The sequence below is a fragment of the Pelobates fuscus genome, chromosome 10 (assembly GCF_036172605.1).
Source record: "Pelobates fuscus isolate aPelFus1 chromosome 10, aPelFus1.pri, whole genome shotgun sequence".
NCBI classification, from domain to species: Eukaryota; Metazoa; Chordata; class Amphibia; order Anura; family Pelobatidae; genus Pelobates; species Pelobates fuscus.
In genome coordinates, this window is record NC_086326.1 from 116,256,685 (window position 1) to 116,539,917 (window position 283,233).

The 283,233-nt window shown below is 44.6% G+C and overlaps 2 protein-coding genes across 2 annotated transcripts; one reads left to right on the forward strand and one right to left on the reverse strand.

Annotated features, from left to right (window-relative positions):
- Positions 1–3,876: 3,876 nt before the first annotated feature.
- LOC134575105 (zona pellucida sperm-binding protein 4-like) lies at positions 3,877–181,570 on the forward strand. The gene is made up of 11 exons (XM_063434271.1): positions 3,877–4,028; positions 59,721–59,842; positions 96,495–96,933; positions 97,008–97,151; positions 97,243–97,421; positions 97,499–97,596; positions 97,686–97,813; positions 129,375–129,564; positions 177,398–177,515; positions 181,137–181,218; positions 181,300–181,570. The coding sequence occupies exons 1-11, from the start codon at positions 3,905–3,907 to the stop codon at positions 181,467–181,469; spliced, it is 1,794 nt and encodes a 597-aa protein (XP_063290341.1). The 5' UTR covers positions 3,877–3,904; the 3' UTR covers positions 181,470–181,570.
- A 287-nt stretch (positions 181,571–181,857) lies between these two features.
- Positions 181,858–235,919, reverse strand: CAPG (capping actin protein, gelsolin like). Its single transcript, XM_063434272.1, has 10 exons — positions 235,869–235,919; positions 235,736–235,765; positions 203,068–203,237; positions 202,795–202,949; positions 201,625–201,789; positions 195,487–195,636; positions 195,243–195,338; positions 193,766–193,892; positions 182,206–182,294; positions 181,858–182,130 (listed from the first exon to the last, which is right to left on the reverse strand). Exons 2-10 carry the CDS (start codon positions 235,756–235,758, stop codon positions 182,065–182,067), a joined length of 1,041 nt encoding a protein of 346 aa, XP_063290342.1. The 5' UTR covers positions 235,759–235,765; positions 235,869–235,919; the 3' UTR covers positions 181,858–182,064.
- Between the last annotated feature and the right edge of the window lie 47,314 nt (positions 235,920–283,233).

Below are 283,233 nucleotides of genomic sequence, written 5' to 3' on the forward strand. Positions count from 1 at the left end.
TCCCCCACCAACAACTGCTTTCTATTAGGCCTCACCAAGCCTCTCTGCACAACACCACTAGCCTCAGTGCCTCTCTGCACAACACCACTAGCCTCAATGCCTCTCTTCACAACAACACTAGCCTCAGTGCCTCTCTTCACAACACCACTAGCCTCAGTGCCTCTCTTCACAACACCACTAGCCTCAGTGCCTCTCTGCACAACACCACTAGCCTCAGTGCCTCTCTGCACAACACCACTAGCCTCAGTGCCTCTCTGCACAACACCACTAGCCTCAGTGCCTCTCTGCACAACACTACTAGCCTCAGTGCCTCTCTGCACAACACCACTAGCCTCAGTGCCTCTCTGCACAACACCACTAGCCTCAGTGCCTCTCTGCACAACACCACTAGCCTCAGTGCCTCTCTGCGCAACACCACTAGCCTCAGTGCCTCTCTGCGCAACACCACTAGCCTCAGTGCCTCTCTGCACAACACCACTAGCCTCAGTGCCTCTCTGCACAACACCACTAGCCTCAGTGCCTCTCTGCACAACACCACTAGCCTCAGTGCAAAAGTTCATTTATTTCAGTAATGCAACGTAAAAGAGGAAAAATGGGGAAAAAGGGGAAATATATGAGACGCAATACATGCAAAGCAAGATAGTTCAAGCCGTGATTTGTTATAAGTGCGATGATTATGGCTTACAGCTCATGAAAACCCCAAATCCACAATCTCAGTAAATTAGAATATTACATGCAATCAATAAAACAAGGAGTGTACATAGAACAATATCGGACCTCTGAAAAGTATATGCATGCATATAGACTCAGTACTTTGTTTGGGACCCTTTTAAAGCAATTACTGCCTCAATTATCACCTGTATACCATGCTTTTGTTGTTGAATTTCTGTTTCCCCATTCTAAAAAATGGGAGAACATTACAGTATCATGAGTATAAAATATATTCGGAAAAGATAATCCTCCTTCAGCTAATCTGGTTGACATAACTTTAATCGCGATCCGTGGTTTCTTATCACCCCAGACATAAGATACAAATAGACGATGAAATAACTGAAGTGTCATCTTTGGGACTCTAAGGGGAATTGTGCGAAAAAGATATCCCAATTTTGGAAGTAAGTATGCTCTAATAATAATTCTTCCAAGCCATGATATTTTAGTTTAGACCAATTTAAGATAGTATTTCTAAATTCTTTAAGGAGTGTATTATAGTTGTCATTGATCCACCCTTCAATATTAAAATTAATAATTATCCCCAAATATCGAATGTACTTAGACCAGTTAAATTTATGGTCGTTATTCAAATTTTCTATTTGAGGGCTTGAAAGATTACAATATAGAACTTGTTTTTTTTTTATATTAATTTTATAGTTGGAAAATATACTGTATTCTTCTATACATTGTATTGTAGCTGGTATAGAGGTCTCAGGGTGTGTTAGTGTCATGATTATATTATCGGCAAACATGTTTTTTTTTGTTCTTGATTGCTTAAAAAAACACTCCAGTTATACTGTGAGATTGTCTAATATATACAGCCAGTGACTCAATAGAAAGAATATAAAGAAGGGGTGCCAATGGACAACCCTGACAGGTTCCATTTTTAATAGTAAATCAATCGGAATCTAAGCCATTAGCATATATTTTTGCCATGGGAGAAGAGTATAGGGACATTGTTACGTCTTTAAATAATCCCTTAATCCCCAAAGCAGAAAGTGTAGCCGACAAGAATTTCCAATTCACCCTGTCAAATGTCTTTTTGGCATCAACAGCTATAAAAACTATAGGGACGGATTTTTTTTTATCTACGTCTATCATTAAATTCAGGATCTTATGAATATTGTCACTAGCTGATCTTCCTCTCAAAAATCCAGACTGATCCAAATGAATTAGATCTGAAACCTATCAAATATGTTAATCGACATGTGTAACCATGATATTTCCCCAATAATCCCCATATATAAAATAATTATATACATGTTTCTATCAGAATCAGGTCAAATAAGATAATTGGCATCTGTAACCATGACATTCCACCCATAAATCCCCATGTAGAAAAATAGTTATACCCATATTCTTATCAGAAACATATCAAATATGTTTATTGGTATGTGTAACCACAATATTATACCCATAATTCCCCATATATAAAAATAAATTATAACAATTTTTCCAACAAAAACAGGTCAAATATGTTCCTTGGCATGTATGATCTTGATATTTCACCCAGAGGTGTAACTGGAAAACACCAGGCCCTGGTGCGAGAATTGCCTTGGGCTTCCTCCCCCCATGTGTCTCAATCCTCCACTGCCTCCCCAGGTGTCTCATTCCCTTCTACTCAGCCCCATGTGTCTTATCCCCCATGTGTCTCATTCCCTCCTACCAGCACCTCCATGCGTCTCATTTCCTCCCTCCATGTGCCTCATTTACTCCCCCCAGACCCTCCAAGTGTCCCATTCCTTCCTCCCCAGCCCCTCCATGCATATCATTCCCACCCCCTAGCTCCTCCATGCGTATCATTCCCTGCTCCACAGCCCCTCTATGTGCCTCATTCCCTCTCCCCAGCCCCTCCATGTGTCCCATTCCATCCAGCCCCCCCAGCCACTCCATGTGCCTCATCCCCTACCTCTCAGCAGCGCCATGTGTCCCATTCCATCCTCACTCCCTCCCCAGCCGCGTTATCCGTCTGACAGGAAGTGCTCTCTTGCTCAGCCATGCTACTCACAGAGGTAGGAGGGGAGCAGCACAGCACAACGCTCCCCTCCTGCCGGTTGCCCTGTAACTGCGGCCCCAGCCCAAGGTCGCAGGGGTTGCCTGGAGTGACGCCACTGATTTCACCCATAATTCCCATATATAAAAATAATTAGACCCATAATTACACAAGCATGATATTCCACCCATAACCCAATGTTCAAAACATCTATTACCATGATCCTGTCAAAACAGGTCAAATGTGGTCCTTTGCACATAGATGTACTATATTAAATCAGTAATATTGTCCTACAAATATATTGATTATGTTTTCTATTATTTCCATATAATTTAATATAATTCCATTAAACAACTCTCTCTCTCTCTCTCTCTCTCTCTCTCTCCCTCTCTCTCTCTCTCTCTCTCTCTCTCTCTCTCTCTATATATATCAGCAAGTGAATAGGTAAAGTGGCACTGTCACCGATTGGGGTCTTTGCCAAACAGGCGGGGTGGGTGCGCAAGAGTACAGTAGTGAGGTCTCTAGGAGTTCTGGCAAAACCATGTAATCCTCTTTAGACACTGCAAATTCCCTGCAGCCGCCACTGATAACGTCTGCAGGGATTGACTCTGTAGCTCCGCCTTGTGCGAAAAAATGGCAGGTCAAGGAGACAGAAACAAATTAGTCCCTACTTCGTCTCAGTATATCTATTGGCTGGCTTGGAATATCAGTGAAATTACAATAGTCATAATTAGTATTTCATAAAGAAACTTTTTTTTATAAAATACTCTTTTTGTGGGGGCGGGGAGTTGGGTGACAGTGCTGCTTTAAACATTTCCATCTACTTATTGCAACTTACTATCAGACACAGCAGAAAAGAGCAACACATCCCATCATCCCAATGCTCTGTTTAGTAAATCCCTTTAGGGGATAACCCTGTAGTTTGTATAAATCGCCTTTGTAAAGCACTGTGCAATAATTTGACCAGACATGGTGATTGAATCATGTATGGAGGAAATGTAATTCCACTGAAGGAGTCCAGGGAGGTAAGAAATTTGGAATGTCTTCAGAACACTGAGGATGGAATTACACCCTGCTAGTATTTTTGTATAGGTTATTCACAAACCACGCCCGTGTGATGTATAAATCCAGAGCCAGTGGCCAGCTCCCCCCCTCCTCTCCGTGACCATGAAGTTGTGTTTATGGCTCTTTTTGGAGTGCATGTGGCTGTCTGTCGCTGTGAGCTCTTCCCAGGCGGGGTTACACTACCTGTGTGGGGAGGAAGGGGTGCAGCTTCGTATAACTCCTGCATATCTGGGGCCCAATGTAACCTTTCAAGTCCGAGGTCAGTTTTTATATTTAGTTTTGTGCTGAGCTTTTCGGCTCCCCTCTATTGTTGCTGTCATATATATCTACAGATTTTTCAATATGACTAAGCGTTAGGTTAATGTGTGGTTACCTAAATGTGATGCTAAATTGTAAATGTGGAAGAGAAATCACCATTGGAATGTGCATGCTAAATCCATGTTTCCATGGTGACTGCTCCACTTCTAGAAAATTGCACCACTGCTCACTACATGGCTTTTTGACAAAAAACCCGATTAGGTTTTTTTTTTTTTGCCAGGGGTTTCAGACTCTCTATCGCTATCATATTTAAATAAATGATCTGGGGATGAGTTTTAACAATTGTGTCCTGTTGCACTGTGGTTGAGGACTAAATATTGTTTTTCCTTGTTTGAAAGCTAAATTTAACAGGCTCTTATTTTTCATGTTGTAACACAAGAAAAGAGCGCATTTGCTTACAGAATTGCTAGAAAATGTTATAGTTTTGGAGAAACCGCTGTTTTATAGCTTATCAAAGCACCATCATACTTAAAGGGACACTCCAGGCACCCAGACCACTTCTGCCCATTGGAGTGGTCTGGGTGCCAACTCCCACTACTTTTAACCCTGCACGTGTAATTGCAACTAGAAAAGCTACAATTTCTGGGGAAATTGTGAAGTGTTCTTGCCTCCACCAGTAGTCTACAACTGGAGTGGGCGGAGTAACTGTTATTATTTATTTATATAGCACATTTAATATCAATGTTGTTGCCCAAAGTGCTTCACAGTTACATTAAAACATACAGTTATAAAAAAATGAGCAGGTGTAAAATGCTTTGTCTATGACATCACTTGCTGCTGCAGCCTGGCACAGGTCAGAGTATTTTTGCGGTTGCCATCTTCAAACGGTCATATTTCTAAAACTATAAATCCTACAGTGAAGAGCTTTATATTGTGAGAATCACAAGACCCAGACCTACATTTTGATGTATAGTATGTCTCTGAGATATTAACAATGAAGGCACAGTCGCAGTTTAGAAAATGCCCTTCAAATGTGAGCTTTGCAGAGTAGAGTTTCAATGAATGTCAATGGAAGGCGTGAGTTGCAAACAAATGGTCATATTGTGAAAACTATCAGGACTATGGCTTAGCCGTGGACATTTCTAGTGGCAGCAGGGATAGCTGAACGTTTTGATATAAGATTTGTGTAGGTGGGCCTGAAAATGAGGGAGTGGTGGCAGTTTAGAAATCATGTCCTGATTTTTCAGCTTTTGCCAGCTCCCACTCTAGCTTTGCCATTCATTCCTATGAGAAAAATTTTGCCACAAGAACGACGATATTCCGAGAACCATTCGGCGAAACGTTCCACAAAGTAATAGCAATCCGATCGGGAACAATCTGCACGTTTTGGTATATTTTTGTCTATGTAGTGTAAAAACTGTGGGAGGAGTTAGGGTGGCAAATTTGGCTATAATAAGAATAATAATAATAATAATAATATATATGTGAGATAACATTAAGTGGTCTTGCTATGCAAGAACACTTAATAATTATCTTGCAGGGTTAACTCCACCTCTAGTGGCTGTCCACTAGACAGCCACTAGAGGGCACTTCCTGCTCTATTGCACAGAAAACCTGTGCTAGAGCTTCACTGGACGTCCAGCGTCGCTTATTTCCCCATAGGAAAGCGCTCTAGTGCGCATGCGCGGCATTGCCACGCATGCGCATTAGGTCTCCCTGGCCGGTGGGCGGGATCAGTTTTGCCCACTGGCCTACGCAATCACTAGGAGGAGCGGCGGCGGAGGAAGAAGCAGCGATGTGGGACATGTCTCTGCCTCTGGTAAGTTACTGAAGGGGCTTTCCCCCCTCTTCAGCTACCGGGGATTGGGGGGTGGGAGAGGGGACACTTTTTTTTTTTTTTTTTTTTTTATATATATATATTTTTTTTTAGTTATCAGAGGGGTAAATTAACTAAATTCTGTATGGCATTTGGCTGCTGTTTGGTTATGGCATATGTATGGCATATGTTTTGTATTCGCCAAGCTCAACACCTTTCTTATATACATAAATCATTTCAGGCACGTTCTCTCTCAAAAGGTTACGGTTTGATTGTTGAAGATTTGAGTCTTGTATAACAGGACTTGTTCATCTATTGGCAGCCATATTGTCACCCAATATCCTTTATTTTGTTCATCTAGTTTTCCTGATGAATTGTTACCTGTAGAGACTGTCAGGGCTATTCACTAAAGTGAGAATTTTCTGTAATTAGGTTAATCTAAATTTTTAATGCCAAAATAGTCAACTGGAAACATTCTGAAAGTAAGCAGTGCATCCATTCTGCAGGGAGCCCGGCAAAACTACACAGCAGCAGTCTGGGCAACTCTTTTTTTATTTTCAAAATGCACACCGAAATTATAATAAACAATTTGAGATGAAGGCCTCACGTTTGACGTCTTCACGCTTAAAGGAACACTATAGTCATCTAAATTACTTTAGCTAAATAAAGCAGTTTTAGTGTATAGATCATTCCCCTGCAATTTCACTGCTCAATTCACTGTCATTTAGGAGTTAAATCACTTTGTTTCTGTTTATGCAGCCATAGCCACACCTCCCCTGGCTATGATTGACAGAGCCTGCATGAAAAAAAAAATTGGTTTCACTTTCAAACAGATGTAATTTACCTTAACCCCTTCAGGACCGGACTGTTTTTGCGATGTTTGTACGTTAAGGACCAGAGCTATTTTAACACTTTTGTGGTGTTTGTGTTTAGCTGTAATTTTCCGCTCTCTCATTTACTGTTCCCATACAAGTTATATATTGTTTTTTTCAGGACAAGAAGGGCTTTCTTTTCATACCATTATTTGTATCATTTCATATCATTTACTTTAAAAAAAATAGTAAAATATGGTGAAAAAAACCCCCAAAAAACGTGTTTTTTGACTTCTACTTAAAAAATATTTTACTGATCTACAAAATCGAATGAAACAAACTGCTAAATAGATTAAACATTTTGTCCTTAGTTTAAAAACACCCAATGTTTACGTGTTTTTTTGCTTTTATTTGCAAGTTATAGGGCTATAAGTACAAGTAGGAAATTGCGGTTTCAAAATTTACATTTTTCAAATGTATCAATAGTGACATTGTAACACTGTTATGTCATAAATCTCCAAAAAACACCCCACATGTATATATTTTTCTTAAACTAGATAACCCAGGGTATTCATCTAAGAATATTTTGATACTTTCTATGCAGCCATTTTACCATAAACCTTTGTCAAACTTTGCATAGGTAGTTTATTTTTTTTATTTTTTTCACATAAATTGCAATTCAGGTATAAATTCACAGATTTTGTTAGGTGTCACTACCAAACAACACCCCAATATGTGTTCAGCAACATCTCCCGAGTACAGGGATACCCCCCATGTATAGGTGTATTGGGTTGCTTGGGGGCTAAAAGGCCACATTTTGCAGGTGCGCTTATCAGTTTCCCAGCTCGGAATTTTGACATGTAGTCAACCTGCATGCATGTCCTATTTGGGACATTTTTGAAGCCGGCCAATGTATTTTACCCCCATCAAACCATATATTTTTGAAAAGTAGACACCCTAGGGTATTTCACATGGTGGAATTTTTACACTTTCCATGCACTAATTCTACCACCAGGCTTTGTCAAACATTGAGTTAGTAATTTTTTTTCTGTTTTTTTCACACACATTGTACTTTAGGCATGAATTATCAGATCCTGTTATGTGTCACTGCCAAACAACACCCCAATATGTGTTCAGCAACATCTCCCGAGTACAGGGATACCCCCCATGTATAGGTGTTTTGGGTTGTTTGGGGGCTAAAAGGCCACATTTTGCAGGTGCGCTTATCCGTTTCCCAGCTCGGAATTTTGACATGTAGTCAACCTGCATGCATGTCCTATTTGGGACATTTTTGAAGCCGGCCAATGTATTTTACCCCCATCAAACCATATATTTTTGAAAAGTAGACACCCTAGGGTATTTCACATGGTGGAATTTTTACACTTTCCATGCACTAATTCTACCACCAGGCTTTGTCAAACATTGAGTTAGTAATTTTCTTTGTTTTTTTCACACACATTGTACTTTAGGCATGAATTAACAGATCCCAATATGTGTTCAGTAACATCTCCCGAGTACAGGGATACCCCCCATGTATAGGTGTTTTGGGTTGTTTGGGGGCTAAAAGGCCACATTTTGCAGGTGCGCATATCAGTTTCCCAGCTCGGAATTTTGACATGTAGTCAACCTGCATGCATGTCCTATTTGGGACATTTTTGAAGCCGGCCAATGTATTTTACCCCCATCAAACCATATATTTTTGAAAAGTAGACACCCTAGGGTATTTCACATGGTGGAATTTTTACACTTTCCATGCACTAATTCTACCACCAGGCTTTGTCAAACATTGAGTTAGTAATTTTCTTTCTGTTTTTTTCACACACATTGTACTTTAGGCATGAATTAACAGATCCTGTTATGTGTCACTGCCAAACAACACCCCAATATGTGTTCAGTAACATCTCCCGAGTACAGGGATACCCCCCATGTATAGGTGTTTTGGGTTGTTTGGGGGCTAAAAGGCCACATTTTGCAGGTGCGCATATCCGTTTCCCAGCTCGGAATTTTGACATGTAGTCAACCTGTAGTCAACCTGTCCCCTATTTGGGACATTTTTGAAGCCGGCCAATGTATTTTACCCCCATCAAACCATATATTTTTTAAAAGTAGACACCCTAGGGTATTTCACATGGTGGAATTTTTACACTTTCCATGCACTAATTCTACCACCAGGCTTTGTCAAACATTGAGTTAGTAAATTGTTTTCAGTTTTTTTCACACACCTTATACTTTAGGCATGAATTATCAGATCCTGTTATGTGTCACTGCCAAACAACACCCCAATATGTGTTCAGCAAGATCTCCTGAATACAGTGATACCACCCATGCATAGGCTTGTCGGGTTCTTTGGGGGCTAAAAGGCCACGTTTGGCAGGTGCGCTTATCAGTTTCCCAACTTGGAATTTTGACATGTAATCAACCTGCGCCCATGTCCCATTTGAGCCAATGTATTTTACCCCCATCAAACCATATATTTTTGAAAAGTAGACAACCCAGGGCATTTTAAATTGTGGTATTTTAACACTTTTCATGCACTGAATTCTACCACCAGCCTTTGTCAAACTTTTGGATAGTAATCTTTTTTTGTTTCTTTGTCACACACATTGTACTTTAGGCATGAATTAACAGATCCTGTTATGTGTCACTGCCAAACACTGCCCAATATGTTCAGCAACATCTCTTGAGTACAGTGATACCCCCTATGTATATGGTTGCCGGGTTGTTTGGGGGCCAAAAGGCAACAATCAGAACTTGTACATGTCAGTTTTTCAACTTGATATATAGGTATGCTTGGTCTATCTTCAGTTTGACATATTTTTGTACCCCCCAGTTAATGTTACCATCATGCCAATATGTATAGTATATATTTTTATAAAGTAGACATCAAATGTTATAGAGGATGGGGTGTTTTGACTTCTTTCCCCCAACCATTTTGCCCCCCAAAGAAAGTGTAGTGGTATTTTCTTTATTCTGGTTTTTATGCACACGTCATCTGGTTTTGGACAGCTGGTTATGTGTTACTGCCAGAAAACTTGTTAGGCCAAATGTGCAGGTAGCAAATGTACATTTAGCAGCAATCTTTAAACTGACTCCTGCAAATAGAATCTAAATGGAGATTTGGGGGAAGGAAACTGACTAACAAAAAAATGGCTGCTTTCCAAAGAAACAGAAAATAAAATAAAAATTCAGGAACACTTCTTACAACTGTTCTGTGTGGTACAGCTTGAAACATGTTCCTACACAGAGTCCTGGTTTCGAAGGACAACCAGGACAGTGAAAAGGGGTGTCTGTCCTTTTCCCGTTTTTAAAACAGACCCGGCAACGTTTCTGGGGGTTTTTTTTTCTAGCAGTTGGCGGTAACTTAAAAATAAAATGTCTGGACTCAGCTTGCACCGTTGTTGGAACTTGTCCATCTCCATAAATTGTTAAAGAAATTATTTTCAATTGAAATTGGAGAAAGGTGATTTTCCCTGGATTATTTTTTTTAAAAAGTAAAAATTAGTTGTGGGTTGCTATTTGCATCAGATATATAGCCACCTTTTTATACCATGGTTTGGTTTTTCGTAAAATAAGATACGGCCAAATCAACACCACCCATGTACTTATTATACGCCCTGATGCAAACCGGTTTGGACTCTACTCTGCCCCGGACAGAGACGTCGGACATGCGTTCGTCATGGATGGTGGTGAGCATGTGGACATCCTTCCTGTCCCTAAATTTTAGTGCAAGCACCTCAGCTTTCCGAAGTGCTTTACATTCGCCTTTTTTTAATTTTGCATCTATGAGAGATCGTGGAAAGTCTTTGGAATTTTTTCTGGCAGTGCCGCAGGCCAGTGTCTGTAAAGCATAAAGTGTTTTAAATAGACGGACACTACTATAAAAATTATCCACATTTTATTAAACAAGGGGTTTAGTAGGTCCCATACAAGTTTCCCACTTGTCCCCAGGGAGTCAGGACAGTCAGGAGGGTCCAGTTGACTATCTTTCCCCTCATATACACGAAAGGCAAATGTGTATCCGCTTTCGCTCTCACACAGTTTGTACAGTTTAATGCCATACCTAGAGCGCTTTGAGGGGATGTATTGTCTGAACCCTAATCTCCCTTTGTATTTCATTAGAGATTCATCTATGGATAAATTTTGTTGGGGGGTATAAACATCCGAAAATTTGTCCTGAAAATGGTCTAGCAGTGGGCGTATTTTATAAAGCCTATCGTATTGGGGGTGATCTCTAGGGTGACAGAGGGTATTGTCACTGAAATGTAAAAATCTCAGCAGTAACTCGTATCTGGCTCTAGGCATGGTTTGGGAGAATACTGGACTCGACATTATTGGGTTGGTGCTCCAGTATGAGCGAATCAATGGCTTTTTTATAATCCCCATGAGCATTGTAAGAGCCCAGAATTTTTTAAGCTCTGGGACATCTGTGGGATGCCAGTCATGCTCCCTGGCTGTATAGCTACCTGGATTGTTGTCAATAAATTGGGTAGCATACAAGTTAGTCTGGGAAGCAATCTCCTCCCAGATGGTATCCCCTAAAAATAGTTCTACATACTGCATTGGGGAGAAGCCATCCACATTAACATTAATGCCTGCGTTGGCACTAAAAGGGGGGACGTTGGGCTCGGCTAACTGTGGAGGTACCCAGTCCTCCTCCACATTTGGCATAGCAGAGGAAGCACAGCTTCTTTCTTCAGCCGGCTCACACACAGATGACATGTCGTCTTGACTAGACATGTCAGAAAACTGACCTGGGTCAAAATCTGACGCAGTGTCAGTGGCGTCAGAGTCTGACGCCAAGAAGGCATATGCCTCCTGCAAGTTATACATACGCTGCATGTTTTACACACGACTAAAACAAATTACAAACACACAAAAAATTTTTTTTTTTTTTTTTACTAAAACAGACTAAACAGCAATCCCTAAACTAACTCCTGTCACAAAAATCTAATGGAGATTTGGGGGAAGGAAACTGACAGACTACGACAGACTACGACAGACTACGACAGACTACGACAGACTACGACAGACTACGACAGACTACGACAGACTACGACAGACTACGACAGACTACGACAGACTACGACAGACTACGACAGACTACGACAGACTACGACAGACTACGACAGACTACGACAGACTACGACAGACTACGACAGACTACGACAGACTACGACAGACTACGACAGACTACGACAGACTACGACAGACTACGACAGACTACGACAGACATTTTTAAAGCAAATTTAACCCTTTAAGGGCAAAAAAAAAAAAGACAGACAGTACAAATGCACTTCTGAAACAGATCTGGCAGGGAAGGGGTTAAAATGGATTTTTAATTCACTGCTGATACTTTTTACAACTCTCTGGAACACTCTGCTGCAACAAACTATCACGATCTGTCTCTCTCGCCTCACAAAACGCTACAGAGGAGAGAGGGGCAGAGATCACTGTCAAAGTGAGTGTTTGTAACACCCACTTTGACAGCAGCCAATTGTGAGCGATCGCGGATCGCTCACACACCGTAATTGGCTGTTACTATCTGCCTGGGATGTCTGGCAGATAGTAACATCATTGTACTGGCAAGAGCGATCTTTGATCGCTTCCTGCAGCCCGTTTTCCGCTATGACGGTTCAGGACTGTCAGCGGTCCAAACGCACGTTTTACCGCTGACGGTCCTGAACCGTCCGCGGTCCTGAAAGGGTTAAATAATTGTATCTCAATCTCTAAATTGAACTTTAATCACATACAGGAGGCTCTTGCAGGGTCTAGCAAGCTATTAACATAGCAGGGGATAAGAAAATCTTAATTAAACAGAACTTGCAATAATGAAAGCCTAAATAGGGCTCTCTTTGCAGAAGGTGTTTATGGAAGTCACATGCAGGGAGGTGTGACTAGGGTTCATAAACAAAGGGATTTAACTTCTAAATGGCAGAGGATTGAGCAGTTAGGCTGCAGGGGCATGTCCTATACACCAAAACTGCTTCATTAACACTCACTTCTGCCCATTGGAGTGGTCTAGTTGCCAACTCCCACTACTCTTAACCCTGCAAGTGTAATTATTGCAGTTTTTTTAGAAACTGCAATAACCCCTTAACGACGCATGACGGAAATTTTCCGTAAAGGCAGACCTACCCTTAAGGAGGCTTGACGGAAAATTTCCGTCATTTACTAAAGTTAACGCCAGACCGCCGCGACCGCGGGGTTAACGCTGTTGCTGGGTGCCTCGGCGTTTGAGGAAGCAAAGCATCTGCCAATAGCGCTGTCCCAGCACATCTGATCGTTGTGACAGCCAGTCACAGTGATCACAGTGCTGCTGGGATTTCCTGATCCTCCTCCTTCTTCCTCTGTGTGTGTTTAGAAGTGGAGAGAGACGGATCGGTTGAAATTTTGTGTCCCTGACAGACACAAAGTGTTTAAAATTTAAATGAAAAACCTTACCCCCTTTTCCTTTGAAAATTAACAAGGGTTTAACCCTTTGATCACTGGCAGCAGTGATCACAATACTGATCACAGTACTTTACTGAGATCAGAGTTTGTTTGTTTTTAACCCTCAGGGGTTAACTTTATTTTCTTTTTAACCCTCAGGGGTTAAATATATTTAATTTATTTTTTTACTATTATTTTCAGTTAATTAGTTAGCTGGGGTGGCTTGAAGCTAGGGGGAATTGGGGAATCTAGCATTAGTGTAGCTAGGAAGCTGAAAAGTTTTAGAAAGTTATTAAAAGTTTGTAAAAGTTTATAAAAGTATACAAAAAAGTGGAAAAAGGAAAAAAAGAGGAAAAAAAAGTAGTTTATTTTAAGTCAAAGCATTTCTGCATTGTTAGGTGTAAGCACTGTGTTTAGCGGTGATCTGATTTCTGTTTTTACCCACAGGGGTTCATTTTTTTTTTTTTTTAAAGTTTTTAGAAGTTCTAGAAAGTTTTTGAGTTTTAAAAATGTAAAAAAAAAGTATTAAACAAAGTTCAGAAAACAAAAAAAAGTATAAAAAAAGTTAAAAAACAAAACAAAACAAAAAAATACGTTATTTAGTTAAAGTTAATTTTAAGCTTTCACCATGCTTAGAAGGTTTTAGTGCCGAGGAGGCATATAATATATTAGCAGCCGACTCAGAGGCAACCGACACTGCCTCAGAGAGTGTAGAGGGTGACTATGTGCCAGACCCAGATGAAGAGAGTGACGATACCCCTGGCACTGCTCCTGGCGCTGATATCTGGGTGCCCCCTAACAATTTTGTGCCCGACATTCCTCTGTTTACTGCGACTCCTGGTATTCAGGGAGACGTGACCAGCTATAACTCCCAGGATTTTATGGAGCTGTTCCTTGGGGATGATTTTTTAGGGCAGATAGTTACACAAACAAATATTTATGCAGCGCAGTATCTGGCACAAAATGCTACAAGTCACCTTGCCACAAAAGGGAGCTGGTACCCCACCAGTGTGCCAGAGTTAAAACAGTTCTGGGCACTAACCATGCTGATGGGAATTATAAAAAAGCCCAGCATCCGAATGTACTGGTCCAAAAACCCAGTATGCAATACTCCCATTTTCTCTCAGACCATGAGTAGGCCCAGATATGAATCAGTACTGCGCTTTCTGCACTTCAATGACAATTCGAAGTGCCACCCCAAAGATCATCCGCAGTATGACAAACTCTATAAAATCCACCCCCTAATTAACCATTTTAATAAAGAATTTGGCATAATTTATACTCCCCAAAAGAATATATGTATTGACGAGTCCCTAATGAAATACAAGGGAAGACTGGGGTTCAAGCAATACATACCAGCCAAAAGATCCCGGTATGGCATCAAGCTTTACAAGTTATGTGAAAGTAGCAGTGGGGTATGTTTATACCTTCAGAGTATATGAAGGTAAAGAGAGCCACCGGGATCCCCCAGGTTGCCCTGATGTAGTTGGGACTAGCGGAAAAATAGTTTGGGATCTAATGAACCCGCTACTGAACAAGGGGTACCACCTCTACCGTGATAATTACTACAATAGCATACCCCTTCAAAAAATGCTATATTGTTTTGAGACTGTGGTCTGCGGCGCTATCCGCAAGACACGCACTGGCTTCCCCAAGGCTCTGGCAGAGAAAAAAATTAAAAAGGGGGAAACTGCTGCTCTATGCCAGGACGAACTGCTGGCTCTGAAATACAGAGACAAAAAGGAGGTGTTCATACTGACTACCATGCACAGTGAACACACACGCTGGGTCGCAGTCCGTGGCAGACAGGAAACAAGACGGCTGCCTGTCTGCATTAAGCAATACAATAAACACATGGGGGGAGTTGACCTGTCTGATCAACTGCTGCAGCCATATCTGATAATGAAAGACCAGGGCCTGGTATAAGAAAGTGGGCATTTATTTAATGCAAATGGCTACTCACAACGCATTCATCCTTTTCAAAAAGGCAAATACTCAGCTGAAATGTACTTTTCTTACATTTCAGTTCCAGCTAATTTCGGTGCTGCTCACTGAGTGCCACAGTGGGGAGCCATCTGCAGGGCCTAGCAGCAGAGATATTCAGACAGGTCACTTCTGCTTTCGGATACCACCAACCCCCCAAAAAAAGACCCCCCAGAAAAGGTGCAGGCTGTGTTACCAGAGAGGCATTCGAACGGAGACCAGTTTCTACTGCCCTGATTGTCCCTCTCAGCCTGGCCTTTGTATTGGGAACTGTTTTAAATTATTTCATACTCAGGGCCAATAAATTCTCAATACAATTAATATTCTTGTTGTAGTTCTTCTGTTATTTAACCACTGACTATATATATATATATATATATATATATATATATATATATATATATATATATATATATATATATATATATATATATATAATCATTTTTTTTTTTTTTTTACCTTTTTATTTAGATAATTGGGGTGGATGATAGTTCCTGGGAAATTGGGGGGTTTAGTGCGTATGCTAGGGGTAAAAATACAAATAAAAAAACCCCACAAAAAAATAAAATAACATTATTATAACATTGTTTTGTTAAAGTTCTTGTGTAAAAAGTTCAAAATGCTTAGGAAGTACAGTTAGAGAATTCTGACAGTGGATTGAGATGTGACACAGTGCCTCAGAGTTTGACCCAAAATGGGACATGGACCCAGCATGCAAATTCAAAGTTTGAAACAAACCTGAAATGACAGTCTCAAATTTGCCCCTTCAACATCCACATATACCTGAGAAAGGTACACATGGGGGTATTGCTGTACTCAGACGACATAGCTGAGTGACATATGAAGCGTTATACTGCCGTAGCATACCTAAGGATTGTAAACTATGCAGTAAAATCTCAAAGTGTGTGTCAAAAAGGCAGAGAAAATGCTTACTACTACTACTAGACTTGGTACTCACTAGCGAAAAAATGATCCCACCCTAAGGTTAAAAATGGGCCTTTTGAAATACCCTGGGGTGTCTTCTTTAAAAAATGGTAGGCCTTTGTTGGGGGAGTTTGAATTCTCAACCTGTCAAATGCCCAAAATGGGACATCGACCCAGCGTAAAAATTCAAAGTTTGAAACAGACCTGAAATTGCCGAGTCTCAAAGTTGCCCCTCCAACATCCACATATACCTGGGAAAGGTACACACGGGGGTATTGCTGTACTCAGACGACATAGCTGAGTGACATATGAAGCGTTATACTGCCGTAGCACACCTAAGGATTGTAAACTATGCAGTAAAATCTCAGTGTGTGCCAAAAAGGCAGAGAAAATGCTTACTACTACTACTACTAGACTTCGTACTCACTAGCGAAAAAATGATTCCACCCTAAGGTTCAAAATGGGCCTTTTGAAATACCCTGGGGTGTCTACTTTAAAAAACGGTAGGCCTTTGTGGGGAAAGTTTGAATAAGCAACCTGCTATTAGAACCCAAAATGAGTCAAAAACCTATAAAATTCGGTGAAAACTGAAGTGGTCAGGTCTATATGGCAGTGTAGCGTCAGGAAATACGACTAAAGGCATACATTGGGGGTATCTTTTTACTCATAGGAGAGAGCTCAGCATAATTTAGGTTGTTTGATCATATTGGAACATCTCAAATATACGAAATGCCCAGCACAAATGTAACGCATAAGTTAAAAATGCGAAAAATATTTTTTTTTACCACAAACTTTGACATATAATGGCGAAAATATGGCGACATGTTAAGGCACAATATATGCCATATGAGATACCCTGGAGTGTCTACTTTCACAAATGGTAGGCCTTTTTGCGGTTTTTGAAACAGTCAAACTGCTAATGGCCCAAATTGAAACATAAGCCCTGCAAATCCGTCTCTCAAAATTCTACTCTACTCTAAAAACTGAAATGGTCAGGTCTCCTTTATGGCACTGTATCGTCACCAAATAGTGTCAAAGACATACATTGGGGGTATTGTTTTACTCAGAAGACTTAGCTGAGCATAATAAGGGGTGTTTGATCATAGTGGAACATATCAAATATAAAAAATGCCCAGCACAAATGTAATGCTTAAGGAAAAAATGCGAAAAATATTTTTTTTACCACAAACTTTGACATATAATGGCGAAAAAATAGCGACATGTTAAGGCACAATATATGCCATATGAGATACCCTGGAGTGTCTACTTTCACAAATGGTAGGCCTTTTTGCGGTTAATGAAACCGTCAAACTGCTATAATGTTTGGAATTTGCAATAATGGTGCAAGACATAATCCCCTTGCTTTGAAACCCAAGTTTTCCCCTCTTTCACCTGTCCGTTCGTCGAAATCCATTCCATTAAGTGGTTCCCACGGTTTTGTTCGCCAACCAAACTACCAAAAGGGAGACCACCCAGATATGGAGTGTGCCGCTCATTAACCCCTTCACACCTCCATAAACTGCAACCACACGAACGTTCTAAGCGGTCGGCTGGGTGGTCGCCGTTCATATAGACAAACACGTGGCGGTGGCTGTCTTGGGACACGAACAAAGGCAGCGGTGTTTGGTCGTTGAGTGCATGGAACTAAACTCGGACACTCGACGGCACGAACACCGCTGGACTTCCACCTCCACCTAAGTTCGACTGGAATTACACGAAAGAAGCGCTATTCGGTTGAAAAATCTACCGAACCAGATACTAACACTATGCATAAATGGATCAGTTCGACTATTTAAAAACTTTTCGACTGCTAAAATAGACCGGCCGCACAGCCTAATCCTCTGAAACTATTTTGGGCATAAAGCCGTACGTGCGTGCGATCGGTCGAAAAGTGACTTCCAAGGAATTTGTGAACCCCTGCTTTGATCTGGGTGATTTTTGGGATATGTTGTTCACCCAGATCAGAGCTATCCAGGTATGTGCCATTTATGGGGATATGTTATGTTTTTGGGGTACTACTGAAACATTGTAAAAATATGTGGTTGTCCTGCCTGGGGATAATTGAGTTATTACATTATCTATCTCAATTATCTACCAGGCAGAGGGGAGGGCTTGTACATACTGTATGAGTGTCTCCATGTATAACACTATTTCAATGGCTTGTTAACTTTGTGTCTTCGTGCCCCACAAGGTCCACAATGGAGGCAGTGTGCCTCCATTAAAGTTGTTATTCCCCCAAAACGGAGTGTCGTCCAGTTACTGGGGAGTTGTTGGAAGAATCTTGGCTTACTTTGCTGTGTTTGGCTGTTCCCTTGGAATATTCTACCTGTTCCTGAGTATATCTTGGAGTATCCAGTGGAGGAGAGTCCCTGCTAGGACTAGGGCTCCTCTACACATAGTGTTCTATCCCCCCCCTCCCCTGTCTCATAGTGTTCTATCCCCCCTTTCCTGTCCCATAGTGTTCTTCACACCCCTCCTTTCCCTGTCCCATAGTGTTCTTCACACCCCTCCTTTCCCTGTCCCATAGTGTTCTTCACACCCCTCCTTTCCCTGTCCCATAGTGTTCTTCACACCCCTCCTTTCCCTGTCCCATAGTGTTCTTCACACCCCTCCTTTCCCTGTCCCATAGTGTTCTTCACACCCCTCCTTTCCCTGTCCCATAGTGTTCTTCACACCCCTCCTTTCCCTGTCCCATAGTGTTCTTCACACCCCTCCTTTCCCTGTCCCATAGAGTACTTCACACTCCTCCTTTTCCTGTCAGTGTTCCCCCCCCACCCCATCCCAAGTGCAGTAATCTTGACTTTTCATGTTATCATTACTATCTTTAATTGTGATATATAATCATCTGAATTGTTAATGAAAGCATGTCTGTTAAACTATGCACTACAAACCCCCCTGCCCTTTTTAAAAAAAAAAATCACAAATTTTGGGCTGAAACGGAATAGGCCGAAAATGTTGGTGCATCCCTAATCATACCGATATCCTGATCGGTTTCACAGCTTCTGCAGAATTCCAGGTTTGGTGAGAAGCATTCTTATACCAGACAAGACAAACTGAGGAAATGTATGCAAGTGTCAGGATTACAGAATGATCCAGCACGTAGAATTGTGCAACAAAGAGGACTGATAGGTAACGTATACTGGACCTTAGAATGGCCGGACTGACGTACCAAAGAATAGCCTGGAATAGCCGACGTCAAGGGAAACTGAAAGAGACACAACGATAAGGAAAAGCCAGGAGTCGGGGATGCCAGAAAACAGGGAAGTCAAAAACAATGCCAAAGTCAAAATACCAGAATTACCAGAATCAATAACGTGCTCTCGGACAATCACAAGGGAAACCACAACAGGGCACTGAGCAGGATGAGAACTGGGCCTAAATACCCCTCCTCTAGATCTGATAGGCTGTAACCGGCCTTTGGCCCCAAAAGCAGTTACCAGGTTCCCATTTGCATAATTGCTGCTCAGCATTAACCCTTCTGTGGATTTGGTTGCTGCTCGGCACAACTTTTCCTGTGTGGACAGTAAATGTCATTAACCACATTTTTATAAGCGGATGAATACATGGCATAACCCCCTTCCCGAAGAACGCCCACCGGGCGGGCAGGACCAGGCTTGAGAGGAAATTTGGCGTGAAAATAGCGAATCTTGCGGCCAGCATGTATATCAGATGCCGGAACCCAAGAACGATCGGCTGGTCCATAACCTTTTCAATCCACCAAGTACTATAAACTGCCCCGAGAAAAACTGGAATCCAGTGTTGGCACCTCGACGTGTATCAGCAAAATGCTTGAAACGGTTAGAAGCAGTACCCAGAGCTGATTGAACTTTAACCCAGGTATCACAGATGGAAGCCAGACGTTCATCCAAAGCAGGAATAAGCGTATCAGAAAAAACAGCCGGTAGGACAGTAGGATGCCGGACATTATTAACAAAAAATGGACTATGCCCAGAGGAGTCATGGTCAGCATTGTTCCTGGCAAACTCGGCCCATGGTAATAATTCGGACCAATTGTCTTGAGTGCTATTAACGAAACAACGCAAGTATAACTCCACTGACTGGTTAGCCCTCTCAGCTGTACCATTAGTCTGGGGGTGGTAAGAGGATGAAAAAGACAATTCAATCCCCAATTGCTTATTGAAGCCCTCCAAAACCGGGACACGAACTGAGAACCTCTATCTGATACTATATTGTGAGGAATGCCATGCAGATAGACAATCTCGCGTATAAAGATCAGTACCAGGTCTTGAGATGACGGTAATTTCTTGAGAGGGATGAAGTGAGCCATTTTAGAAAAACGGTCAACAACCATGAGAATAGTGGTATAACCATTAGAACTAGGAAGTTCTACAATGAAATCCATAGACAAGTGGGACCATGGGACCTCAGGAACAGGAAGAGGTTGTAACAAGCCACAAGGGAGTTTATGAGGTATTTTGGAAACCGCACAAACAGAACAAGCCTGCACATACTCCTTAACATCTTTCCTGAGGGAATCCCACCAGAATGACCTCATGATAGCAGAAGTGAATTTATTAACCACAAGGATGCAATGGAGTATCCTGGCTCTCCCTCTGGGAGAGAACTGCCACTACCCCTGTCTCTGATGCATCAACCTCCAGTATGAAAGGCTTAAAGGTGTCAGGATGTATAAATATGTCGGCAGAGGCAAACCGCTGTTTGAGAGTTTCAAAGGCTTCTATAGCCTCCTTAGACCATATCGTACTGCGTGTCATATTTTTGATGGGGGCTATTGTTATAGTATAATTTAGAAATAAACAAAGATGTTTAAATTTCTATCTGTTCCTGTCCAAATTTGAGATGATTATATTGCGTATACGCAGAAGTAATTCAGACTGACACACGGAGTTCAGGTTAAAATAACTTCGAGGAAATTTATTGGCATCTGAGGAAAGAGCGGGCTCGCAGGCCCTTTTAAGGGGAATTTTGCATCATCATTGATTATCGAGATATCAGTAAATAAACATCATTAATTGGATTAACCCCTTAACACCGCAGCCAAATGTACAAGTTGTGAACGAAACAAAACGTAAACAAAACCTGGCATTTGCGCTATATGTCTGTCCAACCGTAATTCACCTCTTTCATATTAAATGCACCCCCCCTTATTATATATCATTTTATTCAGGGGAAACAGGGCTTTCATTTAATATCATATATTTAGCTATGAAACATAATTTAATATGAAAAAAATGGGAGAAAATAAGATTTATATTTTAGTTTAGTTTTAGTTCTACATGACATTTTAACTGTCAATGTCATAATACTGTTTGCTTTTACTGCAATAAAATACACATATTTGTATTCAGCAAAGTCTCACGTGTAAAACAGTACCCCCTATGTACAGGTTTTATGGTGTTTTGGGAAGTTACAGGGTCAAATATAGCGTGTTACATTTGAAATTGAAATTCGCCAGATTGGTTACGTTGCCTTTGAGACTGTATAGTAGCCCAGGAAATAAATTTACACCCATAATGGCATACCATTTGCAATAGTAGACGACCCAAGGTATTGCAAATAAGCGATGTCCAGTCTTTTTTAGTAGCCATTTGGTCACAAACACTGGCCAAAGTTAGCGTTTGTATTTGTTTGTGTGTGAAAAATGCAAAAAACGCCAATTTTGGCCAGTGTTTGTGACTAAGTGGCTACTAAAAAAGACTGGACATACCCCATTTGCAATACCTTTGGTTGTCTACTATTGCAAATGGTATGCCATCATAGGGGTAATTTTCATTCTTGGGCTACCATAGGGTCATAAAGGCAACGTAAGCAATCTGGCGAATTTTAATGTGAAAAAAATTAAACACAAGCCTTATATTTGACGCTGTAATTTTTGAAAACACCATAAAACCTGTACATGAGGGGTACTGTTGTACTCAGGAGACTTCGCTGAACACAAATATTTGTGTTTCAAAACAGTAAAAAGTATTGCAGCAATAATATCGTCCCTGTAAGTGCTGTTTGTGCGTGAAAAATGCAAAAAACGTCACTTTTACTGGCGATATCATGGTTGTAATACATTTTACTGTTTTGAAACACTAATATTTGTGTTCAGCGAAGTCTCCCGAGTAAAACAGTACCCCCCATGTACAGGTTTTATGGTGTCTTGGAAAGTTATAGGGTTAAATATAGTGCTAGCAAATTAAATTCCCTATACTTTCGGCATGGGTGGTCAGGCAGGTCCCGCTAATTGTAATTAATTAGGATACCTAATTATGTAAAATTATTACATAAATATATGTGTAGAATTAATATATGTATATATATATACATATGTGTATATATACGTATATATATATATATTTTTTAATATTTTTATTTATATATAGGTATATATATAGTGATATATACGTATATATTTATGTATATAGATATATATATTATTTCGTTATAAGTGTATTTTGATATAAATATATATATATTATCAGATTACAGTTAGAACGAAATAAAACACATCTATATATTTTTTAATATTTTATTTTTAATTATTTTTTTTATTTAATTTTACGACAGACTACGACAGACTACGACAGACTACGACAGACTACGACAGACTACGACAGACTACGACAGACTACGACAGACTACGACAGACATTTTTAAAGCAAATTTAACCCTTTAAGGGCAAAAAAAAAAAAGACAGACAGTACAAATGCACTTCTGAAACAGATCTGGCAGGGAAGGGGTTAAAATGGATTTTTAATTCACTGCTGATACTTTTTACAACTCTCTGGAACACTCTGCTGCAACAAACTATCACGATCTGTCTCTCTCGCCTCACAAAACGCTACAGAGGAGAGAGGGGCAGAGATCACTGTCAAAGTGAGTGTTTGTAACACCCACTTTGACAGCAGCCAATTGTGAGCGATCGCGGATCGCTCACACACCGTAATTGGCTGTTACTATCTGCCTGGGATGTCTGGCAGATAGTAACATCATTGTACTGGCAAGAGCGATCTTTGATCGCTTCCTGCAGCCCGTTTTCCGCTATGACGGTTCAGGACTGTCAGCGGTCCAAACGCACGTTTTACCGCTGACGGTCCTGAACCGTCCGCGGTCCTGAAAGGGTTAAATAATTGTATCTCAATCTCTAAATTGAACTTTAATCACATACAGGAGGCTCTTGCAGGGTCTAGCAAGCTATTAACATAGCAGGGGATAAGAAAATCTTAATTAAACAGAACTTGCAATAATGAAAGCCTAAATAGGGCTCTCTTTGCAGAAGGTGTTTATGGAAGTCACATGCAGGGAGGTGTGACTAGGGTTCATAAACAAAGGGATTTAACTTCTAAATGGCAGAGGATTGAGCAGTTAGGCTGCAGGGGCATGTCCTATACACCAAAACTGCTTCATTAACACTCACTTCTGCCCATTGGAGTGGTCTAGTTGCCAACTCCCACTACTCTTAACCCTGCAAGTGTAATTATTGCAGTTTTTTTAGAAACTGCAATAACCCCTTAACGACGCATGACGGAAATTTTCCGTAAAGGCAGACCTACCCTTAAGGAGGCTTGACGGAAAATTTCCGTCATTTACTAAAGTTAACGCCAGACCGCCGCGACCGCGGGGTTAACGCTGTTGCTGGGTGCCTCGGCGTTTGAGGAAGCAAAGCATCTGCCAATAGCGCTGTCCCAGCACATCTGATCGTTGTGACAGCCAGTCACAGTGATCACAGTGCTGCTGGGATTTCCTGATCCTCCTCCTTCTTCCTCTGTGTGTGTTTAGAAGTGGAGAGAGACGGATCGGTTGAAATTTTGTGTCCCTGACAGACACAAAGTGTTTAAAATTTAAATGAAAAACCTTACCCCCTTTTCCTTTGAAAATTAACAAGGGTTTAACCCTTTGATCACTGGCAGCAGTGATCACAATACTGATCACAGTACTTTACTGAGATCAGAGTTTGTTTGTTTTTAACCCTCAGGGGTTAACTTTATTTTCTTTTTAACCCTCAGGGGTTAAATATATTTAATTTATTTTTTTACTATTATTTTCAGTTAATTAGTTAGCTGGGGTGGCTTGAAGCTAGGGGGAATTGGGGAATCTAGCATTAGTGTAGCTAGGAAGCTGAAAAGTTTTAGAAAGTTATTAAAAGTTTGTAAAAGTTTATAAAAGTATACAAAAAAGTGGAAAAAGGAAAAAAAGAGGAAAAAAAAGTAGTTTATTTTAAGTCAAAGCATTTCTGCATTGTTAGGTGTAAGCACTGTGTTTAGCGGTGATCTGATTTCTGTTTTTACCCACAGGGGTTCATTTTTTTTTTTTTTTAAAGTTTTTAGAAGTTCTAGAAAGTTTTTGAGTTTTAAAAATGTAAAAAAAAAGTATTAAACAAAGTTCAGAAAACAAAAAAAAGTATAAAAAAAGTTAAAAAACAAAACAAAACAAAAAAATACGTTATTTAGTTAAAGTTAATTTTAAGCTTTCACCATGCTTAGAAGGTTTTAGTGCCGAGGAGGCATATAATATATTAGCAGCCGACTCAGAGGCAACCGACACTGCCTCAGAGAGTGTAGAGGGTGACTATGTGCCAGACCCAGATGAAGAGAGTGACGATACCCCTGGCACTGCTCCTGGCGCTGATATCTGGGTGCCCCCTAACAATTTTGTGCCCGACATTCCTCTGTTTACTGCGACTCCTGGTATTCAGGGAGACGTGACCAGCTATAACTCCCAGGATTTTATGGAGCTGTTCCTTGGGGATGATTTTTTAGGGCAGATAGTTACACAAACAAATATTTATGCAGCGCAGTATCTGGCACAAAATGCTACAAGTCACCTTGCCACAAAAGGGAGCTGGTACCCCACCAGTGTGCCAGAGTTAAAACAGTTCTGGGCACTAACCATGCTGATGGGAATTATAAAAAAGCCCAGCATCCGAATGTACTGGTCCAAAAACCCAGTATGCAATACTCCCATTTTCTCTCAGACCATGAGTAGGCCCAGATATGAATCAGTACTGCGCTTTCTGCACTTCAATGACAATTCGAAGTGCCACCCCAAAGATCATCCGCAGTATGACAAACTCTATAAAATCCACCCCCTAATTAACCATTTTAATAAAGAATTTGGCATAATTTATACTCCCCAAAAGAATATATGTATTGACGAGTCCCTAATGAAATACAAGGGAAGACTGGGGTTCAAGCAATACATACCAGCCAAAAGATCCCGGTATGGCATCAAGCTTTACAAGTTATGTGAAAGTAGCAGTGGGGTATGTTTATACCTTCAGAGTATATGAAGGTAAAGAGAGCCACCGGGATCCCCCAGGTTGCCCTGATGTAGTTGGGACTAGCGGAAAAATAGTTTGGGATCTAATGAACCCGCTACTGAACAAGGGGTACCACCTCTACCGTGATAATTACTACAATAGCATACCCCTTCAAAAAATGCTATATTGTTTTGAGACTGGTCTGCGGCGCTATCCGCAAGACACGCACTGGCTTCCCCAAGGCTCTGGCAGAGAAAAAAATTAAAAAGGGGGAAACTGCTGCTCTATGCCAGGACGAACTGCTGGCTCTGAAATACAGAGACAAAAAGGAGGTGTTCATACTGACTACCATGCACAGTGAACACACACGCAGGGTCGCAGTCCGTGGCAGACAGGAAACAAGACGGCTGCCTGTCTGCATTAAGCAATACAATAAACACATGGGGGGAGTTGACCTGTCTGATCAACTGCTGCAGCCATATCTGATAATGAAAGACCAGGGCCTGGTATAAGAAAGTGGGCATTTATTTAATGCAAATGGCTACTCACAACGCATTCATCCTTTTCAAAAAGGCAAATACTCAGCTGAAATGTACTTTTCTTACATTTCAGTTCCAGCTAATTTCGGTGCTGCTCACTGAGTGCCACAGTGGGGAGCCATCTGCAGGGCCTAGCAGCAGAGATATTCAGACAGGTCACTTCTGCTTTCGGATACCACCAACCCCCCAAAAAAAGACCCCCCAGAAAAGGTGCAGGCTGTGTTACCAGAGAGGCATTCGAACGGAGACCAGTTTCTACTGCCCTGATTGTCCCTCTCAGCCTGGCCTTTGTATTGGGAACTGTTTTAAATTATTTCATACTCAGGGCCAATAAATTCTCAATACAATTAATATTCTTGTTGTAGTTCTTCTGTTATTTAACCACTGACTATATATATATATATATATATATATATATATATATATATATATATATATATATATATATATATATAATCATTTTTTTTTTTTTTTTACCTTTTTATTTAGATAATTGGGGTGGATGATAGTTCCTGGGAAATTGGGGGGTTTAGTGCGTATGCTAGGGGTAAAAATACAAATAAAAAAACCCCACAAAAAAATAAAATAACATTATTATAACATTGTTTTGTTAAAGTTCTTGTGTAAAAAGTTCAAAATGCTTAGGAAGTACAGTTAGAGAATTCTGACAGTGGATTGAGATGTGACACAGTGCCTCAGAGTTTGACCCAAAATGGGACATGGACCCAGCATGCAAATTCAAAGTTTGAAACAAACCTGAAATGACAGTCTCAAATTTGCCCCTTCAACATCCACATATACCTGAGAAAGGTACACATGGGGGTATTGCTGTACTCAGACGACATAGCTGAGTGACATATGAAGCGTTATACTGCCGTAGCATACCTAAGGATTGTAAACTATGCAGTAAAATCTCAAAGTGTGTGTCAAAAAGGCAGAGAAAATGCTTACTACTACTACTAGACTTGGTACTCACTAGCGAAAAAATGATCCCACCCTAAGGTTAAAAATGGGCCTTTTGAAATACCCTGGGGTGTCTTCTTTAAAAAATGGTAGGCCTTTGTTGGGGGAGTTTGAATTCTCAACCTGTCAAATGCCCAAAATGGGACATCGACCCAGCGTAAAAATTCAAAGTTTGAAACAGACCTGAAATTGCCGAGTCTCAAAGTTGCCCCTCCAACATCCACATATACCTGGGAAAGGTACACACGGGGGTATTGCTGTACTCAGACGACATAGCTGAGTGACATATGAAGCGTTATACTGCCGTAGCACACCTAAGGATTGTAAACTATGCAGTAAAATCTCAGTGTGTGCCAAAAAGGCAGAGAAAATGCTTACTACTACTACTACTAGACTTCGTACTCACTAGCGAAAAAATGATTCCACCCTAAGGTTCAAAATGGGCCTTTTGAAATACCCTGGGGTGTCTACTTTAAAAAACGGTAGGCCTTTGTGGGGAAAGTTTGAATAAGCAACCTGCTATTAGAACCCAAAATGAGTCAAAAACCTATAAAATTCGGTGAAAACTGAAGTGGTCAGGTCTATATGGCAGTGTAGCGTCAGGAAATACGACTAAAGGCATACATTGGGGGTATCTTTTTACTCATAGGAGAGAGCTCAGCATAATTTAGGTTGTTTGATCATATTGGAACATCTCAAATATACGAAATGCCCAGCACAAATGTAACGCATAAGTTAAAAATGCGAAAAATATTTTTTTTTACCACAAACTTTGACATATAATGGCGAAAATATGGCGACATGTTAAGGCACAATATATGCCATATGAGATACCCTGGAGTGTCTACTTTCACAAATGGTAGGCCTTTTTGCGGTTTTTGAAACAGTCAAACTGCTAATGGCCCAAATTGAAACATAAGCCCTGCAAATCCGTCTCTCAAAATTCTACTCTACTCTAAAAACTGAAATGGTCAGGTCTCCTTTATGGCACTGTATCGTCACCAAATAGTGTCAAAGACATACATTGGGGGTATTGTTTTACTCAGAAGACTTAGCTGAGCATAATAAGGGGTGTTTGATCATAGTGGAACATATCAAATATAAAAAATGCCCAGCACAAATGTAATGCTTAAGGAAAAAATGCGAAAAATATTTTTTTTACCACAAACTTTGACATATAATGGCGAAAAAATAGCGACATGTTAAGGCACAATATATGCCATATGAGATACCCTGGAGTGTCTACTTTCACAAATGGTAGGCCTTTTTGCGGTTAATGAAACCGTCAAACTGCTATAATGTTTGGAATTTGCAATAATGGTGCAAGACATAATCCCCTTGCTTTGAAACCCAAGTTTTCCCCTCTTTCACCTGTCCGTTCGTCGAAATCCATTCCATTAAGTGGTTCCCACGGTTTTGTTCGCCAACCAAACTACCAAAAGGGAGACCACCCAGATATGGAGTGTGCCGCTCATTAACCCCTTCACACCTCCATAAACTGCAACCACACGAACGTTCTAAGCGGTCGGCTGGGTGGTCGCCGTTCATATAGACAAACACGTGGCGGTGGCTGTCTTGGGACACGAACAAAGGCAGCGGTGTTTGGTCGTTGAGTGCATGGAACTAAACTCGGACACTCGACGGCACGAACACCGCTGGACTTCCACCTCCACCTAAGTTCGACTGGAATTACACGAAAGAAGCGCTATTCGGTTGAAAAATCTACCGAACCAGATACTAACACTATGCATAAATGGATCAGTTCGACTATTTAAAAACTTTTCGACTGCTAAAATAGACCGGCCGCACAGCCTAATCCTCTGAAACTATTTTGGGCATAAAGCCGTACGTGCGTGCGATCGGTCGAAAAGTGACTTCCAAGGAATTTGTGAACCCCTGCTTTGATCTGGGTGATTTTTGGGATATGTTGTTCACCCAGATCAGAGCTATCCAGGTATGTGCCATTTATGGGGATATGTTATGTTTTTGGGGTACTACTGAAACATTGTAAAAATATGTGGTTGTCCTGCCTGGGGATAATTGAGTTATTACATTATCTATCTCAATTATCTACCAGGCAGAGGGGAGGGCTTGTACATACTGTATGAGTGTCTCCATGTATAACACTATTTCAATGGCTTGTTAACTTTGTGTCTTCGTGCCCCACAAGGTCCACAATGGAGGCAGTGTGCCTCCATTAAAGTTGTTATTCCCCCAAAACGGAGTGTCGTCCAGTTACTGGGGAGTTGTTGGAAGAATCTTGGCTTACTTTGCTGTGTTTGGCTGTTCCCTTGGAATATTCTACCTGTTCCTGAGTATATCTTGGAGTATCCAGTGGAGGAGAGTCCCTGCTAGGACTAGGGCTCCTCTACACATAGTGTTCTATCCCCCCCCTCCCCTGTCTCATAGTGTTCTATCCCCCCTTTCCTGTCCCATAGTGTTCTTCACACCCCTCCTTTCCCTGTCCCATAGTGTTCTTCACACCCCTCCTTTCCCTGTCCCATAGTGTTCTTCACACCCCTCCTTTCCCTGTCCCATAGTGTTCTTCACACCCCTCCTTTCCCTGTCCCATAGTGTTCTTCACACCCCTCCTTTCCCTGTCCCATAGTGTTCTTCACACCCCTCCTTTCCCTGTCCCATAGTGTTCTTCACACCCCTCCTTTCCCTGTCCCATAGTGTTCTTCACACCCCTCCTTTCCCTGTCCCATAGAGTACTTCACACTCCTCCTTTTCCTGTCAGTGTTCCCCCCCCACCCCATCCCAAGTGCAGTAATCTTGACTTTTCATGTTATCATTACTATCTTTAATTGTGATATATAATCATCTGAATTGTTAATGAAAGCATGTCTGTTAAACTATGCACTACAAACCCCCCTGCCCTTTTTAAAAAAAAAAATCACAAATTTTGGGCTGAAACGGAATAGGCCGAAAATGTTGGTGCATCCCTAATCATACCGATATCCTGATCGGTTTCACAGCTTCTGCAGAATTCCAGGTTTGGTGAGAAGCATTCTTATACCAGACAAGACAAACTGAGGAAATGTATGCAAGTGTCAGGATTACAGAATGATCCAGCACGTAGAATTGTGCAACAAAGAGGACTGATAGGTAACGTATACTGGACCTTAGAATGGCCGGACTGACGTACCAAAGAATAGCCTGGAATAGCCGACGTCAAGGGAAACTGAAAGAGACACAACGATAAGGAAAAGCCAGGAGTCGGGGATGCCAGAAAACAGGGAAGTCAAAAACAATGCCAAAGTCAAAATACCAGAATTACCAGAATCAATAACGTGCTCTCGGACAATCACAAGGGAAACCACAACAGGGCACTGAGCAGGATGAGAACTGGGCCTAAATACCCCTCCTCTAGATCTGATAGGCTGTAACCGGCCTTTGGCCCCAAAAGCAGTTACCAGGTTCCCATTTGCATAATTGCTGCTCAGCATTAACCCTTCTGTGGATTTGGTTGCTGCTCGGCACAACTTTTCCTGTGTGGACAGTAAATGTCATTAACCACATTTTTATAAGCGGATGAATACATGGCATAACCCCCTTCCCGAAGAACGCCCACCGGGCGGGCAGGACCAGGCTTGAGAGGAAATTTGGCGTGAAAATAGCGAATCTTGCGGCCAGCATGTATATCAGATGCCGGAACCCAAGAACGATCGGCTGGTCCATAACCTTTTCAATCCACCAAGTACTATAAACTGCCCCGAGAAAAACTGGAATCCAGTGTTGGCACCTCGACGTGTATCAGCAAAATGCTTGAAACGGTTAGAAGCAGTACCCAGAGCTGATTGAACTTTAACCCAGGTATCACAGATGGAAGCCAGACGTTCATCCAAAGCAGGAATAAGCGTATCAGAAAAAACAGCCGGTAGGACAGTAGGATGCCGGACATTATTAACAAAAAATGGACTATGCCCAGAGGAGTCATGGTCAGCATTGTTCCTGGCAAACTCGGCCCATGGTAATAATTCGGACCAATTGTCTTGAGTGCTATTAACGAAACAACGCAAGTATAACTCCACTGACTGGTTAGCCCTCTCAGCTGTACCATTAGTCTGGGGGTGGTAAGAGGATGAAAAAGACAATTCAATCCCCAATTGCTTATTGAAGCCCTCCAAAACCGGGACACGAACTGAGAACCTCTATCTGATACTATATTGTGAGGAATGCCATGCAGATAGACAATCTCGCGTATAAAGATCAGTACCAGGTCTTGAGATGACGGTAATTTCTTGAGAGGGATGAAGTGAGCCATTTTAGAAAAACGGTCAACAACCATGAGAATAGTGGTATAACCATTAGAACTAGGAAGTTCTACAATGAAATCCATAGACAAGTGGGACCATGGGACCTCAGGAACAGGAAGAGGTTGTAACAAGCCACAAGGGAGTTTATGAGGTATTTTGGAAACCGCACAAACAGAACAAGCCTGCACATACTCCTTAACATCTTTCCTGAGGGAATCCCACCAGAATGACCTCATGATAGCAGAAGTGAATTTATTAACCACAAGGATGCAATGGAGTATCCTGGCTCTCCCTCTGGGAGAGAACTGCCACTACCCCTGTCTCTGATGCATCAACCTCCAGTATGAAAGGCTTAAAGGTGTCAGGATGTATAAATATGTCGGCAGAGGCAAACCGCTGTTTGAGAGTTTCAAAGGCTTCTATAGCCTCCTTAGACCATATCGTACTGCGTGTCATATTTTTGATGGGGGCTATTGTTATAGTATAATTTAGAAATAAACAAAGATGTTTAAATTTCTATCTGTTCCTGTCCAAATTTGAGATGATTATATTGCGTATACGCAGAAGTAATTCAGACTGACACACGGAGTTCAGGTTAAAATAACTTCGAGGAAATTTATTGGCATCTGAGGAAAGAGCGGGCTCGCAGGCCCTTTTAAGGGGAATTTTGCATCATCATTGATTATCGAGATATCAGTAAATAAACATCATTAATTGGATTAACCCCTTAACACCGCAGCCAAATGTACAAGTTGTGAACGAAACAAAACGTAAACAAAACCTGGCATTTGCGCTATATGTCTGTCCAACCGTAATTCACCTCTTTCATATTAAATGCACCCCCCCTTATTATATATCATTTTATTCAGGGGAAACAGGGCTTTCATTTAATATCATATATTTAGCTATGAAACATAATTTAATATGAAAAAAATGGGAGAAAATAAGATTTATATTTTAGTTTAGTTTTAGTTCTACATGACATTTTAACTGTCAATGTCATAATACTGTTTGCTTTTACTGCAATAAAATACACATATTTGTATTCAGCAAAGTCTCACGTGTAAAACAGTACCCCCTATGTACAGGTTTTATGGTGTTTTGGGAAGTTACAGGGTCAAATATAGCGTGTTACATTTGAAATTGAAATTCGCCAGATTGGTTACGTTGCCTTTGAGACTGTATAGTAGCCCAGGAAATAAATTTACACCCATAATGGCATACCATTTGCAATAGTAGACGACCCAAGGTATTGCAAATAAGCGATGTCCAGTCTTTTTTAGTAGCCATTTGGTCACAAACACTGGCCAAAGTTAGCGTTTGTATTTGTTTGTGTGTGAAAAATGCAAAAAACGCCAATTTTGGCCAGTGTTTGTGACTAAGTGGCTACTAAAAAAGACTGGACATACCCCATTTGCAATACCTTTGGTTGTCTACTATTGCAAATGGTATGCCATCATAGGGGTAATTTTCATTCTTGGGCTACCATAGGGTCATAAAGGCAACGTAAGCAATCTGGCGAATTTTAATGTGAAAAAAATTAAACACAAGCCTTATATTTGACGCTGTAATTTTTGAAAACACCATAAAACCTGTACATGAGGGGTACTGTTGTACTCAGGAGACTTCGCTGAACACAAATATTTGTGTTTCAAAACAGTAAAAAGTATTGCAGCAATAATATCGTCCCTGTAAGTGCTGTTTGTGCGTGAAAAATGCAAAAAACGTCACTTTTACTGGCGATATCATGGTTGTAATACATTTTACTGTTTTGAAACACTAATATTTGTGTTCAGCGAAGTCTCCCGAGTAAAACAGTACCCCCCATGTACAGGTTTTATGGTGTCTTGGAAAGTTATAGGGTTAAATATAGTGCTAGCAAATTAAATTCCCTATACTTTCGGCATGGGTGGTCAGGCAGGTCCCGCTAATTGTAATTAATTAGGATACCTAATTATGTAAAATTATTACATAAATATATGTGTAGAATTAATATATGTATATATATATACATATGTGTATATATACGTATATATATATATATTTTTTAATATTTTTATTTATATATAGGTATATATATAGTGATATATACGTATATATTTATGTATATAGATATATATATTATTTCGTTATAAGTGTATTTTGATATAAATATATATATATTAATATCAGATTACAGTTAGAACGAAATAAAACACATCTATATATTTTTTAATATTTTATTTTTAATTATTTTTTTTATTTAATTTTTTTACGGATTTACATATTAATTTTTTTTATATTATTTATAAATATATATATATAACAATTATATATATATTTAGTCAGTATCAGTCTACGTGTAATTTGATATTAATATATATATATAATTATATATATATTAATATTAAAATACACCTAGACGGTGTATGTGTATATGTGTGTATATATATACTTAGATCATATATATATAATATATATATATGATCTAAGTATATAATTTATTTATTTTTACACTGTTTTAAAACATTTTAATTTGATTTTCAGCCAGCAGGGGGACCAACTGTCATTACAGTTGGTCCCCCTGCTGGCAATGCAGCAGGCAGCTATACCGGCCATGTGATTGTGAGGTCCTCGCAAGGACCTCACTCTCACATGGCCGGGAGGGCTCCTGGAGGGCGGACGTGCCGCGGGGGGCTCCCTGGGAGTCCCCCGAACCGCGATCGCCGGCGTGGGACCGCCAGCGACCGGGTAAGTTACTAAAAACCGGAGGGCGTACTATTACGTCCGGCGGCGTTTAGAGCCGCTTTTAAAAGGACGTAATAGTACGCCCTCCGGTCTTAAGGGGTTAATTGTTAAGTGTCTGTGTCAGTGTCCACCCATCAATATGATTAATTGGCTCAAAAACTAAGTGGTTAGCTAGGTGTCCTCCCACCGAGAGGTGGTATTGTTCTGGACACGGGTGTGGACGGATGGCTCAAGCGCCATCTTTCCCAGCATGAGGGTTACTCGGTGGAAAGGGGGGCTTGGGCGTCATTTTACGTAGTTAGTGATGTCAGTCTCGTGATCAGGTGCAAGGTTCTTTTATGAATAGAACATTTCATTAGGCCAGCTTTCTCATGGCCTTCAGATTATACTATGTTGCAAATTACAGGAGATTCAGCAATTCCGGGGTTAGTCATGTCTTTATAGAAAATACAGTCTCTATTCATTATACTAAATGCTGTTAGGAAATTCTGTCATGTAATGTGGACAAAATGGAGGGTCTGTCATAATGTGAGGTTATGTGGGATTAAAAGGGAGTTAGTACAATAATTCAATACAGGTTTAATAAAGATTTTTAATAATTCTACATCACTTTTACTGAAGAAAATCCCTTTATAAACCTTCTGTGATAATTGGCAAAACCAATGAACCTTTGAATGGCTTTCAACCCAGTGGGTAAAGGCCATTGTAGAACGGATTCCAGCTTTTTAGGATCCATCTGAAACCCCGAGGCAGAGATATTCTATCCCAAAAACTGTACTTCAGATTGGTCAAAGATGCATTTTTCTAATTTACAATAAAGTTGATTCTTTAACAAGGTCTGCAGAACTTGTCTAACGTGATCATGGTGAGTCTGAATGTCAGGAGAATAAATAAGGATATCATCCAGATAGACCAAGACAAACAAGTAAATGTAATCCCTGAGTACATCGTTAATGAAATCTTGGAAAACCGCTGGAGCATTGCACAACCCAAATGGCATCACTAGATATTCATAGTGTCCACTTCTTGTATTAAATGCAGTCTTCCACTCATGGTGTTCCTTGATTCTCACTAAATTGTAAGCACTTCTAAGATCAAGCTTAGTAAATACTTTAGCGCCTTGGAGTCTATCAAATAATTCAGCAATAAGAGGAATGGGGTAGGCGTTCTTAATGGTGATTTTGTTCAATGCCCTGTAATCGATACATGGGCGCAACTCACTATCCTTTTTAGATACAAAAAAGAATCCTGCCCCAGCAGGCGAGGATGATTTTTGTATGTGGCCTTTATTCAATGAATCCTTAATATATTCCTCCATTACACTACTCTCCTGAGGTGACAGAGCATAGACTGCTCCCTTAGGTGGCATAGCGCCGGGTAGTAAATTAATGGAACAGTCATAAGGTCTGTGAGGAGGTAGAGTATTCGACTGAGTTTTGCTGAATACTTCTTTAATGTCTTGGTACTGTATAGGGATTTCCGGGTTTTGAGGTGTACTAGTGGGTAATCCAATAGTGCCCACTCTTTTGGCCACATTCAATATACACCTTTCATAACAATCATTATCTCATTCTAATATTTCCCCATTAGCCCAGTTAATATGAGGGTTATGCTTGTTAAGCCATGGAAAGCCTTATATGATCGGACAGGAAGGGGATGCAATAACTTGAAATTTAATCTCTTCCTTATGTAAGGCACCAACGGACAAATTAATGGGTAAGGTTTCGTGTGTAATCAATGGTAGAGGGTGATCTCCCATCAAAAGCTTCAACAGCTAAGGGTGATAGTCTTTCCTTGATAGGTATAGTATTATCTTTAACAAATTGAACGTCGACGAAGTTTCCAGCGGCACCTGAATCCATCAGGGCTTTGCATGAAAAGTTCTTATTTTCAAAGGCAATAGAAATAGCAAGGAGAAACCTATTTTTATCCATTCCAGAGGACATTTCCATTACACCTAAGACCTGTCCCCTTAAGGTGCGGTAGTTTTCCGGACGTATGGGACAATTGTTTCTCATATGTCCTTTTCTACCGCAGTATAGACATAGGACTTCCTTTCTTCTATATTGTCTTTCTGCTTCCGCCAGTCTAGTGACCCCCAACTGCATGGGTTTGGACTGTACAGGAAATTCAGGGACAATAGGTGTAACGGAGCTCCGTGTACTCCGACCGAGTACCCTCCGTTGATGGATGCTCCTAGTGCTTCCAGAGGACTCCAAGCACTCCACCAGACACCATAAGCACCGCAGGCTGCAGCTATCTCCCTTCAGAACGAAGCAGGAACAAGCTCTTACAAGAGCTCAGTGATTATAGCAAGGGAATATGCCTAGCATAGCAATCCCTTGTAGCAGATTCCCCCAATAAGAGACAGGACTCAAGTTGAGGGTAAAAATAGAACTCTCTGGCTGCTAGCTTGCAGCCCTTTTTATTAGGTGCTCCCATGAAGGGGAGGGACACACACAGTAACGTACATTAACCAATCACACAATAGTTACATCCCACACAACTAATTATCTGTACACACAGGAAAATACAATTATCATAGGTAGGGAAAATACAGTTTTTACACAACATTCATAACTCCCAAAATATACATCACATTCGCATAAAAATACATATTCACAATCAATCCATTCGGGGGAACAGCATACTCAGAAATCATACGAATTGGACCAAGGGTTCAAAAGTTAGTACAAATGTGCATTTGACCTTCTGGAAGCATGTTTTTTCCAGCTCAAACTAGTTCCACAGAATCCTCTATCCTGGAGACAATGGAGAAGCTGATTTAATTATATCCAGGGACAAACACAGCCTCCATTAAGCACATGTTACCAGCAACCACCAAAAGACATAAAAATACATGACTCCTGTTATACTAAACAGAACCCCCACATTCAACCCATCCCCAGATGGCTTGGATCTGAGCGCTCAACATATCCAAACAGCGCTCAGATGCCACAAACACAGTTCAAAAGCCATGGGGTTTAAGTTTCGTATGGGCTGATGAGAAGGCCCATAATCCTGGGGCAGCCCAATAACCCACAGTATGCCCAAATACCATGCATAAAGGGCCAAATCGCCCAGGGACCGTAGTCACAGGGTAAGAGGCGGGCAAGCAGCCCCCTCCAAAACACAGTGGCGAAGTGGCTTTCGCTACATATCTTCCCATTCAGGGGTAGACTAACCAGGTACCTGACCTTCTGCCGGTCAGTACCTAGATTAGCAGAGTAGCCCACCCATAAAACAAAATTAGCAGAGTAGCCCACCCACAAAACAAATTTAGCAGTGTAGCCCCCCCCACAATAAAGAATTCACAGAATGGCCCACCCACGGTACATAGTTCACAGAGGGTCTAACCCACAAAACAAATTTAGCAGTGTAGCCCCCCCCCACAACAAAGAATTCACAGAATAGCCCCCCCACAATAAGTCATACTGGCCTGTAGGTCCCAAGTTGTGGGGTGAAACTGTGGCACCCTCTGCCTTGCTGGGCAAATGGCTGTGAGTACTTGGGGGCCAGATGCCCGATGTGCTCTGCTCCGGGGTCAGAGCTGGGGTAGTCTCAGGGTAAGGAAAAAAGGAAGGACAGAGGCCAGCGGCGCTCTGCCCAGTTGCCAGCTCTTCCGCTGGGGCAGCCTGTAGAAAGTCAGGCTCAGGGGAAGGAAACAAGGGAGGACAGAGGCCAGCGGCGCTCTGCCCAGTTGCCAGCTCTTCTGCTGGGGGGTCAGGCAACAAAGGAGTTGACTGGGGAGGAGAAATATCTCTTACCTCCCCCTGGTACTCCGGCTGCTGCTGGGGGGGGGGGGGGTCGATGCTCTCCACTTTCTGTAACTCCAGCGCTAGTTGGGGATCTGGGCCGGTTGCCCAGCATCCCTGTAGGGCCGGTGGAGAGATCTCGGTCCCATCTCCACCTGCCTGCAGGGGGTCCTCCCAGGACCAGTCTATGAGGGCCTCTACCTCGGGTACCTCTGGTTGCTGTTGGGGAGGGAGACCGGTTGTCTCTTCCTCCAATAACCCATTCTGCCGCTGGGGAGTGAGACCGACTGTCTCCCCTCCCTGTAAAACATACTGCCGCTGGGGATCTGGGCCGGGTGCCCAGCATCCCTGTAGGGCCGGTAGAGAGACCTCGGTCCCATCTCCGCCGGCCACCTCGGTTTCTTCCTCGTCCCACTCTACCTGTGGCTGGAGTTTCTCCCAACGTGCCCACTGGCCTTCCCTCAACGCCCTGTGTTGTAGGTTCCGGGTCACCATGTCCCACACGAACCGCACGTATTTCTCCTCTGGATTGGGTCCGTAAAACTTCAGGTGCAACCCTACCATCGTGCCAAACTCTAGTACGGAGTAGCTATACGCCATGCTTGCTGTAGCCACTGCTGGTTCCATTATGTTGCTGAAGATAGGGACGCTGCACAACTCCACACGTTACCGGTGTCTCTGAGCTGCTTCTCCTCGCACTAGGACGCCATCCCACCGCTTGCCACCAATGTAACGGAGCTCCGTGTACTCCGACCGAGTACCCTCCGTTGATGGATGCTCCTAGCGCTTACAGAGGACTCCAAGCACCGCAGACGACACCACAACCACCGCACGCTCCACAACCGCCGTAGCTTAACTGGAGCCGCGCCGTCTTTCTTCCACCCTGGAATGAACCTCCAGCATTCAGGACTGTGTGGGGAAGACCTCTCCTCCAGGAGAGCGTATCCGGAACAAGCTCTTAAAAGAGCTAAGTGATTAAGCTCAGGGGAATATGCAGAACATAGCAATCCCCAGTGTGATACAGCAATTCCCTCCAATAACGAGACAAGGCTACGTTTTGAATGGTCAAGAAGAACTCCCGACTGGGACACCCAGCCTGCTTTTTATTACAAAAAGGTACACACAGGACTCTCCCAGGGGGAGGATGAAATTAACCAATCACCTACATGGTACCACCCCCACGTCTCCTCCCCTCAGATAAACATATAACATAATTATAGCATACAGTAAAAATACAGTTTTCACACATACACTGTAACTTTAAAACTATACATTCAATCTCCATAAAAATTACATATTTGAACTCAGCACACTTCAAACATAAACACTTCCAAAAATCAGCCAAATCCCCCTAGTGGATCAAAAGTTAGCTGGAGGTCCCTTTATGACCGACCGCAAGCACAATTTCCTGCCCAAAACAGTTCCATAGATTTGGGCTGTGCGGCCGGTCAATTTCATGCCGAACGGGACTTGGTCTCTGGAGCTGAAATACGAAGTGTAGGAGAAGGTAAGGGTCAGCGGTGTTCGGTAAAATGTGTAGCCGATTTCAGTTCCACAGAATCTTTAGCATACACCGCTGACCGCATTCGAATGAACAAAGATGGCCGCCGCCACGTGCAATTAACCTGCAGTAACCTCACAGCCTGGGAGGTAAATTGCCTGCACACTTTAACTTCTGGGTGGTCTGCCTGTGTGGTACTTGGTTCAGTAAGCCCTATTTACTGAACCAAGAGGGAGAAAGCCAGGGGCAAGTTATTTTACAGGTCCGGGGACATAGTCTTAAAGGGGTATTGTTCAGCAAAGTCACAATATGTCCCCAGACGGTTCTTAAAGGGCCATACACACCCAATAAAAGTTAATACGTTTTCAGGGGCACAATCTTCCAGGGGCCATAGTCATGAGGAAGGAGGCTGGCAAACAGGCTTCTCCACAATCCAGGGAAGCAGGGCAATTTCTCATTTAAAGGGCCAGTTACAAATAGCAATTTGTAACAATAGGTTTGGAGAAGTGGGGTTCTAAAGGCATATTCATGTGTCTGGTCTTTTTTCTAGTAGCTTCTCTGGTTCTCAATCTATTCTCAATTTGCATGTCAAAAGTGATAAATTCATTAAGCTTTTTGGGTAAGACTTTGGCGGCAATCTCATCTAGCATAGTTTCAGATAATCACTTTTTAAATGCAGAGATTAACCCACTATTAGTCCAGTCTACTTCGGAAGCTAGGGTACGAAATTCTATGGTATACTCTGAGATAGTATGCATCAGGGCAGTAGAGGCATCTTCCTCCCTGCCTAATGGTTCCAACGTAAGTTTAAATTCCGTAATAAACTCCTGGTAATTGTGTGCCACACTCCTATTTCTCTCCCATAATGGATTGGCCCAAGCTAAAGCTTTACCTTTTAATTGATTCATCAGGTAACCAATTTTAGCTCTGTCTGTGGGAAAAGATCCCGGAGAGGCCTCAAAATTATACTCTATTTGGTTAAGGAATCCCCGGCATTCTTGGAAATTACCATCAAAATGCAGAGGAGGAGATAGATAGTTGGTGCCTTGTATACTATAGGCGGAGGTACACAAGGCGGAGGTGAGACAGTAGGAGCAGCCGCAGGTTGCAGATGCGCCGTACAAGTAAGAAGCGTACTGAAAGCCTGGGCAAATTGATCCAAGCAGTGATCATTCTCCTCTAGTTTTCCTTTTGCAAGCAGCTATGTGCTTAAACAATTCTACAGGATCTGTGGCCATGTCGTAATGTCAGGATTACAGAATGATCCAGCACGTAGAATTGTGCAACACAGAGGACTGATAGGTAACGTATACTGGACCTTAGAATGGCCGGATTAACGTACCAAAGAATAGTCGGGAATAGCCGAGGTTAAGGGAAACCGAAAGAGACACAACGATAAGGAAAAGCCAGGCGTCAGGGATGCCAGAAAACAGGGGTCAAAAACAATGCCAAAGTCAAAATACCAGAATCAATAACGCGTTCTCGGACAACCACAAGGGTAACCACAACAGGGCACTGAGCAGGATGAGAACTGGGCCTAAATACCCCTCCTCTAGATCTGATAGGCTGTAACCGGCCTTTGACCCCAAAAGCAGTTACCAGGTTCCCATTTGCATAATTTCTGGATTTGTGGATTTGGTTGCTGCTCTGCACAACTTTTCCTGTGTGGACAGTAAATGTCATTAACCACATTTTTATAAGCGGATGAATACGTGACAGCCAGACAGAGTGGGAGGAATATTCAAAGAATTCTTTCAGCAATGGGAGCTGACAACTTAAAATCCTTGAGTGTTAAACATGAGTACGAGATACGATTTCTAGAAGTTCCTTTTTCTCAATCCCTTTGTTCAGCCTGCTCCTCTCTGGTAAAGGCGCATAATCTGCAAGCGGAATCTCTTGTTCTTCGTTTTCAAGGGGTCTACCGTAGACTCGTATATGAATGCGAACATGTGCATCAAATATCAAAGATTCCGGTTGGAAGCTATCTGATTAGTTACTCACATGAGAGGACTATATGTGGCCACCTTAGACTTAAAGCACTCTTGTCTTCATGCCCCTATGGTGTTAGGCTCAAGGAAATACGTTAGATTTGTTCTGAAAAACACTTGGAAAAAATCGTGTAACTTGGTGAAACGTGTTGGTGTTTCAATATTCGTATTTATACAACTTTAATCCCTTTTTAACACCATTCTGGACTCTCCTGGATGTTTAAAAAGATTGTATCAAGAGGAAAACTTCAGCTGTATCCTTGGTGGGTTGATACCTACTAAGTTAAGTATACTGACAGACTACTAAATCACAAAGATAATGTGTGAGATAGGAACAAGCTTCTTTCTGAGAACAATACTGAACATGATAGAAATGCTGCATTTTTTAGAAAAAAAATATTAAAGAAAACAAGCTAATAAACAAAGATTGTAACACAAGGATTCCACAGCCTTGTGTCCCACAATAGCATGAAGGTGGGTAATGCATTGAAATCGGCTGTCCTAACGGTAATCAGGCATAGGGGATAAGAGTGGAGGCCTGCTGGACACGATTCAGCGTATGCCCGTCAGAGGTAGGATACAGTCCCACAGCATGCAACAGGCCCCGTGCTTCAGGTGCTGGTGTCATGCTTTCCGCAATCCATCTTCTAGTCTCAGCTCATTCAGTGAACCCAGCTTGTGAGTTGCGGTTGCCCTGCCACGGAGTAGATCTATTTGCTGCTTTTCTTGAGTGGCGCTGGTGCGGTCTGTGGCAGGCCGCCGTAGGGCTCTGATCCACTCTGGGTCCCGAGGTCCATAGTGTACCTTCACAGATGATTTAGGTTGTGGAGCTTGAGTAGTCTAGAGGTACCTGTGACATAGCCTCAGTGGTGTGCTCAGTACACTGACGGTTTAGGGCACTCAGAGCTGCTAAAGTCTTGAGGTGAGTAGCCTGTCATCTGCATTGGAGCAGGTGGTTGCAAGTTGCTCTCCAGCTTCTGCCAAAGTAAGCAAATACTGTGTCCAGTTTAGCCAGGATATCAAGGTGACCTGCACTGGAACCCGTGGTACTTTTGGCGTCTGCCATATTGGGTAAGTTTACATGCTGTTTCTCAGTTTTGTGTAGTTCCAACTTGAGCGCCTGCCACATCAGAGCTACCTTGCATGGGGGCACCATGATCACACCTGATGTCCAAACTGCGGGGCAGAACAGCCCCCTCCCCCACCCGTTTTGCACCAGGCCGCAGAATCCGGTAAGGGGTAATCGGGCTCCTACCGGGTCACTGATCGCTATACATTATGCCCGCTGTTGTGAGGGTTAGGTTGGTTGTGTTAGCTGGCCCAGATCGGACATTAAAGGAGAGTAGAAATCTGCTAGGTTCATGATTGTATTAGAGCCCGTGTAAAACATGTCTCACTACCATGCTGGTCAGGCCCGCCTCCCCTAACTCATGTATTCTTAATAATCTGACCACTATAATTCTTATTAAAACATTTCATTGTAACTTTAAAACTAGATAATGTTTCTACTGCACCATTTTAATATAGAGCTTTTGTGTTAAACTCTGCTTCACCTCTTCACCCGAAATAAATATGCATGTATGAATATATGTGTAAATGACCTGGCAGACCAATATAAGGTATTGTAAAGTCTGATTCCTGATGAAAGTCTGTGATACAGACTGAAACTTTGATTTTTATTCTGAGCTAATAAAAGCTGTTTTATTCATTCGACTTGGAAGTCCCTGGAGTGCTATCTTGTACTTTTGGATGTATCTGTTTGCAAGTACATCAAGGAAGGTGGAGTGCATTACTATTTTTGTTTTATATATATATATATATATATATATATATATATATATAAACACAATTGAAAATCCCCGCACTCACGCTTTTGTAGATATCAGTTCGCCGGGTGCCATGACTTGAACTCCAAACGTATACTTCAGTAAAGGATAGCTGCTCACCGGTCTTATAAAAATCCAAAATTTATTTAAACAGAGTTAAAAAATGTGACCAACGTTTCAGTCCCCGCTCGGGACTTTCCTCAGGGTATCAAAACAATAATAAATGCAAACACTGACAATATATAGGTAGAAAGCAATTGGTGCAAACTCACCCAGGTGCAGTAGATGTGTGTCCACCGTGTATGGGAGCACTTCCGGGAATGCGCGCGCACACCCACGTAAATCCCGCCCCCTTTGCGTGCACGTGATACTTGCGATGTCATGTATGTGTATATGGTTGCTAAGCAACCACTCGTGCACAACTTCTACTAGCTGAATAAGAATGTAATGCATCTATTAAACAAGGTGCTGATTAGAGTATATTCGTATGTGTTATATCATTAAAATTCGATATGTATCCTGCTGTGATACAGAAACACGATGTCATATTCAAAAGTGATTATGATAGCAGAAATGTGCCGGTATAGTGAACGTGTCCCAAATATGGGATGCCAGTGCAATATGATGTACAGTATGGTAAGCCCTGCTGTACATGATTATGTAGAGAAATTAAATTCTTAAACTAACTATAACCAAGATATAAGTGTGATAAAAAAATGTGTTTTCATATCTAACTATACAATAAAGACCCTTGCCAGAGCCTAATAATTAATACGAGTTAATATACAATCTAAAATAAAATAGTACAAGCTATGGAAATTTCAAATAAATGCATAATAAGGGATATTTTCATTTAATCCTCTCGGTGCCAATGTGCCCAATTGGTATATCCAAAACGCTTCTTTTTGGAGCAACATCCGTCCTCTATTGCCACCCCTCTTGGGACAAGGTATGTGGTCTATACTCACAAATTTGAGGGAGGATAATGGATGTCCCTTCTCCAGAAAATGTTTGGCCACCGGTTTGTCTGACTGGCCATCTCGATAGGCAAGTCTGATACTTGACCGGTGGCCTCGGATACGCTCACAGATAGGGGTTTCTGTTTTGCCCACATAATATAGGCCGCAAGGGCACATAAGCTTATAAATGACAAATGGTGTCTTACATGAGATAGTATGCCTTATGTCATATGTTTTATTAGTATGTGGGTGGCAAAACTTTTTAGCTGGAATCATGTGTCCGCAGGTGACACACCCCAGACAACGTATACACCCACGAATATTTCCCTTCAAAGTTTTGGAGTAACTGTCCACAGGATCCGTATGTACCAACATGTCACGTAGGTTCCTGTTTCTTCTAGAACAGATCATGGGCGGTTCCTTAAAGATTTTAGGAAGGGAGTCGTCCGTGGATATCATCTTCCAGTTGTCCTTAATTAATGCTGTTACCTTGTCGGCTGAGTTGTGGAAAGTCAGTGGAAACACCATGCGTTGTGAAGGATTAGCCTTTGCCTGATTCGGGGCTAACCTGGCCTGTGCAAGAGCCTCTTGTAGTACTAGACCTTCATATCCTCTATCCACAAACTTTTGGGTCATAGATTCCAACTGTATCTCTGCTGCCGCTGTACTTGAGTTATTACGTATCACTCGCCGATATTGTGCCTTGGGTATAGATTTTTTCAACGCCCAAGGATGTGCGCTCTGTGCGTGCAAAAGGGTGTTCCTATCTGTCGGTTTAGAAAACAATGTATACTCAATTCCCTTTATTTCGTAAGATAGCTCCAGATCTAGGTATTGGACTGAATTCTCACTGATATTGGATGTAAACCTGATTGGTGTAGGTAGCTGGTTCAATGCTTCAATCATATCCTGTGCTTCTTTTGCTGTACTATTCCAGATTATAAGGAGATCATCAATGTAGCGATAGTATCCCGTGATGAATCTTGCATATGGAGTTAAGATATATTGTACCTCATACATGTACATGTATGCATTCGCATATCTTGGTGCTACTGCCGAGCCCATAGAAGTTCCCGCTATCTGTAAGTACCATTGCTCCTCAAATCTGAAGTAATTGTTGTTCAAAATAAATGACGATAACTCCAACACAGATTCAATCGGTGGGCCCCAATATAATGATGAATTGCTGTCTAAAAAAAAAAAGAGGGAAAAGTATATAGTGCAATACTGTTAAATTAAAGTGGAAATATATATTCCAAATGGAAGCACTCACGTGGTCTAGAGCCTATTGTGGATTGGCTCTAATCACTTGCGCCGTTGTGCACTTAAGGTGGCACACACCTTCTAGGTCCACGTGTAAGATGTTCCTCAGAAACATGTAAAACAAAGAGGTAGGGGGGGGAGACAGGGAAAATTGCCCTGGTGCGGAAATCCTTAATCAGGTGAGGTATAGTGCAAACACATATAGATGGCTTCTCACCTTAAAAAGAGCCTATCACTTGGCTCTAAGTGCGTGAGTAGATGAGTCCAGTTCTGGGGTGACTCTACCCTTCTTTGAGCAGGATAAATGGTCCACCAATGTGTAGATTCAATAAAATTTATATTTATTCTATTAGTAAAAAACTTCTATAAAATAAGTTACAATACATACACATTGGTGGTGAGTCCAAAGTCCAAAACGCGTTTCACCGATTCTGTTCGGCTTTTTCAATTGGTAATATACTTCCTGCTCTTTCATACATATATATCCCTGTCTGAACACTGATTGGTTACAGGAGATCGTGATACAGCCAATCACGAGTGCTCCTGTGGAAGAGGGGTGTGTAGCTTCAATGTGCCAATAATCTATCCCGTGTACGTGACGTCATCACGCATGCACACGCGTGCGCGTGACGTCACTTCCGGGAACCTGAAAAGTGTGTATACACCTCTATAGCCTTCTTGATCCGGTCCCACTGGATACAGCAAACAGATATTTCTTCATATATTGCCTCCATAGTCCATAGTGCTTCATTATCCTTCATCAATATGGCGGATGGTTATGGCATTAGTGTCTTTATTCGTTGTATTGATGTTCATGTCTCCATTTTAGTTATGGGCAAAGTCCTGGCATCACTTAATCCTTATAGTGAGTAGTTCCTAAAGCCATATGCTCATTATCAGAGCAAACAAGCAGATATAACAACATATAAAATAATTAGTATAGGCATTGTTCCTATCCTCCTCTGTTGGAGCTGTTGGGAGTGGTTGGAATCTATTCTGTACTGGGATACCGTCAGTGTTTTGAGGGGATCTACATGGCATTGTAGGTTCATTATGTAATGTAGTTGTGGCGGGTCTTAACCCTCTTGGCCTCTCCCTTACTGGTGATCTAAGTTTTGATCCCTGTTTTTTATTATTTGCCGAAATTGCACAAAGATAAGAGTAACCCTCCCGGTAGACCCATTGTCTCCGGTATAGGATCTATTTCCAGTAAGTTATCCCAGTATATCGATAAATGTCTTCAGCCCATAGTGTGCACTTGCCAAAGCTACCTCAAAGACACTATTAACGTCCTACAGATAATTCAAAATATTGTATGGAAGGACAATTATTACCTTGTAACAGCGGACGTGAGTTCACTATATACTATAATCTCCCATACAAGAGGATGCGAAGCAACACATCACTTTTTAGAACTTTCCAAAAAGTTCCCACAACAACAAGTGGATTTCATAATAGAAGGAATACATTGGATTTTAAACAATAATTATTTTTGGTATGGAGAACAATTTTATTTACAGACTTGTGGAACGGCGATGGGCACGAGGTTCGCACCCAGTTACGCGAATCTCTTTATGTCCCATTGGGAACAAGAATTCATCTATGGAGACCGTAGATGGGATGCGAACCTCGTGACCTATCGCCGTTACATTGACGATATATTTTTTTTATCTGGAAAGGGAATGAGGAGTCACTGAACGTATTTTTAACCCATTTAAATACCAATGACTGGGGCATCAAACTTACGAGCCATTTTAGTAAAAACTCTGTAGAATTTTTAGACCTCAATATATATGTCGAACATAATGTTTTAAAGACTTGTACATATTTTAAAAAGGTCGACGTTAACAGCTACATAGGGGAGAAGAGCTGTCATTTCTCCCCGTGGCTGCTAAACGCTCCAAAAGCACAACTGTTAAGGATAAGAAGAAATTGTACAGAACAACATAAGTTGCAAGAGCAATCAGGGAAAATATTAAACGATTTCAGGGAAAAAGGCTATGATGATGATCTTTTAAATAAAGCTTTTAAAGAGGTCGAAGGAAAAGATAGGAATGAACTAATTAAATATAAAGAGAAAACTGATAATGCAGAATCACAAAATCTGAAGTTTATTTGTGACTTTAATCATAATAGTAGGCATTTGAAAAAGATCATTCAGAGATATTGGCCAATACTGAAAAATGACCCTGCCCTTAATTCTATATTGCCGGACAAACCTAATATAGTGTATAGGGGTGTGCAAAACTTAAAAAGCAATTTGGTAAAGAATCACATACCCCCCAAAAAAATCTACAAGTCAGTTTTTTAAAGAATCTAATGGTTTTTATGGTTGTGGCATGTGTGGAGCATGTAAAAACTCGAGGAGCAAAAGAAGAGTGGTAAAGGAGTTCCATCACCCACAAGATGTGAATAGAAATTTTGAAATTAAGCAAGTTATTACCTGCCAATCCACTAAAGTAATTTACATGATCAGCTGTCCATGCGGGCTGACTTATATAGGGAGGACGATGAGGACACTTAATACAAGAATTCAAGAGCACATTAGGAATATTAGAAATGGTTTCCTAAAACACAGTGTGTCCCTACACTTCAAGAATAAACATAATAGTGACCCGTCACTGCTGAAATTTATGGGAATCCAAAAAGTAATTGGTAATTGGAGAGGTGGGGACCCCATAAAATTGATCGGACAAACAGAGATGCAGTGGATTTTTAATCTTAATACCATGCAACCACATGGACTCAATGATGATTTTGAATTGTGCCACTTTTTATAATTAATTTAATATATATATTTTTACATTTTCTACTACTTTTGCCCTGTATTAATTATTATCTATATTTATTTATTTTAATAATTTTTTATCCATAACAGTGGCTCATTCAATCATCTTGGGTCAAGATCTATTTGTATTCTAATAATGGGTGGATTAGCACTTATATTGGTATGGTCTGGCTTGTATAAGAGCCTATGGACATTAATTATGTCCTCAATTGCTTATTTCTGCACATCACTATTTTATGCTATTTATATATGTTTTTATAAGAGTTTATTAATAGGAACAATGCCTATACTAATTATTTTATATGTTGTTATATCTGCTTGTTTGCTCTGATAATGAGCATATGGCTTTAGGAACTACTCGCTATAAGGATTAAGTGATGCCAGGACTTTGCCCATAACTAAAATGGAGACATGAACATCAATACAACGAATAAAGACACTAATGCCATAACCATCCGCCATATTGATGAAGGATAATGAAGCACTATGGACTATGGAGGCAATATATGAAGAAATATCTGTTTGCTGTATCCAGTGGGACCGGATCAAGAAGGCTATAGAGGTGTATACACACTTTTCAGGTTCCCGGAAGTGACGTCACGCGCACGCGTGTGCGTGCGTGATGACCTCACGTACACGGGATAGATTATTGGCACATTGAAGCTACACACCCCTCTTCCACAGGAGCACTCGTGATTGGCTGTATCACGATCTCCTGTAACCAATCAGTGTTCAGACAGGGATATATATGTATGAAAGAGCAGGAAGTATATTACCAATTGAAAAAGCCGAACAGAATCGGTGAAACGCGTTTTGGACTTTGGACTCACCACCACTGTGTATGTATTGTAACTTATTTTATAGAAGTTTTATAGAATAAATATAAATATTTAATAGAATAAATATAAATTTTATTGAATCTACACATTGGTGGACCATTTATCCTGCTCAAAGAAGGGTAGAGTCACCCCAGAACTGGACTCATCTACTCACGCACTTAGAGCCAAGTGATAGGCTCTTTTTAAGGTGAGAAGCCATCTATATGTGTTTGCACCATACCTCACCTGATTAAGGATTTCCGCACCAGGGCAATTTTCCCTGTCTCCCCCCCTACCTCTTTGTTTTACATGTTTCTGAGGAACATCTTACACGTGGACCTAGAAGGTGTGTGCCACCTTAAGTGCACAACGGCGCAAGTGATTAGAGCCAATCCACAATAGGCTCTAGACCACGTGAGTGCTTCCATTTGGAATATATATTTCCACTTTAATTTAACAGTGTTGCACTATATACTTTTCCCTCTTTTTTTTTTTTTTTTTAGACAGCTATTTGCATACTATTATATCCCCAACAATTTGGGAGTAAGTAATCTACTTTTCAGCGCTACACACCTACACTAATTTGGCACTTGTCTGTTAAATAGTGTTTTTCTTGTATTTGATGTAATAGGAATAGAGTTCCTATTTTTGTGTGAAAGCTGCTATAACTGAGAGCACTTTAATTTCTACTATTTTAAGCGCCTTATAACACAGAACACTTTGTATATTTATAATGATGAATTACACAGAACTTGGCGCATGGCCTCTACCCCATCTATGTGAGGGATAACCGTATATAAATTGCATACATCCATGGTGATGAAAATCGGTGTTATATCTTTGAAGTCCAAACTTTTAAGATGTTACAGTAAAGACTGTGTGTCTTTGACACAGGTATATAGAGCTTCAACTGTTTTTTTACAGATAAAATCTAGCCACTGGGCGATGGGTTCAAGTACACCATCTATGGCTGAGACAATGGGTCTCCCCGGTGGTCTCTGAGCATTCTTATGTATTTTAGGGATACTGTATATCACCGGAGTGCGGGGGAAGGATTTGTTCAAAAAATGATACAATTCTGTATCAATATATCCAGCTCTTAAAGACATGTCCAATATATCTACAAGTTTCTTCTGTATTTCTGTTGTAGGATCTCCCTTTAATGGGTAATACGTATTAGTATCCTTGAGTTGTCTTTTCATATCTTCAGAATAATAACTATAATCCATAAGAACAATCCCGCCTCCCTTATCCGCGGGGCGGATAACTATTGTAGAGTCTCTGGACAGATCCCGTAGCAAGCCTCGCTCCTCTTTGGTGATATTATGCTGTTGTCTAGACTCACGTGTAAAAAGGTCTTGAGACATCCTGGCTGTAGAGGATAAAAATGTTTTTATCGTATGTTTGGTGCTGTAAGGGTCAAATGTAGATTTAGTTCTAAATCTACCTGTTCCTGTATCTGCTGTTGATTGTTGCACTTTAGAAGCATTCTGGAAATACTCTTTTAGTCTCATTTGTCTCCCGAATTGAAACAGTTCAGTGCTCCATTTGAATGAGTTTGGGCCGCATGTAGGTCTAAAGGACAGCCCTTTACTTAGAGTGGTAATTTCGGTAGAGCTGAGTGGTCTCTGTGAGAGGTTGAAGATAGGGTTCACCTCCTGAGTGGGGGTTTCCCCCTGAGTGCTATGTTTGATCTTGCGGCTTCTCCTGATCCTGTGTCGTCTTCGCCTTGGAGTCTGCTTCTGGTCACTGTCCCTGTGCCAATGTCACGGTAATATACCCCAACACGCAGGAATAGTTCAATAGTCAAGAGACAAGAAACCAGGGTTCGTCTTACCGGACCTTAGAATGGCCGGACTAGGATGAGTAAGAAAGACAGAGTCTAGAACAAGCCGAGGTCAAGGGAACTGAGAGACAGCGTAACGTAGAACAAGCCGAGGACTGGTACACAGAGGACAAAACAGCGGATAAGCAAGCAAGGATAAGGAGAGAGCGGAGTCAGGAACAAAGCCAAGGTCAAGCACCAAAAAACCAACTGAACGATACAAGCACTAAAGGGAACTGGACAGAAACCACGATAGGGCAAGGAGCAAGGGAAACAGGTGAGTATAAATACCCTAAAGTTCACTTTGATTGGCCCCTGTCATATCCACGCCCCCAAAACGTTAGTGTATGGGGAACGTGGCATGACAGGGGCCAATGGGAGACTGATTCTAATTTAGTCTCCCACTGTCCCTTTAAAAGCGCGCCCGAGACGCGCGGCGCGCTCTTAGTGTCGGGCGGGACACGTGACCGCTTCTCGCGGTCACTGCCCGCCTGACTGATCTTATCGTTGGCTGAGCCGCGCGCGGCTCGTGCAGGAGCAGGGCCGCGTGCGGCGAGAAGAGAGGACCCCGGCCGGCCCCTGGAGAGGGTAAGTACCGCTACAGTACCCCCCCCTGAAGACACGCCCACCGGGGCGGGGAGGAGCAGGCCTGGCAGGAAAACGAGCGTGGAAAGAACGCACAAGGCAAGGAGCGTGAACAGCGTCAGCGGAAATCCAACTGCGTTCCTCAGACCCATAGCCCTTCCAATGTACCAGATATTGGAGGCGACCCCGAAGCAAACGAGAGTCAATTACAGCCGCCACTTCAAACTCCTCATGGCCCTCCACAGAAACCGGAGGAGGAGGAGGGACATGCCGAGTATAACGGTTGCACAGGAGGGGTTTTAACAAGGAGGTATGAAACACGTTAGGAATGCGTAGATTTTTAGGAAGATCCAATGCATACGAGACAGGATTAACCACATGCAAGATACGAAAAGGACCAATAAAACGAGGGGCCAACTTCATAGAAGGCACACGAAGACGAATATTGCGAGTAGAAAGCCAAACCCGGTCTCCCACAGCATAGGATGGAGCCGCCCTGCGATGCTTGTCTGCCTGAACCTTCTGGCGAGCAGCTGAAGCCACCAAAGAACACTGAACCTGCTCCCAAGTATTACGTAGACTAGCCAAATGTTCGTCCAGAGCTGGCATGCCCTGTAAGGAGAATGCAGCCGGAAGAACCACGGGATGCCGGCCATAAACAACGTAAAAAGGGCTGTTACCGGAGGATTCATGAGCAGCATTATTACGAGCAAACTCAGCCCAAGGAAGAAGGTCAGCCCAATTGTTCTGATGGTGGGACACGAAACAACGAAGATACTGCTCTAGAGATTGGTTGGCACGTTCAGCAGCTCCATTAGACTGGGGGTGGTAGGCGGAAGAAAACGAGAGGGAGATACCCATCTCTGTACAAAACGTTCTCCAGAATCTGGAGATAAACTGGCTACCCCTATCGGACACGATCGAAGTGGGAATACCATGCAACCGAAACACCTCCCTGGCAAAGATAGATGCAAGTTCCCTGGATGATGGCAATTTGACAAGAGACACAAAATGAGCCATCTTAGAAAAACGATCCACAATCATCAGGATGACAGTTTTACCATTAGAGGGAGGTAATTCAACAATAAAATCCATGGATATATTAGACCACGGCCTCTCGGGTATGGGCAATGGATGCAACAACCCACAAGGAACTCTGTGGGAGGACTTCATACTGGCACAAGGCATTAACGTAATCGGTGACGTCCTTGCGCAAGGAAGCCCACCAGAAATATCTAGAAACTGCTGAGAATGTCTTAGAAATACCAGGGTGTCCAGCAGTTCTAGTGTCATGATATAATGACAAGATGTCTCGTCTCTCCGGTATATCAACGAATAGCTTATCAGCAGGCCTCTCCCCAGGAGCCAAATTTTGTTTAGCCTGAATAGCTTGTAAGAGAGAAGACGAAATAGAAAGAACAGTAGTAGCTATTATTCTGTCAGGCGGAATGACAGGGGTAACATCGACCTCGAGTTTGTCAGTAGTCTCGAATTGTCTGGACAGAGCGTCAGCTTTAGTATTACGATCACCCGGTCTGTATGTGATTAGGTAATTAAAACGAGACAAAAACAGAGACCACCTGGCCTGCCTAGAAGACAATCTTTTTGCTTCACTAAGGTAGGAGAGGTTTTTGTGATCCGTTAAAATGAGGATGGGATCCCTAGTACCCTCTAGCAGATGTCTCCATTCCTTGAGCGCCAAAATGATAGCAAGGAGTTCACGATTGCCTACATCATAATTCTTCTCTGCTTTGGACATCTGTCTGGAAAAGAAGCCACAAGGGTGTAACGGCTTTTCAGGTGAATCTCTTTGAGACAAGATAGCACCTACCCCTATCTCAGAAGCATCAACTTCAAGAATAAAGGGCAGTGAAGGGACAGGATGCTGTAAAATAGGAGCAGAGGCAAATGAAGCCTTCAGGAATTCAAAGGCCTCGAGTGCTTCTGGTTTCCAGACATGAGTATTACCATCCTTCTTGGTCATTCTGGTTATAGGCGCTACAATGGCAGAAAACCCTTTAATAAATCGCCTATAATAATTAGAGAACCCCAGAAAACGCTGAATGGCTTTCAAACCCTGAGGTAGAGGCCATTCCATAATGGCAGACAGTTTCTTGGGATCCATACGAAAACCCTTGGCAGAGATTATATAACCCAAGAATTGGACTTCAGATTGATCAAATGAACATTTTTCGAGTTTGCAATAGAGACCGTTAACCAGAAGAGTTCTCAACACTAATTTAACATGCATGTGATGAGTCTGTAAATCAGTAGAATAAATTAATATGTCGTCTATAAGTATACTATAACGAATGTATGTATAAATTGACGTAGGACATCATTAATAAATTCTTGAAAAACTGCTGGGGCGTTACAAAGACCAAAGGGCATCACAGTATATTCGTAGTGGCCACTCCTGGTATTGAATGCGGTCTTCCACTCGTGATCCTTTTTGATACGTATGAGATTGTAAGCACCCCTAAGGTCCAATTTAGTAAAAACTGTGGCCTGTTTAAGCCTATCAAATAGTTCTGTGATCAAAGGTATGGGGTACGCATTTTTGACGGTGATTTTATTTAGGCCCCTATAGTCAATACAAGGCCTTAATTCGCCATCTTTCTTAGATACAAAGAAGAAACCCGCCCCTGCCGGGGAAGAGGATCTTCTTATAAATCCCTTCTCTAGAGATTCCTTAATATATTCCTCCATAACCAGATTCTCCTGAGGAGATAAAGGATATATTCTCCCTTTGGGAGGCATCGTACCAGGTAATAAATTAATAGCACAATCGTAAGGCCTGTGAGGTGGCAATTTTTCAGCCTCCCTTTTATCAAAAACAGATTTAAGAGACAGGTACTGAGGGGGTATGACCGTAGGCACGGGAGGAATATTAGTAGAATTCAAAGGGGTGATTTTAACAATACAAGACTCTTGGCAAGAATCACTCCAAGAAACTATTTGTCCTGACTCCCAATCAATGGTGGGATTATGAGTACGTAACCAAGGATACCCTAACACGAGGTGAGAGGAAGGAGAAGTAATGATCTGAAACCGAATGGTTTCTGAGTGTAACACCCCTGCAGACATATGCAATGGTTCAGTTTCATGTGTGATAACTGGGGAGCATAATGGTCTACCATCTATGGCCTCAACGGCCAAGGGTGTCTTCTTCTCTCTAGTGGGTATGTTATTCTCCTTGACAAAACTGGAATCAATAAAGTTTTCGGCCGCTCCGGAATCAACCAGGGCTAGTATATTCCCTGCTATGCAGTTACTACCAAGGTGCAGGGAAACAGGGAGAAGTAATTTATTAAGAGGCAAATGTGAGGACTGTGATGTCACACCCAAGGCCAGTCCTCTATACGGTCTTAGGTGCGATAGTTTCCCGGACGCACGGGACATTCTTGTCTCATATGACCCCTCCTACCACAATAAAGACAAAGTCCCTCCTTTCTCCTATAAAGCTTTTCAGCGTCAGTAAGTTTGGCAACCCCTAACTGCATAGGTTCCTCCTCAGAACCTTTAGATCCCTCGGGAGTCTCAGCTCTAGGGGAGTTAAAGGGAACAAAACGTCTATTTCTGGACCTGGTATATAACCTGTCACGGATCCTGTTATCTATATCGATAAGATAGTCAATCAGGTCCTCCAGGGGTACAGGGAGGTCCTTAGCTGCTACCTCATCCAACATAGTTTCAGACAGACCCTCCATAAACGCAGTAGTAAGCCCATTATTAGTCCAATCTACCTGTGAGGCAAGGGTACGGAACTGAATAGCATAATCGGCTACAGATTTAGGTCCTTGCTTTATTCTCATTAATGCCCTGGCGGCATTTTTTGACCTTTTAGTCGTGTCAAATGTTCTACGAAACGCTGTGAGGAAGCTAGTGAAGTCGTGTACCATAGGCCCATTAGCCTCCCAAATAGGATTTGCCCATTCTAGTGCCTTATCCGTAAGCTGGTGCATAAGAAAACCCACCTTAGATCTATCAGTGGGAAATGAACGTGGGTACATTTCAAAGTGGAACTCCACTTGATTAAGGAATCCCCTACATGTCTTAGCGTCCCCTCCATACCTAGGTGGCGGGGTTAGATGTGCTGAAGCATTAGGCATATTAGCTGTGTCTGGTATAGGGTTTACAGGAGGCGCAGGTACAGGTACCGGAGCTGATCTGGATAACAGTGTCTGGATGGCTTGAGCCATTTGATCCATACGGTGATCCTGTTCTGCGAATCTAGCCTCATGAGTGGCCATCTGTTGTCCTAAACCTGCGGGGTCCATGGCCCTATCGTAATGTCACGGTAATATACCCCAACACGCAGGAATAGTTCAATAGTCAAGAGACAAGAAACCAGGGTTCGTCTTACCGGACCTTAGAATGGCCGGACTAGGATGAGTAAGAAAGACAGAGTCTAGAACAAGCCGAGGTCAAGGGAACTGAGAGACAGCGTAACGTAGAACAAGCCGAGGACTGGTACACAGAGGACAAAACAGCGGATAAGCAAGCAAGGATAAGGAGAGAGCGGAGTCAGGAACAAAGCCAAGGTCAAGCACCAAAAAACCAACTGAACGATACAAGCACTAAAGGGAACTGGACAGAAACCACGATAGGGCAAGGAGCAAGGGAAACAGGTGAGTATAAATACCCTAAAGTTCACTTTGATTGGCCCCTGTCATATCCACGCCCCCAAAACGTTACTGTATGGGGAACGTGGCATGACAGGGGCCAATGGGAGACTGATTCTAATTTAGTCTCCCACTGTCCCTTTAAGAGCGCGCCCGAGACGCGCGGCGCGCTCTTAGTGTCGGGCGGGACACGTGACCGCTTCTCGCGGTCACTGCCCGCCTGACTGATCTTATCGTTGGCTGAGCCGCGCGCGGCTCGTGCAGGTGCAGGGCCGCGCGCGGCGAGAAGAGAGGACCCCGGCCGGCCCCTGGAGAGGGTAAGTACCGCTACAGCCCACTGTTCTTAAAAAAGGGGTAGGGTCTGACGGTATATCACTTTCAGATGCTGACTCACCCGATGTAATATCCACTGTGGGTATATTAGGGCGCACCACTCTCTTCCTGAATCTTCTGGGTCTAGGGGGACAATCGCCAGACAGCCAGTGGTAGACACGGTGATCGTGGTAATCCTGTTGTACCCTCTCATATTTTTGTTTTTTGAATTTCACCAACTCACTTTTATATTTGAGTACTTCCGTATTAAGCTGCTGCTGTATCTTTAAACCCTCAGCGGAGGATAATAATACTGAGTGTTCTGTTTCCAATTCTGATATACTGCGCTTGACATCCACCAAATCAGATTTCACATCTTTGATGGCTATAAGCATCAGATCTAGGGAGGCCCTATTAAGTACATGGGTCCAATCCCTGCATACTGTAGCTTTAAGTCTGCCTATAGTCGGTATATTGAGCAGTCTGAAACCACGTGGGATCATCTTAGCCTTGTAATAGTCTGACAAAAATATGCCATGTAGATCTAGATCTGTGCTTTTTTTATATAGCCTAAGTAACTTGAAGTAAACATCTTTTGGCGTAACATTACTTGGAAGGCACTGGCTGGTTTCATCCCATAATATATCTGCTGCCTCCTCTGGTGTAAATTGGAGGGTTTCAGCATGGTCATTATAGGCTCCCGCTTGTACTAAGTCATCCATGTTTAAAAACAAAAACCCAATTGCTATACACAAACCAATAAATGGTCAGTATGCACTTGTAACAAGTCCAATACAAAAAATGTATAAAAATATATAATTTCACTGCCTGCTGGTGCAAAGAGGGTTAGAGGTGTGTTGTTGGAGTTATTATCATTTATTTTGAACAACAATTACTTCAGATTTGAGGAGCAATGGTACTTACAGATAGCGGGAACTTCTATGGGCTCGGCAGTAGCACCAAGATATGCGAATGCATACATGTACATGTATGAGGTACAATATATCTTAACTCCATATGCAAGATTCATCACGGGATACTATCGCTACATTGATGATCTCCTTATAATCTGGAATAGTACAGCAAAAGAAGCACAGGATATGATTGAAGCATTGAACCAGCTACCTACACCAATCAGGTTTACATCCAATATCAGTGAGAATTCAGTCCAATACCTAGATCTGGAGCTATCTTACGAAATAAAGGGAATTGAGTATACATTGTTTTCTAAACCGACAGATAGGAACACCCTTTTGCACGCACAGAGCGCACATCCTTGGGCGTTGAAAAAATCTATACCCAAGGCACAATATCGGCGAGTGATACGTAATAACTCAAGTACAGCGGCAGCAGAGATACAGTTGGAATCTATGACCCAAAAGTTTGTGGATAGAGGATATGAAGGTCTAGTACTACAAGAGGCTCTTGCACAGGCCAGGTTAGCCCCGAATCAGGCAAAGGCTAATCCTTCACAACGCATGGTGTTTCCACTGACTTTCCACAACTCAGCCGACAAGGTAACAGCATTAATTAAGGACAACTGGAAGATGATATCCACGGACGACTCCCTTCCTAAAATCTTTAAGGAACCGCCCATGATCTGTTCTAGAAGAAACAGGAACCTACGTGACATGTTGGTACATACGGATCCTGTGGACAGTTACTCCAAAACTTTGAAGGGAAATATTCGTGGGTGTATACGTTGTCTGGGGTGTGTCACCTGCGGACACATGATTCCAGCTAAAAAGTTTTGCCACCCACATACTAATAAAACATATGACATAAGGCATACTATCTCATGTAAGACACCATTTGTCATTTATAAGCTTATGTGCCCTTGCGGCCTATATTATGTGGGCAAAACAGAAACCCCTATCTGTGAGCGTATCCGAGGCCACCGGTCAAGTATCAGACTTGCCTATCGAGATGGCCAGTCAGACAAACCGGTGGCCAAACATTTTCTGGAGAAGGGACATCCATTATCCTTCCTCAAATTTGTGAGTATAGACCACATACCTTGTCCCAAGAGGGGTGGCAATAGAGGACGGATGTTGCTCCAAAAAGAAGCATTTTGGATATACCAATTGGGCACATTGGCACCGAGAGGATTAAATGAAAATATCCCTTATTATGCATTTATTTGAAATTTCCATAGCTTGTACTATTTTATTTTAGATTGTATATTAACTCGTATTAATTATTAGGCTCTGGCAAGGGTCTTTATTGTATAGTTAGATATGAAAACACATTTTTTTATCACACTTATATCTTGGTTATAGTTAGTTTAAGAATTTAATTTCTCTACATAATCATGTACAGCAGGGCTTACCATACTGTACATCATATTGCACTGGCATCCCATATTTGGGACACGTTCACTATACCGGCACATTTCTGCTATCATAATCACTTTTGAATATGACATCGTGTTTCTGTATCACAGCAGGATACATATCGAATTTTAATGATATAACCCATACGAATATACTCTAATCAGCACCTTGTTTAATAGATTCATTACATTCTTATTCAGCTAGTAGAAGTTGTGCACGAGTGGTTGCTTAGCAACCATATACACATACATGACACATCGCAAGTATCACGTGCACGCAAAGGGGGCGGGATTTACGTGGGTGTGCGCGCGCATACCCGGAAGTGCTCCCATACACGGTGGACACACATCTACTGCACCTGGGTGAGTTTGCACTAATTGCTTTCTACCTATATATTGTCAGTGTTTGCGTTTGTATTTATTATTGTTTTGATACCCTGAGGAAAGTCCCGAGCGGGGACTGAAACGTTGGTCACATTTTTTTAACTCTGTTTAAATAAATTTTGGATTTTTATAAGACCGGTGAGCGGCTATCCTTTACTGAAGTGTGTGTGTATATGTATATATATATATATATATATATATATATATATATATATATATATATATATATATATATATATATATATTTATTTTTTATGGTTGAGTAATCCTGTCATTGTCACCCCTACACAAAAAATAAATAAAAATAAGAGCACTTGAGGATGTGTTAAAGTTTGCAAAAGGCAAACAGAGATCTGATAAGGTGTGGTTGAATGGAATTTAGGAATTAAGTGGGATGAGGGCAAAGAATTGCAGCACCCCCTATTTAGTAACTGGGTTGAAGGCTTGAAGGGTGTTAAAGCATGACAGAAGTGAGCTGTGAGTTTGGGGTTATGGCAAAGTGAAATAAGGAGTTGAGGATATCAAATAGTCCTTGTGTAACAAGGAAGAGGGCTTTGCTGTTAGAACATTTAAATAATTTTACTAGAAGTAGTCCTGGTCCGGTGCGAGATTTGAGTGCAAGCATGTTTGTTTGTAGGTAGTGTCCTTGGTATCCTAGAGCTGGAACTGTCTATCTTGAGATTGGCTAGGAAAGATGTGACCCTATTGTACAAGGCAACGGCTAAGGTAGAATGGGGGAGCGAGCATGGGGACTGGAGATTAGATGAATGTCAGGAGAATTAAGGTATATGCTAGGATGAGGAGAGTGGTCAGAGGATGCAGGTTGAGGAAATATTGAGCACCAATAATATGGAGGCAATCTAAACTGGTATGATTTTTCCAGATGGTATAAAAATCTCAGCCTTTGAACAGCAGACCGTAAGCTGCAGTGGTTATGGTGACCTATTAACATCATCTCAACTTAACTTGCTTTTAGTTGTAAAAATAAGTTGAAACTATAAACGTCCCTCCTGCATTGTGGTGTAACTGTCTTCTGTCTGCTTTCCTGTCCTAGATGAGTTCGGGATGGGATATACTATCTCAGGCTGTCTCGCTAGCTGCCTGCTTTCATCTCGTGACGTCAATGGAGAGATTGTCTTTTATTCCCCATACAATGTTTGTCTCTCTGCTCACAAGGTAAAATAAAAATAGCCATCAGTTGTAGATTCCTACTTACACATGCAGATCACTGAGCACTAGACGTTGGTGTCTCTTGTAGTGGGATATAAAGTTTAAATTAAACCCAAAACTGTTCTTTTCGAGGTTCCCTGGCTCTCCAGAAAGCCCTCCAATTAAATTTGGGGGATGGAAAAAACATTTTACTCTGTAGAATTCCATAAACTAAGTAATTATTTTTTTTCTAGTACTTTGTTTATGCACAGATGAAATATACATATACAATATTTAACCCCTGTTCAACCATAATTCACCTCTTTCATATTAAGTGCACCTATACTTATTATATATAATTTTATTCAGGAGAAATAGGGCTTTAATTTACCATCAAATATTTAGCTATGAAACATAATTTTATATGAATAAAATGTAAAACAAATTTGAGAAATTATTTTTTAGTTCACGACATTTTACCTGTGAATGTCATAATACTGTTTGCTTTTACTGCAATAAAATACACATATTTGTATTCAGCGATGTCTCGCGTGTAAAACCGTACCTCCTGTATACAGGTTTTATGGTGTTTTGGAAAATTACAGGGTCAAATATAGCATGTTACATTTTTCAGTTTTTTCACATGGAAATTCGCCAGATTGGTTACGTTGCCTTTGAGACCGTATGGTAGCCCAGGAATGAGAACTAGCCCCATGATGGCCTATCATTTGCAAAAGTAGACAACCCAAGTTATTACAAATGGGGTATGTCCAGTCTTTTTTTTTTTTTTTAATTTCTTTATTTTTGAGTCGACACTGAATGTGGCATGGCGATATACAGCGGCTCACGCAGGGGCCGATTACCAGTAAGTTTTGCTTGGTATGTAACAATTGATAGGTGTTTTTTCAGATTATATGACATTGGTATTTTGCCGCCCTGTGTCGTTTTTAACTGTGGAGGGCATTGCTTGCCTGTTCATAAAGTAAAAAGAACACAACAATGCAACACAATAAAATAAAATACATTAAACTGTGAGAGTGTGATACGTAATTCGAGACACTTTCCAACCAATTCACATTGGGTACATGCAATAGTTTCTCTGCGTAGAACAGTTCGGACTTTTGTACTGTCTGCTATGTGCTATGGGCAATGCCGTGTATCAGTCGGAGTCGTGTCATAGTGGGTTTTACAGTCGTATAGGTTTGTGTCTGTCAGTTGCGACTAATGTCGACCCGTCCCATGAGCCATCCCATCTCAGGTTCTCTTTTGGTCGTGGGTTGCGGTGCCCGGTCAGGTTCTTCTTGTGACCGTGGGGAGTATCGTAGGTAGGCCCTAGTGCCGGGTCGTGTGCTTAAGGTGGTCACAGTGCTTTACTTACAAATCGTAATACCAGTTTAGTGGTGCAGTATTACTTTTTGGTTTGGTGTCTGTGTGGATTCTTCATATTTTTAGGGGTTTTATGTGAAGTGTTTGCTGTCTTCCTCCGGTCTCCCTGTCATTGGAGGGAGGGAGCTGGGGGGGTGGAGGGAGGGGCCAGGCTGTTGGGTGGGGGGGGGAGGGAAGGGGTACGCTGTTCGTTGGGGCGTACGGCGGATAAAGGCCCCTTCAGGAGCCTCTGTCTTTGTCCTGCTTGTGTGGGTTTAGTTGTCAAGATAGTCTTCCCATGGTTGCCATATTTTATAGAATGATTTCTGTGTTCCTAATTTGGGCTGTGAGTTTGTCCATCAAATATGTGATGTCCAGTCTTTTTTAGTAGCCACTTGGTCACAAACACTGGCCAAAGTTAGCGTTAATATTTGTTTGTGTGTGGGGAAAAATGCAAAAAACAAATTTAAACGCCAATTTTGGCCAGTGTTTGTGACTAAGTGGCTACTAAAAGACTGGACATACCCCATTTGCAATATCTCAGATTGTCTACTTTTGCAAATGGTATGCTGTCATGGGGGTAATTCTCATTCCTGGGCTACCATACGGTCTCAAAGGCAACGTAACTAATCTGGCGAATTTTAATGTGGAAAAAATGAAACACAAGCCTTATATTTGACTCTGTAACTTTTGAAAACTCCATAAAACCTGTACATGATGGGTACGGTTATACCCAGGAGACTTCTCTAAACACAAATATTAGTGTTTCAAAACTGTAAAATGTATCACAACAATTGTACCGTCAGTGTAGGTGCAGTTTGTTTGTGAAAAATGCAACAAAGTCACTTTCACTGATGAGATCGTTGTAATGCTTTTTACTGTTTTGAAACCCTAATATTTGTGTTCATCGAAGTCTCCCGAGTAAAACAGTACCCCCCATGTACAGGTTTTGATGTTTTGGAAAATTACAGGGTTAAATATAGTGCTAGCAAATTAAATTCTTTGCACTTTCTGCCTGGATTATCAGGCTGGTCCCACAAATTGTAATTAATAAAATTACATAATTATGTAAAAATATTACATAAATATATACGTAGAATTAAAAAAATGTAATTAAAAAAATATATATAATATATATATGTATATAGCTATATTATTTAGTTCTAAGTGTATTTTGATATCAAATTATATATATATATATATATATATATATATATATATATATATATATATATTGCATTGATACAATAGGGTATAATAAAATACAACAACAATATTAATACACAATATATACAAAATTTAACATAGAACAGGTAGGAAATAACCATAACACATGCATTCTTTTTTGAGGTATGTAGAGAGGGAAGATTTTAAATTGTGCGGGAGGTCGTTCTACAATTGCTGTGCTCTGTAAGAGAAGGAGGTAGACTAAGTAAGGTGTTGGTACTGGATCGGAGGTTATAGGAAGTGGGAACAGCTGGGGAAAGAATTTTGTGCAGGTAGGGCGTAAGCTTCCCAGAAAAGCTCTTAAACACAAAAAAGATGAACGGAACATTCCAGCGACAGACAGTTTAGTTCTTTTAGCATGTCACAATGGTGGGACCTGTAATTACATTGTAACGCAAATCTGCAGAACGAGTTATACAATGTATTCCGTTTATTAATGTGGGATTGTGGTGCAGGTGCATATTCTACATCCCCATAATCGTTTAAGCCGGGTCCCCAAGGACGGCATAGCACGCCCGCCGTCCTTAGGAGGTTAAGCAAGGAAAATCTTCTATGCATAGTTTATTTTGTTGCAAATCAACTTTTGTAATTCAAACTAGAAAAAAACATTCTTGGGCAACACGCAAAAAACATACCAAAAAAACTAAAACTCTGAAAAGCAAAAAAGCCTTGCTGAATTATGCGATCAGAATGTCTTTGAAGGGACACTACTTGCACCCAGACCACTTCAGCTCATTGAAGTTGTCTGGGTGCAGTGTCCCTGCATCCTTAACCCTGGAAAGGTAATTATTGCAGTTCCTAATCGACTGCAATAATTACCTTTCCTGGCTAATCATGGCAGCATCACTTATGGGTAGCTCCGCCCCAATCAGAAACAGAACAGGAAAAAATCTATTAATCTGGACCAGACTATAAAAGGTGTATAAAAGGTCCCTCCTCCTTCCATCCCACAGTCTTTTTTCCTGTCCTTTCAGGACAAACAGGATATTTTATTTTGGGCCACCTTCCCATGTGTACCATGGGCCTCCAGATGAAGTTCAGCCTCTCTTCATCTGAAGAACTCCGTAAACAGCCTGCACAGGCAGGACTAACTGAGTTTAGTACAGATTAGCATCTGTACTATTATGGGAGAAATTATACTATATTATGATGTGGGGTCGGCTGTTGCCTTAAAAATTCCCCTTATGGCATCAAAACCCCCTGATCTGAGGGCAGAGATTTTGTAGAAGCTAAGGTAAGTCTGTGTCTTAATGTTGTTACAGACGAATTGTGAAGTCAATAAATATTTGTGGGTTATCTTTCTATTAATTTGACTGACAGCTCTTTGTTGTAGTCCTTACCTGTGTCAGTCGTCTTCTTTTGTGTCATTCTGACGTGCAGAGGCAGAGTTTCTTCCGATCCTGGCTCTTCTGTGTTCGGAATTCCGGCGCATGCGCAGTAACGGCGGCGTCTGGCGGGCCATCTGCACATGCGCAACCTAGTTTCGCGCTTAAAGGTATATCGCGCCTCAAAATTTCATTCGGGGGGGCGTGGCCTGACTGCCGACAGAGATGGACGCTTAGAGTCAGAGCTCCGCACCCGAGGCTCCAAATAAGCACTGCCAACGGCACCAACCCACTTCAAAAGCACCAGAACCGAACCCTAACGACCTCCTAAACACTTACCTACGGATGTCAACCCGCAAACATCAAAAAAAAGGCCCCAAAGAAGCCATTTCTGTGGCCGACATGCTCACAACCCCGCGAGCGTCTTCACGTGGCATCATGGAGGACACGAGCACCGGCAATAGAACCGGAGAAACCAGCCCCCGTGTCGCCTCCACAGCGGCGGGCAAAACCCCAGAGGCATCATCCAGTGCCATCCTTCAATCACTCGCAGAAGTGAAGGGATACCTGGCGGCAGAAATCGCACGAACTGCGGAGGAAGTCAAGGCCGAAATTGCCGCAATTGGCGCCCGCACGACAGAAACAGAACACAGAGTGGCACGACTAGTCACAGCACAGAATACTACCACTTCACTCACTAATGTGCTCCAACAAAAAATCACCGACCTGGAGGTCGAAATGGAAGACATTTCCAACAGATCACGACGCAACAACCTACGCGTCCGAGGTCTGCCTGAAAAAGTGAAAGAAGACTATATAGAAAATGTGCTGGTCCAACTCTTCCAGCTCCACTTACCAAATATGCCTGACCACATGTGGCAAATCGACAGAGCACACAGGGCTCTCAGAGCGAGAGGCCCAGACACAAGCCTGCCAAGGGATGTCATTATAAAATGGCACTACTTCAAGACCAAGGACGCCATCTTGAAAAGCAGCAGAGCACAGCCGTTCAAATTCGAGGGAAGAGAAATCCAACTATACCAGGACATTGCCCCGGCCACCCTCCTACGTAGACGAGCATGGAAGCCGGTCACGGAATTACTGCGACAGAAAGGGATCAGATTCGCATGGGGATACCCCTTCAAGATACTGATTTTTCAAGGCCCCACGCCGGCGATCTTACTACCCACAACGGATTTTCGAGCTTTCCTAACGGACTTAGGCATATCGGTGCCGGATGACCTCCAACTTCCAGCGAACGGCATCCCAGAACTGACACCCCTGCCGGACAGCTGGGGGGAACAACACCATCTACCACGCTGAAACCAAGGACATACCGTAATGTATACCACTAAGTATACATATAATGTTGGTTTGAGGCCGGCTTAGGCGCTAGATAGTTTTTTAACGGCGCATCTAAACGCCATTAGGCCTACATGGGAACCCCATAACATTGTGTTACTAAATGTTTATACTGGTGTAATATTGTTAAAGAATCCTGGGGATGGGGAGAGAGGGAACTGTATAAATCTTTTGACCATTGTACTGCTTATTTGATTGTAATATGTCCTGTGTTTAACTGTGGTTTTAGTTGTGTGGGAAGGGGGCAGGAGACCGAAAATTCTCAACCAAATTGATCCATTATGTCCAAAACGTGTCACGAAAACAGCGGGACTCTCGGGTCACGGGACCTGGGATTCCCGCTCAAACGTGACGAACTCCCCACAGAGAGCCGCTGGCATAAGGCACCCTAAGACACAGGGATCAAGAAAATAGATCAGCGCTACAGGTGGGGTCCCCCATACGCTCCCGGACGGGACGCGACCCACATAGGCATGTACTTAAGCACGGGACAGGGTCAGAACTTAATTACTCAACCCCAGAGAGCATAAACACCCCCGTCCTGTGTAAAAATGTGATAGGAGGCCATTAACCCGATATGCCCTCAACCCGATAGGGACAAATCACGAAGGACATGGATATTAGCCCCAAACCACCCACTACACAATTAAGCCGCCCCTTGCCCGCGAAGCAATATAAAAGACACACAGAAAACCAACGCTTAATAGATTAAATTGATAAAATTACAACAACCAAAAAAAAAAAAAAAAAGAAAAAAAGGTCAAAACAAACGGGCAACCAAAAGACTATGATACACCATGGGTCGCCCTCCCCTACACTCCCAGGAGACACAGGTTGATTTTATTTTGTATAAGAGCCTCGCCAGGGTGCATATCGGCTGAGCTTCCCCCCCGTTAGAGGAGATACCCTCAACGCGGTGGACACCCACCCCCTATAGCTCCTGGCAACTGATAAGACCCGGATATTTTAATTGTATTGTTTATTGTTTATAATCAGTTTGTAAAAGTTTGCGCACATAGTGAACTTAGCGCACTCACGCTATTGTATAGCTTGCGTATTTAACGTGCACTTCTACCTTTCTTTAGGTGATACACCTAGTGATATCCCTTACCCCCTCCCCCCCCACCCTCCACCCTCCCCTACCCCCCACCCACCCATAAACGCACCCGATTGAGAACGAGAGAGGACCTGCAGGGGCGTGCGGATCGGGGCGGGCTGCACGGGCCCGGGCATCGGACCCGGAACAGACTGACTACCCCTCACAGACTGGGTAAGCGGACACGCACTAACACAAGACTAAACATGGACCTGAAAATCACCTCCCTAAATGTGAATGGCCTAAATGTGCCCACAAAACGACGGCTACTCCTGAGAGAGGTACGTCGTCAGAAGGCCGACATCACCTTTGTACAAGAGACGCACATACCACGCTCCTCGCAACTAACACTGACGAACCACATATACACAAGAGCATACGCATCACGCGCCCAATGTAAAAAAAACGGAGTAGAAATACTCATACATAAGAAATGTCCCCTACAGGTAACAGGCGTACAAACAGACGCTGAGGGCCGGTACGTGGCCCTGTCGGGCACACTGCAATCCAACACATATCATCTGATCAATGTCTATGCGCCAAACACCCCCATACCTGAGTTCTGGGCTAACCTTGAGTCACTGATCACTACCCTACCGAGGGGTATAATAATATTAGGGGGAGACCTTAATGCCACGCCCTGCCCGGCGACAGACCGGGGAGGAGGCCAACGGCTCCCGCGCTCACAACATAGAGGGGCCCAGGACAAGCTCCTAAATAAATTCATCCTTAATACAGGGCTACTGGACCCATGGCGCATCCAACACCCAGGGGAGCATGATTATACCTTCTACTCCGCCCCACACGCCACATACTCCCGCATAGATCTTTTCCTTACGAACTGCCTAGGTATGCAGTGGATTAAAACCTCTGCAATAAACCTAATCTCCTGGTCGGATCACGCCGACATAGAAATAACCTTAAGAACGCAGGGGACACATGCACCCTGGAAATGGCGTATGAACGCCTCTCTCCTTAAAAACCCACAAATTCTGGAAAGCACTAGACAGGAGATAACAAACTACTTCCTCACTAATGATACCCCAGACATATCACCTACGACACTGTGGGCGGCCCACAAGCCTGTAATCAGGGGCCACCTCATAAAGCTAGCCACACACTATAAAAGGAAAAAATATGAGAAACTAACAGACCTCCTAAAACAACTTCGAAAAGCCGAAATGCGAAACAAACAGACGGCCACTCCATCCACGACGAAAGACTTACAAGACATAAGACGCATGATTAGGGAGCTAATGGTGGACGAAGTCAGCAATGACATACGCCACACAAAAAGGCTCTTTTATGAGAAGTCCAATAAAATGGACACCCTCTTAGCAAGAGCCTTAAGACCTAAAACTCTCAAGACTACAACTATGGCAGTCAGAAACAAGCAGGGAACAATTCTCACCAACCCGGAGGACATCAACATAGAATTCACACACTTCTACACTGATCTATACTACCACGCACCTACACTAACCGAGACCAATGAAGACTACATGGGGGAGGTTAAGACGTTTCTAACTAAAGCCCAACTCAAGAGGCTCCCCGCCAACCTAACGGGACCGCTGGGAGCCCCCATAGAAATGGAGGAAGTCGTCATGGCCGTCACTGGACTTAAGGGCGCTAAGGCCCCGGGACCGGACGGCTTTGACGGCACATACTACAAAACCTTTAAAGAACAACTCACCCCATACCTAACCAAAATGTACAAAAAGTGGACAGAAGGAGAATCACCACACCAGGACCTCACAACAGCAGACATTACCCTTATTCCTAAACCAGATAGAGACCACACCTACATCTCCAACTATCGGCCCATATCACTTATCAACTTCGACGTCAAAACCTACGCTAAACTACTGGCCAATCGACTTAACCCACTGCTCACCAGGTACATACATGCGGACCAAGTGGGCTTCGTACCCACTAGGCAGCTGTATGAAAATACACGAAGGGCAGTGGACCTCATATGGAGGGCAAGAAGTAAGCAAACGCCTTCTCTGCTCCTCTCTCTGGATGCAGAGAAGGCGTTTGACAGGATCCTATGGCCGTATCTATTCACGCTACTCCGACACATGCAATTACCAGACACATTCCTTACAGCAGTGCACGCCTTATATGTAAACCCCAGAGCACAGACACTAGTGCAGGGAACGGCACCACGCCCCTTTACACTTAAAAACGGCACACGTCAGGGATGCCCGTTATCCCCCCTGCTATTTATCCTGGCCTTAGAGCCCTTATTGACACTTATCAGGGAACACCCAAGAATACAAGGCATCCGAGTGGCGACGGAAGAGTTTAAAGTGTCAGCGTATGCCGACGACATATTACTGACCCTTACTGAACCCAAAGAATCTGTACCACACCTACTAACGCTGCTAGATGAATACAAACGCGTCTCGGGATACAAAATAAATGTAGATAAGTCAGTAGGCATGCCCATTGGAATCCCCGATTCGGACGCCACGGAGCTGGCCCAAACCCATGGACTGAATATCACACAACGACCTATCAAATACCTAGGGGTCGCACTCCCGCCCAACACCGACGACATATACGCAACCAATCACCAACGCCTAATGGCCACGCTAATCAAAGACCTAGCCCAGTGGAACAACAAACCCATCTCGTGGATAGGAAGGCTACACAGCGTAAAAATGAACTTACTACCCCGCCTCCTGTTCCTCTTCCAGGCACTTCCGACGAAGGTCACTAAAAGCGATCTCAAGCCACTACAAACGGCAATAGACGACTTCGTCTGGGCCGGGAAGAGGCACAGGATAGCGAGACAAACACTGTACACACCCAAAAGCAGAGGGGGCCTGGGCCTCCCCAACCTTCATGCCTACTACCTGTCAGCACAACTGGCGCAAATAATAGAATGGCACTCGTCACCCGACATACACAGATGGGTTGACTTAGAAACACTACTCATGGGTTCCGACCTCCCGCAGTACTGGATATGGGTTCCAAGACAAAACAGACCGCCAATATCCACAACATGCCCAGCAATCCTGAACTCCATCAGGATCTGGGATTATGCTGCCCACAAATATGCCCTCACTCACCCCACCTCGCCGCTCACACCGTACCTACGCAACAAAGCGTTCCCACCGGGCTTAACAGCCAGAGATTTCAAAAACATAGAAAACACGGGCATTCAGAGATACCACCAATTGTATCAAAATGGATCAATCAGATCTTTTGAGGACCTCAAGACACTGGCCCCGCTGACTACCAAAGATTATTTTCGCTACATGCAGCTTCGGGACTTTGCAGGAAGCGCGCAAGTTAGGGCAGCAGCACACACTAAGCCCACCTTTTATGAAGCCCTTTGCGCAGCAGAAGGACCACGTACCGGCCTCATCACCCGCCTCTACACCCAGCTTAGCGCCCCATCAGACAAAACATACACTCCCACATATGTCACGCAATGGGAAAACGATCTACAGCAAACACTGGAGGGTGGTGAATGGCAGGATATATGGGAGGCATCGACAAAAACATCCATCTGTGTAATTCACCAAGAACAGTGCTACAAGACACTCATGAGGTGGTATACCACACCAGTTAAACTATTCCGCATGGGTAAAACAACCACTGACACATGCTGGAGGGGCTGCGGGGAGAAAGGAACATACATACACATGTGGTGGACCTGCCCCAAAGTAACGACCTACTGGGAAGACATAGCCCAACTGCTGACGACAGTAATAAACAAACCAATCAGACCAGATCCTTGGGCTTTCTTAATAGCCCGACCCATTGACAATCTACCCAGTAAAGAACAGAAATTGCTCAATAAAATTACGCTGGCCGCCAGAAGAGCCATGGCTCAACACTGGCTACAAATGGACTTGCCTCAAATGACCGATGTTATCCGAAATGTCAAGGAGGCCCACCTCATGGATAGACTGACTGCCCAAGTTAGGGATACCTACCCACTTTTTATCAAAATCTGGGAACCATGGGAAGATTACACCAACCGTTGACACTACAGTGACTGACCAGACCTATATACTCTACGACTCGACAGACGAGGCCCGCCCGGGCGGCTCGCCCTGAGCCGGATGTACCCTATACCCACCCCCAATCCCACTCCTCCCCCTCTTACTCCCCCCCCTCTACACTGGCCTTCTCACAGGCCACTCTTTAGAATTGCCTATGCTAATAGAGCATGTGTGATGAGTGCTTTAATTGATCTGCATACCCTCTGTCATACAAAATGTACGAAGCTACTGAGATAATAACCCTATTCCGTTTAAACTTAAGTGCGGATGTATGTGTATACCTGTGCATATCAACACACCAAAATAACCCCCGTGACCACCTTTAACATATCAGATATGCATACAGCACATGATGACTCATCCTGCTCTCGCCCCACCTAGAATCCGTACAATAAAACATGGACAAGAGAGACCATTAGGTAGACTTATGCACCAAGATAGGTGTAAGCTAGAATCCACGGAGGTAATCAACTTCCCATGACCTTATGTGATAAGGAGCCTGAATGAACTTGTCGAAAACATAGCACCTCCACGTACTCTATTTAAACAAAAAACATAAAAATGTACTGTGTATGTCATGTTATATACCCTATTGTATAAAATGTTATTGTATTGCAAGAGGATTGCCTTTGGGGTACCTCATATGCACGTGTTACCTGTTTAAGTACTCCAAAAATAAAGAAATTAAAAAAAAAAAAAAAAAAAAAAAATTTCATTCGGAATTGATTCTATCTTCTTACCTGGTCATCTGGTGATAAGGAAAGCTGCCTTTTACTTCCAGATTCTGTTTTAAGGTAAATTTCCTATTCAATCTTGTAAAAAATGTTTGTTTGTTTTTTTCTCTCTTCTTTCTTTTTCTTAATCTTTCAGTATTAAGCAAATTGTATTATTCTAGATGGCTTCTCCCTCTGCCTCAAGATCTCGCTCTAGAAGACATAGGTGAGCTGCATAATTTCTTTATAAATTATTATAAGGGGGGGAAAGAGTGCCATGACAGCCTATAATATATTGTATATTGGCCTCTATTTCGGCCAAGAAAAATCTCAAGAGAATTCTCCTAGAAAATATAGAGCGAAATCTAATAGATGTGCAAACTGCAACCAAGTGGCTCCTCCTGGGAATAATTTGTGCAGAGCTTGCCTGGTGGAAGCAGCTTTCGGCCAAGAAAAATCTCAAGAGAATTCTCCTAGAAAATATAGAGCGAAATCTAATAGATGTGCAAACTGCAACCAAGTGGCTCCTCCTGGGAATAATTTGTGCAGAGCTTGCCTGGTGGATGCAGCGAATGAATGGGATAAGAAAAGTTCCCCACAGGCTGACTTAAAGAAATGGATATCAGAAGCAATTGCAGAAGGCTTCAAATCCTCAAGTAAGATGACTACTTCTAAGCGTCCCAGAGTGGAAAGTTATGTAGAATCGGAGGAAGAATCTGATATGATGGAAGAATATTCAGAGGAAGAAGATGAAAAGTAAAACTCCCAGATTATATCTGTATGCACCTGAGGACTGCAAATCATGGATTTCTGGTCCTAAAATTGATGCAGCAGTCATTCATATGGCGAAAAGAAAGACTCTTCCCATAGACTCAATGGCATATTTAAGGGAGCCAATGGAAAAGCGATTGGACGCTAACCTTATCAAGGCATACCTGGCCCTGGGATCAGCATTACATCCAGCCATTGCCCTAACCACCTTGTCCAGAGCTCTTAAAATATGGATTGATAATCTAGAAGAGGATATTACTAGAGGAGTCCGTAGAGAACACCTGATGGAGGGCCTTAAAGATTTAAAACTAGCCAAAGAATTCTGTTCTGAAGCTTCCCTGGATGTTACCAAGATGGTAGCAAAAAGTATGGCGCGGTCTGTAGCCTCTAGGAGAGCATTATGGCTTCACTCTTGGGGTGCAGATTACGCCTCTAAGGCCTCTCTATGTGCGCTCCCTTTTCAAGGTGACCTGCTGTTTGGCAAAATCCTGGAAGATGCAATCCATAAAGCAGATGATGGGAGAAAGGCTTTTCTTCCACAAGGGAAAAGGAGATTTGGTGCTTCTTACTAGAAGGATAAAAAATTCCGAGATCGATCCTTTCGAGATAGCAGAGCATACAGACCCGGAAGAGAATATTCCAGGAATTCTAACTGGAGAAGCTATCAGTCTACTACATCAAAACCGGTTAGAGGAAGAGGATCTAGACCAGCAAATAAAAACTTCTGAACGTTTGCTGGCCCAGCCAGATGTTATAGGAGGCAGACGTCGCTTCTTTTATCTGGTTTGGGCCAAAAGTATTCAAGATACTTGGGTTCTTTCTATCCTTATACAAGGATACAAGATAGAATTCAAAGAATTCCCTTCTCAAAACAACTTTATCCATTCAAGAGTTGCAAAAGGAAGAAAAGAACGTTACAGAGGCCACATTCAAGAACGTTACAGAGGCCACTATTCTACAATATTTTTGGCCCCAAAACCTCAGGGGAAATGGCGTCTAATTCTGGACCTAAAAGGTCTGAATACATATTTGATTCCAAGAACGTTCAAGATGGAGTCTATTACCACAATCCTGCCCAATATAAAGACAGGGAACTGGATGACTTCTATTGATCTCAATGACGCCTACTATCAGATACCTATTCACATCAGTCATCGCCGGTTTCTGAGGTTTTGGATTTTGGGGAATCACTACCAGTTCAAGGGACTTCCCTTCGGCTTAAGTTTGGCCCCCAGAACGTTTTCGAAGATTATAATTTCACTTGTGGCCTTTATAAGGACAAAGAACATTGAGCTTTATCATTATCTGGACGATTTTCTGATCATAGGTAGTGATGTACCGAACTGTCCGCCGGCGAACAGTTCCCGGCGAACTTAGCGTGTTCGCGTTCGCCGACGCGGGCGAACACATGGGCGGTTCGATCCGCCCCCTATTCGTCATCATTGGGCAAACTTTGACCCTGTGCCTCTCGGTCAGCAGACACATTCCAGCCAATCAGCAGCACTCCCTCCCTTCCACACCCTCCAACCTCCCTCCCAGCATCCATTTTCGATTCATTCGGAAGCTGCATGCTTAGTGAGAGGAGGGAAAGTTTAGCTGCTGCTGATTAGATAGGGAAATTGATAGCTAGGCTAGGGTATTCAGTGTCCACTACAATCCTGAAGGACTCATCTGATCTCTGCTGTAAGGACAGCACCCCAAAAAGACCTTTTTAGGGCTAGAACATCAGGCTGCTTTTTTTTTTTTTCCTGTGTAATGTAATTGCAGGTGCCTGCCTGCCAGCTTCTGTGTGAGGTTCACATTGGATACTGTGCCTACTTGCCCAGTGCCACCACTCATATCTGTTTTAACAATTGGTTAAGCTTTAGATTTTAAATAAATAATTTGTTTTCACTGTAATAGAAGAGCAGTTGCCTGCCTGCCAGCTTCTGTGTCAGGTTGGATGCCTTGCCCATTTGCACAGTCAGTGCCACCACTCATATCTGTTTTAAAAATAGCTTAAGCTTTAGATTTTAAAGAAATCATTTTTTTTCACTGTAATAGAAGAGCAGTTGCCTGCCTGCCAGGGGGGGGAAGAACATACCTTCAATGACATCAGTGAGGAGGAGGAACGGGAAATGAGTAGCTCGGCATCCAACCTTGTGCACAGGGCCGGCCTTAGGGGTGTGCGAGCTGTGCGGCCGCACAGGGCGCCATGGAGCAGGGGGCGCCGTGCGGCCGCACAGCCGATTTAAAAAAAAAAAAAAAAAAGCAGCGGGGGCGGAGCTTACCGTGCGGCGGGGGCGGAGCTAAAAGCGCCGGAAAACGGCTGCAGGGGAAGCAGGAAGGAGTCCCTGCTTCCCCACCAAACAGTCACCAGGAGCTGCACTGCCTCAACAATGAACTCCACAGGTAACTGTGTGATTGTCAGGTGAGTGTAACTCTCTGCCTGTGTGTATGACTGTCTGCCTATGTGTGTGTGTGTGTGTGTGTGTGTGTATATGACTGTCTGCCTCTGTATGTCTGTGTGTATGACTGTCTGCCTGTGTGTGTGTGTGTGTGTGTATGACTGTATGTGTGTGTATATGACTGTCTGCCACTGTGTCTGTGTGTATTACTGTCTGCCTCTGTGTGTGTGTCTGTGTGTATGACTGTCTGCCTCTGTGTGTCTGTGTGTGTGTATATGACTGTCTGCCACTGTGTGTCTGTGTGTATTACTGTCTGCCTCTGTGTGTTTGTTTGTGTGTATTACTGTCTGCCCTCTGTGTGTGTGACTGTGCATGACTGCCTCTGTGTGTATGACTGTCTGCCTCTGTGTGTCTGTGTGTATGACTGTCTGCCTCTGTGTGTCTGTGTGTATGACTGTCTGCCTCTGTGTGTCTGTGTGTGACTGTCTGCGTGTGTGTGTGTGTCTGTGTGTGACTGTCTGCGTGTGTGTGTGTGTGTGTGTGTGTATATGACTGTCTGCCACTGTGTGTCTGTGTGTGTTACTGTCTGCATCTGTGTGTTTGTCTGTGTGTATTACTGTCTGCCTCTGTGTGTGTGACTGTGTATGACTGCCTCTGTGTGTATGACTGCCTCTGTGTGTATGACTGCCTCTGTGTGTGTGACTGCCTCTGTGTGTATGACTGCCTCTGTGTGTGTGACTGCCTCTGTGTGTATGACTGCCTCTGTGTGTATGACTGCCTCTGTGTGTATGACTGCCTCTGTGTGTATGACTGCCTCTGTGTGTATGACTGCCTCTGTGTGTATGACTGCCTCTGTGTGTATGACTGTCTGCCTCTGTGTGTATGACTGTCTGCCTCTGTGTGTATGACTGTCTGCCTCTGTGTGTATGACTGTCTGCCTCTGTGTGTATGACTGTCTGCCTCTGTGTGTATGACTGTCTGCCTCTGTGTGTATGACTGTCTGCCTCTGTGTGTCTGTGTGTATGACTGTCTGCCTCTGTGTGTCTGTGTGTATGACTGACGGTCTGCCTGTGTGTGTGTGTGACTGTCTGCCTGTGTGTGTGTGTGTATGACTGTCTGCTTGTGTGTGTGGATGTATTCCTGTGTGTGTATGGCCGCCTGACTCTGTGTGTGTGTCTGTGTGTGTGTGTGTGTCACATACAACCAATACACGCATATCACACACTGTTAATATACCCATTACAATTATCACACATAGCATACATATCACACACAGTCATCACACGTACTATTACATACACAGACAACACAAACATAACAGCATACATGGATGACGGGGGGGGGGGGGGCGCTGTGAAGATTTTTCGCACAGGGCGTCTAAATGCCTAAGGCCGGCCCTGCTTGTGCAAATGGGGTCTTTCATGCTGTCCTGCCTGTTGAGGGACCCTCGTATAAAAAGGCTGAAGGAGAACGACCTGTACTGGGTGTCCACGCTACTAGATCCCCGGTATAAGCAGAAAGTGGCGGAAATGTTACCAAATTACAAGTCGGAAAGGATGCAGCATTTGCAAAATAAATTAAAAAGTATGCTTTACACAGCGTATAAGGGTGATGTCACAGCACAACGGGAATCTAACAGGGGGAGAGGTGGAAGTCATCCTCCTCCTCCCACGACCACGCCGGCAAGGACAGGACGCTTTAAAGACGTGTTGTTGATGGAAGACATGCGGATCTTTTTAAGTCCTATGCATCGCCACAGCCCTTTGGGATCCACCCTCAGAGAGCGACTCGACCGACAGGTAGCAGACTACCTCGCCTTAACTGCAGATATCGACACTCTGAGGAGCGATGAACCCCTTGACTACTGGGTGTGCAGGCTTGACCTGTGGCCTGAGCTATCCCAATTTGCGATAGAACTTCTGGCCTGCCCCGCTTCAAGTGTCCTGTCAGAAAGGACCTTCAGTGCAGCAGGAGGTATTGTCACTGAGAAGAGAAGTCGCCTAGGTCAAAAAGTCTAGATTACCTCACCTTTATTAAAATGAATGAGGGATGGATCCCGAAGGGACTGACACTGGGCGATACATTCGATTAAAAAAGGCCTTATGAGATGAGCTGCCTTGGGCTAAAAATGGTCCACACGCTGCTGTATTTTAGCTCTGAATGACGTTTGACTTGCGTGACTTATCCGCCACCAACTAGGGTTCAAGCCGCCATGTTTTAGGGCACTTTCTGCCTGTGAAACAAACATCAATTTTTCTGGCCGCTGCTACAGCAGCGGCTGCAACAATACCAAATTTTTCAGGCATGTGTACATGCCTAATTTTTAGGCCCACTGGTGCAGCACTGTGGCTTCAAAAATCAAACCAAAAAAAAATCCTCCAAGATGGCACCAATATACCAGTGGTCTAAGCATCTTCCCACCTTGGCCTAAAAAGGGGAGGTGATTCAACAATTAAAAATCTCTGCCATTTACACGTCCACTGATAGGAGACGCGGAAGGTATTAATATGAACAATACTAAACTCACCACTCCTATCTGGTGGCACATTAGCTTGCCCGCGCAGTGCCACAAATTCCAAGTAAGAGGACCGACCAAGCATCTTCTTCCATCTCCCTGTTACATAAATCAATGCCATATCCATGTCAGGGTACCTGTGGTCTCTACCTCCGAAAGAGGTAGAGACTTAGCTGTTCCTCCATCCAGACGGTCTGATGGCTCCCTTCCCCGCGGTCTATCCGGTCATGCTAGGCCGGCCGCGAGGGAGTGACTGCCTTTTACAGCATCTAGGCAGGAAGTAGTCATCAGGACACTCCCCCGGAACAACCTGTCAGTCAATGGCTGCAGGACCAATCAGGACGCCTTGGGGGCGTGGTTACTGCTCTGAACAGGGTATTTAACAGAGCTTCTTTCATTAGCTCATTGCCCTGTCGTGGTTCTAGCTTGTTCTAGTCACTCAGTGCTTGTGTATTCTATTATCCCTTTTGGTTTTGACCCGGCTTGTTTACCTTACTCTGCTTATCTCTGTTACCCTTGATTCGGCTTGTCTCTCGCTTACCTGTCTTCTGTTACCCTCGACCTCGGCTTGTCTTTGACCATTCTATACTGTACTACTTACGTTAGTCCGGCCATTCTAAGGTCCGGTATACGTATCTGGCTACTGTTTGTACTCTGCGTGTTGGATCCCTGTCCCGATCCTGACATTACGACAGGGCCAATGGATCCTGCAAGTACAAACAGTCAGCTGGCTGCTCCTGATCCTAGGTTTGAAGCCATGGATCACAGAATGGATCAGATGGTGTTTGCGCTACAGGCTCTATTAGCTTGTGCCAATAAACCACCAGAGGAGATACGTAATACCCCTGTTTCTCCTGTCGGTTCAGGTCTAGAGGTAGCCACAGTGGGTGCTTCTTCTCACATTACCCCCCCAGTACGCTATGGTGGGGCTCCTGAGAAGTGTCGTGGTTTTTTAAACCAAATTAGTATCCACTTTGAATTGCAACCTCGCTCTTATCCTACAGATAGGGCAAAAGTAGGATTTATTATCACCCTACTCATTGAGAAAGCTCTGAGATGGGCCAACCCACTATGGGAGAACGATAATCCATTAGTTTATAACTATAACGCATTTGTAGCTGCTTTTAGAAGAACATTTGACCCTCCAGGTAGAAAGGTTAATGCAGCCAGATTACTGTTGCGCCTGAGACAGGAGAACCGAACACTGGTGGATTATGCACTAGAGTTCAGGTCTCTGGCGGCAGAAATCAAGTGGAATGAGCAGGCGTATATGGATGTATTTTTGAATGGCCTATCTGATGTAATCCTTGATGAGGTTGCTACCAGAGAACTCCCTGAGAATTTAGAGGATTTAATTTCGTTCATCTCTCGTATAGATGAACGTCTAAGAGAGAGACAGAACACTCGAGAGGGGAACCAGAGACCTTCTTTTAGGTTAGCTCCCGCTGTTCCAAGTCCTGACTCCACGATATCTTTGCTTACTGAACCTATGCAGATAGGGTATACCCGCCTCTCTGAGGAGGAAAGACAGCACAGGAGAAGAGAGGGTTTGTGTATGTATTGTGGAGCCAAAGGTCATTTACTCTCGAACTGTTCTAACCGCCCGGGAAACGCTCGCACCTAAGTCTCTCTAGAGGACAGGCCTTGGGTGTTTCTATTTTGTCCTCTACTCCTGATTATAAAGATCACAGGCTTCTGCTACCAGTTTCCTTAACTTGGGGGAAGGAAGTAGTAAGGGCTATGGCATTGATAGATTCCGGTGCTGCTGAGAATTTTATCGACCAAGCCTTTGCTAGTAAGAACAATTTCCCATCCCAGCTAAGGGAGACACCTTTGGCCGTTGAGGCCATAGATGGTAGACCACTACTAGACCCTGTTATCTTTCGTGAGACCATACCCATTAATTTAAATGTGGGTATCCTACACGTGGAGAATTTATCTCTTCTGCTCATTTCGTCTCCTTCCGTTCCCATAGTTCTGGGGTACCCATGGTTGAAAAAACATAACCCTATTATCGATTGGGAGTTAGGAGAGATACTCTCGTGGGGCCAGGGCTGCCAGGATCGGTGTTTGTGCAAGGTTTCTCCATTAGCTAATATTAACATACCGGAGAATCCTACTCAGTCCACAGAAAGACAAATACCAGACCTTTACCTAGACTTAAGGGCAGTGTTTGACAAGAAGAATGCCGATTCTTTGCCTCCACACAGGTCATTTGACTGTAAGATTAAGCTTCTACCCGGCACTATGCCTCCGAGGGGCCATGTATATCCTTTGTCTGTTCAGGAAAACTCGGTTCTAGAGGAGTATATTCGGGAGAATTTAGAAAAGGGATTCATCAGGAGGTCTTCTTCTCCGGCCGGGGCTGGGTTCTTTTTCATTAAGAAGAAGGATGGCACGCTGAGACCTTGTATCGATTACCGAGGCTTGAATAAAATAACTGTCAGAAATGCCTATCCTATCCCACTGATTACCGAGTTATTTGATCGTCTTAAGGGCTCCAAAATCTTCACCAAGTTAGATCTCAGAGGGGCTTACAATTTGGTGAGAATCCAGCAAGGTCACGAGTGGATGACGGCATTCAATACCCGGTATGGCCATTACGAATACACTGTTATGCCATTTGGACTATGCAATGCTCCTGCAGTATTTCAAGATTTGATTAACCCCTTCAGGACGGAGTCAATAGTGCACGTTCTGATCAAAACAAAATGTAAACAAAAACTGGAATTTGCGCTATATGTCTGTTCAACCGTAGTTCCCCTCTTTCAAATTATATGCACCCACACTTATTATATATCATTTTGTTCAGGAGAAACAGGGCTTTAATCTATCATTAACTATTCATATATGGAACATAATTTATTATGAATAAAATAAAAAAAAGGATGAGAAAATAAGGTTTTTTTTTTAAATTTGTATTTCCGTCTGCCATTTTAGCTGTGAATGTCATAATACTGTTAGGTTTTACTGCAAAAAAATGCGCATATTTGTAATCAGCGATGTCTCACGAGTACAACAGTACCCCCCATTAACAGGTTTTATGGTGTTTTGGAAAGTTACAGGGTCAAATATAGAACGTTCCATTTTCAAATTGAAATTTTCCAGATTAGTAATGTTACCTTTGAGACGGTGTGGTAGCCCAGGAAAGAGAATTACCCCCATAATGGCATACCATTTGAAAAATTAGACAAGCCAAGGTATTGAAAGTGGGGTATGTTTAGTCTTTTTTAGTAGCCACTTAGTCACAAACACTGGCCAAAATTAGCGTTCATATTTGTTTTTGTGTGAAAAAAGCAAAAAACTAATATTTGGCCAGTGTTTGTAACTAAGTGGCTACTAAGAAAGACTGGACATACCCCACTTGCAATACCTCGGGTTGTCTACTTTTGCAAATGGTATGCCATCATGGGGGTAATTCTCATTCCTGGGCTACCATACGCTCTCAAAGGCAACATAACCAATCTGGCAAATTTCAATGTGAAAAAAATGAAATGCAAGCCTTACATGTGACTCTCTAACTTTCCAAAACACCATAAAACCTGTACATGGGGGGTACTGTTATTCTCGGGAGAATTCACTAAACACAAATATTAGTGTTTTAAAACCGTAAAACATATTACAACAATAATATAGACCATAAAAGTGCAGTTCGCTTGTAAAAAATGCGAAAAACGTCACTTTTACTTAAAATATCATTGTTGTAATACAATTTACCAGTTTGAAACACTAATATTTGAGTTCAGTGAAGTCTCCCGAGTAAAACAGTACCCCCTATGTACAGGTTTTATGGTGTCTTGGAGAGTTACAGGGTCAAATATAGTGCTTGCGAATTAAATTCTCTGCACTTTCTCCCTGTGTTGTCAGGCATGTCAATCAAATTTTAATTAATCAAATCACATAATTACGTTAAAAGATTATTTAAATATACACGTAGAATTTTAATATATATGAGTTTATACGTATTTAAATTCTACGTGTATACTAATGTAATCTTTTCTGTAATTATATGTATTTATCTATATATATATATATTTGCGGTTATTTGTATTTTATACAACGATAGATATATATAGAATGTCATTCTAAGTGTATTTTGTTACCGATATATATATATTAATAACAAAATACAGTTAGAATGAAATTACATATGCATATATAATTTATATTAAATTTTGTTTCAATATTTTATTTATTTATTATTTTAATTATACGTATTTATATATAATATATATATGTACATCTATTATATATAATATATATACATATTATATATATATGTAACGTCATTCTAAGTGTATTTTTATATTAATTTATATACTTATATTAATATTAAAATACACGTTGCATGACGTTACATATATATAATATGTATATATATTATATATATAATATATATACATATTATATATATATTAAAATATATTTAATTTATTTTTAAACATGTTTATTTTTTTTTTTTTACACCTCCTACCAGCAGGGGGACTGTCTGATATTTCAAACAGTCCCCCTGCTGGCAGATCCATAGCCAGCTATAGGGGGCCATGTGATCGCTCTTTGAGAGCGATCACATGGCCCCCGGGGGCCTCATTTGCCGGAGGGGGGCTGCCTGGGCTCTCAGGCAGCCCCCCAGAAGAGGATCGCGGCGGAGGTGAGTAGTTGCTGGCTCCTGGGGGCTTAAACCGTTACGGCGTTCCATGCCGCCGCAACGGCTTTAAAGCCCATTTAAAGCGCGACGGCATGGAACGCCGTAACGGCGTTAAGGGGTTAATGAGGTACTTAGGGAGTTTCAGCATGATTGTGTTATTGTTTACCTGGACGACATACTAATACACTCTAAGGAGATTGAGACTCACCATAGACAGGTCAGAAAGGTATTACACAAGCTGCTGCAACATGGTCTATATTGCAAATTGGAGAAGTGCAGTTTTGATCAGTCTCAGGTAGACTTTCTTGGATACGTGATTTCTGGGGAGGGTTTTAAAATGGATCCTGTAAAACTTCAATCTATTTTAGACTGGCCCTTGCCCAAAGGACTCAAGGCTATCCAAAGGTTTATTGGTTTTTCCAACTACTATAGGCGCTTCATTAAAGGATACTCCTCTATCATTGCGCCTATTACCAATATGACCAAACAAGGGGCTGATACTAAGTTCTGGTCTAAGGAAGCTCTGGGTGCTTTCAAGACTCTCAAGGAACTTTTTGCCTCGGCTCCCATTCTAGTCCATCCTGATACGACTCTGCCTTTCTTGCTCGAGGTCGATGCCTCTGAGACAGCAGTTGGGGCTGTTCTGTCTCAAAGGTTAGGGGTGGATAAACCGTTACACCCTTGTGGTTTCTTCTCTAAGAAATTTTCTGGGCCTGAGAGCAGATATGACATCGGGGAAAGGGAACTGTTAGCAGTCATTAAAGCCTTAAAGGAGTGGAGACATTTGTTGGAGGGGACCCTACACCCTATTACGATTTTGACGGACCACAAAAACTTGTCCTATATTGGGGAGGCTAAGCGCTTATCCTCTAGACAAGCTCGTTGGTCCTTATTCCTGACTCACTTCAATTATGTACTGACTTACAGACCTGGTTCTAAAAACTCTAAAGCCGATGCATTATCTCGCCAATATGAACCTTCTACTGTACCTGAACCAGTTCTTTCTTCTATAGTTCCGAAATGCAATATCATTGCTAATACGAATCTCAGGATTCATTCTCCATTACTGGCCGAGATCATTAAGTTGCAACATCTAGCACCTAAACAGACTCCTGCGGGCCGTCATTTCGTTCCTCCTGCTCTTCAACTGGAACTTTTACAGTGTTTACATAATAGCAAGATGGCGGGACATCCTGGTATTCGCAAAACTTACGCGTTGATCTCTAAGGACTTCTGGTGGCCTGCTTTACGGAGGGACATTGAGGAGTTCATCGCTGCATGTGAAGTTTGTACTAAAACCAAACAACCCCATACGCTTCCATGTGGATTCCTGCAACCCTTGGAGGTTCCAGAAAAACCATGGTCCTGTTTGGCCATGGACTTTATTGTCGATCTACCTATCTCTAAAAGACAGACTGTTATCCTCACCGTGGTTGACAGGTTTACTAAGATGGCACACTTCATTCCCCTGCCTAAACTCCCGTCTTCTCCCGAATTGGCAGAGATATTCGCTAAGGAGATTTTTCGCCTACATGGGATACCCTCTCAAATTGTATCGGACAGAGGCTCCCAATTTGTTTCCCGCTTTTGGAGGTCCTTCTGCTCTCAACTTGGTATTAAATTAAACTTTTCTTCTGCCTATCATCCTCAGTCTAACGGAGCTGCTGAACGTACCAACCAGAAAATTGAACAATATTTACGATGCTTTGTTTCTGAACACCAGGATGATTGGGTCGGTTTGATTCCTTGGGCGGAGTTTGCACACAACAATCTCGTTTGCGATTCTACTCATTCAAGCCCCTTCTTCATGAATTATGGTTTTCATCCGTCTATTCTTCCTTCGGATTCCCCTTCCCAGGGGGTGCCGTCGGTTGATGTTCATGTTGCCAATTTGAGGAAGTTGTGGGATCAAATTCGACAAATCCTTGTGCACAACTCTATGTTGGTCAAGAAACACGCTGATAAACGTAGAAGGGCGGCTCCGGTCTTTGTTCCAGGTGATAGGGTATGGCTGAGCACGAGGAACATCCGTTTAAAAGTGCCCTCCATGAAGTTCGCTCCTCGTTATATTGGACCCTACAGGGTGCTGACCCGTATCAATCCAGTTGCGTATCGTTTAGCTCTTCCTAATACCTTACGCATCCCGAACTCGTTTCACGTTTCATTGCTGAAACCACTCATATGTAACAGATTTTCCTCCACAATAGCCCCTCCTCGCCCCGTTCAGGTGGAGGGTCAGGAGGAGTATGAGGTTAACTCTATTATTGATTCTCGAATCTCCCAGGGGAGAGTACAATATCTGGTTGATTGGAAGGGATATGGTCCTGAGGAGAGGAGTTGGGTACCTCAGGAGGATGTTCATGCTCCCCGTCTCCGCAGGGCGTATCACTCTCGCTTCCCATCTCGTCCCGGTTCATTCCGCCCGGTGGGCGTATCTGAGAGGGGGGGTACTGTCAGGGTACCTGTGGTCTCTACCTCCGAAAGAGGTAGAGACTTAGCTGTTCCTCCATCCAGACGGTCTGATGGCTCCCTTCCCCGCGGTCTATCCGGTCATGCTAGGCCGGCCGCGAGGGAGTGACTGCCTTTTACAGCATCTAGGCAGGAAGTAGTCATCAGGACACTCCCCCGGAACAACCTGTCAGTCAATGGCTGCAGGACCAATCAGGACGCCTTGGGGGCGTGGTTACTGCTCTGAACAGGGTATTTAACAGAGCTTCTTTCATTAGCTCATTGCCCTGTCGTGGTTCTAGCTTGTTCTAGTCACTCAGTGCTTGTGTATTCTATTATCCCTTTTGGTTTTGACCCGGCTTGTTTACCTTACTCTGCTTATCTCTGTTACCCTTGATTCGGCTTGTCTCTCGCTTACCTGTCTTCTGTTACCCTCGACCTCGGCTTGTCTTTGACCATTCTATACTGTACTACTTACGTTAGTCCGGCCATTCTAAGGTCCGGTATACGTATCTGGCTACTGTTTGTACTCTGCGTGTTGGATCCCTGTCCCGATCCTGACAATCCATAGAAATTGTACGTAATATCCAGGAGAGTTTTACAGGGCCATATCTTGTCGCCTGTTGAAAGAGGTGACCTTGCTCGGGTCCCAGGTGTGCGGTTCCTAAAATGGCTGCCATATACATGTCCTCTGATAGGAGACGCGGAAGGTATTAAACTGATATGAACATTTACTAAACTCACCACTCCGAGTGCTGTTATTTATTTAATTTTTTTGTGGTGAGGCTTTACAGGACAGAGTGCTTCTCCACGGGACATGTTAACTCACGGGCAGCTGGCTCATCAAGGAACCAGAGCAGCTTGAACGAGGTGACCTTGCTCGGGTCCCAGGTGTGCGGTTCCTAAAATGGCTGCCATATACACGTCCACTGATAGGAGACGCGGAAGGTATTAAACTGATATGAACAATACTCCACTCCTATCTGTAGGTCCGTCCCATTGTGATTTATGCCCCCCACCCACCGCGCAGGGATGGGGGCCGGGGGGGAGGAAAGTAGGCCCCCCCATTGTGATTTATGGCCCCCACCCACCGCACAGCGGTGAGGGCCGAGGGGGGAGGACAGTAGGTCCCCCCATTGTGATTTATGGCCCCCACCCACCGCGCAGTGGTTGGGGAGGACAGTAGCTCCCCCCAGTGTGTATCATGGGCTTTGAGGACAGGTGTCAATCCATACCTGCCAAGTGACCCTATGTAGGGGGAACAGTCCCTATTCTGCTCTGTGTCAGTGTGTATCATGGTCTCTGTGGACGGGGAACAGTCTCTATTCTGCTCTGTGTCAGTGTGTATCATGGTCTCTGTGGACGGTGAACAGTCTCTATTCTGCTCTGTGTCAGTGTGTATCATGGTCTCTGTGGACAGGGAACAGTCTCTATTCTGCTCTGTGTCAGTGTGTATCAGGGGCTTTGAGGACAGGTGTCAATCCATACCTGCCAAGTGACCCTATGTAGGGGTAACAGTCCCTATTCTGCTCTGTGTCAGTGTGTATCATGGTCTCTGTGGACGGGGAACAGTCTCTATTCTGCTCTGTGTCAGTGTGTATCATGGTCTCTGTGGACGGTGAACAGTCTCTATTCTGCTCTGTGTCAGTGTGTATCATGGTCTCTGTGGACAGGGAACAGTCTCTATTCTGCTCTGTCAGTGTGTATCAGGGGCTTTGAGGACAGGTGTCAAACCATACCTGCCAAGTGACCCTATGTAGGGGGGACAGTCTCTATTCTGCTCTGTGTCAGTGTGTATCATGGTCTCTGTGGACGGGGAATAGTCTCTATTCTGCTCTGTGTCAGTGTGTATCATGGTCTCTGTGGACGGGGAACAGTCTCTATTCTGCTCTGTGTCAGTGTGTATCATGGTCTCTGTGGACGGTGAACAGTCTCTATTCTGCTCTGTGTCAGTGTGTATCATGGTCTCTGTGGACAGGGAACAGTCTCTATTCTGCTCTGTGTCAGTGTGTATCAGGGGCTTTGAGGACAGGTGTCAATCCATACCTGCCAAGTGACCCTATGTAGGGGTAACAGTCCCTATTCTGCTCTGTCAGTGTGTATCATGGTCTCTGTGGACGGGGAACAGTCTCTATTCTGCTCTGTGTCAGTGTGTATCATGGTCTCTGTGGACGGTGAACAGTCTCTATTCTGCTCTGTGTCAGTGTGTATCATGGTCTCTGTGGACAGGGAACAGTCTCTATTCTGCTCTGTGTCAGTGTGTATCATGGTCTCTGAGGACAGGTGTCAATCCATATCTGCCAAGTGACCCTATGTAGGGGGAACAGTCTCTATTCTGCTCTGTGTCAGTGTGTATCATGGTCTCTGTGGACGGGGAACAGTCTCTATTCTGCTCTGTGTCAGTGTGTATCATGGTCTCTGAGGACAGGTGTCAATCCATATCTGCCAAGTGACCCTATGTAGGGGGAACAGTCTCTATTCTGCTCTGTGTCAGTGTGTATCATGGTCTCTGTGGACGGGGAACAGTCTCTATTCTGCTCTGTGTCAATGTGTATCATGGTCTCTGAGGACAGGTGTCAATCCATATCTGCCAAGTGACCCTATGTAGGGGGAACAGTCTCTATTCTGCTCTGTGTCAGTGTGTATCAGGGGTTTTGAGGACAGGTGTCAATCCATATCTGCCAAGTGACCCTATGTAGGGGGAACAGTCTCTATTCCGCTCTGTGTCAGTGTGTATCAGGGATTTGACTATCTTTATTCAGATTCAAAAATTACAATTCCAGGAAAAATTTAACAAACATTTACAAGAACATGTTATGCACATCATAGAAACAACGTGAACCTCTTTAAAGCCACAAACTTAAGACAAAAAGTATGTACACACAATGTGTAAGGGTTTGAAAGAATATTCTGAATCCTTACATGTTTACTTTATCGTTTGTTTGATTTTTGTGAACCATATATAAACTACAAGCAGCGTGAAAACTATAAAAGCTCAAGTGGCCATGCTGATCAAATTAAATAGTATGCTTTACACAGCGTATAAGGGTGATGTCACAGCACAACGGGAATCTAACAGGGGAAGAGGTGAAAGTCATCCTCCCCCTCCCATGACCCCGCCATATCTGCCAAGTGACCCTATGTAGGGGTAACAGTCTCTATTCTGCTCTGTGTCAGTGTGTATCAGGGGCTTTGAGAACAGGTTTCAATGTTAGGTGATTTCTGCCCTTTATGGATTAAAAGCAGACTCTGCATCAACTGTGTAATTTTCCATGGGAGTTTTGCCATGGATCCCCCTCCGGCATGCCACAGTCCAGTCCCCTTGAAACAACTTTTCCATCACTTTTGTGGCCAGAAAGAGTCCCTGTTGGTTTTAAAATTCGCCTGCCCATTGAAGTCAATGGCGGTTCGCCGGTTCGCGAACATTTGCGGAAGTTCGCGTTCGCCGTTCGCGAACCGAAAATTTCGGGTTCGCGACAGCACTAATCATAGGTCCATCCAATTCAGATAGTGAATCTCCACACATCTATAACCATCAAATACCTTCAAGAACATTGTTGGCTGATAAATCCCAAAAAGAGTTCATTGGTGCCTTCCCAGAAGATGATATTCCTGGGAGCAAATATAGACTCAGTGAATGGCCTGGTATCGCTGTCTACAGAAAGGAAAGAACAAATTGTGAAGAAAATCAGAAGCTTGCGTCAGAAATCCTACATCTCAACAAGAGACTTTATGAGCCTATTAGTGTCACGGTAATATACCCCAACACGCAGGAATAGTACAGATAGTCAGGAGACAAGAAACCAGGGTTCGTCTTACCGGACCTTAGAATGGCCGGACTTGACGAGAAAAAGCAAGACAGAGTCTAGAACAAGCCGAGGTCAAGGGAACAGAGAGACAGCGTAACGTAGAACAAGCCGAGGACTGGTACACAGAGGACAAAATAGTGGATAAGCAAGCAAGGATAAAGAGAGAGCGGAGTCAGGAACAAAGCCAAGGTCAAGCACCAAAAAAACAACTGAACGATACAAGCACTAAAGGGAAACTGGACAGAAACCACGATAGGGCAAGGAGCAAGGGAAACAGGTGAGTATAAATACCCTAAGGTTCACTTTGATTGGCCCCTGTCATATCCACGCCCCCAAAATGTGAGTGTATGGGGAATGTGGCCTGACAGGGGCCAATGGGAGACTGATTCTAATTTAGTCTCCCACTGTCCCTTTAAGAGCGCGCCCGAGACGCGCGGCGCGCTCTTAGTGTCGGGCGGGACACGTGACCGCTTCTCGCGGTCACTGCCCGCCTGACTGATCATCTCGTTGGCTGAGCCGCGCGCGGCTCGTGCAGGAGCAGGACCGCGCGCGGCGAGAAGAGAGGACCCCGGCCGGCCCCTGGAGAGGGTAAGTACCGCTACAGTACCCCCCCCTGAAGACACGCCCACCGGGCGGGGAGGAGCAGGCCTGGCAGGAAAACGAGCGTGGAAAGAACGCACAAGGCGAGGAGCGTGAACAGCGTCAGCGGAAATCCAACTGCGTTCCTCAGGCCCATAGCCCTTCCAATGTACCAGATATTGGAGGCGACCCCGAAGCAAACGAGAGTCAATTACAGCCGCCACTTCAAACTCCTCATGGCCCTCCACAGAAACCGGAGGAGGAGGAGGGACATGCCGAGTATAACGGTTGCACAGGAGGGGTTTTAACAAGGAGGTATGAAACACGTTAGGAATGCGTAAATTTTTTGGAAGATCCAATGCATACGAGACAGGATTAACCACATGCAAGATACGAAAAGGACCAATAAAACGAGGGGCCAACTTCATAGAAGGCACACGAAGACGAATATTGCGAGTAGAAAGCCAAACCCGGTCTCCCACAGCATAGGATGGAGCCGCCCTGCGATGCTTGTCTGCCTGAACCTTCTGACGAGCAGCTGAGGCCACCAAAGAACACTGAACCTGCTCCCAAGTATTACGTAGACTAGCCAAATGTTCGTCCAGAGCTGGCATGCCCTGTAAGGAGAATGCAGCTGGAAGAACCACGGGATGCCGGCCATAAACAACGTAAAAAGGGCTGTTAGCGGAGGATTCATGAGCAGCATTATTACGAGCAAACTCAGCCCAAGGAAGAAGGTCAGCCCAATTGTTCTGATGGTGGGACACGAAACAGCGAAGATACTGCTCTAGAGATTGGTTGGCACGTTCAGCAGCTCCATTAGACTGGGGGTGGTAGGCTGAGGAAAACGAGAGGGAGATACCCATCTCTGTACAAAACGTTCTCCAGAATCTGGAGATAAACTGGCTACCCCTATCGGACACGATCGAAGTGGGAATACCATGCAACCGAAACACCTCCCTGGCAAAGATAGAGGCAAGTTCCCTGGATGATGGTAATTTGACAAGAGACACAAAATGAGCCATCTTAGAAAAACGATCCACAATCATTAGGATGACAGTTTTACCATTAGAGGGAGGTAATTCAACAATGAAATCCATGGATATATTGGACCACGGCCTCTCGGGTATGGGCAACGGATGTAACAACCCACAAGGAACTCTGTGGGAGGACTTCATACTGGCACAAGTGCTACAGGCATTAACGTAATCGGTGACGTCCTTGCGCAAGGAAGCCCACCAGAAATATCTAGAAACTGCTGAGAATGTCTTAGAAATACCAGGGTGTCCAGCAGTTCTAGTGTCATGATATAATGACAAGATGTCTCGTCTCTCCGGTATATCAACGAATAGCTTATCAGCAGGCCTCTCCCCAGGAGCCAAGTGTTGTTTAGCCTGAATAGCTTGTAAGAGAGAAGACGAAATGGAAAGAACAGTAGTCGCTATTATTCTGTCAGGCGGAATGACAGGGGTAACATCGACCTCGAGTTTGTCAGTAGTCTCGAATTGTCTGGACAGAGCGTCAGCTTTAGTATTACGGTCACCCGGTCTGTAAGTGATTATGTAATTAAAACGAGACAAAAACAGAGACCACCTGGCCTGCCTGGAAGACAATCTTTTTGCTTCCCTAAGGTAAGAGAGGTTTTTGTGATCCGTTAAAATGAGGATGGGATCCCTAGTACCCTCTAGCAGATGTCTCCATTCCTTGAGCGCCAAAATGATAGCAAGGAGTTCACGATTGCCTACATCATAATTCTTCTCTGCTTTGGACATCTGTCTGGAAAAGAAGCCACAAGGGTGTAACGGCTTTTCAGGTGAATCTCTTTGAGACAAGATAGCACCTACCCCTATCTCAGAAGCATCAACTTCAAGAATAAAGGGCAGTGAAGGGACAGGATGCTGTAAAACAGGAGCAGAGGCAAATGTAGCCTTCAAGAATTCAAAGGCCTCGAGTGCTTCTGGTTTCCAGACATGAGTATTACCATCCTTCTTGGTCATTCTGGTTATAGGCGCAACAATGGCAGAAAACCCTTTAATAAAACGCCTATAATAATTAGAGAACCCCAGAAAACGCTGAATGGCTTTCAACCCCTGGGGTAGAGGCCATTCCATAATGGCAGACAGTTTCTTGGGATCCATACGAAAACCCTTGGCCGAGATTATATAACCCAAGAATTGGACTTCAGATTGATCAAATGAACATTTTTCGAGTTTGCAATAGAGACCGTTAACCAGAAGAGTTCTCAACACTAATTTAACATGCATGTGATGAGTCTGTAAATCAGTAGAATAAATCAATATGTCGTCCAAGTATACTATAACGAATGTATGTATAAATTGACGTAGGACATCATTAATAAATTCCTGAAAAACTGCTGGGGCGTTACAAAGACCAAAGGGCATCACAGTGTACTCGTAGTGGCCACTCCTGGTATTGAAAGCGGTCTTCCACTCGTGATCCTTTTTGATACGTATGAGATTGTAAGCACCCCTAAGGTCCAATTTAGTAAAAACTGTGGCCTGTTTAAGCCTATCAAATAGTTCTGTGATCAAAGGTATGGGGTACGCATTTTTGACGGTGATTTTATTTAGGCCCCTATAGTCAATACAAGGCCTTAATTCGCCATCTTTCTTAGATACAAAGAAGAAACCCGCCCCTGCCGGGGAAGAGGATCTTCTTATAAATCCCTTCTCTAGAGATTCCTTAATATATTCCTCCATAACCAGATTCTCCTGAGGAGATGAAGGATATATTCTCCCTTTGGGAGGCATTGTACCAGGTAATAAATTAATTGCACAATCGTAAGGCCTGTGAGGTGGCAATCTTTCAGCCTCCCTTTTATCAAAAACAGATTTAAGAGACAGGTACTGAGAGGGTATGACCGTAGGCACGGGAGGAATATTAGTAGAATTCAAAGGGGTGATTTTAACAATACAAGACTCTTGGCAAGAATCACTCCAAGAAACTATTTGTCCTGACTCCCAATCAATGGTGGGATTATGAGTACGTAACCAAGGATACCCTAACACGAGGTGAGAGGAAGGAGAAGTAATGATCTGAAACCGAATGGTCTCAGAGTGTAACACCCCTGTAGACATATGTAGTGGAACAGTTTCATGTGTGATAACTGGAGAGCATAATGGTCTACCATCTATGGCCTCAACGGCCAAGGGTGTCTCCTTCTCTCTGGTGGGTATGTTATTCTCCTTGACAAAACTGGAATCAATAAAGTTTTCGGCCGCTCCGGAATCAACCAGGGCTAGTATATTCCCTGCTATGCAGTTATTATCAAGGTGCAGGGAAACAGGAAGAAGTAGTTTATTAAGAGGCAAATGTGAGGACTGTGATGTCACACCCAAGGCCAGTCCTCTATACGGTCTTAGGTGCGATAGTTTCCCGGACGCACGGGACAGTCTTGTCTCATATGACCCCTCCTACCACAATAAAGACAAAGTCCCTCCTTTCTCCTATAAAGCTTTTCAGCGTCAGTAAGTTTGGCAACCCCTAACTGCATAGGTTCCTCCTCAGAACCCTTAGATCCCTCGGGAGTCTCAGCTCTAGGGGAGTTAAAGGGAACAAAATGTCTATTTCTGGACCTGGTATATAACCTGTCACGGATCCTGTTATCTATATCGATAAGATAGTCAATCAGGTCCTCCAGGGGTACAGGGAGGTCCTTAGCTGCTACCTCATCCAACATAGTATCAGACAGACCTTCCATAAACGCGGTAGTAAGCCCATTATTAGTCCAATCTACCTGTGAGGCAAGGGTACGGAACTGAATAGCATAATCGGCTACAGATTTAGATCCTTGCTTTATTCTCATTAATGCCCTGGCGGCATTTTTTGACCTTTTAGTCGTGTCAAATGTTCTACGGAACGCTGTGAGGAAGCTATTGAAGTCGTGTACCATAGGCCCATTAGCCTCCCAAATAGGATTTGCCCATTCTAGTGCCTTATCCGTAAGCTGGTGCATAAGAAAACCCACCTTAGATCTATCAGTGGGAAATGAACGTGGGTACATTTCAAAGTGGAATTCCACTTGATTAAGGAATCCCCTACATGTCTTAGCGTCCCCTCCATACCTAGGTGGCGGGGTTAGATGTGCAGAAGCATTAGGCATATTAGCTGTGTCCGGTATAGGGTTTACAGGAGGCGTAGGTACAGGTACCGGAGCTGATCTGGATAACAGTGTCTGGATGGCTTGAGCCATTTGATCCATACGGTGATCCTGTTCTGCGAATCTAGCCTCATGAGTGGCCATCTGTTGACCTAAACCTGCGGGGTCCATGGCCCTATCGTAATGTCACGGTAATATACCCCAACACGCAGGAATAGTACAGATAGTCAGGAGACAAGAAACCAGGGTTCGTCTTACCGGACCTTAGAATGGCCGGACTTGACGAGAAAAAGCAAGACAGAGTCTAGAACAAGCCGAGGTCAAGGGAACAGAGAGACAGCGTAACGTAGAACAAGCCGAGGACTGGTACACAGAGGACAAAATAGTGGATAAGCAAGCAAGGATAAAGAGAGAGCGGAGTCAGGAACAAAGCCAAGGTCAAGCACCAAAAAACCAACTGAACGATACAAGCACTAAAGGGAAACTGGACAGAAACCACGATAGGGCAAGGAGCAAGGGAAACAGGTGAGTATAAATACCCTAAGGTTCACTTTGATTGGCCCCTGTCATATCCACGCCCCCAAAATGTGAGTGTATGGGGAATGTGGCCTGACAGGGGCCAATGGGAGACTGATTCTAATTTAGTCTCCCACTGTCCCTTTAAGAGCGCGCCCGAGACGCGCGGCGCGCTCTTAGTGTCGGGCAGGACACGTGACCGCTTCTCGCGGTCACTGCCCGCCTGACTGATCATCTCGTTGGCTGAGCCGCGCGCGGCTCGTGCAGGAGCAGGACCGCGCGCGGCGAGAAGAGAGGACCCCGGCCGGCCCCTGGAGAGGGTAAGTACCGCTACAATTAGGGTCTCTTACTTCCACGATAGGCCTAGTGAAATGGGCCCAGTGGAGGATGCGACCTATTCAGAGGCAGTTTCTCTTACAGTTCAAGACAAAAACCGGCAATTGGGATCAGAAGATTTGTTTACTCCCGAGGATTTCGAAAGATCTGTATTGGTGGACAAAAGAAGAAAACCTCTTTCGTGACTTTCCCCTGGAAGAACCGGCTTGGATGACTTTAACAACAGATGCCAGCCTCCTGGGATGGGGAGCACACTTGAACAACTCATGGATTCAAGGAACATGGTCATGGAAGGAGTCAAAACTTCATTCAAATTTGAGAGAAATGAGAGCGGTTCTCAGGGCATTAAAGGGGTTCCGTCCTCTCTTGAGGGATGCCTGGGTGAAAATACATACAGACAACAGAGCAGTGGCTTCTTACATAAATCATCAGGGAGGCACTTGAAGCTATTCTCTTCTGATGGAATTGTCTCCGATAATGAGGTTTGCGCAACTCCATTTACAAGGCTTGAAAGCTGTTTATCTTCCGGGACCAGTAAAGTTATTGGCAGACTATCTCAGCAGAACAAGGATTCTCCAAGGAGAATGGAAACTGCACCCAGATTTATTTTACTTGATCACCCTACGGTGGGGAGTACCTCAGATCTATCTGATGGCATCATACAACAATACTCAGGTAAAAAGGTTTTACTCTCTACATGCGGATCATCGAGCAGAAGGACAGGATGCCTTGTCTCTTCCATGGAAATTCGTTCTGGGGTACGCATTCCCTCCCCTACCAAGGATTTACCGACTGCTGAGAAAGATATGGAAGGAAGGTCTCAAGGTAATTGCCATCATCCCAAATTGGCCTCGCAGACCTTGGTTTCCTCTCCTGAACAAAATGAGCCTGGAACCTCCTTGGCCTCTTCCTCACAGACCAGACATCTTGACTCAGGGACCGGCTGTTCATCCCAACCCCAGCCAGCTGAAATTGGGGGCATGGCTCTTGAAAAGGAGAGACTACTAGCTCAAGGGATCTCAGAAGCTGTTGTGAATACTCTCCTTAAATCCAGAAAAGTATCAACTTCATCTTGTTTTTCGTTCCTGGTCTCAAGATAATAATGTAGATTTTCTTCAGCCATCTAACGTCAACATTCTAAATTTTCTTCATACAGGTCTGGAGAAGGGGCTGAGTCTTAGTACACTGAAAGTCCAATCATCTGCTTTATCTGCTCTCTGCAACAAGTCATGGGCATCAGATCCTCTAATTGCTAGATTCTTTAAAGCAACCATCCGTATAAGACCTCCAAATAGGAATTACTCTTCTCTGTGGAATTTACCGATGGTACTGGAGGTATTGTCTGAAAACCCCTTTGCTCCATTAGATGAGCTGGGTATTGTCTTACTAACATATAAGACCTTGTTTCTGGTGGCTATAACTACTGCAAAACGCATGTCTGAAATTCATGCATTTTCCTGCGATGAAAATCCCTTTCAGGTGTTCCACGACAGGGTGATCTTGAGACCTAGACAAGAGTTTCTGCCGAAAGTAGTCTCGAATTTCCACATCTTACAGGTAATTGCTATTCCTTCCTTTTATCCATCTCCTTCTACTCCAGAGGAAGTGAAACTTCATCAATTGGATGTCAGACAGTGCCTACTCAAGTACGTAGATGTTTCTCATTAATTTCGGAAGTCTCAACAGCTGTTTGTTCTTCCGATAGGTCCCAGAAGAGGGGAGGAGATGTTGGATCTCCAATACAATAATCAAGGCTTATCAGTTAAAAGACCTTGCTCCTCCTAGTAAGATCAAATCACACTCTACAAGGGCTTTAGCAACATCATGGGCAAATTGGGCAGAAGTTCCATCTGGCGACATCTGTAAGGCAGCTACGTGGTCTTCTCCTCTAACTTTTGGTAGAGGCGTTCTGTCCTCTGTGGAATCTAACTAAATTAAACTTTTTCAGCATTATCTGGTTTGGAGTATTTGTTATTTATGATTTTCCCACCCTATGGTGAAGTTGTGGTATTACCTATAGATCATGCCACATCAATCTCACTGCAAAATTCCATGCTATGAGTTAAATCACTTTGTTTATGCACCCCCTAGTCACACCTCCATGCATGTGACTTACACAGCCTTCCTAAACACTTCCTGTAAAGTCATTGAATGTTTACGCTTCCTCTATTACAAATTGTTTAATTTAGATTCTCTATTCTCCTGCTCTGTTAATAGCTTGCTTAACCTCCTGTGTTAAGCAGTGAAACCTCAGAGGCATGGTCTTTACACCCAAACTACTTCCTTAAGCTAAAGTTGTTTTGTTGACTATAGTGTCTCTATAAAAGAACACTATATATAGCATTAAGAATACATCTATGTATATGTAATGCTGTAGAGTTACCCTACTTATTTTGGTGTCCAGCCCACTTGTAAGGTTTTAAAACTGGAGTTTTACTTCCCTTTATTCCCTTGCTGTGCTGGTCTTGCTGTGGCTGCTCTGATTTTATGAGTTCATAGAGATTGATGATCTCAGCCAATCCAACACTTCCCAATAGTGAAGCATTGGGAGTCTAGTGTGCATGTGCGGCAATTCGCCATGCTGTGCCAATCATGTCCTCTAGGAGCAGCATGTGATTGAGAACAGTCTGACACCAATTCAGGGGTGGGCTGGAGGAGGGCTAACTGGGCACAAGCCGGATTTCTCAATGTCAGGCCTTCACTAAGCTTGCGGACAGGTTACTTTTCCTGCCTGCAGTGATTCTGGCAATATAACTTATCAGAGAGTTCCAGTCACATTAAAATTGAGACTTTTGTTCAACCAGAGAACCGCATTCAAGGTATGCAAAGTAAAAAAAATGTCGAAATAACATTGATGGACGTCAATCCATCTTGGCTGTCAGGCCCTACCCCGATCTAAATGACTTTATTTTCTCCAACAACTTGTATAAATTGCTTTCCATCAGTCACAAAGCTTTACAAAAATAAATTTGGTGTAACTAGAGAATTAAGTCGTCATAAATAAAATAGTTTTGCCTTTGTGTGACCATTGTGTAGAAGGAACACTGGTGATGTTTTAAAACAATTAAGTTATTTTTTTTGTGTGTGTGTGGTGTCCTCTTTACAGGATATAAATGGTCTTAGAAATTATCTAACCCCAGGTGTGTGTGTGTGTGTGTGTGTGTTACTTATGTTTAACTAGGAAGAAGCTGAATTGACAGATTGAGAATAAGGTGAATATTGTGAGTGGGGGTGGTTGTCTGTGTGAGGCTTGATATGTGAATGAGAGATGTCCACATCATGGGGCCGAAGCATGCTTTCCTATATGATGTATGGTCCCTAGAACTGCTACAACACAACAGAGCAAAGAATGTACATGGAGCTAGATTTAAATACTTCATATTGTTAGAGTATGGCATATTCTTTGCGGTATATACATATATTTTATTTTTTTACCTTTTCAGGGTTCAATATGGAAGCTCCGTTTAAGATTGTTTGGGACTAAAAAAACGGAGGATTTAGACCTTGTGTGCCCCAAGCCTAAAATCATAAAGCCCAGAGTAATTTCCCGTACCCAGAAGCCAAAGACTTTCAGGAATACCTCTGTATCAGTTGTGCCTAGCAACTTTGCTGGGCCTACAAACCAAACCTTATTTTTGAATACTATAGTAACTGGAGAAACTGTGACATTGGGGAGAACCATTTCACACCATGAAAAAACACCGAAGGAATTTTCATCTTCGGGACTGTCCCAATTACAGACAGAAATCCTTCCCACCCAGAACCCCCAGTGGAATTTGACAACCAAATCTGTTGCCTATGTCACAGACTCTGGAATGGTTTCATCCATGCACTTAACACACAAAATGCCTGCTGTCTCCACACTGCAAACCGGAAACATGGGTATATGAACTTCTTTCACTACTATAGCACTTCCCTCTTGTCTTTATAAAAGTTTAACGTGTTTAATGTTGCAGGACTTCTGTCTCCTGCTCAGTGTCTTGTGTCCTCAGACAAGGTGCCTTGCCTGGATAGTACAGCATCTTATGATAGATGCATCCACTCACGCTGCTGTTATGACCCTCAGGATGCCCGGACTCCTTGTTATCATGGACATACAGGTGAAAGTGGTGCTACAATTTATAATGTAAAAAAGGAAAGCATAATAAGTTTAAAAAAATAAAGAAAATTGATCCGAAACTTTCTTTATAGTATCTTTGCAGTGCTATTCTGATGGACGTTTCCGCCTGGTTATCTCGCGACATGTAACTCATCCTCCCCTTGTGTTGGCTTCTGTCGTTCTGAGACCTTCAGGGTGCCCTTCACACACCTTCAGAAATGGTCAATTCTTGGAATTCAGAGGCCATCTGGAACAGTGCAGCACACACAGGGTGAGGTTATATTTTAATCGAACGCTATCTTTTCCATTCCATTGCTACTGTTTTGGTAGTCACTGTCTCTCTTGCAGTTTTTGGAAGGTAAACTTGTATATGAGTTTTCTCTATTGGCAAGCCAGAATATTCTGTTCTCCTCAAAAGGATCTATCACCCGCGACACAACTGTTACGTGAGTGTTACTTAAAGTACAGAACTGCACACAAAGTAGCAAGCATTCTAAACTGTAAATCAGTTTAACGGTTTCTCTGGTTCCCTTAGTTTACTGTCCTGGTGCACATACCCCAGCACTGTGTCAAAGTCTCTTGTCCCAGTTGTGGAATCTCCAGTTCCTGTTGCATCTGTGACAAAGATCTCTGGACTAAATCTTGAGCTGCGCATTTCTAAAGGTGTGTACATTTTGATAAAATTATTTTTCTGAAAGCGATTTGTTGACCACAAGGAATCCTTATGTTTGTCATGTCTACATGCATACATTTAAAGGGACACTGCAGACCCCCCCAAAAGCTTGCTGAAGTGCTTTGTGTGAAGTGTCTGCAAACAAAACCGTACAGATTTTAAATTCTTTATTTTTATTGTGCAAGTAGGTACATAATGTTGTCAATCGCCACAACTGCGTCAATATGGATTCGTACAGATTTAACATTGGCATGAGTGTTTGCACATTTTGTAGATTTAACATTAACAAGCGTATTAAATACAGGCTTTACACAACTGACAGATTACTGTACTTTAGGATGTTTTTGTTGCGAGAGAACGTAGTTATAAATCAATGCTTTTTTTCTATTTTGTGCTCGCTTAGACTAGCTGAAACATACATGACTGCGTGTAAGGCAAGGCGATATTCACAAACATTTAACATTAGACATTTAGCAAGATGGTTAACAAACAAGCACTGGAGCTGGGTAAACCCAAGTTGTATTACACCGTTCTGCGTGAGGCGGGCAAAGGGGACCGTTGGAGAAGGGAGAGTATGGCCATGATGTACTTTAGAGTGCATTGGGTCTTAGGTGGTAAGCAATACATTTGGAGCTGCTGTCCCTTATATAGTCCATGTTCTGTGGGCTGTTGTAACGAAAATATACCCCAACACGCAGGATTCAACTAAACAGAAGACAACACAGAGGGGAGATACGTCTACCGGACCTTAGAGTGGCCGGACTCGACGTTTATAGGAGAAGTACAGAGTCAGGAGCGATCCGAGGTCAAGGGCACAAAGAGACAGCGTAAACTAGGACTAGCCGGGTTCTGGTACACAGTAAACAGCAAGCCGGAAAACAGAACAGATAAGGATAAGGAGATAACGTAGTCAGAAAACAAAGCCAAGGTTAGGTACGAAGGAACACAACTGAATACAACAAGCGCTAAAGGGGAACTGAAACAGAAACCACGATAGGGCAAGGAACTAAGGGAAAAAGGTGAGTGTATATATATATCTTAACGTCTATTTTGATTGGTCCCTGTCACATCCACGCCCCCAAAAGGTAAGTGTATGGGGAGTGTGGCATGACAGGGACCAATGGGGAGGCCTTTGACAATATAGGCTCTGTAACGGACCGTTTCAGCAGACAAGGGGTTAAAATCCGTTTAGGTGATATGCCCCTTTCTGAGAGACAGGCACAGCTACTGCAGAACACCAAACTCCCGAACTGGATACAAAAAAGCACTCCAAACTGGAAACCTCACGAATAGCTGCTAGCAGACGAACAGGAAAAGCTCCCAAGCGGCTTACACTCCTGGCAGTCAGTCCCTATGAGCATACAGTGAATCCCCCCAAGAACGAGACAAGGCTCAGTGTTGAGGGTCAAGCAGTGGTCTAATAGAGGAAAGAGGAAGGGCCAAAAACTAAGCCCAAGTGGAGAGTAATGGGGGAGGGAGGTCCCTACCTTTTAATGATCCTAAAGGAAAACACAAAATAAATAAAATAGATAGGCAGGGGAGTAATACTGGACCAAGCCTGGGGGGATACTAAGACAGCTGCTCGCTATGCAAGGAGACAAGCTGATCTTTATGCTATTACAAAAAATCCCCCATCCGGCTTGAGAGACTCACAGTAACTCAAAACAGAGTAGTAAAGTAGACTTGAAGAAATAGGGCTAAAAAGGAGTCAGCACTGTAAGGAAAAAAACCCTACTCAACCCCCACTAGTACGGAGTCCAAAGCAAAGATTCCTATAGTGAGAAGGCTGTCCCTGAATACCTCAGCACAGTGGATAACCCACTTGTGCCTACCAAGTTCCAAGTCCCTACCCAGTCCCTGCCTATCTCAATAACTTAAGTTAAATTAAATTAAACAAAAATCATTATTAGTGCTACCTATAAAGTGCAAAATTATAAAATAAGTTAAAGAGGCTAGCTCGACGCGCGTTTCGGCGTTACAGCACGCCGTCGTCAGGAGCAGTGAGCTTGTGGTGTCCCCTGAACCTGTTTAAATACCTTCACATATCAGCTTGGTTGGTGCCGGCTGTGTGCGGTCACGTGAGTATGTGCGTCATCCTAAGCTCCTCCCCACGGGTCGCGTCACGTGACGTGGACCCGGAAATAATATCCTGGGTGGGGAGAACGTATGGACGTCATCCGACACTCCGCCCCGTGGTCGCGTCATATGACGCGGACCGGGAGGCAGTGTCCTAGATAATACGAGCGTGTCTCTAAACACGCCCCCGGCCAATCGCCAGCATGGGTGGGGAAGTATACCCGCCCACTATTGCGAAGAAGGTGTCCGCCCCCCTTAGAGAGGCGAAAACGGGCTCGGTCCCACAGGATTCCAGGCAGGGACCCGTTCTAAATGAAAAATATCCCTATGTTGTGCAGGGATGTAAACATCAATATTAAAGGGTCCTTTGCAGTGTAAGCCAGAGTGATGAGTATGAAATCCTGCATATCGAAGGAGCAGGATTTTGTCCTTACTAATGGCAATAGAGAAGAGGAGAGAACCCCATGTTTAACTGTATATTGCCCCAATCTCATAGGGGGACATAAAACATCAGTATAAATAGGTATATTGATTGGTCCTTATATAACCGCAAGGGCAGGACCATCTATACCTAGAATGAGTATGCCTAGTTCAATGCCTTAAAAGGCAAAAGCCCCAATATTATGAGGGGACATATTCATCAATATTAATAGGTATGCTGATAATGCCTGTTAATCAGTAAGGGTATGCGTCCCGTATGTGAGGTAATGAAGGAAAAGAGGGGGGACAAATTCACACAACTGGCACCAAGTGGCCTGAGATTAATCTATAGTGTACCCACTGTCATCAAAGACATGGGCATCAATAGTGCCAGGTGTACTCATGGTGCCAATTGGTCTGGAAACCACAAGGACGTACAGCCCCAATATACGGTTCTGATAATGTTATTTGAGTCGCGTGGTACCTACTTAAAGGTAAAACCTTGCGAGCAAACATTTACAAAACATAAATATATACATAAACATAAGTGCAGAAAGTAGATTAAAGTAAATTAAATTAAAGCACATTTTAAAGGTTTTACCTTTAAGTAGGTACCACGCGACTCAAATAACATTATCAGAACCGTATATTGGGGCTGTACGTCCTTGTGGTTTCCAGACCAATTGGCACCATGAGTACACCTGGCACTATTGATGCCCATGTCTTTGATGACAGTGGGTACACTATAGATTAATCTCAGGCCACTTGGTGCCAGTTGTGTGAATTTGTCCCCCCTCTTTTCCTTCATTACCTCACATACGGGACGCATACCCTTACTGATTAACAGGCATTATCAGCATACCCATTAATATTGATGAATATGTCCCCTCATAATATTGGGGCTTTTGCCTTTTAAGGCATTGAACTAGGCATACTCATTCTAGGTATAGATGGTCCTGCCCTTGCGGTTATATAAGGACCAATCAATATACCTATTTATACTGATGTTTTATGTCCCCCTATGAGATTGGGGCAATATACAGTTAAACATGGGGTTCTCTCCTCTTCTCTATTGCCATTAGTAAGGACAAAATCCTGCTCCTTCGATATGCAGGATTTCATACTCATCACTCTGGCTTACACTGCAAAGGACCCTTTAATATTGATGTTTACATCCCTGCACAACATAGGGATATTTTTCATTTAGAACGGGTCCCTGCCTGGAATCCTGTGGGACCGAGCCCGTTTTCGCCTCTCTAAGGGGGGCGGACACCTTCTTCGCAATAGTGGGCGGGTATACTTCCCCACCCATGCTGGCGATTGGCCGGGGGCGTGTTTAGAGACACGCTCGTATTATCTAGGACACTGCCTCCCGGTCCGCGTCATATGACGCGACCACGGGGCGGAGTGTCGGATGACGTCCATACGTTCTCCCCACCCAGGATATTATTTCCGGGTCCACGTCACGTGACGCGACCCGTGGGGAGGAGCTTAGGATGACGCACATACTCACGTGACCGCACACAGCCGGCACCAACCAAGCTGATATGTGAAGGTATTTAAACAGGTTCAGGGGACACCACAAGCTCACTGCTCCTGACGACGGCGTGCTGTAACGCCGAAACGCGCGTCGAGCTAGCCTCTTTAACTTATTTTATAATTTTGCACTTTATAGGTAGCACTAATAATGATTTTTGTTTAATTTAATTTAACTTAAGTTATTGAGATAGGCAGGGACTGGGTAGGGACTTGGAACTTGGTAGGCACAAGTGGGTTATCCACTGTGCTGAGGTATTCAGGGACAGCCTTCTCACTATAGGAATCTTTGCTTTGGACTCAGTACTAGTGGGGGTTGAGTAGGGTTTTTTTCCTTACAGTGCTGACTCCTTTTTAGCCCTATTTCTTCAAGTCTACTTTACTACTCTGTTTTGAGTTACTGTGAGTCTCTCAAGCCGGATGGGGGATTTTTTGTAATAGCATAAAGATCAGCTTGTCTCCTTGCATAGCGAGCAGCTGTCTTCGTATCCCCCCAGGCTTGGTCCAGTATTACTCCCCTGCCTATCTATTTTATTTATTTTGTGTTTTCCTTTAGGATCATTAAAAGGTAGGGACCTCCCTCCCCCATTACTCTCCACTTGGGCTTAGTTTTTGGCCCTTCCTCTTTCCTCTATTCTACTATTATCTAAGGGTTATTCCCTATGTTGGGAGAGTAATTTTGAAGGCCTTTGGCACTGATTCATTGGCCACTTTATCTGACCTCTGAATCGGCGCCATTATTACTTTATTTATTTTTCAAGCAGTGGTCTGTTTATTGAGGGCTACCTGCCCCTGTATTTATGCAGGTCTCCCACCTGGTGGACACTCCCCTAGGGGACCAGATGGAAGACTGTGACAAAAGACAGACAAGTACCAATTACAGACATACAGCAGTAAAACATCCCCACAATGCATCTTGGCTTCCTCCCCTCTGCCCTGGAGAAGTAATTCAATTATCTCCCAGGACAAAGGCAAAACTCCATTACACACGTGGGGACACAAAGACTATCACTTTAAAATACATAAAGACACATTTTATACATAACACACAGACATGTAATATATCCCCAGATAGCTCAGGTCTGAGTGCACATTATTAGGTGAATGGCACTCAGACCACACAAATACAGTTTAATTGCCATGGAGCCAAAGTCTTTAATTACACTAATATGCTCCATGGCATGGCTATCTGGGTTAAAACATTCCTCCAACACAAACTACCGAATTTGCATGCATTTGTTTAATCCATACGAATTAGAACCAGGGGCTGGAGGTTCAGCAGTGCCTGCACATAAAAGTGTCCGATTTTGGTGCATGAAAGCCGGGCAAAAAAGCGCTGGCTGCCCGAGGAGCTCCAAAACACCGCCACCTAGCGGCCGCTAAGTGTAACAGCGGCCACCCAGTAACAAGCAATTAAGCTGCGGTTAACCTGGAAAGGATAAGTACCGCTACAGTTCCCCCCCGCCCCCCTGAGGACACGCCCTCCGGGCGGGGAGGGCCAGGCCTGGCAGGAAAACGGCGATGGAAAGAACGCACAAGGCGAGGAGCGTGAACAGCGTCAGCGGAAATCCAACTGTGCTCCTCAGGCCCATAGCCCTTCCAATGCACCAGGTATTGAAGTCGACCTCTAAGGAAACAAGAGTCAAGAACTGCAGAAACTTCAAACTCCTCATGACCCTCCACAGAGACAGGAGGGGGAGGAGGAGTATGCCGGGTATAGCGGCTGCGTACGTAAGGCTTCAACAATGAAGTGTGAAAGACATTAGGAATACGCAGATTCTTAGGAAGACGAAAGGCATACGAAACAGGATTAACCTTATGCAAAACACGATAAGGACCAATAAAGCGGGGAGCCAATTTCATAGAAGGCACCCGGAGGCGAATCTTTCACGAGGAAAGAAAAACCCTGTCCCCCACGACATAAGAAGGAGCCGTCCTGCGATGCTTGTCAGCCTGCACCTTCTGGCGAGCAGCGGAATCCACCAAAGAACGCTGAACCTGCTCCCAAGTATTACGCAAACCAGCCAAATGTTCATCCGGAACTGGCATGCCCTGTGAGGAGAAAGCAGCCGGAAGAACAACGGGATGCTGGCCATAGACAACGTAAAAAGGACTCTTGCCGGAAGAATCATGAGTAGCGTTATTCCGAGCAAACTCAGCCCAAGGAAGGTCAGCCCAATTGCTCTGATAGTGGGATACGAAACAACGAAGGTACTGCTCCAGTGATTGATTGGCACGTTCAGCAGCTCCATTAGACTGGGGGTGGTAAGCGTGAAAAAAATGAGAAATACCCATTTCCGAACAAAAGGCTTTCCAGAACCTGGAAATAAATTGGCTACCCCTATCGGACACAATAGATACGGGAATGCCATGCAACCGAAACACCTCTCTAGCGAAGATAAGTGCCAGTTCCTTAGACGTGGGCAGCTTGCGAAGAGACACAAAGTGAGCCATCTTGGAAAACCAATCTACTATAATTAGGATAACTGTGTTACCATTCGAAGGGGGTAATTCAACAATAAAATCCATGGACAGGTTAGACCAAGATCTCTCGGGAACGGGTAACGGATGCAACAGCCCACAAGGAACTCTACGAGAAGATTTCATACAGGCACAAGTAGTACAAGCACCTATATAGTCGGTGACATCCTTGCGCAAGGAATCCCAACAAAAATACAGAGAAACAGCTGACACCGTTTTGGAAATACCAGGATGTCCAGTAGTCTTAGTGTCATGATACAACGACAGAATATCCCGTCTCTCGGGAACATCAACGACTAGTTTATCAGTAGGTCTCTCGCTAGGTGCCATGCTTTGTTTTGCTTGTATGGTCTGCAAGAGGGACGAGGAAATAGACAAAATAGTAGTAGCTATTATCCTGTCTGGGGGAATGACAGGAGTAACATCAATCTCCTGTTTGTCAGCAGTTTCGAACGGTCTGGACAGAGCGTCTGCTTTAATGTTGCGATCACCTGGCCTATAGGTGATAATATAATTGAAATGAGACAAAAACAGTGACCACCTAGCCTGCCTAGAAGACAATCTTTTAGCCTCACTAAGGTAGGATAGGTTCTTGTGATCCGTAAATATGAGGATGGGATCCTTAGTTCCATCTAACAAATGTCTCCTCCATTCTTTAAGTGCTAAAATAATAGCAAAGAGTTCGCGATTACCCACATCATAATTCTTTTCTGCCTTGGAAATTTGTTTGGAAAAGAAGCCACAAGGATGCAATGGCTTTTCAGGCGACTCTCTTTGGGATAAGACAGCACCTACCCCGCTATCGGAAGCATCAACTTCAAGAATATAGGGCAGTGAGGGGACAGGATGCTGTAATATAGGTGCAGATGTGAACGTAGTTTTAAGAAATTCAAAAGCCTGTAGGTGCCTCGTGAGACCAGACACGAGTATTGCCATCCTTTTTTTTGTCATACGGGTGATAGGCGCTACAATAGAGGAAAAACCTTTAATAAAGCGTCTATAATACAGAGAGTGCAGAATTATTAGGCAAGTTGTATTTTTGAGGATTAATTTTATTATTGAACAACAACCATGTTCTCAATGAACCCAAAAAACTCATTAATATCAAAGCTGAATATTTTTGGAAGTAGTTTTTAGTTTGTTTTTAGTTTTAGCTATTTTAGGGGGATATCTGTGTGTGCAGGTGACTATTACTGTGCATAATTATTAGGCAACTTAACAAAAAACACATATATACCCATTTCAATTATTTATTTTTACCAGTGAAACCAATATAACATCTCAACATTCACAAATATACATTTCTGACATTCAAAAACAAAACAAAAACAAATCAGTGACCAATATAGCCACCTTTCTTTGCAAGGACACTCAAAAGCCTGCCATCCATGGATTCTGTCAGTGTTTTGATCTGTTCACCATCAACATTGCGTGCAGCAGCAACCACAGCCTCCCAGACACTGTTCAGAGAGGTGTACTGTTTTCCCTCCTTGTAAATCTCACATTTGATGATGGACCACAGGTTCTCAATGGGGTTCAGATCAGGTGAACAAGGAGGCCATGTCATTAGATTTTCTTCTTTTATACCCTTTCTTGTCAGCCACGCTGTGGAGTACTTGGACGCGTGTGATGGAGCATTGTCCTGCATGAAAATCATGTTTTTCTTGAAGGATGCAGACTTCTTCCTGTACCACTGCTTGAAGAAGGTGTCTTCCAGAAACTGGCAGTAGGACTGGGAGTTGAGCTTGACTCCATCCTCAACCCGAAAAGGCCCACAAGCTCATCTTTGATGATACCAGCCCAAACCAGTACTCCACCTCCACCTTGCTGGCGTCTGAGTCGGACTGGAGCTCTCTGCCCTTTACCAATCCAGCCACGGGCCCATCAATCTGGCCCATCAAGACTCACTCTCATTTCATCAGTCCATAAAACCTTAGAAAAATCAGTCTTGAGATATTTCTTGGCCCAGTCTTGACGTTTCAGCTTGTGTGTCTTGTTCAGTGGTGGTCGTCTTTCAGCCTTTCTTACCTTGGCCATGTCTCTGAGTATTGCACACCTTGTGCTTTTGGGCACTCCAGTGATGTTGCAGCTCTGAAATATGGCCAAACTTGTGGCAAGTGGCATCTTGGCAGCTGCACGCTTGACTTTTCTCAGTTCATGGGCAGTTATTTTGCGCCTTGGTTTTTCCACACGCTTCTTGCGACCCTGTTGACTATTTTGAATGAAACGCTTGATTGTTCGATGATCACGCTTCAGAAGCTTTGCAATTTTAAGAGTGCTGCATCCCTCTGCAAGATATCTCACTATTTTTGACTTTTCTGAGCCTGCCAAGTCCTTCTTTTGACCCATTTTGCCAAAGGAAAGGAAGTTGCCTAATAATTATGCACACCTGATATAGGGTGTTGATGTAATTAGACCACACCCCTTCTCATTACAGAGATGCACATCACCTAATATGCTTAATTGGTAGTAGGCTTTCGAGCCTATACAGCTTGGAGTAAGACAACATGCATAAAGAGGATGATGTGGTCAAAATACTAATTTGCCTAATAATTCTGCACTCCCTGTAGTAAGGGAAACCAAGAAAACGCTGAATGGCTTTCAAACCTTGTGGCAGAGGCCATTCTATGACAGCAGAAAGCTTCTGGGGGATCCATACGAAAACCTTTAGCGGAAATCAAATATCCCAAAAACTGGACTTCGGATTGGTCGAATAGACATTTTTCCAGTTTACAATAAAGACCATTAGCAAGAAGGGTCTTCAGAACTGTTGTAACATGTCTGTGATGAGTGTGTAAATCTGTAGAGTATTTTAATATGTCGTCCAAGTACACAATTACAAATGTGTGAATAAAGTCTCTTAGAACGTCATTAATAAATTCTTGAAATACATTACATAGACCAAATGGCATCACAGTATACTCGTAATGGCCAGATCTAGTCTTGAATGCCGTCTTCCATTCGTGGTCTTTCTTAATACGTATTAAATTGTATGCACCTCTAAGATCCAATTTAGTGAATACAGTAGCATGTTTTAGCCTGTCAAATAATTCCGTGATTAAAGGTATAGGGTATGCATTTTTGATGGTGATTTTATTTAGACCTCTATAATCGATACACGGTCTTAAATCACCTTCTCTCTTTCGATACAAAGAAGAACCCCGCTCCAGCCGGAGAAGATCTCCTAATAAACCCCTTTTCTAGTGATTCCTTAATATATTCCTCCATGACACGGTTTTCTTGACAGGATAAAGGGTACACCCTACCCTTTGGAGGTATAGTGCCAGGCAATAAATCGATAGCACAATCGTAGGGTCTGTGAGGCGTTAATTTGTCAGCCTCCCTTTTATCGAAGACAGTCTTGAGAAATAAGTACTGAGGGGGTATTACAGTAGACAAAAGAGGAGTAGTTGGAACATTAATAGAATTCAAAGGGGTGATTTCAATAGTACAAGACTCGTGGCAGGCTTCGCTCCATGATTTTATTTGCGCTAACTCCCAGTCGAAAATGGGATTGTGAGCACGTAACCATGGGTACCCTAACACGACGTGAGAAGAGGGAGAGGTAATGACCTGGAACCGAATGGTTTCAAAGTGTAAAACCCCGGTATACATGTGCAACTGTACAGTTTCATGAGTACAACTGGAGAACTTAATGGTCTACCATCTATGGCCTCAACGGCCAAGGGTATCAACTTCTCTCTGATGGGAATGTTGTTTTTCTTAACAAATCCAGAGTCTATGAAATTTTCAGCTGCCCCGGAGTCAACCAGAGCGTATATGGGCTCAGCTATGCAACTCTCTCTTATATGTAAAGAAACGGGAAGAAGCAAACGGTTAGGAGGCAATTTAGGAGACATAGATATCACACCCAAGGCCAGTCCCCTATAAGGTCTTGGGTGCGAGAGTTTTCCGGAAGCAAACGACATTCCTTTACCATATGGTCTCTCCTACCACAGTATAGGCAGAGTCCGTCCCTTCTATGTAATTTTTCAGTATCAGAGAGTTTGACAACCCCTAATTGCATGGGTTCCTCCTCAGATACTTTAACACTCTCAGGTTTATCAACTCTGGGGTTAATAGGTGTAACCAAACGTCTATTCCTGTTCTTAGTATAGAGCCTGTCACGATTCCTATTATCTATATCAATGAGGTAGTCAATAAGGTCCTCTAATGCAATAGGAAGCTCCTTAGCCGCTACCTCATCCAATATAGTGTCAGATACTGCATGAATGCAGTAGTTAACCCATTGTTGGTCCAATCTACCTGTGAAGCAAGGGTATGAAACTGAATAGCATAGTCAGCCACAGACCTAGAACCCTGTTAAATTCTCATTTATGCTCTTGCAGCATTTTTTTGACCTTTTCGTTGTGTCAAAAGTTCTACGAAAAGCCGTAAGAAAACTATTGAAATCATGCACCATAGGTCCATTAGCCTCCCAAATAGGATTTGCCCACTCAAGTGCTTTATCGGTAAGTTGGTGCATAAGGAACCCCACTTTAGACCTTTCTGTGGGAAAGGAACGTGGATACATCTCAAAGTGGAATTCTATTTGATTAATGAAACCTCTGCATGTCTTAGAGTCCCCTCCATACCTAGGAGGAGGTGTTAAATGGGCCGAAGTATTAGGCAAAGTAGATACTTCAGGAAGAAGAGGTGTAGGAGGGTTAGGTGTGGTTGCTGGAATAGTTCTAGATAAGAGTCTGGAGAGCCTGGGCTATCTGATTCATACGGTGATCCTGCTCTGCAAATCTAACCTCATGAGACGCCATCTGCTGAGCTAAATCTGCGGGGTCCAAGGCCCTATCGTAATGTAATGAAAATATACCCCAACACGCAGGATTCAACTAAACAGAAGACAACACAGAGGGGAGATACGTCTACCGGACCTTAGAGTGGCCGGACTCGACGTTTATAGGAGAAGTACAGAGTCAGGAGCGATCCGAGGTCAAGGGCACAAAGAGACAGCGTAAACTAGGACTAGCCGGGTTCTGGTACACAGTAAACAGCAAGCCGGAAAACAGAACAGATCAGGATAAGGAGATAACGTAGTCAGAAAACAAAGCCAAGGTTAGGTACGAAGGAACACAACTGAATACAACAAGCGCTAAAGGGGAACTGAAACAGAAACCACGATAGGGCAAGGAACTAAGGGAAAAAGGTGAGTGTATATATATATATATATATCTTAACGTCTATTTTGATTGGTCCCTTTCACATCCACGCCCCCAAAAGGTAAGTGTATGGGGAGTGTGGCATGACAGGGACCAATGGGAGGCCTTTGACAATTTAGGCTCCCACTGTCCCTTTAACAGCGCGCCCGAGACCCACGGCACGCTCTTAGAGTCAGGCGGGACACGTGACCACTTCTCGCGGTCACTGCCCGCCTTCCTGTTTCAGCCGTCGGATGAGCCGCACGCGGCTTGAACAGAGGACCCTAGCCGGCCGCTGGAAAGGGTAAGTACCGCTACAGCTGTGTGTGTCTCTATGCCTGCAATTCTTACTCGATCCCCTTAGACACTTATCTGTTAACATAGCAGGTCTGCCCCCTCTTAGTGTTGTGGGGAACCTCCGGTCATTTCAGATGTCGCATACACTCCTCTGTTCTCGGTAGGTCTTCATTGCCAGGCTTGTTGTCCCGGAAAGTGCCACGCTTGTCCAGCACTTAGCTGTTTGGGCATGTCCACTTGGCAGAATTCCGCCGTGGGTCGGCACCTCCCAGACCCTGCCCGCGCTTGTCGGGTAGAGGGTCTCTCGCTCTCCCAGACAGAGGAGGTCGGTGTTTCTATCTGAGACCCTGCTTTGGGGCTTTTCATCAGAACGGACGGCGTAACTGCTGCTTGCTCTGTGGCTCTGTGGTGAGAGAATAGATGGTGCTGTGCCGTGAAACGCTGCCATTTTGCGAGGTAGGCCTCGGATGTACTGTGCGTCTCAGTTGCCTTACTTCACAAGCCCTCATCAGTGGAGACCGGGATGACCCCCCGGTCCAAAGGGGGGGGGGGAGGGGACCTGCTAGCGACTTAAGCAGTCCGGATGTGGTAGCCGGGTAGGGAGACCTGGCAGCGGCCGTCCACCTCGCTCCCCTCCCGGGTAGGCCGCAGCCCTCGAAGCTTTGCATTCCCCCCTGGGGGTTCAAAACTCCCGATCTCGGGGTCTGCTGCCTCTCCCACAGCCTTGGGTAGTTTGTGGGCTCTTTTTCTTTTGTGCAAAGTCTGCTTTTTATTGCTTAAGAGGCCAGATTTCTCTGGAGCCTCTCCTGCATGCGACCCGTTAGCATGGCGCCCCGGCCCCGTACAGATTTTAATATAAATTGTCACTTTTATAAATGTAATTTGTCACAACCCATGTTTGTCAGATAACCAATGCTCTTCCTGTTTGTTAAGCCCAGTGGAGCTAAACTCACAAGGCAGGCAATTGCTCAGGACACCTGCCTTGCACTGGGAAATCTGTAATTGGACAGAGAAAAGGCATTGTTTACATTACAGCCTAGGGACACCTCCAGTGGCCACTCCTCAGATGGCTGCTAGAGGTGCTTGCTGGGACAGTGCTGCAAACTGTGCCAATTGCATGGAGACACTGATCTTTCCTCATGCCATTCCCCAACCTCCACCAGAGTAACCTGTGGCACAATGGACACTCAGAGGCAAATGTAGTCCAGTGGACCCCACCCCTCCAAACATCCATAGACCACTCTCCTCCTGCACCCCCAGAGCTTTTGTAGAGTGTGCATCGTCCTGGCTCTGGCTGCACACTTGGCACAAGTGTACATTCCTCACGCCCACTGTTACACAAAGGTCCTTGCACAGTATTATTACCCAGGGCTCACAGCATCAGGGACAATTGACTCAGGATCCCCTTCAAAACCCAGAGAACGATGCATCACCCTTCCAGTGGGCAGGCAGCTAAGGGCCAACAGGAGCAGGTCGGCAGTCCTCGAGCAGAAGAGCATCATGATGCAGCCCTTAATAGTAGGTGTGCACCTGCCCATGCAACTCCACAGCCAGCTCAGTCAGCAGGGATGAGACATCCTATTGGGAGAGATTACCATCTTTGTTGGTGTGTGTCCCCCCCCCCCCCCCCCCTCCCCAGCAAGGAGGAAGCTGCCAGGCCCTGCCTCCATGCTTCCAATTTTGCATTAAACTAGAAAAAAAATCATTCTTGTTCCCAGAATGGTAGTCAGATGCTTTCCTGGATCAAGAAACTATTACCCCGCTAATGCAAAAACACAATATTCAGAGATAATTTTGAAACGATTTATCCAATTGGTGTTTAAACATCTGTAACCTCTGTTAAAACCACCTCTTCAGATGGAAAATTACACATCCTTATTGTTTCTCCTGTAAAAAAATAAAAAAAAGAATTTTGTTTGTCTTGGACTAAATCTTCTTTCATCCTGTGTAAATACATGACCTCGTGTCCTATGCATAGTACTGTTTATGATTTCCAGACAATGGTTTGTATTATATTGTGTATATACCCCAAATCTGATTTGCATTACTGTATTGCACTACGGTAAATATTCTATTTGACAGAATATCTGTGAAACTGCCATTTTAAGAAGCTCCATCTTGTTTATCTATGTAAATGGTTTGTATTGGCCCCAAATATATTTGTATAATGCTATCATATCCCCTTTGAGGCACAGTTTTTCCAAACTAAAGAGATTTACATTTGTTAAGCTCTCTTCACGCTCCATTCCTTTTATCAGTTTTGTAGCCCACTTCTACAGTTTTTCTAGTGCCATAATATCCTTCAGAATAGGTGCAATTGCACAGCATATTCAATGTGTGGTTTTACCAGTGATTTATAGAGACAAAATTATATTTTCATCCAAAGAATTAATGACCCTATTTATACGTAACAATATCTTGACAGCTGCTGATTCACATTGCGCATTGTTGCCGAGTTTATCTATAACAATTCCCAAATCCTTCTTGTGTTTTCCTAATTCACTACCATTTGGGGTGTTTTTCTACATTAAATTTAATCTGCTACTTAAGTGCCCAGTCCCTCAATCTATCTAAATCCCTCTGCAGCAAAGCAGTATGCTGCTCACATTGTATTACTTTAGAGTTTTGTCATCTGCAAACACTAAAACATCGCTTTGATTGCCTAATTCAAGATAATTTATAAATGGGTTAAATAAAAGCGGTCCCAGAACAGAACCCTGAGGGGACACGACTTACCACTTTTTGTCCAACTTAAAAATGTACCATTAACGTTAAGCCTCTGTAAATTATCTTTAAGCCAATATTCTACCCAAGAACAAGCATTTTTGTCTAGATTATTTTTTTTAGTTTGAACACTTACCTATTGTGAAAAAGCGTATCAAATACCTTAGCAAAATTCAAGTGGATCACATCCACTGCAACACCCTGATCGATACTTCATACTTTTTTGTAGAATGCAATTAGTTTTGACATGACTTGTGTTTCATAAAACCATGCTGAGTATTGATAACAATGTTCTTCCAAATGAATTACTGACTATTTTACCTTATTAACCCTTCAAATACTTCCCCAGCCACAGAAGTTAAACTCACAGGTCTATAATTTCCAGGCAAAGATTTTGAACCCAAGATGCTACCAAGGAGCTTATCAATGCTCTAGTAATTTCCTGCATGGATTATTGTAACCCTCTCCTGATTGGTCTTCCCAAAAGCCGTATTGCCCCGCTACAGTCTGTAATGAATGCCGCCACCAGACTGATTTTCCTCTCACACCTCACCCCTCTGTCAGTCCTTACATTGGCTTCCTGTATCCTATAGGAGTCAATTCAAAGTACTAACCCATACCTATAAAGCACTGAACAATTCTAGCCCCTCTTATCTCTTCACAGATCCATAGGTATGGCCCTTCTCGGTCCCTCCGTTCTGCCCGTGACCACCTTCTGACCACTGCTCACATCCGTACGGCCAACTCACGCTTGCAGGACTTCTCGCGGGCGGCTCCCTTCCTATATAATAGCCTGCCTACCCCCATCAGACTCTCCACTAGTCTTCAATCATTTAAGAAGTGCCTTAAAATCCATCTCTTTAGGAAAGCTTATGGCCTCCCAGAGTAACCTCTACCTCACATACCTGTCGCTTGCTCTCTCCTAAAGGGCAGCACTCTACTCAGTCCTCCAGCTCTGCTTCACTCCCACCTTATTTGATTGCCATCTCCTGTCCTAATGTGTTTTATACCCCACATCCTAAAGACTGTAAGCTCGTTTGAGCAGTGTCCTCTTCAACCTTCTGTTCCTGTTTCTATTTATAGTTAAATACCCCTCTCATATTATTGTAAAGTGCTACGGAATCTGTTAGCGCTATATAAATTTCAATAATAACCCTTTTGGATATAGGAGCCACATCTGCCTTCCTCCAATCCTCTGGTACAATTTCTAGAAGAAAAGATATCTTTCCCTAGAATCTTCTTTAATCTATACTGAAGAAAGTTATTTAAAATGTCTGCATTTTTCTGGTCTTCTTGAACTCACTCCTGTCTGTTTTCAGTGTACCCACACTTTCTTATTTATTTATTATTTTAGAATTTGTCAAATGTTTTGGGATCTGTTTTGCTTTCTTTGTCTATCAATTTCTCATTGTAATGCCTTGCATTACTGGCTTCCTTATATCTTCTATAGGATGCCTATAATTTGTCCATTGTATTTATTTATTTTAAAGCCCTTCTTTTTAATCTCTTGGTATAATTTCCCACTAAGTCATATCAGTTTCAATTGGATTTTATACAAATTTTATCCGATGGTACATAGTGAGAAATGTACCTTTTTGATATTTGTTTGCAGATCTTCCGTTTATCCTCAGTGGGTTTTTTCACTAGAGTTAAAATCTCCAGTAATTGTTACCCAGATTTCAGCTTTCCCAATTTGCTCTAATAGTTGTTAATCAATATTAAAATTCGGGGGTTTATGCCCTATCCCAACCAATAATTGATTTCCCTACTTTTAGTGATTATGGTGCCATGAGTATGCTATCACCCTCTCACTGTAAGCAGTCAAACCGTTAGACTTCTTTACTTATCTTGCAACTGGCAGAGACATCTTTTTGTTGACTCTCCTGAGCAGGGCTAGTGTATTGTCTGAGAACATTAACTGATCACTTAGCTTAGCTCAGAGCTTTTAGCTCTCCATAGGAAGTTATTGAGGTAGGGAGTGGTAATGAAAACCCTGTAGTGGTTATGGTGCTTTGCGTGTCTCTTTAATCCTAATCAAGTAATGTAATCCTATTGCTTCATGACAGATTGGGTAGCTTGTTAACAATGGCATATATTTTTGTGGTCGGCCTAAGATTGGTATACTTTTTTTATAAAAAGGCACTCTTCAGCCTCTTTCCGAATATAACATTCATACCTGGTAGGTAAAAAAATATTTTTAAGCTTGCTGTATGAAAGATGATTTTAATCAAAAATACATTAACCCCTTAAGGACACATGACATGTGTGACATGTCATGATTCCCTTTTATTCAAAAAGTTTGGTCCTTAAGGGGTTGAGACATCATTTTCCAGATGAACTCCCATGTTGCCTCCGAAAACAGTTGAGATGAAGCCTTGGATAATGTCTGGATTCATATACCCAACATGCAGAACTCTGGCCAGACTACCAACTCAACATGCGGAAAGGAAGATAAATAGGATGGCTTATTGCAGCCCTTGTCTTGGCAGCTCTTAATTAAGCATCTGTGGAGCAAGCTGGTGAAATGTCAGGAACAAGCCAAAGTCAAGGATTCCAGATGTCGAACAAAACTAGAATTTGATCCAAGGTCATGGGTTGCATAGAATGGGATAATCAGAATAACAACCAAAGTCAAAACCAAATATACAAATAACATTGGTAATGCACACTCGGGCAATGAAAATCACAACCGAGCATTGAACTGGATGGAGTAGGTTTTTAATCAAACAGAAGCTTATATGCTGGCACAAGTTTTGTAACTCCAGAACTTGTGTGGTTGCCCAGGTGACAAAAGTGCTTGTGGAACACCTCATTGCATATGGCATACAGGTGATATAGATTCTTTTAAGCAAACAAATAAGTTTGAATGACTATCTGTTCCTGTCCAGATTAGAGATGATTAAAATTGCGTATACGCAGAAGTAAATTCACACTGACACACGGGGTTCAGGTTAAAAGAACTTCGAGAAAATTTAATGGCATCTGGTTAAAAAGCGGGTTCGCAGACCCTTATAAAGGCAATTGTAACGGACCGTTTCACTTACAAGAGGGTAAAACCCAGTTTAGGCGATAATCCCATTTACTGATGCCCAGGCAGCTACTGCAAACACCATTCTCCCGACTGGAGACACACGAACACTGGATCCGAGAAACCTTTTAAATTCTCCCAAGCATATGAATGCTGTAGACCATTGAATAGGAACCATACGAATAGGTTTTCAATCCTAGCAGTCAAACTGGAACAGCATACAATAAATCCTCCCCCAATAATGAGACGACACTTCACTTTGAGGGTTAAGCAGGAACTCTGGACTGGCTCATCCAGCCTGGCTTTTATTTCCAACTCACACATACAGGCCACACCCAGGGGGAGGCATAAAAGAACCAATGACATAGATGTTACCTCCCACACATCCCCTCCCCTTAGTGTGACACATAATCCCATTATGCATACAGTGTAAAATATACTTTTACACAACTTTCATAACTTTAAAACCATACATCACATTCACATAAAAATACATATCCACAATCAATCCATTCAGGGGAACAACATATTAAAAAATGGCATGAATCCGACCAGGGGTTCAAAAGTTACTAAAAGTATCTTTTGTCCCTCCTGTCTGGCAGAAAAACATCTCCACAATGCACCCTGGTTTCCTCCCTTCTGCCCTGGAGTTAATTGGAGAAGTAATCCAATTATCCAGGACTAGAGGCAGACTCCATTAACCACATGGTTGAAAAACGACATAAAACACTTTAAAATACATAAAGTCACATTTATACATAACACACAGACATTTCACCTATCCCCAGATAGCTGGGATCTGCGCGCACAAAACTACCGAATAGCGCGCAGATCCTACTCACACAGTACAATTGCCATGGAGCTAAAGTCTTTCCCATAGTCTTTCATTATATGAATAGGCTCCATGGTATGGCTATCTGGGGTATCACATTCCCATAAAGTCTGGTCCATAGTCCAAAGGCAAGAGGCGGGCAATCAGCCCCCTCCAAGGACACGTGGCGAGGTCGGTTTCGCCACACTTCTCCCCTTTACCCCCCAGACTAACAGGGTACTTGACCTCCTGCCGGTCAGTGCCCTTGTTAGTCCAGCAGCCCACCCACAAGACAGAAACAGCAGTACAGCCCACCCACAATAAACCATTACTACACCTGGGTAAGGGAGAATCTTGTCCATGTCCAGGTGCCTTACCACGGCTGTGTGGGGGACTGGTAGGCTGCCTTGGTGGGTTGCTGAGGGTGCAGAGACCAGCGGTACTCTGTCCTGGTGCCAGCACTACCCCGGGAGTAGCCTGGTTGCTGGAGATTGACTGTCTCCACTTTGGATATATCGCTCTGTGGCTGGGGGACAGGACCGACAGTCCCTACCCCTGGTGCTGTAAGTGCAGAGACTACGGTCCCATCTGCACGGATGCGGGGCTTAACATCTCCCCTTGGTGGGTTAGGCTGCCGCTGGAGAGAGGGTGTAACAAGCTCCTCTCTCGGGACGGTAAACTGCCACTGGGGAGAGAGGCTAGCAGGCTCCTCTCCCTGCCATTCTCTCTGCTGGTGGAAAGGGAGACCAGCTGTCTCCCCTTTCCTTCTCTTGTCCTGCTGCTGGGGTGCGAGACTGACTGTCTCTGCTCCCTGCAGGACACACTGCCGCTGGGGAGGATGGACGACACCATCAGCTCCCTGGGGTACAACGGCCGCTGGGGAGGAAGGACGGCACCTTCTGCTCCCTGGGACACCCACTGCCGCTGGGGAGGGAGGACGCTGCTCTCCTCTCCCTTCACTTCACACTGCCTTCCTGGCATATCACTTTGCTGCTGGGGGGCAGGAACAACAACCTCTGCCCCCTGTAACTCAGCCTGCCGCTGGGGAGGGAGGACGACACCATCCGCTCCCTGGGTTACACACTGCCGCTGGGGAGGATGGACGACACCATCAGCTCCCTGGGGTACACACTGCCGCTGGGGAGGAAGGACTGCACCTTCTGCTCCCTGGGGCACACACTGCCGCTGGGGAGGATGGACGACACCATCAGCTCCCTGGGGTACACACTGCCGCTGGGGAGGAAGGACGGCACCTTCTGCTCCCTGGGACACACACTGCCGCTGGGGAGGATGGACGACACCATCAGCTCCCTGGGGTACACACTGCTGCTGGGGAGGAAGGACTGCACCTTCTGCTCCCTGGGGCACACACTGCCGCTGGGGAGGATGGACGACACCATAAGCTCCCTGGGGTACACACTGCCACTGGGGAGGAAGGACTGCACCTTCTGCTCCCTGGGACACACACTGCCGCTGGGGATCTGGGCCGACTGCCCAGCATCCCTGTAGGGCCGGTAGAGAGATCTCGGTCCCATCTCCCCCGGCCATCTGTGGGTCTCTCCAGGGCCAGTCCATGAGGTCCCCCACTTCTGCAGCTGGTAGTGAAGCAGGAGGTACCTCGGCCCCGTTTTCCCAGCTGTAGGCTAGCAGGTCTGGGTCTGCCACCCAGTTTTCCCGGTCTGCGTCCCTGCTCTGCGGCTGGCCGGAATTTAATAGTTCTACATAGTCCATCTCCAGCCCTTGTTCCATGCCAGCGAAACGGCGGAGGTCTTGTCCCAGTCCAATAGATCTCGGGCCCTGTAACATCTCACTCCGGTAATGCACGATAGCCCAGTACCGTGACTCTGCTGGACTGCCGAAGTCGACGTCTTCTGTTAGGGCCTTCCACAACAGGCCAGGGCTAGTGTAGTGATCCCCCTCCGGCTGGATGCCCTCTGGCCTCCACGTCTCTGGCTGGACAGTGCACCACCACAGTGCTCGGTATGAGACGTCCAGGCTCAGTTCCCTTTCCACGAGGTACTCAAGTTGTCTTACCCGCTCCCCTCCGGGTTGGTCCCCCAGAAGCGGCATCCGCCAGGCCATTTGTTCCTCCAACTGGTATGCGGCACCAGTAAAGCGCTGCTGCCGTTGATACTGGACTTCTTCCAGGGCATCATACCATAATTCTATCCGGGCATTATCTCTCCATTCTAATTTACTCTCTTCCTCAGGTGTGTGTGTTGCCCAGGTGTGCGTGTTGCCCATTTTCCCAAAATCCTTCGTAGATAGGGTCGCTGTACGGGTACTGGCGTTGCCCTCACTTTGTAATCCAGGAATGGTGTTGTCTGTAGCTGTCCCTCTGGTTGTAGGAACGATCCCACCGCTGCCACCAATTGTAACGGACCGTTTCACTTACAAGAGGGTAAAACCCAGTTTAGGCGATAATCCCCTTTACTGATGCCCAGGCAGCTACTGCAAACACCATTCTCCCGACTGGAGACACACGAACACTGGATCCGAGAAACCTTTTAAATTCTCCCAAGCATATGAATGCTGTAGACCATTGAATAGGAACCATACGAATAGGTTTTCAATCCTAGCAGTCAAACTGGAACAGCATACAATAAATCCTCCCCCAATAATGAGACGACCCTTCACTTTGAGGGTTAAGCAGGAACTCTGGACTGGCTCATCCAGCCTGGCTTTTATTTCCAACTCACACATACAGGCCACACCCAGGGGGAGGCATAAAAGAACCAATGACATAGATGTTACCTCCCACACATCCCCTCCCCTTAGTGTGACACATAATCCCATTATGCATACAGTGTAAAATATACTTTTACACAACTTTCATAACTTTAAAACCATACATCACATTCACATAAAAATACATATCCACAATCAATCCATTCAGGGGAACAACATATTAAAAAATGGCATGAATCCGACCAGGGGTTCAAAAGTTACTAAAAGTATCTTTTGTCCCTCCTGTCTGGCAGAAAAACATCCCCACAATGCACCCTGTTTTCCTCCCTTCTGCCCTGGAGTTAATTGGAGAAGTAATCCAATTATCCAGGACTAGAGGCAGACTCCATTAACCACATGGTTGCAAAACGACATAAAACACTTTAAAATACATAAAGTCACATTTATACATAACACACAGACATTTCACCTATCCCCAGATAGCTGGGATCTGCGCGCACAAAACTACCGAATAGCGCGCAGATCCTACTCACACAGTACAATTGCCATGGAGCTAAAGTCTTTCCCATAGTCTTTCATTATATGAATAGGCTCCATGGTATGGCTATCTGGGGTATCACATTCCCATAAAGTCTGGTCCATAGTCCAAAGGCAAGAGGCGGGCAATCAGCCCCCTCCAAGGACACGTGGCGAGGTCGGTTTCGCCACAGCAATATTACATCATCATAGAATATCAAGATAACAACAAATAAACATTATTAATTGGGTTAGGTGTTAAGTGGTTAAGTCAATACCCTCCCATCAATATTATCAATTGGTCTAGGTGTTAAGTGGCTAGTTAAATGTCCTCCCATCGAGAGATGTCGTCATCTTGGACACGGGTGTGGACTTGATGGCTCGGGCGCCATTTTGAGTAGCACGAGGCTTACTCGATGGGAAGGAACTTTGTCGGCCATTTTGAGTGGTTAATACCGTTATATCCAAGGTTATGTTCAAGGCTTTTAGTAAATAGACATTTTATTAGTACAATTCTCATGATCTCACTATGGCATACAATGTTTCATACTACAGGAACTCGGCTGTTCCGGTGCTGCTCATAACCTTCTAGAAAAGCATTCTTTTTCTAATATTCTAAATGCTGTTGGGTAAATCAATGCTTTAGGAGTTTAATGGGAAGTTTTAATAAGGATTTAAGGATTTTAATAATTCTATATCACAGGTGGTCCTCATTTAGCAACCTACCTGTTATACGATGGCTTGCACCTACGACCAGGCGTAAGTGCGAGCCGTCGTGGGGATTCCCTGCTCTGGTGCACTTGTCTGTGGTCGGGTAGCGGATTGTGTTTAGCATGTCCTGTTTAATTCATGTAAAACGGCATTCGTTTAATTGTATTGCTATGTATTGTAAACTGTATGTATTTTCGTATGAGGGTTCGGTAGTTTTCATACGAATGAAACTACCGAACCCCCAGACCACCCCAGTGAGAAGTGTGCGCCTCGTTAGGCGTTCACACTTCTCAAAACCGCAGGTTAATTGATGTGGGTTAAGTGCCTGGGTGGCCGCTGTTCGGTATACGAACCACGCGTGGCGGCCATCTTATGCACAAAAATCTCAGCGGTGTTTGGTCGTCAAGTGTCTGGACCTCAAATCGGACACTCAAACAACCGAACACCGCTGAGACCTCCAGAGTGCTATAACTCCCGGACGGAGGGACTAGACAGCCCCCCGTTCGGTTAAAACAAAGTACTGAACAAGGGAATCAAGGCGAAGGCATTAATATGTATGGATGGCAAGGATTTTCATGCAATTTAACTACCGAACGGAGACCGACCGCAGGGCCAAAACGCATGGAACCTTTTTCGGATACCACCTCGTGTGCGGTCGGTCAAACTTCACCCTCCACCTAACTCCCGAACCCCTGGTCCGATCTGGGTGAATTTTGGATATGTTAGACACCCAGATCAGGGCTACCAGGCGGTACCCTAAATATTAGGCTATCTGCTTATTTTAGGGTACATCCAGGTTTGGGGTAAATGTACAGTACAGTTAAGGGGATTACTCTGAGGGGAGGAGATGTGTGGGAGTTAACTATTACTGTATTGGTTAATGTCTTAATGATTGCAAATCCCTCCCTTGCATGGGAGAATGTCTTAAAAGGAAGCTGTGGGAAAAAACGTCAGTTCTGCTCCTGATGCTGTGTGTCGTCCAGTCATTGGGATTGCTGTTGGGATATTATTGGATTATTTTGCCTGCTGGAATTACTACTCTATGGATTTATAATACTTGTTCCTGAGCCTCACTGGGATCTTAAGTGGAGATTAGCTGTGGAATATCAGCTCTCCGCTACATAGACAAACGCACCAGAGCAGGGAGTCCCTTAACTCGTCACTTACCGGCCAATTCGTTCTACGACCCGGTCGGTAAATGAGCGTCTGTATTTAAAGCCAAATAACTTGATAGGCAATGAGTTTAAATATTTACATTTGGTAATGTGGAAGTTGCACCCTTTTCTGTATATTTTTATTTTTTGTAGTGTAGTATTAGTATTTATCTGTTTTTTCCATTAAAATAAACAAAACACTCTTAACCCAAGTATCAAGTGGGCAGATTTGTTGCCAGATTAGTAGCTGTTAAAATGAACAGCTCATAACGGATTCACAAACATATACTCCAGACCTTTAAAACACTTCTGCTTGCTGTAGTCCTTGGGGTTTAACTGGTGGTCCATCTTTGTTTTAGGAGTTCCAGATAAATCCTTACTAAATATCATAAGGTGCTACTCCTTCTTTTATTCGAATGCAGGCTGCATTTCTCGTAGAGAGGCATTTTATTACATTCTTATCTATGTGATGCATTCTAAGTTATGTATATTGTGTGAATAACCCAACTGCAGTAAGAAACAGACAATGGTTTGTTCAGCAGAAGCTTCCTCCACTTTTAATGGGTACTCCTGGAACTGCACTGCCATGTCACCTCACACTAAATAATTACTATATGGCTTGGAGACTATGGCAGATTAATTTTTTTTTTTTGCAGTGCATTGGATAGTTACATACAAGCCTGAGGTACCCCAACGGCAATCCTCTGGCCCCACAGCAAGCATTACATTTGGGGTATTAGAGTGAACATGCACAATCTTTATATTACAAGAAACACTCTGAACTGTGCTTGAACTTAGGTATAGTTGTGTCAATCTAGAATTTTTTAGTGAGATTTGTTTAAACGTTGTTTAGCTTATTATAGGTAGTGTGAAACTCGCTAGTATTTAGATGTCTGTTACTTATTAGAGCCTTGTATATGCTTAACATGACTATGGACAATGTATATCTCTACATTTAAGAGTGTTAGCCCAAGTATCTCTGACCAGGTGTGTCTGTAATGGGGTTCGTAGGGTTGGGCTGCTGCAGGTTAGGTGAGACATACATATCCCTTACAAAAGCAAGACATAAACCTTGCTTAGTCGCAGGCTATATACAGTAAGATGTATGAATGCTATCTAAGCAGGTCCACTTGGCTGCCATTCAAGGCACAGTCTGGGTGCAATAATCATATAATGTAACTGTAGCATGTCAAGCGACTGATCTGCAAAATACTGTAGGCTATATGTACATAGCAGTTATCAAAGGAGACTTAACTTGTCTGCAAGAGTTTCAGTATATAGGACACTATGACTACACTCATTAAACTAGTAAGCGTTTGTTGCCTCCGGTAGGTGGAGAGTCCTCTCACATTGTGAGCCGGGTCGAAAGCTGTGGGCCACATAGTCAGTGTATACCGTTTCAGCCAATGCCCACTCTGGAGGCCTTGTTGGCGTGCCTGGAAAGGATGACTGTTGGCCTCCTCAGCTGCACCCTGATATCCAATGTCTTGGCTTGAGCTTCACAGCGCAGTCCGGGTGAGGCACCCCTCCTGCTCGGAGAGCCGTTACCACTGGTCCACGGACTTGCTTCTTTACTTGGGCTGAGTCCTTCCCCGGAGTAGGGCTGCATGTTTCAGCTGACGTTGCGCTCTTCTACACAGGCATGGGTGGTGATTAGAGGTCGCCCCTCGGGTGGCTCTAGTCCCCGATGGGCCACCATGATGAGAGTAGGTAGTTCCGTTAGATGCTTTGCCCGGTCGGTGCCCCTCCGGCTGCGCCTCGCTTTCACTATTCAGAGGACAGATTCTTGGCTGGCTGTTGTGCCGGTGGTGCTCTAGCCATAAAGCAGACCTATGTTGGGGTTGGTGGCTGGCGCCTGCTCTCCCGGCGTTCCCAGAATCGCCTGCATACAGCGTAAAATCTTGCCTGGAAGGCTGCTGCCCAGTCGCTGGGTGTGGATTGCGCCGTGTGGGGAGCGATGCCGTCGGCCATCTTGGTTCAGCCTTGTGGCTTCCACGGTTGGATATGTGCCCGGGAGTAATTTGTCAGTGCTCCCCTCTGCAGAGTAGACTGGGATGACCCCCCACCAGTCTAAAGGGGGGGGGGAGGGAGAAAGAGGGCCCAGGCGCAGAGACCCATGCTGTTTTGGCAGCAGGAGAGCGGCCATATCTTCCGTGCGTTCATAGCGGCCTCAGTCTTGTCGGGCGTGGGTTGCTCACATTGCTGCTTGGGTGGTATAATCTTGTGCTGCTTGTCATTGGAGCAGTGACATTCTGTGTTAATCACTGTATTCTGTAGGAGCTGCTGAAGTTTGCTTCCTCACAGCTCTGCAATCAGGCCCCCCCCCCCCCCCCCCCCCCCTCAGCAGATGAAATTTTACATAGTTATGCACTTTGGGGTCAAGAAAGCACAAGCAACTTACATGTAGTGAATTAGGGATAACCACACACGAGAAGGATTTGTGAATTGTTATAGACAACAAATTGGGCAGCAATATGCAATGTCAATCTGCAGTTGCTAAGGCCAGTAAGGTTTTGTCATGTATAAATATGGGCATAAATTCTTGTGTGGTGCCATGGTGGCAGCGGTAGTCATAATAGGAAATACAACAGATATCGCGTCATGACATATGGGTATGCTGCACTTTTTTAGTATAGTAAAACAAGCTTAACTTTGGATCCAAGCGTAAGATCTGAGTAATTAAAAATTTAAGAGTAATTGTAGGCAAGACATAACAGGTTATAATGTGGAGCCACGGCACTGGTTTGTATAGACTGAAATAGCATAAGGGTACTATGCTCTTGAGTACTGGCATGGCATTAAAATAAAATAACGGCACAATTGCACTAACCTGCTCTAAACTGAAGAACTAACATTTTCAGCTATCTATTATATATATATAGCAGAGTAGAAAGGCGTGTAACTAACTGGGTGTGCTGGTTATAGCCCCTAGTCGAGTGTGTGGAACACGCTTAATTTTAGTATGACTAGAATGCAGCGATATAGCACGTTGGTGAGCTTAAAACTGATACATGCATGGCAAGGTAAATAAAAGAAATTGAGCAAGAAAGACAGGTATCAATATAACATCTAGAGTCAATGGTTGATGGGCGCCAGGGTGACACTGTGCCGCAGAGACGGGAAGCCTAAAGCCTCAAAGTGCCCAGTCTGTAGCTTGTGCCAGACATCCCTCTGGCCGGCTGTCACCCGATACCTTTGCTGTCTGTCCGAGTAAGGCATGGAGACAGGTCTGGGACAGTCCTCACTTGGCCGCTCCGCCAGCTCCGGGGGATCTCTGAAGCTTCTGTGCGATCTCCAATGCTCCGGTCTCCCACACCACTGCAAGCATGGCCTCTCCAAGATAGGCCGCATGTCATCACAATAGCCTCTGTCCAGAGCTGGCTGCTTCGGTTTCCCGTGTGGGTGATCTCTCGGTAAGGTGCTGTTGCCGCCTGGGGTCGTGGTTGCTCCCGCCGAGGGTGTGGGTTAGACCCCAGGGCTGTTCCCCTTCGGGCTCTCATCCTAGGGAGGAGGTAGCGGGCGTAGGGTGACTCTGGACGGGACGCAGGCCCGCAACGAGCCCTCTTTTTCGCCGGCTTCTCAAAACTGGGAGCTGGTCGGATTCGTCAAGGCTTACCAGTCTCGCGGTGCAGAGGGCCGGGAGGTATGCTCTGCCGCTTGTCGGTCTTCTGCCGCTTTGCTTTGGTCTGCTCAACTCTATTGCACAGCTTCCGCCAGAAGGCGCTGAAGAGTGCATCCATCCGCTGTTCAAAGTTTTCCAGCAGGCCTTGTGTCGTCGTGGTCAGCGGCACAGTCGCCATCTTGGCTCTGACTGTGCTGCAATGCGATGTGTCTTGATCGGGTGAGTTCTCTTGTTCGCCTGTATGATGTTTGCGCCAGGATATCCCTCACTGGCAGGGGGGGGCACGGGGCTCTTAAGCGCTTTAGCTTTTTCCTGCAGGACAGCTTGCAGGGAGATCGGCCGCCTCTCCCCCGCTTGCATCTGCTGGTAGGCCTCAGTGTGTTGTCGGTTGCAGATTGCTTCTCCGAGCACAGAAATCCACCCAGCGTATTCTTGGGGTAACACTGATGCTCTTCTACACCTAGAGGGCAATTTTGGTTCAGTATCTTATACTTTGATGGCTGTATAGTGGGTTCTAGCACGGAGCTCACGCTTGGTGCGACCAGTCTGGTCCGCGGCTAGGCCCCGTCCCCGTCTTTTCTTGAAATATGGTGAACTGTCCATTTTGTGTTCTCCTCTTCCTTAACAATTCTTACCCCATTGTTAATTTGCAGAAAGTGGCCCAATTGTTCTAGGAGAAGAATTTCACACCAGTTCCAATTGGCTACCGTGGAAATTCCCTTAAAGGAACTTCACTAGGTATTCCTAAATGTGTATGCCTAACACCATAGTGTAACCACTGGCGGTTCCCTTATTTACCACTATAATGTCTTAAAGCATAGAACTTAGTAGGGCTAACCATATAGATATCTTAGCCATAATTTTATATAGTTAGTAGGAGATCCTCTATTTAACATATGTAAATAATTGAGAATACAATATAAAATAAGGATTGTCTTGGAAGCAATAGTTTGTCTTTGAGATATTTATTATATAAAAATATAAATATAGACATATAAAATCCATTATAGCAGAGTTTATAAGATGAAATTAAATGCTTGCAAATATCATTAATAGGTTAACATACCCATCTGAACATGTCATTATGTCAGCCTCTCTGTCATTTTAAGATGGAGCAGCGTCTGTCTCCAAGTCTCTCCTCCGTGTTAACATTTAAAAGTACACCTATATATACCTTAGGTGTCGTCATTTTACGGTCACTGTAGTTCATATATGAAAAAGTAACACTTCTTTTACTTTATTCATTTTAGGACCTCCCCTAATTTGGCAAACATACGAGGCCATAACTAAAGGGTGCATACGTCATGGAAATTTTCCTGACTTAGTTCAAGATGGCATCTTAAAGTCTGAATAGCTTATCTGTTGTTTATACTAAGACGTAAGTGCACAGTCGTGGGAGATTCCCGGATTTGGGGAAGTTCCATTTACTTGGGGTTACCACAGTACCACAGTATATTGTGTACTGAAAGAGTCATAGTATAGCTTCGAAGCTTGTTTATGCATTATTGTTATTGTAATTTGTCTGGGACAAAATGGCGCAAACATATTCTGCACTGAGGTTATTGCTTAAAGAAACATCTATGAAAAACATGTTCCATTTCTACACCTTGTCAATTTGCAATATCTCTTAACCCCTTAAGGACCAAACTTCTGGAATAAAATGGAATCATGACATGTCACACACGTCATGTGTCCTTAAGGGGTTAAAGACAACGTACACAGTTTAAGAAATACAACATTTCATTCTAAAACTTGTAATATTTGCATTTGCCCATAACAATAGTGTAATTTAGATGTTGGCTGACCTTCCCTCCCTTCAAGCACATGAAAAGATATGTATTTTTTTCCTTTTCTCCAATGCTGTGGTACTCTCAGCAGCTGGTCTTGCCTCCATTGCTGAGATCACAGACTAGCCCAGCCAATGCAATTATTTCCCATAGGAAACGATTAGAAGGCTAGTGCGCATGCTCTGCAAAATGCCTCTCTGCGTCAATCATACAGTTCTATGAGACCATCTGATAGATATAGATGAGTTTTAAAGTGTCCCTTTAAGTCTCCCATATAGTCCAGTCATTAGCCACTTATCTCTGAGATGCACGTTGGAGGTCCTTCTGCTTATGCGCTTTATAAAATACGGAGACCGCAAATAGAAGATTTTCAGTAGACTTGAGAGAGAAAGAAAATAACTTCACCATAAGTAGATCTATTTCTTTGTAGTATAGATGCTGATATTTGCTAGATTTGTTTGGTCTTGTCACCAGACTTTCTCCAGAGCCATCTTTCCCTCCAGACTTTCGCTGTTTGAATACCGTGCTAATTGATTCCTCAGCCTTCCATGTTTGCGGCTTATGTGTTTGCATCCATCTGTATGTGACATAATCGTGCTTGGAGCTCAAATCCCCCGACTGCAATCTCTGTGATTGTGTGTGTGTGTGTGAGTGTGAATATATAGATATATATACACACACACACGTTGCGTTGGTTAAAAAGTGACAGTCCAAATGGAGGGGAAAATAAACAATCGTGCAATACCTATGGTAGGAATCTTGAACTTCCTGATTCCTGCAGAGGAATCAATTAGTGCGGTAAGATGGCTCTTGAGAAAGTCTGGTAACAAGATGAAACGCGTGGAGCAAATCTCATAAGCACCTGTACTCCAAGAAAACTTTGATCTATGCACGGTGAAAGGATTTTTCTTTCAATCTCTCAAGTCTACTGAAAACCACCTGCGTATGCCCCTTATTCAATACTGGGACTGCAAATGGGATACATGGGACCTTCGACGTGCACCTCATCAGAGATAAGCAGCCCCTTAGTGGGTAATGTGCATATAGCACAATTATTTTTGTGCAATTTACCTTGTGTCCGTTATGTATCCTTAATTTTGTATTAAATACTACATAGTACTTCTTTCTACTTTTGTCTCCTCAATATATTACCATTACATTTGAGCGTGCTCTGATCAAGACTTTATATATAAAAACCTGTTACAGGTAATGCTTGACTGCACTGATAAAAAAAAAAAAAAAAAATCTCAAGTACCTTCTCTGCAAAGTAGTTCAAAACTCCTGACCAAGTTGTCTGGAACCGCAAGGTCACCTCATGCTGAAACTATTCCATAACATTTGTGGCGAAGTACCGCTGAGGACCATTCCTGGGTTTCTTCATGCGAAGGCTGCTGGGAGCTAACTTTCTGTTCCATTCAAATGAAGGGAAGGTGCCGAACCGGGGGCACTGAGGGAAAGCTGCTTATGGCGGCTGTGCAGAGTAAATCCTGAACGGGGTCTCAGACCTGGACCATAGTCAGTAGGCAGGAGGCCAGCTTCCACACTCCTCCAGGCGTTCATGGCAAATGTCTGCGGAGAAGAGCGTTTGTCACACCTGGCTTAACATACCTGCTAGTAATTCCCATGGATAATCCTCAGCTAATTCCAAACTGTAGACCAAATTCATTTTATAGATGAGGAAACTAAATCCTTAAAGGGACAATCCACTGCCCAAATACATTTCAAAATCAGTTTAGTAACTATTCCCTAATGAGAGCATATATGCATTTTTTTTTTTCCTTTTAGGGCTATATCTAAAAATAGCTTGTGCAAGCAGCAGATTGCTTATCAGTAGATTTTGAAAATCCTCCCCCTTTAACCTCACCCAAACCTTTCGTATCTGAGCTACACTGGGAAGTCTGATTGGACAATCAGAAGTCTTTGCAAGACAGGTGCTCTGATAAATTGCCTGCCTCTTGAGTTTAGCTCCACTGAGCTAAATAACCAGGAAGTAATGGGACCAATTTTCTGACAACAGGGTTAATTACTAAACATACAGATGGAGCATGCGCAGCAACGGTCATTCCGCTAGTCCGATGCTTCTCATAGAGCAGCATTCGTTTCAGTGCTTCTTCATGATAAACATTGCCTTCTGCTTTAAACGGGTGAACAAAGTGCGGCAGGAAACTGCTTAGGTGGGTGCACATTTTGGACTTTTTTTCTAAAAAAGGACTGATTCAAAGTAATATCTGTACTTTTGTAAAATAGGCATTTGATTAACCCTAAAGCACTTTCACAAACTGCATTGCTCTAAACTCTAGAGAACTAGTATTCAATTAAGATTGAAATACTTACCTTGTCTGCACACATTACTCAAAAATGCAGCAATTTGCGTTTGCTGCACTCTTCAATCCACAAAATGCTTCCATAGAAAAGGAACGGTCATAGCTTATTCTTGAATGGTAGGGTAATTTCAGAATTAATAACTAGTGGTACTATTGTATCAGCCTGCATTCTTATTTCCTTTGTATTTTCGTTCCTTAACCAAATGGCCTATTTGTGTTGCAGACTTTTCTTACACCTCATTTTTTTCACCTCTGGACTTTCCTTTGCGGGTACCTCTAGCCAACCTTATTTTTTTAGAGGTGCGACTTATTCACCCTTATGATCCCAGGCTGCATCTTCATCTGCACGATTGCTGGGGAGCTCCAACTCTGAACCCCACCTCAGAAGTACAGTGGCCCCTTTTACACAATGGGTAAGCTCAAATAATAGCTAAAAAGTTAAAAGAAATAGGGCATACATAATAGATTTATTTTAAAAAGTGTGTGTGTGTATGTGTTAGTCCAGTAAAAAGATTACATTACATTAGATTAAGATTACAAAATACCAGAGTATTGTAATATGCAATGATACGTTTATATATTTTTTAAGATAAGCTTTCGAGAGTTGAAGCAATACTGATCAATATGATAGTGTAATAACTGTCTGTGTTTATTTAGTCAAATGCTCGCCACAATAATATGTCTATATTATTGAAAAGTACTAATACGCAATCTGACGTTCTTTATAAAAAATATTTATTCTACTTCAATAGCAAATCATAATATACTTAACAGATGGTATTTCTTAACGAAGTTACAGAGAGTCGTCTTTGTATCAGCAACACAGGATAGCAGAGAGGAGGGCAACACGGATCGTAGCAGGAAGAGCAAGAGAGTGTGGTCCTTTGTCCTCTGCCCTTTATAGCCCAAATTACTTCATAACGTTTAGTTTAGAATAGCCATATAAGGAAATTCTCCATATAAAGACCACCCCAAATCTCTTATACAGCAAATTCCAGAGACCTCATGGTACAGAATAGCAAACACCATCTGTTCTGTTTAACCCATTATACAGCCACACCTTAATATGTATGTGAATAGGAATATACAGAATATGCAATATTCTACATTTCCCTCTGTTTATGGTTTATTTATAAACCATAACAAAATGTTATTTACCTGTCCATTCATACATCATTCGTATCACATTTCATATCACAGTCATTGGGTATAAGAAGGGATGTGTTCATAGCTACCCAGTATCTAAGATTCCTTAGAAGTATTGTGTATTATTACCCTGTTTACAGTTTCCTTTAGTGTATCCTCCTTCTGTTTAACCTTTTCATTTATGAGTATATACATTTTTCTAATTCTACATTGCATAATTACTTGTAAAACAATACATATTATAGATACACATATAACAATAATAAATGGATGAAATAAAATATTTACAATTGCTGATCCTACAGATGATTTAGCAAGTGTGTTTGTATTTTTAATTATGTCATTCCACCAAGAGGAACTAGAAACAATTGACCATTCATGTTCTATCACCTTTAATTTACCCTGTTCATGTTCAAATTGAATTTCTGTTTCCTTCAACTGTTTTTGTAACGAATATAATAATATCTTGTCTTTCCTAATCTCATCTGCCCATTTTCTCCATGGAAACTCATTTGTTTGTGAAACATTTAATTGAATAGGCATGATATCTATGTCTTGTATAGGACTCTTCGATATGTTAACTTGAGTTCCTTGTATATGTATTATTAGTGGACCCCCATTGATACAATATAAACCTTTCTGTAATGTTTCTGAATGTGTACATTCTGAAAATGTAGCTCTTACTAACTCATTATTTGACATAACCTGTACACATACTTTGTCTTTTTCTATGGGAGTTACAATTTCATGAGGATTTCTAACTGTTTTAATTTTACCGGAACATGAACTTTGGTTATGAAAACATGAATGATAAATGGTTTCAACTTGGTTATTTAAACATATTATTTTGGATGCAAAATGTAGACAACTAGAAAGATCTACCTGTTCAAGTTCAGTAATGTTATTGTAAGATACAAAATCAGGATATTGTAATTTATAAAATAATAATTGTGTGTTACTAATGGGAATTCCTAATACCGACATTGAAAATAGTGTTTTTTCAATACCAGAAATTGGTATTTAAGAAGAACTTATACATATATCATTGTTGCATCCCAACCATTTGTTAACCCATAAATCTGTATGATTTTTAGCGAATGCAAACTGCTCAGGTAAACTATGTTTGAGTTCTATAGGAGTAACACCACCTTGTAATGTTTGTGCCATCACCTTAAAATCTGTAGAATATTCAACTTGTATCTCTAAACAAGCTTTGGCTACCTGGGATGAATCTGCATTTCTCATTAATGCCAAAGTAGCTTCCTGTAAATGTTGAACAGAGGGTGCAATAACAGAGGCTGTGTTCATAACCATATTTTTCAATATTTGATTTAAACCTCTTTGAATATGCAATCCTTTTCCCCCTATTAACCCTACAGTTCCCAAATCATTATTTAATGTTTGAATATCCATAGAATTAGTGATACTTCCTATAGTACCAAATCCAGCCATAATTCCTTCTACAATATCTTTTTTTCCTGTTTGATACTTTACTTCCTCCAAACCAATGTTCTAAGCCTCGTTCCATATTTAATAAATGTTCCTTACATTGTGGAAATTTACTTGAGATTTTCCTATGAGAAACATTAAAATGCCAAACTATTGTTGCAAATCTAATAACAAAGGCTTTGATTGAAAATGATTCAATTGAAAGGGACTTGATAACCTAAAAACCTTATTTTTGCATTCTACCATTCTGGGAGAGAATACATTTACCTTAACATCACCACATCTCTCGTGATGATTTCTTAACATTATACAACATTGATAGTTTCCACTATCACTGTAGGTAGGATTGTCTAAATAGAAAACAAACATTTATTTCGACCAATCCACCTTTCCTAGTACACCTCTGTGAATAACCTTTGGCGTTGTATGTGACATACTACCCAAAAACATTCCTTCCCTTTTCCATGTCATTACAGACTCAGGGGGTAAACTTATATGTGTACTACATGTTAATATAAGTCTTTCCTTTCCTTCCTGGATATCTACAAGACTAGTAGATAATATCTCGCATAACATAATCAGTTACCAGAAACATCATGTTAACTCTTACTGTCAACGATTCCCTAGATGCTCGTATTTCCCATATCTAAGGTATACCTGGAGTATTGTTTTTTAAGAGGAATTCTGGCTCTAAATGTATAAGCCAATATTGTATTGTTTAAAGTACCTCACCACCTCGTCCTCGTGTTGTTACTGAAGTTTGTGCAACATTCACATACATGTCACCTGACCAATTTACCATTTCCTCTCCATTAACTACAATCATGATATATGCATTTTGTAATATGTTAAGTTCCCATGATCCCGTTTTTACATTGTCTTGTACAAATGAACCTTTGGTCCAACTAAATAAATCATTAGGACCTATTGTAATGTTTAAATTAATAACACTATCTCCTGTGAAATTAATTCGCACATTGCATACTTGTAGATAGCCATCTTTTGTCCCGAAACAAACATGACCTTTTAATACTTGTTCATTGTCTCTCTTTTTTCTAATATTTCCCAATAAGTCATTCTTTAATTCCTGATTGAAAGTCGTTTTGTTCATCTTAAAAATAACTATTACAAGAACTGTAGTCATCAATGTTAGCAGGATGCTGACGAACAACTTCTTTCTGCTACACGGTTGTCTTTGCGAACACATTGTCTGTCACCGGCCAACTTTCGTCTGTAGGTCTGCTTACAAATTATCTAAAATAGACTAAGAAAAACAAAGCCGTATCAATATATTATCAGATTATGTTGTAGGTTTATACAATTTGCACGGATCTGCATGAACCCAAAAACAATTTTGCCTCCGTTTATTCCGTGAACCATCAAGAGGTCTTTGCACTTGTACCATTGTTTGTCCCATTGTATCTGTTATGTTATAAGGACCTTCCCAGTTTGCCTCCCAAGGTCCAGTTTTCCTAAAAGTTTTTATCATGACCATACCCCCCTTTAAAAACTTTGAAAAATCAGGAGGTGCCATTTTGCACATACGCGTAGCTGCATGTGGAAGAATTTGCTCCAAATTTTCCTGCAGCATTTGCAACCATTTATTTTTAGCAATTACATCTTTCTGTGGGGTAGACAAATATGGTTCATTAGGAAAATTCAACTGCATTTTCCTACCTGTCATCAATTCAAATGGAGTGTATTGTGTAGTTGAAGAAATAGTGCCTCTAATACCCATAAGTACAGCAGGAAGTGCCTGTACCCATGTGTTGCCTTTCTCACGTAACATCTTTGAAAGTCTAGATTTCAATGTTCGATTCATACGTTCCACAATCCCAGCAGATTGTGGATGATATGGAACATGAAATCTCTGCTCTATGCCTAGAATAGCACACAGTGCTTGCATGATTTTCCCTGTGAAATGGGTACCTCTGTCTGACTCTAGAAGTCTAGGAAATCCCCATCTTGAGAAAATGTGTGTCCATAATGCTTCAGCCGTTTTTTGTGAATCATCTTTAGTCAGTGGAATTACTTCTAACCATTTAGAGAATACATCCACAACTACTAACGCATATTTTAATCCATTCTTACCTGTTGGTAATGGCCCAATGAAATCAATTTGTAAAGTAGACCAAGGACCATTTGCAGGTGCTATACGTTGTATAGGTGGTATTTGTCCTTTAGGTCTGGGATTTATTTGTGCACATATCAAACATACAAACATAGAATGTGATGGCAGATAAGAACCATTCGGCCCATCTAGTCTGCCCAGTTTTCTAAATACTTTCATTAGTCCCTGGCATTATCTTATAGTTAGGATAGCCTTATGCCTATCCCACGCATGCTTAAACTCCTTTACTGTGTTAACCTCTACCACTTCAGCTGGAAGGCTATTCCATGCATCCTATACCCTCACAGTAAAGTAATACTTCCTGATATTATTTTTAAACCTTTGTCCCTCTAATTTAAGACTATGTCCTCTTGTTGTGGTAGTTTTTCTTCTTTTAAATATAGTCTCCTCCTTTACTGTGTTGATTCCCTTTATGTATTTAAATGTTTCTATCATATCCCCCCTGTCTCGTCTTTCCACCAAGCTATACATGTTAAGATCCTTTAACCTTTCCTGGTAAGTTTTATCCTGCAATCCATGAACCAGTTTAGTAGCCCTTCTTTGAACTCTCTCTAAGGTATCAATATCCTTCTGAAGATAGGGTCTCCAGTACTGTGTACAGTACTCCAAGTGAGGTCTTACCAGTGTTCTGTACAATGGCATGAGCACTTCCCTCTTTCTACTGCTAATACCTCTCCCTATACAACCAAGCATTCTGCTAGCATTTCCTGCTGCTCTATTACATTGTCTGCCTACCTTTAAGTCCTCAGAAATAATCACCCCTAAATCCCTTTCCTCAGATGTTGAGGTTAGGACTCTATCAAATATTCTGTACTCTGCCCTTGGGTTTTTACGTCCAAGATGCATTATCTTGCACTTATCCACATTAAATGTCAGTTGCCACAACTCTGACCATTTTTCTAGTTTACCTAAATCATTTGCCATTTAGCTTATCCCTCCTGGAACATCAACCCTGTTACATATCTTAGTATGATCCGCAAAAAGACACACCTTACCATCAAGACCTTCTGCAATATCACTAATAAAAATATTAAAGAGAATGGGTCCAAGTACAGATCCCTGAGGTACCCCACTGGTGACAAGCCCAAGCTTCGAATATACTCCATTGACTACAACCCTCTGTTGCCTGTCACTCAGCCACTGCCTTACCCATTCAACAATATTGGAATCCAAACGCAGATTGCAGATTGCAAAGATTGCAGTTTATTGATAAGCCTTCTATGTGCAACAGTGTCAAAAGCCTTACTGAAATCTAGGTAAGCAATGTCTACTGCACCACCCTGATCTATAATTTTAGTTACCCAATCAAAAAAATCAATAAGATTAGTTTGGCATGATCTCCCTGAAGTAAACCCATGTTGTCTCTGATCTTGAAATCCATGTGTTTTTAGATGTTCAACAATCCTATCCTTTAACATGGTTTCCATCACTTTCCCCACTACTGAAGTAAGGCTTACTGGCCTATAGTTGCCCGACTCCTCCCTATTACCTTTCTTGTGAATGGGCACAACATTCGCTAACTTCCAATCTTCTGGGACTACTCCTGTTAACAATGATTGGTTAAATAAATCTGTTAATGGTTTTGCTAGTACACCACTAAGCTCTTTTAATAGCTTTGGGTGTATTCCATCAGGTCCCATTGACTTATTTGTCTTTACTTTTGACAGTTGAAATAGAACCTCTTCCTCTGTAAACTCACGTGTAATAAATGACTCATTTATCCTTTTTTTTAACAGAGGTCCCTTTCCTTCATTTTCAGCTGTAAATACCGAACAAAAATATTAATTGAGGCAGTCAGCTAGACCTTTATCCTCATCGACATACCTTCCTTCTTTTGTTTTTAATCTAACTAATCCTTGTTTTACTTTTCTTTTCTCATTTATGTATCTAAAAAAGGTTTTGTCCCCCTTTTTTACTGACTGTGCTATTTTCTCTTCTGTGTGTGATTTGGAAGCTCTTATAACTTGCTTAGCCTCTTTCTGCCTAATCTTATAGATCATTCTGTCTTCCTCACTCTGGGTTTTTTTTATAATTACTAAATGCTAACTTTTTGTTTTTTACTATTTTGGTCACATCTGCGGAGTACCACAGTGGTTTCTTGAATTTTTTGCTTTTACTGACAAGCCTAATGCAATTTTCTGTTGCCTTCAGTAGTGCAGCTTTTAAATAATCCCATTTCTTTTGGACTCCATTTAAGTTGCTCCAGTCTGATAATGACTCCTTTACACATATTCTAATTTTAGAAAAGTCTGTTTTTCTAAAGTCTAAAACTTTTGTTTTTGTGTGGTGTGACTCAGTCACTGTTCTTATATTAAACCACACTGACTGATGATCACTGGATCCTAAACTTTCACCTACAGTAATATCTGATACCAAATCTCCATTTGTTAACACTAAATCTAGTATGGCCTCTTTACGAGTTGGCTCCTCAACGACTTGTTTTAGAGACAATCCCAGTAGGGAGTTTAGAAAATGTGTGCTTCTGGCACAAGTAGCTATTTTTGTTTTCCAATTCACATCAGGAAGACTAAAGTCACCCATGATGATAACTTCCCCCTTCATTGTCATTTTAGCTATTTCTTCAACTAGTAGATTATCTAACTCTTCAATTTGTCCTGGGGGCCTATAAATCACACCTACACAAATTACTGTGTGATTACCAAATTCTAACGTAACCCAAATGGACTCTATGTTCGTCTCACTAACCTTTATTAGGCTAGATTTTATGCTATCCTTCACATACAGGGCCACCCCTCCCCCTTTCTTGCCTTCCCTGTCTTTTCTATATAAAGAGTACCCTGGTATTGCTATGTCCCAGTCATTTTTCTCATTATACCATGTCTCAGTAACAGCGACTACATCTACACTATCAGTTGCCATTATTGCCACAAGTTCATGGATCTTATTCCCTAAACTGCGAGCATTTGTAGACATGACTCTAAGCTTATCATTTTTTAACACACTTGCTACAGGCACCTTCTGTACTTGTTTTGGGGGACAATTGGATTGATGTTTTATCACCCTTTTGCCCCCCCCTCCTAGTTTAAATACATCTTAGCAAAACCTCTGAACTGCTCACTGAGAACATTTGTTCCCTTTTGAGAAAGATGCAAACCATCTTTTTTGTACAGTTTATTTCCATTCCAAACAGAGCTACCATGAGCAATAAAGCCAAATCCTTGCTCCCGACACCATTCACCAAGCCACAAGTTAAAGTCCCTAATACGCATCCGCCTGTCATTCTGAGTGTTATGCACAGGCAGAACTTCAGAGAATGACAGTGTAGAAGCAACCTGCCGTATATCATTGGCAAAAACACTAAAAACTTCCTTAACCTCTGAAACCTCATTGCAAGCCAAGTCATTTGTCCCTAAATGGACAAGTACATCCAATTCCCCTTCCTGCTTTGCTTGCTTAACAATATTACAGATACGTCTCCTGTCTCTGTGAGCAGTAGCTCCGGGAAGACACCTCACAAGACCACCATTGTCTATCTCCACACCTCTTATGATGGAATCCCCCAACAACAACTGCTTTCTATTAGGCCTCACCATAGTCTTCAAGCCTCTCTGCACAACACCACTAGCCTCAGTGCCTCTCTGCACAACACCACTGGCCTCAATGCCTCTCTCCACAACAGCACTAGCCTCAGTGCCTCTCTGCACAACACAACTAGCCTCAGTGCCTCTCTGCACAACACAACTAGCCTCAGTGCCTCTCTGCACAACACAACTAGCCTCAGTGCCTCTCTGCACAACACCACTAGCCTCAGTGCCTCTCTGCACAACACCACTAGCCTCAGTGCCTCTCTGCACAACACCACTAGCCTCAGTGCCTCTCTGCACAACACCACTAGCCTCAGTGCCTCTCTGCACAACACCACTAGCCTCAGTGCCTCTCTGCACAACACCACTAGCCTCAGTGCCTCTCTGCCCAACACCACTAGCCTCAGTGTCTCTCTGCACAACACCACTAGCCTCAGTGTCTCTCTGCACAACACCATTAGCCTCAGTGCCTCTCTGCACAACACCATTAGCCTCAGTGCCTCTCTGCACAACACCATTAGCCTCAGTGCCTCTCTGCACAACACCACTAGCCTCAGTGTCTCTCTGCACAACACCACTAGCCTCAGTGCCTCTCTGCACAACACCACTAGCCTCAGTGCCTCTCTGCACAACACCACTAGCCTCAGTGCCTGTCTCCATGACACCATTACACTCTGAAAGTGCAGAAAATGAATTATGTAGAACAGACTGTGCAATATGCCTTTTATCCACAACTCCAAGTCTACCAGATCCTACAGTGATCCATCTGCCATTCCTAGTACATCTCTGCGGCAGTGGCTTTGCAGCAGTTCCAGCCTGAGTTTGTTTACCAGATAATTTACAAATCTCAGACTTCAAAAATACAATCTCCTGCCGCAAGATAGAGAACTGTCTACAGATTAGACAACAACTAAACCTCCAAAAAGTGGAACGCGAAACAAATGCATAGCAACTATTACACTGAACTAAGTCTGCCATTCCAATGAGATCAATTATTTAAATCAAACGAATCTTAACTTTTTATTTATCCTCCTGAATACCTCCGATTACCTCCAGTTTATCTCCAGAATATCTCCAACCACAGACACTTAGAAGCAACACTTAGATGAAGCAACCAACATGATTGTACTACCTGTTGTACGGTCTTTTCCATGTTATCCCAATAAAACTTATTTCTGAGTACCTCTAATAGTTTCTGCTGTCCAATATGACCTAAACTCTCATGATTATATTGTGTAAATAACACTTTTAGATGTTCTGGAACGACCGGACACAGTTCTCCGTTTTGGTCATGACACAAAACCCCGTTCTCATGAACAAATGGAGGTTTTGGATCAACCCGAGAAGCCGCAAGGGACGAATCCTTTGCCTGTTCTTCTGCAAAAGATGGAGGCTGTGTGTTAGTCTTTCTAACCACTGCTACTGACATAGGCTCTGTCTGCAATGCATTTTCACCAGTTAAAGCTGCTCTTTTTGCTAATTTATAAGCTATTTAATTTTCTTCACTAAGTAAATCTTTACCTTTTTGATGGGCAGGAACTTTAACTATAGCATGTAAACATGGTTCTTGAGACGCAATTCCAAATATGGTCTCTAGTGTCTCTTTGTGTGCTAACACTTTATTTGAAGCATCTACGAACCCTCTTCTTTTCCATATAGCTAAATGTTCTGTTAGTGATCTAACCACATATGAACTATCACTAGGGGACGCCCTTCTTTTTCCTTAAGTGTTAGTACTGTTTTTAATGCTTCTAGTTCTGCTCTCTGTGCGGACAAATGACCTGGCAATTTATGCTCTACTGAATATCCTCGTTTAGGATACCATATAGCATAACCTGTATAGTACTTCCCATCTGAACAGAATCTGGACCCGTCAACAAACACAGGTTCATCAGATTCACTTGCTTCCTTTCTAAAAAGAGAGAAAATTCTCTTCAACTTCTGCTAAACATTGATGGGGTTTACCCTCATATTGCATTAGTTGTGGAAGAACATACTTTGCCTTATGTTCTACCTTAATTTGCTTTGGTGATAGAGCTATTAGACATTGTGAAAATCTCTGATGTGACACACCTGGAATTCCTTTTTCAAGAAGTAATTTCAAAGGTGTATGTGGTGTTTGCAGAATTATGTCTTTGAATCCCACTATGTGTTCAGTTGCCATTACTGCAAAACGTACTCCTACCAAATGTCTGGCACAAATTTCAAGCCCTCTTTCCACTGGGGAAAGAATTTTAGAAAAATACCCCACTATTCTCCATATCTCTTGTTGCAATTGTAATAGTACTGCAGAGACAGCCGTCTCTGAAGTATGTACTTGAATTGCAAAAGATGCAGTTGGATGTATTGTCGCTAAAGCAGGTGCAACCTGTAAGTCTCTTTTAAGTACCTCAAATGCATTCTGATGTTTATCTGTCCATGGTCCAAATGAAGTTTCACTATTTTTCAAGAGATCATATAAAGGTTTGCCTTTTTCAGCGAACCCTTCAATGAATTCTCTGGAAAAATTCATTAATCCTAGGAACTGGCGTAAGGCCTTGTGTGAAGTCGGTACAGGAAGAGAAGAAATAGTTTTGATTCTTTCCTGCACTGGCTTCTTGTGTCCTGGACCAATGTGTACACCCAAGTATTGTACTTCTGGTTGCATCAGTGTTACTTTGCGTGTGTTCAGTTTTAAACCAGAATCTTGAAAAAGGAAAAATTCATTTAACAGAATCAGGTGTTCTTCCTCAGTTTCAGTCTGCAAAAGCATATCATCAACATATTGTAACAAGCATTCTGGCCTAGAAAACTTAGACAAAACTTTTGCCAATGCCTGATGAAAATATGTTGGAGAACTGTGAAAACCCTGGGGTAACACAGTAAACACATATTGCTGATTTTGAAATGTAAAAGCAAACTTATATTGACAACTATGCTTCAGTGGTACAGAGAAAAATCCATTACTTACATCTAGTACTGAGTATACTTTAGCCGTTGATGTCAATCGTGACATCATATCTGGGGTTTCTGCCACCACATGTGCAGAAGGTGGTGTGTATTTATTTAATGTTCTTAAATCAATTGTTAATCTCCAAGAATTTGATTCTTTTTTCAACACTGGCCACAGATTATGATTTCATGGACTATTTGCTTTTCTAATTATTCCTCTCTGTTCCAAATCATTAATGACACTTGCAATAGAATCAATTGAATCTGGGGGTAATCTATACTGCCTCTGTGGGAGTGGGTCAGGACCTTGAATGTCAATCAGCACATTTTTAAATCTTCCACATTCATTTTTACTTTGTGCCTATAAATCTGGATAACGCTGTACAATCTCTTTAAGTTCAAGGTTATCCCTAGTATTAGGCCATTGTCTTTCTGTAGACACTACATCTACTGGACAAACAATTCCTAACTCCCCATATTCAGTAGGATCCAATAGCACTGGTTTCCTACCCTTAGCATCTTTCCAAATAGCTTTGTTTCCCAAATCAACAATCCAACCTCTTCTTTGCATAACATCTGTGCCTATGATATTATCAACATTTTTGCAGTACCAGATATCAATTTTTGTTTTTAAACACTGAGGTATTTCTAAAGTAACATTATTTACTAATGTTGCCATAGATCCTCCACTTCTGTCAAATCCTACAATTGTACATATAGGTGCATTTGGTGATAAGGGTAGTTGTAAACTAGTTATACTTAACTGAGCACCTGTATCGATGAGAAATTCCGTGTCATAACCTTTTAAAGAACATTTAATGTATGGTCTACCACATCCATCTAAATTTAATGGAGCCAAAAATTCAAGTGGACGTGGCCTGATTCCTTTAGATTGTCATTGTGAATTTAAAATTTGGTCAGCCTGATTAGACATGTTAGAAATCACACCCTGTCTGTCTCCTGTGTTTGAGGAAGCTACAATTTCTCTCACTTGCCTTATTAGAGGAGTATATGGCGAATCTCTGGAGTTTTCTAGATTAGGATTATTTTGAATAAATCCATTTGATTTGCCAAGATCCCTTGATTGTAAATCATGAAAATAATTCCTGCAGTTTCTCTTTATATGACCCGGCTTGTTACAATAGAAACAGACTAGACTATGTGTCGAGTTTCTTTCATAGTGTGAGTGGGGCATATTAAAACTCAGAGCGTCTCTCCTCTTTGTCTGAGTTCTAACAGCTGCAGGAGGCGAGGGAGGGTTTTTCCTCTCCCCTATCTCTCCTTACTGCACAGACAGATTTTTTTAACGGTTTGTTGTCTGGATTCCCTCCTTATCCTATCAAGAAATGATGCTGCTTCTTTAATATTTTGACACTGGAGAGCGCATGCAATTGATATTGGATCAAGATATTTAATTTTTTTTACAAATGCATTTATCATAGATTTTGGTGTCTGATCATCAGGAATACTCATTACCAATCTGTATGCACGCTCAAATTTTAAAAGGAAATTGAAGACCTCTTCATTTATATTTGGTTTTAATTTTTCTAAAACCTCAATATCCACATGCTCATTTCCTGTTGTTAATCGTATTAATTGTGTCAATCTATCTCGCTCATTCCCATGGACTATTTCACCATCTTCGTCATTAGGGGTGCTTATGGGTGGGGTCAGTCTACGTGCAATGTATGTTGGCAGCCATATTTTAAACAATCTGTTCCTTTGTTCGTCATTCAAATTATGTTTAGATAAATTAGACTCAAATACGTCTGCATTACCAAAGGCATCCATTGATGGATTATATGGGGGAATATCTTTGGTAACTTTCATCAGCTGCTCTTGAATTTTTAATTTAAGTTTTGCAGCCTTATCTAACAATTTTCTACGTTGCAAATCAGACTGGGATGATATTTCTGTGACATCAACGGTTTCGGGTATCAAATTATGATCGCTCCTTGTGATTACACACATTTGTTTATTTTCATTTCTAAGCTTACAGATCAATTCAGATTTAAGATCCAACTGTTCTCCCAAATCACAAATACTTGCCTGTAGTCTATCAGTCTGTGTACTTTTTAAATCTTTCACCTTTACTTGCAATTTTGTTGGAGCAACTCCTGTTCTAAGAATCATTGTGTCAAAGGTTTCTACCAATTTTAAAACATTTCTAATTTTCTTTTTTGTTTTATTTAAACAGAACAGTTTATTATCAATAGCTGCATTTGCTTGTTTACATTGCTCATATAAACTTGCCCACAATTGACTATCTGTATAGCATTTATTAAACACAAAATCAAGTTTACTTTTCTCTGCAATTTCAGTAACAAAATCCATTATTACTCACCAGACAAGTTGATCTTTACTGCACGACTCTGTCTGCTTTTAGTCTGTCTTTTACTCGTACAGCTGCGCAGTTCTGATTCTGGACGGTTGCCAATCTCTGCCACGTGCTTGCTTCTAAAATACACGTTGTATCTTGTGCTGCTTTCTTTATAACACGTGCTTTTGTCTGTTGTAGAATATAATCTTGGAACAGTCTTTGTGATTTGAAAATCTTTGTCTTCTCATAAACACACACAAATCTGCACACAGTTTTTTTTAAAACGGTTCTTTGTTTCTCTGTTTCTGGCTGTACACACTTTCAATACAGAGTAATTCAATCCGTCCTCTCTCTCACTTCCTCTGCTCAATATCCCCCCTTAATGGAAGTGTGGAATGCCAAAAAAACAGTCTGGCTGGCTCGTCAATGTAATAACTGTCTGTGTGTTTATTTAGTTTAGTAAGTCCTTTATTTATTTATTTATATATATATTCCCGAAAGAGTGCACTCAGAGGACTTGAATAAACTTCAAATAAATGCTTTTATTGAGCAATAATGTGCAGAAATATGCAGTTCAAGTCGACGTTTCAGTCCAGACGGACTTTTATCAAGACAATTTTCTAGCGTGCAAAAGATATTTAAATATACATCAGTGCATCATGATTGGAGAGTGAAAACTGAAATCGAGGTTCTGTGATGTCCTCAGTGACGTGGATAGATTCAAATAACGTAGTGAGATCCTATTAACCCCATACAGAGGGGAAAGCAGAGAATAGGTGTTGCTTAATGAATGAGTTCCAAAAGGCCAATGACAGTAAAGATACAAATATGTACAAAAGAAAGATATATATATATATATATATATATATATATATATTTTATACAAAGAACTATTTACAAGCCAAGGAGAATACCCAAAGACAGAGGCAAATAGAGAGAGCTGGGTCCGCTAGGATACAGTCCAGAGTAAGACAACTGATAAAATAAATAAAGACCTAAAGAGATGTATAAGTACGGACCCAGGACACCTCCACCTCTCATATAGGAGAATATCCCCCTCACCACGGAGAACATAGTCAGATAGTATATGTAAAACGCATAATACAGAATATGACATAACGCACATGATATAACATTGTATGAAATCGTATACATAATGCAGTAGCTAACGGGAAAGTAACAATGAGACAATCACTGAAATCAATGGACTTAGTTCCTGCAGTCAATGTAACCAAAAATTTAGTTCATTCATCGTTTCGGAATGAAACAATATAGCGGATTCTTCTCATTCAGTCCATGGGGGGGATAAGGTTCCCAGTGTGTGAATCCAATAAGCTTCTCTCCTAAGGAGCTGGATATCACGATTTCCTCCCCGGGGTGATTGGGGCACATGATCTATGCCCATAAAACGAAATGATGGTAAAGTATGCCCTGCTTCTAGGAAGTGTCTAGCAACCGGGGTAGTGGCCGTGCTACTCAATATTGCTAATCGAATAGCTGATCGGTGTCCTCTCATCCGTTCTCGAAGGTCATTGGATGTCTTTCCAATGTAAATCAAACCACATGGACATATGATCCGATATATAACATGGGTCGTGGTGCAGGTAATCTTATATATTTGACAAATCTTATATATTTTCCCACTTCTTGGGTGAGGGAACACTTTCCCTGGAATCATATTATTGCATGCCATGCAATTTAGACACCGAACACACCCTAAATTTTTCTTAGGTATCTGTTCTTGTATATGTGTGAATTGGTCTGTATGTACCAAGAAATCTCTCAAGTTCTCTCCTTTTTTGTAGCTCATCACAGGGGGTTGTTTAAACTGAGTGGGGAGGGAGGAATCCTTCCTCAGAGTTTCCCAGTTGGCCCGTATTACAGATGCCACAGCCTGAGACTGAGTGTGTAGTGTCTGAGGAAAGATGAATCCATTACCTATTTCCATGGTCGGTGGCTGGATCGTCTTTGGTTCCTTGGCTTTAGATAATGCCGTCTGTATGGAGTATTTAGAATACCCTCTTTCAATACATTTCTTAGACATACTCAGTATCTGTGCATCAGCGTTCTTTGGGTCTGAGTTATTTCTGATGACCCTAGCGAACTGTGCCATCGGTAATGAGTTTTTCAAAACTAGGAAACTAGTGGCATGTAAGATCGTGTTCCGATCAGTGGGTTTTGAAAAAAGAGTATAACCCAATTTATTTTCATCAACATAGATCCGTAGATCCAAAAAATCGATTTGCTGGTCATTCAATTGATATGAGAATTTTATTGGTGATACAAGGTTATTGAATCCTTCAACCATTTGCTGCAGTTTCTGTTGTCCCCCTGTCCAAATAATCAAAATATCATCGATAAAACGAAAATATCCCTGAATGTGTTGGCCGTATACTTGCAAGATGTTTTCAGTTTCATATTTGTACATATATGCATTTGCATACATGGGGGCCATAGGTGCCCCCATCGACGTCTTGGGCCAAATGCTCGCCACAATAATATATGTCTATATTATTGAAAAGTACTAATACGCAATCTGACGTTCTTTATAAAAAATATTTATTCTACTTCAATAGCAAATCATAATATACTTAACAGATGGTATTTCTTAACGAAGTTACATAGAATCGTCTTTGTATCAGCAACACAGGATAGCAGAGAGGAGGGCAACACGGATCGTAGCAGGAAGAGCAAGAGAGCGTGGTCCTTTGTCCTCTGCCCTTTATAGCCCAAATTACGTCATAACGTTTAGTTTAGAATAGCCATATAAGGAAATTCTCCATATAAAGACCACCCCAAATCTCTTATACAGCAAATTCCAGAGACCTCATGGTACAGAATAGCAAACACCATCTGTTCTGTTTAACCCATTATACAGCCACACCTTAATATGTATGTGAATAGGAATATACAGAATATGCAATATTCTACAGATAGTTTAACATTTAAAACAACTGATATTGTCAGAAGGGGAGGGAGGTGGATAAGGTGGGTGTCATAAATAGATGTCTGAGAGTGAAAGGGGCCAATTGTTTATTTACTTGTTCTGGCTATTCTCTACCAGAGGAGAGTCAATAAGCTAATAAAAAAAGGGCAGAAAAAGGCATAAAGCTCGATATGTGTATATAAATAGCTCAAATATAAGTGAAGCATTGAAGAAATATATACGACATTAAGATGTGACAGCTTTCATCTCAAGTCTGTTAGTGAGTTTTTAAAGTCCTCTTTTACTTTAATCTTGAGGGTTTGGATGTAGTTATCAGTCTAGGTAAAGTGATGTCCAACATTGGCCTGCAGCAAATTAACCCCAGAACATGAGCTTACACAGAATGGCACTGTTCGATGCAACAAATCGCTCTGCAAACTGTGTCAACTTGTGTGGCAGTAACACAGCCAGGCACAATTGCAAATCATACAACATTAAGGAATCCTATTTCTGCACATCTGCAACATGGTATACATGATACTGTGTATTGCTTGTGAGTCTGGGGAGGGAGCCCGGCGCTGGAGAAAGTGTTTAACCCCTTCAGCCCAGCGGGAGTGTTACCTTGTTAGCGGGAGTGTTACCCTATAATGCCAGGAAAACGAGTTTGGTTTTCTGGCACTATAGTGGTTCTTTAAGCCTTGAGGTACTGTAAGCTGTGGTTGATTGCTTTTTGTTGCGCATAGTCCTGGGTGTAAAGCCTTTGGGCCCAGGCCTGAGGCATATTTGGATGCTTTTTTGCCATGTGGCTGGTGGAGCTTCTTCCTCCGTTTGATCCTGGCTCTTGCAGGGATCGCTGTCGCTCTCTTCCTCATGGCAATGGGTGGCGGACGCCTATTTGAACTGCTTGTCGGCACATGGTGTGCAGATAAATGTATCCGCTCGCTCAGCATACTCCAGAACCTTGTGAAGAGGAGATCCAGCTTAGTGAGGGTATCTGCAGTGTCTTGGCTGGGAGCTTTAGCGCACGTGGTGTCTGCCATTACCAGAGTGTTCCGGAGTTTAGGAGGCTTGATGTCACCACTGCGGCGGCTTGCAAGGTATGGAAGTGTGTCTCTGGAATTAGGACCGGGGTCACCCCCGTCGGTCCAAAAGGGGGGGGGGGGGGGGGGGAAGAATGGGGCAGCAGTCGGATTTGATGGTAGTTCAATCATATAATCTTAATTTTAATAATGACAGGAGACAAGTATTTTGCCTTTCTTTACTTATGCCTCCAGCAGCCCAAGTCAATCAAGAAACTTTAAACCAATCAGAAACCAGCATCATGTTCATATAATACCCTGACAGGCATATCAATTCCTCTTTCTTTGATGCAAAAACGGTCTATGAAAAAATCAGGAAACATAACGAAAATCTTGAATAACTTGGATAATCGAAACTTGAGCTGGATCGTGAAGTGGTCCTTGTCCAATTCTGAATCCATGAATGACGATTGAATGACGATTACTATAGGGAACAGAAACAAGTGAAAGGTGGTAGAAGTGTCCTAGTAATATAAATGGTAGTCACGTGTCCTTAAGTGGTTAAGCCTTATTCAGGGTAGTAAACAAGTTCACGTAATAAGTTCCGCAGTAAATGGTTCTCTGAATAACAGTCCGTTCGCCAGGGGCGAATTTCCTTCTTGCCTAACTCCAGTAGTTTGGAGTCCATTTTCAGCAGTACCGCCTTGCGTCGTTCTGCGCATATGGCCATGTTCGTGTTGCCTAGCATCTCACACCTTTTCTGGGTCTCTGCCCGAACGGGACATAAACCTCACCACCGTGGTGTCAGACTCCGGGGTGTGAGCAATCTTGTCCGGCAGTATCAGTCGTGGGCATTTGGCCTGTAGTCGAGGACGTACTTCCTTCTCCATGGTTTTGTTAACCACTCTGACGATCTCCAATGCCGTATCATGTGGGGGTCAAACATGGGCGTTCCCTGAGTGTCGAGGAAAGTAGTCCTCTAGTATATTGGACGATTTGCGAGAACCTCTCATTAAAATGACTCTTGGGTCGTGTCTTGGGCGTAGTCCAGGTCTTCCCGCGGTAAATCCTGCCATTCATAATCGTCTGATGGAGATTCATCTGCTTTCCATTCGTCCATAATCTCAAGGGAGGGGGAGGGATGGAGTCCTCGTCCTCAGAGGTTGGTTTATAAGGAGATGGGTCCCGGCTTTCCGCCTGGCGACTTTGTTTGAGTGAGGCCTGGCCCATGGCGCTGCCCTTCCAGTGTCTTTTAGACTCTGCGGCTGTTGAGGTGTCAATGCCCACCATATCGAGAGTTTTGCACCAGCATCTTGGCGATAGCTTTCTCTACTGAGGCTGCCACAGCCGCATTTATCATTTACTGGAAGCCTGGAGAGGGTGGTTGAGGTGAGTTGCTCATTTTGGGCAGTTGAATCTTCCCATCTGTTGAAGACTGAACAGGTTCAGGTATAGAAGTACAGGTGTTACACAGTGGGCCTCCACGTACAACTGGGGGTCACCCAGTGTTGTCAGTCAATCAGAACCATTTGGTTGAGGTAATGGTATTAGGTGGTCTGAGGAGGGTGTCATCCTCTAGAACACCGGGATGAGCGGTCAAGTGTAATCGGGTTGTATCCTGTGTAAGGTGAGGTGTAGAGAGCATCAATATTGACCAAGGGTTATGGTCCAAGACTGTGGAGACGGTATCACTGTGAGTTCTCCCTCCTATATCCGGTAAGGAGTGTGAAAACGTTAATGACCATTACTAAAGGAGGGCAGACCGGAGAGAGAGCAGGGGAATGAAGTAAGAATAATCAAGAGTAAACATAAGCATAAATATAATGAAGTACAATCCAACCACATAGACAATGTCAGTGAGCTGGGAACAAAATACTATGACCTGTGCCTGGCTGGAGCAGCAAAGAAAGAGGACGTGATATACCTGTCAGGGCTTTATATGGATGTGATGTATGTTTCTGATTGGTTTAAGGTTTCTTGATTGACTTGTGCAGCTGGAGGCATAAGTAAAGAAAGTTATGTAAAATAGGAAGCCTCCTGTCATGTAATAAAATTAAGTTTTCCTTTAAAAAAAATGTTTTTTCCCACGGTATCAGGGAGCTATCTACCAAAAGGCTGAAAGACCTAAACTGGTCTTTCAGCCACATTTACTAATGCTAAGTAAAGATTACTTAGTATTCGTAAAATCAGTCCCTACTCGCTATACCGCGAGTATGGGCATGTCTAGTAAACCGTGAGCAGCCAGTGGCTGCTAACTGTTAAAAACAAACAAAAACAAATAAACAAAAAAACATTAAACTGAAGGGGGGACATAGAGCACCCACCCCTGAGCAGCGAGTGGGGGCCCTAAATGTGAATGTGGGGGGGGAACATATTATCCTCCACCCACCCCTGAGCAGTGGGTGGGGGCCCTAAATAAGAATGCCTGCTGTCCCCTCCCCCCAATCAAGGTGACTAGGGGTCCCCAAGCCCCTAGTCATCCCCCCACCCAAATAGTTATCCCATAAAAATAGTGAGGGAGGAATAAAATAACTTGCCTGTAAAGATAAATAAAACTTGCCATTTGACGTCTTCTTTTTTCTAAAATTTTCATTTTTCAGCTCCAAAGAAGGCTAAAGGAAAAAACCCATCATACCCGTCGAACTTAAAATAAAATAGCAGGGGTGAGGGCTGGGGGGGAGGACAGTTGGTCCCCCCCCCCACACACATTCTTATTTAGGGCCCCCACCCACCGCTCAGGATAGTAGGTATTTATTTATTTATTTTTTAAACAGTGAGCAGTCACAGGCTGCTCACTGTTTAGTAGACATGCCCCTACTCGCGGTATAGCGAGTTGGGGCATTCGGGAGATTTCAGTCTCCCTTATGCTATTATGGGGATCATATTGACCCCCATAGAGTGAGGGAGGACATGGGGGGCTTAGGAAGTGGCGGGGAGCACTGCTCCCTGCCGCTTCTATCTTTACATATAGATAAAAATTACAAAAATAAGTGCTCTCTATCTGTGAATAAGCTGCAGTTCACCAACAAGGTGTTCCCTCAACCTTGTGCAAAACAAGACAAATATATAGAAAAAGGTGAACAGTATACAAAGATATATATATATATATATATATATATATATATATATATATATATATATATTACATATGTAATTGGAGATACTTCTCGGTGGTATAGCTTAAAAGAAAAAACAAAATACAATAATAGTGTCATATATTTTGATGGTATCGTGGATGATGGAGGAATATATAATTCTCACTCACACTTTGGAGAGCTTTATAAGCTCAATTTCAAGGGCCTGGACAGAATAATCCCCGTCTGTGGATTTCTTGGTTAAATTGATTGGTTAAATAAATCTGTTAATGGTTTTGCTAGTACATCACTAAGCTCTTTTAATAACGTTGTGTGTATTCCATCAGGTCCCATTGACTTATTTGTCTTTACTTTTGACAGTTGACATAGAACCTCTTCCTCTGTAAACTCACATGTAACAAATGACTCATTTGCCCTTTTTCCTAACTGAGGCCCCTTTCCTTCATTCTCATCTGTAAATACTGAACAAAAATATTCATTGAGGCAGTCAACTAGACCTTTATCCTCTTCTACATACTTTCCTTCTTTTGTTTTTAATCTAACTAATCCTTGTTTTACAAAATGTTTTTTTTGTCCCCTTTTTTTACTGACTGTGCTATTTTCTCTTCTGTGAAATTGATTTGGAAGCGGTTATTACTTGCTTAGCCTCTTTCTGCCTAATCTTTTAGATCATTTTGTCTTCCTCACTTTATTTATAATTACTATTAATGCGAACTTTTTGTTTTTTACTATTTTGGCCACATCTGCGGAGTACCACAGTGGTTTCTTAAATCTTTTGCTTTTACTAACAAGCCTAATGCAATTTTCTGTTGCCTTCAGCAGTGCACTTTTTTTTTTTTTTTTTTTTAATATGTTTTATTGAGTTTTCAACATTTAAGTACAGTTTCTGGTACAATCTAAGACAAAATGCAGTTTTGAACATTGCATAAACATGTAATTCAGGTAAAACAGTAGTTACGGTGAGGGTGGGAGTTGGTACAATAAGGTAACGTGAATCTTTATGCATCATTGCTTGCATGGTTATTGCTCATCCTGACATTTATCCCGTTCTTATATGTTGTCGTGTGGGATCGGTGTATAGAGTAACAATCATGACTCTACCCAACTAACTGCTGGTTGTATAATTCCACCCACGGTGACCATGTTGTGTGAAACACCTGTGCTGACTTGGCGTCAGGTGTGGCCATTCGCTCATATATGTAGAATTGTTGTATCTTGTCCCATAACTGGGCTTTGTTTGGGCATGTTGTGGACTTCCAGTGTAAAGCCAATAGGTTGCGAGCTGCCAGGATGGTGAGGGCACTTAGTTGGTTGTGTGAGTGTTCATATGATGGAAGGAATCTCATCAGTAAGTATGTTTCAGGGGTGTTTTGGGCATCTGGGAGTTTGAGGGCCTGCAGCGTATTGCGCACTTCTTTCCATAGGGGTTTGATGTTGGGGAACGTCACCAGATATGTATGAGTGTACCTTCTGCTGCAGAGCATCTCCAGCAGAGCGGAGGTGTGTTCGGGTAGATTTTGTGAAGTTTGTGGGGAATTAAGTACCATCTGTATAGTAGTTTTCTGTGTGCTTCTATGTGCGAGTAGCATTTTGCCCATTTAGATAAGTTATTCAGTGTCTGTATCCATTCCTCATCTGTGAGTGTGATAGCACAATCTGTTTCCCACAGCGTTTTGCGGTGTGGTGTTCTCCCACGCTTTGTAGCATACGGAGATGGTTTTTGGTTTCGTGGGATGTTTCCAACACCTTTCCATTATTGCCTTTGTTGGTGGTGATGTGTTGGGGTTTGCGTGTCGGTTGTGTACATGTGTAGCGATGATCCCCTTAATTTGTAAGTATGTGAAGATAGTATTGTTGGGTAGGTCCCATCTTTGTTATACTTCCGAGAATGGCATCACTCCTTGGGGTTGGTGTATGTGTGTTATTCCTGCCCGCTCCCATTTCTGAAGGCGTATGTCTGGCGAGATAGCTTTTAAGACTGTCAGTGGGGCCCTATCGTGGAATGTGTGCTTTCCCCCTACGGTCTCCAAGTATGCCGTCCAAAACTGGACAGCGAGTTTTGTGGTGGGTAGGAGGTGTGGCTGCAATGGTCTTTGTTTTTTTGGTGTCAATAGGTATGCTAGTGCCTGGGTATCACTGAATTGGGCTTTCTCCATGTCTACCCATTGTGTGGTTCCCGCATTGGTATGCATCACTACACCTGTTGCCAAGGCTGAGGCTTTATAATACAAGCCTATGTTGGGTAAGCCTACTCCGCCCTGTTTTGTATGTTTATATAGTATCATACTGGCTATGCGTGGTTTTTTGTTTCCCCAAATGAATACGTTGCATATAGTTTGTAGCGTTTTTAGAAGTGTTTGTGGGATTCGGATGGGGAGCATTCTGAATATGTAAAGCAGCTTCAGTAAAATCATCATTTTGTATGCGTTTACTCTGCCCAACCAAGAAATGTGTGTTTGTGACCATTTGTGTTTCTTTCTTACATTGTTGTGAAAGGGTAGGGTAGTTTAATTTCTGCACTTCGGCTATAGAAGATGCAATTTTTTACCCCGAGGTAAGGAAGTTAGGTTGTCCTCCAGTCAAACGTATAGTGCTCCTTCAGGGTGGATGTGGTGGGTAGGGGGAAGCTTGATGGGTAGTGCTTGGGATTTTTCCTGGTTGAGGCGGTAGTGTGATATGTCTCCGAACCTCTGTAAGGCTTCCATCAGGGGTTGCACTGAAAGTTGTGGGTTTTCTAGTGTCACCAAGATATAATCAGCGAATAATGCTAATTATTATTCGCGTCCTAAGATTTTGATGCCTTGTATGTTTGGGATTATTGCTTATTTTTTGCGCTAGGGTTCGAGGGATAAAATGTAGAGTAGGGGTGACAGGGGGTACTCCGGTCGCGTTCCATTTGATATATGGAAGGAGTTGGAGATGAAGCCACCATGAGCCACTTTAGCTGCTGGTGTCGTATATAGTGCCATAATGCCTTTGATGAATTCGTAGGGGAAGCCAAATTTCTGTAACACCCTTTGCATGTATGCCCAATTGAGTCGGTCGATGGCCTTCTCCGCATCCAGTGCTAGGAGGAGGCCTCCAACCGACCCCTCCTCCATTGTGGCCAGTATGTTGAGGGCTTTTCGGGTATTATCCGAACCTTGACGTCCTTTGAATCCTGTTTGGTCATTGTGGATCAATGTACTGATTATGGATGTGAGTCTATTACTTAGTACCTTCGCGTGGCATCGCCATTTAGGAGTGAGATTGGTCTAAAGTTTTTGCTAGTGGTGGGGGGCTTGCCTGGCTTGGGCAACGTGGAGATGTGAGCTAATAAAAGTTCCGGGGGGAGTGTTTGTTTTTGGATACTATGTTGGTATAGGTTTAAGAGGTGAGCAATATTCGGGAGAATTCTTTGTAATGTCTATTGGAGAGACCATCTGGTCCTGGGGACTTGTGTGAGGGTAAGTCGGCTATGGCTTTGGATATTTCCTCTGAGGAGATCGGCTGGTGTATGTCGGCTACAAAAATTGTCCATGTCTGTAAGCGTGGGAATCCTCACCCCCCATCTTCCCTGAGATTATTCAGTTTATGATCGTATTCTGAGAATTCGTTTACGACTTGTTTAGGGTCAATGATTTTCTGACCGTTAGTTTTGTTTAGGAAGGCAATCCTGGAGGCGATTGATCTTTGTTTGAGCTGTGAAGCCAATTTCGCTTCCACTCTTTCCATAGGCGAAATATTTGTGTTTGTGTTTTTGTAGTAGATATGTGGTTTTAGCCAGTTCAAAGTTTCATAGTTTGGTGTGGGCTTGTAGTAGGGCGGTCTGTGTCGTGGGCGATGGTGAGAGTTTGTTTCTGTGTGTTAATGAAGTTATTTCTGTGATGATTTCTAAGTATTTGGCCTGGTGTGCTTTTTTGGCTTGACGAGCGTGTTTTATAAAGCTGCCCCGTATTACTGCTTTGTGTGCAAGCCAGATATAGTCCGGCAATGTGTCAGGGCGTACATAGTCGGTGAAGTAATTTTGGAGGTCTGTCGAAATGTGGGACACTAGGACTGGGTCATTGAGTAGGGATTCGTTTAATCTCCAAGTGGTTCTACCACTTATGGGGAACTGTTCAGATATAGTCATCGTGATGGGGGCGTGGTCCGAACATGATATTACTTTCTTTCTAGGGATGTAATGTTTTTTTTCAATTCGGGAATAGCTGTTGGGTGCAGCAGTGTAGCATGTGTAGTCTATTTCAGCTGGGTGACATATCCTCCAGGGGTCTACATGGTTATGTGTCTTTAGTATTCAACAGATGGCGGATGTTTGAGTGTTTCTGTTTTTCCGTCGTTGTGGTTACCATTCTCACGGCGGATGAGTCCATAGTGATATCAAAAAGAAAATTTGTATCGCCTCCAAGAACAACCTCCCCAAAGCTATACATTGACAGAAGAGAAAAAACATTAGCTATGAATACTGGTTGGTTCTCATTAGGGCCATAAACATTAATTAGGGTATACGGTTGATTGTTAATGCGACATTGTAATATGAGGTATCTCCCTCTTTTATCACTTATCTTATGAATTAGTTCAAAGACAACATTCTTATTGATTAATATCGAGACACCACTTTTTTTTTTTGTGAAAACATGTATGATAGTCTGTTGGGAACCAAAAAGAGTTAAAACCTGTGTTTTGTGCCCCATTTAAAGTGGGTTTCCTGGAAGAAAGCCACGTGTGCCCCTTGTTTCTTGGCCTCCTGGGGTGCCAACCTGTGTTTATTAGGTGAATTTAAGCCTTTAGCATTTAGTGAGAGGAACTTTAGGAGCATGATATTTTAACGACTTTGATAGGGTTTATATCAGCCGCTGTGTCTTTCGTTGTAGTAGGATGAGCTTGAGTGTTTGTAATTGTTACCTTGGTTGTAGGGAGCTGGCCTATTCTGGTCAGGTGTGGGGGGGGGGAGGGAGAAAACTATATACAAAAATCCGTTGGCCCCTAGGGCCTTATGCAAGGATATGCAGACGGATGTATGGTGGCCTACTTTGTAAGCCTTGCGTGAGGGTTGGTGGTAGTGAAATGCAAGATATGGTTACCTTATACGTTGCAAGAAAAGTAAAAATAGCTAGAGGTAACTTTTAAGTAAGAGTTAAAGCGCAACAATTAGCAGTGGCTTAGTGCCGGTCATGGGCTTATTTCTTATGGCCGCTGCTGCGTTCTATATGTACGTTAAAACAGTATTTATACATATATCATTCAACTGTGGACATATTCGACCTGTGATACATAAAACTAATCTCACCAGTTATGTTACGTGTTTTGGCGTGTTGCCTGTGAGGGTTTATGGATCAGGGTTCCTGCGGTCCTGTGGAGTTGTTCTGATCCATGGGACCTGTTGCCAGTCTCTTGCAATTTTGTGTGGTGGTGGTAGGTCCTGCCTGCGAGAGTCAATCGTGGGGACGGGGATATTCCAATCCTCTAGGATCTTTAGGCCTTCCTCAGGTGAGATGATGGCTCGGTCAATTCCGTTTCTTTTGATAACTAATTTGGTAGGGAATCCCCATTTATACAGGATATCGGCATTTTGTAGGGTCGCTGTTATGGGTGCAAATGACCTTCTCTAGAACATGGTGGCTGCTGATAAGTCTATGAACAGTTAAATGTCCGCATATTCGCCTGGTAGGGCTGCATTGAGTCTAGACGTCTGCATGATTTGGTCCTTCACCGTGAAATAGTGGACCCTGCTAATGACATCCCGTGGGGTGGTCGCAGGTAAATATCTCGGTTTGGGGAGCCTGTGTGTTCTGTCTAGGCGGAGATCTGACTCTGTCAGTGTTGGAATCATGGATTTAAATAATTTCTGCACAAACTGCGCAAGGTCTTGTGGTCTAATATTTTTGGGTATTCCGCGGATTCTAATATTGTTCCTCCTATCCCGATCTTCATTATTTGCAATTTTTCCCTCCAGGTATCTGACCTTATTTTCCAGTGCTGCATGTGCCTCTGCAAGGTCATTGTGGGCTTCTTGTAATCCCTCTGTTTTTTCCTCCAGGTGCGCTGTTCTGTCCCCCAGTGACTGGATGTCAGCTCTTATGTCTGATGCCATTTTTTGAAAGTCAGAGCGCAGGGCTGCTTTAAGATTATCAAGCATGGTGCTTATTGAGGTATCTGTAGCAGGAGTAATAGCAGTGTTGGTGAAGCTGCTTTGGCTGTCACCTGCATCAGATTCCCATGTGGGCGATCCGGTTCTTTCAGCGCCATCTTGGATTCACGCGGGGGTAGCTTGCTGCGAGTTCAGGTGAGAATCCATAGTTCTGTTTCCTTTTTTTGCTGATTTCGTTGCCAGTGCGTTCCGGGTGTAATGTGCGTCATGGGCGGCTGTGATTAGAGTCCGGTTCGCTGTGAAAAACACGCTATTGGACCCACGGCTCGGCGGAGCTCCCAGCTTATGCGTCGGTTTCCATGCGGTCCATGGCCACGCCAGCAGTGCATCTTTTAAAATAATCCCATTTCTCTTGGACTCCATTTAAATTGCTCCAGTCTGATAATGACTCCTTTACACATATTCTAATTTTAGAAAAGTCTGTTTTTCTAAAGTCTAAAACTTTTGTTTTTGTGTGGTGTGACTCAGTTACTGTTCTTATATTAACCCCTTAAGACCGGAGGGCGTACTATTACGTCCTTTTTAAAGCGGCTCTAAACGCCGCAGGATGTAATAGTACGTCCTCCGGTTTTTTGTTACTTACCCGGTCGCCGGCGATCCCACGCGATCGCGGTTGGGGGGATGCCCAGGGAGCCCCCCGCGGCACCTCCGTCCTCTTCAGCCCCCCCGGGCCATGTGAGAGTGAGGTCCTTGCGAGCAGGGCCGGCCTTAGGTGTTCAGGCACCCTGTGCGAAACAGTCTCGTGGCGCCCCCCCCAAAACTCCTGGCCACCCCTTCCCCTTCATCAATGCCCTGGCCATCCCTTCATCAAACTCCAGGCCACCCCTTCCCCTTCATCAATGCCCTGGCCATCCCTTCATCAAACTCCTGGCCACCCCTTCCCCTTCATCAATGCCCTGGCCATCCCTTTATCAATTCCTGCCACCCCTTCATCAGTCCCCTGCCCCTCTCATCAATTCCCTCCCACCCTTTTCTCAGCCCTCTGCCCCTATTCATCAGCCCCCTGACCCCCTGATGAATCCCCTCCCCCCGTTTATCAGCCCTCTGCCCCATTCATTAGCCCCCTGACCCCCTCATCAATCCCCTCCTACCCCTTTATCAGCCCTCTGCCCCCATTCATTAGCCCCCTGACCCCCTCATCAATCCCCTCCCACCCCTTTACCACCCACCTGCCCCCCTTTAATCAGTCCCATGCCCCCCTTTTCAATCCCCTGCTCCCCTTCATCAGCCCCCTTAATACATCCCCTGCCAATTAATCCAGCCCCTGGCCAACCCTTCATCAGTCCTCTGCCCCCTCATCAATTCCCTCCCACCCCTTTATCAGCCATCTGCCCCCATTTCATCAGCCCCCTGATCTCCTCATCAATCCCCTCCTACTCTTTTATCAGCCACCTGCCCTCTTTAATCAGCCCCATGCCCCCTTTTCAATTTCCTGCCGCCCTTTATCAGCCCCCTTAATAAATCCCCTGCCAATTAATCCAATCCATGCCACCCCTTCATCAATCCCCTGCCCCCCTTAATTAAATTCCTGCACCCCTTCAACAAAACCTATTTAATAAAAAAGACAAAAAAAAGGTCACTCACAGTAAAGGCTGCTGCTCCCTGGACTGAGCTGTCTCCGCCGATTGAAGAGCACCAGGAGCCGCCTTCACTCACTGAATTGGATCCTTCCGCGGCTCCCTCTGATGACAGAGCATGTCGACGTCACGCCCCCACGCTCCTCCTCCACACTCCATACAGAAGTGGATTCCTGGCCGCGGCTCTCTACTCATAATTTGCAAGTCAAGTGCAAAGCAGCATTATGCACTTGACTAGCTCTTCACTTGAAATACATAACTCGGCCGGCCTGCGAGCTGTGTTGGCCGCCCGGCGCCCCTGTTGCCATGGCGCCCTGTGCGGCCGCACAGCTCGCACACCCCTAAGGCCGGCCCTGCTTGCGAGGACCTCACAATCACATGGCCGGGATAGCTGGCTGCAGCAATGCCAGCAGGGGGACTAACTGGTTATATGCCATGGCAGCACAACATTGGGTAGCTCCTCCCTATCCACATTGGACAGGAATAATAATTAAGCCGTATAAGTACCACCTCCTGCTCCTCCTTCCCCAGTCACGTGTTCCAGCAATAGTCCCGGATGGGACCCTTGTGCTGCCATGGCATATAACCAGGAAAAGAAAATTACGGTAAGTATGAATACATTTTACATTGGGTACATTGGGTAATACCCAAGCAATAAACCAGGGAGGGAAAGAGACACAGACTCAAAAAATTTTAAATGCAAAGTGTATTAACACCACAACAAGTGAAAGACACAGAAATCAGGTATTGGATACAGACAGGACTGACTTAGCAAATTGATCAGACAACCCTGCCCTGACATCAATTTGGTAGCTCCTAATGAAAGTGTTGGAGGAAGACCATGTAGCTGCTTTACAAATGAGTTCAGGAGAGACATTAGCTGCGGCTGCCCAGGAAGAAGAGAGAGCCCTAGTGGAATGGGCTTTAAGACCCACAGGGACTGGAAATCCGGTGGACTGATAAGCCAGAATGATAGCCGCTACTATCCATCTGCTAATGGCAGATTTGGGAGCTTGTGAACCCTTTTTACAGCCGCTATGAAGGACGAAAAGACTGTCAGAAGAACGCCAAGCAGAAGTCCTATCAATATACATCCGGAGGCATCTTACTAGATCCAGAGAGGACAGGTCAGCAGAATTCCCCAATTCATGGGAATACGACCTCAGAGATGGAAGAACAATATCCTCATTGATGTGAAAGGAGGAGGTGACTTTCGGTCGAAATACAGGAACCGTACGGAGGACCACTCTGTCCTTGTGAAAGATAGTAAAAGGCTCTTTGATGGATAGAGCATTGAGCTCAGAAACTCTCCTGCCAGAAGCTAGGGCAACCAGCAAGGCAATCTTAATAGAGAGAACCTGTAGGGAAACTGAATCAAATGGCTCAAACGGTTTCAGCTTCATGGCATCCAGAACCAGAGGGAGATTCCAGGATGGGACAAATGGTTTAATAGGAGGTTTCATCTGAAGGACACCTTTGATGAATCTGATGACATCCGAGTCCAATGCCCATCTATGACTGGTTAGGGCGGACAAGGCCGAAACGTGTACCTTGAGTGTTATAGCTCAGCCCTTTAGCAAGGCCAGATTGCAGGAAATCCAAAATATTAGAGGAGGAGGGATCTTGAACATCCACATTTCTGTGAAGGGCCCAGTCGGAGAAAACCTCCCACACTCTATAATAAGTGGCTGAAGTGGAAAGCTTACGTGCCCTCAGCATAGTATCAATAACGGCCTGGGAGAATCCTCTGTTCAAAAGCCGGTTCCTTTCAGACTCCAAGCCATGAGGTTGAGAGAGACAGGGTCTGGATGCCTCACAGGACCCTGGGACAGAAGATCCGCATCTTTGGGGAGTGGGAGAGGAGGTTCCACCGAAAGACTCAGAAGCAGAGGAAACCAAGGTCTCCGAGGCCAATAAGGCGCAATCAGGATGAGAGACACCTGCTCCGTTCTCAACTTCCTCAGGAGCAGTAGAATTAGTGGAAACGGGGGGAACGCATAGCCCATTCTGAACCTCCAGGGGCTTGATAAGGCATCCCTTCCCAGTGCCAGGTGGTCTTCGTCTTTCGTGAAGAAAAGGGCTACCTTCCGGTTGGTCCGAGTGGCAAGAAGGTCTACTTGAGGGAGACCCCACTTGCCCACAATCATGCGGAATAACCTGTGAGATAGGCACCATTCCCCTGGATCTGCTGAGGAAATCTGCTAGTTGATTCCGTTTCCCCGGAAGATGGATGGCTGTAATGCCCGCCAGGTTTCTCTGAACCCACCACATCAGGCGATTCATTATTTCCATCATCTTGCAGCTCCTGGTACCCCCTTGGTGATTGACATAGGATACTACGGTGGAGTTGTCCGTCCTTATCTTCACCCATTAACCCTTGAGATGGATCGAGAAGTGCTTCAAAGCTTTGAGGACAGCCAGAAGTTCTAGCAGATTGGAATGGACATTGCTTGTCCTGAAATTCCATTCTTCCTGCGCAAAGTCGTGGAGATAATGAGCGCCCCAACCCCACTGGCTGGCATCCGTTGTCACAGTTCTCCATGCGATGTCCCCTAGTGGAAAACCTTTGGATAGGTGTTTTCTGTTTAGCCACCAGATCAGAGAGTGGCGTACATTCAGGGGAAGCTTGATGGGCTGGAACAGGTTCCCGGATGAGAATTGACTCAGGAAGTTGGCTTGGAACGGTCTCATTCTCCACTGAGCCCATCTGTTTAGACCTATTGTGGAGGACATGGAACCAAGGAGGCTCATTATAGGCTTTGCAGGGGCAACCGAGGATTTCAGCATTCTTCTCAATAATCTCTTGAGTTTCAGTATTCTTGCTGATGAGAGCTGGACAGTACCCTTCAGAGTGTCGAAGTGGGCACCTAAGTAAACCATAGATTGCGTTGGGTGGAGGTGGCTCTTCTTGGTGTTGATCTTCCAGCCGTGAGCTTGCAGAAACTGAATGCTGGTAATAGCCTGGGATGTCACAGAATCTACGTTGTTTCCTAAGATCAAGACGTCGTCCAAATAATGGTAAATAGCAATGTTCTGCTTTCTGAGTTCTGCGATGAGAACAATCAGGATCTTTGTAAACGTTCTTGGGGCTGTGCTCAGTCCAAAGGGGAGGGCCCTGAACTGGAAATGACCTTCTTCTACAGCAAACCTCAGAAACTTCTGATGGATTTGGGCAATGGGTACGTGAAAATATGCGTCTAACAGATCTATAGACAGCATCCATTGGTTGGGCGACACAACCTTTATTATAGACTGCAGGGATTCCATTTTGAATCTGCGAATGTGCAGATGCTTGTTCAGTCTGTGTAGATCCAGAATGGGTCTCCATCCCCCTGAGGATTTCCTTGTTAAGAAAATGTGAGAGTAAAACCCTTGAGTTCTTTCGCCTGCTGGCACTTTGATGACCTTCTCCTTCTGCAAGGAAAGGATGAAGTTTTGTAGAGCCATGCACTTTTCCTTGTCTCCTGGCCACTTTGTGAGGTGAAAGGACCTGTTGGGAGGATGCTTGAAGAATTCTAGTAGGTAACCTCTCCGAATAATATCCAGCACCCAAACGTCGCTTGTGGAATCGGTCCATCTCGGAAGATACTGGAGAAGACAAGCCCCGACACCTTCGGTTTTGGGCAGCACGTAGTCATAGATCCTCGGATTTTTAGAGGAAGATGAACCGCGTGACCTGCCTCCTCTGTTTCCAGAAGGGGCTCCTCTTCCAGGTTGAAATCTGGAATATTCCCTACCAGGCTTGTAGGACCTACTGTCACGAAAGGAATGGTACTCCTTCCGGGCACGAAAGGATCCTTTTATACTTCCTCTCTTGGGGTAGAAAGGCTTTATTTCCTTCAGCCGCCCTCTTAATGCATTCATCCAAATTCTTGCCAAATAACATATTCCCGTGAAATGGCAGAGAACACAAACTATTCTTGGAGGAAGCATCGGCCGCCCAAGATCTGAGCCAAAGTGCCCACCTGGAGGAAACCGAGAAGGACATATTTCTAGCAAGGTTTCTCACCAGATCCACTGCGGCCTCCAAAGAGAAATCAATCGCTAGACGCATATCCTTCAGGGCATCAATAATAGAGGAACGGCTTCTGCCACTCCTGATGTCCCCCTCCAGCTCCTGCAGCCAAACCTTCATAGCTCTAGAAACGGACGTGAGAGCAACGACAGGGTGGAGACTTGTGCCTGAGGCTACATAAGATTTAGACAGGTAGTATTCCATCTTACGATCCATTGGATCCCTGAAGGAGCCTGCATCATCCACTGGCAGGGTAGTGCGCTTGACTAGCCTAACCACAGCAGCATCAACTTTGGGTGGAAGATCCCATGTTTCAGCATCTTTGGAATCAAACGGGTATAATCTGGAGAACTTCCCTTTTGCAGATGATCTCCTATCAGACCTGGACCATTCTTCTTTAATAAGGTCACTAATAGTGGTATGGACAGGGAAAGCCGCTCTTTTTCTCCTAAGATCTGAGAAATAGCGGTTAGATGTAGAGGGTTCCTCCTCTGAGGGTTCTTTCAAGGCAAGGGTTTCTCTGACCCTAGCAATCAAATGATCCACCTCCGTAGGTACCAGGAAGTCAGGATCCGGCATAGCATCCTCCTCCGAAGGAAAAAGCCAAGTCTTTCAGCGAAGCTGTATCCATAAACTCGTCCTCCGAGTTATCAGGAGACCAATCTGACAGCTCAGAATATCTAGGTCGCTTGTGGGTCTTATCAACCTCTCTGATGCCCCGGGCAACTGCATACTTGATGAGCTGCCTAAAGTCCGGTGTTGACTGAGGTCCAGCAGCTGCTGAGAGACAATTTGAACAGAGACGTTTCCCTTCTATGGCTCTGTTATCACAGGATATACACAGCGTCCCTTTGGGCGACTTCCCTTTGGACGATCCTGAAGTCTTTGTACTTTTATCACTGCAATACACCAAACGTGAACATTAGTACATTACCACTCTTTTATTTATTTATAATATCAATATAAATTTTTTCCAAAAAGGATGGCTTACCTATATCGCTTAGATTGTGACCTATTCTGATGAGAAGAATCCGATTCTCTGGATCTTGAACGCGAATCCATCTATAAATAATAGATGGAACAGCGAAACTAAAACCAAGAAGATAAACTACAAGAAACCAAACAAAAAATGTGAAAAAACGTACCTTAAAAGAAAAAGGAACCTGAAAAGACGAGGAAACCAACAATCCCTAGATCTCAACGGTGCCAGAAGCTCTCCAAGAAGCTGAAAATTCAAACTGACCAAAAAAAAAAAAAGAGGCCTGGCGCTTTAAAAGGGCGTCTGACGTCATCGCGCATGCGCAAATGACCGAAAAGACGCGCGAACGGCCTAATTTAGCAATCAAACGAACAGATTTCGAACGCGCTAATACGTGCAAATGGCGTTCACGCGTTTTATGCGCATGCGTCCCAGAGTCACCGAAAACCGCGCAGGCGCCCAGGAGACCCCTTAATGCCACGCAGGCACACAGGAAACTCCCGAACGCCGTGCAGGGAACCATGTATCCAGGGGAACCCAGAACGCTTATACAGCAAACTTAACAGAATAAAAGTGCCGGAAAACCAAACCACTCCTGGGAGCAAAAACCAGCAGGTAAAAACCAAACCATATTACCTTGATCCTGGTGGGGAAATACCAAACCGGAACCCAGCCAAATTCCAAGTTCCTTCCCATGTTACCACTGGGAAATTGGAAGGAAAAACCTCCGGTCATTAACCCCTTCCCGACTGCGGACGTATCAGGCACGTCTGGCAGAAAACAGTCCATAATGACCTTGGACATACCTGGTACGTCTGCACCTATTTTGAGCTCTGGAAGCTCTGATAGTATAGCAGTGATGTACTGCATGTGATGAGTGCCTTGAGGGGTCCTGGCACTCCGTGCATATAAAATAATATATATAAAAAAATAAATATATAATAAATAAAATGATCAATATTAACTCCCCCCCCCCCTTTTTTTTTTCTAAAGGCAGTGAATCATGGGGCTTCTGGGGGCGTCCCTAGCATGCCGCATCATAAGGGGCAGGCTGGAGTCATCCAATCACAGCTTGCCCCATTAGCAATTTCATCCCAAGTGTGTTCCCCATTTCTCTGATTAGTGTGGATCTGCCTCCCTCTCTTCACTTGTGTTTTAGTGTGAGAGAGAGAGAGAGAGAGAGATCTGTGGTTTAGCTAGAGAGATTTAGGTATTTATAGGTAGGGATTTGTAAAATCTTGAGACCCAAAGGCTCTTTTCAGAGCCATTAACCCCTGTCTTGCCAGTGATCACTATAATCACTGGCTCTTGCACAGCAGATCTTTTCAGCTGTTTGTGCCTTTTTTTTTTTTTAGGGGTTCATTTTTTTGTGATCTTTTTTGAGACCCAAAAGCTCTTTTCAGAACGATTAACCCCTGTCCTGCCAGTGATCACTATACAGATCACAGGCTCTTGCACAGCATCACTTATTTTGCTGTCTGTTCATTTTTTCAGGGTTTTTTTTTTTTTTTTTTGTGACAGGTCACTAAGTAAAGCAATTGTGATCATGGCACACGGGTCACGGAAGACAACCCGCGCTGAGCAGTCATATGCCACCCTTGCGCTAGAGTCTGACGCGTCTATGTCAGACTCTGACCCTGATTTTGACCCTGCCAGGTGCTCAGATACATCATCACTCGATACAGTGTCTACTGCTAGTGATGTATCTGGTGATGTTGTATCTGTGCCTGCTAGTCCCCCTGCCAGAAGGAGACGTGCTGCTCCAGCTGGCAGAACTGCTGAGGAGTGGGTAGTGCCTCATCGCCAGAGGCCAGACATCCCATCCTTTACTGCAAATCCTGGCATTAATTTGCATTAATTTAGCCCTCAGCAGTTTATGGAGGTGTTTCTGGGCGATGATGTATTGGGGAACATTGTCGCCCAAACTAATTTATATGCCCATCAATTCCGAGCGACAACAGCCTGTGTCCCCCTAGGGAGCATCCCCAGTTTGACAGGCTGTATAAAATCCGCCCCCTGATTACCCACTTTGCTGCCAGGTTTGCAGAGGCTTATACACCTGGAAGGAATATATGCGTGGATGAATCCCTGATGAAGTATAAGGGAAGGCTGGGATTCAAGCAGTATGTTCCTTCCAAGCGCTCTAGGTATGGTGTAAAGATGTATAAGCTCTGTGATAGCGAGACTGGGTATACTCAGGCCTTCCGGGTGTACGAGGGAAAGGATAGCCACTGTGACCCTCCAGGTTGCCCAGAACATATGGGAACCAGTGGCAAGATTGTCTGGGACCTGATATTCCCCCTGATGAACAAAGGGTACCACTTGTATACTGACAATTTTTATACAAGTGTCCCTTTGTTCAAGCTACTGTACTGTTTTGATACAGTAGCTTGCGGCACAATTAAAAAGAACAGCACAGGTTTCCCAGGACAACTTGCACGCACCCAGCTACGGAGGGGGGAGACCTCAGCTCTGCGCCAAGAGGAGCTGTTGGCAGTTAAGTACAGAGACAAGAAGGATGTGTACCTTCTTACCACCATCCACACTGAGGGGACTGTGGAGGTCCCTGTACGTGGCAGAGCTGAGAGAACGAGGAAGCCAGTGTGCATCAAGGCCTATAACCGTCATATGGGTGGGGTTGATCTGGCAGATCAGCTGCTGCAGCCCTACCTAGTTATACGAAAGACAAGGGCCTGGTACAAAAAGGTTGCAATCTACCTAATGCAGATTGCAACCCACAACGCTTTCTTGTTGTTCAAAAAAGCAAACCCCGGGACGCAACTGAGATTTTTACAGTTTCAGCTCCAGATCATTTTGGGGATTTTGTACCGTGATGCACCTGCTCCCCGGGCGGTGATGGGAGAGAGCAGAGTTGGGGGCTACACATTTTATTTTTAAAATTCCCCCTACTGCGGCAAAACAGAATCCCCCAAAAAGATGCAGGGTCTGTTCTAAGAGGGGGCAGAGAAAAGACAGTGTATATTACTGTCCTGATTGCCCTGGGCAGCCTGGACTCTGCATTGGAGACTGTTTCAAACGATACCACACGCTGGCTCATTTTTAATTTATTTTTTGCCGTTCAGTTTTTTTTTTTGGTGTCTTTTTCTTTTTGTTGGGGGGGGGGGGGGGGGTTTGTTACATTTACCCCGTGCATGGGGGGCATGGGTGTCCTTAGGAGGCCTCGCAGAAAACAACCTGGGGTGTGTTCCACAGTCAAAAAGCGGTGTGCGTGTCTACGTTTCAAGTATGTACCCTTTTGTGGCGATATATATAAAACTGGGGTATGTGATAAGCCCCAAGCTAAAGATAGGCCTATCAGAAGACATACTCTCAATTTCAACTCAAATGGCAAGTCATACAATTGTAACCGTACCTTCCCCAAATCCTGGCAGACCTATGCATGGGGGGCATGGGTGTCCTTAGGAGGCCTCGCAGAAAACAACCCGGGGTGTGTTCTTGCAATAACCAACAGCGGGCTCTCCTAAATCACAGTCAAAAAGCGGTGTGCATGTGTAAAATTGAGGATTGAACAGTTACCTCCACACACGTTCTTCAACTACTGTGGGGTGTAAACTTTTCAAATATATGCACGCTCATGGCAAGAAAATACATTGGGATATCTGATAAGGCCCTCAAAAGCAAGATAGGCAAACAAGATATATAAAATTTGAAAAAAGCATATCAGACATTTCGCTTTGCACCCCCCCAGTGAACCCGACAAACGTATGCATGAGTGTTATCCCTGTACTCGGGAGATGATGCCAAGTACATATTGGGGTGTCCTTTGGCAGTAACACCTAACAGGAGCTAAGAATCTATGCACAAAGTAGAATGTGTGAGTGAAAAATAACACCACAAAAACGTTTGACAGAGACTGGTGGTAGAATTAGTGCATGTAAAGTGTTCAAATGCCACCATGTGAAATGCCCTAGGGTGTGTACTTTTCAAAAACCTACAGTTTGACGGAGGTGAATTACATTGGTCGGCTTCAGACATGTTCCAACTGGGACATGGGTGCATGATGGCCAGCTGTGTTTTTTTTTGTTTGTTTGTTTGTTTGTTTTTTTATCATATTTTTTTTTGTAAATAGAATTTTTATTTCAGTACATGCAATTTACTGTGGGACTCGCAGGTCTCCAAATGTTTGGAACCAAGTAAACAAGCTGCAACATGTGGCAAAAAGTGTGAGAAGTATGGGTTCAGTAGAGGTCATAATTATTTGGGCGCGCAGGCCCGCAACATCATGGGACTCGCAGGCCCCTATCTCTCGTTAATAAACTTCCCTTAAGTAGCAATCCCCGTGTCAAGAGGCATCTGCAGCCGTTAAGCTTGGCCGTATCAGTTGCTACTGTGCCGTGTACCTTGTAGCACGTCATTTCGTTAGGTGTGTCGATCGGTGTCGTTTTGTTTGTAACGTCCGTTGTCTTAGCCAAAGACTAGTGCTATCTGTTTCTCAGATCGGATACATCCACTTGTACTCGTTCGTGGATCTGGTCTCCTCTGCTCAGTATGTGTGGAATGGGTCAAGTGTAGGGGAGGTAAGTTCAAGTAGGAAAGAGAGGGTGGGGCTAGTCTGCTGTCTCTTGTGTTCCGTTTCCGTCAATTGGACTTAACCGGTCCATGAAGTCGGGTTTGGAGGTCTGTAGTAGCCAGTGTGTCCACGTGTTGAAGTATGCCTGTTGTGTGTTTGCTGTTGTGTGTTGTAGCTCCTCTAGGGATCGTAGGTCCTCCATGTGAGAGAACCATATGGTCAGTGGTGGGGTGACAGTTTGCTTCCAATATTTCGGTATGATGGATTTGGCCGTGTTCAGTATGCGTATGGACAGGGATTTTTTGTATATAGACCGCGGTGTCTTAGTGTGGTGCAGCAGCATTTCTGCGGGCCTGAGAGGGGGTGGGTCGTCTGAGAATAGTTGTAGCATTGTGTGGATCCCCCGTCAGAATGGGATGATTCTGCTGCATTCCCACCAGATGTGCAAATGCGTGCCCTTCTCCGCTCCGCATCTCCAGCATTGCGGAGAGTGCGTCGGGGAGATAGCGTGTAACGTCGATGGTGTGCGATACCAATACGTCATGATTTTGTACGCTGTGTCTTGAGTCTTGCTGTAGCTTGAGCAGTGGTGCGTGAGGTAGCAAATTTTCTCCCAGTCAGCTTTGCTAAGTGTGTATCCCAGCGCCTCCTCCCATTTTCCCATGAAGCTCGGTAGTGCAGTTGGCGTTTGGGTCAGTAGCATATTGTACAGAAAGGAAACTCCATGGGTCAGTGGTAGGGGGTCTAAGCATGTGTCCTCGAAAGTCGTGGGGACCCTCATTAGCGGTGTGCCTTGGGGGAGGGTGTCGATGTAATGGCGTAGCTGTTTATATCTGAGTTGTGTCAGAAAGGTGTTGGTTGCTTCCCCTCTGAGATCTCTCAGGGTTTTAATGCCCTCCGGCTTAGAGATATGTCTTAGTCTGGGTATGGGGTCGGGGATTATTGCCCTAAACGCTTTCGGGTCCTGTCCTGGTGGGAACTCTGGGTTGTGTGTCAATGGGAGCAGGGGTGAGGGGTGTGTCGAGAGGTTGTGTCTCCCCCTTACCCGTTGCCACTCCTGGAGGGTAGCTCTCGTGTAAGGGGAGTGTGTTCGTAGCTTCCTCCAGGACTCTGGTGGTATCCAGGGTAGTATCGCCGTTGGCACCCCCACCTCTCCCTCCTCTGCCTGTTTCCATAGTTTGTGTACCCCCTCCTTGGACCATTCCATGATCCGCAGGAGGTGGCAGGCCCTATAGTATAAGGAGAAGTCTGGTAGCGCCAGGCCGCCCCTGTCTTTTGGGAGTATTAGTGTGGTGTGGCGTATCCTAGGTCGTTTCCCGTCCCATATATATCGGCTTAGTGTAGAGCGGAGTGTGGTGAAGAATGTGCGTGGAATCGTTATAGGGATGGTCTGGAACAGGTATAGCAGGTGTGGCAGGAAGTTCATCTTGACTACCTGTATTCTGCCCAGCCATGAGATGTGTGGATACGCCCATTCCCTCGTTTCTGAGTGAAACTGCGTGTGTATCGGGGTGAAGTTTTCCCTATACATGTCTCCCTCCCGTCTTGTTAGCCAGATGCCCAGATAACGTATTTTGTGTGCGGTCCAGCGAAAGGTGTAGTGTTGGCGCATGGGTGCCGCCCTTTTTTCTGGCACACTGATATTGAGAATGGATGATTTGGAGTTATTGATCTTCAGATTGGAGATGGCCCCGAAGTCGTGGAGTGCCTTGAGAATGTTGGGGAGGGATATTTCTGGATTAGTCACGTAAAAGAGCAGGTCGTCTGCGTACGCCGCGATTTTGTGTGCGATTTTGTCTTCCCTACTGTCACCCCCTTGATCTCTGGGTTGTTTCTAATGGTCTGTAGGAGTGGTTCCAGTGCTATGACGAAGAGTAACGGGGACAAGGGGCAACCCTGACGGGTGCCATTCTGGATATCGAATGCATCCGTCAGAGCTCCGTTCACCACCACCTGAGCCGACGGTTGCGTGTATAGGGCCTCTATCCAGCCCATGACCCCGGGGCCCATGCCCGTGTGTGCCAGCGTTCGGAGCATGTATTGCCAGCTGACCCTGTCGAAGGCCTTCTCCGCGTCCGTGGACAGCAGGAGGAGGCCCCCGACGTTGCGTCCATGGCCATGCATCAGAGTGAGGGTGCGCATAGTATTGTCCCGTGCCTCCCTCCCCTTCACGAACCCCACCTGGTCCGGATGTACCAGGCTGGGCACGTGAGTCTGTAGTCTGGTGGCCAGAATTTTGGCCAACAGTTTGAGGTCGCTGTTTATGAGGGAGATGGGTCTATAACTCCCGCAGTGCTCCCCATCCCTACCCTCTTTGGGGAGGATAGTGATGTGAGCCGCGAGGGATTGTTTGGGGAAGCGGTGGCCCTCACTGATGGCGTTGTATGTGGCAACTAAAGGGGCGTAGAGTATATCGGCGAAAGCTTTGTAGTAGCACAACGGCAGGCCGTCTGGGCCTGGGCTTTTGCCCGGCTTCGTCTGTTTTATCGCTAGGGCCAGTTCTTCGGACGTGATCTCCTCGTCAAGGAGGTTGGCAGTATCACTATCTAAGGTGGGCAGGTCTTGTGTGGTGAGGTAGTCGTTTATTTTGCCCAGTAGGCGGTCGTTCGCGGCCTGTGTCAGTGGTCGTGGTAGGCTGTATAGATTAGCGTAGTATGTTTTGATTACGTCTTGAATCTTTGTGGGTAGTCTGTGTAATGTGCCTTTCTCATCCCTAATGCGCTCTATGTATGTCTGCTGTCTGCGTTTCGCTAACATCCTTGCGAGTAATTTTCCACTTTTGTCGCCGTGTAGGGCGAAGAACGCTTTGTGTCTCAGTGCGTCCCTGTGGTGTCTCCTTAATAATAGTCGGGTCAGTTCCCTGCGGAGTGTGAGGAGTTTGTCTTGCAGTGTGTGCGTCTGTGTGCCTTTGTTCTGATTGTCTATCGACTGTATTTCTGTGAGTAGTGCGGTCATCTCTGCCTCCCTCCGTTTTTTCAGTAGGGCTCCTTTTTGCAGGAAGTGGCCTCTCACTACGCTCTTATGTGCTTCCCAGAGTATTGTCGGTGTCGTTTGTTCAGGTGTGTTGAAAGTGAAATATTCCCTGAGGGCTATGCTAATGTCCGATTTAATGTCCGGTTGCGCTAGTAGATGTTCGTTTAGGCGCCATTTGGTAACCGTTGGTCTGTGTAGGGGGGATGTGATCTTGATAGTCACTGGTGCGTGGTCTGACCACGTCGCCGTACCGTGTTCCGCTTGCTCGACCAGCGGGAGGTGGAAGTGTGTCATGAAGAAATAATCAATTCTGGTGTATGTGTTGTGGGGATGGGAAAAGAATGTATAATCCCTCTCGTCGGGGTGGTGGGCCCTCCAGCAGTCTACCAACTTTGGTTTGGACAGTAGTGTTTTAAGGGCTGCTAGGTGTTGGGTCGGGATGTGAGTGGTTCCCGTGGAGGTGTCCCATCTCGGGTCCAGAGCTAAGTTGAAGTCGCCTCCCAGTATGAGCACCCCTTCTGTGAATTTCCCAAGTAGGCGGAGTGTGCGGGATAAAAACCTGAAATGTCTCTGGTTGGGGGCATAAATGTTGGCGAATGTGTAGGTTTGGCCTACTATCTGTCCTTTCACGAATATGTATATGCCCTCCCTATCTGTTAGTGTCTCTCCCTCTACGAAGGGGACCCTCTTATGCATTAGGATCGCGACCTCTCGGGCCTTGCCTCCTTGGTAGTCGCTATAGTATCCCTTAGGGAATCTGTGATCGTGGAAACTGGGTCGGGCCCCTTCTCTGAAGTGAGTCTCTTGTATGTAGGCTATGGAGGCTTTGAGGGTGTGGAGCTCGCCGTCGACCTCTTTTCGGGTTTATTGAGTCCCTTCGCGTTGATGGACACCAACGTGAGGGATGCCGGTGTGAGTGTCATGTTTAATGGTTAGCCGTGTGCTGTTGTCCCCTGTCGTCTGGTGTCGGGGAGGGGAGGGGAAGAGGGGGGGGAGGGAAGTGTTGTGGGTGAGGGGGTGGGGAGGGGATGGATGTATGAGGTGTCCGCCACCTGGGTGGCGTTAGGGTTATGGCGTCGAGGTGTATGTGTGGACCTGGGCCGTTTTATGGGGGCCCAGTGACCCACTCACCTGAGTATGACGCCTGTCCCGTAGGGGAGTAGGAGGAGGACCGAGAAGTGTCGTGACCGTGTGGGAGTCGCCGTTCCCGTGTGGTGCGACCCGTGGTCTCCTCCTGGTCTGGGTGGTCTGGTTGTATCTGTCTCCCATGTCTCCCTGTTTTGTGGCTCTTATCGCATTAGTAAGGTGCCGTCCTCGCCTGTGGACGTGTGTGTGGTCGGTGCATCACCCTGAGCATATAACCAAATAACAGCAAAAAGACAAAAAAAAAGCAGGTTAATAATAAACGTTAACATATGTACATATTCAAATTGTAGATGGTCGGCTTTGCGAGCCAGCCGACCTCCCCAACACCTCCGTCCCTTTCCACAGTGGATTATTAGTGCTAAAGCAGTTAGTTCAATGAGTCCAGCAAGGCTAGTATTTGTGTAGCTCCCGCTTCTTGTCCCCCCTAATTCTTATCACGCTGCCTCCCACTCCCGCCGGTTCCCGAGTGAGCCGGGCCCACACCCCCCCCCCGCCCGCTCCTGAGGAGGTCATCACGGGTCCTGAGCGGGGGAAGTGGTTGCCCGGCCCAGTCGGTCCGGTCATTTTTCCCCCCCTCCTGATTAAGCAGGCTGGATTCTCCTCGGTGGGTGCCCTACTCCCTCCCCCACCCCCCTTAAGTGGTGAGGCTGGATATGGGCTGAGTGTCCGGTGGATACTTGCGGTTCGTCCAGTAGGAGTGCTATCCCCATAACGGTAGAGGGTGGCAGTTCTATGATGATGTGTGGGCTTTGTAGTTCAAGTCCGTGCTAGGGGACTTCTGACCCTTTAGGGTGGGCCCAAAGGAGTCCCGATTAGTGGTCAGGAAGAGGTCCATGGGATGAACTGTCCTTTTGCGTAAAAGTGGGGAGAGCAGGTGTAGCCGGTATGGGCCTTTTGCTGTTCGGTTGCTTGTCACTGTGTCAAAACATCGCCGTCTGTGGTGGTCGGCCGGTGTTGTCCGCCAACCTGGCTTGGAGCTGTCATCTGTTTTAGAATTGAGCCCCTGAGGGCCTGGTTGCCTGTTGCCTCGTGGTCTTCCGAATCTGCGGTCTGGGCGGGGGTTGTATGGCCCCCAGGGCAGGGGTGCAGGGGTTATTTGGAGTTCCTCTGCCAGGTCATTCAGGTCTTGTCTATTTTTGACGAGGAAAGGGCCCTTGGGGGTATGTACCTGTAGCCCTGTAGGGAAGCACCAGCGGTAGCGCAGCTTGTTCGTCTGCAGTTGTTTGGTGAAGGGGCGCAGGGCTCGCCGATACGCTAATGTGGCTGGTGTTAGATCAGGAAAAAGTTGTACTTCCGTGCCTTCAAGGCATACTGTGCCTGAGTCCCTGGCCCTCTTGAGTATGTCTTCCTTGAGTCGGTAGCTCAGTAGGCAGCAGATTATGTCGCGGGGTGGGCTCCCCTCCGGGCCTTTGGGCCGCAGCGCTCTGTGGGCTCGTGCGAATTCAATGGGATCCTGCCGAGGGCGGCCTAGTATATCATTAAATAGGCCGGTCAGGGTGGCTTGTACCGGGGCAGAGTTATCCACCTCCTCCGGGACCCCGCGGACTCTGATGTTCTGTCTCCTGCTCCGGTTGTCGAGATCCTCCATGTGGCCAGCCATCTGTTGTAGTTGGAGGGAGTGGAGTCTGAGCGTGTCCGTGTTTGCAGTCTGCGCCACTGACATGTGGTCGCAATCCGCCTCCATCTGGGCGACCCTCTGGTGTAGGCCGCGAATGTCCTCCCTCAGCGCTTGGAACTCCGTTGAGATGGAGGTGCGGAGCTCCAAGTTGGCCGCCTCCAAGTCTGCCTTTGTGGGTAGGTTGTGCAGTAGCTCCATCCAGTCAGGTTGTGTGATGGCGGGATGATCTGTAGGAGCATCCGCCGGTGCCTCGTCGCCATGCGGTGAGCGCGGGAGCGAGTCCTCCGAGGCCGTTGATGTGGTAGAGGCCTGAGAGTCAGTGCCCGCGTGTGCCGTTAAGTACTGCCTCATAGAGGGGTGCTGAGACCTCCTAGGGGTGTCCGCTGGTTTTGGTGGTTGAGATGCTCGGTGTGTCTTGCCCATATTCGGGGTGATTGTTTGCTTTAGGCGATGGATTTGCTGAGCCGTTCAGGGAGCTCTCGATCTACGCCGCCATCTTCCTCAGCCTTTTTATCATATTTTACTTTTTTTATTCTAGTAAATTATATGATATGATGAAAATGATGGTATCTTTAGTATGAACATTTAATAGCGAGAAAAATGGTATATAATATGTATGGGTACAGTAAATGTGTAAGAGGCAAATTACATCTAAACACAACCACTGCAGAAATGTAAAAAGAGCCCTGGTCCTTAACGGTAATACAATTGAAAAATGGCCTGGTCACTAAGGGGTTACAGGGGTTCTCTCCAGGGGGACACCTTTGCACAGGAGCGTATACTGGAGACTTCCCAGGGGAGAGAGGGTGAACTCCCCAGGGGCCAGAGGAACTAATCCTCAGGTAAGCCATAAAAGAAAATTTAGCAGTCTGAAAAGACCGACATGTCCTAGGGATAGGACAGGAAAAAAAGACTGGGGAAGGAGGGGCAGGAGGTAGTACTTATACGGCTTAATTATTATTCCTGTCCAATGGGGATAGGGAGGAGCTACCCAAGTTGTGCTGCCATGGATATGGCCAGGAAATATATATATAATTAATATATATATATATATATATATATATATATATATATATATATATATATATACACACACATATACATACACACATACACTGTCTAGGTGTATTTTAATATTAATATATATACATTATCCAATTACACGTAGACTGATACTGATTAAATAAATATATAATTATTGTTATATATATTTATATTTAATATAAAAAAATAAATATGTAAATACGAAAATAAAAAAATAATTAAAAATAAAATATTAAAAAATATATAGATGTGTTTTATTTCGTTCTTACTGTATTGTGATATTAATATATATATTTATATCAAAATACACGTAGAACGAAATAATATATATCTATATACATAAATATATACGTATATATCACCATATATACCTATATATAAATGCAAATATTTTTTAAAAATTTTATATATATATATATATATATATATGTACCGTTACCTGTCCTGATGAAAGCTCCATGTTGGAGCTGAAACGTTGATATTTTATATGGAATAAATAAAAGCTAAATTTTACTACTTCAACCAAGTCCCAGGAGTGCGATTGTTTCTACACCCATATATATATACACACATATGTGTATATATATATACAGTGGGACCTCGGTTTACAAACGCCTCGGTTAACATAATTTTCAGTTTACAAATGAAAATCCATTGAAAATAATGCCTCAGTTTACAATTGTTTTTCGCAATACAAAGCAAGTTTCCCCAGGATGCATTGCACCTGGGAGGTTTATAGCACCACCCCCTGCATGCTGGAGGTGTTGGAGCGGCTTTTGCATTGAGTTGTGGAGCCATTCTGGAAATTGTTTGCAGTTGTTTGGGGACTTTTTGGTGCATTTCTCAAGCTGTGGAAAGGTAGTGAGCTGAGCTTCACCGTTTGCATGCCTTTTATTGTGTGTTCAGCATTGTGGGTTGGTTTCCATGCCAGCTCATTTTGACTTTTTTTCTGACCTCCAGAACGGATTAATTGGTTTTCAATGCATTCCTATGGGAAACCGCTTTTCAGTTTACAAATTTTTCGCGATAAGAAACATCCCGGAAAACGCATTAAATTTGTAAACCGAGGTCCCACTGTGTGTATGTGTGTATATGTATATATATATATATATATGTATATATATATATATATATATATATATATATATATATATGTATGTATGTGTGTATATGTATGTGTGTATATGTATGTGTGTATATGTATGTGTATATATGTATGTATATGTATATATGTATGTATATGTATATATGTATATGTATATGTATATATGTATATGTATATATGTATGTGTATATATGTATGTATGTATGTATATATGTATATATATGTATGTGTATGTGTGTGTATATGTATATGTGTGTATGTGTGTGTATATGTATATGTGTGTATGTGTGTGTATGTGTGTGTATATGTGTGTATGTGTGTGTATATGTATGTATATGTATGTATATGTGTGTATATGTATATATATGTATGTATGTGTGTGTGTATATGTATATATATGTATGTGTGTGTATATGTGTATATATATATGTATATTTATATTAATTCTACACATATATTTATGTAATAATTTTACATAATTAGGTATTCCAATTAATTACAATTAGCGGGACCTGCCTGACAACCCATGCCGAAAGTATAGGGAATTTAATTTGCTAGCACTATATTTAACCCTATAACTTTCCAAGACACCATAAAACCTGTACATGGGGGGTACTGTTTTACTCGGGAGACTTCGCTGAACACAAATATTAGTGTTTCAAAACAGTAAAATTTATTACAACGATGATATCGACAGTAAAAGTGACGTTTTTGCATTTTTCACGCACAAACAGCACTTACACGGACGATATTATTGCTGCAATGCTTTTTACTGTTTTGAAACACAAATATTTGTGTTCAGCGAAGTCTCCCGAGTACAACAGTACCCCTCATGTACAGGTTTTATGGTGTTTTCAAAAATTACAGCGTCAAATATAAGGCTTGTGTTTCATTTTTTTCACATTAAAATTCGCCAGATTGCTTACGTTGCCTTTATGACCCTATGGTAGCCCAAGAATGAAAATTACCCCTATGATAGCATACTATTTGCAATAGTAGACAACCCAAGGTATTGCAAATGGGGTATGTCCAGTCTTTTTTAGTAGCCACTTAGTCACAAACACTGGCCAAAATTGGCGTTTTTTGCATTTTTCACACACAAACAAATACGAACGCTAACTTTGGCCAGTGTTTGTGACCAAATGGCTACTAAAAAAGACTGGACACACCCCATTTGCAATACCTTGGGTCGTCTACTATTGCAAATGGTATGCCATTGTGGATGTAAATTTATTTCCTGGGCTACTATACAGTCTCAAAGGCAACGTAACCAATCTGGCGAATATCAATTTCAAATGTAACGTGCTATATTTGACCCTGTAACTTCCCAAAACACCATAAAACCTGTACATAGGGGGTACTGTTTTACACGTGAGACTTTGCTGAATACAAATGTGTATTTTATTGCAGTATAAGCAAACAGTATTATGACATTGACAGTTAAAATGTCATGTAGAACTAAAACTAAACTAAAATATAAATCTTATTTTCTCCCATTTTTTTCATATTAAATTATGTTTCATAGCTAAATATTTGATATTAAATGAAAGCCCTGTTTCCCCTGAATAAAATGATATATAATAAGGGGGGGTGCATTTAATATGAAAGAGGTTAATTACGGTTGAACAGACATATAGCGCAAATGCCAGGTTTTGTTTACATTTTGTTTCGTTCACAACTTGTACATTTGGCTGCGGTCTTAAGGGGTTAAACCACACTGACGGATGATCACTGGATCCTAAACTTTCACCTACAGTAATATCTGATACCAAATCTCCATTTGTTAACACTAAATCTAGTATGGCCTCTTTTACGAGTTGGCTCCTCAATGACTTGTTTTAGAAACAATCCCAGTAGGGAGTTTAGAATGTGTGCTCCTGGCACAAGCAGCTATTTTGGTTTTCCAGTTAGCATCAGGAAGACTAAAGTCACCCATGATGATAACTTCCCCCTTCATTGTCATTTTAGCCATTTCCTCAACTAGTAGATTATCTAACTCTTCTATTTGTCCTGGGGGCCTATACAACCTACACGAGTTACTGTGTGATTACCAAATTCTAACGTAACCCTCACTAACTTTCATTAGGCTAGATTTTATGCTATCCTTCACATACAGTGCCACCCCTCCCCCTTTCTTACTGTTGCTAAATTTCCTGCAGTGAGTGGACATTTGTTTTTATCCACCCCCACCCCTGAAAACCCTCCCCCCACCCCAAACACCCAGAATTTTAAAATATGTGCAGACTCTGATAAAACCACTACTTGAGGCACAGCATAACACGTCTGTTGCTGTAAAGAATCCTTTCCGTATGCATAAACGATATTTTACATTTCACAAATAGGCCATTCAACACTACCATAGAATTTTTAGGGACTAGACTGGAAGTATTTTGCATTTACAGCTCTAGCTCTATGCATTTATGATAGTGACTTTTCATTTTGTGTAGAATCTTTACATAATGGTTTGTTAGGAAATATGTGAACGTTATTAATACTTAAATGGTTAAAATACTGACTGAAGCAAATAAAATTGTGTCACAGCTAACTGGTGTGTTCTCCCCAGGTGTCCATTTGCTGGAGATGACAAATTAACCCAATTATTACCTGTTCCTTACCCTCCAAATCGACAGCATTTTGCGGTTTATGCCTTTGCTTTCCTTGGACATCCAAACAAAACACAGGTATGATAACTTTTTTTTTTTTCCTTCTTACTGATATACACTGCTCAGAAAAATAAAGGGAACACTTAAAGGAACACTATAGTCACCTAAATTACTTTAGCTAAATACAGCAGTTTTAGTGTATAGATCATTCCCCTGCAATTTCACTGTCATTTAGGAGTTCAATCACTTTGTTTCTGTTTATACAGCCCTAGCCACACCTCCCCTGACTATGATTGACAGAGCCTGCATGAAAAGAAAAACTGGTTTCACTTTCAAACAGATGTAATGTACCTTAAATAATTGTATCTCAATCTCTAAATTGAACTTTAATCACATACAGGAGGCTCTTGCAGGGTCTAGCAAGCTATTAACATAGCAGGGGATAAGAAAATCTTAATTAAACAGAACTTGCAATAAAGAAAGCCTAAATAGGGCTCTCTTTACAGGAAGTGTTTATGGAAGTCACATGCAGGGAGGTGTGACTAGGGTTCATAAACAAAGGGATTTAACTCCTAAATGGCAGAAGATTGAGCAGTGGCTGCAGGGGCATGCTCTATACACCAAAACTGCTTCATTAAGCTAAAGTTGTTCAGGTGACTATAGTGTCACCACAATGTAACTCCAAGTCAATCACACTTCTGTGAAATCAAACTGTCCACTTAGGAAGCAACACTGAGTGACAATCAATTTCACATGCTATTGTGCAAATGTGATAGACAACAGGTGGAACTTATAGGCAATTAGCAAGACCCCCCCCCCCCCCCCAATAAAGGAGTGGTTCTGCAGGTGGTGACCACAGACCACTTCTCAGTTCCTATGCTTCCTGGCTGCTGATTTGGTCACTTTTGAAGGCTGGAGTGAAAGCACCGCTAGTGGTAGCATGAGACGGAGTCTACAACCCACACAAGTGGCTCAGGTAGTGCAGCTCATCCAGGATGGCACATCAATGCGAGCTGTGGCAAGAAGGTTTGCTGTGTCTGTTAGCGTAGTGTCCGGAGCATGGAGGCGCTACCAGGAGACAGGCCAGTACATCAGGAGACGTGGAGGAGGCAGTAGGAGGGCAATAACACAGCAGCAGGACTGCTACCTCCGCATTTGTGGAGGAACAGGAGGAGCACTGCCAGAGCCCTGCAAAATGACCTCCAGCAGGCCATAAATGTGCATGTGTCTGCTCAAACATTCAGAAACAGACTCCATGAGGGTGGTATGAGAGCCTGACGTCCACAGGTGGGGGTTGTGCTTACAGCCCAACACTGTGCAGGACGTTTGGCATTTGCCAGAGAACACCACGATTGGCAAATTCGCCACTGGCACCCTGTGCTCTTCACAGATGAAAGCAGGTTTACACTGAGCACATGTGACAGACGTGACAGTCTGGAGACGCTGTGGAGAACGTTCTGCTGCCTGCAACATCCTCCAGCATGACCGGTTTGGCAGTGGGTCAGTAATGGTGTGGGGTGGCATTTCTTTGGGGGGCCACACAGCCCTCCATGTGCTTGCCAGAGGTAGCCTGACTGCCATTAGGTACAGAGATGAGATCCTCAAACCCCTTGTGAGACCATATGCTGGTGCAGTTGGCCCTGGGTTCCTCCTAATGCAAGATAATGCTAGACCTCATGTGGCTGGAGCGTGTCAGCAGCTCCTGCGAGATGAAGGCATTGATGCTATGGACTGGTGCGCCCGTTACCAGACCTGAATCCAATTGAGCACATCTGGGACATCATGTCTCGCTCCATTCACCACCGTCACGTTGCACCACAGACTGTCCAGGAGTTGGCAGATGCTTTAGTCCAGGTCTGGGAGGCGGTACCTCAGAAGACCATCCGCCACCTCTTCAGGAGCATGCACAGGTATTGTAGGGAGGTCATAAAGGCACGTGGAGGCCACACACACTCTGTGTTTTTCCACTTTAACCCCTTAAAGGACCACTCTAGTGCCAGGAAAACATACTCGTTTTCCTGGCACTAGAGTGCCCTGAGGGTGCCCCCACCCTCAGGGACCCACTCCCGCCGGGCTCTGGGGGGAGGAAGGGGTTAAACTTACCTCTTTCTCCAGCGCCGGGCGGGGAGCTCTACTCCTCCTCCTCTTCTTCCTCGCGACGTCATCGGCTGAATGCGCATGCGCGGCAGGAGCCGCGCTCGCATTCAGCCGGTCGCATAGGAAAGCATTCATAATGCTTTCCTATGGACGCTTGCGTGCTCTCACTGTGATTTTCACAGTGAGAAGCACGCAAGCGCCTCTAGCGGCTGTCAGTGAGACAGCCACTAGAGGCTCTGGAGGCTGGCTTAACCCTCAGAATAAACATAGCAGTTTCTCTGAAACTGCTATGTTTATAAAAAAAAGGGTAAAAGCTAGCTGGACCTGGCACCCAGACCACTTCATTAAGCTGAAGTGGTCTGGGTGCCTAGAGTGGTCCTTTAAGGACCAAACTTCTGGAACAAAAGGGAATCATGACATGTCACACATGTCATGTGTCCTTAAGGGGTTAATTTTGAGTGTGACTCCAAATCCAGACCTCCATGGGTTGAAAAATTTGATTTCCATTTTTTCATTATTGTGTGATTTTGTTGTCAGCACATTCAACTATGTAAAGAACTAAGTATTTCAGAAGAATATTTAATAATTCATTCAGATCTAGGATGTTATTTTTCTGTTCCCTTTATTTTTTGAGCAGTGTATTTTCTGGTTCTGAACTTACAGGGACACTGTAGATACCAAGTCGACTTTGGTCTAGTGACCGTGCCCCTAGAATTTTAGCTTCTCAATGTAAAATATTGCTGGTTGTAGATTTGGCAACATTTCCATTGCAGAGCAGAGTCTGCTCAGCTGTAAGGAGGAAAAGGTGGGGGTACCTTAGGGCGCATCGCACAAGGGGATTCTATGTTCCGGTAAACAGGAGGGTAGTGCACAGCATTCACCTTCCACCAATTACTTCATGTACCAGACAGCCACTAGAAGGACTTCCGGGTCGTAAGGGCCACTTGTGGTTGCCTAACGGACGCTGGGCGTCCTCACGCTATGCATGAGTATTTCCAGCGTCACCCAAATCCCCATCGGAAAGCATTGTAAAAGGCTTTCCCATGGGGAAATCCTAATACAAGCATGGCCATTGCCATGCATGAGCATTAGGTCTCGCCCAACCGGCTGACTTCAGCAGTGGGGACCCGAGCCAGTGCCTGGACTGAAGTCAATTGCAGGTGTTTTTAACCCTTTCTGCACCACAGGGAGGGGAGCTATAGTGCCAGCATGCAACTTTGATTCCCTGAAGATGCCCTGGTCACTAGAGGGCTTCTGCTCTGAGAACAGTGCGACAGTTATCCCACACAACCTTTTCTGAATGCTATTTGGAGAGCATTCGATTGGAGGAGTGCATCACTCTCCATGAATGTTGTTCTTGTCTCCAGTGTTCCTCCTTGAGGATTGTTGGATTAGACGAGAAGATGAAGTGATGCCTGCTGGAGGATGATGAAGCAGGAGTGGGAGACTGCAGCGAGTGAGTCTCTGTGCTAGGAAATTTAGGGGGCTCTGAATCACAAACATGTGTTGCTTTAATAATGAAGAATGAGACGCAAGTAACTACACCCCCACACACAATTTAAATATGCAGTTGACAGTGTATCTTTTCTCTCTCTCCACCAGGTGTATTTTTTCTGCAGTGTCTCTGTCTGCTTGCCTTCCTTTTCGAATCCCTGCCACTCAAACTGTAACACTCTATCGCGCAGTAAGTACTTTTGTTTTATACTGCATTTTCTTCATCACCCTCCCCCCACGCCATTATATTTATATTTGCATTTTCGCCTAGGTCAGCGTTCTCAATCTGATGTTTCATTGCACCTGGTAAACTCCCCTGGTCCCTTCATCATCCAGCAAGAGACCAGAAAGTACAGTGCAAACAACAATTCCCGGCTGTCTATAAATATATTTCTTGTGTTCTTCTATTCAGCTGTTTTATATCTAGTGTTCCATTCTTGACTGTCCTAATTTCCTAACCAGTATGTTTTTGTTCATATGTGCCTTGTTAGTTGTATCACTGCTTATTTTTGTGTACCACACTGGTGATGGTTACCTTTTAGAGTTATTATGGACATTTTTAATTGACAATATTTTGAATAAAATGTGAAACCTGATAAATGTGCACTAGTTGATTTTTTTGCTAGCATGTCCTTATACGAGACACTAGATAGCACTTTTGCTAGTGGGCATGAAGTGTTTGGCGGCTTACATCTTTCATCTTTGTGGCTGCATAATGAAGTGATTCTGCAGGACTTTCATCAGACTTAAATCTACTATTCAAGTTAAATGACTGGAACAATATTTCAATTATTTACCCAAATATATATATTTTTTTAAATACCTGGTTAATTTTTTTTATTTATTTTTTAAACACAAGAATGAAGACAATCGAACGTGGAAAAAACCTATGTAAACAAAATGTGGACATTACATTTAAAGGCTATGGCTCAAAGTAATGCCACTGTACATTTTTGGTCACATTGAGGCCACGTTCTGTTAAATTTTCATTGAAGGTTTGTGGAGAGAACCTTTCTTCTTGTTAATCCCAAGATGCTTACAACCAGTTCTTGAAGAATTGTTTGAAGAGTGGAGTTTCATTGCCTTCTGAAACTACCTGTACCTAATGGATAAATAAAGTTAGAAATCTATCATGTGGATTTGCAGAGATATGTTGAAGACTGACTGAATGCCTTACCTGGGTTGTGGGGGGGTAATGCATGTAAGTCAGGAACTCGTTGGCCACCTGGAGTGATTGCTCACGTTCTTCTTTGTTTGCCTTTTTACCTGTGAAGACACAATGTTGTATCACCTCTCAGACACGTGCATACTTCAATTCTTTGCTACCGCCTTGCTCCAGGTGATAATGTGCTATTAAGGTAATGTAACAGTGATTGTCCATCCCCGTTATCATTTCTTATCAATTTGGTTTGTATATACTAAGCATTCCTTAGCTCTGGCAAACTGGTTAGTTTTACAGAAGGGATAAAAATCTTGTGTCTTTTGTTAGTCTGAAAATAACAAAATGGAGTCTGCTCTGTTCAGAGTGATTCTGACAATATACATTTTAATTTCTATCATAGCACAAAATGTCTGCTGATATAAATACCCTGACAGGTTGGAGTTTAAAATTTTTGTTAGTACGAGTTTAAGATCAGTATTTGTGGTAGTATACAATTTGCATTGTTTAGTTCAGGAAGCTATTTACAGGGATTTTGTAGTTTAAGGTTTATTTACATAAAGTGGTCTTGGTGCGGTCATCCTAGCATTTTAGCGTGCAGTCTAAAACCGAGCTATTTAGTAGATACATCAATGTTCTCATTGCAAGACTGAATACATCTAGTGGATGTCTACAGTCAGTCACTAGAGGAACATCCTCTCATGTAACAGTTTGACTTGGTCATGTGATGTTCAACGTCCTTACAAATTGTATGATTATACCCAATACTGATCTTAAGAAAGCATGGGGTTGAATGCTTTTCATTTAATGTGTTTTCCCTTGCCATACATGAGCACATAACTTCTGGGCTGGAAAAGTAAGTAAAAACTACTACTAAAAGCTACTCTGGCTCTAAGGGAGTACAATTTTATGAGGGTTAAAGTGGTTATTTCAGCCTTTAATTAAGACTTGGTTGGAGTAACATCTGAATGCCATTTTCATTACACCATTTTTGGTTAGAGTAAACTTTACTGGCATAGTTCCTCCTTCCAACTCACTCTGCCCCACTCCCCTGCCGAGACAAAAATTACACCAAGAATTTTACAAAAATTTGTATTTGGTTCAATGTATGGCACAGTGGTGTACTATAACGTTATCGTTCTTTAGTGATACCGGAGAAACTGACGGAAGCCAAGCACAGAGAGATGGACACAGGTTTCTTCAGGAAGGAAGAGATTCTTTATTGGATCACCGATCGGGACTCAGAGGGACTAGCGTCACCAAAATACAGCAAAGTCTGAGTACTGAATACATAGAGTACATTCCTTATATAGCACTGTAGCTCCTCCCACAATTAACTACACCCACACATACCCTTAACCTATTTAATGAATAGAGTCTAAACTCATCCATCCGGTCTAACCACGTGGCTCATCTGATACAAAGGAGAGGGACGCGTAATTCCAGTTCTTACATTCCTGCACCTGGTCAGTACAGTGATGACAGTATCTTAGCTACGTATAATTAACTAACTGATACTACAAACACATATACATACATATGCCTTGTGGCAATCTTAGCCTGCTAAACTTGTATTTTACTGGAATTACATCACATTCCCCCCTTTGATGCCTCTGATATTTCACAATTACTTGAGGCATCACTTAACCTTGGTTTGCATATACCTCAGGTTACCATGAACCAGACCAGACTTATCTTATGATGTGAATCTTCAACATTCATCTTCTTGCATTGGTTCTCCCTGATCTAGAGCCTTATACTTATATATCGCCATTATCTGTGCAGCAGCCTTCCTCTCTGCTATACTTCCTATCAGGCTTTGCACAGACCTAACTACTAAGGGTATAAGACACGGTAGGAGTAGACACAACAGTAAAATCAGTAGGACTCCACCTACCACTGCCTTAAGCCCTCCAAACCACTCATACCAGCTACCAAACCAACTACTTGGATTGTACCCTTTCCATACCTGAGTAGGCACATGCGCTAGTTTAACCATATGGCTAGTAAGCTCAGCTATTGCTTGCCCTTCGTCATCTATTTGAAGACAGCAATTACTTAGGTTAAACTTCCCACATACACCTCCCTCTACTGCCAAAAGGTAATCCAAGGCTAATCTATTTTGGTAGACTGCTGTCCTCATCCTGGTGTTATGCTTCGCTAGAAGATTGAGCGCTTGTGATGTCTCATTTGTGATAATCTCAACCACCGCCTGTAATCTTATAATACGGTTGAGCATATAAATAGGGGTTCTATAACCAAAGGTACCATCCTCAGCCCACGTGGCTGGCCCATAGTAATCTATAATACGCTGGGGAGGCCATTCATCATCTTCCCAGGCGCCTATCTCTATGGGTCCCCTTTTCTTCCTATGATTCACATCATACACTTTAACACCTAAAGTCTCACCTGTTTCAATCGGTAACAAGAAGAAGGATGGTTTGAGCATACCCAACACACATGCCCCTTCCCAGTCCTGTGGCAGCTCCGAATAGGCTTTCTTACCACAGATCCAGTACAAATTTGCTGGGGCTCTCCAAGTAGATGTGATGGATAGATCAAACCACACATCCTTTAAATTGGCATATCTAGCAAACGGGTTAGATGGTTCTGAGACATTTGAAGCCGACCACCAAGTTGTATTCTTTGTATCATCATCATAAGCTTTTTGCCCTAGACAAGTTAATTCTCCTACAGAAGTATTATACATTATTCCTTTCCTTGCTATGCAAACATAACCTATGATGGAGGTCTTTAATCTCCACTCAGATTTACCTCTAACACTCATATGATAATCGGCTTGTGTAGATATTAATTGGTCAACTGCCTCAGAACCGGACATTACCTCCTTTGCTTCCCAAGGCCATTGGTCTCCCATGTTAGTACCTCCACACACATAGCAGTTGGTAACATTAAGACTACCGGCAATACTTTCAGCTAAATCGATGAACAGGTTTTTAGCATTATGGGGGATCTTATTATCTATACTCATCTCTTCGTAAAAGGAATGGTATACTTGATGAGTCTGGGAGGATACCGTATCAGTCTCTATTCCTATAAACAATAATGTCCCAGGATCTAAACCCGTCCCGTATATTTGAAACCCAAATAAATTTCCATACTTATCTAAGAACTTGTCGGGGTTATTAATGAGTATATGGACTGGGTTGCATTCCATAGACTTACAATAAGGGCTAGTCGGCAACTTAGTCACTATCATGTCTTTGTCTACTGTCTGTCCCCAAGTTGCCCACCCCACACAAGACCAATATGGGCAAAAGTTATAATCTCTATTTGGGCATCTAGGACTTACATATTTATTTTTGTTACTGGGACAAATATATTTATCGTTAGACCCATACGTCCTCTCCCATCTAAGATCCCCACATACATTCCACGGCTTTCTACCACTCGATATCGCTTTACACGCATCAAATAGCAGAACACCCGAAGAATGTACGGATTCTAACACCGTTTTATTAATTAGGGTCCCCTGAGGATCTCCATTCCTGAGAGTCAACCAAATTGTACGAGGCTGATACTCCGGACTGAAGCACTTAGGTTCTCCTACTCCTAAATGGCACACACTATAATCTATATTTAAGTATCTACATCTCGATACATCTCCTTTACATTCGTATTGTGAATGCCAAATTAGGGTTTGGGAAATATGGTTACCTGTTCTCGTAGTCTTAATGCATACCTCACAGCTAGGAGTGTCGGTACCTCTACCTTCCTGAATATAAAAACACATATAAATAAACACTATCAAAAGCACATCTTTCGCCGTCATCCTCAGTCTTCGTCCGTGCGATGGCGCCTCAGCTTCCAGGATGTGAGGGGCTGCAGGGAATGGAGTTCTGCTCATCTTCACAGGTGTCCCTTCGAGACTTTCCTGGCTTATACACTATTGCCTCGTTTCCACTGAGCGGATCGGTTCGGTTCGGTACGGTACGGTTCGCTATTTTGGGTGTTTCCATTATGAAAGTGGTCCATATAAGCGAACCGTACCGATCCATTCAGGGTCCTGCTTCAGATGTAGGGCCATAGAAAATGGAACGGTTCGGTTAGGGCGGAGCTACTATACAATCCATTGATTGGTGGACAGGAAGAGCATTTTTTCTAAACCCTGCATGGCCCTGAAGGTCTGACTTGCAGTGGAAACGCTCACCAGAATGGGCTGGTCCATTCTAAACCTTCCAAACTGTACCGACCCGAACCGATCCGCTCAGTGGAAACGAGGCATATGTGATGGTAAGCGGACAGGCTTTATTATGGCCTTCTCACTCACACCTGTAACAATAAAATTTGTAATCCACAATAATTCCTCGTTACTCCGACTGAGTAGTGCGTTTTAACCGGATCTTGCAGGGATTCTCTGGATCTGCTGTAACTTGCCAAGAATCGACTGCTGCTGGTTTAACCCTGGAGTGATGTATCCACGGAGTCACTTCTGCTACTTTTATTGCTGTAGGGGTAGACAAAAGAACAACATAAGGACCTCTCCACTTGGGCCCTAACGGTACATTATTCCACTCTTTAATCCACACTTGATCTCCTGGATGATAACTATGAACAGGGGGATAAATATTCACAGGTAATCTATCTTGTACCCATTTCTGTACCTCCTCCATAGTCTTACCCAACTCTACAACCTGCTGCCGGGTAATTCCTTCTCCCAACTGACTCAAGTCCCCCCTTAAGTTACCAAGTACGGGAGGTGGTCGCCCATACATGATTTCAAAAGGAGAGAGGCCCATCCTTCTGGTAGGGGTACTGCGGATTCGCAATAAAGCTATGGGTAAGAGAACGTTCCACTTAAGTTGGGTTTCCTGACACATTTTAGCCAACTGGTTCTTTATAGTTCTATTCATTCTCTCTACCTTACCAGAACTCTGGGGTCTATATGCAGTATGAAGCCTCCACTTTATACCAAGCATATGAGTCAGTTGTTGTAGGCACTGGTGAACAAAAGCTGGACCATTGTCCGATCCTATAGAACAGGGTAGTCCATATCGGGGTATTATTTCTCGTAGCAGGAATCTCACAACTTCTCCTGCTTTCTCTGTACGAGTAGGACATGCTTCTACCCAGCCTGAATAGGTGCACACAATTACCAGCAGGTAACGATGTCCACCCGATTTAGGCATCACTGTAAAGTCTATTTGTAGATCGGACATGGGGAGTCCCCCCATAAACTGAACTCCTGGTGGCTTTACTGGTCCTTGTCTTGCATTATTCTTAGCACACGTTACACATCTGCGTACAATGGCCTGAGTCAAGTTGGACAATCTTGGTATGTAGAAATGTTTTCTAAGAGATTCTTCAGTACTGTCTCTCCCAGAATGTGTCCCGTTGTGATAATTTTGGACAATTTCTACCGCTAGCGATGCTGGTATAACTATTCTTCCATCTTCTAGCTGATACCACTTGTTCTCCAGATACTTTCCCGGTTCAGTCTTTAACCACTCCTCTTCTTGAGCTGTATAAACTGGAGTCCATTGGGACAGTGGAGTTGGTATAAGAGCAGCTATATGCCCTACATACTCCTGTCTTCCTGATTCAGCAGCACGCTTAGCTGCACTATCTGCCATCCGATTTCCCTTGGTTACATCACCATCTCCTCTCAGATGCGCTCGACAATGTATGATACCGACTTCTTTCGGCTCCCACACTGCTTCCAATAGTTGTAGGATTTCAGCTGCGTACTTGATTTCTTTGCCTTCTGAATTCAGTAGTCCTCTTTCTTTATACAAAGCTCCGTGGGCATGAGTGGTTAAAAACGCATACTTAGAGTCCGTATAGATATTTACTCTTAAACCTTCAGCCAATTGTAACGCTCGTGTTAGTGCTATTAATTCTGCCTTTTGTGCTGATGTTCCTTTCGCCAGTGGCCGAGCTTCTATCACCTTGTCTATTGTTGTCACTGCATATCCTGCATAGCGGATCCCTTCTTTCACATAACTACTGCCGTCGGTGTAATATTGAACATCGGGGTTCTGGATGGGAAAATCACGAAGATCTGGTCTACTTGAGAATACTTCATCCATTACTTCCAAACAATCATGTTGACTTTCAGTAGGTTGTGGCAAAAGGGTAGCTGGATTTAAGGTGTTTACAGTCTCTAAATGCACTCTTGGGTTTTCACACAACATTGCTTGATACTTGGTCATACGGCTATTACTAAACCAATGATTTCCTTTGTAATCCAACAACGTCTGTACTGCATGTGGGACTCGTACATAAAGTTCTTGACCCAGAGTGAGTTTATCGGCTTCAGCTACTAGCAGGGCGGCTGCAGCTACGGCTCTTAGACAAGGTGGAAGTCCGCTGGCCACTGCATCCAGTTGCTTAGACATGTAGGCAACAGGTCTTTGCCATGATCCCAAGTACTGTGTCAATACTCCCACAGCCATTCTTCTTTGCTCGTGTACATATAAGTAGAATGGTCGTGTGTGATCAGGTAGACCTAATGCTGGGGCACTCATCAAAGCCTTCTTCACATCTTCAAATGCCGTTTGCTGTTCTTGGGTCCATAAGAAGGGGTCGTGCTCTGTACCTTTGATAGCTGCGTACAGAGGTTTTGCTAGTATCGCATAACTGGGAATCCATATCCTACAGAAGCCTGCTGCCCCCAAGAATTCTCGCACTTGTCTTCTATTCTTGGGTATTGGTATTTGGCAGACAGCTTCTTTTCTCTCTGGCCCCATAATTCTTTGACCTTCAGAGATATGGAATCCTAGATACTTGACAGTTGGCAAACACAACTGAGCCTTCTTTCTAGACACCTTGTATCCTGCCTTCCAGAGAATGTGTAGTGGATCGTGCGTTGCTTGCTGACAGATTTCTTTTGTAACTGCTGCTATCAACAAGTCATCTACATATTGTAACAATACACACTCTCCTGGGATGGACTCGAAATCCAATAGATCTTGACTTAGGGCTGAACCAAATAGGGTAGGTGTCATTTGGCGTTTTGAGCCCGTTACAGCGTTCTCCCATTGGAAAGCGAAAATACATTGACTTTCTGCGGCAATTCGGAGGCAAAAGAAGGCATCTTTGAGATCTAAGACTGTGAAGTAAGTAGCCCCGCCCGGAATTAAAGCAAGCAGGTTATATGGATTGGGTACAACTGGATGTATGCTAACAACCGCATCATTGACTGCTCTCAAGTCCTGCACAGGTCGATACTCATCTGTGCCGGGCTTTTGAACAGGCAGCAATGGGGTGTTCCAGGGGGAAGTACAGAATTTTAGGATACCATACCGTATGAACTTATCCAGATAGGATTGGATGTTCTTCTTAGCCTTCTGCGGAATGTGATATTGTCTTAGGCTCACTGGATAAACCCCATGTTTCAGTTCAATTTTTATTGGTGGAATATTGCGGGCCAGTCCTGGTGGGTTGTTCTCTGCCCAAACTCCTGGTATGTTAAACAATGTCTCATCACTTCTAGGGTTTTGGCTAGTCAACACTGTATAAAGTCGCCACTCTTCTTCCTTTGGTACGGATAAAGTCATAATACCTGAAGGTCCATTAAACTTTAAAGATGTTGTTCCATCTGGTAGGAACGTAATCTGCGCTTGTAATTTGGATAGCATATCACGTCCCAGCAATTGGACTGGACATTCAGGCATATAAAGGAATTGGTGTTTTACTACGTGGCCTCCCAATGTACAGAGTCGACTTTTAAGAACCGGTCTTTCAGCACTTCTTCCAGTTGCTCCTATCACAGTAATAGTCCTTCCAGATGGAGGAGCAACTAGATTAGTCACCACTGAATGTTCAGCACCAGTGTCGATCATGAACGCACTCCTTTTCCCCCCTATTGATACATCGACCATAGGCTCCGCTCGACCAAGGGGGATGGAGCCCGGTCGGTATCAATAGTCCTCCATGACCGTGTCAGCCAATCCTACAAAGTCCCTACCTTCTCTATCGCGAGACCTTTGCGCTGCTGGAATATACCTGTCTTCCCTAACACTTCCTCTGTTCCCATTACTCCCTCTATAACCATTACTCCCTCCGGGACCTCCTCTACCTCTCGCTCTGCCTCTAAAGTTTCCGTAGCCTGCCCTGAGTTGGTCTCTCTCGTACTGCTCTCTTTGCGGACATTCGTTCCTCCAATGCCCTTCTTCCTTGCAATACGCACACTGATCCCTACTCAAAGGCTCCCTACTCCATCTATTATTGCCTCTATCTGGGCCCCGTTTATCTACGCCTGCGATCGCTACCGCTAGCATATCAGCCTTTTTACGCATCTTGCGCTCCTCCTCTTTCTTGCTTTCTGTTTCCCTATTCATATAGACCTTATTAGCTACCTCCATTAGTTGGGAGATTGACATACCTGCAAACCCTTCTAACTTTTGTAGCTTGCGCTTAATATCTCCGTAAGCTTGGCTGACAAAGGCGGAGTTAACCATTCGGGAATTGTCTGCGTCTTCCGGATTAAAGGGGGTGTACAAGCGGTACGCCTCCAATAATCGGTCATAAAAGACACTGGGCGCTTCATCGCTTTTCTGGATCACCTCAACTGTCTTCGACATGTTAATGGCTTTCTTTCCTCCGGCTTTCATGCCAGCAATTATAGCGTCTCTATAGGCTCTGAGTTGAACCATATCAGCACCATTTACGTTCCAATCGGGATCAGTGTTGGGATAATGTGTTGCGGCCCATGCTGCTGGATTAGCTTGGTTCAAAGCACGGGCTCTATCCTCTAATGCTTTAATGGCTGCTTGATTTATTCTTGTCCTTTCCTCATTGTTAAATAAAGTCATTAATAACTGCTGGCAATCAGCCCATGTCGGATTATGTGTCTGTACTATTGAGGTGAACAGATCAGTCATGGCTTGTGGTTTCTCAGTATACGAGGAATTATGGGTCTTCCAGTTTAAAAGGTCGGTAGTGGTGAAAGGGACATATACGAAGACAGGGTCAGCGTGTGCCATTTGACCTGCGGCATCGATATAAGCTGACCCGGGATTTAAGCGAAGAGGCATCTGATAGTGCTTTAATTGTTGGGCACCAGTCAACTGTCGGGTTTGGATGGGGCTACGTAGGGAAGCGTCAGTCATGGGTTCCGGTCGGGGAGATATAGGGTATGGGGATGTGGGAGGTTGGTTTTGGGAAAAGGTAGTGAATAGAACACTTCGGGCCGAGCTAGATGAAGCTTGACCGGAAGTCTGAAGTGGCGCCAAATCAGGATATTCGTTTCTAATGGGGGTGGGTTCTGGTTCCGGAAGGGGAGATTTAGTACGAGGGGGGGTGGATCCTGTACTGGAGGAGGAAGCGGAAGTGGATGAGGGTAATGAGGGAAGGGTTACAGGACTTCCTGTATTTGCGTCACTTCCTCTTACCGGAAAGTAAGGGGGCGGCAAAGGGATCTCGGACTCAGGGGGCGTGTCCAAAATGGGCCTAACACCAGCCCTAGTGGACGAACAAGTCCTAGCTACCATGAGGCGACACTGTTCCTCGTGGCATGTCCGGAGCCATTTTGGCGAGTCATTTACGGCCTGTCTCCAACAATCAATATAAGGAAACTGGCCGTAAAGTTCAGGCCTACCTGATACAGCCACGTGTAAGCGCTGTACCAGAGTTGGATCCAAACTGCCACGTGGCGGCCATGCCGCAACCAAAGTAGGCCACTCCCTAGTGCACAAAGTGACCAAACGTACAGGGGACATCTTAACCCCAAAATCACAAACTTTGAATCCCTTTTTAAAATTCTTAACCATACATCCTAAGGGATCCGGAATCGTTGACTGCGACGCACCCATATTTAACAGTGGAACGTCGTCGACAACGATTACTATACACGCGTACTATTCAACAGTCACACCCGTTTCCTCTGGCAACAGCACCACGTGGTACGGTTACCAAGTGAAACGTACACAATAACAATAAACACTCAGGGAATTCCCGTACACACACAGCTGCTACACCAGTCACTATATAATCAATATTATGCCCTTTGGCGTAACTACACAGTCACCCACGCTATAATTCTCTATATACGAATTACCCGTCTATAACACACCCCAGTAACATCGTCTTTTACAAATAGCGGTTACAGTACGGTTAGCATAGGTCAAAGCACAAGTTAAGGTCACAATACAATTATTAGTGGTTATGGTGTTAAACATGCAATGGACGACAATGATTAGTACTTATTATATAATGTCAGTAAATATACAGGGTTATGGTACCGTGCACTATAATACAGCAACACACTATTAACACTCTCGCTAGACGGCTGAGCTCGCGCTATCTAACAAGATATACACTTTACTAAAACAATCGTTAACACATTTACAATTCCCAACTAAACTATTGGCCAGTACCTTGAATGGACTACCTAAAACTATATACACCCGTTTTGGTTAGCCACACTGCCCAATCACCACATATATAGCGAGCTAGAGAACCGAATTTACACAGGCGCCTCTTAGTCGCACTATACAACGAGCTAGAGAACCGAATTTACACAGGCGCCTCTTAGTCGTACTATCAAAAGTCTAGTGGGTTCCAAATTTACACGCCTTCCCACTTAGCCCAGATAGGATGAGAACTAGCGAACCGAATTTACACAGGCGCCGCTTAGTCTCCCGGTCCCTCCGACCTAGCGAACGTAATATACACCCTAGAACGCTAGTCTAGACAAGACACCGGTGTCCGGCTAGGGCTATTTACACCAGGACCCCGCCTGACTAACCAAATCAAACGGTCTGACTAAAGAGCGTTCGATCGAGCGGTGCGCCTTCGCTCCTTCCCTCCGACAGAGGGGGCAGATACAGATTCAAAAACCCCTTTGGGCCTACCGCACAATCGGTATACCCCTAGCGGGTCCTGCCGTCTAAAACAGCAGTTATCTTACCTCCTCGTTCCTGAACCTGAGTTCACACTCATCGACGGGGACACCCCAGCACTTCTCACGTAGAGGCCGATGATCTCCTGGACAACAGACCAGTGGCGCCGAGACGAAGGGAGGTCCACGCAGAAGTTCAGGGGTGCAGCCGTAGAGAACGTGGGCAAAGATAGACCGTCTCACGCCTCTGCCTCTCAGCTACCGTTGAACGATGAGCTTCCCGGCCAATGCACCAAATGATACCGGAGAAACTGACGGAAGCCAAGCACAGAGAGATGGACACAGGTTTCTTCAGGAAGGAAGAGATTCTTTATTGGATCACCGATCGGGACTCAGAGGGACTAGCGTCACCAAAATACAGCAAAGTCTGAGTACTGAATACATAGAGTACATTCCTTATATAGCACTGTAGCTCCTCCCACAATTAACTACACCCACACATACCCTTAACCTATTTAATGAATAGAGTCTAAACTCATCCATCCGGTCTAACCACGTGGCTCATCTGATACAAAGGAGAGGGACGCGTAATTCCAGTTCTTACATTCCTGCACCTGGTCAGTACAGTGATGACAGTATCTTAGCTACGTATAATTAACTAACTGATACTACAAACACATATACATACATATGCCTTGTGGCAATCTTAGCCTGCTAAACTTGTATTTTACTGGAATTACATCACATTAGTTCTTGGTGTTTTATTCACTGTACCTTTCCACACGTAGAGTTTGCCAGCGGTGTCCAAGATGAAACAGTCATCGGAAAGCAATTGCTCTTTTTGGAAAACTCCACCATGTCCAACACGAGTTACCTGCATTTTTCCACTTGCATTGGAGACCTGTGAGTGGGGAAGGAAATAAAAGAAACAAACCATCAAATACAAAATTATACTGCAGTAGTCCAAAACACAATATCCAAATACTAGTTTTTCTAAAGTTAAAATCTTAGTAAAAATCGGAGAGTTGGAGCAAACTATGCATTTTCTCGTACACTGCATCATTGTTATTGTTTATAAAGTGGCAACCTATTTCACAGCCCTGTACTGTAGGTAAGAAACAAGAACAGCTGAATGTATGGTTCTCTTTTCTAACAAGCTCACAGTCTAAAGGGTTAAGAGAATAGTTGTAAATAGTAAATTTTCAAACATGATAAAGCTGAGTGCCTCAGGGTTCTTTCCTGGGTCGTCTACTTTTCATTTTTTTTTTTTGTAAATTATCTTGAAGTGGGCATTGAAAGTAATTTGTCAGCGTTGGCAGCCGCTGACAAATAGTCTGAACATAACTTCTCTACAGAGGGAATTGTATAAATTGGGGGACTTTGCAGGCAAGTGGCAAATGAGATTCAATACCGATAACCCATAGGCCACTTACACATTAAATAAGGTTACGTTTGGGATAAATGAAAAGGACTTTGTGCAATGCTGGTTATCTATAATTTTTCCACTCTTGCTTAGTTTATCTGGCATTACAAAAGCTATTAAAGCACTTTTGTGTATAAAAAGAGGCATTGATTGACGTGAACAAATATTTTGGCTCTGTATAAATCCATGGCAAGACCCCCACCTTGAATATGTGATGCAATTTTAGACACCAGTTTTCAAGATGCATATTGCAGATATAATGAAATTGCAGAGATAAGCTGCAAAATCAGTAATGGGAGTAACAATTTGAGTAATCCTGCTTAGTGAGGCCCATCATGAGTTCAACAGGCTTTTGCAATGTAGTTGGATAATAAGGTACATTGTAGACTGAGTGAGCTCTACTTTCACATCCTCTCCCCTCCTCCTCAGTCATTTGCTTTGTGCAACAAAGTTATCCTGTCACCACTTGTGGTATGTTCCAAGTGGTTTCCACTGTTCAATTACAGTCTCTCAACCCTTTCACCACACTTATTGACTTGTTTGTTCTGCATTTATGTAAAACATTTATATGCTGTTGAAATATCGTGCCTTTTGTTCAATAAGCTATCACTGCAATAAGCTTTGTATAATGTTTGGTTATGAGGTTGAAGAGCAATTTATCGCTCTGTCTAATGGCTAGCTAATTGAGAAACATTGTCGAAGAAGCTCGCTGTAATTTTTATGATATCAAGAGACCCCTGGTGCCATCCCACAATCACGTGTCACAGTGGTTTAAAACATTTTGACTCTAACAGTTGGTTACCTGGGCTTGCTATGCGTGATACTCACCTGATAAAGCACAGGTTCCCGTGCATGTCTTTCATCTGCCTCCTTGTCATCCTCAGCATTTCCCTCCTTAATAGACTCTGGCTTCTTTCCCAAGATCTGTAATGAAAGCACAATTCATTGGAAGTATGGCTTTACATGTCTGTTGAATAAAGTGAAATACAACAAGTAGTATTTATTACCACCTTTCTGTGGCCACAAAAAAATATATACATGTAAAAAAATTGGCTTATTTCGGACCATTTACCTTGGACATCTCTTCTGGCTCCTCCCCTTCTTGTACAATCTCTACTTGCGCTGTGCCACGTCTTTCACTGTCTCTAATCTGAGTCGCTAGATCACGTGCTCTGTTTCTTTCCATCATGTTAGACTGAGACCCAGACCAGACGTAAATACACTGAAAGGAACAGAGAAGGAACAGCTACATCTGTGTGGAAGTGACCTGCAAAACCTATTTTGAGCATAAAACTGAACTGTTGGAATGTGTGGGACAAGTGACATCCAACCTGAAGTTCACCTTTCTCCTTTTAATTTATTATGTTGATAATGCTAAATAATAAACACAATTGGTTATTCATTCAGATTATCAGAGATAGTTATCACAGTGTTGCATGAACTTCTATGAATAGTTTGAGCAATTTTTAAATTTTTTCAAGTTTAGTCTCTTACTACTTTTGTACCATTATTCTAATTTAATACATGCCTCTTTTCCAGAAACGCAACAGATTTATCAATTTTGCATTTTTCTGTATGGATGGTAATGAAGAGCTTAAAGGGTTACTTCATGCATCATGACCACTTAAGTGTTAGGAATTTGTCATGGTGCAAGGACACTATGTATCTGGGCTATGCTTACACATAGGTTCTTTCAGTGGCTATGAGTTCTCTGCTGAATGAATGGCAGGTTTGGAATATCTGCAGTAGCGGAGTACAGCTCAGTTGCCACCATTTGAGGCTAGTCCGGATCAAAGAAAATGGCAAACCATTGTAAAATGGTTTTCCTCTTTACCAGGGAATGGCACCTTCTGGCATTATTACTACTACAGTGTGCTGTTTGCAGTGTGTATGTAAATCACAATCACACACACACACAATTTTACGGCTATTGTCTGTATATGTATATAGATCAGTGAGTCTGTGGATGTGTGTATATGGGCCATTGAGTACATGTGAGAATACATTTAGTGAATGTTGTTGAATATGCATGTGTAAACTAAAAGGTATTTAATTTGAATGTCAAAGAGTGCACTAATTCAAATTAGAAAATCACTTTATTTTAAGCCCCCCCCCCCTTTCTTCCAAGGCTGCTTTTTATTCAGTCCTGTCTTGATTCTGGTTGTAATTATGACATAGGCTGTTATTTATAAAGCACTAACAAATTTTGCAGTGCTGTACAATGGGACTATATGCCTTCTCCTCAAAGGACTAGATGATGAATCTGCTATAAAAGCAGGACATTGGCTAAAGGAGTGTGGCATCTGTAACAACCGTCTGTTCCAGAGAAGCCCATTAGAAACTGCGGTGTAGGAAGTAGTTGTTAGGAATTGTAAAGAATCATCAGCAATATATAAATCAAGGCACATTAGTGTTAAAAATGTGGGTTAGTGTACTTAATGCTTAGGGTAGAAATAGAAAGAATTGGGCGTACGAACATCAAGGCCAGAAATACAAAGTGTCAAACACATAGCCGGGTCAGGAAAACCAGAATTGCATAAATCCAGGTCAGAAAGTAGGCTTGGTTTAAAAAAAAAAAAAAAAAGTGCTTCCGGTCCACGAATGGGAACTAATCCCAGAGAAGTACAGGCTTGAATGGTGATCAGTACCTGATGTCCTAAACCTGCATCAATTGTGTATGCACATTTGCTTAAAAATTTTTAAAAGGAGCCAGTGTAGCAAGTTGCGTTATTGGCGCAGTGAACAGTTTCAGAATGATGCAAGTGAAGGCTTCAAAAGGTGCATCCCAAATGACAGGAGTGTGGAAAAATTGATTTCCTAGTATGCTTCTGGGTTTAATAAATTGAACTCTACCTCCTTGGCTGAGATCATCTCAGCAGATCCAATGCAAAATGCTGCACTGCATTCAGATATCTTCATGAATCAATGAGGAATGGTCAATGCCTCCATATTGTGCAGCACTGACCCAGGAAGCACCTCTAGTGCCTGTCTGAGTGACTGCTCTTAGAGGTGTTACTAGGCAGCATGTAAACTTCTGCCTAGTAACACCTCTGAAAAGGCAATGTTTGCAGAGACAGGCTTTACACACTATATTAAGCTGTGTTAGTTTTGGGTAGTGTCCCTTTAAGTTAGGGATGGAAAACTGTCAAGAGAAAAGTGCCAACTGTTGCCAATAATGGAACTGTGGATGCAGTGGCGTACTAAGGGGGGGGCGGCCCGCCCCGGGTGCCACTGACTAGGGGGGTGCCATGACGTCCGGTGTCATGTCACCCCCCGGCCCCCATCATTACGCTGCGCACAGCCGCAGCACCTTTGCGGCCCGGCAGGACTTACATGGATGAGAAGGGGAGGAGTGTTGCGGGCCGCGGCGTCGCGCAACGTGATGACGTCGTGCGCAGCGCCGTCAGCCCGCCTTCACGGATCTTCAGCGGAAGGATCCGGGCGGTGAGGGACCCAGTCGGTCAAGGCATCAATAAAATGTAAGTAGTAATTTTATGTGATGGGGCTAAATTAATTAAAGGGGGGGGGGGGGGGGGTGGATAATGGATTAAAGAATTAAGGGGGGGTGTATTAATTAAGGGGGGGAGTGAGTATTAATTAAGGGGGTGTATTAATTAAGGGGGGTGTATTAATTAAGGTTTGAGGGAGTATTAATTAAGGGGGTGTATTAAGGGGGGAGTGAGTTAATTAAGGGGGGTGTATTAATTAAGGGGGAGTGAGTATTAAGGGGGGTGTATTAATTAAGGGGGTGTATTAATTAAGGGGGGTGTATTGATTAATTAAGGGGGTGTATTGATTAATTGGGGGGTGAGTATTAATTAAGGGGTGTGGATTAATTAAGGGGGGTGTATTAAGGGGGGTGTATTAATTAAGGGGGGGAGTGAGTATTAAGGGGGGTGTATTAATTAAGGGGGGAGTGAGTATTAATTAAGGGGGGTGTATTAAGGGGGGTGTATTTATTAAGGGGGGTGTATTAATTAAGGGGGGAGTGAGTATTAATTAAGGGGGGTGTATTAAGGGGGTGTGGGTTAATTAAGGGGGTGTATTAATTAAGGGGGGTGTGGATTAATTAAGGGGAGAGTGAGTATTAATTAAGGGTGGTGTATTAAGGGGGAGTGAGGATTAATTAAGGGGTGAGTGGATTAATTAAGGGGTGAGTGGATTAATTAAGGGGGTGTAATAATTAAGGGGTGTGTGGATTAATTAAGGGGGTGTATTAAGGGGGAGTGAGGATTAATTAAGGGGGTGTATTAATTAAGGGGTGTGTGGATTAATTAAGGGGGTGTATTAATTAAGGGGTGTGTGGATTAATTAAGGGGGTGTATTAATTAAGGGGGTGTATTAATTAAGGGGGAGTGAGGATTAATTAAGGGGTGTGTATTAATTAAGGGGGGGTGAGGATTTATTAAGGGGGGTGTATTAATTAAAGGGGGCTGTGGATTAAAGAATTAAAGGGGGAGGTTTAAATAATGGGGGTGCAGGGTTTTTTTGATTAAGGGGGTTGCAGTATTCTATTTATTAAGGGAGGATGTGCACTGCAGATTTTTGTTTTTTGTTAAGGGGGTGTGCAGGGTTTTTATAAGGGGGGTGTGCAGGTTTTTTGTTATTAATTAAGGGGTTGTGTACGTTTTTGTTTTTTATTAAGGGGGTGTGCAGGGTTTTTTATTAACCCCTTAACACCGCAGCCAAATGTACAAGTTGTGAACGAAACAAAACGTAAACAAAACCTGGCATTTGCGCTATATGTCTGTCCAACCGTAATTCACCTCTTTCATATTAAATGCACCCCCCCTTATTATATATCATTTTATTCAGGGGAAACGGGGCTTTCATTTAATATCATATATTTAGCTATGAAACATAATTTAATATGAAAAAAATGGGAGAAAATAAGATTTTTTTTTGATTTTTTTCGTTCTTCATGACATTTTAACTGTCAATGTCATAATACTGTTTGCTTTTACTGCAATAAAATACACATATTTGTATTCAGCAAAGTCTCACGTGTAAAACAGTACCCCCTATGTACAGGTTTTATGGTGTTTTGGGAAGTTACAGGGTCAAATATAGCGTGTTACATTTGAAATTGAAATTCGCCAGATTGGTTACGTTGCCTTTGAGACTGTATAGTAGCCCAGGAAATAAATTTACACCCATAATGGCATACCATTTGCAATAGTAGACGACCCAAGGTATTGCAAATAAGCGATGTCCAGTCTTTTTTAGTAGCCATTTGGTCACAAACACTGGCCAAAGTTAGCGTTTGTATTTGTTTGTGTGTGAAAAATGCAAAAAACGCCAATTTTGGCCAGTGTTTGTGACTAAGTGGCTACTAAAAAAGACTGGACATACCCCATTTGCAATACCTTTGGTTGTCTACTATTGCAAATGGTATGCCATCATAGGGGTAATTTTCATTCTTGGGCTACCATAGGGTCATAAAGGCAACGTAAGCAATCTGGCGAATTTTAATGTGAAAAAAATTAAACACAAGCCTTATATTTGACGCTGTAATTTTTGAAACCACCATAAAACCTGTACATGAGGGGTACTGTTGTACTCAGGAGACTTCGCTGAACACAAATATTTGTGTTTCAAAACAGTAAAAAGTATTGCAGCAATAATATCGTCCCTGTAAGTGCTGTTTGTGCGTGAAAAATGCAAAAAACGTCACTTTTACTGGCGATATCATGGTTGTAATACATTTTATTGTTTTGAAACACTAATATTTGTGTTCAGCGAAGTCTCCCGAGTAAAACAGTACCCCCCATGTACAGGTTTTATGGTGTCTTGGAAAGTTATAGGGTTAAATATAGTGCTAGCAAATTAAATTCCCTATACTTTCGGCATGGGTGGTCAGGCAGGTCCCGCTAATTGTAATTAATTAGGATACCTAATTATGTAAAATTATTACATAAATATATGTGTAGAATTAATATATGTATATATATACATATGTGTATATATACGTATATATATATATATTTTTTTTTAATATTTTTATTTATATATAGGTATATATATAGTGATATATACGTATATATTTATGTATATAGATATATATATTATTTCGTTATAAGTGTATTTTGATATAAATATATATATATTAATATCAGAATACAGTTAGAACGAAATAAAACACATCTATATATTTTTTAATATTTTATTTTTAATTATTTTTTTTATTTAATTTTTTTACGTATTTACATATTAATTTTTTTTATATTATTTATAAATATATATATAACAATAATTATATATATATTTAATCAGTATCAGTCTACGTGTAATTTGATATTAATATATATATATAATTATATATATATTAATATTAAAATACACCTAGACGGTGTATGTGTATGTGTGTATATGTGTATATATATACTTAGATCATATATATATAATATATATATATGATCCAAGTATATAATTTTTTTTTTTTACACTGTTTTAACATTTTATTATTTTATTTTCAGCCAGCAGGGGGACCAACTGTCATTACAGTTGGTCCCCCTGCTGGCAATGCAGCAGGCAGCTATACCGGCCATGTGATTGTGAGGTCCTCGCAAGGACCTCACTCTCACATGACCGGGAGGCACCGGAGGAGGAAGATGTGGGATGTCCCCCGAACCGCGATCGCCGGCGTGGGACCGCCAGCGACCGGGTAAGTTACTAAAAACCGGAGGGCGTACTATTACGTCCGGCGGCGTTTAGAGCCGCTTTTAAAAGGACGTAATAGTACGCCCTCCGGACTTAAAGGGTTAAGGGGGTGTGCAGGATTTTTATGTGTAGGGAGTGAATGAAATTTATGTGATCGGGGTGCAGGGTTTTTATATGAAGGGCGAGACAAGGGGCTTTGTAGAAAGGGGCGGGGCAGGGCAGGAGTTTTCTAGAAGGTTCTCACCAGCCCCTTTCTACAAAAGCACTGGTATTAAAACTATTGAAAAAATATGTGGGTGTTTTCTTACATTTTTATTATTGGGGGGGGGGGGGGGGGTGCCAAATGCTCTAGGTACGCCCCTGTGTGGATGGGCCAAACGTGATAAGAAGTTTGAAAACCTGGAGTGGACTAATGTGAAAGTGGTTAGGCTTCTAGGCCCTAATAGATTCTTTTGAACTTCAACTTATGCTGCTCCAAAGTTTCACAAAAATAACTGAAGCTGTACTGTGAAATTAACAAAGGTGCATGTTAGAAGAAACCTTAAATTACCTTTCCCGTGTCAAGGATAAAGCAGTCTCCCTTATTGAAGCTCTCCCATTTAAGCTCTGTCTCCAAAGCCCGAATCTGTTTTCTGCCTTTTACGTGGTACAGATGATCTTTGGAGGCCGCTGTGTCCTGAGCAGCACGATGTAGGCCTGAGGAGACCCCTCCTTCCTATGACATTGTATGGTGAAAGAATAAATGTTACATTTTTAAAACTGAAGCTCCTACTTTGACAACTGAAAAGCTTATTGAATAGCAAAGAACATTGCAAGTTAAATATTGAATGTTCTACATTTATTGTTGTTCTTTGTAAATTTGTCTTCTACTTCTAAAAGTAACATGGTGAGCGAAGACTTTGTAAATGGATATGTTATAGTACTAAACTAACATTGTGAGGAAATGCAGGCATAATTCTTTCCACCACCTACAGGCCCCCAATATTGTTCTAAGCCAGGGGTAGGCAACCTACGGCACTAGTGCCATGCACGGCACTCGAGGTGTCTTTGCACGGCACTCAAGGCTGCTAGAGCCAAACAGGCTCTGTCCTATCAGGAGTCCCAGTAAAACTTCAGATATCTGTTAATACGAAGAGGTGGTGAAGAGCAATCCTCAATTTATGCATTGCAGCACATAGGGGAAGTGATCTCAGATCACTTCCTCCCAGCACTTGTGAATAGGAATCCACACTGTCGTAGAGCAGCCTGCAGCTGCTGTTGCAGCTCCTATACTTGAGCTATACCTGGCCGGCATGGTCCCCACTGGAACCCAGGGAAGCCACCCACACTGCTAGATATACACAGAAATGCAGAATAACCATCCCCTCATACAAATAATACAAGCAGCCCCCACACACTACCAAACACACAATGTGACATATCCATCCACACACACAATTCCACAAGCAGCCCTCATACACAGCCCACATTCAGATGTATCATACAAGATACCATAAACTACTAATGAACATATACAATATAATAGCTCATATACGCACAAATACAACGATACAAAGCAATTACAGTATAAATAACACAAGCAGAATACGGCAGCATACACACCTCAATTTAAAAAAATAGGATCGGCACGCCACGTGACGTCACAATCCTATATCGGCACAGTGCTGCTAAAAGGTTGCCTACCCCTGTTCTAAGCTTTGATTTGCTTTCTTCTACTCACCAGGTAGGTGACACCATGAGGGAAAAGAGCCATGAACTCTGTGCTTTCATGTCCTTGTGTTTCACGATTCTGACTTGGCTTCTCTCCCATGTGCATGTGAAGTTGCGAACTGTAAATTGCACCTGCAGCCCTTTCATCTACAGACGTGTCACTCCCTGGGGAAAAGTAAAAGGAGTTAGGGTACAGTCCTATAACATATTTTGGCCTAAAAGATCATATCGGTCTATTCTCCCCCCCCCCCCCCCCCCCCCCCCCCCATCCCATATATCTCACCATTCCACACATAAATGCTATTGCCCTCAGGAGTGTTAGACAATACAAGATAGGTATCTCCCGAATGAAAAATGCCATGACTTTCACAAGGCACTGAAATCAGCTTCATTTTTTCAATACGGAAAACATGTAACCCAACGTCAGACGCTGATTGCGGGAAGCGCAAATCCCTAAAGTAGATGGGGAAGAGAAATCCATGAATTAAGAGTTTCAGTTAATTAACAATCTGTATGTTGTGATTAAATTGAAGAGATCTGGGTTGTTCGATCAAGTGACTCCACTAACAAGTCACTGAGTCACTGATACCTTTTCCTGTGCATAAGCATGCCATCCTTAACTATTTAATGCTATTGTTAATTTTTCAATTCAGTGTGTGTATACACGTGTCTATTTCTGTGGAGTGGTTCAAAATGCCGGTTAATAATTTGTATGACTTGTGTCTGAGTAAATGCAGTGATGTATATGGAGTGTTTGTGTGAATGCAAGAGTATATATGGGAAGAGTCAGTGAGCATGAATGGAGGGGCATGTTTGGGATCAATGTGTGTGAAATCTGGGGTGCTCAGTGTTTGACGGCAGATATGTACATTTACCCACCATTATTTGTAACTGCAACACTGATTTTTGATCTAGACCTGAACCTTCACATGCCACCATGAGTTTACAGGAACTCACCACAGCAACCTGGTACAATTGTATGGCTACTCATCTAGCAGCCAGTGCTTCTTCAGTGATAAAACCACAAGGTACAAGTGTTAGTGTCTCTTGATCAATAAAGCAATAACTGTGTGACCCCAGAGAGTGAGTTCTCCAGAGTAGTGAAGAAATGTTTAGCTTTCTATGGCCTCAAGAAGCTGTGAATTGGTTAGCCGAGGAAGAGACCTGGGTGGTCAGCCCTGAACATCCACCTGATCTCATTTTTTAACACAGTGGGGACTGTAAGCCTTGGGTGTGTGAGTGGGAATTCAATAACCGTAAATATACACTTAAAAAAAGTCAATCTTTACCTATGGACTGTTCGCTGCAGACTGAGCACTGATAGTGGGGTAAGCCCTTACATAGGCTTTTGGACACTGTTGGCTATTGCAAAGTGTGGGAAAATGTCAGCATATGTCTAGCTTAATTTACAATATCTTACACCCCTCACATTTTTGTAAATATATTTTATTATATCTTCATGTGACAACACTGAGGAAATGACACTCTGCTACAATGTAAAGTAGTAAGTGTGCAGCCTGTATAAGAGTGTAAATTTGCTGTCTTCTCAAAATAACTCACACAGCCATTAATGTCTAAACGGTTGGAAACAAAAGTGAGTGCACCCCTCACTTAGCTGCACTGGAACGTCTGATTGGACAGTCACAGAAAGTCTGGGCGGGATTAGAAGAGGTGGGTTTGCAAACCTAGCAGACGTGAGAACTTCAAGTTTTGCAAACTGTTTTTATATATATGTTCAATGAAAAAAATGCATAATTAAATGCATGCAAGTTTTCATTTGGGATATATCTACTAAACAGTGATTTAAATGTTGTATTTGGACCGTGAAGTGTTCCTTTAAGATCTCTTTAACAGGGCTCTGTGAATGGGCTGCCATTGAAGAGCATTGGCCTAACCTATTTAGTTTTGTGTCGAAGGGGTGTGCTTGTCATTGGTGCCTGGTCCCATCCCCTGCCAATCGGCCAAACTTTTTTTATTTCTCTCTCCAGTCCGCTGATGTGTATTGCTCTAGTCTAGCGGTTTATGTGTTTGGAATTTATTAAAAAGAAAATTAAATAATTTTATTCAAATATACATATTTATATACAAGTAATTGACTAAAAAAACTACACCTTCATGGAATAAAATCCTTTGGCATGCTGAAGCTCTTTATGTGTTTGGAGTGTTCTCTTAGAAATGAATAAATACTTCAAATAGCTATTTTTCTTTTATTATTTCTCTCGAGAAATGCTACTAGTTTTTCTCTTACTAGATTAGATTTTTTTTATTGTTGATTTTACTATTGACTACATTCATAAAAATGAAAGTCTTTTAGAAATAGATAAAAGTGGCATAAAGATGGGTTGCCTCCTGCACAGTATCATGGATATTGTCACGCCAGGGTAGTAATTGGTAACCATCCTGGCTAGGAAATGTAGTCCAGAACCATCTGGTGTATAAATGTATGTAGCACTCAGCCCCCCCCCCCCCCCCCCCCCTGGCAGGACTTTAACTGGCCTGTAATGCAGAAGAATTGTGGTGCTATAGTAAGCAATTACTGCACTAGGGTAGAGTCACTCACATCATCTAAGGCTTAATCATGTCATAAATATGAAAGTGTATCAAAACCATTCAAATGGATTAAAATAATTTCATATTTGCATTCCACTTATTGTACTTTATATGAACCAGACTGTTTACATATTTTTCAAGTACGAACTAGAAGAGAGATTAAGATTGTATCTGGGGAGGGCCACGTAACCTCTAATAAATTATCCAATCTAAAGTGTGATTCTGAAGCCCAGGTATCACTGATACAAGAATATATTAATGAGATTTTGATTTTTGAAAGTTTAGATTAAAAGTGTTTTTATAAAACCGGGTTTAAAAAACAAGATTGTCATATATAGTTTGCAGCAGATCTGGGTAAGAAGCCACCAGTTAAAATGTGCACAAGTAGATGGGAATAAGATTTTTAGACCTTTTTGTAAGGTATAATCGATGTAGTTTATCTTTATTTAGTCTTCTTTTTCAGGCTAACTGTGGTTCTGATCTAGTGGAGATTAGCTGGCTAGTAGTGATTTATTTTGTATGCAGGGCTGAAGGAAGGAATGCCTTAAAGGAACACTCCATTATTATTTTACAATTTAGATCTATGAAAACATGCATTTATTTATTCACTCTGGGGATATCTAAAAATCAGCTTGAAAAGCTGCAGGACTCATGTCTACAGTTTTTTTTGCAAACCTTCCCCTTATTCCCCAGAGAAGCCAATGTCCTGGAGCCATGAGCTGTAATTCTCCTGAGCCTACCTGACTGTCTAATTGGCACTTTTATATTTGGGGGCAGAAACACCTCCATGCCAAACTCCTTATGTATTTGTACTTTTATAAACTGTTCCAAACGTGACGGGCTCCAGACACATAAAGCACTTCGGCTTGCTATATTTGTGTGGAGTGTCCATTTAATACTTTCTATATAGAACAAATTTGCATTTAAAGGCACACTTTAAAATAACTTAAGAGTGTAATGAGTCAAAGCATTTTAGAACAGTTTATCTTCTTACTTAGACTCAACCTCCTGCACTCCCCACCTCCACTACCAGCAACGGAGAGCCGGTATGTAATATCTTCCTGTGTGTTTATTTAGTTGAATAAGTCTTTTATATATATATATGTATATATAGTCTTGGGCCAAATGCTCGCCACAATAATATATGTCTATATTATTGAAAAGTATTAATACGCAATCTGACGTTCTTTATAAAAAATAAGTATTTATTCTACTTCAATAGCAAATCATAATATACTTAACAGATGGTATGTCTTAATGGTTACAGAGTCGTCTTTGTATCAGCAATTCAGGACATCGGATCGTAGCAGGAAAGGCAAGAGAACGTGGTCCTTTGTCCTCTGCCCTTTATAGCCCAAATTACGTCATAACCTGTAGTTTAGAATAGCCATATAAGGAAATTCCCCATATAAAGACCACCCCAAATCTCTTATACAGCAAATTCCAGAGACCTCATGGTACAGAATAGGAAACACCATCTGTTCTGTTTAACCCATTATACAGCCACACCTTAATATGTATTTGAATAGGAATATACAGAATATGCAATATTCTACACGGTATTTGCTTAGCAGAGACTTTTGTTAGTTCTTGTAAGCCAGAGGTTTTTCAACCCAGTCCTCAAGTACCCCCTACTAGTCCAGGATTTAGGGACTACCCTGTTCTGTCTAAAGTGTTTTCTTTCTTTCTAAAAACACCTTAGACACAACTGGGTAATCCATAAATCCTGAACTGGTAGAGGGTACTTGAGGACTGGGTTGGGAACTATTGTCCTAAGCTAAGCCCTATAGTACAGGCAGTGGCGTACACACAAACCATGGGGCCCCGGTGCGAAAATTACCTGTGGCGTCCCCCCCCCCCCCCCCCCCCCCATCCACTCACACATACAGGCACACAGACACAGACAGACACCCAGATACAAAGACACATACATAAGTACACATACACACAGGCAGACACAGACATACACACATACAGACAGACACACAAGACACACACACACATTCAAAGACATACATGCACACACACATACAAAGACATACAGACAGACAGACATACAAACGCACACACACACAAAATGTTTGTCACCCTCCTGTTTCCTACCTTTTTGTGCAGGAGGGTGACTTTCCCTGGGGTCAGTGGTGGCTCAGGTTCCCACTCTGACTCCCCGTGTGGTCACTTCCTCCCAGCTTGTGATGTCATCACAGGGGGCCCGGTCGCGCTGTTAAAGCGCCAAGCGCTGACCGGGCGCCCTGACAATCCATATCCATCGGGTGGCTCTGACAGCATGGGCCACCAGATGGACTCCTTGGACAGCGGCCCCGGCGGTTTGCTGCGTGGACCGGGGCCACGGAAGATGATGGCGGCGGATACCCGGTCACAGGGGTCCGCAGAACGGCCGGGCCCCCTGGAGTGCCGGGCCCGGTCGCAGCTGCGACCCCTGTGACTGCGGTATGTACGCCGCTGAGTGCAGGGCTAGCTTACAAGCTGAGAATGTAAGCTGATTGCTCTCAGCTAAGGGCTTAGCTCAGAACGAGAGCTTCCAGATGTCCATAGTGTGGCGAAACCGACCTCGCCACGTGTCCTTGGAGGGGGCTGCTTGCCCGCCTCTTGCCTTTGGACTATGGACCAGACTTTATGTGAATATGTTAACCCAGATAGCTATGCCATGGAGCCTATTCATATAATGAAAGACTATGGGAAAGACTTTAGCTCCATGGCAATTGTACTGTGTAAATAGGATCTGCGCGCTATTCGGTAGTTTTGTGCGCTCAGATCCCAGCTATCTGGGGATATGTGAAATGTCTGTGTGTTATGGATAAAAAGTAAATTTATGTATTTTAAAGTGTTTTACTGTCTTTGTGCTACCATGTGCTCAATGGAGTCTGTCTCTGTGCTGGAGATAATTGGATTACTTCTCCAGCACAGAGAAGGCTCTGTAAAAAACGGTCTGAGCTGGAAAGCTGGGGGTTTTAAAAGATACTTTACTAACTTTTGAACCCCTGGTCTGATCCATGCCATTTTTTAATATGTTGTTCCCCGGAATGGATTGATTGTGGATATGTATTTTTATGTGAATGTGATGTATGGTTTTGAAGTTACAGATATTGTGTAAAAGTTATGTTTGAAACTGTATAATAAGTGGATTATCTCTCAGGCTAAGGGGAGGGGATGTGTGGGTTGTACCATATCTCGGATTGGTTATTTTATGCCTCCCCCTGAGTGTGGTCTGTATGTGTGAGATGGAAATAAAAGCCAGGCTGGATGAGCCAGTCCAGAGTTCCTGTTTTACCCTCAATGTGAAGTGTCGTCTCATTATTGGGGGAAGGATTTATTGCATGCTGTTCCAGTTTGACTGCTAGGAGTGCAAACCTATTCGTATGGTTCCTATTCAACTGTCTACAGCATTCAGAGGCTGGAGAGGATTCATATGCTTCTCAGATTCGGTGATTGTGGTGTCGGCTAGAGTGCTTGGAGGCCTCAGGAAGCGCTAGGAGCATCCTTTAACGGAGGTACTCAGTCGGGGTGCCAGGCGATCCGTTACATTGGTGGCAGCGGTGGGATGGCGTCCTAGTGTGAGGTAAAGCAGCTCAGAGACACAGTTTGTTTGGATTACAAAGGGAGGGCAACGCTAGTACCCGTACAGCGCCCCTATCTACAAAAGAAGCAACGTCGGCAGGGCAAGCATGGCGCCCAGTTACAGTCAAAAGGAGTTTGACGCTATGATGAAAATGCTGCTGGCTTTCTTTGGACCAGAACCCCCGGAGGAGAAATACATACAGAGCACAAGGAAAACAGCGGCAGCGTATCTGCAGGGTCGAGCAGACAAAAAGGCAGCTGAAGGTGCCGTCCTTCCTCCACAGCGGCAGTCTACGGTTCAGGGAGAGGAGCCAATTATCCCCTCTCCCCAGCGGCTGAAAGTGTGTAAACTAGAAGAGAGATTACGTTTGTTACCCCCTCTCCCCAGCGGCAGCTTAGCACACCAAGGGGAGATAGTAAGCCCCTCACCAGCGCAGATGGGACAGTGGTCTCTGCACCTACAGCACAGGGTGTAAGGACAGTCAGTCCTGTCCCCCAGCAACAAGGCTGCTTAGCCAAAGGGGAGACAGTCGGTCTCCCCCTCCGACAGCGGAGCTATGTATCCAAAGGGGAGACAGTCTGTCTCCCCCTCCGGCAGCAGAGCTGTGTACCCAGAGGGGAGACGGTCGGTCTCCCCCTCCCACAACCAGGCTCCAATCAGGCTACTTCAGTGGTAGCGCTGGCACCAGGGCAGAGTACCGCTGGTCTCTGCCCACTCAGCAACCCACCAAGGCAGTCTACCAGCTCCCCGCACAGCCATGGTGAGGAACCTGGACCTGGACAAGCTGCTACGTTATCCAGGTGGAGTAAACATTTATTGTGGGTGGGAGGTACTGCTGTTTGTGCCTCGTGGGTGGGTTGCTGGACTAACCAGGGCACTGACCGGCAGGAAGTCAGATACCCTGTTGGTCTGGGGGGTAAAGGGGAGAAGTGTGGTGAAACCGACCTCGCCCACGTGTCTTTGGAGGGGGCTGCTTGCCCGCCTCTTGCCTTTGGACTATGGACCAGACTTTATGTGAATATGTTAACCCAGATAGCTATGCCATGGAGCCTATTCATATAATGAAAGACTATGGGAAAGACATAGCTCCATGGCAATTGTACTGTGTAAATAGGATCTGCGCGCTATTCGGTAGTTTTGTGCGCTCAGATCCCAGCTATCTGGGGATATGTGAAATGTCTGTGTGTTATGGATAAAAAGTAAATTTATGGGGGCGTGGCCTGGCGGCGGAACGGAATGGCCGCTTAAGCTCTCAGCTCCTCTGATCGCACCCGCAAGCCGCGTGAAAGCCGCCACCTCACCGCGAAATGGGGAAACACTCCAAAGCCGGGAGTACCCCTAAACCCCCAGGGACCCGCCAAACGCAGCTACACACCTCCATGCGGCAGTTCCTAGCCGCGACACCGGACTCAGCATCCCGGGCGGCATCTGAGGCCTGTTCGCAGTCCGGAGCCTCCACTCCTGCCTCACACTCCCCAGACAGAGGAGATCACATGGCAGCCCCTCCGCAGGACTGGCTAAACCTACTGAAGGCACTGCCAACGCGGGCAGACCTGGCGAATGCCAACACAGCACTCCAGGCCTCAATCAGGGCGGACCTCCAGCTGATGAGGGCGGACATACAAGGTATTGCAGACCGCATGGCCCAAATTGAGGCAGACCATGACACCCTGACAGCGGAGCAAGCAGCCCAAGCACAGACCCATAACAAGCAGAGGTCCCAAATGCAGGCCATGGCCCGACACATAGAGGACCTGGATAATAGGGGCCGCAGGAATAATATACGGATCAGAGGCCTGCAGGAAGGGGACGAAACCCCCGCCCAACTGACTGGCCTGCTCACGACAATATTTAATGGCCTGCTAGGACGCTCAGAAGAAACCCCCATAGCTTTTGTCAGGGCCCACAGGGTACTGAGGCCCAGAGGCCCGCCGGAGTCCCCCCCAAGGGACGTGATTTGCTGCCTAGAGACATATGCACTGAAGGAAGAGATACTGCACGAGGCACGTAACAAAGGTGAAATCATCCACAATGGCCACCAACTCCAACTGTTTCCAGATCTTTGCCCGGCCATGCTGGGGTATCGCAGAGCTCTGAAACCACTCACCAGAGCACTGACCACCCAGAACGTGAGATATAGATGGACATTCCCGACAGGTCTGATCGCCAGCACCGCAGGTGGCCCTAGACAGATCCGTACAGCACAGGACCTGAAAGACCTCACGGAAGAACTCCACCTGCCCCCGCTGCACCTGAACTGGCCGGACCCACTGGACTACTATAACAACCCACCACCACCACTACGGGACCAGCCACAGTCACAGTGACGGACGAGAACTCGGACGGAAACTGTGAGACCGGCCGGAGCGACCCGCTAACCACACCAAGCGAGCCTGGAAACAGAAGGGGACACGCGGAGCACGTAACTATAATAGCACTCACATGGGCCCGCAGCCCCACATACACACAGGGTTTCCGCAGAGACACCACTTTTTCAACTTCTGCTGTGTACTCTGGGTTGGGAGGGGGGCACGGGGGGACACTAGAGGGATTTGAACTCTCGAATGGACTCTTCTCAAAGGGGTACCAAAGGGACTGTACAAGAACTGTAAAAGGACTTGCTTGATTTGGGGAGGGGGGTATGGTGGGTGGGAGAAGGAATGTAGGGTAGATCTTCCCCCCCCCCCCCCCCCTGAAGTAAGTAGAGTAGAAAGATCAGCAGTGAGGTCACCACCTAGCCACAAGCAAGCCGGATTAGGGGACACCCCCCCCCCCCCCCCCCCCGACCCCCACCACTCAGATTCTCGCTGGCAGCCAAGGAAGTAGGGTAATGAACCGCCCAAAACAGTCACGGCGGGACAGAAGCTTAGGAAATCGGTATGGCACCCAGCCAGGGAAACACGACGGGATAAGGCCGCTCCCACAAAGTGGACTGACCCACAGACCGAGACGAGGGAAGATGGGGGCCCAGACCACAGCCCAGACCACATAAGCGGTGCTGACTAGGCTAGATGAACGGGATACGGATAGACCCCTGGGGGGCGGGACCCCCAACGGACACTACCAACTGAGGCAGGCTAAACAATCTCCAGGACAGGTGATGACGGAGGACACTAGTTGGTAAAAGTTCTCCCACACACCGCCCTCTGGAAGGGCACACCCTGGTTCCGCTCTGGTCTCCGGACCCGGCAGACAGGGATTGATCCCTGGAGACGAGGAGGAGACAGGCCACGCTCCCATCGGTAGGGGGTGTACAGTTTACGGCGGGGGGGACCCGACTGAGCCGACTGGTACGGCCGAGTCGACTCCCACCTAGCCCACACCTTTACCTTATTTGGTTACAGAGTTAGCAAGTCGTTTAACTGTTGGTTGAATTTGTTATATTTTTTATTTTTGTTTTCTTTCGGTGCGTGGACCTCGCTCCCGGGGCCCCTGGGGAGGGGGGAGGGGCGAGGGACGGTGCCAGCTGTACAACCCTTACGCCTCCCACACCCTCCCACCACTAACCTTACCGACCCCCCCATTACACGATAACCCATTGGCGACCTGGCCATGCATGCGAATACCGCACACACGAGAGCGGAAATCCACCTCCTCTCCATCAATGCAAAAGGTCTAAACGTACCAGAAAAACGCTCTACTGCGCTTCGCCACTTCCATAGCCAAAGAGCGCACGTCGTACTAATCCAAGAAACCCACTTTAAGGAGGGTCAGGCCCCCAAGCTCACAGACCACAGATACACCCAATGCTTTCTCAGTAATAGCCCAGAAGGGAAAACCAAGGGCACGGCGATTCTGATACATAAGTCACTACACTTTGACCTCACCGACACTCTCAGTGACAAACAGGGACGATACATATGCGTAAAAGGAACGATAGCTGACCGACCCTACACGTTTGCATGCCTATATGCCCCCAACAGGCGCCAACACCACTTTATAGGCTCCGCGACCAGGGCCATAGCGAAATTCGCCACTGGATGTTTGATAGTGGGGGGTGACCTGAATGTAGCCCTAAACCCGACCGTAGACACATCCACAGGCACCTCAACGATACCCCGACATATCCTAAAGAGCATAGACAAAACCCTACATGACCACCGACTGGTAGACTGCTGGAGGGCGACACACCCAGACGATCGCGACTACACCTTCTACTCGACCCCCAACGGGACATACTCGAGGATAGACTATTTCCTCATGCCTCACTACCACTTGATAGATATCCGACGGACGGCAATAGGCACGGCAACCTGGTCTGATCATGCCCCAGTCCTGCTGACATTGACATCCCCACTGTTCAGACCCACTTGCAACAACTGGAGGCTCAATGACTCCCTTCTGAACGACCTTGTAGTACAGACGGAAACCAAAACACGGCTGACACAGTATTTCACGGAGAATGACACATCGGACATCACGCCCTTCTGCCTGTGGGAGGCACACAAATGTGTGATGAGGGGTCACTTCATAGCTAAAGGTGCCGCCATTAAACGGGCAAAAACCACCAGACTCACCACCCTACTGTCTGACATACGAACGCTAGAGGACACACACAAACAGACCCATCTCCCAGAGGACGGGGCACAACTAACGGCCCTACGCAGGGAGCTCTCTTCTATCCTCAATGCCAACTACCACAGGGCCTACACACGCTCCAAGGCGTTTTTCTATACCAACGGTAACAAATGTGGAGCTCTCCTAGCCCGCATGATTGCTAAAAAAAGAACGACAGCATACATCCCCAAAATTAGGGACAAGCAGGGTAAGACCCAGAGCATGCCACGGGAGATGGCCGACACCATACGGACTTACTACGCTGACCTATATGCCCTAGAACCACACACGACGGACAGACAGAGAGCGAGCGGAGAAGAAAGCACGTATAACACGGTACCTGGAATCACGCATAGGCACTCGCCTCACACAAGAAGCGAGTGCGGACCTAGATACACCAATCACAATACAAGAAATAGCGTGGGCCCTCAAAAAAGCCAAACAAGGCAAGAGCCCGGGACCGGATGGCCTCCCAATTAGATACTATAAAACATACTCAGAGCTTCTCATCCCACGCCTACTGGCGGCCCTTAACGCGATTCGCGACGGGACGCAAATCCCAGCGCAATCCCTCGAAGCGAACATCATCTTAATTCCTAAGGAAGGAAAGGACCCTGAAATATGCGCCAATATCCCTGCTCAACTGCGATCTGAAACTATTCACTAAGATACTTTCGCAGAGACTACAATCATACCTCCCGGACTTGGTCCATGGGGACCAGGTGGGATTCACTCCGCAACGGGAAGCGAGGGACAACACGACCAGGGCGCTCGCCCTCATCCACGCTGCAGCGACCAGCGACACGGGCCTTCTTCTGCTCTCAACGGATGCAGAGAAGGCCTTTGATAGGATATCTTGGGACTTTCTGTTCCAGGTGCTAGAAGAGCTGGGGCTGGGTCCGTTCATGATGGCCTGGGTCAGAGCGCTTTACTCCAAACCGACGGCGCGTGTATGCGTAAATGGAGCCTTCACCAACCCCTTCCCAATAACAAATGGGACCAGACAGGGATGCCCCCTCTCGCCCCTCCTATTCGTACTAGCCCTGGAACCATTTCTAAACTCGATCCGGAGTAACCCGTCCATACCGGGGTTGAAAATAGGGAAGAAAAAGCACTCCGTAGCGGCGTACACAGACGACTTATTATTCTTCGTCACCGAACCTGACACCGCTATGTCGGCAATCCAGCAGGAGTTCGCCGACTATGGAGAGCTATCGAACTTCAAGATAAACTTCTCCAAATCCACAATACTCAACGTATCAATACCACCACGAGAGGCAATGACACTGAAACGAGAACTGCCATTCCAATGGTCAGAGGTCTCCTTACGATACCTGGGGGCGGTGATCACGAAAGATCTTACCCAACTATACGCGGCCAACTTCCAGCCGCTGCTGGACACCATCCGGAAAGACCTCAAAGAATGGGAGCAGGTGCGGCTTTCGTGGTTCGGGAGGGTGGGGGTTCTTAAGATGAGCATTCTGCCACGGGTGTTGTACTTGTTCCAGGCCGTCCCCAGCGCCATCCCGGAGGCTTTCTTTGCCTCCCTCCGGTCCATGGCCCTCAGATTTACATGGCACAAATTAAAAGCGAGGATAAAGCACGACACACTCACACTACCAAAAGACAAGGGGGGGCTAGCCCTCCCAGACTTTAAAGGGTACTATAACGCGTCGCACATTCAACGAATAGTGGAATGGACTAAATCGGAAGTGACCAAGCCCTGGAAGGACATAGAGACTGTACAAATAGGCAGACCCATCTCGGTCCTTCCCTGGCTAGACCACCAGCAGGGCAGACGACTGGCGGCCCCTCACCCCCTTATCAAAGCCACGATGCAGGTGTGGCACAGACTGGCCACACCACTGACTCTCACCTCCACACCATCCCCATTACTCCCGCTGATACATAACGAGGCCTTCCCTCCGGGGACCGAGCCAAAGACGTTCACCCGGCTCCTGGGACAGAGGACCCCGCGACTTTACCACGCGACCATCAATGGCCGACTCAAGACCCTTGAGGCAATGACAGGGAACCCACACAACTCATTTATGTTACAGTTCAGGTATAGACAACTACACAGGTTCACTCAAACTCTACTCCACACACAAAGCGCCACCAGACCACTGACGTCGTTTGAGGGCATATGTATGGACCCTGACCCTTTGACAAAAGGGCTGTCCACACTTTATGGCATGCTCATGCAGCTGAGGAGAAGGCCGCCCCCGAGCTTCATGGGGAAATGGGAAGGGGCATTAAACACAACCTTCACACCTGCCCAATGGGACAAGATGTGCACCCTCACGCTACACTGCGCACCGTCCAGCGGGACGCAGGAGACGGCATACAAAATCCTGACTCTATGGTACCGCACTCCGTATCAAACACACGTATATGACCCCACAACAGACGACACATGCTGGAGATGCGCAAGACATACAGGCACCTTCCTTCACATATGGTGGGACTGCCCACTCATTCAACCATTCTGGGAACACATATATAACATCATTAAGAGATTCACAGACACCCCGCCACCGAAGGACCCTGCAACGTTCCTACTACACCACACTACACTCAAAGCATCACTTTATAAAAAACCCTCACGATCAGAATACTTAATGTGGCTAAAAGCCTCATCCCCATCTATTGGAAAAAACAGACCGCCCCATCAATGGGTACATGGTTCCAACGAATGGAGGAACTCAGAACACTAGAGGAGCTCTCCCTACAGGCAGAAGGGAAATCACAGACATATCAGATGATATGGACACACTGGATAGTGACTACCGGAAAGCCGGACTTCCAGCATTTGTTACACTAGACGAACACAGACCAGTTTTCTGCTAGAATGGAAGAGACCCCCCCCTCTTCTCCCCCCACCCTCCCCTGCCCCCCCCTCCCCACGGGCTGGGGGGCGAGGACACGCACGCAGAGAAACGGAACTGATAGAGGAGACACCACGGATAGACAGACTCAAATACGTTACATAAGGCATGGCGGACTAGGGGATGCAGATGTTAGACGGGGTGGGATCCCAGACACACTGGCATGGGAGGGGGAAGACATTTTGAACCGGGGAACCGGAGCACACACAACGGAGAGACACCAATGAGGGGTAGACGAGCAAAGAAAAGGGAACAGGAGACGCAGATCGACCAATATAGCCAGAGGTGCAAACAGCCCCAAGAAACGCTATGCTTTGCCTCTCCTCCCCCCCCCACCCTCTCCCATTACGAGGGTCACCCACCCAACACAAGCGACCCCTAATGAAAACCCCAAGACGACCGCTAAACCCGGGTATAGCACGAGCACTGGGAAGTCGGGGGTACGCCTGGCATATCGTACACAATTAAGGACCCGTGGGTCCAATACCATTGAAACATGACTACGTATAGGTGTCTTGCATAAGACCGGGATATTTCTTTGCTCTTTATTATTTGGACCTGCGCGTCCGCAATGTTGGTTATACCTGTTGAAATTCTTGACGACATCCACATCAAAGTATAGGTTGACAAAAGATAAAATATTGAAGAAGGGCCAAAGGGCCCATATGTAAGAGGTCCCTATAACTGAAGATACAATGGACCTGCGAGTCCACCTTGTTGATGGGCCTGCGCGCCCGCGTTATAACTGTGATACAAGCTTTATAGACGACGCATAGACCTGCGAGTCTAAATGATTTATGCCTTTCTATCTATGTCAAGGAAAAATAAAAATAAAAATCATATTTACAAAAAAAAAGTACATTTATGTATTTTAAAGTGTTTTACTGTCTTTGTGCTACCATGTGCTCAATTGAGTCTGTTTTTTAATATGTTGTTCCCCGGAATGGATTGATTGTGGATATGTATTTTTATGTGAATGTGATGTATGGTTTTGAAGTTACAGATATTGTGTAAAAGTTATGTTTGAAACTGTATAATAAGTGGATTATCTCTCAGGCTAAGGGGAGGGGATGTGTGGGTTGTACCATATCTCGGATTGGTTATTTTATGCCTCCCCCTGGGTGTGGCCTGTATGTGTGAGATGGAAATAAAAGCCAGGCTGGATGAGCCAGTCCAGAGTTCCTGTTTTACCCTCAATGTGAAGTGTCGTCTCATTATTGGGGGAAGGATTTATTGCATGCTGTTCCAGTTTGACTGCTAGGAGTGCAAACCTATTCGTATGGTTCCTATTCAACTGTCTACAGCATTCAGAGGCTGGAGAGGATTCATATGCTTCTCAGATTCGGTGATTGTGGTGTCGGCTAGAGTGCTTGGAGGCCTCAGGAAGCGCTAGGAGCATCCTTTAACGGAGGTACTCAGTCGGGGTGCCAGGCGATCCGTTACACATAGTTTGTAGCAGGGCCGCCATCAGGGCATGACAACCGCAACGGTTGTCATGGGCCCGGCGGTCCTGGGGGGCCCGGACTGCTCAGGTCGTCCGGGCCCCACATTCAGTGGGAACATACCGGGTCGCAGGGGGCCCTGCGACCCCGGTATGTTCCCACTGGGCCAGCCTCTTCTCCTGGGGGGCCCAGCAGCCGTTCACCTCAGGGCCCCCAGAGGCTAGCCCTGCTGACACCCGGCGGGCGCGCGAGGGAGCACTCTCCTCTGAGTGCTTCCTCTTCAGCTCCCTCGCGCACCGTACTGATGCCGGAGCCGGAAGATGACGTCATCTTCCGGCTCCGGCATCAGTACGCGGCACGCGAGGGAGCTGAAGAGGAAGCACTCAGAGGAGAGTGCTCCCTCGCGCGCCCGCCGGGTCACCGGGTGTCAGGAAATTTGAGTGGGTGGGGGTGGGGGGGGAATTTGAATGAGTGGGGGGAGAGGGAGGGAAGGGAGGAAATTTGAGTGGGTGGGGGTGGGGGGGATTTGAATGAGGGGGGGGAGAGGGAGGGAAGGGAGGAAATTTGAGTGGGTGGGGGGGGATTTGAATGAGTGGGGTGGAGAGGGAAGGCAGGAAATTTGAGGGAGGGGGGAGGGAGGAAATATGAATGAGTGGGGGGGAGAGGGAGGGGGAGGGAGGAAATATGAATGAGTGGGGGGGAGAGGGAGGGAAGGGAGGAAATTTGAGGGAGGAAATTTGAATGAGGGGGGGAGAGGGAGGAAATTTGAATGAGTGGGGGAGAGGGAGGGAAGGGAGGAAATTTGAGGAGTGGGGGGGAGAGGGAGGGAGGAAATTTGGGGGGGAGAGGGAGGGAGGAAATTTGGGGGGGAGAGGGAGGGAGGAAATTTGGGGGGGAGAGGGAGGGAGGAAATTTGGGGGGGAGAGGGAGGGAGGAAATTTGGGGGGGAGAGGAAGGGAGGAAATTTGATGGGGGGAGAGGAAGGAAATTTGATGGGGGGAGAGGAAGGAAATTTGATGGGGGGAGAGGAAGGAAATTTGGGGGGGAGAGGAAGGTAGGAAATTTGGGGGGGGAGAGGAAGGAAATTTGAGGGAGAGGTAGGAATTTGAGGGGGGAGAGGAAGGGAGGAAATTTGAGGGAGGGGGGAGAGGAAGGGAGGAAATTTGAGGGAGGGGGGAGAGGAAGGGAGGAAATTTGAGGGAGGGGAAGAGGAAGGGAGGAAATTTGAGGGAGGGGGAGAGGAAGGGAGGACATTTGAGGGAGGGGGAGAGGAAGGGAGGAAATTTGAGGGGGGGAGGAAGGAAATTTGAGAGAGGGGGGAGAGGAAGGAAATTTGAGGGAGGGGGGAGAGGAAGGAAATTTGAGGGAGGGGGGAGAGGAAGGAAATTTGAGGGGGGAGGGAGGAAGGAAATTTGAGGGGGGAGGGAGGAAGGAAATTTGAGGGGGAGGGAGGAAGGAAATTGGAGGGGGGAGGGAGGAAGGAAATTGGAGGGGGGTTGAGGAAGGAAATTGGAGGGGGGAGAAGGAAGGAAATTGGAGGGGGGAGAAGGAAGGAAATTGGAGGGGGGAGAAGGAAGGAAATTGGAGGGGGGGAGAAGGAAGGAAATTGGAGGGGGGGAGAAGGAAGGACATTGGAGGGGGGGAGAAGGAAGGAAATTGGAGGGGGGGAGAAGGAAGGAAATTGGATGGGGAGAAGGAAAGAAATTGGAGGGGGGAGAAGGAAGGAAATTGGAGGGGGGAGAAGGAAGGAAATTGGAGGGGGGAGAAGGAAGGAAATTGGAGGGGGGAGAGGAAAGAAATTGGAGGGGGGAGAAGGAAGGAAATTGGAGGGGGGAGAAGGAAGGAAATTGGAGGGGGGAGAAGGAAGGAAATTGGAGGGGGGAGAAGGAAGGAAATTGGAGGGGGGAGAAGGAAGGAAATTGGAGGGGGGGAGAAGGAAGGAAATTGGATGGGGAGAAGGAAAGAAATTGGAGGGGGAGAGGAAGGAAATTGGAGGGGGGAGAAGGAAGGAAATTGGAGGGGGAGAAGGAAGGAAATTGGAGGGGGAGAAGGAAGGAAATTGGAGGGGGAGAAGGAAGGAAATTGGAGGGGAAGAAGGAAGGAAATTGGAGGGGGGAGAAGGAAGGACATTGGAGGGGGGAGAAGGAAGGACATTGGAGGGGGGAGAAGGAAGGACATTGGAGGGGGGAGAAGGAAGGACATTGGAGGGGGGAGAAGGAAGGACATTGGAGGGGGGAGAAGGAAGGAAATTGGAGGGGGAGAAGGAAGGAAATTGGAGGGGGGAGAAGGAAATGAGAGGAGGGGGGAGAAGGAAATGAGAGGGAGGGGGAGAAGGAAATGAGAGGGAGGGGGAGAAGGAAATGAGAGGGAGGGGGAGAAGGAAATGAGAGGGAGGGGGAGAAGAAGGAAATGAGAGGGAGGGGGAGAAGAAGGAAATGAGAGGGAGGGGGAGAAGAAGGAAATGAGAGGGAGGGGGAGAAGAAGGAAATGAGAGGGAGGGGGAGAAGAAGGAAATGAGAGGGAGGGGGAGAAGAAGGAAATGAGAGGGAGGGGGAGAAGAAGGAAATGAGAGGGAGGGGGAGAAGAAGGAAATGAGAGGGAGGGGGAGAAGAAGGAAATGAGAGGGAGGGGGAGAAGAAGGAAATGAGAGGGAGGGGGAGAAGAAGGAAATGAGAGGGAGGGGGAGAAGAAGGAAATGAGAGGGAGGGGGAGAAGAAGGAAATGAGAGGGAGGGGGAGAAGAAGGAAATGAGAGGGAGGGGGAGAAGAAGGAAATGAGAGGGAGGGGGAGAAGAAGGAAATGAGAGGGAGGGGGAAAAGAAGGAAATGAGAGGGAGGGGGAAAAGAAGGAAATGAGAGGGAGGGGGAAAAGAAGGAAATGAGAGGGAGGGGGAGAAGAAGGAAATGAGAGGGAGGGGGAGAAGAAGAAAATGAGAGGGAGGGGGAGAAGAAGGAAATGAGAGGGAGGGGGAGAAGAAGGAAATGAGAGGGAGGGGGAGAAGAAGGAAATTGACGGGGGTAGGGGGAGAGATTGACATCCATCACACACACACACACAATGCACCCCTTGCACACAGAAAAACACACAATGCATTACACACAGACACACATACACAAGCAATGCATCCCTTACACACAGCAACACACAATGCACCCCTTCCACACACTCAGTGCATCCCTTACAGACACACACACTGCATCCCATCCATACACAAACTCACCTTGCAGCCCTTACACATACAAACACAGATTCACACAATGCATTCCTTACACACATCAGGACATTCCCCCCCCCCCCCCCCCCCACACACACACCCCTGTGAACAAACTCATTGGTGGAACATGAAGGTGGACCCTGGGACCCAGACCTTGAGCTGTGTAAAGGGCCCTCAAAAAATGGAGCTGCTTCTCGTTCTCCCAGAACATTGATTTTTGTGACCACAGTTACAAACCGCCTCCAGAGAGCCTGTTCTACACCAGACCAGTGGAGCCAGACGGCAGCTGAAGCCCATCATCATCCTCATCTGGTTGTAAGTAGGCAATCTAGTATATTATTCGTGGCACTAATCTTTAATTTACCTCACATTAAAGGGACACTATAGTCCCCAGAACCACTGCAGCTTAATGTAGTGGTTCTGGTGTCTATAGCCTGTCCCTGCAGGCCTTTTATTGTAAACACGGCGGCACTGCAGCACTGTGTTAGTTAACATGGCAGATCATATGGGTGGGGGAGACCAAGGCACTGAGAACAGACGTCGAACAGACAAACACGGCAGTGATGAACCAGGAGGCAGATATAGCATACCTTACAACATGGGTCGATGACCTGGACAACCGTGGCCGCAGACTGAACCTGTGAGTCAGCGGGGTACGGGAGGAAGGCCCCTCGGAGAACATACCGGAACTACTGAGGCAAATTTTCGCTCATGTCCTGGGCGGCCAACACACGCCCCGAATAGGTCTGGTCCGAGCGCACAGAGCTCTGAGACCCATACCAGCACCAGAAGACCAACCCAGGGACATAATATGCTGCCTCGACAACTATCATCTCAAGGAAGAAATACTGCGCACTGCCCGCCGCATGGGAACTGTCCGCATGGCAGGCCAAACCATTTCCATATACCAAGATTTGTCCAGGTACACTTTACAAGCCAGAAGAGCCCTGCGCCCAGTGACATCAGCCCTACAACAGGCGGGTATCCAATACCGCTGGGGCTACCCGTTTTCACTATCTGCAAGACACGGTCAAGACCAACTGTTCATAAGAAAGCCAGGTGACGTCCCAGGATTCCTACGAAGCCTGGGCCTCCCACCTCAACAGGTACCTGACTGGTTGGCGAGATCGTTTCTTCAACGACCACCGGGACCACAACAACCACGCAGACCAAACGCGGGCCAGCAAAGACCCCAGCAACAGCAACGACAAGACGGGAACCAGGGCCCAGTGAGGAGGGAGCAGTAACCAAACACCAAGCAGCGCAGCCGGGGAACGGGAATGGGGACTTGGGAACCACTACACAGCTCAACGAAACCGTGAGTACGGACAGTGGGTACTGACCAATTCATACCACACTCGTCAGCAAGCCGTGGGGAGGGGGATGGGGAGCTAAGGGGCGCAGGGGACACCAGCCACATCAGCGTGGGGGACTCTGCATAAAGACGAACACATGGCAACACCTATACTTTGACTGGACTTTTGATTTTGACAAAGTTGTGACATAATTATTTATAAAAAAAAAAAAAAATTATGATGAAAATAATTACAAACTGTTAAAAACGCCAAGCACAGTATATATACTTAGATGTTTAACTCAGTAAATAAGCTTAAAAAAGAAAAAAACAAAAGGGGGGGGGGACTATTGGCTCAATTGGGACAAGTTGCCAAGACCTTAAGTCCATACGTGTCACACCGCCACTGTGTATCCCTCCGCCCCTATGTTACGGGTAAAACTAATTTTTGGTTAAAAAAAAAAAAAAAGAAATATATGTAAATACTTAAAGGGATATGATTGGTATGCTGGTATTTTTATGAGGGCATTAAGATGTCCGTTGTTTTTGATTTTTGTACATGGCTTTTCATATTGTCTAGCATTATATCTAGGTTGAGGCTCCGCCTCCTTAAAGGGATTGAGGGATGTCACTTGGACCCCCTGACTTACAACTTACGGCTTGAAAGTTTCATTGGTACAGGCCTGAATATAGCCACATTGTATCGGTTATGACACGGCCGGTTTTCCCTCCGGCTGCTGGGCCCAGTGGTTGCGCCGTCGGCATGCGGGGGGGGTGGGCCCCCCCCTGCTTCTCCTGCTTCTCCTGTTTCATTTTTTCACCTTATACTTTCCCGCTTCGCGGGGACCCCCCCCCCCTTTGGGGGTGTGGCGGCCCACGGGTTGATTTTGTGGGGCTTGCACTGCTTCTTCCCCCCCCCCCCCCGCATGGCGATGGCGCTTCATTCAGACAGGGGCTGCGTACTGTTGCTAACCTTGCTGCATTATTAATCGTACTTACACTATATGCTCTGTACACACGTTTTGACACATATGTTTATCACTGTTTTATACTCATTCTTATTGGGGCTCACATTTGCGTTGCTAGATATAACTTGCGGTGGGCCCCCTATACATGTTGCTCCGCCGTGGACGCTGCGGGGCTGTAGACGGATGGAGGAGCGTAGTGGATCTCCCCTCGGGAGATACATTCAGACTCCGGACCCAGGCCCGCCCATACGGTCTGACCCGCCCTGACCTAGCTCAGACCCCAGACGGGGGAGGGTGGATACCGCCCCGCAGGCCCAACAGACGAGACATAGACAGATGACTGATCAGGGTACCACAGTGGCAACTTTTCATGTCTCAAATGGTTCAATAACCGGTGGAGGCTCTACTTATGCCCATTTAGGTCCATATAGGTCTTAGCGGGCGCGATTCGAGTGGGAGCGCAGGGACCCTTGCTCCCTTATCGCGTTGATCGTGGTGAGGGATGAGGGAACACGCTACCCACAAAACACTGGCTACTGGTGAGATCAGTGCTTCTCTGCATCCAATTGGGTTTGGATGCGCTGGTTCTTCTTTCCCTTTTTCTCTTTCTTTCGTCTCTCTTCAAGAGGTGCGGGGCTGGGGGGCGGGGGATGTGGGGGGGGGGGCCTTGGTGGGGTCGCGGGACCCGGGGGGGGGTGGAGACCCGTATGTCCCGGTCTTCAGAAGCGGGGGGACCGTGAAACAAGATGACACTTAAAATCACTACTTTGAATGTCAAGGGTCTCAACGCCCCCAGGAAGCGTCGCCTATTGTTTAAGGAACTCAAGAGGCTACATACGGATATAGCATTTATACAGGAAACACACCTTCCTAAGCAGGCCAAGTTTGGCCTGAAGGACCATGTCTTCAAGGGTTCTTATGAAGCCAGGTCTTTCCGTAAACGCAATGGAGTGGCCATCCTGGTCAAATCCAGCTGCCCCTTCAGGAAAACGGCCCAAGAGTCGGACCCAGAGGGGCGGTACATTATAGTCTCGGGCATCCTGCACTCGCATACGATTCACCTCATCAACGTGTATGCCCCTAATCAACCAGACCCCGCCTACTGGCAGAATCTCCAGGAGAGAATTGCGACATTGCCCCATGGTATGGTTTATGTCGGCGGGGACTTCAATGCCACTCCGAACCCGGCAGTAGACAGGAGCACTAGAGATGGTACCCCGAGGTCCCAGGGCCGAGGGGGGGCCAGGATCGGTTGCTCAACCGGTTTCTGACGGACTCAGGCCTGGTGGAAGTCTGGCGCGCCCACCACCCGGGGGATAAGGAGTACACGTACTATTCGGCACCGCATGGTACGTATTCACGGATCGATCTCTTTTTCGCCAATGCAACAGGGATGCCCAGGATAGTCGACTCGAGAATCGGTAACATCTCATGGTCCGACCATGCCGATGTGACCATTACTTTGGGCAGCCTTTGCGTGGCCTCTCCATGGAATTGGAGGTTGAACACATCCTTGCTACAGGATCCCGCTTTGAGGGAACAGATCCGTCTGGAAATCCATGAATATTTTGACACGAATGATACCCCAGATGTCTCCGCGAGCACGATCTGGGCAGCCCACAAAGCTGTCATCAGGGGCTCCCTCATAAAGCTGGCTACTAGACGAAAGAAACTGAAACATCTTCAATTGGAAACTCTGCTGGAACGACTGAGGACCCTTGAACTGAAACACCAAACGGCCCCAGATACGGTGACACTCGAACGATTGGAGGTTGTCAGGAGGGACATCCGGACTTTGCTGCTTGACGATGCGGCGCGCTCCATGGTATGGTCGCGGCGGTCTTTTTACAAGAAATCCAACAAAATGGACTCGCTCCTTGCCAGGACTCTGCGACCCAGACAGGAACATTCTCATATAACAGCCATAAGACACCCAGATGGATCGACCAAATCGAGGCCCGATGAGATCGCTAGGGTGTTTGAAAACTTCTATAAACAATTATACAACCATACGCCGGACCAGCAGACAAGTGATGTAGGTGAGGAAAAGATCATACTTGAATACCTTAGTAAACTTGGGATGACCAAACTTAAGGGGGAGGCCGTGGGTGCTCTAGCGGCGGATATCTCCAAGGAGGAGGTAAGTAAAGCCATTTCTAACTTAAAAAGCAATAAGGCACCGGGACCTGATGGTTTCGAGCGCTCTTATTATAAAATATTTAGGGAAGAGTTAGTGCCTCCACTGACCAGGCTCTTTACCGACCTCCGGCAGGGGGGTCGGCTGGATCCAACAATGGCCCTAGCTACAATGGTACTGATACCCAAACCCGATAAGGACCCGCTCGCACCTGAAAACTATCGGCCTATCTCGCTGATCAACCATGATCTTAAGATCTTGGCGAAAATACAAGCAGATAGACTAAACCCGTTACTGACCTCTCTGGTACATGCCGACCAGGTTGGCTTTATTCAGGATAGACAGCTGTTTGAGAACACTCGGAGGAACATAGGTTTGATCTGGCAACAAGTGACCTCGAAAGTACCGACGCTGGTGGTAGCTATCGACGCAGAAAAGGCTTTTGACAGGGTGCGGTGGCAATTTCTATTTACGGTACTGAAACACCTGGGGTTCCCGGATGAATTCATAACAACCACGAAGGCCATGTACCACAACGTTCAGGCACAAGTGCGGATCACGGGAGCCCCTATGACGCCGTTTCGGCTGTTTAACGGTACTAGACAGGGTTGCCCACTCTCCCCCCTCTTATTTGTACTGGCTCTGGAACCTTTGCTCCAAGCCATAAGGCATCACCCAAACATACAGGGAGCACGGGTGGGGGATAGTGAGTTCACCGTATCGGCATACGCCGATGATATCCTCCTTACCGTTACTAACCCCCTGGACTCCATGGCCGCTCTACAAGGAGTCATAAGAGAGTATGGCGCGATGTCGGGTTATAAGGCCAACATGAGCAAGACCAGCGCAATGCCGATCCATTTGTCAGATGCCACCGTTCACCGCATTCAAGAGACCTATGGCCTTAACCCCTTAAGGACACATGACATGTGTGACATGTCATGATTCCCTTTTATTCCAGAAGTTTGGTCCTTAAGGGGTTAAAATAGAAAGAGATGCCCTGAAATACTTGGGTATACAACTTACGGCCGACCCTCTACGCCTATACTCAGCTAATTATGACCCCGTGATTCGCACTCTGACCGGAGACCTGGAGAAGTGGACGGACAAGCCCATCTCCTGGATCGGACGGATTAACTCGGTTAAAATGAACGTCCTCCCGCGCATCCTGTTCCTATTCCAAGCCTTGCCGATCCGAATTACGAAAACCCAACTGATACCGTTACAAAGATCAATCAGCGCATTTATATGGCAGAATAGGAGACATAGGATATCCTGCCAAGTCCTCTACAGACGTAGGGATAGAGGGGGACTGGGCCTACCAAACGTCTACTTCTACTACCTGGCAGCCCAGTTGACTCAGGTTGCGATGTGGCACTCGTCGACAGGGGAGAGGCGATGGGTGGAGATTGAATCCAGGATGATGGGGAGCGGCGTCCCCCACTTTACTATGTGGGTCCAGAAGGAATACAGGCCCCCGACACGGGCATTCTGCCCGTCCATCCAGAACTCGCTCCGCATTTGGGACGAGACTAATTGCAAATACGGACTGTCCTCTTCCCCCTCCCCCTTGACCCCGATCCTCCGGAACAGGGAATTTCCACCGGGAATGGCTCCTAGAGATTTTAGGAATCTGGAGGGACTAGGGTTAAGGCGGATTCACCAACTTTACCGCAACGGACAGATAATCCTGTTTGACGACCTTAGACGGGACTCCCACTTAACACCATCAGACTTCTTTCGCTACCTTCAGATTCGGGACTTCGCCAAAAAGCCCCATATAAAGGGAGCTGCGCAAACAGGGATGACATTCTATGAGAAGCTGTGCCGAGAAGGATCCGTCCCTAAGGGTATGATCACACTCTTGTACGCCCACCTTAGCTCGGAGAACAAAGAATGGGGACGTCTGACCTACGCCGACCAGTGGGAGGCAGATCTGGGAGAGGTTCTGGAGGGGGTGGAATGGCAGGACATATGGGAGGCTAATAAGAACTCCTCCGTCTGCATCACTCTCCAAGAACAATCATGGAAGCCTATGTTCCGTTGGTATACCACCCCTGTCAAACTATATAAGATGCACAAACTGGATACCGATGATTGCTGGAGGGGATGTGGTAACCAAGGTACATACCTCCACATGTGGTGGGATTGTTCAAAACTACGTAGCTTCTGGAAGGCAGTAGAGGACTTACTGACTCAGACCTTTAACAAACCCCTACTACTGGATCCATGGGTATACTTACTGAATAGACCCCTTGACGGGTGGACCAAACTGGAGCAGACATTGGTACATAAACTAACCCTCGGGGCTAGACGTACTATCGCGACAGCATGGCTCTCCCCGGAAGGTCCAGAGATCTCAGGCGTGATATCACGGATCCGAGACTGGCGACTGATGGACGACCTGACGGCACGGGTGAAGGGTACGACAGAGAAGTTCATAAAACTCTGGGAGCCCTGGGATAATAGCGTAGCAGGATCTGCGTAAACGGAATATGTTCACCAGGAAGATGGGACATGGGGGCTCTCGGGCTCTCCCACTGCCGGTCGCGCGATGCCCCGGGCTGATTGCCCCGCACTCGCTGCGTCCCAGTTCCAGCGCCTCACCTCTTTTTCTCTTCTCTTCTTCTGATCTTTTACTTCTCTCTCTCCTACAACCACCCCTGATTTCTCGGCATCGGGTTTCGGGGGTAGGTTTTCTCTTTTTATTGAAGGTCTTATTCTTCTTGGTTCCTCACTTTGCCTGTATACCCAACATCTCCTCAGATACGATCGGTGCGATAGGGGAATGCGGAGATACCCTATTCTCTGGATGCCTTTTTCCTGACAGACCCCTTGTGGGACAAAGGGTAATTCCCCGAGTCATATACACTTCCTCCGACTAGAGTCAGCTGACTGTGACGATCTGTACGGGGAAGCTCGGGATGGTTTGGCTATGGCTATTAGGTGACCTCTTGTATCACTAATGTGGTTTAACGCTAACCGGACACGTTACCTTATATTCCTGGTCCTTTATTCGAATAGATATTGGAAGACAACAGCCAAAAAGTACAGCATAATTCCAAATCCCCGATGGGGATCAGGCGCCACGGAAACTAGGGATAAGCGTGTCTGGAGGACAACTGTCGTTAAGACTGTGTTTTCCTCAGACCGATTTCTTCCACTGAGGCTTATAAGCAGGACACACAATAGGTACCGTTCCTGTTATGACACCCTCGGGCAAAAGTGAGGAATTTTGATACTTATGCTGTATAAACAATAAAAAAACCCCGATGGGGGGCAGGTTGAATAGAATTATCAAGGTGGCTTGTACTATATGCTGTTGTTGCATTTACGAAACTGTTTGTGTATATTTTGGCTTCTGCGCAAGCCTTCAAGTTGTATGAATCTTGCCTTACCTATCGTGTGCAAAAATAAAGAATTTAAAAAAAAAAAAGAGATAGCCACCCTCAGGTGCAAACAAGGCAGATATCTCTTCACTAAAGGCACAATAGTGGATCAGACCTACACATTTGCCAACCTATATGCTCCGAACACGAAACAGCACTACTTCCTCCGGAACGCCCTTAGCACCTTGATGAAATTCACGGAGGGCACCCTGATCATCGGGGGAGATCTGAACTTGGCACTTCACCCAGACCAGGACTCCACGTCACCGCGCGAAACAACACCACACGACAAACACGCCAACACACTTCGCCTTCTACATCTCCACCAATTAGCGGACTGCTGGCGAGCACTGCACCCAACAACCAAGGACTACACCTTCTATTCACAGACACACTCGACATACACGAGACTGGATTACTTCCTGACGACACATCACAACCTGAACCTGCTTCGAGACGCAGAGATCCTGCCAATGATCTGGTCTGATCACAGCCCAATACAAATGCGGCTCAAATCGCCGCTATACAGACCCCGGCAAATGTCATGGAGACTTAACGAATCGATCCTTTCAGATGGGGTGGAAGCAGACAAAATCAGTAACACCATAAGAGAATACTTCCAAATCAATGAAACGGAGGAAGTGACACCGCTGACGTGCTGGGAAGCTCATAAAACGGTCGTCAGAGGCCGGATCATCGCCATATGCGCGACCCGCAAGAAGGCGGCGGCGCGGGAGACAATCGAACTCAGCAAAGACATAGCGGTCCTGGAGGCCAGACACAAACAAACCCTCGACGCACAGACATACAGAGACCTAACAGCCAAACGGACCCAACTTACAACACACCTCAACCGAGCCATCCAACGCTCATACCAACACTACAGACACATGATACATGAACATGGTGATAAATGCGGGAGATTGCTGGCAAACCTTCTGAAACAACGAAAAACTCAACTATACATCCCCAAGATAAAAGACACGCAGCAACGACTTAAGCACCTCCCAGACCAGATAGCGGCGGAATTCCACACCTACTACCAGGGCCTATACCACCTCCGGCGGGACGAACAGGGAGACCCACAACCGAACAAAATTAATGCCATACACAGATACCTAAATTCGGCACACATGCGGGAACTACAAGAGGCCGATTGAGAAGCATTGGAAGCCCCCATCACACCGGAAGAATTGGCGTATGCGATGAAGAAGGCGAAAACGGGCAGAGCACCGGGGCCAGACGGACTCCCTCTCCAATAATACAAAGTCTTCGCGCAGGAGGTCGTTCCGAAACTACTACGAGCCCTGAACTCCATTCAAGAGGGGGCCATACCAACGGCGCAGTTCACCTCGGCGAACATCACCCTGCTGCCGAAGGAAGGAAAAGACCCGACAGTGTGCCCAAGCTATCGCCCGATATCGGTACTAAACACCGACATCAAACTCCTTGCCATTGTCATGGCGTCGCGGCTGGCGCCACTACTGCCAGCCATGATCCACCCTGACCAAACGGGATTCATCCTGGGCAGGGAGGTGAGGGACAACACGATTCGGGCCCTAAATATCATAAATGCGGTTAAGATGACACTACTACCCAAACTGCTGTTTGTGTTCCAGGCAGTACCGATCCTAGCCCCTCAAACATTCTTTAAGGCACTGAAGGCCGAGGTCCGCACGTTTATCTGGAAAGGCAGATCCCCACGCATAGCACACAACCAGTTGATCTTACCTAAACTCCGAGGAGGCCTGGCACTTCCTGACTTCGAAAAATACTATCACGCCACATACCTATCACGAGTAGCCAGTTGGACGATAGCCAGCGGCACCAAACCATGGACCCAACTGGAATCTGACACCATCAACTGCGACCTCCGGACATTACCCTGGATACCCGCGGCGGCGTACAGAAGCAAACGCATCGCCAACCCCTTTGTGGCGGCAAGCATGAAGATCTGGCACAGGCAGGGACTAAAACAATACCTAACGACAGACCCGGGTCCGCTGCTACCACTGAGGGGCAACCCGGACTTCCCAGCGGGAGACCTTGGTCCCAGGCCGGGTCCGACAGGTCACAGGACTGTCCCCCGCATGATGGACGTCCTTATGCACCCGTTCAACATTCGGCCATTAACAGAACTCTTCCCAGACAGACTACACACATTCTCCCATACGCTGGCCAGAGCACAACTCTCCCAGTACGCCAGATCGATCCCACAAAAACCGTCCCTGATGAGGGAGACGACACAATTCGAAAGAATCTGCACGCAAGACAAAGAAACACCCCGGGCTATCTCACAAATATATACAATACTGATAACCAGCAGGTACATATTGGCGCCCCCCTGTATAAGAAACTGGGAAGAAGACCTAGACGAACCCATGTCAGAAGCAGACTGGGACAAATGCCTCACCCTAGTACAAAAAACGCCAAGCTCCGCACGCCTACAAGAAAACTCCTACAAGATACTCACCAGATGGTATCTGACGCCGACAACACTTCACACTAGGAATCCAGACATACCAGACACTTGCTGGAGATGCGGGGAGGAAACAGGCACATTTTTACATATCTGGTGGTCCTGCACACGGCTAAAGCCATTTTGGGACACAGTGAGGGACGTCATACGCGAGGTAGCAGACGAGATGCTCCCAAGATCCCCGGCAGCCTTCCTCCTCCATCATATCAACATGGCCGTGCAAACATACAGCAGGTCCGTAGTACCGAGGCTGCTGAACGCAGCTAAAGCTATAATCCCCATATATTGGAAGCAGGGAAACGTACCCCCGATATCGAGATGGGTGGAAGAGGTAGAAACCACCAGGAAATACGAAGATATAAAGGCAAACACTCCGAAACTCAGAGACCGTTACGTCTCACGCTGGTTCCACTGGTTGAGGATAACCACATCGAACGACTTTCAAATATGCCTAGTCCAGCAGTAACCGGGGGAGACGAGAGGAAGGAGAGAGCATCAAGGGAGACCGGAGGGGGGGCGAAGGGGTGCGGCGGAGTGGAGCGGCAGCAGGGGAAGGAGCCACAAATGACCTCATACCCATACACCAACCCCACCATCCAACGGGGACCAGATCCACTACCACATCACACAGGACAGACACGGCAGCGAAACGCGACGATCGGACATGGGGGGGACACTCCCCCACTGAACACGACGGACTGGAGACACTACACACAAGGTACAACCCAACACAATGACACAAGAAACCCGTCCCGGCTTAGATACAAAAACGACCGAGACGCAGAGAGAGACCCCACCGGGGTCAGCCTAGGGGAGTCCTACGCACACAAGAAACATAAGCCAAACAATTCGCAACGAAGTACACACACACATACGCCCAACCAAGACAAACCGCACCTAACACGCAGAGACAGTCAACACACACCGAACACCAATAAGCACCGACCATCACATAAACCAAACGGAAAACACTGAGATACTCTTAGTCGCATATAGCGTTACGCAGCCAGGCAAACGCAACATCCACACATAGTACGAGGACGTACACGGCACACGAATCGCGGAACACAACCATAACGCGCCAAGGTACACAAGACAACAGAAACTCAGAGATATGGGTAACATCCCAATATATACACTAGAACAACACAGGACGATGTTGAGGGACTGGTATGTGCCCCTCAGAGGGGAGGGCTCTAGGTCACTCCGCTCAAACAAGCGTTCACTGACGTAACAGAGGCAAAGGCACAACACCAGCTACGTGGAGGCCGAGCGCAGACAGCTAAACATACCCGTGTCAACCGTATCACACCAGCAAAAAAACAATCGGCCTCTACGTAGGTGACGAACTGCGCATTGATGTATATACCGAATGCATGCGCCCCAGCGTGGGCAACCTCAGCTGTATCATATACAAAATTGCTACATGTAAATACGCCATGACAACAATAATCATATTTAAAACAAAAATAATTTAAACAAACACAAACACACACACACAGACACCAGAATCGGAACCGAACTCTCTGACGAATGCGGCCCATAGGATTGAGGCACACACACAGACCCACATAGAACACACACTAAGACGCTAACCATCTCAGCAGGCCAACTACACTAAATACCAGACCGCACGACCAATTGTTTGCATGCAACCGGAAATATGCTGGTACACACAAATGTGCAACGACCTAATATGCATAACGAAGATATACTCATCAGTTAATAGTCTTTAACTCGCTCCATTTGTTATACTAGCTCATTACAGCTTCTTGTTTTGATGTTTAACTCTGCATAGCTTATGTAAACTTAATATATGTGGATACATGCCTACATAGACTCATATGCCTCTGCGCAGGCAATTACAAGATACTCAGACAAATCCGCATTATGTTTGCCCCATGTTAACTGAAACTTTAACACGCACGCCTCTGCGTAGGCGACTACCCGCTTTAACCGTTTTATACTTGAAACCTGCATTTATATTGTGATAACAATAAACATATTTAAAACAAACATGTTTAATCACTAAGGTAATCACTATGGCACCCATAGTACATGAAAATCACTCTTATCAAATAACGGATGCACTTGGTCCGATGTGTTAAGTGCCCAGAAAAGCACCATTTTGCCTTTTATTTGAATGGAATAAAACTCCCTTCACTAAACTATTTCAGTGATTCTGTGAAATTGTAAGTGGGTTGTTTGGCACCTGGTACTTTTGTATGTTGTTATTCATACTGCTTTGTAAGTTCTAAATAGCACGTGTAGCATGCCCCACCTGTGGCACAAACATATTACATTTATGGGCATGCTTGCTATGAAATGTTGTGGTGTGTCTGCAAAATAATATTACGTGTTCAACAGAATGTTTTCTCCGCAAAAATTATTTAAAGCCCTAAATTTGAAGGGATTTACTTACTAAACAAATTGTACTGAACTGAAAACCAAACTACAGGCTAAAACAGTCATGATGCAACTAAAGCTAGCACAGGTCAATAATCTTGCCATATCGGATAAAACATTTTTTTTGCAATTTTCTGTTTTTAAACAAATTGCCCATTTAACCATGACCTGCAGCATTTCCCTTTTTGTTCTATAAAAAAAAAATGTAAATACTGGCGCACATAATGCCATAACTTTGGTTTCTTGAATTTATAGATCAGGTGTTGGCTTTTTTTTTTACAGTGAAAAGTTGACTTATTTTATTATTTATATAGTGCCAACAAATTCCGTAGCGCTGTACAATGGGTGGACTAACAGACACATAATTGAGATCAGACCACTGGACCACAGGAACAGAGGGGGTTGAGGGCCCTGCTCGATGAGCATCTACAATTCCCACAATACTCTTACTGTGCCAGTAAAGCACTACTTATGCTATAGACTATGTTATAGAAGGCTAAAGGGAACCATATAGTCATGAAAACCAAATAGTATCTTCCTGTCGATTAGTATGACCACTGTGTCCTCCTCCCCGAAAGAGATTTTTTACTTTTTTACAGCACAGAGACATCTCCTCTGCAACTGCCTGCAGACCTTTCCATGTTCTTGTCCAATCAAATGCTTCTCAGAGGAGCAGTGGGGTCAAGATACGCATGCGCAGCAGAATGCCACTCTCCTCCAATCAAATGCTGTGATTAGCAATTGATTGAAAAGCTAAGTTTGACTCTGTTCTGGAGGCAGAAGTGCCTCCTATATTGGCTCTCAGGAAGATGGCCCATAGGAGTGACTTTAACCCTTCAATTTTAAACATTGGTGTTTCAACAAAACAGCAATGTTTTGCACTAGATTGTTAAATTGACAGGACCACTGCACCCAGATGACTTCATTGAGATAAGCTGGTCAAGGTGCCGTTAGTGGTTGTTTAAAGGAACACTATAGTTACCTAAATTACTTTAGCTAAATAAAGCAGTTTTAGTGTACTGAATATTCCCCTGCAATTTCACTGCTCAATTCACTGTCATTTAGGAGTTAAATCACTTTGTTTCTGTTTATACAGCCCTAGCCACACCTCCCCTGGCTATGATTGACAGAGCCTGCATGAAAAAAAAAACGGTTTCACTTTCAAACAGATGTAATTTACCTTAAATAATTGTATCTCAATCTCTAAATTGAACTTTAATCACATACAGGAGGCTCTTGCGGGGTCTAGCAAGCTATTAACATAGCAGGGGATAAGAAAATCTTAATTTAAAACAGAACTTGCAATAATGAAAGCCTAAATAGGGCTCTCTTTACAGGAAGTGTTTATGGAAGGCTGTGCAAGTCACATGCAGGGAGGTGTGACTAGGGTTCATAAACAAAGGGATTTAACTCATAAATGGCAGAGGATTGAGCAGTGAGGCTGCAGGGGCATGTTCTATACACCAAAACTGCTTCATTAAGCTAAAGTTGTTCAGGTGACTATAGGGTCCCTTTATGCGAACTTTGTGACTAGCTGAGTGTAAGTCTGGTTTTCTGGCTCTCTGTAGAAACTGTAAAGCCAGCACCCTTACACATTTCCAAATTTGAGGGTTTTTATTATTTGTGTCGAGGATATTTTGAATTAATTATCTTTCTTTACACTCAAACCAAGTGTCCCTTTGATTTTACATTGTTCATCTCCCAACTCATTAAACCTGAGTTGAAGATGCTTTCAGTACATAGTTTCATATCTACCTCTGGTGGAGCTGCACTCATCTCTAGCCTGGATTAAGCCTTTTAAAGCACAATAGTTTTCTTTCAAGGAAGTAGGTAGAGCATGCTGCCAAGCTATTTTTGACTTTCCTTTGAGCATTTTGCCAGTGAATGACATTTTTTCTGTGTGCTCTGCGTTTTTTACGATTCTGCAGAGAAACTGCCCTGCACATTTGTTATCAATTAGTCTCTTAGTCTGATGTTACAAAACTTCTCCAAGTATTCAAACAATGCCACAGTTATGTTAAGAGTTGGTTGTTTATACAAGACTTACTTTGCACTGGGAGTTCCATACATTTTGAATCTGCAATAAGTAAAAAGGTATAGATCACAATATGAATTAGAAAAAAATAAATTAAAAGCAGTTATTGACGACTGTTTCCTTCATTTTATTCTGCCTTTCTTACCTCCTTGTGTTCTGCTCTGTCTGGTGCCTTTAGAGTTTTCGGAATGCAGATCCCTTGCAAGCCTGAAGGGATTTATTTTCTGCAGTTTGTGGGTTTAAAAAGAGAGGAAATACTGTATGACTTATCATGTGCGGTAGACTAGGCAGAGACGCAGCCAGTAGCAGCGACACAGGAAGGGAAAAAAAACCCTCTTACCTACAACCGTCAGTATGTAACAAAATCCTTCCACCCCTCCCTCATGTTAGGATGTGAGAAAGACAGAAGGCAAGTGTTGAGCAAGAGAAAAGGCAGACAAAAAGATGAAAATTGATGAGGCGTCGATCATTATTTATTTATAAAACCCCAACCACTGTTCAAAGGTGGAATAATAAATACACCTTACACAAAAGACAACAAATGCAAAAATGTAGTGAAGATACCTGAACGGTCGCAAGATGGAAATGTCCCTCTATGTATGGTGATTTGACACTGAATAAATTATCTTCATGGATATGCTGCTGCAAGCTGGAGTTATTTGAAATCAAATAGAAAGAGATGGGGAACTGTGGATAAAATATTTTATCTGTATTTCTCTTATTGAAACTAGTTGAAGTATTAAACAACATCCTGTAAAAACCCTGTATATTGCAAATGGATGGTGTTGATACCGGAGAAACTGACGGAAGCCAAGCACAGAGAGATGGACACAGGTTTCTTCAGGAAGGAAGAGATTCTTTATTGGATCACCGATCGGGACTCAGAGGGACTAGCGTCACCAAAATACAGCAAGTTCTGAGCCCCGGACAATAGTGCAGGCTCCTTATATAGGCACATAACTCCTCCCATATTAAGCTCCACCCGCACATTCTCTTAACCAATCAACACAAATAAGAATTAACTTCCTGTTTGACCGCATGGCTTGTCCAGCACAATGGAGGAGGGGGAATACTACATCCTGTATTCTTGCACATGCTCCGTACACTACTGATCGTATCTTGCCTCGTGCAACCAACTGATCGATACGTCAGCATATGCACGTACACATGCCACGTGGTAATCTCGGCCTACTAAATTTATTTTTACCGAGATTCCACCACATTCCCCCCTTTGATGCCTCTTGATATTTTACAATTACTTGAGGCATCACTTAACTTTGGTTTGCATACACCGCAAGTTACCATGAACCAGACCAGACTTATCTTATGATGTGAATCTTTTAACACTCATCTTCCTGCATTGGTTCTCCCTGATCTAGAGCCTTATACTTATAAATCGCCATTATCTGTGCAGCAGCCTTCCTCTTTGCTATATTTCCTATCAGGCTTTGCACAGACCTAACTACTAAGGGTATAAGACACGGCAGGAATAGACACAACATTAAAATCAGTAGGACTCCACCTACCACTGCCTTAAGCCCTCCAAACCACTCATACCAGCTACCAAACCAACTACTTGGATTATACCCTTTCCATACCTGAGTAGGCACATGCGCTAGTTTAACCATATGGCTAGTAAGCTCAGCTATTGCTTGCCCTTCGTCATCTATTTGAAGGCAGCAATTGCTCAGGTTAAACTTCCCACATACACCTCCCTCTACTGCCAAAAGGTAATCCAAGGCTAATCTATTTTGGTAGACTGCTGTCCTCATCCTGGTGTTATGCTTCGCTAGAAGATTGAGCGCTTGTGATGTCTCGTTGGTGATAATCTCAACCACCGCCTGTAATCTTATAATTCGGTTGAGCATATAAATAGGGGTTCTATAACCAAAGGTACCATCCTCAGCCCACGTGGCTGGCCCATAATAATCTATGATACGCTGGGGAGGCCATTCATTATCTTCCCAGGTGCCTATCTCTATGGGTCCCCTTTTCTTCCTATGATTCACATCATACACTTTAACACCCAAAGTCTCACCTGTTTCAATCGGTAACAAGAAGAAGGATGGTTTGAGCATACCCAACACACATGCCCCTTCCCAGTCCTGTGGCAACTCCGAATAGGCTTTCTTACCACAGATCCAGTACAAATTTGCTGGGGCTCTCCAGGTAGATGTGATGGATAAATCAAACCACACATCCTTTAAATTGGCGTATCTAGCAAACGGGTTAGATGGTTCTGAGACATTTGAAGCCGACCACCAGGTTGTATTCTTTGTATCATCATCATAAGCTTTTTGCCCTAGACAAGTTAATTCTCCTACAGAAGTATTATACATTATTCCTTTCCTTGCTATGCAAACATAACCTATGATGGAGGTCTTTAATCTCCACTCAGATTTACCTCTAACACTCATATGATAATCGGCTTGTGTAGATATTAGCTGGTCAACTGCCTCAGAACCGGACATTACCTCCTTTGCTTCCCAAGGCCATTGGTCTCCCATGTTAGTACCTCCACACACATAGCAGTTGGTAACATTAAGACTACCGGCAATACTTTCGGCTAAATCGATGAACAGGTTTTTAGCATTATGGGGGATCTTATTATCTATACTCATCTCTTCATAAAAGGAATGGTATACTTGATGAGTTTGGGAGGATACCGTATCAGTCTCTATCCCTATAAACAATAATGTCCCAGGATCTAAACCCGTCCCGTATATCTGAAACCCAAATAAATTGCCATATTTGTCTAAGAACTTATCGGGGTTATTTATAAGTATATGGATGGGATTACATTCCATAGACTTACAATATGGGCTAGTCGGCAACTTAGTCACTATCATGTCTTTGTCTACTGTCTGTCCCCAAGTCGCCCACCCCACACAAGACCAATATGGGCAAAAGTTATAGTCTTTATTTGGGCATCTAGGACTTACATATTTATTTTTACTACTGGGACAAATATATTTATCATTAGACCCATACGTCCTCTCCCATCTAAGATCCCCACATGCATTCCACGGCTTTCTACCACTCGATATCGCTTTACACGCATCAAATAGCAGAACACCCGAAGAATGTACGGATTCTAACACCGTCTTATTAATTAGGGTCCCCTGAGGATCTCCATTCCTGAGAGTCAACCAAATTGTACGAGGTTGATACTCTGGACTGAAGCACTTAGGTTCTCCTACTCCTAAATGGCACACACTATAGTCTATATTTAAGTATCTACATCTCGATACATCTCCTTTACACTCGTATTGTGAATGCCAAATTAGGGTTTGGGAAATATGGTTACCTGTTCTCGTAGTCTTAATGCATACCTCACAGCTAGGAGTGCCGGTACCTCTACCTTCCTGAATATAAAAACACATATAAATAAACACTATCAAAAGCACATCTTTCGCCGTCATCCTCAGTCTTCGTCCGTGCGAAGGCGCCTCAGCTTCCAGGATGTGAGGGCTGCAGGGAATGGAGTTCTGCTCGTCTTCACAGGTGTCCCTTCGAGACTTTCCTGGCTTATATACTATGTGTTGGTAAGCGGACAGGCTTTATTATGGCCTTCTCACTCACGCACCAAATCCCTGTAACAATAAAATTTGTAATCCACACGATTCCTCGTTACTCCGACTGAGTAGTGCGTTTTAACCGGATCTTGCAGGGATTCTCTGGATCTGCTGTAACTTGCCAAGAATCGACTGCTGCTGGTTTAACCCTGGAGTGATGTATCCACGGAGTCACTTCGGCTACTTTTATCGCTGTAGGGGTAGACAAAAGAACAACATAAGGACCTCTCCACTTGGGCCCTAACGGTACATTATTCCACTCTTTAATCCACACTTGATCTCCTGGATGATAACTATGAACAGGGGGATAAATATTCACAGGTAATCTATCTTGTACCCATTTCTGTACCTCCTCCATAGTCTTACCCAACTCTACAACCTGCTGCCGGGTAATTCCTTCTCCCAACTGACTCAAATCCCCCCTTAAGTTACCAAGTACGGGAGGTGGTCGCCCATACATAATTTCAAAAGGAGAGAGGCCCATCCTTCTGGTAGGGGTACTGCGGATTCGCAATAGAGCTATGGGTAAGAGAACGTTCCACTTAAGTTGGGTTTCCTGACACATTTTAGCCAACTGGTTCTTAATAGTTCTATTCATTCTCTCTACCTTACCAGAACTCTGGGGTCTATATGCAGTATGAAGCCTCCACTTTATACCAAGCATATGAGTCAGTTGTTGTAGGCACTGATGAACAAAAGCTGGACCATTGTCCGATCCTATAGAACAGGGTAGTCCATATCGGGGTATTATTTCTCGTAGCAGGAATCTCACAACTTCTCCTGCTTTCTCTGTACGAGTAGGACATGCTTCTACCCAGCCTGAATAGGTGCACACAATTACCAACAGGTAACGATGTCCACCCGATTTAGGCATCACTGTAAAGTCTATTTGTAGATCGGACATGGGGAGTCCCCCCATAAACTGGACTCCTGGTGGCTTTACTGGTCCTTGTCTTGCATTATTTTTAGCACACGTTACACATCTTCGTACAATGGCCTGAGTCAAGTTGGACAATCTTGGTATGTAGAAATGTTTTCTAAGAGATTCTTCAGTACTGTCTCTCCCAGAATGTGTCCCGTTATGATAATTTTGGACAATTTCTACCGCTAGTGATGCTGGTATGACTATTCTTCCATCTTCTAGCTGATACCACTTGTTCTCCAAATACTTTCCTGGTTCAGTCTTTAACCACTCCTCTTCTTGAGCTGTATAAACTGGAGTCCATTGGGACAGTGGAGTTGGTATAAGAGCAGCTATATGCCCCACATACTCCTGTCTTCCTGATTCAGCAGCACGCTTAGCTGCACTATCTGCCATCCGATTTCCCTTGGTTACATCACCATCTCCTCTCAGATGCGCTCGACAATGTATGATACCGACTTCTTTCGGCTCCCACACTGCTTCCAATAGTTGTAGGATTTCAGCTGCGTATTTGATTTCTTTGCCTTCTGAATTCAATAGTCCTCTTTCTTTATACAAAGCTCCGTGGGCATGAGTGGTTAAAAACGCATATTTGGAGTCCGTGTAGATGTTTACTCTTAAACCTTCAGCCAATTGTAACGCTCGTGTCAGTGCTATCAATTCTGCCTTTTGTGCTGATGTTCCTTTCGCCAGTGGCCGAGCTTCTATCACCTTGTCTATTGTTGTTACTGCATATCCTGCATAGCGGATCCCTTCTTTCACATAACTACTGCCGTCGGTATAATATTGAACATCGGGGTTCTGGATGGGAAAATCACGAAGATCTGGTCTACTTGAGAATACTTCATCCATTACTTCCAAACAATCATGTTGACTTTCAGTAGGTTGTGGCAAAAGGGTAGCTGGATTTAAGGTGTTTACAGTCTCTAAATGCACTCTTGGGTTTTCACACAACATTGCTTGATACTTGGTCATACGGCTGTTACTAAACCAATGATTTCCTTTGTAATCCAACAACGTCTGTACTGCATGTGGGACTCGTACATAAAGTTCTTGACCCAGAGTGAGTTTATCGGCCTCAGCTACTAGCAGGGCGGCTGCAGCTACGGCTCTTAGACAAGGTGGAAGTCCGCTGGCCACTGCATCCAATTGCTTAGACATGTAGGCAACAGGTCTTTGCCATGATCCCAAGTACTGTGTCAATACTCCCACAGCCATTCTTCTTTGCTCGTGTACATATAAGTAGAATGGTCGTGTGTGATCAGGTAGACCTAATGCTGGGGCACTCATCAAAGCCTTCTTCACATCTTCAAATGCCGTTTGTTGTTCTTGGGTCCATAAGAAGGGGTCGTGCTCTGTACCTTTGATAGCTGCGTACAGAGGTTTTGCCAGTATCGCATAGCTGGGAATCCATATCCTACAGAAGCCTGCTGCCCCCAAGAATTCTCGCACTTGTCTTCTATTCTTGGGTATTGGTATTTGGCAGACAGCTTCTTTTCTCTCTGGCCCCATAATTCTTTGACCTTCAGAGATATGGAATCCCAGATATTTGACAGTTGGCAAACACAACTGAGCCTTCTTTCTAGACACCTTGTATCCTGCCTTCCAGAGAATGTGTAGTAGATCGTGCGTTGCTTGCTGACAGATTTCTTTTGTAACTGCTGCTATCAACAAGTCATCTACATATTGTAACAATACACACTCTCCTGGGATGGACTCGAAATCCAGTAGATCTTGACTTAGGGCTGAACCAAATAGGGTAGGTGAATTTTTAAACCCTTGGGGCAGTCTTGTCCAAGTCATCTGGCGTTTTGAGCCCGTTACAGCGTTCTCCCATTGGAAAGCGAAAATACATTGACTTTCTGCGGCAATTCGGAGGCAAAAGAAGGCATCTTTGAGGTCTAAGACTGTGAAGTAGGTAGCCCCGCCCGGAATTAAAGCAAGCAGGTTATATGGATTGGGTACAACTGGATGTATACTAACAACCGCATCATTGACTGCTCTCAAGTCCTGCACAGGTCGATACTCATCTGTACCGGGCTTTTGAACAGGCAGCAATGGGGTGTTCCAGGGGGAAGTACAGAATTTTAGGATACCATACCGTATGAACTTATCCAGATAGGATTGGATGTTCTTCTTAGCCTTCTGCGGGATGTGGTATTGTCTTAGGCTCACTGGATAAACCCCATGTTTTAGTTCAATTTTTATAGGTGGAATATTGCGGGCCAGTCCTGGTGGGTTGTTCTCTGCCCAAACTCCTGGTATGTTAAATAATGTCTCATCACTCCTAGGGTTTTGGCTAGTCAACGCTGTATAAAGTCGCCACTCTTCTTCCTTTGGTACGGATAATGTCATGATACCTGAAGGTCCATTAAACTTTAAAGATGTTGTTCCATTTGGTAGGAACGTAATCTGCGCTTGTAATTTTGATAGCATATCACGTCCCAGCAATTGGACTGGACATTCAGGCATATAAAGGAATTGATGTTTTATTACGTGGCCTCCCAATGTACAGAGTCGACTTTTAAGAACCGGTTTTTCAGCACTTCTTCCAGTTGCTCCTATCACAGTAATAGTCCTTCCAGATGGAGGAGCAACTAGATTAGTCACCACTGAATGTTCAGCACCAGTGTCGATCATGAACGCACTCCTTTTCCCCCCTATTGATACATCGACCATAGGCTCCGCTCGACCAAGGGGGATGGAGCCCGGTCGGTATCAATAGTCCTCCATGACCGTGTCAGCCAATCCTACAAAGTCCCTGCCTTCTCTATCGCGGGACCTTTGCGCTGCTGGAATATACCTGTCTTCCCTAACACTTCCTCTGTTCCCATTACTCCCTCTATTACCATTACTCCCTCCGGGGCCTCCTCTACCTCTCGCTCTGCCTCTAAAGTTTCCGTAACCTGTCCTAGGTCTGTCTTTCTCACACTGTTCTCTTCGAGGACACTCATTTCTCCAATGCCCTTCTTCCCTACAGTATGCGCACTGATTTCTACTTAGAGGTTCCTCATTCCATCTACTATCGCCTCTATCTGGGCCCCGTCTATCTACGCCTGCGATCGCTACCGCTAGCATATCAGCCTTTTTACGCATCTTGCGCTCTTCCTCTTTCTTACTTTCTGTTTCCCTATTCATATAAACCTTATTCGCTACCTCCATTAGTTGGGTGATTGACATACCTGCGAACCCTTCTAACTTTTGTAGCTTGCGCTTAATATCTCCGTAAGCTTGGCTGACAAAGGCGGAGTTCACCATTCGGGAGTTATCTGCGTCTTCCGGATTAAAGGCGGTATACAAGCGGTATGCCTCCAATAATCGGTCATAAAAGACACTGGGCGCTTCATCGCTTTTCTGAATCACCTCAACTGTCTTCGACATGTTAATGGCTTTCTTTCCTCCGGCTTTCATGCCAGCAATTATAGCGTCTCTATAGGCTCTGAGTTGAACCATATCAGCACCATTTACGTTCCAATCGGGATCAGTGTTGGGATAATGTGTTGCGGCCCATGCTGCTGGATTAGCTTGGTTCAAAGTACGGGCTTTATCCTCTAGTGCCTTAATGGCTGCTTGATTTATTCTTGTCCTTTCCTCATTGTTAAATAAAGTCATTAATAACTGCTGGCAATCAGCCCATGTCGGGTTATGTGTCTGTACTATTGAGGTGAACAGATCAGTCATAGCTTGTGGTTTCTCAGTATACGAGGAATTGTGGGTCTTCCAGTTTAAAAGATCGGTTGTCGTGAATGGGACATATACAAAGACTGGGTCAGCATGTGCCATTTGGCCTGTGGCATCGATATAGGCTGGCCCAGGATTCAGACGAAGAGGCATCTGATAGTGTCTTAATTGTTGGGCACCGGTCAACTGTCGGGTCTGTATGGGGCTACGTGGAGGGGCGTCAGTCATAGGTTCCAGTCGGGGAGAAATAGGGTATGGGGATGTGGGAGCTTGGTTTTGGGAAAAGGTGGTAAATAAAACACTTCGAGCCGAGCTAGATGAAGCTTGACCGGAAGTCTGAAGTGGCGCCAAATCAGGATATTCGTTTTTAATGGGGGTTGGTTCTGATTCCGGAAGGGGAGATTTAGTACGAGGGGGGGTGGATCCTGTACTGGAGGAGGAAGCGGAAGTAGATGGGGGTAATGAGGGGAGGGTTGCAGGACTTCCTGCGTTTGCGTCACTTCCTCTTAACGGAAAGTAAGGGGGCGGCAAAGGGATCTCGGACTCAGGGGGCGTGTCCAAAATGGGCCTAACACCAGTCCTAGTGGACGAACAAGTCCTAGCTACCATGAGGCGACATTGCTCCTCGTGGCATGTCCGGAGCCATTTTGGCGAGTCATTTACGGCCTGTCTCCAACAATCAATATAAGGAAACTGGCCGTAAAGTTCAGGCCTACCTGATACAGCCACGTGTAAGCGCTGTACCAGAGTTGGATCCAAACTGCCACGTGGCGGCCATGCCGCAACCAAAGTAGGCCACTCCCTAGTACACAAAGTGACCAAACGTACAGGAGACATTTTAACCCCAAAATCACAAGTTTTGAATCCCTTTTTAAAATTCTTCACCATACAACCTAAGGGATCCGGGATCGTTGACTGCGACGCACCCATACTTAACAATGGAACGTCGTCGACAACGAATACTATACACGCGTACTATTCAACAGTCACACCCGTTTCCTCTGGCAACAGCACCACGTGGTACGGTTACCAAGTGAAACGTACACAATAACACAATAAACACTCAGGGAATTCCCGTACACACACAGCTGTTACACCAGTCACTAGATAATCAATATTATGCCCTTTGGCGTAACTATACAGTCACCCACGCTATAATTCTCTATATACGAATTACCCGTCTATAACACACCCAGTAACATCGTCTTTTACAAATAGCGGTTACAGTACGGTTAGCATAGGTCAAAGCACAAGTTAAGGTCACAATACAATTATTAGTGGTTATGGTGTTAAACATGCAATGGACGACAATGATTAGTACTTATATACAGTGTCAGTAAATATACAGGGTTATGGTACCGTGCACTATAATACAGCAACACACTATTAACACTCTCGCTAGACGGCTGAGCTCGCGCTATCTAACAAGATATACACTTTACTAAACAATCTTTATCACATTTACAATTCCCAACTAAACTATTGGCCAGTACCTTGAATGGACTACCTAAAAACAATCTACATACGTTTTGGTTAGCCACACTGCCCAATCACCACATATATAGCGAGCTAGAGGACCGAATTTACACAGACGCCTCTTAGTCGCACTATCAAAAGTCTAGTGGGTTCCAAATTTACACGCCTTCCCACTTAGCCCAGATAGGATGAGAGCTAGCGAACCGAATTTACACAGACGCCGCTTAGTCTCCCGGTCCCTCCGACCTAGCGAACAAAATATACACCCTAGAACGCTAGTCTAGACAAGACACCGGTGTCCGGCTAGGGCTATTTACACCAGAGCCCCGCCTGACTAACAAAATCAAACGGTCTGACTAAAGAGCGTTCGATCGAGCGGTGCGCCTTCGCTCCTTCCCTCCGACAGAGGGGGCAGATACACAGATTCAAAACCCCTTTGGGCCTACCGCACAATCGGTATACCCCTAGTGGGTCCTGCCGTCTAAAACAGCAGTTGTCTTACCTCCTCGTTCCTGAACCTGAGTTCACACTCATCGACGGGGACACCCCAGCACTTCTCACGTAGAGGCCGATGATCTCCTGGACAACAGACCAGTGGCGCCGAGACGAAGGGAGGTCCACGCAGAAGTTCAGGGGTGCAGCCGTAGAGAACGTGGGCAAAGATAGACCGTCTCACGCCTCTGCCTCTCAGCTACCGTTGAACGATGAGCTTCCCGGCTAATGCACCAAATGATACCGGAGAAACTGACGGAAGCCAAGCACAGAGAGATGGACACAGGTTTCTTCAGGAAGGAAGAGATTCTTTATTGGATCACCGATCGGGACTCAGAGGGACTAGCGTCACCAAAATACAGCAAGTTCTGAGCCCCGGACAATAGTGCAGGCTCCTTATATAGGCACATAACTCCTCCCATATTAAGCTCCACCCGCACATTCTCTTAACCAATCAACACAAATAAGAATTAACTTCCTGTTTGACCGCATGGCTTGTCCAGCACAATGGAGGAGGGGGAATACTACATCCTGTATTCTTGCACATGCTCCGTACACTACTGATCGTATCTTGCCTCGTGCAACCAACTGATCGATACGTCAGCATATGCACGTACACATGCCACGTGGTAATCTCGGCCTACTAAATTTATTTTTACCGAGATTCCACCACAGTGTAGTAATACTTAGTGTTTGTGCATTATACCGACACAGGGCCGGACTGGGAGAAAAATTCGGCCCAGGCATTTTTTATCACAGCGGCCCACTAAGAGGAGGTGTGTTTTGTCATCACCAATTACAAGCACGCCCCCTCTCAAAGTGAGCATGTTGGTTCAATGCTCTTCCAGGGCAGATCATGCGCAGAGCTCTGCTGAAGAGCTCTAGCATGAGAAAAAAAAAACTGTATTTGTTCTGCACACTGCAAGCAAATGTAATAACATGCTTGCACTGTGTGTCCTTGCAACTTGTCTCGGGTGTCTCTATAAATGGATACCAGGAGACAGAAGGGCCAGGAAAGAGCATTGTGCATGTGTTTGGAGTCTGCTTGTGGTATTGCGTGTGTGTAGAGTGAGCTGATTGTGGTGTGGTATTGTGTAATAAGGTTGGTTTTAGTCATGTTGTGTTTGTGGTGTAATGTGATGCATATGTGGCATGGGGCTGTAGAGAATGTATGTATAGGGGATGTAGCAAGTGTGTGCATACAGGCTATAGAGTGTGTGTATGGGTGATGTAGTGTTTGTAGAAAGTGTGTGTTTAGGGGTGTAGTATGTGTTTGCTTACAAGGAATTTAGTGTGTGTGTGTGTATAGGGGATCCAGAGTGTATATGTTAAGAGTGTAGTGTGTGTGTGTATAGGAGTCTAGTGTGTGTTTGAAGGACCCAGAATGTGTAGGAGATCTAGTGAGTGTGTGTTTATAACGGATTCAGAGTGTATATAGGGATCTAGTGTGTGTATGTGTGTAGATGATCCAGAGTTGGGTAAGGGATCTAGTGTGTGTCTGGAATGTAATGTGTTTAGGGGTGCAGTATGTGTGTATGTATGTATGTATATATACAATAAATATATATATATATGTGTGTGTGTGTGTGTGTTTGGAACTATTGTGTATGTGTGTGGTGCAGTGTGTTGGGGGGGTTCTGTGTGTATGTGAGGGGTGCAGTATGTGTGTGTGAGGGGTGCTGTGTGTGATAGGGTGCGGTGTGTGATGTGTGTGAGTGCTGTGTGTGGTGTGTGATGTGTGTGTGACAGTGCTGTGTGTGGTGTGTGTGACAGTGCTGTGTGTGGTGTGTGTGATGTGTGTGTGACAGTGCTGTGTGTGATGTGTGTGCTGTGTGTGAGAGTGCTGTGCGTGCTGTGTGTGAGTGATGTGTATGATGTGTGTGTGAGAGTGCTGAGTGTGATGTGTGTAAGAGTACTGTGTATGATGTGTGTGAGAGTGCTGTGTGTGTGTGTGTGAGAGTGCTGTGTGTGTGTGTGTGTGTGTGTGTGTGTGAGAGTGCTGTGTGTGTGTGTGTGTGTGAGAGTGCTGTGTGTGTGTGAGAGTGCTGTGTGTGTGTGTGTGTGTGAGAGTGCTGTGTGTGTGTGAGAGTGCTGTGTGTGTGTGTGTGTGTGAGAGTGCTGTGTGTGTGTGTGTGAGAGTGCTGTGTGTGATGGGTTAGAGAGTGCTGTGTGTGATGGGTTAGAGAGTGCTGTGTGTGAGAGTGCTGTGTATGATGTGTGTGAGAGTGCTGTGTGTGATGTGGGTGAGAGTGCTGTGTGTGATGTGGGTGAGAGTGCTGTGTGTGATGTGTGTGTGAGAGTGCTGTGTGTGATGGGTGTGAGAGTGCTGTGTGTGATGTGGGTGTGAGTGCTGAGTGTGATGTAGGTGAGAGTGCTGAGTGTGATGTGTGTGAGAGTGCTGTGTGTGAGAGTGCTGAGTGTGATGTGGGTGAGAGTGCTGTGTGTGAGAGTGCTGTATAAATGTTAAAATGGATTTTGTGTGTGTGGGGGGGGTAAATAAACAAATGATATAACAGCCATTATGTCCCCCCCCTCCCTTCTTACCTGTAGCCTGGGAGGGGGGGACCTGCACGCTGGTGAGTGGGAGGGGGAGACCGATGCTCGCACATTATCCCTGGTGGTCCTAGTGGTGAGTGAACTCTAGCCTGCGGGCTAGAGTTCACTCTCGCGAGATCCGGTCGTTGCCATGGCAACGCTCCGGATCTCGCGAGAGAAACCCGGCGGAGCTGCAAGTTAGAGCTCCGCCGGGTCCTCTCTCCGGGCAGGCTGGCTCCCTCCCTCTCTCCCCGCCGGCGGCCGCAGATCTATTCAAGCCCTCCATGGAATACAGCGGGGCCGGCGCTGGGATAGTGCCGGCCCTGCATAGACCGGCAGGGGAAGTCCTGGGACCTTCCCCTGCCGGCCTCGCCCATGGCCACCGCGGCCCACCGGGCATTTGCCCGGTGTGCCCGGTGTGCCCGATGGCCAGTCCGGGCCTGTACCGACATATAGACATTGTCATAGCTTCCAACATTTCAAATGGACTAATAGGGATACTTTATGAAAAAAGTGTGGCCCATAGAGGCACACCATCCTTCTAAACAAGGAAAGGCAACAGCGGCACAGACTGTCGCAACACAGGGGACCTACCAAAGTCAGGACAAACACAATACACTACTTCATCTGGACAACACATGGGTGGCTAAGATCTAGCATCAAGCGCAGCAGACTACCCTATACTAGCCGTAACGCACACTTGAGTGAACGGGGATACAAGGAGATAGTGGTAACCCTACTGTTTGTCAGGTGTATGAGATTTTGTAACCCTGTTATACCTTGTCGAGGATGTCAACCAATGTCATATGATACTGATTTGTGTGTGCAACTCGTTGTGTCATGATAAAATAAAGAATAAAATTAAAAAAAAAGTGTGGCCCATGAGATTATCAAATATGGAGGGGACAGAGAGGAGGTAACCCTAAATAATTGGAATAAAGAAGAAAGAAAGGAATAAGGAAGATGTATAAATGGCGTATAGTTTAATTCTTCATTTAAGCCTCGAGGGGCTAAAGTTTTAAAAGTGAAGATCCAGTGAGATTCTTTTTGTAGCAAAGTTTTTTGAAATTACCTTTTCTTGGGTTAGGTAGTAATTTCTCGATGGCCTGAAATCGTAGGTTGTCAGATTTGCCATCATGAAAATTAAGAATAGGTCTTGCTACTGGGGTGGGAGTAATGGTGTTGTTGATGGAGTTGATATGCTGTAAAATCCTACGTCTGAATTGTTGGAAAGTTTTACCAATATATTGGACTCCACAGCTGCAAGTGATTAAATAAATGAGTTGTGTGGTACTGCAATTTACAAGGGCATTAGTGTCAATGCTGATATGTGTTTGTGTGAAAACGACTGACTTTGAAGGTTAAGATGTATTGGCAGCCCTTACAATGGCCGCATTTGAAAGTTCCCTTAAGACCAGATAACCAGTTCGTTGATGGTAAGGGAGATGGGAGATGGCTATGGACTAATTGATCTTGAAGGTTAGTTGGTCTGCGTGCTGTTAAAGGTGGATAACTTGGTAGTATCTTTTGGAGCACTGGATCATGTAGGAGAATTGGCCAATTCCTTTTAAAGGGACACTATAGTCACCTGAACAACTTCAGCTTAATGAGGTTGTTTAGGTGAGTGCTACAGCTACCCGGAGCCTTTTTCTTGTAAGCACTGTATTTTCTGAGAAAATGCAGTGTTTACATTGGAAGCTTGGAACACCTCTTGTTGCAGTCAATCAGACGGCCACCAGAGGGACTTCCGAGTTCAGAGGCCCTAAAAAGGCCTCTCGTCCGATGCATTCTGGGTGAATAATCAGACGGGCTATCAGCACACAAAGCACTGTGAACGCGCTTTGTGTGCTGATAGCCTGTCAGCACTGCTGTGGGCGTGGCTTCAGCTGACAGCTGAAGCCCGAACCCACAGGGATGCTGTCTGGCCACAATAGTGGTTGAAGGGGGGGGGGGGGACCTACTCTCCTCCCCCCCCCAGCCCCCACCCCTGAGCGGCGGGTGGGGGCCCTAAAATTATCATTAAGGGGGGACCTACTGCCCCCCCCGGCCCCCACCCCTGTGCGGCGGGTGGGGGCCCTAAAATTATCAATAAGGGGGGACCTATTGTCCCCCCTGGCCCCCACCCCTGAGCGGCGGGTGGGGGCCCTAAAATTATCAATAAGGGGGGGGACCTACTGTCCCCCCCCGGCCCCCACCCCTGAGTGGCGGGTGGGGGCCCTAAAATTATCAATAGGGGGGGACCTATTGTCCCCCCCGGCCCCCACCCCTGAGCGGTGGGTGGGGGCCCTAAAATAAAAAATAAGGGGGGACATACTGCCCCCCCCGGCACCCACCCCTGTGCGGCGGGTGGGGGCCCTAAAATTATCAATAAGGGGGGACCTATTGTCCCCCCCCGGCCCCCACCCCTGAGCGGCGGGTGGGGGCCCTAAAATTATCAATAAGGGGGGACCTATTGTCCCCCCCCGGCCCCCACCCCTGAGCGGCGGGTGGGGGCCCTAAAATTATCAATAAGGGGGGGGACCTACTGTCCCCCCCCGGCCCCCACCCCTGAGCGGTGGGTGGGGGCCCTAAATACAAAGGGGGGGACCCTAGTTAACCCTCCCCCCCCAAAAAAAAATTATCTCCCTACCTACCCCCCTCACCCTAAAAATAATGAGGGGGGACCCTTTAACTAAAAACCTGTAAAGAAAAAAAAAATAAGATAAAAACAACTTACCATTCGATGTTTTCTTTCTTCTAAAATCTTCTTTCTTCAGCCCCAAAAAAGGCCAAATAAAAAGCCATAATAACCGACGCAATAAAAAAAAAAAAAAAAATCCCGAGCGCAAAAAAAATAATCCATCTTCACCCATGGAGGGCTCCGCGCAGACTGAGCTCCGCAGGGCGGGGGAAGGCTTATAAAGCCTTGCCCCGCCCTGCAATTAGGCTAAGAACACTCTGATTAGGTTTAAGCCAATCAGAGTGCTCTTTGTCATTTTACAAGCGTGGGAAAGTTCTTTGGAATTTTCCCACGCCTGTAAAATGACACAGAGCACTGTGATTGGATGGATTTCAAGCCATCCAATCACAGTGCTCTTTGTCATTTTACAAGCGTGGGAAAGTTCTTTGGAATTTTCCCACGCTTGTAAAATGACACAGAGCACTGTGATTGGATGGATTTCAAGCCATCCAATCACAGTGCTCTTTGTCATTTTACAAGCGTGGGAAAGTTCTTTGGAATTTTCCCATGCTTGTAAAATGACACAGAGCACTGTGATTGGATGGATTTCAAGCCATCCAATCACAGTGCTCTTTGTCATTTTACAAGCGTGGGAAAGTTCTTTGGAATTTTCCCACGCTTGTAAAATGACACAGAGCACTGTGATTGGATGGATTTCAAGCCATCCAATCACAGTGCTCTTTGTCATTTAACAAGCGTGGGAAAGTTCTTTGGAATTTTCCCACGCTTGTAAAATGACAAAGAGCACTGTGATTGGATGGCTTGAAATCCATCCAATCACAGTGCTCTGTGTCATTTTACAAGCGTGGGAAAATTCCAATGAACTTTCCCACGCTTGTAAAATGACACAGAGCACTGTGATTGGATGGCTTGAAATCCATCCAATCACAGTGCTCTGTGTCATTTTACAAGCGTGGGAAAATTCCAAAGAACTTTCCCACGCTTGTAAAATGACAAAGAGCACTCTGATTGGCTTAAACCCACCAATCAGAGTGTTCTTAGCCTAATTGCAGGGCGGGGCAAGGCTTTATAAGCCTTCCCCCGCCCTGCGGAGCTCAGTCTGCGCGGAGCCCTCCATGGGTGAAGATGGATTATTTTTTTTGCGCTCGGGATTTTTTTTTTTTTTTATTGCGTCGGTTATTATGGCTTTTTATTTGGCCTTTTTTGGGGCTGAAGAAAGAAGATTTTAGAAGAAAGAAAACATCGAATGGTAAGTTGTTTTTATCTTATTTTTTTTCTTTACAGGTTTTTAGTTAAAGGGTCCCCCCTCATTATTTTTAGGGTGAGGGGGGTAGGTAGGGAGATAATTTTTTTTGGGTGGGGTGGAGGGTTAACTAGGGTCCCCCCCCCTTTGTATTTAGGGCCCCCACCCACCGCTCAGGGGTGGGGGCCGGGGGGACAATAGGTCTCCCCCCTATTGTGAATTTTAGGGCCCCCACCCACCGCTCAGGGGTGGGGGTTGGGGGGGGCAGTAGGTCCCCCCCTATTGTGAATTTTAGGGCCCCCGCCCGCCGCACAGGGGTGGGGGCCGGGGGGGGGGACAGTAGGTCCCTATTGTGAATTTTAGGGCCCCCACCCACCGCTCAGGGGTGGGGCCCGGGGGGACAGTAGGTCCCCCCCCATATTGTGAATTTTAGGGCCCCCACCCACCGCTCAGGGGTGGGGGCCAGGGGGGACAGTAGGTCCCCCCTTTATTTCTTATTTTAGGGCCCCCACCCGCCGCACAGGGGTGGGGGCCGGGGGGGACAATAGGTCCCCCCTTATTGATAATTTTAGGGCCCCCACCCGCCGCACAGGGGTGGGGGCTGGGGGGGGGACAGTAGGTCCCCCCCCCTATTGTGAATTTTAGGGCCCCCATCCATTGCTCAGGGGTGGGGGCCGGGCGGGGGACAGTAGGTCCCCCCCCTTATTGATAATTTTAGGGCCCCCACCCGCCGCTCAGGGGTGGGGGCCGGGGGGGACAGTAGGTCCCCCCCCTTATTGATAGTTTTAGAAAGCGAGCTGAGCTGTCAGTCAGACAGCTCAGCTCGCGAACGCGCATTCCGCGCACATGCGCGGTAAAGCGTTCAGGTTCTTCATAAGGCGGCTGTCAATGCCGCTTTATGAAGAACGCGATTGGTGCAGCGCGAAGCCGCGCATGCGCACCACATCGCCATGACGCTTCTCTCAGAGAAGCATCCTATTGGGACCCGCGATTTCGTCATTTTGACGAAAAAGGGGGCGCGGCATGGCTGGGAGCTCGGCGCTGGAACGGAGGTAAGTTTTTAATATAAAAACACCTCGAATTTTTTTTTTATTAAATGTAAGATCATATAAAAGCAAGAAGGAAGGCTGGGGGACCCGTCTTTCTTGCTTTTATATGTTGACTATAGAGTCCCTTTAAGGATATTGGCCATATTTTCCCAACATTGATCAAACGTGGCAATGCAGCGAGGGACCTTAGACTGTTGTGCCGGTCTTGTGAAATGAAGGCTAGAGTGTCTGTCGATATCACATACTCGATGAAGGGCCTGTTTAAGAACCCGATTGGGATATCCCAATTCCTTGAAGCGGGATTTTAGAATCTTGCATTTATTATAGAAAGTCTGATCTTGTGAACAATTTCATCTTGCCCTAAGGTATTGACTGTAGGCTTTTAGTCGGTAGGGATGATGACTCGTCCAGTGTAGTAAGCTGTTAGTGGAGGTCTCCTTCCTAAACAATTCGGTTTGGATGGTCCCGTCCTGTTCTAACAGGATCTTCAGATTCAAGAACACTAATTCATGCAAAATGGACTGCACATTATATATAATATATATTTTTGATTTATTATTTACGAATATATAAACTCAGAGTTGTGGTTTGTGTTAGTCTGCAAAGTTCATTAACAGGTTAAGTACCGTATATACTCGAGTATAAGCCGACCCGAATATAAGCCGAGGCCCCTAATTTTACCCCAAAAAACTGGGAAAACTTATTGACTCGAGTATAAGACTAGGGTGGGAAATGCAGCAGCTACTGGTACATTTCTAAATAAAATTAGATCCTAAAAAAATTATATTAACTGAATATTTATTTACAGTGTGTGTCTATAATGAATGCAGTGTGTATATGAATACAGTGTGTGTGTATGCAGTGTGTGTGTATGCAGTGTGTGTGTATGAGTGCAGTGTGTATGAGTGCAGTGTGTATATAATGAATGGAGTGCAGTGTGTGTATATGAGTGCAGTGTGTGTACAATGAATGCAGTGCAGTGTGTGTATGAGTGCAGTGTGTATGCAGTGTGTGTATGAATGCAGTGTGTATGTATGAGTGCAGTGTGTGTGTGTGAGTGCAGTGTGTGAGTGCAGTGTGTGTGTATGAATGCAGTGTGTATGCAGTGTGTATGAATGCAGTGCAGTGTGTGTGTATGAGTGCAGTGTGTGTATATGCGTGCAGTGTGTGTATATGCGTGCAGTGTGTATGCAGTGTGTGTATATGAGTGCAGTGTGTATGTATGAGTGCAGTGTGTGTGAGTGCAGTGTGTATGAATGCAGTGTGTAAATAATGAATGCAGTGCAGTATGTGTATGAATGCAGTGTGTGTATGTGTGAGTGCAGTGTGTGTATGTGTGAGTGCAGTGTGTGTGTGTGCAGTGTGTGTGTGTGTGCAGTGCAGAGCATTGTATTATTTTTTTGTTATTATTTTAATATTTTTTTTTATTATTATTAATATTTTTTAGTCCCCCCTCCCTGCTTGTTAGCTGGCCAGGGAGGGGGGCTCTCACTCCCTGGTGGTCCAGTGGATGGGCTGTAGGAGGGGGCTGTCAGGAAGCTGTAACTTACCTTCACAGCAGCTCCTGTCAGCTCCCTTCTCTCTTCTCCGGTGCGTGCAGCTCCCAGGTCAGCTCCCTCTGCAACTCTCGCGGCCGCGCGGAGCGTTGCCACGGTAACCCGTGGCAACGCTCTGACCCCGCAGCTCTCGCGAGAGTTGCAGAGGGAGCTGACCTGGGAGCTGCACGGACCGGAGGAGAGAGAAGGGAGCTGACAGGAGCTGCAGGAAAGGTAAGTTACAGCTTCGTGCCAGCCCCCGGTCCATGTCTGTATTATGGCAATGTAAATTGCCATAATACAGACAACTGACTCGAGTATAAGACGAGTGGGGGTTTTTCAGCACAAAAAATGTGCTGAAAAACTCGTCTTATACTCGAGTATATACGGTACTTTGCGTTACACATTTTGTTTTGAATATGTTTATTAGAGTCGCAATAAAGCGTAGGCATACATTTTATGAATCGGTAAAAATAACATATGGTTGCCTGCGCAGAGCCATATCAGTCAGAACAAACAAGTAATATAGTAAATTGGATGTACATAGATTTGCGAGATTTGATACATCAAGGGCATATTCAACAGGCATATCAACGCATTATGCAGGCTGTTTAGTAGTCTGAGCTATACCTATGTCTAACCATGCGTGCGATGGTGCTTTCCGCATGGGTAGCCTTATACGTATTTAAATAAACATGCAGAGTGATATCTTGTACGTAAACTGTAGGGAATTATGCAATACATGTATGTGAATATGTAAACTGGCTCTTGCACTTTTAAACAAAGTAATCATCCTGTAATGCTCGGTCTGATGTAGACTGTTGCTAATGATGCAGTCCTGGTAAAAGGGTATATAAACTAACCCATCATATAAAATGCAGTATTAGCGCCTAGTAAGTTATGTCTCAGACATGCGATATTAACAAATGCAAAAGGAATAAAAAATAATAATAAAAACTTTTAACAATGTGGTAGCAGAGTTGTCCGTAATATCGGTCCGATGGGTGGCTCCCATGGCTCGGCCACGGTGCGTCTCCCGAGTCGCCGAATCTCCGTCTGTCCCCCCTGGACTGTCCCGGCCCAGCACCTGAGTCCTCCATGGCACTGTGGGCACTCGGGAGCAGGGACGGACCACTTGACACCCACACCTAGAGTCCATGGGCCTCCTACTCCCTGCACCTCCCCATCACCACCCCAAAGCCAATAAAGCTTGTGTCCCGATGTCTCTCCCGGTGCCGGCCACATACTTGAAGCCGGTGCACGCCACCCCCGGCTACCGGTATGCCGGAATGGCCGCGCAATCCCGCCCCACAGGGCTCATGGCCTCGGGGACATGGCTCTCTGGGGACCCCTCAGACCCAGAGGCCGGGGCACTCACTTGTCCTGCGGGCCGGTATTCATCGCAGGGGTCTGTCAGGCGTCCGGCAGTGTCAGGTTCCGCTCGGGTTGTCCAGGTTGGCTCCCCGTGGTGGGTAGTCTTCTTATGCATCTCTGCTCTGATCTCACATAAGTGGCTTTTAGGAGAGGCCCTTTCGGCAGTAGGGTGCAGCCACGCCAGGTCTCCAACCTTCTTCGCCTCTGTGATAGCTTGTGTCGTCTCGGTCCCTGCCAGGTTGCTTTCACCTGAAAGTGTACCTTCTCCTCTGTATTAAAGTCAGTTTCTGCTGGCCACACAGTTTAGGCTGCTGGCACAGGGCGCACGCAGGCTCATGAAGAACGCCAGGTCGGCTGTGTGAGCAAGGAGTGTCTTCCAATTTCGGGTGTCATTTCCAGATGGGCCACATCTAGGCAGCCTGTGCCTGTACAGGAGAGCAGCGTTGTCTCCGGGTGGCGCTTCCCGCCTCGGAGTATGGCGCCTCCATGGGACCGGGTTCACCCCCACCAGCCGGGGGGGGGGGGGCAGAGCGGGGCCGCGTCTCTCACCCATATGGTCCCCCATGGGGGCAGGGCCGGATTAAGAGCACACTGGGCCTGGTGCTGACAATTATGATGGGCCTAATTACGGAATCTTATTGACCAAAAACACTAAAACAGTCATACCTCCCAAGCGTCATGTATCTGATGGAGATGGTGCTGAAGGGAAACTCATAGGATGCGGCTATAAGAAAACACATACTCTATGCCAGCGGTTCCCAAAGTGTGGGTCGCGACCCACTGGTGGGCCGCAGGGCGATCCCCAGTGGGTCGCGCTGACCCACACATCCAGGGCCGCCGGGCAGTCAGGCAAGCAGACTGACACCAGGAGGGAGCCCGGCGGCTTGCCCTGTATGCCGCTGGGCTCCTCCAATCAGTCTACCCAGCAGCTCCGGTCTGCAGCTCCGCCAGGTGCAGAGCTGCAGACCGTGTGATAGAAGTCTCGCGAGCTCCCAGAGCGTTACCATGGCAACACTCTGGGAGCTCGCGAGACTTTTATTACACTGTCTGCAGCTCTGCACCCGGCGGAGCTTAGACCGAAGAGTTATCCCACCGGACCACCAGGGAGACACTGGACCACCAGGGATGTCTAATAAAGGTAGGGCACAGAGCCCAAACAATGCCCCCCCACCCCAATGTAACCCCTTCTCTGCCTGGCCCCCACCCCAATGTAACCCCTTCTCTGCCTGCCCCCCCACCCCAATGTAACCTCTTCTCTGCCTGCCCCCCCACCCCAATGTAACCCCTTCTCTGCCTGCCCAATGTAACCTCTTCTCTGCCTGCCCTCACCCCCAATGTAAACCCTTCTCTGCCTGCTTCCCCTCCCCCCCACCGTAACCCCTTCTCTGCCTGCCATCCCCACTGTAACCCCTTCTCTGCCAACCCCCCCAATGTAGCCACTTCTCTGCCTGCCCTCCTCCCCCTACTGTAACCCCTTCTCTGCCTACCCTCCCCACTGTAACCCCTTCTCTGCCTACCCTCCCCACTGTAACCCCTTCTCTGCCTACCCTCCCCACTGTAACCCCTTCTCGCATACCCCCCACTGTAACCCCTCCTCTGCCTACCCCCCCAATGTAACCCCTCCTCTGCCTACCCCATGTAACCCCTTCTCTGCCTGCCCCCCTCCCCCTACTGTAACCCCTTCTCTGCCTGCCCTCCTCCCCCCACTGTAACCCCTTCTCTGCCTACCCCCCACTGTAACCCCTTCTCTGCATACCCCCCCACTGTAACCCCTTCTCTGCATACCCCCGACTGTAACCCCTTCTCTGCCTCCCCTCCCCACTGTAACCCCTTCTCTGCCTCCCCTCCCCACTGTAACCCCTTCTCTGCCTCCCCTCCCCACTGTAACCCCTTCTCGGCATACCCCCCACTGTAACCCCTTCTCTGCCTACCTCTCCACTGTAACCCCTTCTCTGCCTACCCTCCCCACTGTAACCCCTTCTCTCCCTGCCCCCTCCCCCCACTGAAACCCCTTCTCTGCCTACCCTCCCCACTGTAACCCCTTCTCTCCCTGCCCCCTCCCCCCACTGTAACCCCTTCTCTGCCTACCCTCCACACTGTAACCCCTTCTCTGCCTACCCCCACTGTAACCCCTTCTCTGCCTACCCCCCACTGTAACCCCTTCTCTGCCTACCCCCCACTGTAACCCCTTCTCTGCCTACCCCCACTGTAACCCCTTCTCTGCCTACCCCCACTGTAACCCCTTCTCTGCCTACCTCCACTGTAACCCCTTCTCTGCCTACCCCCACTGTAACCCCTTCTCTGCCTACCCCCACTGTAACCCCTTCTCTGCCTACCTCCACTGTAACCCCTTCTCTGCCTACCTCCACTGTAACCCCTTCTCTGCCTACCTCCACTGTAACCCCTTCTCTGCCTTCCCCCCACTGTAACCCCTTCTCTGCCTACCCCCACTGTAACCCCTTCTCTGCCTACCCCCCACTGTAACCCCTTCTCTGCCTACCCCCCACTGTAACCCCTTCTCTGCCTACCCCCCACTATAACCCCTTCTCTGCCTACCCCCACTGTAACCCCTTCTCTGCCTACCTCCACTGTAACCCCTTCTCTGCTTACCTCCACTGTAACCCCTTCTCTGCCTACCCCCACTGTAACCCCTTCTCTGCCTACCCCCCACTGTAACCCCTTCTCTGCCTACCCCCACTGTAACCCCTTCTCTGCCTACCTCCACTGTAACCCCTTCTCTGCCTACCTCCACTGTAACCCCTTCTCTGCCTACCCCCTACTGTAACCTTTTCTCCCCCTGCCCCCCGTCGCCTTTTCTCCCCCTGCCTCCCGCACACTGTAACCCTTTCTCCCCCTGCCTGCCCACTGTAACCCTTTCTCCCCCTGCCCACTCACTGTAACCCTTTCTCCCCCTGCCCACCCACTGTAACCCTTTCTCACACTGCCCCCACACTGTTACCAGTACACACACTCCCTCCCACACTGTCACCCTCACCCAGTGGCGTACATACCAGGGTCGCAGGGGTCGCGGCTGCGACCGGGCCCGGCCCACCAGGGGGCCCGGCCGCCCCTGCGACCCGGTATGTACCCACAGGGCCAGCCTCTTCTCCTGGGGGGCCCAGGAGCCGGCCACCTCCGGGCCCCCCGAGGCTGGCCCTGCTTACACCCGGCGGGCAGTCAGGCTGGCCGGTGCGCGAGGGAGCACTCTCCCCTGAGTACTTCCTCTTCAGCTCCCTCGCGCACCGCAATGATACCGGAGCCGGAAGATGACGCCATCTTCCGGCGCCGGTATCAGTACGCGGCGCGCGAGGGAGCTGAAGAGGAAGCACTCAGGGGAGAGTGCTCCCTCGCGCGCCAGCCAGCTTGCGCCCGCCCGCCCGCGCAGTGACCGCCCGCCCAGGAGCCCAGCAGCACCACTGGACCCCAGGGAATCCCCTCAGCACTCCAAAAGGTAAGGAGGCTGGGGGGATTAAATTTTTTAAAAAAATGTGTTAGTGTGTTAGTGTTACTGTGAGTGTTAGTGTGTGTGTTAGTGTTAGTGTGTGTGTGTTAGTGTTACTGTGAGTGTTAGTGTTACTGTGAGTGTGTGTGTGTGTGTGTGTGTTAGTGTTACTGTGAGTGTTAGTGTGTGTGTTAGTGTTACTGTGAGTGTTAGTGTGTTGGTGTGTGTGTTAGTGTTACTGTGAGTGTTAGTGTGAGTGAGTGTGTGTGTGTTAGTGTTACTGTGAGTGTGAGTGTGTGTGTGTGTTAGTGTTACTGTGAGTATTAGTGTGTGTGTTAGTGTTACTGTGAGTGTTACTGTGAGTGTGTGTGTGTGTTAGTGTGTGTGTGTTAGTGTTACTGTGAGTGTTAGTGTGTGTGTGTGTGTTAGTGTGTGTGTTAGTGTTACTGCGAGTGTGAGTGTGAGTGTGTGTGTTAGTGTTACTGTGAGTGTTAGTGTGTGTGTTAGTGTTACTGTGAGTGTTACTGTGTGTGTGTGTTAGTGTTACTGTGAGTGTTAGTGTGTGTGTGTTAGTGTTACTGTGAGTGTTAGTGTGTTAGTGTGTGTGTTAGTGTTACTGTGAGTGTTAGTGTGTGTTAGTGTTACTGTGAGTGTTAGTGTGTATGTGAGTGTTAGTGTGTGTGTTAGTGTTACTGTGAGTGTTAGTTTTACTGTGAGCGTTAGTGTGTGTGCTAGTGTTACTGTGAGTGTTAGTGTTTGTGTTAGTGTTACTGTGAGTGTTAGTGTGTGTGTGTGTTAGTGTTACTGTTAGTGTTACTGTGAGTGTGTGTTAGTGTGTGTGTGTTAGTGTTACTGTTAGTGTTACTGTGAGTGTGTGTGTGTGTGTTAGTGTGTGTGTGTTAGTGTGTGTGTTTGTGTGTGTGTGTTAGTGTTACTGTGAGTGTTACTGTGAGGGTTAGTGTGTTAGTGTGAGTGTTAGTGTGTGTGTTAGTGTGAGTGTGTGTTAGTGTTACTGTGAGTGTTAGTGTGTGTGTTAGTGTGAGTGTGTGTGTGAGTGTGTGTGTTAGTGTGTTAGTGTTACTGTGAGTGTTAGTGTGTGTGTTAGTGTTACTGTGAGTGTGTGTGTGTGTGTGTGTTAGTGTTACTGTGAGTGTTAGTGTGTGTGTTAGTGTTACTGTGAGTGTTAGTGTGTTAGTGTGTGTGTTAGTGTTACTGTGAGTGTTAGTGTGAGTGTGAGTGTGTGTGTGTGTTAGTGTTACTGTGAGTGTGAGTGTGTGTGTGTGTTAGTGTGAGTATTAGTGTGTGTGTTAGTGTTACTGTGAGTGTTACTGTGAGTGTGTGTGTGTGTTAGTGTGTGTGTTAGTGTTACTGTGAGTGTTAGTGTGTGTGTGTGTGTGTTAGTGTGTGTGTTAGTGTTACTGTGAGTGTGAGTGTGTGTGTGTGTGTTAGTGTGAGTATTAGTGTGTGTGTTAGTGTTACTGTGAGTGTTACTGTGAGTGTTACTGTGAGTGTTACTGTGAGTGTTACTGTGAGTGTGTGTGTGTGTTAGTGTGTGTGTTAGTGTTACTGTGAGTGTTAGTGTGTGTGTGTGTGTGTTAGTGTGTGTGTTAGTGTTACTGTGAGTGTGTGTGTGTGTGTGTGTGTGTGTTAGTGTTACTGTGAGTGTTAGTGTGTGTGTTAGTGTTACTGTGAGTGTTAGTGTGTTAGTGTGTGTGTTAGTGTTACTGTGAGTGTTAGTGTGAGTGTGAGTGTGTGTGTGTGTGTTAGTGTTACTGTGAGTGTGAGTGTGTGTGTGTGTGTGTGAGTATTAGTGTGTGTGTTAGTGTTACTGTGAGTGTTACTGTGAGTGTGTGTGTGTGTTAGTGTTACTGTGAGTGTTAGTGTGTGTGTGTGTTAGTGTGTGTGTTAGTGTTACTGTGAGTGTGAGTGTGAGTGTGTGTGTTAGTGTTACTGTGAGTGTTAGTGTGTGTGTTAGTGTTACTGTGAGTGTTACTGTGTGTGTGTGTTAGTGTTACTGTGAGTGTTAGTGTGTGTGTGTTAGTGTTACTGTGAGTGTTAGTGTGTTACTGTGAGTGTGTGTGTGTGTTAGTGTTAGTGTGTGTGTTAGTGTTAGTGTGTTAGTGTTACTGTGAGTGTTAGTGTGTGTGTGTTAGTGTTACTGTGAGTGTTAGTGTGAGTGTGAGTGTGTGTGTGTGTTAGTGTTACTGTGAGTGTGAGTGTGAGTGTGTGTTAGTGTGTATGTGAGTGTTAGTGTGTGTGTTAGTGTTACTGTGAGTGTTAGTTTTACTGTGAGCGTTAGTGTGTGTGCTAGTGTTACTGTGAGTGTTAGTGTTTGTGTTAGTGTTACTGTGAGTGTTAGTGTGTGTGTGTTAGTGTTACTGTTAGTGTTACTGTGAGTGTGTGTTAGTGTGTGTGTGTTAGTGTTACTGTGTGTGTGTGTTAGTGTGTGTGTGTTAGTGTGTGTGTTTGTGTGTGTGTGTTAGTGTTACTGTGAGTGTTACTGTGAGTGTTAGTGTGTTAGTGTGAGTGTTAGTGTGTGTGTTAGTGTGAGTGTGTGTGTTAGTGTGTGTGTTAGTGTGAGTGTGTTTTAGTGTTAGTGTGTGTGTTAGTGTTACTGTGTGTGTTAGTGTTACTGTGTGTTAGTGTTACTGTGAATGTTAGTGTTAGTGTCAGTGAGTGTGTGTCTGCTAGTGAGTGTCAGTGAGTGTGTTACTGTGTGTGTCTGTTAGTGAGTGTGTGTTTGTCAGTGAGAGTGTATGTTTTGTAAGTGAGTGTGTGTCTCTGTCAGTAAATGTGTGTGTCTGTTAGCTAGTGTGTATGCGTCTGTTCGTGAGAGTGTGTGTGTGTCTTCAGCACTTACCTTTCTCCAGCGCCGGACTCCCTTGGCGCTGGGGATCCCTCTGCCGCTCAGCTCCGAATGCGCATGCACGAGCCGTGCGCGCATTCAAACCGCCCATAGGAAAGCATTACTCAATGCTTTCCTATGGACGTTCAGTGTTAGAATCGCGGAAGCTCCTCTAGCGGCTGTCAGTGAGACAGCCACTAGAGGCTTGATTAGAAACATAGCAGTTTCTCTGAAACTGCTATGCTTTTAGCTGCAGGGTTAAAACTAGAGGGACCTGACACCCAGACCACTTCATTGAGCTGATGTGATCTGGGTGTCTGTAGTGGTCCTTTAAGTGTGTGTGCATCTGCATGCACTGGTGTACATACCGCGGTCGCAGGAGTTGCAACCCTGCGACCAGGTGCCCGCCGCCATGTGTTGCGGGCCCGGCCTGCGCAGAGTAAGCGTGCGAGGGGGCCCCACGGATCAATTTTCGCACCGGGGCCCCATAGGTCATGTGTACGCCACTGCCCTCACCTCCTGTCTCTGCGTGTCCTTTTGTGTCAGTGTGTGTCTGTGTGTATCTGTGTACATGAGTAGCTGTGTATCTGTGTGTGGGAAACTAAGTGTCATTGTGTGTATCACTGTGTAAATGTGTGTGTGTGTGTACACTGCACATATACTCCATACAAAAAAAACATACTTACATTGAAACGCACATTGTGTATATGTATATTTTATAAACACAATATACACACAGGGCTGCCATCAGAAATTTTGGGGCCCCTGACAAAGCACAAGGTCTGGGCCCCCCCCCCCCCCCGACCCCTCCCTCCCGGGCCCGCCCACGCCCTACCTAGTCCGCTGACAATGATGCGGGACTGAATGTGGTGTGTATAGTGGAAGTGAATTAGAATGTGTGTAATGGATGTAGTGTTTGTGTGTATTAGATACTGTTTGTGCAGTGAATGCAGAGTGTGTTAGTGTAGCGGATGCAGTGTGTATAGTGAACGCAGAGTGTGTTTGAGTAGTGGATGTAGTGTGTGTACAGTGATGTAGTGTGTGTTTGTGTAGTGGATGTAGTGTTTGTATGTACTAGATGAAATGTGTTTAGTGGATGCAGTGTCTGTAGTGGATGCAGTGTGTGTATTAGACGCAGTGTATGTGTATAGTGAATGCAGAGTGTTTCAATTTGTGGTGGATGTAGTGTGTGTACTGTGAATACAGGATGTTTGCGTAGTGGATGCTGTGTGTACAGTTAATGCAGAGTGTGTGTCAGTATAGTGAATCCAGAGTGTGTGCATAGTTTAGTGAATGCAGAGTGTGTGTTAGTGTGTAATGAATACAGAGTGTGTGTTAGTGTGTAGTGAATGCAGAGTGTGTCAGTGTAATGAATGTAGTGTGTGTGTTAGTGCAGTGAATGCAGAGTGTTTGTAAATGTGTAGTGAATGCAGAATGTGTGTTAATGTGTAGTGAATGCAGAGGGTGTGTTAGTGTGTAGCGGATGCAGAGTGTGTGTTAGTGTAGTGAATGCAGAGTGTTAATGTGTAGTGAATGCAGAGAGTGTTTGAGTAGTGGATGTAGTGTGTGTACAGTGATGTAGTGTGTGTTTGTGTAGTGGATGTAGTGTTTGTATGTACTAGATGAAATGTGTTTAGTGGATGCAGTGTCTGTAGTGGATGTAGTGTGTTTATTAGACACAGTGTCTGTGTATAGTGAATGCAGAATGTTTCAATTTGTGGTGGATGTAGTGTGTGTACTGTGAATACAGGATGTTTGTGTAGTGGATGCTGTGTGTACAGGTGATGCAGAGTGTATGTTAGTGTAGTGAATGCAGAGTGTGTGTCAGTATAGTGAATCCAGAGTGTGTGCATAGTTTAGTGAATGCAGAGTGTGTGTTAGTGTGTAATAAATGCAGAGTGTGTGTTAGGGTGTAGTGAATGCAGAGTGTGTCAGTGTAATGAATAGTGTGTGTGTAAATTTGTAGTGAATGCAGAGTGTGTGTTAATGTGTAGAGAATGCAGAGAGTGTGTTAATGTGTAGTGAATGCAGAGAGTGTCTTAGTGTAGTGAATGCAGAGAGTGTGTTAGTGTAGTGAATGCAGAGAGTGTGTTAATGTGTAGTGGATGCAGAGTCTGTGTTAGTGTAGTGAATGCAGAGAGTGTGTTAGTGTGTAGCGGATGCACAGCGTGTGTTAGAGTAGTGAATGCAGAGAGTGTGTTAGTGTGTAGCGGATGCACAGTGTGTGTTAGTGTAGTGAATGCAGAGTGTGTTAGTGTGTAGCGGATGCAGAGTGTGTGTTAGTGTGTAGCGGATGCAGAGTGTGTGTTAGTGTAGTGAATGCAGAGTGTGTGTTAGTGTGTAATAAATGCAGAGTGTGTGTTAGGGTGAAGGGAATGCAGAGTGTGTCAGTGTAATGAATGTAGTGTGTGTGTAAATTTGTAGTGAATGCAGAGTGTGTGTTAATGTGTAGTGAATGCAGAGAGTGTGTTAATGTGTAGTGAATGCAGAGAGTGTCTTAGTGTAGTGAATGCAGAGAGTGTGTTAATGTGTAGTGGATGCAGAGTCTGTGTTAGTGTAGTGAATGCAGAGAGTGTGTTAGTGTGTAGCGGATGCACAGTGTGTGTTAGTGTAGTGAATGCAGAGTGTGTTAGTGTGTAGCGGATGCAGAGTGTGTGTTAGTGTGTAGCGGATGCAGAGTGTGTGTTAGTGTAGTGAATGCAGAGAGTGTGTTAGTGTGTAGCGGATGCACAGCGTGTGTTAGAGTAGTGAATGCAGAGAGTGTGTTAGTGTGTAGCGGATGCACAGTGTGTGTTAGTGTAGTGAATGCAGAGTGTGTTAGTGTGTAGCGGATGCAGAGTGTGTGTTAGTGTGTAGCGGATGCAGAGTGTGTGTTAGTGTAGTGAATGCAGAGTGTGTGTTAGTGTGTAATAAATGCAGAGTGTGTGTTAGGGTGAAGGGAATGCAGAGTGTGTCAGTGTAATGAATGTAGTGTGTGTGTAAATTTGTAGTGAATGCAGAGTGTGTGTTAATGTGTAGTGAATGCAGAGAGTGTGTTAATGTGTAGTGAATGCAGAGAGTGTCTTAGTGTAGTGAATGCAGAGAGTGTGTTAATGTGTAGTGGATGCAGAGTCTGTGTTAGTGTAGTGAATGCAGAGAGTGTGTTAGTGTGTAGCGGATGCACAGTGTGTGTTAGTGTAGTGAATGCAGAGTGTGTTAGTGTGTAGCGGATGCAGAGTGTGTGTTAGTGTAGTGAATGCAGAGTGTGGTAATGTGTAGCGAATGCAGAGTGTGTGTCAGTATAGTGGATGCAGTGAGTGTGTTAGTGTGTAGTGTATGCAGAGTGCATGTTGTATTAGTGAATGCAGTGTGTGTATTGTATTAGTGTATGCACTGTGTGTGTTAGTGTATGCAGTGTGTGTGTTTGTGTATGCAGTGTGTGTTGTGTTAGTGTATGCAGTGTGTGTTGTGTTAGTGTATGCAGTGTGTGTTGTGTCAGTGTATGCAGAGTGTGTGTTGTCAGTGTATGCAGTGTATGTTAGTGTATGCGGTGTGTGTGTTGTGTTAGTGTATGCGGTGTGTTGTGTCAGTGTATGCAGAGTGTGTGTTGTGTTAGTGTATGCGGTGAGTGTGTTGTGTCAGTGTATGTAGTGTGTGTGTGTGTTGTGTCAGTGTATGCAGTGTGTGTGTGTTGTGTCAGTGCATGTAGTGTGTGTGTTGTGTCAGTGTATGCAGTGTGTGTGTTTTGTCAGTGTATGTAGTGTGTGTTGTGTTAGTGTATGTAGTGTGTGTGTGTGTTGTGTTAGTGTATGTAGTGTGTGTGTGTTGTGTTAGTGTATGTAGTGTGTGTTGTGTCAGTGTATGCAGTGTGTGTGTTTTGTCAGTGTATGTAGTGTGTGTGTGTGTGTTGTGTTAGTGTATATAGTGTGTGTTGTGTCAGTGTATGTAGTGTGTGTGTTGTGTCAGTGTATGTAGTGTGTGTGTGTGTGTGTGTGTGTTTTGGGTCAGTGTATGTAGTGTGTGTGTTGTGTTAGTGTATGTAGTGTGTGTGTGTGTTGTGTTAGTGTATGTAGTGTGTGTGTGTGTTGTGTCAGTGTATGCAGTGTGTGTGTGTTTTGTCAGTGTATGTAGTGTGTGTGTGTGTGTGTGTTGTGTTAGTGTATATAGTGTGTCTGTTGTGTCAGTGTATGTAGTGTGTGTGTTGTGTCAGTGTATGTAGTGTGTGTGTGTGTGTTGTGTTAGTGTATGTAGTGTGTGTGTGTTGTGTTAGTGTATGTAGTGTGTGTGTGTGTAGTGTGTGTTGTGTCAGTGTATGCAGTGTGTGTGTGTGTTGTGTCAGTGTATGTAGTGTGTGTGTGTGTTTTGTGTCAGTGTATGTAGTGTGTGTGTGTAAATTTGCAATGAGGAGGGGGAGGGGGGCATTTTAACATTATTTAAAAAAAAAAAAAAAATTAATTAAATTGTTTCTCCCCCCTCCCTGCTTACCTGTGTCTAGGGAGGGGGGAGATTCCATGCCCGGTGGTCCGGTGGCATGGTGTGGCCCCCCGGCTTCCTGTTACCGCAGAGGGGGCCCAGGCAGCACACAGCTTCTCCTCTTCTCTCCTCCAATGACTCTCGCGAGACCCGCGGAGCGTTGCCATGGCAACCGGGTCTCGCGAGAGTTATTAGCAGGGAGGAGAAGAGAAGAGGTTGTGTGCTGCCTGGGCCCCCTCTGCTGTAACAGGAAGCTGGGGGGCCCGCGGCTGCACACATAGATAGCGATATTCGCTATCTATGTGTGCAGGGAGGGAAAGTGGGGCCCAGGACTGCCAGAGCAGTCCGGGCCCCCCAGGGCCGCCGGGCCAGTGACAACTGTCACGGTTGTCACCCCCTGATGGCGGCCCTGTATACACACACTGCATCCACCACACACACACACTGCAATCAAACGCAAACATTACATACAAACACACCCCTGCATTAAAACACTAAAATGAACACCCCTTCATTCAAACACCAACACTACACACAAAAAGCACACCTGCATTTAAAGTCCTACACTACATATACAAACACCCCTGCATTCAGACGCAAACATTACAAACAAGTACACCACTACATTCCAATAGCAACAGTACATACAAATACACCCATACATGCACACATATACTTAATACAAAAACATGCTTACATTCAAACACTGCTCACAAATATAACCCTTCAATGATGTGCAAATGGTAGATCTCCATCTGGCATATTATTGTGAAGTTCTCCGACAGATGGAGATCTACCTTTTGGTGACACTTTCACTAGATGGGGGCCCAGAAAACATACTTGCACCAGGGTCCTCTCTACATTAGTTCCACCACTAGGATAACTAGGATGAAAGAGCAGGACAACAGCATTTCTGATTCTGAGTCTGTGAGCAAGCAATTGTATGTCTCTAAAACTGATTGCCATGATGTGTAAAGTTTCTGCCTCTAAAACTGCCATGATATATCAAATTGCCATGTTATGCCAATTTTATGCATCTAAAGCTGATTGCCATGGTGTGCCAATTTTATGCATCTGACTGTTGGCCATGGTGTGCCAATTGTATGCTTCTGAAGCTGATTGCCATGATGTGCCAAGTTTTTGCATCTAAAAGTGATTGCCATGATATGCCAAGTTTATGCATCTAAAGCTGATTTCCATGGTGTGCCAAGTTTATGTATTTAAAGCTGCCATGATGTTCCAATTGTATGCCTCTAAAACTGATTGCCATGATGTACCAATTGTATGCATCTAAAGCTGATTGCCATGGTATGCCAATTGTATGCATCTAAAGCGGATTTCCACGGTGTGCCAATTGTATGCATCTAAAGCGGATTGCTATAGTTTGCCAATTGTATGCCTCTAAAGCAGTTTGCCATGGTGTGCCAATTGTATGCCTCTGAAGCTGATTGCCATGGTGTTTTTTTAAAATACGCATTAAAAGCAAGTGGGTCTCGAAAAATTACTGTTTTGAAAAGTGGGTCTCGGCCCATAAAAGGAAGCCCTGCTCTATGCTAATCTCTCTCTAATTTATGCTTTCATCTTTCAAATAAATCCATAACCCCTAACAGCAGTGTCCAGTGAAGCAGGAAGTCAATGGGCGGGGTAAAAGGGTGGGCCATTGGTGCGAATCACGTGACCAGACCTGCTAAAAGGGGAGAACATGCCCAAAAAGGGGGCATGTCTGTCCAAAGAATTTGAAGGACAGCCTGGCATGAATGCATGTCAGGCTGCCCGCCAATCCTGCAGGCTGTCCAACTAAGGACATACTATGCAGGCAGCACCCTGAGCTTGACATAAATGTGTCTAATGATGCGTTCACTCCATGCTTTCTAAGGACTGTCCCCTAGCACTCACATGTCCACTTGTCTCCTTACTTTCTTACTAGCAGGCAGAAGTTCCTGGTATATAGTCTGGGACAGAGAAAAGGTGTATGTAGTGAGTGTAGAAGAAAGGGGACATGCCACAGTGTTAAAAGAGACAAGCGTCTGCATTACCTAAACTAATTTTATTGTCAGCCAGTCCACACAAGTTTTGTTCCCATACATCCCTCTTAAGCTTCCAAACTTAAAGGGACACTATAGTCACCATAACAACTACAGCTTATTGTATTTGTTCTGGTAAGTAGAATCATTCCATTCAGGCCTTTTGCAGTAAACACTGTCTTTTCAGAGAAAATAACTCCACTGGCCACTCCTTAGATGGCTGCTAGAGGTGCTTCCTGGGACAGTACTGCCTAGTGTGCAGCACTGTCATTCAGTGTCTCCACCCTCTGCATGCAGACACTGAACTTTCCTCATACAGATGCATTGATTCAATTTATCTTTATGAGGAGATGCTGATTGGCCAGGGCTTGTGCTGGCTCTGCCCCTGATCTGCCTAGTTGACAGTCTCAGCCAATCCAATGGGGAAGTATTGTAATTTGCTCAGACCACCACTTCTGATGATGTCATCAGACAGTCAGTTCAGCGGCAGAGCCAGCAGCTGCAGACTTGAATACAAGTTATATTTTACTATACTTAGGGAGGCAAGAAGGGGCCAGGGTGGTGGTTTTAACATAATAGGGTCAGAAATACATGATTGTGTTCCTGACCCTATAGTGCTCCTTTAAGCAAGAGTATGTGAAGAGTAGTTAGGGTTGCCACCTTTCTTGGAAAAAAATACCAGCCTTAATCATTCACAAGGAGTGACATCAGAGAAAATTCTGTAAAATCACCAACAAACTACTCACAGTTTGATTCTGCTGTATAGATGGATTGCTCCCAGTGTCTCAGTCTCGCAAGTCACCCAGTGTCTCAGTGTCCCTATGTATCACAGTGTCAGTGTCCCCATGTCGCCCAGCCCCCTAGTCTCTGTGTCTCAGTGTCCCCATTTCTCCCAGTGTCCCAATGTCTCAGTGTGTCCCCATGTCACTAGGATACTGGTGACACTGAGAGACATGGGGACACTGAGAGACATGGGGACACTGAGAGACATGGGGACACTGAGAGACATGGGGCACTGAGACATGGGGCACTGAGACATGGGGACACTGAGACATGGGGACACTGAGACATGGGGACACTGAGACATGGGGACACTGAGACATGGGGACACTGAGACATGGGGACACTGAGACATGGGGACACTGAGACATGGGGACACTGAGACATGGGGACACTGAGACATGGGGACACTGAGACATGGGGACACTGAGACATGGGGACACTGAGACATGGGGACACTGAGACATGGGGACACTGAGACATGGGGACACTGAGACATGGGGACACTGAGACATGGGGACACAGAGACATGGGGACACTGGGAGACATGGGGACACTGAAATATTTGGGGAAACTGGGAGATATGGGGACACTGAACCATTTGGGGACACTAAGACACTAGGGACACAGAGACATGGGAACACAGACACTGGTAGACTAGGGGACACTGGGAGACATGGGGACAGTTGTGGACATAGACATGGGGACACTGGGACATATAGGGACACTGGGAGACATGGGGACACTGGGCACACTGAGACACTAGGAACACAGACACTGGGAGACATGGGGACACTGAAACATTTGGGGACACTAGGGACACAGAGACATGGGGACACTGGGAGACTAGGGGACACTGGCTGGGAGACAGACACTTGGGGACACTGGGAGACATGGGGACAGTTGTGGACATAGACATGGGGACACTGGGACATATAGGGACACTGGGACTAATGGGGACACTAGGCACACTGAGAGACATGGGACACAGACACTGGGAGACTTGGGGCCACTGAGACACTAGCAACACTGGATGGTGGACATGGGGACACTGGGAGAAATGGGGACATAGTGTCTGTGTCCCAATGTCTCATTGTCTCCCAATGTCCCTATGTCTCACAGCATCCCCATGTCTCACAGCATCCCCATGTCTCACAGCATCCCCATGTCTCACAGCATCCCCATGTCTCACAGCATCCCCATGTCTCACAGCATCCCCATGTCTCACAGCATCCCCATGTCTCACAGCATCCCCATGTCTCACAGCATCCCCATGTCTCACAGCATCCCCATGTCTCACAGCATCCCCATGTGTCTCAGCATCCCCATGTGTCTCAGCATCCCCATGTGTCTCAGCATCCCCATGTGTCTCAGCGTCCCCTAGTGTCTCAGTGTCCCCTAGTGTCTCAGTGTCCCCATGTTTTCCAGTGTCCCCAAGTGTATTGGTGTTTCCAGGTCTCCCAGTGTCTGTATCCCCATGTGTCCTAGTGTCCCCTAGTGTCTGTGTCCCCATTTGTCCCCTAGTGTCTGTGTCCCCTAGTGTCTGTGTCCCCTAGTGTCTGTGTCCCCTAGTGTCTCAGTGTCCCCATATGTCACCTGGTGTCTCAGTGTCCCCTAGTGTCTCAGTGTCCACATGTGTCCCCTAGTGTCTCAGTGTCCCCATGTGTCCCTGCTGCCTTTCCCCCCATCCCTCTCTTACCTGAGCTGTAGAGCTGCTGTCTGGACTCTGTGCTGTGTTGCTGCTCCCCCACGGATCAGTAAGTAGTAGAGAGAGGCAGGGATATGCTGTAATTTCCTATCCCTGCCTCTCTCCACACACAGTGACCCCTACTGGCCGGTGCTGGTATTGCAGAGTAATCTCCTTTTATTCTGAGAAAAATACCTGCATTTGTATTGCCGGTATTACTGCAATACTGGCACGGCCAGACAGCCTCAAATACCAGTCAGGTGGCAAAAGAGTAAAATACCAGTCAGGTGGCAAACCTAAGAGTAGTGTGTAAAAAAAAAAAAAAAAAAAAATTTTTTTTTTTTTTAAATGGGCCTATTCCATGGGCCTGGAGCTGCAGCTCCATCAGCCCCTATGTTAATCCGGCCCTGGGTAAGACGACCACTGTTTTAAAGTAAAAAAGTTTTACTAGTTAAAAAGCAATAAGAACAAAGGCACCTAGTAACTAGTAAAACTTTTTTACTTTATTTTATTCTGCTGTGGTCCTTTGTGGGGAGAAAAAGTGCCTTATCACCAGGAACCAGTGGAGATAGCTTGAATAAGCTCATTATTCACATGCTTTTACAGCTAGAGCCTGCTTCCTAAGGCTCTGCAGATCGTGAGTGACCCATTACCTCTGATTTCACTCTGCTTTTAAGTGTTACAGTATTATACTATGCATTTTTCTTGAATTCTAGGTCGAAATCAGGATTCACTAAATATAAGTATAATCTGTTCATTATTTATTCTCTGTTGCACCTCCCTAAATCCAATTAGCCATTTTCTATGTATGTTCATTGTGCTTTTTTGGTGATTCTGTAGCACTTGGGAGTAGTTGCATCTTTTCCTAATAGCGCCAATCCACCCATTTATTTTTCCTGGTTTACCAGGAATTATATCTTTGTTTCTTTTTAATAGTTATTTAGTGACTGGTGTAACAGCTGTGTGTACGGGAATTCCCTGAGTGTTTTGTTGTGTGCGTTTCACCTACTAACTGTACCACGTGGTGCTGTTGCCAAGGGAACGGGTGTGACCGTTGGAAGTGTGTTTGTTTAGTTTCTGTTGGAGACGACGCTTCATTGTTAGTATGGGTGCGTCAGATTCAACGGCTATGGATCCCTTAGGATGTATGTTGAAAAATTTTAAAAAGGGATACACTGTGTATGATTTTGGGGTAAAGATGTCTCCAACACGCCTGACTACTTTATGTAGTAGGGAATGGCCTACTTTGGTGGCTGCATGGCCACCACGTGGCAGTTTGGATCCTAATCTGGTACAGCGTGTACACGTGGCTGTATCAGGTAGGCCTGAACTTTACGGCCAGTTTCCGTATATTGATTGTTGGAAGCAGGCCGTAAATGACTTGCCAAAATGGATCCGGGTATGCCACGAGGAACAATGTCGCCTCATGGTGGCCAGAACTCGCTTGTCCACTAAGGCCGTAATTACGCCCATTTTGGACACGCCTCCTGAATCCGAGATCCCCATGCCGCCCACTTACTCCTCCTCCACAGGAAGAGGAGGTGCTGTTGGTAACGCTACTCCCCTTGCCCCGTTGTCCCCACCTACCCCCTCCTCTAGCTCAGAGCCCAGCCCTCTTGTTTTAAACCCTCCCCTTCCGGTACCTACCTCCGTTAACCCCACCTAGTTCCTGGTCAGGCTCCTCCTAGCTCGGCCCGGAATATTTTACTCACTGATCTCCCCCTCAGTAAAGCGTCCCCTTCCCCTCGTCTTACTACCCCTCGACCGGAACCCCTAACTGACGTTTCTAAATGAAGCCCCATACTAACCCGACAACTGACCGGTACCCTCCAACCCCGACATTATCAAATGCCTCTCCAACTGACACCAGGCCCGACACACATTAACGGTGACGGGCAGTTACAACACGCTGATCCTGTATTCGTCTATGTTCCCTTCACTACTACTGATCTATTTAACTGGAAGACCCATAACTCCTCCTACACCGATAAACCTCAAGCCATGACGGATTTGTTTACCTCCATAGTCCAGACACATAATCCCACTTGGGCTGATTGCCAGCAACTGCTTATGACATTGTTTAACAACGAGGAAAGGACACGGATAAACCAAGCGGCAATTAAAGCGCTGTAAGAAGTGGCCCGTACACAAAATCAGGCCAACCCAGCAGCATGGGCCGCAGCACATTATCCAAATACTGATCCGGAGTGGAATGTCAATGGCGCAGATATGGCCCATTTAAAAGCATACAGGGACGCTATTATTGTTGGCATGAAAGCCGGAGGAAAAAAGGCGATTAACCCCTTAAGACCGCAGCCAAATGTACAAGTTGTGATCCAAAAAAACGTAAACAAAACCTGGCATTTGCGCTATATGTCTGTCCAACCATAATTCACCTCTTTCATATTAAATGCACCCCCCATTATTATATATCATTTTATTCAGGGGAAACGGGGCTTTCGTTTAACATCAAATATTTAGGTATGGAACATAATTTAATATGAAAAAAATATTTAAAAAATGGGAGAAAATAAGAATTTTTTTAATTTTTTTAGTTCTATGTGACATTCTAACTGTGAATGTCATAATACTGTTTGCTTTTACTGCAATACAATACACATATTTGTATTCAGCGATGTCTCGCGTGTAAAACAGTACCCCCTATGTACAGGTTTTATGGTGTTTTGGGAAGTTACAGGGTCAAATATAGCGTGTTACATATTTCAGTTTTTTTACATTGAAATTCGCCAGATTGGTTACGTTGCCTTTGAGACCATATGGTAGCCCAGAAATAAGAATTACCCCCATGATGGCATACCATTTGCAAAAGTAGACAACCTAAGGTATTGCAAATTGAGTATGTCCAGTCTTTTTTAGTAGCCACTTGGTCACAAACACTGGCCAAAGTTAGTGTTAATATTTGAAAATGCAAAAAACTAATTTGAACGCAAATTTTGGCCAGTGTTTGTGACTAAGTGGCTACTAAAAAAACTGAACATACCCTATTTGCAATACCCTGGGTTGTCTACTATTGCAAATGGTATGCCATCATGGGGATAATTTTCATTCCTGGGCTACCATACGGTCTCAAAGGCAACCTGGCGAATTTTAATGTGAAAAAACTGAAACGCAAACCTTATATTTGACTCTGTAACTTTTGAAAACACCATAAAACCTGTACATGAGGGGTACTGTTATACTCAGGAGACTTCGCTGAACACAAATATTATGTTTCAAAACAGTAAAACGTATCACAACAATTATATCGTCAGTGTAAGTGCCATTTGTGTGTGAAAAATGCAAAAAATGTCACTGTCACTGACGATATCGTCGTTGTAATATATTTTACTGTTTTGAAACACTAATATTTGTGTTCAGCGAAGTCTTCCGAGTAAAACAGTACCCCCCATGTACAGGTTTCATGGTGTCTTGGAAAGTTACAGAGTTAAATATAGTGCTAGACAATGTAATTCCCTGAACTTTTGGCCTGGGTTGGCAGGCAGGTCCTGCAAATTGTAATTAATAAAATTACCTAATTATGTAAAATTATTACATAAATATATGCGTAGAATTATTATATATATATGTGTGTATATATATATGTGTGTATATATGTATATAATTTTTTTAAATTATTTTTATTTATATATAGGTATATACATAGTGATATATACGTATATACTTATGTATATAGATATATATTATTTCGTTCTACATGTATTTTGATATCAATATATATATATTAATTTTAAAATACAGTTAGAACGAAATTACGCATGTTTATATATTTTTTATCTATTTTTTTTATTATTTTTTATTATTTTTTTATTTATTTTTTTAACGTATTTATATATTTATTTATTTTTTATTATATATAAATATATATATAATGAAAATTATATATATATATTTAATCAATATCATTGTACGTGTATTTTGATATTAATATATATATATAATTATGTATATATTAATATTAAAATACACGTAGACAGTGTATGCATATTTATGTGTATGTTTGTATATGTGTGTATATTTATACTTAGATCATATATATAATAAATATATATATGATCTAAGTATATATAATTTATTTTTACACTGTTTTAACATTTTTTTTTTTTCAGACAGCAGAGGGAGTACCTGTCATTACAGGCACTCCCCCTGCTGGCAATGCCTTGGACGGCTATGCCGTCCATGTGATCGCGGGGTTCTCGCAAGGACCTCGCGATCACATGGCCCTGGGCGGCTGAAGAGGACGCAGGGGGACTCCCTGGGCTCCCAGGTAAGTCCCCCATACCGCGATCGCCGGCGACCGGGTAAGTACATAAGATCGCAGGACGTACTATGCCGTCCTGCGGCTTTTAGGGCCACCAAAATAAGGACGGCATAGTACGTCCTGCGGTCTTAAGGGGTTAATATGTCTAAGACGGCTGAGGTATTGCAGAAATGTGATGAATCGCCCAGTGCCTTTTATGACCGATTATTGGAGGCATACCGTTTGTATACCCCCTTTAATCCAGAGGCTCCTGAGAATTCCCAAATGGTTAACTCTGCCTTTGTCAGCCAAGCCTACGGAGATATAAAGCGCAAGCTACAGAAGTTAGAAGGGTTTGTAGGGATGTCCATAACCCAACTAATGGAAATAGCAAATAAGGTCTATATGAATAGGGAGACAGAGACGAAGGAGGAGGAAGAGCGAAAGATGCGTAGGAAAGCAGATATGCTAGCAGTAGCTATCGCAGGCGTAGATAGAAGGGAAAATGAAGTATATAGGGGAACGGATAAAGGTGAGAATAAGTGGAATGGGGAACCTTTGAGTAGGAACCAATGCGCGTACTGTAGGGAAGAAGGGCATTGGAGAAGTGAGTGTCCACGAAGGGAACAGTATGAGAGAGACAGACCTAGGGCAGGATATAGCAGTAATTATAGAGGTAGAGCGAGAGGTAGAAGAGGTCCTGGAGGAAATAGTGGGAATAATAGAGGAAGTGTTAGTGGAGATAGATATTACCCAGCAGCGCAGAGACCCCGCGAGAGAGAGGATAGGGACTTTGTGGGTTTGGCTGACACAGTCATGGAGGACTATTGATACCGACCGGGCTCCATCCCCCTTGGCCGAGCGGAGCCTATGGTCGATGTAGCAATAGGGGGAAAAAGGAGTCCTTTCATGATTGACACTGGTGCTGAACATTCGGTGGTGACTGACCTAGTCGCTCCTCCTTCAGGAAGAACTATCACCGTAATAGGAGCAACTGGAAGGAGTGCCGCTAAACCAGTTCTTAAAAGTCGACTCTGTACATTGGGAGGCCACATAGTGAAACACCAGTTCCTTTAAATGCCTGAATGTCCAGTCCAACTGCTAGGACGTGATTTGTTGTCGAAATTACAAGCACAGATAACATTTCTACCTAACGGAACAACATCTTTGAAGTTCAATGGACCCCAGGGCCGCCATCAGGGGGTGACAACCGTGACAGTTGTCACGGGCCCGGCGGCCCTGGGGGGCCCGGTGGCCCGGGCCCCACGTGGAGCGGCGAAACTGCCGCAGGTTCATCTGCACTCGGGCCCATCAGGTGGCCCAAGCATTTAGGGCCACCCGATGGGCCCTATATCTTCAGGGGCCCGGTCAGCGCTGCGGCTGGGTAGTTACGCGACCGGGCCCCTTTAAAAAAATTTGCGGCTACACCGCAAGTGCTGCTGGGAGGAAGTGACGGCCGGTCACTTCCTCCCAGCTAACTCCGCGTGGGGGGAGAGGCAGAGCAGAGCAGAGCAGAGCAGAGGAGAGGAGAGGAGATGAAATGAGATGAGAGGACAGGACACCAGAGGCATCCACTCCCATCATCCCCAGCCACCCTCCTGCAACTTAAAGGTAAAATTGAGGGTGGCTGATAAATGAGGTGTGTGTATATGTATATGTATGTATGTATGTCAGTATGTATGTCTGTGTGTGTATATGTATGTGTCTGCATGTATGTCTGTGTGTGTATATGTATGTGTCTGCATGTATGTATGTATGTATGTCAGTATGTATGTCTGTGTGTATATGTATGCGTCTGCATGTATGTATGTATGTATGTCTGTGTGTATATGTATGTGTCTGCATGTATGTATGTATGTCAGTATGTATGTCTGTGTGTATATGTATGTGTCTGCATGTATGTATGTATGTATGTCAGTATGTATGTCTGTGTGTATATGTATGTGTCTGCATGTATGTATGTATGTCAGTATGTATGTCTGCATGTATGTATGTATGTCAGTATGTATGTCTGTGTGTGTATATGTATGTGTCTGTATGTATGTATGTATGTCTGTGTGTGTATATGTATGTGTCTGCATGTATGTCTGTGTGTGTGTATATGTATGTGTCTGCATGTATGTATGTATGTATGTATGTATGTCAGTATGTCTGTATGTGTGTGTATGTCAGTATGTATATATGTCTGTGTATGTATGTATGTATGTATGTATGTCTGTGTGTGTGTGTATGTCAGTATCTATGTATATATCTATCTATTAGCATGAATGTCAGTACGCATGCGTGTGTGTGTGTATGTCTGTATGTATCTGTGTATGTATATCTATATGTGTGTGTATGTATGTATATCTGTATGTATGTCAATATGTATGTACGTTTTTGTATGTATATATGTAAGTTTGTATGCCAGTTTGTATGGATATCTGTTTTTCAGTATGTATGTATGTCTATGTCAGTATGTGTGTGTATGTGTCTAAACGTGTGTATGTCTGTTTCAGTATTTGTGTCTGTTAGTATGTGTGTATCTTTCTGTGTGTGTGTCTGTGTCTGTGTCCTTTTGTGTCCGTGTGTATTCCTGTGGGCGGGATTTGGAGGCGGGGCTTGGAGGCAGGCACCGGGGGCCCAGACCTTGAGCTTTGTTAGGGGCCCCACAATTTCTGATGGCGGCCCTGATGGACCCTCAGGTATAATGACAATATCTGTACCAAAGGAAGAAGAGTGGCGACTTTATACAGTGTTGACTAGCCAAAACCCTAAGAGTGATGAATCCTTGTTCAATATACCAGGAGTGTGGGCAGAAAATAACCCACCAGGACTTGCTCATAATATCCCACCAATTCGTATCGAACTAAAGCTTGGGGTTTATCCAGTAAGCCTGAGACAATATCACATTCCACAAAAGGCCAAGAAGAACATACAATCTTATTTGGATAAGTTCATAAGGTATGGTATCCTAAAATTCTGTACTTCCCCCTGGAACACCCCATTGTTGCCTGTTCAAAAGCCCGGTACAGATGAGTATCGCCCTGTGCAGGACTTTAGAGCAGTCAATGATGCGGTAGTAAGTATACATCCAGTTGTGCCCAATCCATATAACCTGCTTGCTTTAATTCCGGGCGGGGCTACCTACTTCACAGTTTTGGATCTCAAAGATGCCTTCTTTTGCCTACGAATTGCTGCGGAAAGCCAGTGTATCTTTGCATTCCAATGGGAAAATGCTGTAACGGGCTCGAAACGCCAGATGACTTGGACAAGATTGCCCCAAGGGTTTAAGAATTCACCTACCCTATTTGGATCAGCTTTAAGTCAAGACTTACTGGATTTCAAGTCCATCCCAGGAGAATGTGTACTATTACAATACGTAGATGATTTGTTGATAGCGGCAGTTACAAGAGAGATATGTCAGCAAGCAACACATGATCTACTGCACATTCTTTGTAAGGCAGGATACAAGGTATCCAGGAAGAAAGCCAACTGTCAAGTATCTGGGATTCCATATCTCTGAAGGTCAAAGGATAATGGGGCCAGAGAGAAAAGAAGCTGTATGCCAAATACCAATACCCAAGAATAGAAGACAAGTGCGAGAGTTCTTGGGGGCAGCAGGCTTCTGTAGGATATGGATTCCCAGTTATGCGATATTGGCGAAACCTCTTTATGTGGCTATAAAAGGTACAGAACACGATCCCTTCCTGTGGACCCCCGAACAGCAAAAGGCATTTGAAGATGTGAAGAAGGCATTGATGAGCGCCCCAGCATTAGGTCTACCTGATCATACACGCCCATTCTACTTATATGTACACGAGCAAAGAAGAATGGCTGTGGGAGTATTGACACAGTACTTGGGATCATGGCAACGACCTGTTGCATATATGTGCAAACAATTGGATGCAGTGGCCAGTGGTCTTCCACCTTGTCTAAGAGCCGGCCCGTAGCTGCCACCGTCCTGCTGGTAGCCGAAGCTGATAAGCTCACTCTGGGTCAGGAACTCTACGTGCGAGTCCCACACGCAGTACAGACGTTGCTAGACTATAAAGGCAATCATTGGTTTAGCAATAGCCGCATGACTAAGTATCAAGCTATGTTATGTGAAAACCCGAGAGTGCATCTAGAGACTGTTAATACCTTGAATCCAGCTACCCTTTTGCCACAACCTACTGAGTCAACATGATTGCCTGGAGGTGATGGATGAAGTGTTTTCAAGTAGGCCGGACCTTCATGATTTTCCCATCCAGAACCCTGATGTCCAGTACTATACGGACGGCAGTAGTTATGTGAAAGAAGGGATTTGCTATGCAGGATATGCAGTGACAACCATAGACAAGGTGATAGAAGCTCGGCCATTGTCAAAAGGAACATCGGCACAGAAGGCAGAACTAATCGCACTCACACGAGCGTTACAATTGGCTGAAGGTTTGAGGGTGAACATCTACACGGACTCCAAGTATGCGTTTTTAACCACTCATGCCCATGGAGCTTTGTATAAAGAAAGAGGACTACTGAACTCAGAGGGTAAAGAAATCAAGTACGCAGCTGAGATATTACAACTACTGGAAGTCGTGTGGGAACCGAAAGAAGTTGGTATCATACATTGTCGAGCGCATCTGAAAGGTGATGGTGATGTAACAAAAGGAAATCGGATGGCAGATAATGCAGCCAAGTGTGCCGCTGAATCAGGAAAACAGGAGTATGTGGAACGTATAGCTGCTCTCATACCAACCCCTCTGTCTCAATGGACTCCAATTTATACAGCTCAAGAAGAAGAGTGGTTAAAGACTGAAGCTGGGAAGTACCTGGAGAACAATTGGTATCAGTTAGAAGATGGAAGAATAGTTATTCCAGCATCGCTAGCCGTAGAAATTGTCCAGAATTATCATAACGGGACACATTTCGGAAGAGATAGCATGGAAGAATCTCTCAGGAAGCATTTCTACATACCAAGATTGTCCAACGTGACTCAAGCCATTGTACGAAGATGTGTGATATGTGCCAAGAACAACGCAAGGCAAGGTCCAGTGAAACCACCGGGAGTCCAGTATATGGGAGGACTCCCTATGTCCGATCTCCAAATAGACTATACGGTAATGCCTAAATCCGGCGGACATCGCTACCTACTAGTAGTTGTGTGTACCTACTCAGGTTGGGTAGAAGCATGTCCTACTCGTACAGAGAAAGCAGGAGAAGTTGTGCGATTCCTGTTGCGAGAAATAATACCCCGATATGGACTACCATGCTCTATAGGATCGGATAATGGTCCAGCCTTTGTTCACCAGTGCCTACAACAACTGACTCATATGCTTGGTATTAAGTGGAAACTTTATACGGCATATAGGCCTCAGAGCTCTGGGAAAGTGGAAAGGATGAACAGAACTATTAAGAACCAATTGGCAAAGATGTGTCAAGAAACTCAACTTAAGTGGAATGTTCTTTTGCCAATAGCTCTGTTGCACATTCGTAGTACACCTACCAGAAGGATGGGTCTCTCACCTTTTGAAATTATGTATGGGCGTCCACCTCCTGTACTTGGTAACTTAAGGTGGGATTTAAGTCAGTTGGGAGAAGGAATTACCCGGCAGCAGGTTGTAGAGTTGGGTAAAACTATGGAGGAGGTACAGAAATGGGTACAAGATAGATTACCTGTGAATATTTATCCACCTGTCAGTTGTTATCATCCAGGAGATCAAGTTTGGATAAAGGAGTGGAACAGTGTACCGTTGGGGCCAAAGTGGAGGGGTCCTTATGTTGTTCTTTTGTCTACCCCTACAGCTATAAAGGTGGCTGAAGTGACTCCGTGGATTCATCACTCCAGGGTTAAATCAGCAGCAGTAGATTCTTGACAAGCTACACCAGATCCAGAGAATCCCTGCAAGATCCGGTTAAAGCGTGTAACTCAGTCGGAGTGACGAGGAGATATCGGGACTTCTAGAGTAATCAAAGAGATCAGCAAGTAAGTGTTTTGACGGCCATAATAAAGCCTGACCACCTACCCACCTTACATAGCCAGTGTGTCTTGAAGGGACCTCTGTGAAGGGAAGAGAGGACTTGAAGGACTCCATTCCTTGCAGCCCTTACATCCTGGAAGCTGAGGTGCCATCGCACGGTCGAAGAATGAGGACAAAGATGTCAGGAGTGATGTGTTTTATAATGTATATGTGTGTTTTTAATTATTCAGGAAGGTAGAGGTACCGACACACCTGGCTGTGAGGTTTGCATTAAGACTACAAAAACAGGTAATCATATTTCCCAGACCCTTATTTGGCATTCACAATATAAGTGTAAAGGATATGTATCTAAGTGTAGATACTTAGGTATAGATTATAGTGTATGCCATTTAAGAGTAGGAGAACCTAAGTGTTTTAGTCCAGAGTATCAACCCCGTACAATTTGGTTGACCCTTCGGAATGGAGACTCAAAGGGGACCCTAATAAATAAGACAATACTAGAAACCGTACATTCTTCGGGTGTTCTTCTATTTGATGCATGTAAGGCGATATCAAGTGGTAGAAAACCGTGGAATGTATGTGGAGATCTTAAATGTGAAAGAACTTATGGGTCTAATGATAAGTATATTTGCCCCAGTAGTAAGAACAAGTATATAGATCCAAAATGCCCAAATAAGAATTATAATTATTGTCCATATTGGTCTTGTGTAGGGTGGGCAACTTGGGGACAGACAGTAGATAAGGATATGATTGTTACCAAGTTGCCTACCAAACCATATTGTAAGTCTATGGAGTGTAACCCAGTCCATATACTTATTAATAATCCTGAACAGTTTATAGATAGGTTCGGAAACTTATTTGGGTTCCAGATATATGGGACAGGTTTGGATCCTGGGACAATATTATTTATAGGGATAGAGACCGATACTGTGGCAGCCCAGACTCATCAGGTTTTCCATTCTTTCTACGAGGAGATGAGTGTAGATAATAAGATCCCCCATAATGCTAAGAACTTGTTTATTGATCTAGACGAGAGTATTGCCGGTAGTCTTAATGTAACCAACTGCTATGTGTGTGGAGGTACTAATATGGGAGACCAATGGCCCTGGGAAGCAAAGGAGGTAATGCATTACGGTTCTGAGACAATTGAACAGATAACATCTTCTCAAGCTGATTATCAAATGAGTGTTAGAGGTAAATCTGAGTGGCGATTAAAGACCTCCATTATAGGTTATGTTTGCATAGCAAGGAAAGGAATAATATTTAATACATCTGTAGGAGAATTGACTTGTCTAGGGCAAAAAGCTTATGATGATGATATGATGATGTGTAGGTTGAACTGATTATGGGAGCTACATGCCTATATAAGGGACCTACACTGTATGATCAGGACTCAGACTTTGCTGTTTTTTGGTGACATTAGTCCCTCTGAGTCCCGGTCGGTGAATCGAATAAAGAATCTCTTCCTTCCTGAAGAAACCTGTGTCCATCTCTCTGTGCTTGGCTTCCGTCAGTTTCTCC

What these genes read in the sequence shown, in the direction of transcription:
- LOC134575105 (XM_063434271.1), top strand. Translation starts at nt 3,905, where the DNA reads ATGTGGCTGTCTGTCGCTGTGAGCTCTTCCCAGGCGGGGTTACACTAC. An exon ending in TGGCCCCTTTTACACAATGG is followed by an intron (nt 129,565 to 177,397) that starts GTAAGCTCAAAT and finishes TGTTCTCCCCAG; the next exon opens with GTGTCCATTTGCTGGAGATG. An exon ending in GACATCCAAACAAAACACAG is followed by an intron (nt 177,516 to 181,136) that starts GTATGATAACTT and finishes TCTCTCCACCAG; the next exon opens with GTGTATTTTTTCTGCAGTGT.
- CAPG (XM_063434272.1), bottom strand. Translation starts at nt 235,758, where the DNA reads ATGTATGGAACTCCCAGTGCAAA. An exon ending in CTCATGGTGTCACCTACCTG is followed by an intron (nt 201,790 to 202,794) that starts GTGAGTAGAAGA and finishes ACAATGTCATAG; the next exon opens with GAAGGAGGGGTCTCCTCAGG. An exon ending in TTATCCTTGACACGGGAAAG is followed by an intron (nt 195,637 to 201,624) that starts GTAATTTAAGGT and finishes TGTTCCTTTCAG; the next exon opens with TGTATTTACGTCTGGTCTGG.